At 28.8% G+C, this 224,425-nt stretch overlaps 2 protein-coding genes across 2 annotated transcripts in view; both read right to left on the bottom strand.

Moving 5' to 3' along the window:
• LOC148312835 (circadian clock-controlled protein daywake-like) overlaps window positions 1–7,555 on the bottom strand; it is a 10,533-nt gene extending 2,978 nt beyond the window's left edge. The window contains exons 1-3 of the mRNA XM_088272186.1: window positions 7,405–7,555; window positions 6,287–6,527; window positions 1–100 (exon numbers count right to left, since the gene is read on the bottom strand). The exon at window positions 1–100 is cut by the window's left edge and continues 31 nt beyond it. Coding sequence (XP_088128312.1) covers window positions 1–100; window positions 6,287–6,527; window positions 7,405–7,480 — 417 coding nt within the window. The 5' untranslated portion in view covers window positions 7,481–7,555. The remainder of the gene's footprint in view (window positions 101–6,286; window positions 6,528–7,404) is intronic.
• Window positions 7,556–27,416: 19,861 nt separating this feature from the next.
• Window positions 27,417–171,810, bottom strand: LOC148312834 (trace amine-associated receptor 1). Its single transcript, XM_088272406.1, has 9 exons — window positions 171,238–171,810; window positions 141,283–141,684; window positions 139,183–139,308; window positions 74,729–74,845; window positions 54,427–54,566; window positions 52,705–52,876; window positions 30,920–31,048; window positions 30,165–30,290; window positions 27,417–28,049 (listed from the first exon to the last, which is right to left on the bottom strand). The coding sequence occupies exons 2-9, from the start codon at window positions 141,502–141,504 to the stop codon at window positions 27,552–27,554; spliced, it is 1,530 nt and encodes a 509-aa protein (XP_088128532.1). The 5' UTR covers window positions 141,505–141,684; window positions 171,238–171,810; the 3' UTR covers window positions 27,417–27,551.
• Between the last annotated feature and the right edge of the window lie 52,615 nt (window positions 171,811–224,425).

The following is a 224,425-nucleotide window of genomic DNA, read 5'->3' as shown; positions in this document are numbered from 1 at the left end:
TAAAGGAATAATTAGAATTCTCCCAGTCATTTCGTAATTGGCTTGAAGAAGAATCTCTCCAAACAGTTGAATATTAAACTTGCGTTTATTCAAATCAATCCTTAAAAAAAAGACAATTTTATTCACAAAAAGGAATTATATATTCTACTGAAAAAAAAAGAAATCTGTTAATTCATCCTACCAAAAATTCGATAACATACGAGTAAATGTAAATCTTTTAATGCAAAATAATAATAATAAAAAAATGTGTATTTTAGTTTGTTCAAAGTCTCAAATCAACTCAAGTTATTCACCATTTTTGTTTGAATGTTTTTGAACAAAAATGGTGAATGTTTTTTTATGAACATGTTTTTAAATACTGTTACAACTGTTTTTTTTCTTGGGACATGTAAAATTATATTTTTCTTTTAAATAGCTTTCTTGGCCGCAATGATGGCGAGAATTAGTAAAAAAATCTTTGGCTGCATCAAGAAAATAGGGGTTTTAGAAAAAAACAATTAATAAAGTATTTTTAGTGCAAAAAAGGCAAAAATAAAAAAAAATGCTTCTCAATCAAAATGAACATTACTATTTTAGTTAAAATTACTTGAAAACATTTTTTAAAACATCCGAATTGAAAGTGTGACAATAAATTGATGGAGCAATATAAAAAGTTGAAAATAATTCAAGAATTATAAATCAATTTATATGTCAATTCTACCATATATTAGACAAAATTTAATTTAAGGACGATTTGAGTCAGCCGTCCCCATAGTGCGAATGTATTTAGAAGCATGATGCCCATCCAGCGGTTATATAGCTACTGGCTGTTATTTAGACATTTATTCAGTATAGATTTAATTTGTTATACTAAAAGTAATACAATAATAATTCATTGTGTCAATTTGGTGTTCAATATTTGTTGGTGTTTTGGAAAATTTTGTGTTGATATTTTTTTTTGTTTCTAAGAAAACCAGTTTAAAAATGTGAAAATGTTAAAACTGTTTTTTGTAAATTATTTTTTTTAATACGTAATTAATATATTTTATAAAAAATGTTAAATAAAACAAGTTTGGTAACAGGTTTTAGTAAGTATTGAAGGTTATTTACTAATTACGTTCTCCCCATATTTAGCCAAAATAATCATAAAACACATGCAAAAAAAATATTTCACTTTATTTCCTTGTTACGTAAATATATGTACTTCATGAACCTATCAAAGACACGTGTTTGTTTTTAATATAATTAATAAAAATAAAATATACAACAAAATTATTTTTGCCGAACGACTGAAACAATAATAAACATCGTTAAATAATTTCATTAAAAAAATTACTTAAATTCAGAATTTTATCAATTTTGCATTATGTATAAAGTGATAACATAAACCAGCCAAAGCAACAAGATCGTATGCCCTATAAATATCAAGACTTATACGAAAATTCCCCTCTAAATATTTTTTTGTGATATTTATTGATTTGGTATTAACTTTGTGCTATAAAATTATGATTTAAATAAAAAAATTAAGCACTTGCATAAGTTCACTTTTTTGAGTTTTTTTTTTTATATATAAACACGACTTGTTTCAAGAACTACAAATAATCAAGAGTACATTTCAAAAAATTGTTTGTTGTTTTACCTTTTGAAAACATCATATGTGGTTCTAGAATCTAGTCGTCTTTACATCAATAAAATCAAAATTATTTTATTCAGATATTAATATAAATCCTTATTAATTAATAATAAAACCGTTGTCTGCACCCGAATGGTGCAAAGGGCACTGCGTCATATAAACGCAGTGTTATCTTGATCGTTTTATACATGAAGGAAAGGTGATCAGCCCTCCGCTTCAGGTACCAGTCCATGGTAATATTGAATAAATATTACAGTAAAAAAATCACTTATATTTATTTTACACCCCTTGGGAATCGAACCCGGGACCTCCAGAATGGTAGCCGAGCGGACTTATTAATTAATACTATATAATTCCACTTGTTCAATTTTATTTCATTATAGTTGCGAAAACTACAGTTGTTTTCGTCGACAGGTGATTGTAAGAGTGTTTTTTTGTTTGTTTATAAATTTAAAAAAAAAAATCTGGATATCATTCCATAAGCCGAATAAAAAATAATATAATTTACACATATTTCAGAGCAGTAAGTATTTACTGAAATAAAAGCACTTCAAAAGATAATCTGATTTTTAATATCACACAGAAAATTTACATGGGATGGTAAATTACATGAATTATATTATCGATGTCGATTTAAACATGGATTTTTTTGAACTCTTACAGAAATTAACCTTCGTAATTTTCCCTTAACCTTCAAAATGTTTTCCGAACAACCTGTTTATGTTTCTACTCCAATTTAACATACAGATGTTCGTAATTACCCTGTATAACACGTTAAATATTTATTGGTAATACGACTCATACCTCGGGGCATCGTTTGTGAAACAATAAAATTAAACACTTATTCACTTGTCACAAACATAAGTGATAACATAAATACATCGATTGTTATCTTAATAGAAAATAAGACGTTGTTGGGGTGAGAGGCATTTATAAATTTCACGACCTGCCCTTGGCTGGTTTTTACTTTGTATGTCGTTTTCCATATAGTCTTGTATTCAACCAATTAAAACATTTATTATTTAAAATGAATGACATACCTCAATATTCAATTTTCAATATCGTTAAAAAAATATATGAAAATATGATCATTTGGATGCATAATTTAGAATATTTTTTTGGAGAAACACCCTTTGCTCAATTGATACATATAACGCTTTTAAACAAACACACAGCAACACATAATGTACGTTTATTTATTATTTTCAAAATAAAGTATTTGTCAAATACCATTTATTGTGTTTTATTTCATCACACACGACCATTATAGTTTCGAAGACTACAGTTGTTTTCGAAACTAGTCTTGTGTAATGAAATAAAACTCAAAAAGTGGTAGATTCAAGTGTTTAATTAAAAAAATTATCAACATGTCATCCCATAAAGCAAATGCCAAATAAATAAATAATACGTTTATTTAAATGATTAATACAAATTGGTCAAACGATGAAATGGTTGTTCGTTTAAAATAAGTTGTCAAGTCTATATTTACCATTTGATAATTCTGTGTATACAGTATTAAAAACAGGCAATAGTTCTAACAATACATTTTTTCAATTTGTCCTTTAATTTTAAAATACACGTTCTTCTTCTAACCCTTATCCACACCCAATGGTGCATATGGCCAATGGTGCATATGGCAACCTAACCTAACCTAACCTAACCTAACCCTTATCCACACCCAATGGTGCATATGGCATTGCGTCGTATTGACGCAGTGTTATCTTGATCACAACTAACATGAATGCAAGGTAATCACTGCTTCAGGGATCAGTCCAAGGAAGTATTAAAAAAAGATTAGAGTGTAAAATCACTAATATTTATTCTCACCCCCCCTGGGAATTGAACCAGGGTAGCTTAACACGCTAACCATTACACTACGGAAGCGGATAAACACATACGTATGCAAAATCTCAGATTGATACAATGGGGGAAAATGAGGTTTAATTGCGATAAATTTCTAAAATAACAAAACCCTATAAATAATAATAAAAAATTGATAAAATATCTGATTTTCTTATTTCAAATCAGCCAAAGAGAAAAAATGAAGCCTAAAAGAATCAGCACAAGAAAACAAATTCTCCAACCAAGATCGAACAAGAGTTTTGTTATTTACTCGGATGATTTTAGTGTGAAAAATGTTAAAAGTCGCCATCAACATACCAACATCAACATACCATTAGTTACATGACATATGGGTATTATTTTTTCAATAATTAAACATTTTGGGACAAAAACCTCGCATGCCAAAAAACCCGTTTTTACAGAATATTATAAAAATAAGGTATATTACAAAGATCGGCATTTTTTTAAGTTAAGGGAAATCCCAAGATATCAAATTTAATTTTATTAAATGATTTGGCAGTCACTTTGTGGTATTTCATTTTTAATTAACGTTTTACTTAGGAAATACCATTATTTCTTAAAATCTATTGTGACACGCGTTTCGATTCATTCCACATAATTTTCAAACAAGATGTTTGAAAATTATGGAAATTTTCAATAAGTGTTTCAAATATTTGAAAGCGTTGGTCAGGAGTCGGAATAATCAGCGTGTACGTTGTGTTGAGATGGTTTGGGCGTGTGAGTCGAATAAGTGAATAAAGAACAATAACATAAATTAATGAGGTTCGAAATAGAAGCGGAAGACGACCGACAAAAACTTGGGATGAACAAGTATTTCAAATACTTGGAGGTGGTCAGGTTAGGAGTCTAAATAATCACGGATATGTATGAGGAGATGCATTTATGTGGAAGAAGCGAAGGTTGTTTAAAAAGGCAAATCGGTGTGGTGTTCTATTCTCTCTACGTACCCCTGTTAGTAAAATAATTCATATGAATAAACAAACACTTTTTGATAAAACCTCTTTAATATTGGGAAAAATAATCGTAGGTACTTTAAGGAAATTTTATCCAAGCTACATATTTTGATCAACGTGCAGTAGTTGAACATTAAAGTTTTAAGTGCATACAAAGTTTAAAATCTTAATCACGTCTTGCCCAACTAAAATATCGTACAGTAAATGAGTTTGGCGACATCCGGACATTATGAGTTTACTTTACTATGTATTTAATTAAACTGGATCGTGAAGCCTCAACTTTATTACTTTGCAAATGTTTCGCTAGTTATGGTCTACATTCATATGTAGAGGTATTATATTTGGTATGAATATATTTCACTGAGTTTTGAAACTTCAATGTGCCGACTAGACCAGGCGTCGGCCACCTCTTGGACCAAAAGAGCCAAAGTGAGTAGCAAAACGATTGGGAAATTTACAATTATTTAATTCAATTTATTGAATGTTTAAAAGAATCTGCAAGTATTTTTTAAGTTTAATCAAATTATAACTTTTAAATCAGTAAAGATATTTTATTATAGCTTTATAAAGTATAAATCAGTCTTGAAAAAGAAGCGGTAAGCTTCGAAACTGGTTGACATTGTAATTAAGTTGGAATAAAACATTTATAGCGATTTTAAGTTTTATTTTGATTAAAAAATGGTAAATCACAAAGTTATTGCTTCAAATATAGATTATATTTTTTAAGTAACAGATTTTAAATCAGAGATACTTTTTTTGCGCATAAATATGTAGGTGTGTTTTGATTTTAAAAGAGCCTTTCATTGGCATTTGAATATGAAAATGATTGAAAGTAATGTGGTTAAAAGGTTGTTTTCTTTTCAATGTTTACACGAGAAAGGTTTTATGAGGGTTCATATGTTCTTAAACGACACCATCCCTTCTTACCCAACCAAACTGAAAACTAATATGCACAGAATATGAAAAAAATGATCAAAATTTCTGTAAAAATATTATTTTGAATTTGACCAAGAAAGAGTCATACAGATTTCTTAAAGAGTCACAAGTGGCTCGCGAGCCACACGTTTATACCCCTGGACTAGACAATTAAACAGTATGAGAAAGTAAATATGTACGTACAATGACTAAGACAATATTTTTTGTGTAGTGATGCGTCTCTTGACAACGGTTTATATTTTTTTTAAATAACTTTTCACGGGTGACTCCAAGGTTATTAGATAGAGATGTGACTAATAGGTAAGTGTCATTTTTTCGGCAATTGAGATAGTATTCGTTAATTTTTTTTTTGTTTTTTGGTTGTTTTCAGCTTAAGTTATTGATGTCAAAAATATCAGGAGCTAGATAAACGTATCACGGAAAGAAGTTTATGCACTGATTGGCGTGTTTAGCTTTAAATGATCGAATCTTAAAAAACAAATTAAGTAATTATGTATGAATATTAAAGAAGTATTTTTTTTTCAAAATTCGCTGCAGTATCATAGTAGTAGAAAACTACTTCAAACAGTCAACTCTTAGAAATTAACATATTTTAAAGTAATCCTGCACTTGTGTTTTTAAATGTGAAGCATGTTAATGGCTGAAATAATCAATAAATTGCAAATAATTTGCAACTCATTTAGTTATATAATTTTTGCAACAAAATTTGAATGCTGAACTGGTTATTTTAATAACACTATTATTGTCTATCGTTAAATGCATATTCATTGATAAAACAGTTAATTATAATAAAATAGAGTCATAAATATGTGATTTTATCTTTTGGTTGGCATGCACATGTCCTCGAGTCTTTATAAAAATTGACGCAATTCAAAACCTTCAGTTTTATTATTAACGCATAAAATATTTTTTGAATACTTACGAAATCTTTTTAACGGCCAGATCGCCAGGACCCGTGAGGACATTATCGGTAAGCGTGATCTTTAGATTGTTTGAGCCAGTTCCACCGAGGGTTTTGATTTCCTTCACCATGATCGGATCGAGGGGTGGAATTCCGTTAGAAGGATCTCCCTTTGAAAATGTTTTGCCCGAACTTTGAGCTACCTTTAGGGCACATTCGTTGAGTTTTGGATCCGATCGGGAACATGCCTTGATATAACTAGCTGTAAAACAAATCAAAATACAAAGTTACTGGTTAATTGAATGACGTCGGTGGTCGTGAGTCATTAGTTATTTCTGTTTTATTTCTAAAATCATAAAAAGAAAAAAAGCACAAGAAAACATATTACGATCCTGAACAAAACATTTTATTTAAAATGCAAAATTTTTGATCTTTGAACCAAATAAATTATTCTTACATTATCAATTCAATAGTTTTTGTACGTATCATTATAATGGATGTGAAGATGCAAAGCCGATAAAAAAAAATTAAAGATTTTAAATCACATTTAGTGGTTAAAAATGTTTTGAATTATCCACTGAAAATTCCCGTTACAATCTATCGACATATTTATATAAAGATCTTATCTCTCTTAAATTCAAAATGTATTTAAAAAAACTGTATTTTTTTAGTTTTGTATGTGGTTGAAAAAACATAATTCTTAAATTAACCACTGAAATCGAAACGTAAATTTGAGGTTGATTTTACCTTCTGTGAGGTATCTTTTTTAATTTAGTGAATTTGGTTACCTGACAAAAATACACCCGAAAAAAAATTAATGTCTTTTAAATTCTTTGTTTAAAACGATAATAATGATACAACAATATTGATGGATTAAAAACACAAAATTGAGACCACTTAAACGCATTTATATTTTATTTTCATTAGAATATTCCAGATATTAATTTATAGACATAAAAATGATTTCCATAAAATTGAAAAGTATTTAAACAACTTGGTGTGATAAAAATATTTTTGTTAAAATACTCTTGAAGAAAAAGCGTTATAATTTTGAACATAATAAATTAAATTGATATATTCATTACGTTGTTTAAATTAGGGAGAAAAAACAAAATTATTATTAAATATAGGGTACTTACGTAGTTCGCCACTTATTTTATTTACTAAGACTGATAGAAGTACTAAAAATAATGAAAATTTTCGAAGGGAATTCATTTTTGTTTATATTTATTTGAAGAATCGGTTCGCGGAGTATTTCACTGAAACTCTCACAATGTCTTAAGAGATAATGAACCGATTTTCAGGGTTACGCGTATTTATGTATAAACCGAAATTTGCCAAATTTGTTAAGGCGGTTTCAGATTCGACCAGTCGTTATTATTATTAATAAGAAATTAGAAAATAAAAACGTTACTATTAAAGTTCGTAACTATGTTAAATTATTGGTTATATATGTTTGATGGCTTTTTCAGTAATATAAATATATTTACAGGCGAAAAAAATATTTATTTAACTTATTGAATACCGAAACCAATTTTTTTAAATAATGTTTTTTATTTGGTATTTAAAGAAAATATATGAAATCAAATAAAACAAAATAAAATAAGTATAAGTCAGGCTAAAATGGTGGCAATTTTGTCTTATTTAGTATTTATTGAAAATGAATTTTTGATTTCTCTTTCTTTGAAGTATCTTTAGTAAAAAATCAGGTATTTTTATAAGAATATATTATGCTATACATTTCATATATAACTACAGTAAAATCTATCTTAATTATTAAATAAATTTAAAAAATCATTTCATTATTTTATTATTAATCAGACCAATAATTACATTATTTTGAAGCCAACTTAGAACAATAAAGTCAACATTTGTATTTTAAAACATTTTTTTTTGAGGTTAGTTTGATAAAAAAAATTACTGCGAAGCGTGTAAAACCAATGCTGTTTCCATAATATAGTGGTATGCGCGATTGGTTGCCATGAATGATGCCTTTGTTCAAATTTTCGGTAGGGTCGAATGAATACTAAGTAATTTAATATACAAGATTTCTTACGTTTTACCCAGAATTTTTTACTTGAGGCAAAAGACTCACCAATTTCCTTTACGTAACTTTCAATTAAGAGAACACTTAATCAATATAATTCAAAATATCAAAATTGGTACATTCATCCATTAATTGATTCGCCAGTCACTTTGTGGTCTATCCATGAAACTGCCTTAGATCGCGAACCACCCTAACCAGAGATACTAGTTTTAAACCAGCATCGTTTGTCAAGAAACTCAATACAAAATTATTTTAGGTAAATTAATTATTAGCGAGTTGCGACAACAACCAGTTTAATTTATTCAGAAAAACACAAAAATTGCAAGAAAAATAAAGCTTCCACTTAATGATATCATCATAACATTGAAACATTGTACCTACCTAAACGTGAAGTATTATTTTGGATTTCTGATTTAGATTTCTGGAACCTTCATTCTTCTTAATCAGATATTTGGAACATTTCGATGTTAAAAATATGATCCAATGCACGTCACATTCAAGGTGGATTGAATAGGAGATCAATGAAAATGATTGAATGTACCAGAAAATGTAACAATGGAGTCCTTTAATAAAGGGTCGAGAAAGGGCTGCCATCTATGGGGCGAAAAAATAAAATTGGGTCGAAATGGTTAAAATGTGGCAAGTTCCTGAGGGCCATTTAAAATGCATTTAATGCCAAATTGAAGAGTTTTCGATATTTAGTCAGTGTATTGTCAAGCTTCCGGGAACAAATTGATGAGGAGTATAGAGGTTTAACAGTAATATGATACGACATTTTCATAAACCTAATTATCTTAGGGTACAAAACGTTTCTTCAAAAGAATTTTGACAATCTGTATCTATAGTCATCAAATTAACATCAATCATAGCATTGACGACTGTTATCTTTAAAGGCGTGTTATGAATCTATATTTAAGAATGCTAACATGAAATAAAATTTGTTTTTTGACCATGGCTTCAAAATTTCATTTATTCAATTTAACAAAAGAATAAATTCGTACAGTGCGTATTTGGAAAAGGACAATAAATTTGAATATGTTAACCATCAAAATGACAGTTCCGGTATTTTTACTAGTAACAATTGATGATTGAAACTCATCTCACGCATACGAGTTATAAGTTTGACTAGTAATTAACAGTGTATAATAATATAATTTATTGTATAGTAAAATAACAAATACATTCTTTTTTCCGCGTATATTTTATTTGACCAGTGACCGGGTTTCGACGTTACCGATATCATCAGCCTGATGATGTAGTAACAATGATCACTGGTCTTTATAGTTGTTATTTTATTATATATAAAATGCAGTTACACCAGGAAATGTCAGTACAAAACCAAAATCAAATATAATTTGTAGAAAACATTAGTTAAATATAAAAATACAACAGTTGTTCATAAATCACACCATTATTGAGTTTTTTAAATGACAATATATGCGACTTATTTCGAGAACTACAGATGTTGTCATCTATATGTGAAATTGCACAATGAAACTGCATTTTATATACAAAATTAAATAACAACTGAATCGCTTTTTATACGTCTATTTTATTTTATATGTAACGATGTTACCAGGCTACTATTCAAATAAAACATGTGTGAAAAAAGCTTATAATTATTGATTAATTATATAAATTGCAAGTAAAGAGAGTCGTTGTTCTCCCTTGACTTTAGTGATCCAACCTTGAATTACAGGAAGTCCCTGTATGGAAGGTAATGTCAGTGCAATGAGACTGTTCAATTTTATACTTCATAATCCTTTTACTGCAAAATGTTGCTCGAATATTGTATGTAGCTTTTTTTAAATGAATTTTATGGAGAATTATTATCGTCATATTTAAATGTTTAAATCAAACACTGATTTTTTCTATAAGTATATAAGAAATATAAATATAGGCATCTATATGCCCCATAACTATTGTTTTCTCCCGTAAATTAATTACTGCACTTTTACTTTGAACTATTAAAATTATTACTATTAAAACTATTACTTAAGTACTTACCTAGAATTGTAGAGCTCTATGAAGACCATCGGTCCATTTTATCTTCACATTCGTTTGAAAATGCAAGGGCGAAACAATTATCACAATTATAATATTATTATAAATACAAATAAGTAGACTCGAAAAATCAGTATTTGATTTTAATATCAAATATTAAATATATAAATTAAAATGGTGTTCTACAAACTAAACGCCAAATCTATAAATAAAGAATTATTATACTTTTATCAAAATTCATCAATTCATCCAAAGCTGTAAAACAAATAAAGGATAAAACCCGAAGTACAAAAATACGAGAAACTTGTCGTTTTATAGAGATAAAGAGATTGTCCACCATCTACATATCTCTATAGCTGGAATTTTATATCGCATGAAGCCCTATTTTATTTAACACGCGACAAATAAACCGGTTTGAACAAAAAAGAAAAAGAAGAATAATTTTATTTACCTATATGTTTTAAATTATATTAACTCCACTCTACAAACATACATTCAGTGTATAAATATTGATGATACATGAAAGTGATTGTTTAAAGGAACTTTGGGTGTTATTGTATTGGAATATTCATAAATTTCAAGGAATTCTATGTATTCTGTTACGTATTATTACAAATTCTTGATTAGGTAATATTGAAGTTGGCAATATTATTATCACATTTACTTAGATAATGGCTGATGAATGAAAAGTCAAGGCAAATTCACGCTTAATTATTATTCAATACAAAATCATGACCAAGGAATCTGAAATTATGCAAAACACATTCAAGGTCCAAAGTCAGACAACTGGTTTAAACAAAATTTAAATAATGTACTGTTTTCTCATACATTCAGGTACTTGATAAATTATTTTAATTTTTCATAATAAAATAATGTATTTTATAATAATATGCATCAAATAAGTCATTTGGTTAGCGTTTTGTTGCAATTATATATAAATATATATACATATATATATATATATATGTATATATATATATATATATATATATATATATATATATATATATATATATATATATATATATATATATATATATATATATATATATATATATATATATATATATATATATATATATATATATATATTTATATATATATATATATACATATATATATATATATATATATATATATATATATATATATATATATATATATATATATATATATATATATATATATATATATATATATATATATATATATATATATATATATATATATATATATATATATATATATATATATATATATATATATATATATATATATATATATATATATATATATATATATATATATATATATAACGTGGTAATATTTTTCTTTATAAATTGGGTGTAAATAATATGTAAAGTGGGTGTATAATAATAAAATAAACAATGTGTTGCTTTGTAATTAAAGAAACGACACTAAAAGTTTATTCTCAATTAATCTTTACAATAATTTTTATATCTATCTGATTCTGACAGTTAATAATATTATATTTTTTCTATCGGATCTCTTTTGTTTAATTCTGTGCGACGCATGCGACATCTGGTGGTAGAACTGTTTTGTGTAGGTACTATTTGTAAGTACTTAATAAAATGTATAGGTAGGTACCTAGGTATTTTATTACATCTCCCCCCTTGGAGAAGAAAATTCACAGTAAAATTTTCACTCCTCCTTCTCCGGATCATCTCCTTGTAGTGAAGAAACTGGTATAAGTTTAGTGATGTGATAAAGTTTTTTTTTTCTTTTTCTTTTTCTTTTTCTTTCTTTTTTTCCTTCTTTTTTTTCTTTTTTTCTTTTTTTTTTCTTTCTTGTTTTTTTCTTTTTTCCGTTCTTTTTTTTCTTTCTTTTTTTTTTCATTCTTGACCCCTTTAAAGTAGACACAGTTTTTTTTCAATCCATTTGTTTTTTTCTTTTGAATTCCTTCATTTTTATTCTGATCTCTTAAAGTATCTTCTAATTTAACCAAATTTACAACTTTTAATTGTTCATCTGCATTTTCATTCGAGTTTAATACTGGATTCCTGCTTAGACAATCTACTTCTAAATTCTTCTTTCCTGGAGTATATTTTATTTTATCTTTCGTAGAAGTTTTTTCTACTTTATTTTTATTTTCATTTTTCAAGCACTGTTTCTGTGTTATTTGTATGTCTTCATTTTTATTCTTAATCTTATCATCCTCCTTTGTTTTAAACCAGCACGTTGCTTCAGGGTGATATCGAGTTCCCTTATTTAAATTTTCACAAATCTTACATGGACTTTGATCTTTAATTTTATCACTAGTTCTTAGATTTCCACGTCTTCTTTGATTATCTTCTAATCGTTTTCTTTGATCATCTTCTAATTTTTCTCTCTCACTCCGAACATATTGTAGTAATTGTTTTTATACATCTAATGTTTCATAATCCATTTCCAATTAACAAAATTGTCGTTTTATAACGTGGTAATATTTTTCTTTATAAATTGGGTGTAAATAATATGTAAAGTGGGTGTATAATAATAAAATAAACAATGTGTTGCTTTGTAATTAAAGAAACGACACTAAAAGTTTATTCTCAATTAATCTTTACAATAATTTTTATATCTATCTGATTCTGACAGTTAATAATATTATATTTTTTATATCGGATCTCTTTTGTTTAATTCTGTGCGACGCATGCGACATCTGGTGGTAGAACTGTTTTATGTAGGTACTATTTGTAAGTACTTATATATATATATATATATATATATAATACTAATAAATAAAGTAGATTTTTGGTTCTAAATGTGTCGGCTCTTGTCTCCACTGTATATGTATATGTGCTGTACTGTTGCATATAACTATAAATTATAATAAAAAAAACCCTTATCCGCACCCCAATGGTGCATAGGGCACTGCGTCATATCAACGCAGTTCTCTTGATCGTTTACACATGAAGGAAAGGTGATAAGCCCTCCGCTTCAGGTACCCGTCCAGGGTAATATTGAATTAATATTACAGTGAAAAAATCACTTATATTTATTTGACCCCCCTGGGTATCGAGCCCGGGAATACATATATTTATATACATTTATTTACATATATATATTTACATACATTTATATACATATATATTTATACGTATATATATATATATATATATATGTATATATATATATATATATATATATATATATATATATATATATATATATTTATATATATATATATATATATATATATACATATATATATATATATATATATATATATATATATATATATATATATATATATATATATATATATATATATATATATATATATATATATATATATATATATATATATATATATATATATATATATATATATATATATATATATATATATATATATATATATATATATATATATATATATATATATATATATATATATATATATATATATATATATATATATATATATATATATATATATATATATATATGTATATATATATATATATATATATATATATATATATATATATATATATATATGTATATATATACATATATATACATATAAAGTGCATATGAAGTAGAAATACTCTCATTGATTAGCACCAAAACTGCGGAATAAGAGAATTAGAAATATTAGAAATACAAATAGTACCTATACCATATATGCTCGTATTTTTATGTTTTATGCCGTAGTAACAAAAATACTTTTTATCAATGATACGTCGATATATTGTCAAATGATACGTAAAAAAGCCATAGAATGAATCTTTCCTATTGTTCTTACCGTTTACCATATTCCAAAATTTTTATAAAATAGTTTTTTCGAGTGCATTAGTGTAAACCGTAGTATTAAACAGTTTTATCATCAAATTTTGAATCGTTTTTTTCCCTTTCTTATGAAAACAATAGCAAAAGTGAAATTAAAAAAAATCTAATAGAAAGATACAAGGACAGCTTTTAGTAATCCTAGACATCGTATATATAGACATATACCGGTATCTAGGTTTTCCATAGCGTCGGATTTTTTATTGCCTTCAATGCTACTAAAATATCGATTTTTTGCGACTTTTTTCGATACCTAATTTTGGTAAATAGGGTTGACATACTCAAAGAATTAACTTTTCTCTATTATCATATTCTCACGCTTCTCATGCTTGTAGCATTTTTTACGAGTATCGGGACGTTTTCCAGGTTGTTGGGACACCACTGTCAACGATGGTGACATATATCTCGACGAACATATCGGTAATAATCACAGCTCCCTATACAGTCGTACAAACTGACATCATAAAGGCAAATTATATATTTACTTTAATTATATGTATACTCGTATAAGGTAGTGATCTTTGGACCGAGTTTTTATGTTTTTGCGCACATATTTTTTGTGAGTATAGGGCATAAGTGTGAAAATGTGTTTTATTTTTTAAAATGTTAGTTTGCATATGAAACAATAAAAATGTCAGATGTTATTTATTGTTTACTGACGCTAAGAGGCTAGACAAAAAAAGCAAGAAACATGTTAATATGATAGAAGAGTAGTGTTTTTAAAAATATGTATTTTAGTATATTCGTATTTTGAATACTTACATTCTTTGTTTTTTTTTTAAGTGATAATTAAGAAATATTGTTGATAATTAAGAAAGTGACATTTTTATAAAATACTTCTTCAAAGGCGCTTATTAAGACGAGAATAATAAAGTTATGATGATGACGAAAGATAATAAAAATATATAATATTTTCAATCGTTTTGGAGCGTGGAGGAGATAGAGTCTGGGGGGAAAAGTTTATCCGAGGTATTACTTTGCCTTCTTGATCTTCTTGGGCAAGAGAGTGACCAAAATGTTGGGCAGTATGCCTCCCTGAGCGATGGTCACGTCGGAGAACAGCTTGCTGAGCTCCTCGTCAATGTAGATTGCTAATGAATTTTAAACAAAAAAATACTATTTTTAATTTGATCAAAGGTAAACTGGCTGGAAACAATGAAATATAAGATCCAAAACATTTTGAGTGTGTCTAAATAATTGTTAACAAATCTGAATTATCTCCGCTTTATACATTTCTTAAATTTTATACAATTTGTACATTTTTTGTTGTTTCATAAATTTTTTGACATCTTAACACAGATGAAGAATAATATGGGAATCTGAGCATTTACATTCAGGGGTTACGACCTGTTATAAGCTTGGTTAAGTGATTACTTTACACACGTGTAACATTCACCAATTCTTCCGATGATTGACAATTGCACTACTTAAAATTTTTAACTTACCACACTTCTCTAAATTACAAACTCCTAGATATATTGATCAATCTTGTGATACAGTCCATGTAAGTTTACAACAGCCATCTATGTTGGATCGAGGAAACTTTTTATTAAGCAGAGACTCTTTTATTTTGTATGCGTGGTTCGAATGCTTGAATTGGTGAACGTAAGTAAAGTGATCATTTCACAAGTCGTAAGCCCTATAAATGACCAGACTTCCATATTCTTCGTCATCTATGTTGAGATTGACAAAATTATCGCACAACCGTTGTCAGAAAAAAATTATGTCATCCATTTTTTTTTTAACATTAAAATCTTAATGTATGAGTATTTAGGGACAAGACTATTAAAACATACCATGATAAGTTAGTCTTTACGACCAAAGTTTCTCATGTCACTCGATAATCTAACGAGAACGTTTTTAAAGTTTAAAAATATATTAAAATGTATTTAACAATGTATTAAAAATAAATATCAAACCACTTATTGAACTTTTTACTGTGCAACAGATCTTTTTAGGTAAAACCTGAAGATTTTTTCTCCATTTGAAAAATAACTAGTATATTTTAAAAAAATAATGAAACAATACCTTTTCTTAAAAATGCAAAAACAATACTTTCTGCCCTGTAGCGGGTAAATATTAAGATAAAAATATGCCGCTTTTGTTGGGATATAGTACATTTTCTGGGCATTCCGAAAACATGCATAACTGAAAATGGACAATTTTTTTTATTTATGACGTTCTTGAAAGGAGTGAGCGATATTTGTTTTTATGCATAATATGCTTATGATTAATCTTCACACATTTTGCGCGTTTATTGCTTTATTAACACTTAAGGCGACAAAAATCAAAGGTGTTAATTTTTAAGAATATCTGGCCGTCTAAAAATACATAATTTATATCTTTCTTGTATGAATATGAATTCGGCACATGACTTAGAAGTAATAAATTGCTTATTGACATTTATTAATTACACCAAAAACAAAATATGAACAAAAAACCCGACATTATTTTTCCAGGAAACTTTAAGCATGATTTTAAAAACTAATGAATAATGCATCGCGTAATTTTTTATTTTATTATGATCACCGATATTCTCGTGAAATACGTCCATTATTTATTACACATTTGCTTCAGCGCTTCCTACAATAATAAAGTATACATATGGTATAGTCAACAATAAATACTATAATATACATGTGGTATTTTTTCTCCACCTTTTTAGTGTAATACTCAGAATACTCGGCTACCGTACTGGAGGTCCCAGATTCGATTCCCAGGGGGGGTAAAATAAATGCATAAAAGTAATGTTTCATTCTGTTTATTAAATATTACCCTGGAATGGTAGTTGAATCGTAGGGCTCATCACCTTTCCTTTATGTGTTAACGATCAACACAACACTGCGTTTATATGATACAGTGCCATATACATCATCGGATGCAGATATTAAGTATTTAGTTAGTTAAGTATTTGTATGTATATATATATATATATATATATATATATATATATATATATATATATATATATATATATTTATATATATATATAAATATATATATATATATATATATATATATATATATATATATATATATATATTTATATATATATATATATATATATATATATATATATATATATATATATATATATATATATATATATATATATATATATATATATATATATATATATATATATATATATATATATATAAATATATATATATATAAATAAATATATATATATATATATATATATATATATATATATATATATATATATATATATATATATATATATATGTATATATATATATATATATATATATATATATATATATATATATATATATATATATATATATATATATATATATATATATATATATATATATGAATATATATATATATATATTGGGTTGATGCAAAAGTTTTGACCGTTTTTTACATATAATTTTTTTATTTTTTATTTTTATATGTATTATTTATTTAATAAATTTTATTATTTCCACCAGTTCTTTTAACCTTCACCCATCTTTCTATTAACTTATTAATACCAGTAGTAAAAAATTCCGTGGATTTTGTTGCGAAAAATGAAGTAAGGGATGTTTTTACCTGCTCTATTGTATAAATTTTTTCATGATTTAATTTTTCTTGCAGTGATCGGAATAAATGAAAATCAGAAAGAGCAAGATCTGGAAAATACGGTGGATGCTTGATAACATCCCAGTTTAACTCATTAAGCTTGTGTTGGGTCATCATAGCCACATATGGTCGCGCGTTGTCGTGATTAAACACTACACCTTTTCTGTTTACCAATTCTGGTCTATCCTTTTGAAGGTCCATGTTCAATTTGGATAATTGCTGACAATATCGTTCTGTTGTACTTGTTTGATCGTGTTCCAAGAGTTCAAAATACACAATACCCTTATTATCCCACCAAACACAAAGTATATCTTTTTTTATGGATTTCGGCCTTCGAAGTTGTTAATGGGGCTTGTCCAGGTATAGCCCAATGTCTTTTTCTTGTCACGTTGTTGTACACGACCCATTTCTCATCTCCCGTCACCAAACGATGCAAAAAAGGTTCATGCTTTTGTCTAGCACTCAAAGCAACGCACCTTGAAACACGATCCAATAAATTGGCAGCCGACAATTGATGAGGTATCCAAACGTCGTACCGCGAAACCATTTCCATACGCTTCAAATATCTTAATACGGTTGTTTGGTTGACTCCCATCATTGACACAATCTCCCTGATGGTTAGACGTGGATTGGTGTCAATTATGACTTTTAACTTGTCGTCATCAGACTTCAATGGCCGCCCGGTACGTGGTTTATCAATGAGTGAAAAATCTCCAGATCGGAATTTTGTAAACCAACTTCGTACCTGTCGGACTTTGATGACATCTGCTCCATACACTTCACAAATGTTTTTGGTTGCCACACTCGCGGTATTGTCTTTATGGAATTCATAAAGTAAACAATGACGTAAATGCACTTTATCGAGCGACATTTTGAAAAAATACAACGGGTCATTACTGTACTCTAGCTAGGCCAAAACTGAATAGAAAGTAGAGGGAAAGCATCCTTTATACAATGGAATCATAAAAAAGAAGATACTATTCATAATTTATGAAAAAAATTTTTTTTTACCTGGGATCATAAAAAACGGTCATAACTTTTGCATCAACCCAACATATATATATATATATATATATATATATATATATATATATATATATATATATATATATATATATATATATATGTATATATATATATATATATATATATATATATATATATATATATATTTATGTATATATATATATATATATATATATATATATATATATATATATATATATATATATATATATGAATATATATATATATATATATATATATATATATATATATATTTATGTATATATATATATATATATGTATATATATATATATATATATATATATATATATATATATATATATATATATATATATATATATATATACATATATTTATATAAATATATATATAAATACATATAAATGCAAATATTTTTCACATTATATATATATACAGTATCTACTCAATGAATTAGGGCCACGCAGAATTTCACGCAATTTCTCAATTCAAACAGGAATAACTCAGAGAAAACCTTAAATAAAACAACATTGAATTTTATTTACACATGAACACTTTATTACGCTTAAATTATGCATATATTTTCATATAAATATAGTTAGTATTTAGTATTTCCACCTTTGGCAGAAATAACTGCCTCAATTCTTTTTGGCATACTTAAAATGCACTGTTTTATTATGTTTTTTATTTCTTCGTCTTCTGACCAATTTTTTTGAATATTTTTTTTTTGACAGTCTACTGTCGTATTTGGAAATGAGTAAACCTTATTTTTTAACATGCTCCATACGTTTTCTATAGGATTAAGGTCCGGAGAATTTCCAGGCCAGGGGAGCAAAGGCAGATTTTTGTTAGACAAAATTTTTATTATTGATTTAGCCCGGTGGCAAGGTGCCCCATCCTGCATGAAGGTGTATGGACCTTCTGTTGGGTCGAGTGTATGGTAGAAGGGCAATAAAATTCGTTCGAGGACCTGCTTATAGGAATTTTGGTTCATTGTTCCTTCCACGAAAAACAACGGCCCAGGTAAATTGTTAATAATACATGACCATATCATTGTTGCAGGGGGGTGTTTGATAACTTTTACCACACAGGCCTCATTGTAACGTTCCATTGGTGCTCTCCTGACGAATCGACGGCTCTCTGTCACGGCTTCTAACCGGCACTCATCACTAAAGATGACCTGAAAAATAATGAAAATTTAAGTTTAATTCAAATATATAAGTTTATTTACTAAAATGATATGTTGAAAATTCAATTTAAATAAATACCTTTTTCCAATCATCTACCGAGTAATTTCGATGTAGCCTGGCCCATTTTAATCTATCCGCTTTCATTCGTGGTGTCAATTTTGGTACTTTTACAGGGCGCCTGCATTTCAGATTTACTTCGTAAAGACGTCGCCTCAGTGTTGATACCGATATATTTATACCCTCTTCTTCCAATTTTATTTTTAATGTTTTAACTGATGCACTACGGTTTTTTAACGCACTTTGAACGATTTTTCGATCAGTCCTCGGTGTTGATTTTCTAATCCTACGACAGTTCTTTCGCCGATTGCTGGAGGCGGGTGACTGATTTTTTATTGATTTTGAAATTCTGTCCACTGTTTGATGAGAAACGTTTTCTTTTTTTGAAATTTCTCTATTAGATAGTATTCCTAATTTCAGTAGCACTATAACACTAGACTTTTTTTCCTCAGAAATGTCTTTACTTTTTCCCATTTTGTCTTTTTCAAAAAAAACACTTGTGTTTACAAAAAAAATTATACTTTATGAACTAAAATTAAAAATTAAGTTTTTTTCACAAGACACGATAACTATATAACCTCTCTGAACAAAACAATAACCAGAACTCAAGAAACTTCACTAATAAATAAGATAGGACTAATTTTTGAACTTTCAACTATCTGTCTACCTGTGCTAATTAGGGACCTTTCTCAGAAAAAGGGTTTTAAATTTTGTAAAGGCTTAAATAATCCAGGTATATTTTACATATTATTGAAGGTAATATACATGATATTAGATGTCAATAGAAAACTTAAAGTATTTATGTAAAATAAATATAATAATCCAAAAGATTTCAGAGTATTCAAAAAAATAATGGGTGGCCCTAATTCATTGAGTAGATACTGTATATATATGTATATATATATATATACATATATATATGAATATATATATATATATATATATATATATATATATATATATATATATATATATATATATATATATATATATATATATATATATATATATATATTTATGTATATATATATATATATATATATATATATATATATATATATATATATATATATATATATATATATATATATATATATGTATATATATATATATATATATATATATATATATATACATATATATATATATATATTTATATAAATATATATATATAAATACATATAAATGCCAATATTTTTCACAGTGGTTTTGTATTAAACTCATGGGAATATTAATAAAGTTAACATATATGTGGTACAATAAAAAAAAACGTATAAATTAAAATAACTGCATTAATAAAAGATTCGCTTTTGTTTATTCGAGAAACTGTAAATTGATAGTTGGTTTCATATTTACTGCAAAAAAAAAATACATACTTTTTTAAATCGTTACCAACTTTTGTTATATATTCATCGTTTTTCTCGCTAAAAAATATCAAACACACGCAATACCTACACTAAAAGTTACTGGTAAGATGATAGAGCGAAAACGATCAAGAAATTAGTTGAGTTTTTAAATATTCAAAGAAATATAAATCGTTACGCAATATTTAAAGATATTTTTTGAAAAGGTTTATCGATCCCTATAAAATACAAAACGTCAGTATTTACTGGCAAGGTTATTTGAAAAAATTCTATTGAAACCCAGCAAAATGACCATATTTCAGCGAGTATCATTTTATTTTATTATACTCGGATACTTTACACTTGAAAAGTTCGGTGTCTCGGTGGGGGTCATGGTTGTCAACAAAATCTGGTTCTGCCAGTCTGCTTCTTTAGTCATTAGCGAATGCCCTTACAGGATGCAACCAGCAATAACTACTTCCGACTACATCGCTGCATATGCACGTCCTTTGTCGTCCTTGTGGGTCTCTGGACATTATTATTCTTCTAGTAGCTCCTGTTCGTTCATATTCCAGGAACCGGGGATTAGGAGATTGGGGAATTAGGAGCAGGTCAACTATCATGAAAATTGTAAAAAATTCTTATACTTACCCTCTTAAGCGATTGTTTTTCTTTAGATGTGGCTTCAGGACGCTTTTATACCATACCATATATCTGTCTGCAGGTCCCAGGATCGATTCCAAGGGGAGGTTAAATATAAATAAAAGTGATATTTATTCAGTATTACCCTGGGCTGATATCTGAAGCAGAAGGCTAATTACCTTTCCTTCATGGGTTAACAATTAAGATAACACTACGTTTATATGATGCAGTGCCCTGTGCACCATAGGGTGCGGATGAGGGTAGAAGCTATATGTACAATTATGATTGAACTAGCATTTATCGTCTTGGAGTCAAACAAATTTATATAAATACTTCTTCTTATCCACACCCAATAGTGCATAGGGCACTGAATTGTATTTATACAGTGTATCTTAATCGTTACTTACTCGAAGGCAAGGTGATCACTCCAGCGCTTCAGGGACCAGTCCAGGGTAATTTTATTATTTTTATTTTGTAATACCCACGTTTTTATCATTTTAGTTTGCTAGCGACACCTGTTGACATTGTGTAAAAGCAAATTATAAAATATTATTTTGTACAATAATTCGATTATACCGAATATTTTTACGCGAAACTTTGCAAAAACCGTCAAAAACTGACATCTATGGAACGAAAAATTCACTACTGAACTCGGCCAGCTTTCCTCGTGACTCGCCATTGTCACATGAAAGTGTATTTGTGAATTAAAAAAAAAAAAAATCACACCAAATATTAGCTTTACCTAGAGTGTATTTAAAACTCTTACAATACAAATACAAATACTAGATTTAACCCCTCAAGGGAGTTTAACTGAGTTTTGATTGATATTACAACAGAGATAAACAAGTTATTGTTCAGCTCCAATTAGGTGCTTAACATTTCAACAACAGATGGCAACACCGGAATTTGTATTGGTAAAGTAAAATTTTCCTGTCTCAATTTAAACAACTTTCGAAATTTAAGTCATATTGTCGTCATGGGTAAAATCAGCGATGGATTGACACATCGCTCACTCCTTTCAACAACGTCATATATCAAAAAACTAAATTTTTCAGGATCGTTTTTAATGTTTAAGAATATAATAAAATGTATGAAAAATAAATATGAAGCCACTTATTGAACTTTTACTGTGCAACAGATCTTTTTAGGTAAAGCCTGAATGTTTTTTCTCCATTTGAAAAATTTTTAGTACATTTTGAAAAATAATTTAACAACACGTTTTCTTCAAAATGCAAAAACAACACTTTCTGCCCTGTAGTGGGTAAATATTAAGTTAAAAATATGCCGCTTATGCTGAGATGTAGTACATTTTCTGGGCATTCCGAAAACATGCACAACCTAAAGTAAACGATTTTTATATATGACATTATAGGTGTGAGCGACATGTAGACAAATATTCTACTCTACGAATAAAGTGAAACACTTGATTTAAACAAATAATAATAATACTATTTTCATTATAATTTTCATATGTGTTTCTAAATCATACTTACTTTGTCTAAAATTTGATGTGGTGAATTTGATAAAATCGATGTGGTTGAGTTTATTTATTGATTTGGCGTTTAATTTGTAGAACTCAATATTCGTTTGAAAATGCCATAACTAGGTGAAACAATTGTCACAATATTAATTTTTTTATGTGTTTTTGTTAATAAATTATAGCTTAGTAGACTCAAAAAATCGGTGTTTGATTTAAAAATAATTACTTAAATGGTTGAGTTTAATTCATCACATTTGTTTTCAATAACCTATACACAGTACAACTTTGATAAAATATAAAATGCCTGCGGTGCCTATTTAAAAAATATTAAGCTTATACATATTGAATTTTCTAACCTAGAGTAAAGTAAAAAAAAAAGAAAATGGAATTTTTTGTTGATTGGCTCCGTTTTAGTAAATATTGGACATCCGAAAATAATAAGTAAATTGGAGGGAGATCTCTCGTAACATTAAAAGAGGGTTCAGAATTTAATTGCGCCTGAGGCCCGTCAAGTACTAAATACAACATTTATAGAATGTTACACATTACATCCAGCCAATTGTAGGTCATACGCCCTACAATTCTTAAGCATTGTGCTCTTATCTCTGTTGAAATGTTAATAAAATTGCAAAGTTTATTGTGTAGTACAATAAACTCAAAAGGTAATTAGAACTATATATTAACACGAATTTCTAAAACACCATATTTCCCAATACCTAAACTTACTAATTAAAGTAAAAGTTGATAGTTTCGAAAGATTGCTAACATTAAAAATATTCATACAATCGATTTGGCATTAAATTTGTTGTGATTCAAATATAAAAATTAAACAATTGTATAAGACCACTTGTAAGTTTATTACTTTAAACACGACTAGTTTCTAGAACATATGTTTTATGATTCTCGAAAGTAGTCAAGTCTATATAAATAAAGCCATAAGTAGTATTTTATTTGAATATTTAAAAAAGCAAATTTGAGTCATAATCAAACACATTTTATTTTTATTGATTATAATATAAAATAAAATTTTAAACAAGTAGAAAGGTAAATAATAATCCGGAATTTCTTTCAACAGTTTATTTGACATTTTATTTTCAATATGTTTCGCAATTATATTTACAACCTTTGCTAATTTTTAACCTAAAAGTCGTTGAAATAAATATTTATGAAATAAATATATTAATCACTAAGAGTTCTATATTAATATTTTTTAAATATTTAATTTACACATAACTTCCATTTTTTGTGCTTTTTTTACCATTAGTCAATTTATATTGATGTAATATTTCATCTTACAATAATCACAGATAAATATTTGCTCCTAAAAAACGAACAAGTTTCATTTCTACAATAATTGGTTTATAATATTAACATACTTAACAACGATCAAGTTTTACTGTTCACAAAATTATTTATAAATCACTGAATGTACATTTATTTACAATAATTCAAAAATGAATATATTATTTATGGCAAATTAATAGTAATTATCCACCTCCGTAGTGTAGTGGTCAGCACGTTCGGCTACCGTACTGCAGGTCCCGGATTCAATTCCCAGGGGGAGGGTTCAAATCATTATAAGTGATATTTCACTGTAATATTTATTCAATATTACCCTGGATAGGTACCTGAAGCGGAGGACTGATCAACTTTCCTTCATGTATTAACTATCAATATAACACTGTGTTTATATGATACAGTGTCCTATGCACCATCGGATGCGGTTATTCGAAGAAGAAGAAATTTAGAGTTTAAAAAAGAAAAAATATTGAATATCGAATAACAGGGATGACAGATTAACTCATGTTTTTTATTCATAAAGTAAGGATAGCAAAATTTGTCAATTGTATAAAATGGTTCAGATTATCATAAAAAAGTTTAATTACACATTTTAATTTTAATTTTAATTTTAGGTAAAATTAAGGTTAAACTCTTCAGAATACTTGCAATTTAGTAAAATTGTGACACTTTTTAAGAACAAAGTGTGATTTCTTTGTCTTACCCTTATCTACACCCGATGGTGCATAGGGTACTGCAACATGTAGGAGCATTATCGTGATCATTAAATGCACGAAGAAAAACTCATCAGCCTTGCACTTAAGGTACCCAATCCAGGGTAATTAAAAATAAATATTAAATAAAATAAAAAAACATATTTTGACTATCCTGGGAGTTAAACTTAGGACTTCCAGCATGGTCGCCTTATATGCTAACCTTTACACGATACAGAGAGACTAAATTGCGATAAAAATCAAGTAAATTTTTAATTATATTTACATTCGTTTATGTACAAAAAATATGTGAATATGACATGATATAAGTATCAATTTGATAATTTTCATAATGTTTTATTGATATACGTAATATATAATAGAACAGTTTATTGTTATATAATATTTTACAAAAAAAGAGTCAATTTAGTATTTATATCAATATCTGATTACAATGTATGGTTATTCAAGTACTTTCTATTTTTATTATTATAATTGTGTGTGTTTGTTTTAGAGTATCATATTAATTATAATAATCAGTTATTCTTTTAAATAATGGAACCATGTCTACATATTACAATGTCAAAAAAAATCTTTATTTTTCTTATCGCGGTAGCTGAAGGATGAGTGATTTTACTCTTCATTTTTCTACGCTGGGAAGATAAAGGAATATCTTCATTGATGTGCATGATTCTTTCCTGCCTGCAGAAAGTATTAATTACTGCCGATTCACAGGTAGATTGCAGGCAACTGACCTCTATGACCATAAAAAACACGCATTCGCGGAAAAGTGCATTACATATCACCTACATTAATTATCTCATGAGGCATCTTCCGGACTATATAATTATGATAAAACATTATTAACATATAATACCAGCTGTTCCTGGCCACGCGTTGCTGTATCTCAGTCCGATTAAATGGAAAAGAAAGAAAAGAGATTGGACACATTACTTATGTGATTAATTTCACATTAAATACGGGTATTGAATATTTTAATAGGTGTCAAAAAACACCCTGCCCGCTATGAGCAATGTTAAGTATTGAGTTTGTTGCTGTTACGTTCAATAGATGGCGCTGGAATCCGCCAAAAATATCAATCTCACTTGCGTATTTAAACGTAACGTTGCTTTAGCAATCGCTGAATAACTTTAGGAGTTTTGGAATTTTGAGAAAACTAACATTTACATCTTTATTTATATAGATTATCATGTAAAACATACGATCGCAAAGATTTTTATAACGTTGACCAGAAATAAATGAAAGTATTTTGTTATTTAATTGAGGGTTTATAGTCACATTTCAAACAAATTTGATGCCGTAGAACGGGGCTACTTGAACTTTGATGTGTTACTTGAGCCCAGTACAAAAAAAAATATATCTGTATTTGGTCTACAATAATTTACGTATCAACATTATTCATTGTTTCCCTGACAAGGGGACTTATTTCACGATACGTTCATTATTGTACACCAAATACAGATTTAAATCTCTTTTTTGTATTGGACTCAAGTAACAACCAAAGTTCAAGTAGCCGTTCTACGATACCTAATTATACATGTCGTCAGCCCCGTAAATGCCCAGACTTCCATATTCTTCTTCATCTTTGATGAGATGTCAAAAAATAATATATATTATTGTATTATCTTGTCAATGTGACAATATCAGTTTCACTTGAGCTTTGCGAACTTTCTCTAATGACTTCTAGTTCTCGTATTGTCAAGGAAGGAGTTTTGAAAAAAGTTTTGTTGCTGTGGTTATCTGCTTCCCAACCAGTTCCGCAATCAGCTCCGTCAGTTTGCTGATTGCTACTCGAATGCGAGTCGCAAATTGGTCCAAAATATGAGCAATCTTCGGAATGATCGATTTCAATTCCTCCGCCAAAGTCATAACCGTCATAAAAAACGCTATCCGTTTGGACTTTTTGTTCGGTATTTAAGCTAAGGATTCTATCAAAGTTTTGCTCCAGCAATCCAATATTGTTACTTGTGCGTATTTGTATATTATTATCGTCAACGACTATACAATCTTCTTCCCCGTCAGTATCGTCGACTTGCCAATGGAAGCAACTGTCCATTTTTCTGCCTTTCGGTCGCCTATCGAGGCTGTTGGTTTTGCAGAAAACGTATTTTTGCTCCCAATCTCATGAATCGTTAAAGTGACGGTTGCATTTATTTAAACTTATCTCATCCAAACTTAAATTAGATCTAGCCTCTCCCAACCTCAGTTCTGAATGATTCTCGAATAATCTTAATTCCGGTTTGGTGTATCGGCATTCGACTGGGTTTCCGTACACATCGATCCGGAAGTCGGATCCGGTGTTGAAATGTTGGAATTCTCTCGGATGATAATTGTCGTAGTGTCTAGGGTATTCGTGAATAGATTTGATAGAGTCTGATTTGTGATTCTTGATGGAGCCGTTACACTTAAAGGAGGAATCTTTTCTCGGGCCATGGTAGACCTTCTGCAAGGCGTGAAGACTTGTGGATGAGACCGTTCTTTCCAGGATCTCTCCCCAGTACTTCTCAGAAAGTCCTTCCAGATCTGGTTTGTGCGGAGGAGCAGGAGGTTCAGACGATAAGGAGTTGCAGCAGCCTGAAGATTTCTCCAGAGGAACCTCTGGTTCTCGTTTACAACAGAACTGAAAAAATAATAAAACATTATTTTAATTTCACGGTAGACACAACTCTTAGTCGTATTAACGCATGCACTAAAAGATACAGGGGGGGGGGGGGTATAAAAACTAAGCGAAAAGAGGATCATATGCACAATTGAGCGTGAATGATACATACTGTATCTGGCATTTTATAGGTGTACTCTTTACAGTCATTTGTCCCTGTCACAACATTTACTTAAAAATATCACTCTCAATTTAATTTACTTATAATACTAGTCACTTTGCTAAAATTTGAGTTAAAGTGAAATGTTTAAGTGATAAATTAAAAATATTGTATAATTAATATCAATTTTTTCTTGTAAAACACTTTTTTCAAAGTTAAGCAGGCAATTTTCAATATTTTAATATTGTACCATGATCTGGTAAAAAAATGACTTTTAACTTATAAAGAACTGTATTTTTCTACTTTTCAAGTACTGTTATTTGTATTGTTATTTGGATAGAAGAGTGACTTAAAACAAATCAAGAATTAAATATACCTTGTGTCACGAGTGGAAAAAAAGAGAAACTTCCATAGGAAAATTACTTGGTGAATTTCAACAATAAGTCACAATTTGAAGAATCAAAATTTGCCAATAAGTGGTTAGTAATTTTGACAGAATACTAAAATACCGCAAGCATATAAAAAAAACAATACGGATTTCAAAAAGACCTTTTTCCTGGTCGATTAATTTTCCATTTTGGATATTTACTCGTATATTTGTTTCTGAGATCACCTAAGGGCTTTTTTAGGGTTATTTAAAATAGAATATGTATTATCTCCCTATCAACAAAGCAGTTTTCACGAGAAATAGGAAAAAATGCTCCATATATAAGACAAATAATAAAAATTCCAGATTTGTATAAAAGCAGTTGAAGAAAAACCGTAAATAAAAATATATAAAAACCATTTTTATTTAATATTCTTAAACAAACACGAGTAGAGTATATTTTACTCTATATGTTATGATATTTGACCATTGAATATTCGATGATCACATAAGTAAAGTAATCCTTGATGAAAGTTTGGAAAAAATCGTAGTTTTTTTTTATTTACCATTAAAAAATACAAAGGTTACGGATTATTTGCTTTTTATGCCAATTGAATTGTAAAATAAGAATGTATATATTTTAAAAGATACAGATATTTAAAATTGAACGATTTGCAAAGAATGCAACATAGTTTAAATTAGACTACTGATATTTCATAAAGAATGTGTTAAATGATTTTAGTAAAATGAGTATAAAATTAGTACATTACGCTAATGTTTTCATAATAAACCAATTACTTTGTGGTAATATCTATCCATTTTTAACTTAAGTAGTTTTAAATTGGTAACACTTTTTATTAAAATTTGTTGTGACACGTGTTTCGATGCATTTATGTTTGAAAATGATGCGGAATGCATCGAAACACGTGTCACTCTAGATATTAAGAAAAAAAAATATTTAGACGGTAAAATTTTAATAACAATTGAATCAAGTTATGTTAAATAAAAAAGTCAATTTTATTTTATAACTTTATGAACAAACAAACAAATAAAAAGCTGTAGTTACTGCAAAATATTTATTTAAACTTTGTTGTTGAAATTTTAATTGTGATTTTGTTCTCAGAAATTAGCGATATACGAATACGAACAATATCTTGAGCCATTATCAAAGGATGTATTTATTTTCTTCTACATAACTTTTATATTTTTTCTTCTTTGACCGTTTCAAAGAATTTATCAAAGGTTGTGTTTTGTGAAACAAAATTCCAAAGCATAGAATTTAAAGGGAATTAAATACCTTTTTAAACTGACTTTTTGGGTATCCAACGCCACCGAAATGGATTAAAACGAGGAATAATCTTGAGCTTTTTACACACTGTTTCTGAATTATATAAGAAATTACACAATTATTCATATATATATTACATAAGTATTCATCATTTGTTCATTATTTGTTATAATTTGAAATGTTCCTAGTAATTTGTTCTTTATTTTTCAATGACAAATTGGAGCTGTATTTTCCATTTAAAACCGTAATTGATAATTTATCAAATATAAGAAAAAAATAAATAAATAATGAATATTAAAAAAAAACTATTTTATTCATTACCCCTGAAGAGACGAGCTCTGCGCTGATTCGTCGGAAGTTGTTGTTAAGAAGCCAGTAGAGAAAAGGATTCCAGAAACTGTTACTGAGTGCCAGCCATGTTACTATGAAGTCAAGCATCGGCGGAACCTACAACAAATTTAATTAATGAATAATTATAAAAATAAAAAGGTTGAATAAATTAATTTGTTTCCGGTTTTTATTTTAGGGACTTTGGTATTTTAAACCGATGTTTTAAGTCGAGTTCAAGTTACCGAATGAAATGAGAATTGATGTTTAACAGAGATGAAACAATTTTGAAGGAAATGATGCATGGATTTTTTCTTAACCATTCTGGCCATGATTGAACACAAATATCTTAATACCTATCTATCCCTAGTGGTAAATCCAGTATGTTTGAGACGTATCTCATTAAATTTTGAAATAACTGCGTATTGTTTTTTAATTTTTTTATGAATTTTATTTATAGAAGCAAACACATACATTTTTACATTTATCGATTTCTATCGATGTCAAGTATTGTAAGATATTTTATTTATATTTATTAAATTTATTAAATCTTAAGTCATATCGATTTCACACTTTGTATTAATGTTAACCTTTGTTTACATAAAAAAAATGTATTTTCATAAGTTATTTAGTAAACTGATCATCATCCCCTGAGTTTAGTAGGGGCTCCAGGCTTCATTCACGAAACTTCTCCATATCACTAAGTCGAAGTTGCTAAACAAGCTACATCCGGTGATTAGATATCCTACCTTACATCCGGTGCAGGCTGCAACAACTTCCTGGATAGTAGCGGGAGTAACTACCACTATGAATCCTAATGATATGGCGGCCATTGTTCTAGATGCGTTCGTACTCAGAAGCCGCTCCTGTGCATCTAGCTGGAAGAGTCAGGAATTATCATTATTGGCACACTTGTGAAAAAAGCTCGAAATGAAAATATTATCATCCCAAATAAATGTTAAAATGCATACACAACCTACATCAAATATATATTTTTTGGGTACCAGACTTGTTAAAGTAATTTTCATGTTACATTTACATAATAAAATAACAAGTGTGTAAATTTTTCTACATGAATTTTATTTGACAAGCAACCGGGTTTCGTCGTAACCAACAACATCAGACCGGTTGCTGGTCAAATAAAATTCATGTGGAAAAAATTACATGGTTGTTGTTTTATTCTATCAAATACAGTTCCATCAAGAAATGTCAGTACAAAACTTAAGTGTAATACATTGTATGTTCGTATGTGCTTGTATTTTTACTCTTTCGGCATAGCCTATATTGATCCAAAATACTTTTATTATTTTGGAAACATTAAAAAAATAGTAACAAAACAAAAGGAAAAAATTGTGTGTTGTAAAAAATAAACTGGTGAAAGCACAAAAAATCTGAAAAAACATCAAACCTGGACTTATCTGCGTCTACCTTGTTGTTACTAGTGATGGGCGATCGAATTTAAAATCCGGATTAAATTACGGCCTTTTTTCTTTTAAAATAGGTCGTTACTTAATTTAGTTTTTTTTATTCGATCTTTTAAGTTAATCACGCCAATAAATGCACAAATTTGGTTGCGTTTTGTGTATTTCTATCTTCTAGTATAATAACATGACAGTTTGACAAACAAAAAAGTCAAATTGTTAAGAAATATGAACAGGGAAAAGATTTTACATGAATATCAGTCCAATCCGGTAACAGAAAAAGTAAATCATTCGTGACATCATAAGTCGCTACCAATAAGAAGCAACCAATGATGGACAGTGTTTTTAGATTAATTTGCATTTTTGGAATTTTCAATGGAAAATGTATGTGAGAATGTGTATTAGTATACGCGATTGTACAAGATCTTTACAAAATAAGAACTATTATATTGCATATCGGATAATATCACTTCATTTGGCAGTTGTGGAATGGATTTGAAAGGCTTAAAAAATTAATCTAAAATATCGGTTTTATATGGATTTAATAAAAACTTACTAAAAATAGGTATTTTAATGCTTTAGAATCGGTTTTTGTTTTGACTAGAGTAAAAATCTATTTTAAGTAAGGCCGGTTTGTAAATAGGAGTTTGAACCCTAAATTTCGAAAACGTTTATTCTACCTAATGGTAATAAATCATGTAAATTGCTTTATTCACATAATTTTGCTTTCATTTTCGTAAATTGTAAAAGTAACAGAACGAATTTTAAACTGTTCACCAAATAAGACACTGACCTTAGCCGGAATAAGATATTTAATTAAAATACTGGAGGCATTCAATTGAGAAAATTGCTCGGAAGGAATTTTCCGAGACTTTTTTGGACACCCATTCTTTATAGGTTCAAACAATGGACCGTTATTAAATCAATGTGAATATGAATGGAAATATGAAAGGCTCCTTTCCACGTCAATAATCCTATTGTATTGAAGGATTGGAAAAAGGCATAACAGATAACAGTCTATTCTTTGCGGTTTCATATCTTTATACTATCCGACGTAATATATCACAAAAGGTCAAGAAGAGATGTTACTTCTGGTTTCTGCTCCCCTGGTAGTGAATTCCTTAATATGTAAAAATACACCGTATTTTCTGAAGATCTATTTTATTATTTCTTAAACTGCCTTTTTACGGTACTTAGATATTTTATCTTCGTGGTGACAAAATGTCTATTTCATGTTCGTAAATTGATACTGTAGAAGTCAAACCTATGTATATATGATGTCTAATTTCATATTACCTGGGCTGTGTTTTCATACGGATGCTACTTCGCGTTTCTGCTCCCCTGGTAGTGAATTCTTTAATTTGTAAAAATACATTGAATTTTCTGAAGTAATACATTTTTTCTTACTATTTTCAAATTTTATTACTATTTTAATATTTCCTTACCAACTTTTTATGCATTATAGAAATTTTATATCCATGGTAACAAAATGTCTATTTCATATTAAATATTCAATTGTGTAATTTGTTCCTGTAGAACTCAAATAAATACAAAATTATATAGATTCTGATCATCTGGGCTAGATTTCCATACAGAAGTAAAGGCTTTAACTACGTAGCTCACGAAGTGTCGGGTTGTGGTCCCGTGGTTATTGTCGCGGACTCTTGAGTCAGAGTTTCTCGGTTCGAATCCACTCTACCACAGTTTGTTACCTATTTCTAATAATGAGCAGCTTAGGCTCACAGAAATATAATGAAATTGAAGTATTTTTGTAAATAATAAAAACACAAATATTTCCCTTTAAAAAAAAACTTAAACCCTACTTTTATTCGGTAAAAATGAGTAAAAATACAGCATCTGATAAAACAAAAAGTTTTCATCTATCGGAAAATTTCATAAAATATATTTATCAAACTAATTTCACTTCTCCCAACAACCATCGAAGCTAGTTATTTTTAAATTTAGTTTTCTGATGTATTTTACTCGGTTGAAGATCCCAATCCACTTGCTTCCAGTGCTTACTTTTAAAACTTCATTAAAGGTCCTGGCGGGAAATCCTGAGTCTGTGTTCATTAACCTTCTTTCATCGCGTAGTTTCTTTTGAAATAAAATAAGAAACGAAGTAGCGCGGCCCGTTGAGAAGTATACGTGAACACTTTCTAGTTTCTTAGAAATGGTTACCAGGAGCAGTAAGCACCTCTACCTTCTAGCACACGGTGTTAAAATCCCTTAATCAGAGGTTTGCAACCTTTTTGGTTATCTGCTCATTGGAAAGTATCGTAAATTTCAGTCCTATACTATGATTGTGAATGTTATATTACATTTTTTTTTGTCCACCTCCGTGGTGTAATAATTAGCGTGTTAAGCTACCGTGTTAGATGTCCGGGGTTCGATTCCTAGTAGGGGAGGGTGAAAATAAATACAACTGATTTTACACTCTAATATTTATTTAATATTGCCCTTTACTGGTCCCTGAAGCGCAGGCGTGATCAACATGCCTTCATGTAAGTAACGATCTAGATAACACTGCGTCAATACTATGTAGTGCCCTATGCACCATTGGGTGTGGACAAGGGTTTGAAAAAGTTTTTTTTCTAGTTTTAAATTGTTTTTTAATGTAACAGCAACATACGTACTACTAAATGTTGCTCATGGCGGACAGCGTACTTCTTGACAGGTGCTGTCACTTAGCATTTTCAATGTTTTCGATTGCATTGTCGTTTGATAGATTTTGAATATTTTTATTGCTTCACAGACATCGTGTAATTAAACATATTAGTTTCTATTTTCATTTTTTCCCATCATCGTCAGATCATTAATTTCGTGAAAGCAACGTGTTCAGTCCTGCGCTTCAGAAACCAGTCCAGGGGACTTGAAACAAATATTAGGGTAGAAAATCTCTTATATTTATTTTGATTTACCCTAGGAATCGAACCCGGGGCCTCCAGCATCGTATCTTAACACGTTTACCACCACACTATGCATTCGGATAAAGGTAGCCGAGAATTGCTAGCTTTTATTAAAATACGTCAAATCAAAATATAATGATTTACAATGTCATTGAATTTATGATTATTTTTATTTATTTGATTTCATTTTTAATTTACATTCCGCAACAATTTGAAACACGTATACGTTGTTTGAAAATGATGCAAAATGCATCGTCACAATATATTTTCAGAAAGAGTGGTATTTACCAAGTAAAACTTAAATTAAAAATAAATATTCATAACATTTTGAGTGTGTCCAAATACTTGTTCACAATCGGATCTTGCATACAAATAAAAGGGTCTCTGTTAAATAAAACCTTTTCTTAATCCGAGATAGATGGCTGTTGTGAACTCAAATGTACTGTTTTATAAGATTGATCAATATATCGAGGAGTTCCGAAAATCCGACTCATGTGGTTGTCAATCATGGGTAGAATGGTGAATGTTGTACGCGTGTAAAGTGATCACCTAACCAACCTATGACAGGTCATAAGCACTGTAAATATCCAGACTCCCATATTCTTTTTCATATATGTAGAGATGACAAAATGTAAACATGGAAAGATATTGTCACAAAGTGACTGCCGAAGCAATTAATGAAATTATTTTATATCAACTTTTTCCCCTAACAAGGTTATTATCGGACTACGTCAAATGAACCAAATACTCTTATTTGGGCCATTTACAAAATTTGTTAGCCTGCAAAAAGATAGATTTTGTTATTACGTAGTGAATGAATTTTTCAAAACATAAATGTACCGTAGGTACGTGTCTCCCTGGTTTGTACTCTATGGAGTAAAAAGGTTTATCACGATCTCTAGGAATTTATGGCCCTTTGTCGGCATTTCTATTCGGATTTTGTTAATCTAACAAAATTGCTACCAAAATATTATTCTTCGTTAAAATCATTTATGAAAGTTGTTCAACAAATACTGAAGGTAGTCCTGATTCATGTTTTTTATCGGCATTTTTTGTTGCAATAATATTTTATATTAAAATAAAACTAGATGTAAGTAGCTTTTTAAACATTGATTTATTTTGAAACGGAGCTAGTTTTCGATTTTAACGTTATCAACGAAAAAACATGATAATAACAACAACAAAAAAATTACTTGATAAGTGATCTATTTTTTATTCTAATAGAAAGGTACCTACTCGTTAGTTTTGTCTGAATCTAACATTCTCAATAATTAAACATATAATAATAATAATAAAACCCTTATCCGCACCCCAATGGTGCATAGGGCACTGCGTCATATAAACACAGTGTTATCTTGATCGTTTACACATGAAGGAAAGGTGATCAGCCCTCCGCTTCAAGTACCAGTCCAGGGTAGTATTGAATAAATATTACAGTGAAAAAATCACTCATATTTATTCTTACCCCCCCTGGGAATCGAACCCGGGTCCTCCAGAACGGTAGCCGAGCGTGCTGACCATTACGCTACGGAGGCGGACATAATTAAACATTCTCAATAATATCTCAAATTGAAATGAACGCAGCCGCAACTAGGTTGTGTGTTATTTTGAATCAGTGATGTGATAAATGTGGTCCATATCTGAACCTGAAATGGTTCATAAGACACTGGATCCAAAAATTGGAGCGTTAACATGTCCCTTGATCGTATTAAGGTTGAACGATTAGATTTGGATAGATATAGATTACTTGGCATCCAGATTCCTAGATAAAGGAGTAAATTGTTTTATGAGGTACGTGAATAAGCTAAGGATGAGGGATATTGCTATGGCAGAAAAAAAACGGAGGTCGAGAAGTAGGTACCATTATTTTATTTATCTTATGTATCTTTATTTCAAAACTAAGGGTAAAATGTAAAAGCCTCTAATATTTAAGTGGCGTATACAGTATTTAAATGAAAAATTAAAATTAAAAGGTATTATAAAAATTATTCAAGGAAATAACAGTATGATGAAATTAAGTAACCACATATACACCCATACCCACACTCACACACACGCACTCACACACACAAACACACAAACACACTCTCACACATACACACATACACAAACACACGCACACACGCACACTCACATGCATATCCACATTAACAAATATTGATACACACCTATCAATTGGGGTTGAATACCTGTGCATGTACTAAGAAATACTACATCCCCGAAGGACACATAATATGTAATCTGTAAATTTTCTATATACTTATTTACATTTTTACAGGTTTAATAATGTAACATTTAAAAAAGAAACACTTGTCGAATCGCACTGAGTTTACATATTCATATGGCGCCTCGCATCTTACGACGCACTTTCGTTCGTACGAATATAGAAATGTGGTGTCAATGTGGAATTGAAGTGTGTTAAAATGTTTTTTTTTTAATGTTAATAATTGGTTAATTGGATTTAATTGTTTATTTTTCCTAATACTATACTTTTTTGTTGTGTCTTAAAGTACTTCAGTTAAATTTTGATAAGATCATTTGAATCAAGAGTGCAATGTTCCTATTGTGACCATGAGCACTTCAAGACATCCATTAGGATAAATAAATCATTCACTATATCTTCTGTTGGCAAACAACAACATATAAACTTGAAATATTTCCACAATATTCGCGTAATAAGAATGACATCTGAGAATATTTCCTTATTTACAAGCAAAATTTTGAGAAATATAGTTTCGTATAATTACCTAACAATAACCACAAAAAATAATTTTCTCTTTTTTTTTAATGATCATATGATTAAAAATTAAATAAATATAAATTTAAACATTTATTTTAATATAAGATCTCTTTATCAATTATCTTTTCTAGGTAAAAACGTTACTGAAATTAGAAAATGGAAACCCGCCTTGAAAGTCTAGTAATTAGTGCGTTTGACTAGCTACTGACAGGTTGTCGGCTTTGTAAGTTTCGTATTAAAAAATCCAACCTCAATTGTCTTGGACGCATTATCTATAAAAATCGATTTTAAAAATTGTTTGGATTATTATCATTATGAACACATTAAAAATATAATAAAATAATCATATTATTTATTGATTCGGCATTAACTTTGTGGAATGATATGATTATTTTAATTAAATTAAACATTTGAATAATCCATCGAATTGAGTTTTATTTTATTTACGACTAGTTTTGAAAACGACAATTGTTTTCATCATCAGGTACAAATTAAAACTAGCGAATAAAAATATATTTAGGAGTATATATAGGTTAATAAATATAGGTAGGGGGGTTAAGGAACAACATTTTTTGTAAAAGGAAACATTGATAATAATGGTGACGTATTTTGAAACAGTATATTATTAATTATTGTTTTATCTGAATTGAAATTTTTATGTATTTTAGAGAACATCGTCGTGGTCTAACAAGTAATTATTTTTCGGAATTTGCAAATCATATCATGGAAACTAACCACTCATTTGACTCTCATACACTTAAATTATTACACTCTGTTACAAATAAAGGTCAAGTCATGAATAATTTAGAAAATTTAGAAATGCATAAAAATTTTAATTCAGATAAAACAATAATTAATAATATACTGTTTCAAAATACGTCACCATTATTATCAATGTTTCCTTTTACAAAAAATGTTGTTCCTTAACCCCCCTACCTATATTTATTAACCTATATATACACCTAAATATATTTTTATTCGTTAGTTTTAATTTGCACCTGAAGATGAAAACAATTGTCGTTTTCGAAACTAGTCGTAAATAAAATAAAACTCAATTCAGTGGATTATTCAAGTGTTTAATTTAATTAAAATAAAATAATCACGCACAAATTATGTTTTAGTTTGCTGAAAATGTTTGGGAATATTTTTTAAACACTTCTTCATGATTACCCGTTTCGGAATAATTATTCCATCATCAATCAAATGTAGACTTAAGTAAGACTGTTACCGACTGGTATTTTTGTAAAACTAAGATTAATATTTTTTGTGTTATATTATCACACTAAAACAATGTTTTACATACAAAATAATACATTATACAATATCAAAATCTTTTAGTACACAAACATAATACACGATTTACCCACAACGAAGGTTTGATAGTCCCAAGAATTAACAATAAATATGAGAGTCGAACACTGTAATATATAGTTCCAAACATTTATAATTTGTTGCCGACGGAGGTTAGAGGTCAAAATAAACTACATATAGAACAAAGGCAAAATAAAGGAATTGGTAAATGATCATGAATTAAGTCCATGAACATTTTAAAATGGGTCATATTCTTAATTTTTTCTTTCTATTTTGTGTGTATATTAGGTTAAAATTGATAAAAACAACAAAAAAATATGTAAAAAGAAATCCACACACACAAAGAAGACACACAAGGTGGTTTGGTGGTATTATTTAAAAAAAATGTTTTTAATTGTTCTTGAAATAAATGTATACAATTAATGTAAATTATCTATTATTACATTCATTTACACCTTAGGTAGACTCTGGATTCTTAGACTTCCATCTTATTTAAAATAAAACTATAGATGTTTCATCATAAATTGAGACATCTATAGAAAAGTCCTTTGTTTTCAAAATTTATTATTTGTCACACAGCAACCACTTAATTTTATCTTTTCTTGTCGAGGACCACAGAATAAATTCTTCGGCATCGTGATGAAAATCACGAAAATAAATTTAATGCTTAAAGGAAGACATTAAAGATAATAAATCACAATGTTTATGATTAAAATAAATTTAGAAAAACAAAGAAGTAGGAAGCGGGACTATAGAATGTGGCGTATTGCGGAATAAACCCCTAGCACCCATTTAGGGGGATGAATTTGCAATAAACTGAAAAGCTTTGTCTTTAAAATCTATCTTTTCATCTTAACGTGGGTTTATACCGGTTATGTTTTTACTTTAAACAATCTCTGTTCATATATCTTTAGAGCAGCGTAAGGCATTTTTATTAGAAGTTTTGTTTGGCAAATAAAAATTGCTGACTAAATACTTTTTGAAAATTGCTATAAAAATACATATTTTTTTATTTTGTTGACTGTGCATTTACGGGGCTCAAGACCGTCAAAGTCTGGTTTAAGTAATAACTTTGCATACGTGTAACATTCATATATTTATTCCTTAACTGGTTTAAGTATTAACTTTGCATACGTGTAACATTCATACAAATACAAATTATAAAGATATAAACAAATTACAAAAATAAATTTATATATCTAACTAAGAACGAGAACTGCATCTGTTAGCCAGACAATATTATAAAAAAAATTACTCATTTTACTTTAAAAAAAAAGGTAAAATAACAATAGGAAACAAAATATATTATTTATTGTTTCGGCGTTCACTTTAGGGTGAGATTTTTTATGATCAAATAATGAATAAAACACTTGAGTATTCTATTGTAGCGACTAATTTCGGAGGCTACAGATGCTTAAAGCATAAAGCTTCCAAAATTAGTTGTAACAATATAATACTCAAGAGGTAAAATACAACTGTTTGTATATTGAGTAAAAATAAAAATTACAAATTATTGAAACAAAGTTTTTTTAGTGTTACAGCAGTATAAATGTAAATAAATATGTATTCGCGTATATACATATTTTCACACGGCTTTTTTCCTACAAAATGACTTATATTAGCTGTGCTCGTGAAAATCTACGTTCATATTTCAAATACAACGTCTTTGTCGAAAATCTCGGGGGATGTTTCATTCAGAAGTTTCCAGGACAAATAAAATTTTAAGGGGCCTCTTATCTGTCCAGGCGGAAAGGCTCATAAAATACTTCGTAAAATGATTCTTATTTGTTTTATATTGAATCGTCGTAAAAGTTTAATTAAACCCCCGTCCTAGTTCTAAGCATAAAAGATAAAGCGAAAACAAGCAGAGAGATGTCAAGAAATGACGATGATTGTTTTTGCATTAAGAAAAAAATATTTAAAATAAAAATAATAAATAATCCAGCAATATTTAACGACTAACAAATAAAATATATTTTTTTCAAATGTATCCCACACACAGGCCACGACTTTGCGGAATATTTTTTTATTTAATATAATTAAATATATTTGTAATTGTAATTATATTCTTTCAAACCCTTATCCGCACCTCAATGGTGCATAGGGCACTGCATTATATAAATGCAGTGTAATCTTGATCGATAACACACGAAGGAAAGGTGATCAGCCCTCCGCTTCAGGTACCAGTCCAGGTTAATATTAAATAAATATTAGAGTGAAAAAAATCACTTATATTTATTTGACCCCCCCTGGGAATCGAACCCGGGACCTCCAGAACGGTAGCCAAGCGTGCTAACCACTACACTACGGAGGCGGACAAAATTTAATTACAATTGAATCAAATTATTTTAAATAAAAAGTCAATTTTATTTTGTAACTTTATTAACAAATAAACAAATATAAAACTCTTGTTACTGTAAAATATTTATTTAAACTTTGTTGTTTAAATTTTTATAAAAAAACTTAACAATGAAGAACACTGTAAGTTTGTTTATAATAAGTGTGATTACCATATTTTACGGACTATTATGACTTCCAAATTCAGGTGCGTCTTTTACTCGAAATAAATATTTAAAAATGTTCAGTGTTTGATTTAAAATTCTCGCTATTCTTATAAATGGCCATATATAAGGATAGCGGGATAGATTATCAACTGTTAATAAAGTATGTATCAATCAGATAGTGAATAAATGTTATCTAGAAAGAAAATTGTGCGTTATTTACAGATGAATTAAAATAGTAAAAAAACACATGGTGATTGAATTACTAATATTGGTATTTAGTGTTTCTATAAAAAAATTATACTTGTTGCAAAAAGTCCATACAAATAACAGTTTAAACTGATTTTCACAATCTTATACTTTAAAAATGAAAACATATCCTAAATATTAAAAAAAAAAAAACAATAATTTCAATGACAACTTTTTACGACCTAACATTGATATAAATGAAATAGTATGAAAACAACTCCTGTAATTGGAGAGAATCAAAATTTTTGAACAAGTATTTGGACACACTCAAAATGTTGTAAATAAATTGTCTGGTAAAATTATAAGCTTAAATAATAAAAATGAAAATGGTATTTTCTGGCGTTTCTCATGTGTGTGATTATAATCCAGGATTCGGACCTCACATATGTACTAATATAAGAGTTTCTGCTTAGTAAAAAAGCTTCTTTACATCTCACCAATAGATGTCTCTAGTGAAGTTCTAGTGATTCAAGAACAAGGTTTCTAAATTGGTTCATATATACAGAACTTCCAAGAATTTGAGTAGTGTGGTTGTCAATAATGGGTAGAATTGGTGAATGTTACACGTGTGTAAAGTGATCACTTAAACCAGCCTATGACGGTCGTCAGCCCCGGAAATGCGCAGACTTCCATATTCTTCTTCATCTTTGATGAGATGTCAAAAAAAAAATAAATTAAATGAATGTTGTGAAATTATTCTTTTTAATACCTGTACATTTTTTTAAATGAAACTATTTGAGTGACTCGACGTCCATCTCTGGCCGCGTTCGTTGGTGGTATTCTGGAGAACGCGAGTGAGTGGTTCAACAATAACTTCACGCGAGCGGTCAACCATTAATGGGCAGTATCATATTTTCAGCGTCCCGGGAAATTCTTTGTGCTGTAGAACAATCGGCTCTGGCTATGCTATAATTGTACAGAAAGCCTTGGCTTGGCGTTTCGCTTCCGCTGTCACTGGGGCCACATGGACATACAGCCTTTTTCTTCTTCCGGACAATAAATCATACAAATACCATGGCATACACCAGAGATGGACTTGGAAATACGAAAACGAAACTAATTTTTTATTATTTAAAAACACTGGATTTCCACCATCAAAACGAGTTTAATCAAAGACATCTCAACAGAGATTAAACATTTATTTTTATGCGAAAGATCAGTATTCCAGGATTATCTTACTAGTTGAAAGTAAACCTTTTTAAATTTTAGTTTTACTTAGTAAATACCAAAATTTATTAAAATCTATTGTGACACTGTTTCATTGGATTCTGCGTCATTTTCAAACATATTTGAAAATTATGCGGAATGCATCGAAAACGTGTCACAATAGATTTTAAATAAATATTGGTACTTACTTAGTTAAATTATAATTAAACATTAGTTCGGTTTTACCACAAAGTGACTGCCGAATCAATTAATGAAATGAAAGTAAACCTGTTAAAAGTATATGATAAAATTTTTATTGTGTCTTCATTCATAAATTCTGAGTTGCTCTCCACATTCATTTTAATGAGATTTTTTAGTATCTTAGCTGAAACTATAGCTAAAGAAGAATGTCTAGACTTCCATATCTTCTTCATCGTTGTTGAAAAATTAAAATCAAAAACTTTTTAAAAGTATCTGAATGAAAACATAATATTTCAGGCTCCTCTTAAAGTGTGCAATTGTTCAGATGAATTATCATCTTTGATCAACGATGAAAGCATTTTACATCACAATGTTCTCGATAGATGGCAGCACCATGAATATATAAGTATGTATTTATTTTTATTTAAATTTTTTTAATTTCTTCTGAAACATAAAATCCATTAAGATGGGAATATGGAAGGTTGGTGATCATTTTACACATAGTGTAACATTAACAATTTAACTATTTATATTAGGTTTTATATGATGATATGAATTTATTAAACATTTTTATATAAATAAATATATATTTTGTATGAAACACAGCAAATAGAAATGACGACATGACAATTTGAGATGTCGAATTTCGTATATCAGACCTTGCGTTATGAACAGTTACATTCCGAGCCCTTATAAACAATCTACCCTTCTTTATACTCTCACAAATAAACTCAATTAAACCTCGCAATTAAGCGCTTTGTTTAACGTAATCAAATATTTAAAATGCCAGAAATTTACATAGACAGAATGACTCTTTGATGTTTGTGAATTCATTTTTTTAAAATTCATACATAAATACAGTATTTTTTGTGTGCTTATTTTAATTTATAAAATAAGCGTTTTTTGGAATGCAGTAATTTTTTTTATTTTTCTTGGAATATATCGCAATATGTTTAGGGCGAATGATATATTTCTTGAATGTTTTTCGCAGATAGTTTGTAAAATAACAAAAATAAAACAACTCTATTTTAACTTCTTTTTATTGGTACACTTTTTCCAACCGGTTTCAACAAGAACCTTGTCATCATCAGGGTTTATGTACTAACTCTAAAACATTGAAAAAAAAATATTTATATACAAAACCGAAAAAATTAATTGTCTAGTCAGTTTTTTGGTGTTGTTGTTGTTGATTTTGTACATGAAATAATTTTCAATAATTTTGTATTTCTAATGTTTAGAGATAATTTACCCCTTATTCATCCCTGAACGAACGATATTTGATTGAAGATGTTATGTATCGTAATTTTAGAATGGTTAAATCAAAATATGTAAGTATTAATTGTACGTATGTATATATATGCAAGTATTTACTTTTTTACTGTAGGGTTGATACCTGTGAGACACAAAGAAGACCTTTGTTACTAGGTCATTACGAAATAAGAAATTAAATTTGTACATAGCTCAGCTGATGAAGCTCAGTTGGAAAAAGCTTAAATGTATATAATACTTATGTGTTTAAATTCTTAACTAAAGGCACAACCGCTAGCCGAAAGTCTAATACATCTAGCAGAATTACAACAAACAAATCCAAGGAATTCAATAGGAGAGCATATCTTTCAAATAATTAACGCAATATGCATGTTCCATAATGGGCAGAATGGTGAACGTTTCATATTTGTATAAAGTGATCACTTAAGCCACCCGAACGCTAGGTCGAAGGTCTTGGGATGCTTACATTTCCAATTTTTTTCGCATAAAAACAATACAGTTTTCGTCTCAAGCTGAGACGAAAGCGGAATATATTTTTTAATTACAAATTAATTCTTACAGTCTAAAAAATCACCTTACAACGCAAAACATTGATAAAAAAAAAGAAATATTCTCAACCCTATAAATTAAGTTTTTGAATTACCTAACACCTAAGTGACTCTGAAATCTAGCTACGGCTTATGTAACACCGCTTATCATGACTCTACTTAGGCTTCAACTTATTAGGTTTTATAGCCTATGCCTACTCGTGAGTGGATTTACTCTTTATGTTTAAAGTTACTTTCATATAAGTAATACATGAGTGAAAATTCAAGGCAAAAACATTCCCAAAAATTAAGTTACCCAAATCATGGCGAAGACACGTTAAAATAAGTTAATACGTAAATTAACGTTTTACTTTGTTTTTTTACTCATTGGCCGAAGATTTGAGGGTACGTTTTATACGTTTTATTTGATTTTTGTTTGAATATTATGTAAATCGTTGTGTTATTGCTTCATTAAAATCTTTGGCAAAAGGTTAACAACGTGGTTACATACTAATCAAGGAAAACAGTCTTGCTAAAAGCAATTACATTCCCACCCAACCAATTTACTACCAATTTCCTCTGTGGTGTTATTTTCTATATACCTGAAAATATTTGAAATAAAATCTTTGTAAAATAATCTCATTTAAAATGGTTTAAAATGAAAATGAATTCGTTCTTATTATCAGTAGGGGTGACTGGCTTGCTTACCGCTACATATTTATTTAAAAAAATACGAATATCATGTCGTTGTTGAATATTTTTGTAGAATAAAATAACAACTTTGTAATTTTTTCCACATTAATTTTATTTGACTAGCAACCGGGTTTCGTAGTAACTGACATCATCAGACTTGTGAATATTTTTGGTTTTATTTCAAACTTCATTTTACATTTAACCTGACTAAACACTAACAACGCGCAGGACTGCTAGTTTAAAGTTTTTGTTTTTAAATATGTGAAGTACACATTTTAACCTTTTGAATACGCACTAAAATGCTCATATATTGTAAAACTGTCAAAATTCAAATTCTAAATCATATTTATTATATTTATATATCAAAAATAACCCAATGAATTGTTGTTTCTTCTCAAGAGACTTGAACACATAAGCGATAGACACTTGTACGGGTTGTTGCTGTTCTTCTATTTTTCGTACTCAATACTCCTCCTGTTTGCCCTTCTCTAAGGAGCAGAAAAGTCATTTTCTTTATGATTTTCATCCTTTGTCACTTTTTTTTATCAAATATATTTTACTGCAAGATCTTAAATATCTGTCGCATATCACTATCTCCTTTCAACAACGTCATATATCGAAAATCGACAATTTTCAGTTATGCATACTTTCGGAATGCCCAGAAAATGTACTATATCCCAGCAAAAGCAGCATATTTTTGACTTAATATTTACCCGCTACAGGGCAGAAAGTGTTGTTTTAGCATTTTGAAGAAAAGGTATTATTTAATTATATTTTTAAATATAATAAATATTTTTCAAATGGAGAAAAAACATTCAGGTTTTACCTCAAAAAATCTGTTGCACAGTAAAAAGTTCAATAAGTGGCTTGATATTTATTTTTAAAACATTTTATTATATTCTTAAACTTTAAAAACGATCTCCTGAAAAATCAAGTTTTTTGATATATGTACTTATGACTTGTTGAAAGGAGTGATATGTCTGATAACCCTGAGTTGATATAATCAGCGATCGAGAATATATATCGTCGTTCCAATATGTTACCTATGCACTATTGTTTAGATAACGTGGACCAAGTATATAAACTCAAAAATATAATTTACATTTTTTTTATAGTTTTCACAATATCCAAGTTTCACCCTGTTCATAAAAAAAATATAAGTGGTCAACGGATTTGATCCGCGGCGTCCGGTCTGTGGTTCATTCAGACATTGTACATTTCAAATAAAGCCCCAAATAGGGACACGCCAGGACATTAAACATTCTGAATAAATCATAAAAGGACGACTGATTTCGACTGTAAAAAAGTGTCGTTTATTGTTTCGTTTGTTTCCCATTTTCGCTCTTTGAAATATTTACGACGATTTATCGAAAATAAGAAAACGAGCACCGAATATTCTTTTCACGTCGAATCTTTATGATTCCAAAACTCAGTGGAGTTGTAAAACCATTAATGAGAAAGATCAGTCATAAAGGCGAAAAAAAAGCAAATGAAAAATATATAAAACAGGAATTAAAAATGGATTTAAATGGACGGATAGAAGTATTTGCGGTGCGTTCTAAAAACAACTTCACGATTGAACAGAAATTACGAACGGTTTATTTAATTAAATAATTATCTTTGAACACTGCTTCCAAATCATCTTGAGAAATGAGAAGCTCGTGCTATGAATAACGCAAAATATTTACGGGGAAGAAATGCTAAAGTAAAGTCGCCTATTAGCGTGCCGCCTTAAAAACATTTTATTTAGGAATTTAACAGAACTGTTTAATCAAGTTTATATATTATAGTAAAAAATGAGCCCCAAGAACCTATTATTATATATAATAGGAAATGAAGGAAGGATAGAAGATACTATAGAGAAAAACAAGTATAACATCAAGGGTTAAGGCACTCGGGATTTCATACCCATACTCGTATAAACTTGCGTAAGTTGGATAAACTTTCGCCACGTTGTACAAGTCCCTAAAAAATATTAAAAACAAAACAAAAGAAAAATGAACATGAATTTGTACAATAACCTAAAATTAACTTGTTCAATTTGTTACGACAAATGGAGCTGATTCCTTTTAAAATAATGTATTATATAACAATATATTTATTGAACTAGGCAACAATTGTTGCTTTTCTTTGTCGTTTTCGAGCTGTTTTTTATTCACTTATATTAATTACATAACTGTTACGAATATTATACCAACTTAGAAATTTTTAGCATGCTTTGAATATTCAATGCTAAAGAATCATGTGATATTATTTGAAAAAGGAAACTACTATACTTTTTGTCCATTTTTTTTAATCGTGTGTTGTTTGATTATTATTATTGGATATCATTGTCCCCTTTTCAATAAAAAAAAAACAGTATCTTGAGTTGTATCAAAATACTACAAACGCTGGATTCACTAAATTTTGGAGTTATTTGTATCAAGGTTTTTATGAATATGTCATATGAATAAAATCGTTTATTAATGTGGAAGATGGAAATATATGCATTTATAGATACTTCAATCTTTCATTGGCTGGTTTCAGTGATCACTTATCACTAATATTAAATTAAATAAAATTGTTTGTGAAATCATTATACTATTGATAAAGACAGCAGACTACTAAGCTCAGTGGTAAAACGTTGACCGAAATAGCAAAAAAACCCAGATTTGATTCCTGGAGTAGGCAATCGTTTTTTCTCTGTGATGTATTTTTTTTACGCATTGACTCACATCGCGTGATGAAATAATTTTATCTTGTTAAATATAATAATTATATAAATTTTAAATTTGGTACCTTTTTTAAACATAATTTTATTTGATTCTACAACTTACCAAAGCTTTAAAGTAAGAGCTTCACTAATATTAGTACAATGTCTGTCAAGATTAATGGAAATTTATAAATGAATGCAAGTTGCTTCTGGAATAAAGGAATATCGGAACGTTTTAACGTGAAAGGTCTTTGCATTATATGCCGAGGATTGTTAATTTGTACTTCTGGTGTGCTAGATAACCCTTTAAAATATAATGGGAAGGTAATTGGATATACATAAAATCCCTCTAATAAAATTACTCAACCCTTTGTGAGGCGCAGAAGGTAAGTAACAGAAAACATTATCAAATAATTTATTGATGTAATTAATGCATAATCCACATTGCTTTTAAATAAATTATTAGCAAGTTCATTGAGAGTTATATGAATAGGTCAAAAGTGTATTATAAATCATTTTGTTATTAATTATAACGTAATTTTATTGAAATAAATTATAATTATTTTTAGGTTTAAAATGGTATAAACAGAAACGGACATGTTCAGCTGTTACAGCCTTATTATATGTGGGTGTAAAGTAAAAAAAAGTATTTGAAATTCTTTGAAGAAGGATGAAAGCAAAATGAACGCCGTTGAAATGCGATCCCTTTGAGCTTGTCGTAGTTATTACATTGACATATCAACAGAGACGAAGAATAATAAGAGTATTTACAGGGCATACGACGTGTCATAGGCTGATGAGATATTCATGAAGATCTGCCAAATAAAAATAACCTACTAAACTCAACGGTACGGTAACGAAAACTCGCAAGAAGGTATCAATCAATGGATATACATATACTATATATATATATATATATATATATATATATATATATATATATATATATATATATATATATATATATATATATATATATATATATATATATAAATATATAAATATATATATATATATATATATATATATATATATATATATATATATATATATATATATATATATATATATATATATATATATATATATATATATATATATATATATATATATATATATATATATATATAATATATATATATATATATATATATATATATATATATATATATATATATATATATATATATATATATATATATATATATATATATATATATATATATATATATATATATATATATATATATATATATATATATATATATATATATATATATATATATATATATATATATATATAAGCGTGGTTGTCAATCATGGGTAGAAAAATGAATATAACACTGCATAAAAGAATCACTTAAACCAGTATTGGGTGGTCATAGGACAGGCTGTAAATATTTAAACTTCCGTATTATTTTTCATCTATGTTGAGATGGCAAAGCCAAATTACTTAATTGTTTATTTTTTCAGAAATGGCGTATTTATAACGAGTAAAAAATCCATAAATAATGGGTGGTATATAATTCAATAATTCATTGCAAAATACGGTAATAAATTGTTATTACCAGTAAAGCTCCAGTAAATCTCGATATTGCCTGTCAGGCGAAAAAATAATTTGCAAAAAAAGACTTGAAACCAAAAACAGAGTGCAGAGCCGGGGAAGTGTATGAGTCAAGATAACCCAGTTCTGCGGGGGTTTTGTTGTTTTCGTAGTCGCGAGAACTTTGCGCTGTCAAGCTAAAAGCTTCAAGTGACGTCATCGATACATTACGTGCATTTTAATGCCTCAAAAATCCGGAAGTCGCAATAGCGTTGATTCGGTTGCTTTACTCGTGAGTTAAAACATACATATGTACCTATGTACATGGTGTTGTGTGATTCAAATTGAAATATTTTATAGATAATTTTTGACATCTAAACATAGATGTAATATAATATGTAAGTCTGGGCATTTACAGGGCTTACGACCATCATAGGCTGGTTTAAGTGATCACTTTTCTGACTTAAGTGATGATTTTCCAATTCTACCCTTGATTGACCACCACATTATGCAAATTCTTGAAACTTCCATATATAATTATCAAACTAGGAACACAGTGCTTGATTTCACTAAAACTTAACTAGAGACATCTATGGTGGAATGAGAAAAGCTTTTTCACTTTCAGAAACTCTTTCAAAATGAAATGTTTTATTTCTTTTTAAATTAAAGTTTGACGATTATTTTCGTTTTACAAAACCAAGGAAAATATAGTTTGTTATTTTACTTATTATTAAGGAAAGCTAAACTGGCAGTACCCAATGGAGTTTTCGTACCAAACCACGCAAATACAAAGTTTAAATAAAATTAATAAATAAAAACTATAAAAAAATATATATATATACATATAAACAACTCGTAAAACACATTATTGTGCAATAAAAGAGAAATCCCAAAAACAACCCATCCATAAAGATTTTTCGTCAATAAAAAAACATTATTTTATTACTAGTCGGCTTGAAATCCCCTGAGAAATCGCAATGGATGACTAACGTAATAAATAATGGCCGCATTGAAAAAAAATGTAATAAAATCATCCGAATGGCGTAACGGCCCTCCGCGGTGGCCTATCTCGGTTCATATTAAATTCATAAATTGGAATATCTGACGAAAACAAATATCCGCAGACAGGATGTCACAAATTTGATTCCGTTTCGCGCAGAGTGGAGGAGACAAATACAGTTCCGGTTTATGGCGTAATGGGGACATGGCTACATCTAGCGACAACAAGAGAAAGGTGAGAATCGATAATATTTTAATCCTGCTGCCTTTCGAAAATGTTACCAAAACGCATTACTTTTTTAACAGGAATAGAAAAATGTCTTATTTTTCTTCTGATTTTAATCTGCACTCAATGGTGCATAGGGCACTGCATCAAATGAACGCAATGTTAAGTAAATTGTTAATTTTATGAAGGCAAGGAGTCTTGCGCACCAGCTACCAGTCCAAGCTTTACTCCAGACCCGACCACTTTCAAGTATTATAATTCTTCTTATTCTATTATCATATTCGCACCCTATGTTGAACATACGGAGTCCACAATTCGTCTCCAGGCTTTTTTGTAGGCCGCCAATTAATTAATAATTTATTTATTTATTCAAATAATTGTTTTAAAACTTTTAATTTTACCAGTTATTTTATTCACATCCCAAAAATTAGGCACCTAAAATATAGTAACATTAAACAATTGAAAAATATATATTTTTTTAAATTTTTCAAAGTTTTTGACCCCTCTGATAATTGAATTCGAAACCAAAACGCAAAAGAAGCCAACAAAAGAAATGTCGGAATATGTCTCTTTAGCAAAATGTAATGTAAAGTTTTTTTTGTAATTCATTCTGTAGGAATTAGGGTATTTTTCAAAAATTGGGGAAAATATTCCTATTCCTATGAGGATTCCTATTGTGTTAAAATGGACGAACAAAAGGGGTTGTTTGTCATTTGAAAAATGACGACACTATCGTTGCTACAGCCTCCCGTGCATCCTGCATACAACACCCTTCGCCATGTGTTGAGACTACAAACTAAAACAGATGTTAACCTGTTTTCACAAAAATGGGTGTGTTTGTACTGGAGTCTATAATCACATAAAATGATTTTATTTAAAAAAATATGTTTCCAAATGAATATTTCATATGATTTCTTATATTTTTATGCCAGAATGCAAAAAAAACAACTATTTAAATATTTTGTATAAGTCTTAACTGCAATTTTGTATGGTCAGCAAGTTGATAAAGATTGCGGAAACTCTGCATTCAAGTCATTAATATTCCGCATTCATGTAATAAAATGATAAATACAAAAACACATAAACGATCCATAAAGTTGGTTTTATCGACTGAAAACCGATTTTATCGCATTTCATAATCGCTGCTTTTGTAATTAACCCTTCACTTTTCAAAATTTAAAAAAAAGGGTTTTGATCAAAAACTAATTTTCGCTGAGGGTTTGTTACATCCTCAAAAAAGGCGATTAATAAATAATTGGTGTTAACCGTAACCGAGTGGCTATCTACTCAAAAAATTATGAAATTTCATTTTTGAATTAACATTTTTAATTTCAGCCATAAAAAGTGAATTGAAATTTGATTATTGTATGGATTTTCGAATAGACAAATGGTGACCAGACCAATAATATTACTTAATCATTAAATATGAACATTGACCCCTTGTAAAATACCACTTTTCAATTTATTCATCTGAACACTTGATTTGGTTTTAAGTTTATAAAATAACGTGATAATTTTAGTGTGAAAATAAAACTACTTTTTTAGTTTATTAATCTGACTAGTTATGAGATTTAGAGATATTTTTATCAGTAGGTGAGTAAGTATGATTACTTGTTGAAGGAAACATCTTTAGTTATTGAAACTATTCGTGTTAAATACTATTAATATTGAAACCATATACTTTGTGGTCATTTTTACTTCATTACTTTAATTTACAAAGATGTAAGTAATGTCGAATAAAACAACTTACCGAGATTTTGTCTCCCGATTTCGAGACGTACCCATCACCGGAAGTAAAAAATCTTTGTAAGTGATTTTAAACTAACATTTTTTACATTTCTGTAAAAAAAGTAAAAAAGAAGCCGTGTTTACATAAATTCAAAAAGTAATATTCTTAGTCAAAATTTATCTCAAATCAATAAAAACATAAAACTTGAATCTTCAAACATGGAAGTCATTTACATAACTGTTGACAGTAATCTCCAGAAAAAATGGTTTAATGCACTTACGATACCTTGTATTCAAACTTATTCAGTGAAGGGTGATAAAAATAGGTACAAAATATTAAAATCTTTTTTGTTTGTAATTTTATATGAATATGTCTTACCTTATAATCCCTCGAGATGGCATTCTTGACGCACGGCATGTTGCTCCCATTCTGTTCAGACCCATTGGGATCTGTCGTCTTCAGTCTTAGTTTGTTGACATGGAAACCAGACCCGTAGCAGTACATAAGGGCCATTGTGGTTGGAAAGTAGTAGGCGCAGCATGATAAAATTCTACAAAAAAATATTGATTTAAATATATATATGTAAACATCTCTTTCATAAGGTACATTATTCACACCCGATAAAGAGATTGGATAACATGACATTTTAATATCACAGTAAATATTACACATATCAGAAAATTAAATAAAGAATTAAGCATATGGAAGTCTGGGCATTTACGGGGCTTACGACCGTCATAGGCTGGTTTAAGTGATCACTTTACACACGTGTAACATTCACCAATTCTACCCATTATTGACAACCACACTACTCAAATTCTTGGAAGTTCTATATATATGAACCAATTTATAAACATTGTTCATGAATCACTAGAACTTCACTAGAGACATCTATTGGTGAGATCTCACCAATAGATGTCTCTAGTGAAGTTCTAGTGATGTAAATTGGTTGATAGTAAATTGGTTCATATATATAGAACTGCCAAGAATTTGAGTAGTGTGGTTGTCAATAATGGGTAGAATTGGTGAATATTACACGTGTGTAAAGTGATCACTTAAACCAGCCTATGACGGTCGTAAGCCCCGTAAATGCCCAGACTTCCATATTCTTCTTCATCTTTGATGAGATGTCAAAAAATAATATGAAAATAACTCCTGTAATTGGAGATAATCCAGATTTTGTGAACAAGTATTTGGACACACTCAAAATGTTGTAAAAGAATTAAGCACTTATGTGTTTGTAACGGTAAATATACATACGAGTATTTGAGACCACATTTAAAATTTGCGAAAGTCAAGTTACATGTTTGTTTTTTTAAAAATACATTTCTACAACATCATTAAATCCAATACTCACAAGTTTAATTTAAAAGAACGTGTCCTCACTGGATTTTCCCGTGCACATTGTTACCGTTAAATAACATAGTTTTCATAATATGAGGATTAAAATTAAATAATTTTTTACCTTTGATGCAAAAGCATACAAGGTTAAAAAATTAATTAGAATTGAGTGAAAGAAGAAAAAAACTTTATAAATAAAAAAAAAGTTTTTAATTATATGGAAGTGAGACAGAAGTTTACACCAAAACATATTTACAATATTTAAATATGTTTAAAAAAAGACTACTACAGCATTTATTGTTTAAAGGGTTGTTATAAATTTAAATTAAAGATGATATAAAGAGATGAAAAAAAAATGATAGGGAATATGTAAGTGAACGGACGCTAATGTTTTTAAAAATGAAACCTTATAGATGCTCAAATATGTGTGGAGTGGTGAAAGTTACACTGGTATAAGAAGTGGTTACTTAAATCAGTTGATGCCAGGTTAGATCTTAAAATGTCGAAAGACGAAAGAAAGAAATTTCTCGCAGTTTGGCCAGTATATTTTTTATCACAATCTTATTTATAGAACAATTTTATATTTTATATTTTAGTTATAATACAGACCTGAATGATGGAAGTTTAACTTCTGAAACATGTAGTCTATAATAAAACTCTAGTGGTAAAAAACAAGTGTTTTTTTTAATCATTGACTATGAGGATAGCCAATTATGTAAGGTTTCCGATGAATTATGTTATCAAATGGAAGTCACTTGCCTATACGCAATTCTGGTGTGAAATGGGTCGCATGCCAAGAGCCCAGACGAGTTGAAGTAGTGACCTCCGCGTGGCAGCACCAAAACCGCAAACAGAGCCACCGAGAGGACCCAAGTCAGGCTGATCACGAGCACACAGCCCTGGAACGAATACTACAATTTAGTTTAGTTACTGAGCTAGGCCAACTGAAAATAATGATAAAAAAATCAAAATAAATGGGAGGGAAAAGTATGAACCACAGTTATATATGGACTGAGTTTATACTCGAAACTGTAAAATAAAAACATTAGTTTTTTTACCACTTGATTTTATTTGGGAAGCTAAGCTTCCATCTTCAGGTCTAAATGTAAAAGTATTCAGATAAAACAAAACATTAAAAGATAAACAGTAAACCCAATTATAGTTTACTACAGAAACATAAAGATTAGCACAAAATATTAAGTGTAGATCTAGGAAATGAACACGTATTTATGAGAGAAATGTGCATGTGTGAAGTGTGTAAGAGGGTGTAAGAGGGTATGTGAGTGTGTGTGTGTGTGTGTGTGATGCTGATTCTAGTAGGGACATGCAATGCAGAGAAGCAAAGTTTTTAAAGATCCTGAGAGGACAATATGCTCACTATTCGACTTTTCAACACAGATTTTCCGCAATTGTAAATGTCAACTTGGCTAAAACATGAGTTGTACTCACTAGCCATTCGAAACATAGGTGAACTCCGCGCACAATTAGTTCGAAGGACAGGTACTCCGAAATAAGTCGTAAAGTAGTGTATTCAATTGGTATAAGATACATGATTATTTTTTATTTTTGTTGAGATAATTGTCTTGATATAAATAACTTCAATGTGAAATAAATCAAGAATTTGAGAACAAAAATTTATACGCACACGAATATTGTAAATGAAATAATAATATTTATAATTTACACATATCTGTGACACAAACTTACGTACGAGTATGTATATTTCGTTTGTGAACTAATTACAAAATATTGGAAAATAATATTCGAATGAATTTAGTGTCGCATTATACATTACTATTAATATAATTCACAAGTCTATGTACCGTTTTGATTAACGAGTGAGAGTGCAAATAGCTAGTTTAATTAACACACAAGGACCTCTAACTGCTAATCTCCTCTTTGGGAAGCTTAGGATCACACTTGGAGTCTCAATACTGGTTAACTCTAAGCTTCAGACCTTCCCTGGTTGACAAAAGCATATGAGGCCGCAAATCTGACCATGGCCGTTAACCTGTGTAATCCTGTAACGGTCGTTTAGATCTGGTTTAACGAACGGATGCCAGTCAAATTAAGGGTTTCCATATTGGTACACTTGGGGATCGAGTTTAAACTGGACAACCCGTTCTAACGTCTTAATTCCTCATGTAAGGTGCATAAATTTGCGGGTGTATAAGTGAGAAGATTTATTTACACTTCGGTTCTATTAAATTGTGAGTAGGTTCGTAAATTAAGTGCTTAGAGATTAAGAAGCAGCTCTATTTCACACATTGTGATAGTAACTAGGTCACATTCTATGCTGATATATTCTGGTCAACACGTAATACTATATTGAGTTTCAGTCCGATTTTGTTCAAATATATCGCTCACTCCTTTCAAGAACGTCATAAATAAAAAAACTTGATTTTTCAGGAGAACGTTTTTAAAGTTTAAAAAAAAACAATGTATTCAAAAAAAATATCAAGCCACTTTTTGAACTTTTAACTGTGCAACAGATCTTTTTAGGTGAAACCTGAAGGTTTTTTCTCCATTTGAAAAATATTCAGTTTATATAAAAAATAATTATACACTAACTTTTTTTCAAAATGCAAAAACAACACATTCTGCCCTAATATTAAGTTAATAAATATTAATTTAATGACGGGTAAATATTAAGTTTAAAATATGCTTCTTTTGCTGGGATATGGAAAATTTTCTGAGCATTCCGAAAACATGCACAGCTGAAAATTGACGATTTTTGATTTATGACGTTCTCGAAAGGAGTGAGCGATATGTTAAAATGTGACATTCGGGCTGTAACATACTGCCGTAACATGGCCATGTTTATATAGAAACAAATTGTCACTTTTCACGTGATTTGTACGAACGCGTCCGTGAAATACTACCCTATGTCAATGTTGCCTTTGGGTAAATTGGGGTAAATACTGGTACATATATCGAAAATATATACTATTGACCATAGGTACCTACAAACAGGGTAGCGCAAAATAAATCACTCTATCAGAATACGTTAGAATTTGACGTTGTACGTCAATAATATTTAAAAATTTTAAACTAGACAACTGCAGTTTTAAAAAAAAATTAAGTAAATGAAAAAAGTGAAAAAAAGCGTAATATTAATCATCCAATTTTGTTTTAAATAACTTTTTATAAAAAAAATAGTAATGAAAATCATTGATTGTTCACTTTGTGCAATACCACTTGCTAGACAGCTGCAGTATCCAAAAAAAAAGTAAATAAAATAAAAAAAGAATAATATCAATCATCCAATTTGGTTTTGAATAACTTTTTAACAAAAAAAATAGTAATGAAAATCATTCATTGTTCACTTAGTGCAATACCACTTTAATAAACAATAATGTGTGACTACTGGTTTCGAAATAAGATGGGTAATAAGTAGAGTGTTATATTATTATACCACAAAGTTACCAATGCTTTTAATATACAAACTATGAAAATCTATACTTGGACCTTTACATTTTTTTTATATTATGTTTAAAACATGATATCCGTCAAGTAAATGCCGCAAGTGTTGATACACATGTGTGCCCGTTTTATCAATATATTTATATACTGCAGCTGTCGAGTTCGCAAGTGACAAATATGATTCACGTACAACGCCATTTGCAAAAATTATAATATCTTCCGAAAGAGTGATTTATTTTGTGCCACCCTGTACAAACGTCTTGTAATATAGCTGGCCGATAATAATACAGTATTATAAAAACTCAATGGTCTATATCGAAAAGTTTTTATCCAGCTGAAAATAAATTAGAACTTAATGTCTTGAGTTATTCTAGCAAAAGGCAATATCGAAATCATAAAACTAATCTGTTTTAATAGTAACGGACATGGTTAGATTAGCAACATTATATTTTTATAATAATCTGAATTAAAATTATTTATTAAAGGAGTTATTTATCATTTTATTTTTTGACATCTCAACAAAGATGAAGAAGAATATAACTCACCAATATATGTCTCTAGTGAAGTTTTAGTGATTCATGAAAAATGTTGCAAAATTGGTTCGAATATAAAGAACTTCCAAGAATTTAAGCAGTGCGGTTGACAATAATGGGTAGAATTGGTGAATGTTACACGTGTGTAAAGTGATCACTTAAACCAGCCTTTGACGGTCGTCAGCCCCGTATATGCCCAGACTTCTATATTCTTCTTCATCTTCATATATATATATATATATATATATATATATATATATATATATATATATATATATATATATATATATATATATATATATATATATATATATATATAAATATATATACATATATTTACATACATGTAATAAAATGGTAAAATGGTAAATTAAATCTTCACAGTATTTTGATAATGCCCTAGTGTTATGGATTTTTAATATTCATATTTTCTAAAAATTTGAATATGCAACTTAATAAACTCAAATCAGTGTTCAATTTTAATATTTTAATTATAAATGAATGATAAGGAGAGTGCTTTAAATTAAGAAATTGATAAATTAAACGCCAAATCAATAACATAGGGAATATTTGACTAGCGATTGAATTTCTGTTGTATATAAAGCTTCTTATGTAAAATTTGACGTGAATTACTCGCCCATACCTATACAAGACAATTTATTGAATCACAAATAAATTGTAATAAACGTATACTAAGCGTACCTTTTTGCGAACATTCGCAAAGGGATAAATTAATGAACTTAAATGTTTTACTCGTTAAAATTAGCAATCTTCCGAAAAGTATCGAAGTTTAGCTTCTTAGCCTTGTTAACATAATAATTAAGGTCTTCCTTTTCGAATGAATTGAAATGTAACTTATAATAGCAGGTTCAGTAATTAATGGCGATAAGTCTCAGTAACTCCTTGTCACTGGGGGACCCATTAATTTATAAGATTCATTGGGGGGAAGGATGTACAGGTTTAAATAAGTCCGTGACAAATCAGACGGTACAAAGGATTTTAACATTATTAAGATGTTTTCAAATTAATTCTTAGGGAAATTTGACAAAATTAAAAAGTCAAATTTTTAAGTGAGTGAAAATTTCATTTGAAGTTGCTGCCTCAAAACAATATACGAGTATTTTTTATCCTGAGAGATCGCAATTTGACCGCATTCAGTCTACATTCATTACAATTTTTGCCAACTCTATGTTTCACTTCCATACATCATGGTTGGAACTAGGACTCCATTATGTACTGCCAATTTAGCTTTCGTTGATATGGTTTTCTATGGAACTTTTGATATATATATATATATATATATATATATATATATATATATATATATATATATATATATATATATATATATATATATATATATATATATATATATATATATATATATATATATATATATATATATATATATATATATATATATATATATATATATTATTCCCGATGAGCAATTTCTATTTCTCATTTTGGGACATGGGATTAAGGTTAAAAAGACTAGAACACAAATAATTAAGTTACAAAATAGTTTTTTTTTAATAACTAAAACTAATACATGGTAAAATATAGCAATAACAAAACAATAACAGGTAGAATAAATAGGCATAAGAAGCATATTCAAAAGAACTAAATGAGAAAAACATAAGGTATAAAGCATATTTAAAATAAACAAATGATTTAAATAAACAAATTTATATATTTTCACTTATATTAACCAAAACTCTTACGCATTTTCAATATAAGAGTATTCCATTATGTAAAGCAATCTTCGAGTGGACCCTCTGTGTACTTAGGGTGACCAACATCACGCGAGGAGAAGGATCATCCACTGTCAGGTATTCCACCTCTCGGACCCTGGGGAATGTACATAAATTTATCCCATTCCTTACAGCATAATCAATCCACCGGAGGATGAAGGTCCTGACAAGTAGTCCTACGGGTTGACACTCTAACATCAATTCTGAATTTTTTACAGAAACATTTAAAGAGGAGACGCATAACGCAAACTAATTTTGATCAGAATTACATGAATTTATATTTTTTTAAATGTTAAAAGTACTTTCTACCCTCTGATTGCAAACAGCTATAATATATTACATGGTATCAAAAGTTTTGATCAAGATCACTAGTCTGTTTGTCGTTGTTTAGAAGATATTGATTTTTGGCAATAAGCCCGCCAATGCACTTTTTCTTTTCTGATCATGAAGTTAAAATAAATAAATAAATGAATAATTACAAAATCTTAGCCGTTTTAGTGCTGAGATTTTTCTCTTACGTGTATGCTAAACTTGCTGAAGACTTTTTTGAAAAAATAACCAAATCAAAAATTTGTGACATCATTGACAACCTACTACTATTTTTTATGGAAGTCATGCATATATGATCAATCTCATGACGTTCGATGATTGAGTTTATAACAGCCATCTATGATTGGATTTTGAAAGCTTTTATTTAGGAGAGACCCCTTTATTTGTATTCAAGATCTAAGCCCGGATTATTTTACATGCTGGAAAAAGTCTCAAAATCCTACGTAATCCTATGACGCTGTATATAGGATTGGGAAAGTTTTTATGTAGCAGGGATCCTTTTTGGATGTATGCAATATCTGAATTCCGCATTATTTTTTACACACTGGCAAAGTCTGAAATCATAATTTTTCATTTATGCAGCTTATAATTTGACCAGGTATTTGATTCACAACGTTTTGAGTCTGTCCAATTAGTTTTTTTTACAAATCTGGATTTTCTCCCCTGAGAAACCATTAAAAACGAATCGTCATTAATATCTTTGACGTTTAAGTAAGTAGATAAATAGTGAAAAAAGACGCTTACGTCACATATTTTAATAGATTTTGTATGTCAAATTTGAGAACAATTTCTGAAGCAAATTAATTTCTAAAGTAAATCAATTAAATTCGAAAATCACTTGTTATATGATATGATATTATTAGACGATACACGTACAAAGAAGTATAGAATAATCTTATAATGAAGTTGAGAGAGATAATATGAGTATCAGTAGATTGTAGACAAAGTTAGTGATGGGAACACGATACTTATTATAGAATGCGCATCATTAAAATAATTTATACGGTAAATGTGAAAATTATAACGTGAATTTACTCTTCATACAACAAAATTTTGGATATGATTTCTTTTTGATGATATACATACAAGGAACGTCTTTATTACAATAGAATAAAAAAGACTACGTTTTATGTCAGTCTATTCTACAGTATGGAATTATTCGTTTTATTTATTTTAAAACATATTACATAAATAAGGGAACAAAATACAATATTCCCGATGAGTGATTTCCATGACTTATTTCAGGATTAAGGTTAACAAGGTACCTGTAAAAATAAACAAACAAAATAATGTTAACTGACAAACTCAAAGATATAATAAAATTTTAGTAAAAAATAGAATAAAAAACAGTCGTAACAATAGTAAAAAATAAACACTACTGAAATATAAAGAGAAAGTAAAAATGATTAAAAATTATACAAAACTAACACAGGGCAAAGAGTAATATAAAAAATAAAAAAAATATTGGCTGGGTGGTAGGAGTAATCATTCTTTTATATTGTTTTTATTTCTCGAAAATCAAAATCAATAATAAAAATAATATTTCAGTCGGTTCTTTTAACCTTTTGGTTACAAAGAAGCTTTTAGGTACAAAGCATTCTATCAAATTTCACCATTGTACTCGGATGAGATTGTAAAAAAATAATACTATTTATTAAAACTATATGAAATAATAAAATATTAAGGTAGACAAATAGACGATCATTTTAAGTGGGATTTGCAAACTGAAAATACTATAAAAAACTGTTTTTAAAAAAACCAAACGTAACATACTAAATATAGAAGAATCAGATTTTTTTACTGGGTTTTATGTTTGGGTTTTCTACAGTATGGCTTTATTGGTTGAAAAGTACGAGACATGCATTATTTAATAGTGATGTTGCCCAAAAATCAATAATGAAAATAATACTTAAAGTTCCAAGACGGACTTCTTCAGAGGACATATTTTACAAATTAAAACAAATGCCTGTCAAATAACTATACGATAAAACAATCCTTACACATGGATTTCGGAATCACTCTCACATATCAAGAAAGTATCTACCAGCAAAGTTAATCATATGACGGCAAGGCGATCAGTAAATAGTCCAGGGTAATATTGAATGAGTTATATTATTTTTGACATCTCATCAAAGATGAGGAAGAATATGGAAGTCTGGGCATTTACGGGGCTTACGACCGTCATAGGCTGGTTTAAGTGATCACTTTACACACGTGTAACATTCACCAATTCTACCCATTATTGACAACCACACTACTCAAATTCTTGGAAGTTCTATATATATGAACCAATTTAGAAACCTTGTTCATGAATCACTAGAACTTCACTACAGACATCTATTGGTGAGATGTAAAGAAGCTTTTTATTAAGCAGAAACTCTTATATTAGTATGTGAGATCCGAATCCTGGATTATAATCACACACATGAGAAACGCCAGAAAACACCATTTTCACTTTTATTATTAAGCTTATAATTTGACCAGATAATTTATTTACAACATTTTGAGTGTGTCCAAATACTTGTTCACAAAATCTGGATTATCTCCAATTACAGGAGTTATTTTCATATTATTTTTGACATCTCATCAAAGATGAAGAAGAATATGGAAGTCTGGGCATAGACCCGTAAATGCCCAGACTTCCATATTCTTCTTCATCTTTGATGAGATGTCAAAAATAATATGAAAATAACTCCTGTAATTGGAGATAATCCAGATTTTGTGAACAAGTATTTGGACACACTCAAAATGTTGTAATTAAATGAGTTATGTAAAAAGTTATGCGTGTTTATTTTGACCCCTTTGCGAATCAAATCTGAGACCTCTGGCACGGTAGACAAATCCACTACACTATAGAGATGAATATATTACCATGTAATTATGAAGGTAGTATATTCCGATATTTATTATCTCGTCTTTAATGTTTTCCTGAGTGTAATGACGCAAAATCGTGCAAATGTTCGAAAACATTATCATTAGGCAGCTCTTATGACCTTCTCATAATATTTTGTGAAAAATCTTATATGGTAACATAAAATAATTTACCGCCAATATTTAAGTATGGTATTTTCATTTTTAAAAGAATGAACGGCCTTTTTTAAAATTCCCTGGAAAGTACGAGAATGTGACGATATTCTAGATAAAATGGAAATGAATGAAAATAAAAAGGATACATAAAAAAATTTAGCAATGAACAAAAAATAAAAAAAACAATGAAATCGAAAGCAATGAGAGACGCAAAGCATGATGTGTAACATGAACAATGTTTAATATTGCGTGTGCTTTACAATGCTCAACAGATGGCACTGCCATTGTGGTGGAATAAAAACTGTTTTTCAAAAAGAAGTACCTGCCATCTGTTATATTTATTATATATATACATATATGCACGTATTTAAATGCAACATTGTGTCAAAAGCAATAAATCAATTAGTTAAGGAGATTGAAGATTTTGAACTAACGAATATTTCCAAATTTATTTTTATAGATATATTTATTTGAATGTTTATATTTGTATATTAAATACATAACAGTGCTAAAAATATGATGCAGTTTTTTCTTCTATGCAGAAGATCGTTAAGGCGTATAGCATTTTATGGAAAAATATTGAATATTTTCATTCGTAATCAACTCCGAAGGAATTAAGGTTCGCATTCCATATCCAAGGATCGACTTTGCAATTAATCGGTTGACTTCCTGATGCAATTTGCAATTAATTTCAAAATGCAGAACTCAAGTTGATCAAGCAATTAGAGCGGATGTCTCAGATATATGTTTAAATTCGCTCTTACACTCTTTATCTATTTAATTAATCTAGAGACTAACATGATAATTTAATTATTCAACCGACTGTTTGTGGTATAAGTGTTCTATATTATTTATCATTCTAAATATTTGCGTAAAATAACATTTTTTGTCTAGTTTATTTTTCTTCTAATTTTTATATTCACATTATAACACTCATAAATTAAATATGAAGGATATCTATGAATAATAAAACAGTAAAAAAGTGAATAAAACAACATTCTGGTAAGAAATGTATTTTAAATTTTAGATAAATTAACATAGAAATAAGACAGATTTAGACATCCTACACAGCTAGTGTATGATTCTTTTTAGGTTCCCTAAGATTACGTATATTTTCCCCAGAAGATTCCACTTTAAGAGATGAATTAAATATCGGTAGGAAGAAATTATATGCGGATTGGACCAAAAAGACATTATTTAAAATATTTTTTCAATACTTTGCACACATAAATTAACCTAAAAACAAGATACATATATTAGACATCCCATACAACTTGCATATTATCATTTTCGACTTTATTTTTTTCTGGAGATGGTCCCTGTAGTGGTGGTCAAAATATCGGCAGTAAAAAATAATAAATGGATTGAACCAAAAAAATAAACTTTTGATAAAAATATATATTCAAAATTTTATACAAATTAATATAGAAACAAGACAGGTTAGGCATCCTTCACAACTTGTGTACGATCCTTTTCAAGTACCCTGAGATCAATTATATTTTGCTCTGAAAATGACCCCTGTACTAAAATATCGAGAGGAAAAAAATATACGGATTGAACCAAAAAAATTTATAAAAAATAACATTTTATAAAAAATATGTATTAATTTTTTTTACATAAATTAATACGAGAACAAGACAGATCCTTGTGTATGGTCCTTTTCAAGTTCACTGAGATTAACTGTATTTTGCTTTTAAGTGAGAATAAATATACGGATTGAACCAAAAAAAGAACATTTAATAACAAAATGTTTTATTTTTTTACATAAATTAATACGCGAACAAGACAGATTCTTATGTATGGTCCTTTTCAAATTCACTGAGATTAACTATATTGATTTTAAGTAAGAAATAATACACGGATTGAACCAACAACAGAAAAAACACTATGTAAAATTGTGTTTTCAATATTTAACATAAATGAATTCAGAAATGAGACATATTACATATCCAACACAACTTGTTTATGGTCCTTTTCAGGTCCCCTGAGATTAACAACATTTTATTATAAATTAACCGGCGACACATGTTCAACATGACACCATCACTATATTAAAACTTCCAGGGGTCATATTTTATACATAAAACCGTGAAATTTTACGCGACGTTGAAGATGATTGATGACGTTCGGTTGTCCACAATATTCTTTATCTCCCCGTTTTATAAACTCCTCGGTTTAATCTTTTAGGTCTGCGGGCTATGATGAATTGCCAGCCCTTATATATGTTTAAATTAACCAGCCGCTAGGCGGTGGCTGAATTGTAACCAAAATTTCACGAATCGTAGCGCTGAAAGCAAATTAAAGTATACATTTAAGGAAGAAAGAAAGCGCGAGTCATGCAGGATAAATGAGTAATGGAAATAAACAACATAATAACAAATTTCATGTCTACTCATTTTCGGAAAAAAAACTTTTTACTTGTATTTTTTTCATATTAATCATTTTAACGTTGGACATACATAGAGACCTATCTTTTTTTTGCCTACTCATTTGAAGACAATTATTGAAAATTGCTAAAGGACAAATTTTAATTTTTAGACCTCAGAAAACGTAACAATTTATTTGTTTTAAAATATGATATTCAAAAATCAGATATTTCATGTGATGTTCATACTGTACATACATTGTAAATGTTATCATGTTTAATGGATTTTTCATTCGAAGTAATATAAACTTTTTTTTAGATAAAAGAAGAGTAAACTATTTTTGTCAAATAATTGAATGATAAAGTATCAATGTTCATAAAAGATTGTCTAGTGAGGAATATGTACAACAGTTTAAAAAAAATTATATTATATATTTTTTTTAATTAGTAGATTTTTTAAACTCCCAATGTCGACGCCTCTGCATCAACTTTGTTAAGCCTCAATCCGCTAAATGATATTCTGGACATCAATTTCATGTTTCAGCAAAAATTTTGATGATTGCATGTCAGATTTAAAATTAATATCAACACTTTAGGGAAGCTTGAAACACTAACGTAGAAAAAAAACTAACTAACTAAATTAACTAACCATCACGTCACTGTCCCTAGAGGGTAGGCACAAATAATAGAGGGCCATAGCACTCTGTATTTTCAAACACTCTTCGCCTTTTCCACATTAATTCATCTCATATATACCCCCCCGGAATCCTGACCACACCATTTAAAAGTATTCAAAATACCTGATCATCCCAAGCTTAACTCGCTTATCCCCTACTCCTATTTACTTTTTTTCCCGTTATACCATTTTTCTCAAATAACTTTTTAATTTTTATTTTTATCGAAAATGCTTCTCTCCAAACCATGGACTGAAGTCGACATGTTTTGAAAAAAATATATAGTGAAAAAATACCTGTATTGCGTTTTTATTTTAATTTTTATATTTTGGAAAAAAATAAGGTATTTCACATTGCAAGATATCATTAATATGTCTTTATTTTCCACGATTTATTTTGATAAATTGTGTTTAATTGTTTTATTTTAATAAATTTTGTATATTAAAAGCATCGATAACTATGTGGTAAGGTAATAAAAATTACGATTGTATTCTTTCTCTCTTTCATGTCAAATAATTTTATTTTAATGACCTGATTATGTAATAATTTTCCGTAACAAGTAGTCAAGAATAAGTGTTTATAAAAGTGATATTACAAAGTGGATAACGAATGAAAAGGTGAGTGTTTTATTTTAATTTCCAATTTTTATCCAAAAGTATCAATATATGCATTTACTCTTACTACGTACATTATAACCTATCCCCCAACGTAGTTAATGAGCCTCGGTATCTAAGTGAGTGAATTAAAATTTAAATGGAAGCCTTTGATGTTTGATCATAATAAATGATGCACCTCAGATATAAATCTTCCCTTGCGTAATTCAAATACAAGGGTAGAAATTCATTAAGCGTAAGTAATTGAAAACGGTCGCTAGGGTTATAATATAACCTCATAAAAATGGCTTAAAATATGGCGGGCAATTTGGTGAAGAGATGTCGGTTTTATATTCGGCAGATAATTCTTTTTATAACTATTTTATAAACGTTGTACTTGCCTCGATTTTATTAGTCGTATCATTTCGATAAAAATTACAGAATAAAATACATTTTTTTACCATATATTTGATTACATAGTGAATGTTAATTAATTTATAAATCCGCCATCCACACCTAAAAGTGAATATCCAATTTTTTTTATATTATGTTTTATACGAAGTATAAACCATATAAAAAATATGATTATGTAGTTAGTCACAATATAATCCTTTTACACAATACTTGCTATAAATATTTTTACACATATTTTTTTTAATCATTACTCTTTGAACTCTTTTAAATATAAAGTAAAAGTATGTTCATTAATTGATTCTGCAGTCACTTTGTGATAAAATCTATGCAAATTTAATTACAGTTTTATTTAGTAAATTACGGAATGCATCGAAACACGTGTCACAAAAGATAAGGAAAAGTGGTTAAACTTTAGTGGTAAAGCTAAGTAAAACTTAATTATTAAAAATACAAATAAGTTATTAAATGTATATATGTTTTTATTGACAACCTAATCGGCATGTAGCATTGAGCATAATGTTGAATTGATTTTAACCCTAGTTGATCAGTCTTGCGCTTCAGCTTCCAGTTTAGGGCAATATTAAATACATATTATAGTTTATAATTATTTTACGCTTCTGGGAATCAAATCCAGAGTATCAAGCATGGTAGCTTAATGAGCTTAAAAGGTGATATTTCAGGTGTACTATGTATTTTCTATTTGTAATATAACTTGGAATTATAATGATGTATTTGATACATACGACAATTTAAACATAAATTAAAACAGGAGCATTTTAAAAAGGTTGTAAAAATATTTATTAGTGTTTATTTTTTATAATTTATTAATTTTACATCAATTCTGTGGAATAACAAAACGATTTAAATTTAAAAAAAATGTTTTACGACCACTAGTTGTTGTTTAATGTTAACATGCATACTTTCGAGAACACCAGATGTTTTCATCAAGTGAACATACAAAATTTGTATTTTCACCCGTTGATAACATGAGAACATTTGTAGTTCTCGAAACTAGTGTTGACAAAAATAAAATCAAAAAGTGGTCATGCAAAAGTGTTTAACTTATTTATATTTAAAATTACTTTGCAAACAACAAAAAAATCATTCCGATTGCAGAACTGCCTTTGTTAGTCAAGTGAGGCATAACTACCCCCCTCCCGAATACATTTCAAAATTTTGCCACAAACTTGTAAAGTGATTTACGAAACATCTGCCTCACGATGATACTAAGAAGATTTATCTGAAGGAATTTCGCCTAATTTTCTTGTAAAAAAAACTCCGTAATGAAATATGATGCTCTTGAAGATCCGTTTAAATATTTTAGGCATATAATGTCGAGACATTCTCGAGAACTTTATGACGGAATGGTTCCTGGGAAAATATTTGCCGTTCTTTGGGTAATTTACTCCTTAGAAGATAAAGTATACACTTGAAAATGTTAATAACGCTTTCTGGAATGCGTAATGCATAAACTTCTGATCTTTAAGTATCTTTTTATGTAATTTAGTAAGTTTTCACAGGAAACATCATTAAGTCTTTTTTATAGTTTCCTTTTTTGAAAGAAATTTATATATATATATATATATATACAGTGGGTGGCCAAATTATTAGGGACACTTCGAATTTCCTGTAATTTTCATGTTCAAATGAATTTAATGAGCAAACAATTAGGTTTTTTAATTATTTTTTATTGATTGGGGTGCTTTATTTAGAATTTAGAAACAATGTTTTCAAACATTTAATAAAAGTAATTAATTTTTATCATAAAAAGCGATTATTCAAAAATTTCAGAAAAAACCGTAATATTTAGTAATAACACCCTTTGCTGCAATTACAACTTCCAAACGTCGGGGCATGCTTTCTATGCAGATTTTTATATTGTGCCGAAGATAAGGGTTACCATGCCATACTCTGATAAGAGTTTCTTTCAGTAACCGCTTGGTGGTGATGACTTTTTTAGCTATTTCCCGTTTCGTTAGCCTCCAAATGTTTTCAATGGGGTTCATATCCAGCAAATTGCCCGGGCAAGGCAAAACACATACTCAACAGACGTTTTTTTTCAGCCAGAAATGCGGTAACACTCCTGGCTTTATGACACGGTACCAATTCATGCATAAACACATACTCTTCATCACCAGGGAACCATTTCTTAGCCTCGGCTGGAGCCGACTTTTCAGTACTCGCTGGTACTGGTCTTGCCTCATGGTCCCTTCCATGATATGGAGGCGTCCCATACCCTAAAATGAGATCACGGACCACAACATTATGCTAACAGGGTGTTTTTAGCCCTCTTTACCAGGCAGTCCAGGTGGAATTTTTCTCCTGGGCCCCGTCGGACGAATTAAGTTTTTCCCACCAAAATTTTAAATGTTGACTCTTCTTAGAAGCAGACCTATAAAGTATTACAATGATTGCAAAAATGTGTATTTTTTATTATCTTCTTATTTTATTATACAAATGTAAGTCATAAATACTCGATTCCAATCCGAAACAGTCATATTCCGGAGTGCTCTGGCCCATAAGAGTCGTTTTTTCTTCATGGCCTCAGTCAGGCGTAGTTTTTTGGTTGGACGTTGACCAATTAGATTTACTTCGACTAACCGTCTCCAAACTGTCATTTTGGAGGCGTTGATTCCTACATCGCTTATCAACGTAGAGGACAATCAACACAAGTTTTACGATTTTGGAAATAGATGTCCCTGATTTTACGGTGACCACGCGGAGTGGTGATCGTTTTTCTGCCAATTTTTCAGACGCGGGCTGCTTCTAGAGGTGGGTTTTTATGAATTTTTCTTTTTATCCGGTTGACTCCTGACTTCGAAACACCTGTGAGTGCTGCTATCTCTCTTTAGGAATATGTGGAATGAAGTAGTTAGGTTGGTACTTCCCTATATTTTCTTTGAGATATGTCTAAAGACTTGCCCATACTTAAATTTAGAATATTAAGGTTCAATTCAAACTAAATTGAATTTTAATTAAAAATTAATTGAAATTAACTCATTAAATTAGCAAAACTAATAAATTATTAAACAATACTTAATTTTTTATAGTCTTGGACTCAAAAAACATACAGAAAAATGGTTTTAAAAAATATGAACTGAGATCACACCAACACCATTTTTCACTAATTAACACTAAAATGAAAAAAAAAAATACTTCTTTGATATTTTGCAGCATGGCTACGTCTTAAAAACAATAATTATGATACCAGCAACAAAAACAAATAATATTTTTTAATTAGAACACATTTATTTGATCATAAAATTCATTTAAACTTGAAAATTACAAAAAAGGACAAGTGTCCCTAATAATTTGGCCACCCACTGTATATATATATATATATATATATACATATATATATATATATATATATATATATATATATATATATATATATATATATATATGTATATATATATATATATATATATATATATATATATATATATATATATAAATATAAATATTTATATATATATATATATATATATATATATATATATATATATATATATATATATATATATATATATATATATATATATATATATATATATATATATATATATATATATATATATATATATATATATATATATATATATATATATATATATATATATATATATATATATATATATATATATATATATATATATATATATATATATATATATATATATATATATATATATATATATATATATATATATATATATATATATATATATATATATATATATATATATATATATATATATATATATATATATATATAAGTGTGTGTTTGTATATGTCCGGCTAGAGAGTCAAAGATGACACATCCTGTTTCAACGCACGCAATGTCATCCCGCTCTTGATAAAAACGCATCAGTTGAAAGGTATTCAAATCGTTTGAAATTAAGATATTTACACATATTTTCTGTTATATTTACATACCACCATAAAAGTGTGAGATAAAAAATACATTATCTATCGGGAATTTATTTTTCTGAATACACAATGCATGGGCATGATATTCTTATTTTTCTTCCACTCTTCATGAGATCCTTTGAGATGGCTGATATACGTGTAGTTGATGGCCTTCTTTCGGCTGGAGTGATCCTTTGCTATCCTCAGGGCTTCCGGAAATGTGATTTCTTGTGTGTATCGCTCCACCTAGCTGTGACTCTCCCTCTCGATCGTCTCCCTTCCACAATAGCTGTCACTACCACTCTTCGTATGTTGTCTCCAACGCCTCTCACAACATGATCAAAGTCTTGTAGGGTACGTATAACATGATCAGCACTACAGGGGGTGGAAAATAGAGATATGACTAATGGGTGACTGTTACTTTTAAGGTTACTTGATTGAGATGTTATGCATTAGTTTAAGTTAATTTTTTGAGTTATATTAATTTTAAGCTTACGTTTTTGATGTCAAATTGTGAAAAAAATGAAGCAATAGAAATACTTACCATGCAAATAATTTTTTGAATGGATTGGCATGATTATCTTCCAATTATCGAATTCATGTGACTACATCTTTTAAAGAAGACGTCATTTTTTATGCAATCGGTATTAATTGACATATTTCTAAGAATAAATATTCTAATAAGTATGAAAGTACTGCTACATATGATTAACTAGTATCATTATTCAATTGATACAAGTTTAAAAGATGGTAGTAATACCATACTTATCTTCTTAGTGTTTTATTAAAATTAAACACTTGAATATACCACTTCGATGAGTTTTATTTTTATTTACGACTAGTTTCGAAAACGACAGATGTTTTCATCTTCTGGTACAAATCAAAATTAAAATTATTTTTTATTTTTTTGAGTTTTAATTTGTACCAGAAGATGAAAACATCTGTCGTTTTCGAAACTAGTCGTAAATAAAAATAATTAAAGTGATATATTCAAGTGTTTAATTTAAAAAAAATAATCATGTCATTCCACAAATTAATGCCGAATCAATAAATAATATCCTTAGTGTTTAGTATGGCAGCAACATATGTTATTTTATTTTCCAAACTAATTTTTTTTTTAAGTTTTAATCAGACTTTAATCATTTTTGACAAATGTAGCTAATTTTGTTAAGTTTTGACTTATGGCTTATAATTGTTCACCATTTTTAAGGTTTACGTAGTTTTCTAGGAGCCAGGTACTGTTTTTCAGGTATCATGTTTTTTGTTATATTTTGTACTGAATACAGGTATTCTTCATTGATTAAAGAAAACACTTCGTTTTTTACCACTTGAGTTTTATTATAGACTACATGTTTCAGAAGTTAAACTTCCATCATTCAGGTCTGTATAATAACTATACAGACCTATTATTATACAGACCTGAATAATGGAAGTTTAACTTCTGAAACATGTAGTCTATAATAAAACTCAAGTGGTAAAAAACGAAGTGTTTTCTTTAATCATTGTAACATGTCTTACCAAAAAGTTAAAGCCGAAACAATAAATAAAATAACAGGTATTCTTCATAATAAAATACGAGTGTATATTCTTATGAGTTACAAGTTTACATTTTTTGATTAATTTTTGACGTCAAATCATGAAATGTATTAGAAGCTGGAAATAAAAAATAAATAAAAAAACCCCTTTCCGCACCCCAATGATGCATAGGGCACTGCGTCATATAAACGCAGTGTTATCTTGATCGTTTACACATGAAAGAAAGGTGATCAGCCCTTCGCTTCAGGTACCAGTCCAGGGTAATAATATTAAATAAATATTACAGTGAAAAAATCACTTATATTTATTTTACCTCCCTTGGGAATCGAACCCGGGACCTCCAGAACGGTAGCCGAGCGTGCTGACCATTACACCACGGAAGGGGAAGGTGGAAATACATACGTGAAACCCAAAACTAAATTCCACTGATTAGCATCACTAGCTTTTAATGGCCAAATCCAAAAACCGAATTGAGTAATAACTTTCAATAATGTTTTTATTTTATTCGATTTTTTATTTCGATTTCCCATGTCTATTGGATACGCATTCGTTTATATCCTGATCAAAGGTAAATCTGTTCAGTATTTTTGGTGCGTTTGGTGCCAACACTGCATTTTAAATGCGTCAATTCATTTTCACTCCAATTCTTTAATGGTCCACATACAGAAAATAAAGGAAAATGAACACTCTAAAAGCGTTATGCATATAACTTCTTAGTAAATAAGATGTATTCTGACAGCTTAATATACAAAAATATATGTTTTATCTAGGAGAAAGATATTGTCCGCTTTTGTAGTGCAGTGAAAAGCGCGTTTGGCTACTATTATGGAGATCTAGGTATTGATTCTCAGGAGGTCAAAATAAATATACTGATTTTCACTCTCATACTTTTTAAATATCACCCTGGACTGATAAAAGAAGCCCAGAACAAATAATGTTCATGAAATAAACGATCAAGAAAACACTGCATTGATACGATGCGATACTTTTTACATTATTGGGTGTGAATAAGGTATGAAGAAAAAAGGTATTAACCCTTTGATACTTGAATAAACAGCAAATTAAAAAAATGATTTATTAAATATGTGGTATTGTAAACGTTTAAATGTAACATTTTAAATGCATTGTAATGTATGTTTACGTAAAGAAATATTAAAAGAAAGGTTTTAGTTTTCTTTAATAAGCATACCAGTTATTTATACTTTTCAACAATGCTCTTTTATTTAATGCATATAAACATTTAAAATCAAACATTTATTTATATTTGCAATGTGTTTCTTAATGTATTTTTTTAATTTTCTCCAAATAGACAGTTTTGAAAAACGTGTTTAAGCCAGAAAAACAACTTGTTGTATTTCATTTATTTGTATGTAACATGTTTTGCGAAATAGTAACCAATGAGAAATCCTTTTCATGGATGGGATCAGTAAAGGAAAAACTAGCATTTAATGGCTCAATGAATTTGTAGAAAGTCCGAAACGTGAAGATTTACTGAAGTGTCAAGTAAAGAGTACGAAGAACCCGAGCCGAATTTATCTTAGTTAAGGAAAAACTAAGCAATAATATATTATGTAACGTTTTGTCACTGATTTTTGTTTAAGGAAATCTATTTGCCAACCAGAAAGTATAGAAATTAGCAAATGTACATTCTGGTATTTCTGTACGTTATTTTTAACGTAAGAAAAAAGAAAAGTCGTTTTGAAATATCGTATCGTAATAGTGTATCGTATTTTCATGAAGAAAAAAATTGCTTTCAATTTGTGAGCGAACATTTATTTAACGTTTGATCTATTTTCCGTCGTATGAACGATAAAAGGTTTTAAGTAAAAATTCTTAAAAAATATTTTTACTAGTCGAAAATATTACTGACACTTTTCCGTACCCAATTGTGCATAATGCACTGCATCAAATTGATGCGATGATAAAACTGAATAAATAGTTTTTTTTGTTTTTTGTTTTTTTTGTTATTTGTTTTTTTTTTGTTTTTTTTGTTATATGAATAAAAAAAGTGGTGAAAACAAAGTCTATTATTTTTTTAAAGACTATATTGTAGTTTGCTTAAAAATAATGAAGGAGTAAATCATACAAAACAAATATTTATTAATTTATAATATTTATAACAAATATGTATTTCTTTAGCAAATTATTGAAAATATATTATTATTTATTAATGAAGTATTTTGCAAAAACAAGACTTTGTAAATTATACAAAATTATCCCTAAAAATTGAAAACTTTCACATAATTATCCCTTCTAGATATGTGTTTTAATGCTTAGTCATTTATATATTAGATATAGAAAGACAGATACTGGTATATTTACCCCGACAATCATATTTAATTTTTACACGTCATAATTTCTGTGCAATCTGTCTGAATGACCCTTGAAATGTTGATAAGATGAATGTAATATACATAGTTACTAGACATTATAATATTTTTAAAAATCGCAAGGGATTTGAAACACTTTCCGCGACATACGGTAATATTGCCGTACCTACCTTTTTACTGGAGTGACGGTGGTATCGAGTTGGATGAAGGAGACACACGTAGCGATCTATAGCCATGCACACCAAGATCACGGCACTTTGCTGACTGAGGGCGCCTCTCAATAAAGCCTGTGAAGTGAAAAAATTCTTAGTAAAAGTAAAAAATTCTTAGAATTATATTGAGTGTTTCCATATTTTGTAAGTGAAAACACTTGTTTTTACTATTTGAATTATATTTTAACGACTAGTTTCGGAAGCTAAAGATGCTTTTAGGTTCTAAATGTTTTTTTTTTAAACTAACTTTTTGTTAATACATAGATCCGAAGATGGAAGTATCTGTAGTTTTGAAACTAGTCGTTATAATAAATAAAATTCAATTGGTAAAAACATGTGTTTTCATTTACAATTTTATCGCGTTTTAATACAAAGTGAATGCGGAAACAATAAATAAAATATTATTTTTAACATCTCATCAAAGATGAAGAAGAATATGGAGGTCTAGGCATTTATTTCCGTAAATGCCCAGACTTCCATATTCTTCTTCGTCTTTGATGAGATGTCAAAAAGTAATATGAAAGTAACTCCTGTAATTGGAGATAATCTAGATTTTGAGAACAAGTATTTGGACACACTCAAAATGTTGTAAATAAATAAAATGTCCATATATTAGTTCAACATTCAACCTTCTGGATTTTGTTCCCCTTGGGAGTGATTTTTATTTAGATTTTTTATTTATATCTCAACATATAATAAATGAAGACGAATACAGAAGATGGATGTAAAATGATGTTTCAATGTTAAAATAAGGAATGAATGCAATATCGATAAAATGAATTGAGGTATGTTGAGACAGTTTGGGTATGCGAATAGAATAAGTAAAGAAAGAAGAATAAAATAAATTCATTAAGGAAATTTGGTTATTTATAGAACTAAAAGAAAACCGAAAAAAACATTGCATGATCAAGTATTTCAAATACTTGAAATTGGTCAAGTCTGGAGTCGGAATAATCGGCGGGTATGTATGAGGATATGTATGAATGTGGGAAGGGAAAAGTTTGTTTCTTAAGACAGATTAGTGTTGCGTTTTAATACAATGATTAAGGAAACGCTTGTTTTTACACCACTTGAGTTTCAAAACAAGTGTTTCCTTAACCATTGTAACATTTCTTACCACAAAATAAATGCCGAAAGAATAAACAAAATATTTGCATTTTATTCTTTCTCCCTACCTCTATTTGAAAACAATCTACGCCTCTTTCACATTTATACATTTCCTCAAGCACACATGTGTAATTTCACAGGCTTTGTGAAATTACGTACGTATGTATGCTTTCTTTCTTCTTGCTTAGTTATATAAACATACTAATCCACAACAATTCGAGGCTGGATATAATTCTAGTTTTTAATATATATTTAAACGTTTTATCAATTGAATCACTTTAGAAGATTTAAAATTGAAAGTAAATGCTTATTTATCTTACTGTCGCGAGAACAAGTGTTTTTGCATGATTGATTAGATTTAAGAAACACAATTTAAAGAAATGAAATATTTATGATTAGTTTTTGGCAGCTTCGACATATTTTGAACGCCTTTATAAAACAAATAAATTTGAATCGATGAAAAATGATCTAACTTAAGGAATTATTCCATTATACATACAAAACGAATGATTCAATTATACATACAAAATAATCGAAAAAAAGTGGTTTCATCTTGAAAAATGATGCAAAATACAATTGGGGTACCCATCATCGTAATCACTGTCTTATTATACAAATGTTGTGCTATATAAACCATTAGAAAAGGGATAAAATGAGTGTTGTATGCCAAGTAAAATCATCTTTTGATAACACGTTTGAATCAATTAAATTTCTTATTTGAGATTTATAAACTAAAGTGGTGTGGTCAGGTCAAGAATCGTAATAACCGTCGAGTGTGTATTTATAAGGAGATGCATGAATATGAAAGAGGCGAAGATTATTTTTAAAGGCAGTGGTATGGTGTTCTATTCTCTCTGACTACTATTGCGTGAAATTGGCGTGATGGAAAGTAAATTTGTTTTTTTTTTTAAATTCCATAAAACATTTTTCTAGCGGAATATATTTACTGCATATCTCGTCCGGTTGTAATATTTGGAGTAAACCGTTATCCTTCAACTATTGGCAAATATCCATTTTGGCTGTCATTCAATATCTAACACTGGTTTTTATTCACTAAATAACCTTACACATTTGTTCATGCGGAAAATTCACGGTTGTAAACTTTACTGGCAATTTAAACTTTTGTTTTTTTTTTTGCTTTCAACTCTTTAAATTCATTCGCAATACAGATTTGAAAATAATTTTAATGCTTGAGAGTGAGGAACACAAATTATTCAAATATTTTGAATCCAAAACTTTGATTGATTTTAAGAATACATTTTATTTTCTAATAGACAACTTCAATGCGAAGATACCGCGTGGAATTTCTATTTGATAGTTAAAAATTATTCTTTTTTAGGTATCATTATTTCCTAGCATTCCGGACACACAACCGGTTTAAAAATATAATAATCTCTAAAAATAATACTCCAAAAACGTAATAATTTAGCTGATGTTGAATTTATCACAACACGTGTCACAATCAATTTTAATAGAACGTGGTATTTACTAAGTAAAAGTTAAACATAAAATAGAAAGTCCACAAGCTGACTGCTGATAAATTTGTAAAAATGTAAAGTGTAAAAAATATCAATAGGAGTTTGATAGTTGTCTGACCGCAAAACTGACATCACAGATTCGTTTCCCCGAAGGTTCAAAGATCCAAGATTTTCTAATATTTTTCATCTTGAAAAAAGTTGAAATGAATAAAAATTGCATTCAATGGTACTAAAAAATCTATATTGGATATATTCATCTGCGCAAAGCATTTTTTCCGAATAAGTCATTACTTTTTTGTTCGGTATGATTATTTCGTGACATATATTTTCCTTTATAACAAAAAAAAGTTACGTATTTTTTTTTCAAAAACGATTATCTATATATCTTTATGCAAATAGAAAAAAACGGAACTGATATACTAAATACAATTAATTTAGACTGTTTCCGGTTCCTGTGTATTACACTAGGATCCCTCTAGGCTCTTGTCGGAAGTCAGCTTCGTTGAGTGACCCCAACCCATAATATACCCGTTTTAGTTTTTACCCAACCCGACTGTATTAGTACGAAGATAATTTATTTATTACTTGTCAATTTGTATTTCTGTTAATGAGAAAATTTGTAGTTCTCGAAAGTCTTTACATTAATGTACTTAAAAGTGGTCTTAAACTTGTACTATATTTTTTAATATAAATTTTAAATTTATTTTGTAATTAAAATATAATCATTTTGTTTAAAAATCACTATAAATATTTTATTATAACTTAATTATACTGTCTACCGGTTTCGAAGCTAACTGCTTCTTTATCAAGACTGATTAATGGTATTAATCAGTCTTCATAAAGAAGAGGTTTGCTTCGAAACCGTTAGAAATTATAAAATATTTAAAATGATTTTAAACAAAGTTACATTTTAATTATAAAATGGAAAATCACCAACTTAGTGCTTCAAAAATAAATTATATATTAAAATACATTAAAAAAATACATCATTCTTTGATATCTTAACAAAGATGAAGAAAAATATGGACGTCGGGATATTTACAGGGTTTATTACCGTCATAGGCTAGTTTAAGTGAAAACTTTACATACTTGTATTATTTACTCATTCTACCCATGATTGACAACCAAACAACTAAAATTCTTAAAATTTCTAGATATATTGATCAAACTAGTAACACAGTAAGCGCGTGTTCACTACAACCATCTATGGAGGGATGAGGAAAGCTTTTATTAAGCAGAGGCTTTTTTATTTGTATGTGAGGTCCGAATCGTGGATTATCTTCACATACTTGAGAAACGATTGCAAACATAATTTTCAATTTTATTTTATACAATTTGACCAGTTATTTCTTCTTCATCTGCGTTGAGATATCAAAAAACTATATAAAAAATAATTCCTAGTAAGAGATAATAACAAGTATTTGAACACACTTAAAATATTGTAAATAAAAAATACCTTCCTGCCCAAAGAAACGAAACAACCCTTCAGAACTTCAATCATTTTGTGATGTTCGATACTTGCAAGAGACAACATGGGGGGGGGGGTTGATATTTTCCTGTGTAGTATATGTATTGTATATGCGAGTCGGTAGAATTCTAGATAAAGAAAAACCGTTTATCTCTATTTATGCACTATCAATCGCCAAGATAGGAGAGAAAATTGCCGATATTATGAGAGCGGGCACACAATGAGGGCTTTCTCGAGATCCTTCTATAACTTCACTACACTTTTTATTGCCTAAAATAAAACAGTTACAATAAATAAGAAGTCTCTAAGTATCGAGATATTCGTTTTCTTTAACTCTTTGAAGCATGGTGGAATTAAAATATCCCGCCTTATACTTACCTTGATACTTGCATATGCATAGTGGGATGTTCTTTGTACCGACTAAAAAAAAATGGCAACATTTCGAGTATGTCCAAATACTTGTTAACAAATCTGGATTATCTCCAATTATAGGAGTTATTTTTCTTGTTAATTTTTGAAATCTCATCAAAGGCGTTTTCCCGTAAATACCCAGATTTCAATATTCTTTTCATCTTTGATGAGATTTCAAAAATTTAAATGAAAAATAATTCCTTTAATTGGAGAAAATCCAGATTTGTGAACAAATATTTGGACACACTTAAAATGTCGCTATATATTTGGACACACTCAATGTTGTAAATAAATTAAATGGTCAAATTATAAGCCAAAATATTTTCTGGCGTTTTTCATGTATGGGATTATAATCCAGTATTCGGACATCACATACTAATTAAAAAAGCTTCTGCTCGATAAAAAGCTTCTTTTCATCTCACCAATAGATGTCTCTAGTGAAGTTCAAGAGATTCAAGAACAACGTTTCGAAATCGGTTCATATATATATATATATATATATATATATATAAATATATATATATATATATAAATATATATATATATATATATATATATATATATATATATATATATATATATATATATATATATATATATATATATATGTATATATATATATATATATATATATATATTATATATATATTGTATATATATATATATATATATATATATATATATATATATATATATATATATATATATATATATATATATATATATATATATATATATATATATATATATATATATATATATACATATAAATATAATTTAGACACGTCGCATATACTCTTTGCGAAGCAAACAGTCTTCAACTTGTTAGTTCACAAATCATATGTAACAAATTTAATTAAAATATCTGTTCAACTTTGGGTTTTTTTAGTGTCTCAAATTCTTTGCTTCAAAGATTTAATACCAAGTCATATTTACAAATAAAAAAAACACACGCCAAAGTTAAATAAAAATCTAAAGAAGGGTTTAAATTTCTTATTTTTTGAGATATATGTAGCAGTCAAAATTTGAGTAGTGTGGTTAGTAATCATGGGTAGAATGGTGAATGTTGCATGTGTATAATGTGATCAGTTAACCTAGGACAGGTCATAAGCCCTGTAAATATTCAGAATCCCATTTTCTTCTTCGTTTACGTTAAGATGTTAAAAATGTGATTTTTAAATTCTTTATATCAATATGTAAATATTATTCATTCTGATATATTTAAAAGTATGATTATTTGAGAGCAATTTCGAAATTATCCTGAAAGTTTGAAAACAGAGACCCGTGTATTTCCCAACAAATCAGTTCAAAAATCTTCCTCTCTCCGATAAAAAAAATGGGTTCTGAAAAATCTTGCAAACCAGAAAAAAATTTAATCGACGTCCTTCTCCTAAACGACAGTAAATTCTGAGTTCTGAAAACGAGATATTTGATTTTTTATCAAAAATGTCCAGGCAAGATTTTCGGCAAATGTGATAACCCTTTACAACCTATAGTGTTATCTATAAGACGTAACCCCTATATTTTAGAGTTGGTAAGTATGTATCGTATTTAAGCTAATTATCATTCAGGAAGCCTGCAGGTTTGAACCGTGCCTTTATAAGTCTACATACAGGGTGGCACAAAATTAATCACTCTATAGGAAAATGTCATAATTTTGCAAATGAGATTGTACGTCAATAATAATATATTTGACATTTGTGAACTAGTCAGTCGTAGTATACGAATAGATTCAAGGTGGCGCAAAATAAATCATCCAATTTTGTTTTCGAATATTTTTTTTAATAATAAAAAAAAAATGATTTTGAGTAATAAAAATCTTTATTTGAACCATATTTTTTTTTGTTAAGTGGGAAAATAATATCCGTCAAGTGGCTACCGCCAGTGTTGATACGTTTTGTGCCCATTTTATCAATTTTGTTTGTATACTGCAGCTATCTAGTTCATATATCACTCACTCCTTTCAACAACTTCATACATTAAAAATCGTCAAATTTCAGTTGTGCATATTTTCGGAATGCCCAGATATCCCAGCAAAAGCGGCATATTTGTAACTTTATATTTACCTGATACATGGCAGAAAGTGTTGTTCTCGTATTTTTAAGAAAAGGTATCGATTAATTATTTTATTAAATAAACTAAGTATTTTTCATATGGAGAAAAAATATTCAAGTTTTACCTTAAAGGATCTGTTGCACAGTAAAAAGTTCAATAAGTGGCCTGATATTTATTTTTAATACATTTTATTATATTCTTAATCTTTAAAAACGATCTCTTGAAAAATCAAGTTTTTTTTATTTGACGTTGTTGAAAGGAGTGAGCGATATCAAAATGATTGACGTACGACTCTATTTGAAAAAAAATCACATCTTCCGATAGGGTCATTTATTTTGTGCCATCCTGTATATGTAGGCATAATCTAAAATCTAAACAGTGTGTGCTCTTAGATAATCATTTATGTATGAGTTCTAATTGTCGGAGTGGAGTCAAGAATTCACAATCTAGCCAGTGAAATTTTAATCTAAAAAGGAGCATTAGTCTGCGTTATAAAGGCATTATTCCACAACTTGAGATTAGGGTGGTACGTGAGTATTTTTTTGTCGGTATCAAGGCGTTGATAATAAGTTAAACTAAGTTAGTAACTTTACTCAAGAACTTTCAATAGTAAGAACTTACATAATTCTATCTGTCCTTACTCTCTGTCGGATCATCCTTCCAAAACTAATTTAAGGTTACTATTTATTAAACATACGCAGAGATAACTTAATGAATGAGGATGCTTGGTATTCAGTTATTATGACCATCATTACACGTCGTTAGGCCGATTATACGAGGCAACGAGAGTAAATTATTAACGATGTCTTCAATTAATTTGGAAACCAACATTATTTACAATATCTTTAGTACGTCTTAATACTTACATTTTGAGTGTGTCCAAATACTTGTTCACAAAATCTGGATTATTTCCAATTACAGGAGTTATTTTCATATTATTTTTTGACATCTCATCAAAGATGAAGAAGAATATGGAAGTCTGGGCATTTACGGGGATGACGACCGTCATAGGCTGGTTTAAGTGATCACTTTACACACGTGTACGTTCAACAATTCTACCCATTATTGACAACCACACTATTCAAATTCTTGGAAGTTGAACCAATTTTTGAAACATTATTCTTGAATCACTAAAACTTCACTAGAAACATCTATTGGTGAGATGAAAAAAAACTTTTTATTGAGCAGAAACTCTTTTATTAGTATGTGAGGTCCTGGATTATAATCATATACATGAGAAACGCCAGAAAATATCATTTTCATTTTTATTATTTAAGCTTATAATGTGATTAAGTTTAAATATATAGAACTTCCAAGAATTTAAGAAAATAATACGTGTTAATATTTTGTTAACAAATCCAGATTATCTCCGCTTGGGAGTTAATTTTTACATTTTTGACATCTCAACATAAATGATGAAAAATATGGAAGTTTGGGCATTTACAGGGCTCACAACCATTATAGGCTTGGTTAACTGATCACTTTACGCACGTGTTACATTCACAAATTCTGCCTATGATTTACTACTGCACTACTCAATAATTATAACTCCAGATTTGTGAATAAGCATTTAGACACACTCAAAATTTTGTACATAAAATAACTGATCAATTTTCTTTTAAACCCTCATCTGCTCCCGATGGTGCATAGGGCACTGCATCATATAAAAGCAAAGTTATCTTGATCGCCAACACGCGAAGGAAGGGTGATCAACCCTCCGTTTCAGGTACCAGTCTAGGGTAATATGAAATAAATATTAATAGTGAAAAAAACATTTATATTTATTTGCCCACCCCCCCCCCGGGAATCGAACCTGGGACCTCCACTACGGTAACCGAGCGTCCTGACCATTACACTACGGAGGCGGACAAGTTATAAGCTACATGAAATATTGATAATCATATTTTCTAGCTATGCTCAAGTATCTGAATTTAATAAAAGATTTGGACCTTGTTTACACATTTAAAGAGTCTTTGCTTAAAAATAATAAGTTTTCTCTATTTCAACATAGATGGCTATTGTGTAATCACATTTTAAGTATTTTAAGCCACAGTATTTAGTCAGCATTAAAAAAGTTTTTTTAAGGCTTAAACAGTATAATATTACGAAAGGTTGTAAGAAGTAAGGCATTTTGAAAAAAAATAATCACCTCACTATTTGGAATCTAGTCGGGAATGGCTTCAAAATTATCCAGAGGATATCCCGATAGGGCGTTTATCGATTATTCGTCGCAAAACACGTTATCAGTAGAATTTTACAAAAAGCCGCAGGGCATGGGAAGATTTCTGGAAAGATCCAGATAAAAAGATCGTTATGCTCCGAACCCCCCTTCAACACATTGCATCTCTCAGATCGAGTCATTATAGACGGAATTCGGCTCTGAGGGATGAAAGTTAGCCCCCCATAAAGTCCATTCTTTTGATAAACCGCTGTCGAAGATTCTCAGAAGGTTTTCGTTACAACGGAAAGCCATCAAATTTTCACAGCGTTAAATCGAGATATTGGATATTTTTCCAATGTAGACGCGAGTTACATTGAGGTATTATGACAATGAATGTGAATCAGACAAGATAACTTTGTAATAGGTTTTGACTGAATATTTAAAAGTGTGTATTGTATTTTGAAATCAAAATACAATTATTTAAATTTGATTGTCATCAACCCTTAATTTTAATGGAATGATCAAATATATAATGTATTTTTTTATTTCATCATATATGCCCTCACAGAGTTTTCCCGAGTTTCCCGATTCAATTTTAGCTTTATTTTATTTTATTTATGTTTTGAAAATATGAATTACTAACTAGTTGTACTCAGCTATGTATTGCTGAAGCTCAGGTTGGTTAGTTATAAATTTTGAAGGAATCGACACAACGTAGTTTTTTTGTAATAATGTTTTGTTTGAATTAGGTACTTGTTATAAGAAACGATAGAAAATAGAAAAGGAAAACTTAAAATACGTATCTTATGGAAAACCTTATCACTACTTAACGAAGGAAAATAGAAGAGAAGAGAAACGGAGGAAGCGGAGAAACCTCAGAAGCAGATATGTGGATCAGTTAAAAGATAAGGCAAGCGACATATTGCATAAAGATCTAAATTAGGGTTTAAAGTGGTGATAACTTCAGCATAGACAACATACGTATATAAACCACACACACACATTTATATATATATATATATATATATATATATATATATATATAAATATATATATATATAAATATATATATATATATATATATATATATATATATATATATATATATATATATATATATATATATATATATATATATATATATAAATATATATATATATATATATATATATATATATATATATATATATATATATATATATATATATATATATATATATATATATATATATATATATATATATATATATATATATATATATATATATATATATATATATATATATATATATATATATATATATATATATATATATATATATATATATATATATATATATATATATATATATATATATATATATATATATATATATTTATAAATAATTGTGATATTTTTGTTTTTTTTTTTAAAGAAAACATTAAAGGTTTCACAAAGTTCTGATTTGTCAATAACATTATTGAAAATATTAAAATATGAAATGATAACTTTTATTAAAAAATAGAAGCACATTTTTTTGTAAAATCCATAGTTTTTGCCCTAAGAATGTCGTATATGATTCGTTCAAAAGGGATGTTTAAAGCGATTTTCAAACATCGTACGTAAATGTTAGTTATACTCAAAGTAGTGACTATCACTCACTTGACAAAAAGTAGTGATAGTGACGATAAAATTAGAATAATTACTAATCGGAGTATACGCATCCATAGTGACAACTCCAAGTGCGAGTCAATATAATACCACCTTAAGACATTATAAAATTATAAATAAAAATACTTGTTTTTTACCACTTGAGTATTAAATATAATACTAAGAGGTAAAAATACTTTTTGTTTATAATTTTATCATGTCTTACCACAAAGTGAATGCTCAAATAATAAATAACGACCTTAAGACATTTTTATGAATGAAAATTTTGTGTTTTTTTCTTACACTGCACTTATTTTAAAAGTTTGTTTACAACTTTTTTGTAATTTGATTTTCTTCCAACAATACCATTAATAAATCCTGAAATTGGTCAGTATTTGAAGAAAATATTGTTGATGTTGTACACATCTTCAGCTATTTAAGCACACATAATAGAAAAATCTCAGCACTTACACGGTTAAATATCTCGAAATAGCAGTTATGCGCTTAAAAGCACAAAACGTTTAATCATTTATTACGTTCTCAGTTATCCTGCCTGAAATAAATGCTTGTATGGGCCTATTTAATATATAAGATGCGTATATCCCGGCATCAGCATTTTAAGGACATTTCTCTCCTGAATAAAGAATTCGGAGTGTTTGCTGATAATCTACAACTGCTGATGTGGAATTCTTTTAAAAACCTCCATATTTTACAAGTTCGGCTGGATAAAACGTTTTGCTCTCTTGCTAAATATTGGTCTGTCTTATCCTAAACAATGGAATAAATATGAAATATAATATCATAATGGTTGACATTTATTACACCGTTAAATAAGCATCCTTGATAATTTTAAATGATTTTTTTAATATATAAAATGATATGTAAATAAACAAGTTTAGAGTTTAAAACATTTTGAGTGTGTCCACATACTTGTTCACAAATCTGGATTATCTCTCATTATAGGAGTACTTTTTCATATTATTTTTTGACATCTCATCAAAAATTAAGAAAATGTTGTAAATAAATTAATTGGTCACATTATAAGCTAAAATATTAAAAATGAAATTTGTATTTTCAGGCGTTTCTCATGCAAGTAATGATAATCCAGGATTCGGAACTCACATACTAATAAAAGAGTTTCTGCTCAATAAAAAGCTTCTTTTTATCTCACCAACAGATGTCTCTAGTGAAGTTCTAGTGATTCAAGAACCATGTTTCGAAATTGGATCATATAAATAGAACTTCCAAGAATTTGAGTGGTGTGGTTGTCAATAATAGGTAGAATTGGTGAATGTTACACGTGTGTAAAGTGATCACTTAAACCAGCCTATGACTGTCGTCAGCCCCGTAAATGCCCAGACTTCCATATTATATAATGATCATCTTCTACCACCTTAGTATTGTACATAACATAAACTATAACGTCACTTCTCCGCAGGGATAGGCAGCGAGAAAAGAACGCCACACCTATATGTCTTTGCAAACAATTTTTGCCTCTTTCACATTCATGCATCTCCTCATTTATACCCGCCGATCATTTCAACCCCTGACCTGACCACGCCCAAGTATTTGAAATACTTTATCATGCTATGTTTTTATCAATCTTTCTCTGTTTCTTTTACCAATTACATTCGCCTCATAAATTTGTTTTACATTTCTTCATTCACAGATTTCTTAATTTCATCGATAATGCTTATCTCAGCCTTGCATTTTTTCCTTACACTTTCATTCGAACATCAGTCATATATCGTTTTGCGCACATTTGTCTGAGAGATCGCATTTCGACTGCATTCAGTCTTCTTTCGTCCTTCTTTTGCCAACTTCGCGCTTCACTTCAATACAGTATTCATAGATATAGGCATGTTCATACCATATATGTACTTAAATATATATATTTTTATTAAAATATGTTCTTAATTTACGTTTCAATTTAAATATTTTAGTTTAGAAAACCAAAGAGAAGGGTACGAAAAATTTACATTGATTATAAGTTCATTAAAAAATGAACATTTACGTTCCGTTATGAAACTAAGAAAAAATACATATTTTCATGAATATGCCGCTTAGTAGTACTAAAAGCATGTTAAAAGCTGTTATTAGAAGCTGTGCTTTGAATTAAAGCGAGTAGATTTAATATAAACAAAAGATTTTGCTAGTATTTAATACTGATTGCATCTCATGAGTTTAGTAAACTAAAATGTGAAAAAAAAGGTCGGGCTATTTTTGGCACGCCTTGTTGGAACGTTTTGTTGGGTAATATTTGTACTGCAATATGTATAATATGTGTAATGTTGTGTACTAAAAATATTGTACAATTCCTGTTAGTGATTGTTAAATGAACCATCTTATTAATATATTTTGTATATTAAAAGCATTGTACTTTGTGGTATGGTAATATAACCTCTCTTTATTATTCTTCGTTCACAAACGAAGTGAACGATGAATTAAAAGGAGAGTGTTTAGCTTTTTTAATATTAAATTGGAGTACAAAGTATAATCTTTTTCCAACACAAATTTAAGGACTTTAGTCACTTCCAATAAATTTTCATTGGGATCTTTGTATCTTTTTCCTAATTTTCTAACTAACTAACCGTCAGACAGAGAGAAGAAAACCCCAAACCAATATATCTTTGCACACAATCTTAGCCTGTTTCACATTTCATATTTACTCACACACAGTACATTTACTCAACACTCTTACTGACACATATGGACGTATACAAACATACACTATCTACAAGTAAATTAAAAGACAAAAACAAAAAAACAAAAAATCACAAGTGTTCAACAATCGTTTGAAACTTCCCTTAAGATATTACACAAAAAAAAATATGGTTGCTGAATATAAGAGTAATTTTCACCAAAACGAAGTTATAATACGTTTTAGTAATTAACATAATAATTATACTGTTATAATTTTTCCACAATCTGTGCTATAACTTTGATATTTATTATGTAATTAAATGATAATTATGAAAGAGAACTAAAATGTTTTCGTTTGTTTCTCTGACAATGAAGAAATTAAAAGAACACAAAGCAGAACAGTTGAAGTACGTCTTTTGTTTAGAAACATGGAACATTTTCATTTGCTTTTGAAAAGTAGAGGCGCAGCTAAAATGAAAAAAGCTTATTTAAGCAATTTTCACTAACAGTCTTTGTAAACTAGTCAGTAATAATTATACCCCTATGCATTGTAATATGTAAAAAGGAGAAGGAAATATAATAAAAATAAATAAAAGCTCACTTATTAAAGAGAGAAGTATAACGATTGAATGATTGATTTTTAGGATATAAGAAAATACAGACGAGAACACGTGAGATTTGTGTAGCTATGGGCAATAAAATAAAATAACAACTTCTTTGAAAAAAGTCGTTGCGAAACATAATTTTTGCATTTGATCACTTTAAATTAATCGCGGGTAACAGTGGTGAAATTTGCTAACGTATTTGCGTATACCTCTTGATATATATTTCTGATAATTTGACATAAAAAACTAGGAGGAAATATTATTTTACAAAATGTAACGATCGCAATTCGGTAATCTAAAAAGTAACAGAACAAACATTTTTTGAAGTGAGATTACATTTTTTTAACATATCAACATATGTAGATGAATAAGAATTTGTAAGTCTGGGTATTTACAAGGTGTGTCACTTATTATAGACTGGTAAGTGATTACTTTACATACATACAACAGCCATTGACAACCACACTACATTTTTTTTAAACTCCTAGTTATATCATATATCTCACGACACAGTACGTATGAGTTCACAGCAGCCATCTTTGATGGATTGAGTAAGCTTTTAACTTCTTTTGAAAAGATCCGAACTCATTATTTTTAATTATTTTTACATACCGGGACACGCCTGAAAACATGATTTTTTTATTCAGCTTATTATTTTGACTAGCTATTTTCATTCACCACAATTTAAGTGTTTCCAAATACTTGGACTTCATAAATCTGGATTTTATCCATTTAGGAGTTAAAATATTAAATATTACTTTAAAAAAATAGCTCCTGATTGGAAAAAAAACTAATGAAAACCAAGTATTTGCACGCTAAAAATATTTTTACAAGGACATTGTAAATTAATATTTTTTAAATATATGCTAAAACTGGTAAATAATTTTTTTTTAAAGTTGGTATTGTGAAAGGAGAAAAAAATTCAATAGTATACAATTTATTGAATTAGGTTATTTTTTTTTACATTTGTTAATTTCATTATAATCACTTTACTTGAACTTCTGCAAACTAGGTAAAATGCTCTATTAAAACTCAACAGTTCGAAGAAACAAAAGTGAGTTAGTTTAATTTTAGTAGAAAACTCTTCGAATGTACGAGGTTAAACGAGTAATTGACTTTACTCCACCCTTTTATATCAAACTCTAAATTTGTACCCACCTTTCTCATTTGACTAAGTGCTTTACCATTGGCCTTTAAAATAATAGGTCTTCCTTTTAAAAAGTCGGGTGAAAAAAATTATATTTCGTTTTTATTCATAAAAACTTTTTTTTATGATGACGAAGAATTTCATTGATTTTAATACACCTTGGATTTTTATTTACAACATTATTCATTCGCGATACTTTTAAAAAGAAAAAAGTTGACGAAAGCTTTTTTTTACACAATAAAAAAAATCGCTGCAGTAATATTAGATTTGAATAGAGATGAAAAATGTAAATAATAATTTTTATTTAACTAAATTCGTGTTTTATCATAAAGATACTAATTTAAAAAGTTGTTTATTAAAAAAATATGATGTTCGTTTAAATAACTCATAAATCAGGTTGTATTCACATGGTAGTGTTAGGAACTTTTGATCCTAGTAAAATGAACATAATAAAATCTAATATAAAATACTTTTTTAAAAACATTTATCACCCAGAAAATTATATTTTGATTCACTATGGATTTTTCAATTATTTAAGGAAATTAATTGTCAAAGGGCACCGGTTTTAATCGTCAGCAGACCGAGCGCTGAAATAAAGTAGCCGTAAGGTACTGTGTCGCAATGTGGGTTCACAGTTAAAATACGTTCATTTAATTTTTTTATTTAAGTATTTTAGGTTTTACAATTATGTGATGCATTATCAAAAATTGTATTGTTTTTTTATTTAACATCACTAACACATTTTTTTAGTTTTGCAATTCATGTATTATTGATTTACCTTTGGCACGTAAAAATGTATATTTTTTAATAATATCACTGTTTTACCCATTTTTTTTGGCGAAATAAAATTGGAATAGTGTATTTTGTTTTTCTCGTGTCTTTTTAAGTATTTATAAAACTTCAATTTTAGTAACATTTCAACTTTTTAAAAGATAAAAATAAAAATAAAACATAAAATGGATCGAAAATTATTTCACATAATTATTGCACACATCCCTAACATATTGTCAAAATTGTATTGAATACTTTTATAAATAATAACTATCAATATTCTATTAGTTTCGTGACAAAAAATACAATATAGGGCCAAATTTACTACATTTTATAGTATTTTGGTTCATAAAAAAATATATTTAAAAGTTAAAAAAAAACCTTAACCGGAGCCGATCAACCAGCGTTTACTGTGATTCAAACGATTCTCATATTGGAAAAGTAGGAAGGGTTTAAATGGACTCTTTGATTGCGTCGAGTTCTACATATACGAAGCTATCTTTGTGGTATGTTGTAAATATGGGTGAAATTGGATTATTTTTTTAATGCTATTAAAAAAGATTTATCCGGAATTAAAAATAGAATTAAAACTAAATTGTGACTTTTGGCTTCGTTGCGGAACGCAGATATTTTCGGATTATTTATACCAGTTGTGAATCCATTCATTCAACAAGGTTTCTAAATTGGTTCATATATATAGAACTTCCAAGAATTTGAGTAGTGTGGTTGTCAATAATGGGTAGAATTGTTGAATGTTACACGTGTGTAAAGTGATCACTTAAACCAGCCTATGACGGTCGTCAGCCCCGTAAATGGCCAGACTTCCATATTCTTCTTCATCTTTGATGAGATGTCAAAAAATAATATGAAGATAACTCCTGTAATTGGAGATAATCCAGATTTTGTGAATAAGTATTTGGACACACTCAAAATGTTGTATGGAAATAAACAACGTTTCCTATAAAACACATGGATTGTCTTTAAAACGATAAAGGCTCATATAGTAGAGGTATGAAAAAAAATTGAAAGCATTAATTCTGATTTGCTCATTTCCTTTAACAGATAAAACTTTTAAATTTCGATAATGAAGACAACAAGCTCACAAAAGGTTGTAAAAGCAGTGAAATTTGTATGGTGCAAGCAAAATAAATATGATTTTTAGATTTCTTATGTTTAATTTCTATTTAACAGACAAGACTAATAAATTTCAGTAATGAAGACAACAAGCCCACAAATTTGGTTGTAATGGCAGTGAAATTAGTATTGTGCAAGCAAAAGAAATAGCAATTTTACAGAGTTATTACCCTTAATTTCTCTTTTAACTGATAAAACAAATAAATTTCAATAATGAAGACGACTTATCCATAATTTGGTAATAAAAGCAGTGAATATAGTATTGTGCAAGCAAAAGAAACATAATTTTTTCACAATAATTATCTTTAATTTCCCCTTTGACCATGTTTAAAAAGTACAAAATTTGCTATAAACGTAAAAAAATACCATGACAAATTCGAAATTATTTATTCATTCTGGTGGGAGGATAAAAACCCTGTATGAAAAATATGAAAAAGTTAATTGCTTTCTCAGTAAAAATAAATTTACCCCAAGCTTCAGATATGTGAATAAAATTTACTGAATTTATGTTGGGTAAAAATAGGTTAATATAGTAGCAGACAATTGAAAAAAAGTTTTTTGTCGACCAAAACATGCTTAAGTGTATATTAAAGGCCTTTAATTTTTAGGTTTCAAAGTCAGAGACGTGATTTAATTTAATTAAATATATTTAACGGGTATAGGTAAATATCGATAAAAGATGATTATTAAAAATAAAACGTTTTCATAGGCTGACAGAAAGTTTAAAACTTATTATCAAATCATCAAATTGACAGTGAATCATGGAATCTGTGCATTTGGGGGATGGACAGTAGTTATTCAGTTAGTTAGCTATGCGGTGCCTTGTGCTGGTGCACAATCATCCCCAATTGGTATTGGGGATGAATAAAGAGAAAAAAACTACCTATATTCCTTAACCCCCCCTCCTTCTATTTATTACCCTATCAAATTCTTTCTATACCTAAATATTCACCAGGAGATGAAAACATCAGCAGTTTTCGAAACTAGTCGTGTGTATTGAAATAAAACTCATTAAGTGGTATTATACAAGTGTTTATGTTTATTTTTTTTTAAATAATCAACATGTCATTCCACAAATTCAATGCCGATTCAATAAATGTTAAAAAAAAAATTATTATAAGAATAATGTTAAAAAAAAAAGTTTTATTTTTTTATCAGCGGTCTTTGTAAAACTTCGAAATATTTTGAGTGTCTTCGACCTTTTCAACAATATTGAAATATTAAAAGTACCTTTGAAGAGAAGAGTAGAATATTTTAGAATTGAAAATTAATATAAAATATTTTAATAGATTTTTTTTTCGAATTGTTGAATGAAAAAGGTATCCCATTTATAATTGTCTCATTTTTCCAAGGAATTTCATCTTTACTGCCGACGGGACGCGATTGCAAATACCCGCCCCTTCATGGCTTGAAACAGACGGAAGGCCCAAAGACGTCACAGGCCATAATTGTCTTTGGTAATTACTTCAATAGGAGCTATAATTGGATACAAGGAGTGGCAATCAGCGTTTGAGAGGACAATCAGAATTTCAGATAGAGCATTGCCCGCTGTGGTAATAAGGCTTTTCAAAGCATTGATTGGATTGATGCAGTGGTAGCGTAGTAGGTATGTTACCCAACAAAAAAGTAGGTAACTGTTCACTTCCGGATGCGGAGTTGAGATATCCGTAGATTACGTCGGCTGTTCTACCAATTGATCTACATAGGGGAATCAACGTTACACTTACAAAGTAATCAATTAATAACCAATATTATTCGTTATGCGTTGTTAACTTTTTTTTACCCATTTATTATTTAACTTAACATCAAAAACAATTTCTAAAATAAAATCATTAAAAAGAAATTTTAAGCAAAACCTAATGTTAGTTTTTATTATATATTTAAACAATTTAATTAATTTTTTGAGATATGAAAATATATAAAATCATGGTTTGCGACCCCTACCATGTTGTGTATATAACATATAATTTTGTCTAGCCTTCTACCAGTCTATGATGTCGGTAACGACGAAACCCGTTCACTAGTCAAATAAAATATATGTGGAAAAAACTAAATAGTTGTTATTTTTCACTCAACTTATTTCTTTGACATTATTTTTGACATCTCAATAAAGATAAAAAGGAAATGGAAGGAAGTTTTGGCATTGACAGGGCTGACCGTTAAAGGCTGGTTTAAGTGATCATTTTACACACGTGCAACATTCACCAATTCTGCCCATAGTTGACAACCACACTACTAAAATTCTTGAAACTTGTAACATAGTATGCACGAGTTCACTACAGACATCTATTGTACGACGAGGAAAGCTTTTTTTAAAGCAAAGATTCTTTCACTATTTCTTTGATATGTGAAGCCTTAACTCTAAGTATACATGAAATTGTGATCAATCTTCGCTAATCGCATAATATTTAAAATTAGTAGGTTTTATGCAGAGATATCATATTCAATTCATACGTATATAAATCAAATAAATGATGAAACTCTCAAAAAATAAGTTTCAAACTTTTTTCTCACCCCTCTCGTTTTACACCCGATATTGCAAAGTATACGTTATTGGATGGAAATGAACTGATCATTAATTACGCTAAGGCAAGGTAATCAGTCCTGCACTCTAGATACTTGTACAGAAATATGTATTTAACAGAAAAGGCTTAGGCTGATGGACATTACTGCCACGTTAGACAGGAAATTGAGGATGTTGATGAATTGTAGATATAAAAGCTAAATTAATAAAAATGAAGACCATGTTTTCTGTATCTCCTAGTATGTAAAATAATTTGGGTAGGATCTTGCATACATTTAAATAAAAGGGTTTCTGCTAAATAAAATCTAACTCAAATCAAACACAGATGCAGCTGCGAACTCAAATATGAAACGACACGAGATTTATGATATATGTAATTTTTTTTTTTCAAAACATATTACATACATAAGTCATATAAACATATAATATTCCCGATGAGTAATTTCTATTCGTCATTTTGGGACATGGGATTAAGGTTAACAAGACTGGAACACAAATAATGAAGTAAAAAAAAACATATTTTTAAATAACCAAAACTAATATATGGCAAAATATAAAAACAATAAACAGGTATAATAAATAGGCAAAATAAGCATATTTGAAAATAATAAAAGAGAAAAACATAGGGTAAAAAGCATACTTAAAAAAAATCAATTGAGAAAATATAAAAAACATAAGGTAAAAACAAAATAATAAAAAATGACTAATCACTACATATATATTTTTCCATAAAGTATCTTTTCAGATCATTTATTTTGGATCCTCGAATGGGTTCTATTTTACATATGTCAGGCAGCTGGTTAATTTTACATATGTACGAGTTCTACAAATTTGAGTGGTGTGGTTGTCAATCATGGGCAGAATGGTGAATGTAACAAGTGTATAAAGTGATCACTAAACCAACCTATACCAGCCCTGTTAATCGTCACACAAATTGTCGTATTTCTCGTCTATGTTTATATGTCAAAATGTAAAAATATTTCCTATTTGGAGAAAACCCAGATTTGTAAAAAAAAGATAGGCGTACATGCAACGTGATAGTTCAAAGTATTAATTCTCCTTAAATTATGCACCAATATCTTTGAAATTTGGACACCACGTTGTTTTTTTTTTAATGTGAGCGTATTTTACAAGTTGTTTATGTTTTTATCAATGAAAGATTTTTTTAAATGTTCATAATGGCAGCGTCACCTGTTGACCGTAATAGCAATGAGCGGAAAACTTAACACTGCTCATGATGGACAGCATATTTTTTAACAGCTGCTTTTACTTAACATTTTCAATGTATTCGATCGTATTATTTTTAAAATTAAATATAAAAAAATCAATGTTTCCGAAGCATTGTGAAATTAAAAGTATATTTAACAAAAGGGTGCTATCTTTTTTCGTTGTTTTCTATCTAACAAGACTGAATACAGCTAATAGGAAATATATGAAAACCTCGTAGTATCTAAATTAGTAAAAATGCTTTATTGAACCGACATTACTTTCTTGATTTTGGTTAATGAATTTTCGTGCTTCTAAGCTGTAACAATAAATTAAATACTCTCCCAATGAATTTATCTTTTCTACCCTTTATTTTTGGGAAACTAATTTTTTGTTCAAATGCACACTGCGTGAGTTAATTTTGGATGGGTGATTTGATTGGATTCCGTTCATTTGGCATGTATTTACTAGCAGACTAACGCGTTTGTTCGAACGTTGGCTTAAATGACTATCTATTGCAAATTGGCTTCATCTACTACATTAATACCTACACGCCAATGTACCCGTGGACATATATTTAGATGAAAATTAACATCGAAGTACGTGAAAATGGGTGTGTTACACTTATTAACTTCGACTGCATAAAACGGGTGGAATTGAATGTGCACAATGGACTTAGTGAGTGATTTGCAGAATATCACATAATAGGTGAAATGTAATGTAAATGTTGAACGGATAAAAAATAGTAGTTTGTGTACTTTACTTTATTAACTGATAAATGAACGCTTTCACATAACCAAAAGAAGCTTTTTACAGGCCAGTACTATTTATTTTAATACCAATTTTTAAAAAAAAAACTCAGTAAAAACACAGACAAAAAACAAAAGAAAAATGATTTTTTTATATGACAGGTGCCGTAGCATTGTTTAGCGACGCTTTTATACAACATTAAAAAGTTGTAATCCAGGAATCGAACCCGTGTTTGGTTCCTGGATAAGAATTTTTTTACGTGATATGAAAAATATATGTTGCCACACTGATATTTTCAAACATATTTGTAATTCAATTATCATTTCCAATTTTCTTTCGATGAATCTTGATTGAAAATAAAACACACATTTACGTAAATGCCAAGTTTTTTTTTAAATCGGTACTTTATTTTCTCTAAATCCACGTAAGATTTTACGTAACTAATTTTTTTATTAACATCGATTTTGCATTGAAAAAAATATTTTATCTTCGAAATAACTATATGGTTTTGAAAAGAAAAGACTTATTTAAAAGTAAAGAATAAAAAAAATATATTAAAACATTTTTTCATGTTCTTAAAAACAAAAAAAGTATCCAATAAAAATTCTGAAAAAAAATCAAGCGTAAAGACACGTCGAGCCCTGGCACATTTCTGCGCATTCTTATTTGAACGATTGAGATCTTGGCCTTATAATACTGACGTATTTGATATACTCCAATACCTATGTAAAAAGGGGGAAATGTGTGAAAACGGGAAATTTTAATTGTTTTTACGAAAAAGTCTCTCGGCTTTGCAAAAAATGTAAAATGGCGTTCAGTTTAAAATAACTGTTATTAAAATATTTTATTTTTATTTATTACTGTTTTATAATTTGAGACAAATGATTGAATGATTTTTTTTTCGAAAGTTTTTTTTTCTATAACTGAATTCTTGCAAAAGGCAGTACTGATCCCAAAGAATGGACAAACTATTTCCGTAGAAACCTTCAAAGCCTTAAGTACAATACAAATATCGGCTCACAAAGAATTTTTTATCATTTAAAATTTCAGTCCATGTTTTGTAACATTTTTGGAATTCAGTTCGGCAAAGGGCAACTGGAGGTTGGTAATAAAATGTTGTTGCAAATTAATTTTATGCCAAAACTTGCCCGTATGTACATTTATTTAAGGGATTTTATAAATAAACTCGTTCGTAAAGTCCTTTAAATTTCGAACCATGTTGATACGTACAAATGTTTGAATGAGCTTTATACTTGTTTTTATTATGAATGAAAAACCACGAACAACGTTTGTAATAAACGGAACTTCAGTGATATAGGGAAAACAGTTAAATGTTATTTATTTACTTTTAAGCATGTTTATTCAGTTTAAAAAATATAAATTGAATAATATTTGTACAAAACAAACATATGAATGTTTTAAGTAAGACTATTAGCTATTTTATTACATCAACAAATGATTATTACACTAACTAAGTCTGCATAGTGGAGTGGTAAACGCATTTTTATAATATACTAGAGGTCCCGGGTTCGGTTTGAATAGGAAACAAAATAAATATAAGTGATTTATTACTCTCATACTTATTTATTATCAATATGCGCTGGTACAATACTAACAATCAATGTGACACTGCGTCCATACGATACAGTACCCTATGTACTATGGGGTGAAGATACAAGTTGACAGAATAATATTTTTGTTGTTCTTGTTCCCGGTTCCCATATATTTTTTAGGGAAGAAAATCTAAATAAACATTATTTTTTTCATATTAACATCACTTGATTATAAATTCATATATTATATATTGATATATCATCCCTAGGGTTAGTAATCTGGTGGAAAAAAAATATCAGTGAATCTTTTACAGTAATAACATCCCTCAAAATATTTTTCTTCACTTTTTTATTATTGAATAATACTCCATAACGAATATTGAAAATGAATGATTTAGAATATCACGAAAATCGAAGTTACAAAATGCTTCCTTACAATATAATTTCATTGAAGTATTAATTTTCATTTTAAGTCTTTGTATGCCAACATTTAATTTAACAAGATTTCAGAAGTAAATTTTGTGACATCTAACCATAAATTATTTTATGTTTTATGGTTCTATATTAAAATCTCTACAAAATTTATTTTTTCAGTTATTAATATTTATGTAGGTACATAATAAAAATCTTTGAAAATTATGAAGAAAATATAAAATATCTTCTACAAACTACACTTTCACTAGAAAGGAAGGAAAATCTTTTATTTTAAAATTAATTTTAGTTTCATCAATTGATTCGATGGCAATGTCTAAAAATAAAAATATCTTAAAATTTTACTCAATGAATATTACTTTTTCTTAGAATACATTGTGACACGTATTTGTACACGTTCAGAATCACAATCGTTATGATTAATATTTTATTATGATGCCAAATACACCGTAACTCGTGTCATAATTGATTTAAAGGAAAATTGGTACGAGGTAAAATTTAAATCAAAACCAGCTTTTATTTAATTCAAAGAAATTTCTCGTTTCCGTGATTCGCTTGTCAGATTATTTTACTGAGAAATTATCGTATTCATTTGTTAAATGGAATCGTCTTCAAATAACTAAAATTTCATTTATATTCCTACTCTGTATATCATCTTATCTATATTTAAGTGTGTGTATAAACATAAGTTATGTATGCCTAGTGTGCATGGATAATACGTTTATCTTTGTATTAGTGCGTTATATAATGTACGTTCATATGTCACATTTTGTTAACTGGTATAACCTTTAAGGTGTCTACCTAAAGTCTTAAGTCTAATCCTTTATATAATCTTCAGAGCAGGGTTTAATACTGAAATCGGGCATCGTTAGTGGTAAGTACATTCTAATATTTTTATTTGATTCATATTATATTTTTTTAAAGAGTATTTATATCCTATTTTTAATAGTCTTTATTTTGTTTCACTTCGAAATTTCAAGCTATCGTCTAATAAACAATAATGAATTTGACCCATTTCCCATCATTGCTTGTATCTGAAGTATCGCATATTTTTTTTTATGATATTTGAAATATTCACTTTTGTATAATATTCATAACGTTAACGCATTTTAATATTTTGTGTTGTATGTTTTTTGTACATTGTATGTTCAAAAGAGTTCACTCTATCGATCAAGTTCAATTCCATTTTAAATATTACCATTAAAAAATTAATCTGAGAACTATAAATAATACGCAATGTGTAAAATAAGAAACAAGCGAGTAATTTTGCCTGGAATGTTCACTCATGAATTACATAAAATTATAGTAACTTTAAACATAAAGTGTAAATCCACTCACGAGTAGGCAAAGGCTATGAAACTTAAAAGTTGAAGCCTGAGTAGGGTCATGATAAGCGGTGTTGCATAAGCCGTAGCTAGATTTCAGAGTCATTTGGACGTAGACGCTGACAAGTATGGAGTTTAATTCTCTATGTCTACCTCCGTAAAGAAACGGCATGACGGTAGCAGTAGAAATAATAAACTAAAATGAAAAAAAAATACATTGAAAACCTAAATAAATCTACTTTTATATTTTAAAAATGTATTTGAGAATGAGAACGATTATTTTAGGAAAAGAATCATTATTTGACTCAATATAAAAATTTGAGGCTTAAATTTTGAAAGGTTGAAAGCTATGGAGATCATATTTCGTCTGTAAACCAAACATTGATGATGAGTAAGTAATTAGTTTAGTTCCAACCAAAAAATAACTTATCTTGTTATCTCTCTATCTTTTGATTTATAAGCACTCTCTGGATAAGTGAAAAAATTATTTGAATAAAGTATTGAAAAAATATTGTTAACTCCTCTTTTAATTATTTTGATGACAAGCTTTCCTTTTTTAATATATTACATTGTATTCTCACAGCCGAACACTCGACCGCGTTTCCCTTACAAAGCTGAGAATGCCAAACAGCTTACTTGGCAGTAAAACAAAGCATGTAGGGTGAAAATCCCCTTCCCGCGTGTGGAGGCTAGAAGTAGGTAGTGAGATTGGAATAGGGGTGGTCGAGGCTAAAGAGCTGTGATAATGTTATCAGCAGAGCAAACGATATCTATCAATGTCGTAAAGCATCCCCTATTTGAATAGATAAAATAAATGTTTATTTTGTTACAAACTACATACATATATCCCGAACTGCAAATTTACTACCTTTTTGGATAAATTATCATCTAGAACATTGTTCTGAAAAGAGTGTGCCGCGGCACACTGATGTACGTGGTGATTAGTTAGTGTACCGAGGAGAAAAGTCTCGTTTTGTGAAAATAACACAATTGTTCCAAATTTTGATAGCCTATGCTCAGTTACGTGGGCTTACATTTCGCAAATTATGGTAAATATGCACCTCTGAATATAAAAAGTTTGCGGAACACTGATGTAGAATCCGTGGTTCAAAAGTGTCATAAATAAAATCGACATTTCTAGTTACAAATATTTGTAAATCATGCATTGAATTTCATATAAAAACCAAAACAACAGATTTTTCAATTGTTGACCCTGCATATTTTTTTCCTTTTTTTTTATGGATCGGATCATACATCTTTCATACTTGTTTTTTTTTTTAATAATTATTGTTCAAAAATATATTCATTTAATAAAAAAAATACATCAACCTACAATTACTTCACTTGTGTTTTAAATATTCATTCCTTTAGATTCATACAAAATAATAAATATTTTATTGAAACTTTTGTTTGTATACCTTAAAACGGTATAGGCGTTTGTGACACGGTACCTAAAAATCCAGACACCAAAGCGTATTTTTCATAAAATTTATAAAAAAAAAACAAACCAAAGTTTTCGTTTAATATCAACGTATTGTGTTATATATTACGAACTATGGATACGTTTTATTCTTTGCTGTGCGTCATGGGAGCCTCTCGTGTCGTCACTGGCTGCGTTGATTTGGTATCTAGATTACCAATCGAGATTGCTTCAACCATATTCAGGTATGTATCATCGATCTTAAGAAGGTCTATTTGATTTATCTGTAATATATTTTAAAAATAATTTGCCAATTTCTCTTTTCAAATAATTATTATTTTTGTTACAGGAAACTCGATGACAAGTCTCTATCTGCGGCTTCTAAAGTCGATCCTGTCTGGGCTGACGTCATAAAGGGAGACAAGGTGCTGAGGACCAGACTGCGCAGATACAAGCGTATCTCCAGACTGAGTGATCCTCTTAACCTGCGCAGGTTCTGCGCTGCTGGAGAACCTCCGAAGAAAGATACCAAGCGGTCCAACAGTCTCTTCGATTTCACAGCTGGAAATACTTTTAACTTTTCCAAGAACTGCCCCACTACCAGACCCTTTAAACGACCAAGGCTGGATGATTGCATTGTTAGTAGCTTTAAGAAACCTAAACTAATAAGGTTTTAAATAAATGTACTTAATAACTTAAATGTACTAAAACTTTGAAAAAAATCAAATTGACTTTACATATGTACAAGAAAGAATAAAAATCAATTACCTCACTCTCAAAAACTCACTATAACTTCGATTGAGGGTACATTTAATTATTTAAAACTATGAATAAACAGTTTTCTTTTGCAGTACAATTGTGTGACCGCTTTAAGTGAAAATTTAAAACATAATCTTTATTTTACGTTGATTATTGGCTTTTATTATTTGTACCAATTTATTAATATCTTTTTTCACTTGTACTTATTTTTTTCTTTTTCCGTTATGTTGATTTTTATTATATATTATTATTTTCTATGTAATCTATCATTAGTTTCTATTTTATTTTTTGTAAAAGGCAGAAATGCCATAAATAAATAAAATTTAATTTCAGTTGTCACAATGCATCTTGAAAATCAAAAATTCACTTTAAATTTATACTTTTAGTTACGTCATATTTTAATTATCATCATATTGTGCTAGGTTGAGTTTATTCAATGCCAGGTGATAATTTTTTTTTATTATTTTCCACAATTATTTGGATCCACAAAACTATGAAAATACGCACTAAATGAGTTATTAACATATTAAATGCAAAGTTTGGCTAAATACACAATGTACTGATTTCTGTACAGGTATCTTATAATACTTGTAAATCGGTCACTGATTTACTGTGGCTTTACGCAAGCTATCATTTCAAATACTGCAGACTGTTCCTCTAACTAAGGAAATCATGTATAAGAACATTGAGTTTGTTCGACAGATTGAAATATCATTTATGTTTCAGAGATAACATATCCCCTTTGCTCATATGACGAATATTATTAGGGTGCTTGTGACAGCAACGTTTGTGAATATATGTATTATATGTGAAACACACGGAAAGAATCGTACAATATTGCATATATACTACTTTAAAAATTAACGATACACGGATGTTCTATTATTTTTTGACATCTCATCAAAGATGAAGAAGAATATGGAAGTCTGGGCATTTACGGGGCTTACGACCGTCATAGGCTGGTTTAAGTGATCACTTTACACACGTGTAACATTCACCAATTCTACCCATTATTGACAACCACACTACTCAAATTCTTGGAAGTTCTATATATTTGAACCAATTTAGAAACCTTGTTCATGAATCACTAGAACTTCACTAGAGACATCTATTGGTGAGATGTAAAGAAGCTTTTTATTAAGCAGAAACTATAATGTTCGGATGTTCTATAATTGGTAGAATTTTTAACTTTACATATAATAATAATAATAAAAACCTTATCGTATTATTCGTATGACGCAGTGCATAGGGCACTGCGTCATACGAACGCAGTATTATCTTGATCGTTTACACATGAAGGAAAGGTGATCAGCCCTCCGCTTTAGGTACCAGTCCAGGGTAATATTGAATAAATATTACAGTGAAAAAATCACTTATATTTATTTGACCCCCCTGGTAATCGAACCTGGGACCTCCAGAACCGTAGCCGTACGTGCTGACCATTACACTACGGAGGCGGACAACTTTACATATGAGTATAATAAAGTAATTACTTAAGCCAGACAGTAAACCCTTAGGTGTTCGGACTTCTTTTATCCCTCGGTTGTTCTTCGGCAGTCTTATCATACAAAATACTATATCAGATTAAATAAAAACTATAACAGCGTAAAATTGCTTTAAAATATGAGCAATTTATGCCTAAACGAGCCTTAATATCATCTTGTTACTTGATCTTTGCTTTATGTTGCTTTACAGAAGTTTTAAAATACAGAATGGTGAACGTTACATAAGAGTGGCACTGGTTGAATAAAGTAATCAGTTAATTCAACCAGTGCCAGACGGCAAGTCCTGAGATGTTCAGACTAACAACATACATCGGGCGTTTTTAATATGACCCTTTAATATTAAATAAAAGTGACCCAGATAATTACTCGAATAACGCATATGATTTTTTATTATACTTAACACAATACAAGCATGATTTTTGAAATAATGTTAAAAGTGTAAAATTGGTTAAAAATATGAGCAATGTATGCGTCTACAAGTCTTGATAACATTTTATAACTTAATTTTCGCTTTATGTTCGCCCTACTATTTTTATAGAACTGAATTTAAATTTTCTGCTCCGAATCTAACTATTAAATTTGCGAGAAATGAAAGCTATAAAAATATTTTTATTCAAGTTCATCTTCCATCTATATCTTCCGCCCTTATGCTTATTTTGTAAAACGTAAGCCTTTAATCCAAAAGTTCACATAAAGTTTTGAGTGGCCTACACTAAGCTAAGAAAGCTCTCTAATATCACGTTTCTGAGAATCTAAAACGACCAGTGAAGAATGTAACCTAAGCGTCATATGTTATATTTGGATACGTTTATTTATTATTTATTACTGATATTCATCTGCTGTCTGTTTTTTTTTGTATGCAATTCATCGTAGAATCAAGAAATTTCCACTGATAACGTTTATAATATTATTGTATTCATTACTGTTTTTTTTAAATGAAACCTTTTAATATTATTTTGTTTGTAAATAAAAATAAAACACCAAAACACCATTCGAAAATCTTTCATACATGTTTTTTTTTATTACAAAGGAAAAAAATACGAAGATAGTAAGTAAATTTGAAAAAAATCCTTGAATCAGTAAAAAAAATAAATAATAAAAAACAAATAAAAAAACAACTTTAAATGAGATCACTGGTGTTGATGTTCATCCCTTTTGATTTATACAAAATAATATATTTTATAATGTAACTTTTGTTTATATACCTAAATAATATATCTAACGGTAAAGGCGTTTGCGACACGGTACCTAAAAATCCAGGTACCAAAGGGTATTTTTCATAAAATTTATAAAAACAAACCAAAGTTTTCGTTTAATATCAACCTATCGTGTTATATATTACGAACTATGGATACGTTTTATTCTTTGCTGTGCGTCATGGGAGCCTCTCGTGTCGTCACTGGCTGCGTTGATTTGGTATCTAGATTACCAATCGAGATTGCTTCAACCATATTCAGGTATGTATCATCGATCTTAAGAAGGTCTATTTGATTTATCTGTTATATATTTTTAAAATAATTTGCCAATTTCTCTTTTCTAATAATTTTAATTTTTGTTACAGGAAACTCGATGACAAGTCTCTGTCTGCGGCTTCTAAAGTCGATCCTGTCTGGGCTGACGTCATAAAGGGAGACAAGGTACTGAGGACCAGACTGCGCAGATACAAGCGTGTCTCCAGACTGAGTGATCCCCTTAACCTGCGCAGGTTCTGCGCTGCTGGAGAACCTCCGAAGAAAGATACCAAGCGGTCCAACAGTCTCTTCGGTTTCACAGCTGGAAATACTTTTAACTTTTTCAAGAACTGCCCCACTACCAGACCCTTTAAACGACCAAGGCTGGATGATTGCATTGTTAGTAGCTTTAAGAAACCTAAACTAATAAGGTTTTAAATAAATGTTCTTAATAACTTAAATGTACTAACACTTTGAGAAAAAATCAAATTGACTTCTTTACATATATACATGAGAGAATAAAAATCAATTACCTCATTTAAAAAAAAAACTCACTATAACTTCGATTAAGGGTACATTTAATTATGTATAACTATGAATAGAACGTTTTCTTTTGCAGCACAATTGTATGACCGCTTCAAGTGTAACCGCTACCAGACCTTGTAAACGACCAAGGCTGGATGATGGCATTGCCAATAGCTTTAAAAAACCTAAGCTTTTAAGATTCTAAGAATTGTGAAACCTTGATTCATAATTACGAACATAAGCAATTTGTAAAAGTTATTTTGATTTCATAAATAATTTCTACGTGTAAAGTCATTTTTTTAAAGTTGTCATTTTTATTAAATCTATGTAATACTTAAAGAAATAGGTTGATACAAACGTGGTTCAAATTAAAAATCTCTGTGAGTGATTGTTACGATTTTGATAGTGCGAAAATTCTCTATATCCAAATTTTTACCTTTTGTCAATCCTTCAAATTTAATTTTCGGAATCTTCACTTATTTAAAATACTTACATATTTTTTCAATGTTTATTTTTTTGTTATATCATTATGTTTAGTTGAATGTGTTTCATTAATACCCGACAGATAATTAAAAAAATATATCCTTTCAAACTGAAACTGGGACCATATATTCAAATATAATTTGCACATGACTTGTTTAGATAAATATACACAGCATCTGACGGCGAAATGTTAACTATTAAGCTGTGTGGTGAAAACTATCATTTCATACACATCACTATTTCCACAGTGATAATTAACATGAACATTGTCTATGTTAATTGATCGACGTTTGACATTTCAATTAACTAAAAGAGAAAACGTTTTCGCTATACGAATATTATTTGATGTTTGTCTCGGAGTGCTCACACATTGAAACTCAATTCGCGAGATTCAAATCATCACTTATATAAATCTGTTAAACCTTTACTTAATTATAAATCTAAGTTTTAACACTATTTATGGATTGAAAATATAAGATCAGGAAGTAATGGGAAAACAAAATTTCCCTTTGCACACATGAACGAAGAAATATATTAAAAAAATTGTTATGAGATTCATCAATAAAGATGTGTTAAAGACAAAAATTAACGTAAAAGTAACAAATAATTTGATCTCTTTTACTTCAAATTCTATCGACATACATCAATAAACAATAGTTTTACGTGATTTTCTAATTTTTGAAAAATCGACAGGACTGTATGAGAATATGCATGAATATGAAAGAGGTGAAGAATGTTTGCAACGACAGGATAGTGTGGCGTTCTATTCTCTCTACTTACTTCTATGGGGAAGCAGTGTGGTTTTAGTTAATTAGTTAGTAATATGATAAATAATATGACTAACAGGGGAGACACTATCGTCCATGTTCCCACAAATAAAAAAGCAGAAAAAGCTTCTGCCTCTCCTCATTCTTCAACGTCTCAAGGTCACAACTCTAAAGAAAATTTTGAGAAAGCGTCACATTCGTTGTTTGGCAAAAATGATGAATTCGTCAAAATACTTTTCGCAATAGATTTTTTAAAAGTACTATTTACCAAGAAAAATTATTTAAAATAAATATACATCTGAAAGTGACTCACAAATCAAATAATGGTATGTATTATACTTAGTTTACTTTAAGTACAAAACCTGATTTGTTTAACTATATTATTTCAATAAAAAAATACAGTTAAAATGACGAAAATGACCCGATAATGAAGCAGTTTGTCATCCGGTTCCTAAAGTAATCGTTCAATCAAAGTATAACATAGAACAACTAAATGAATAAACATCGAAAAAAGAGTCATACCATCCTCTAAATTTTCATGCAATATACACTTATATACATATAAATACACACACATATAAACACGTGCACGATAGTGTAGTGGTTAGGCTACGTTGCTGGAGATCTTGAGTTCGATTCCCGAGAGGGTCAAAATAAATATTAGTGATTTTTTAGTTTAATATTTATTTAATATCCCTGACCCTTATTGATGACCCTGGACTGGAGCCTGAAGCGGAAGGCTGGTTAACTTTTCTTTGTGTATTTAACGATCAAGATAACACTGTTTCTATACGATGCAGTGCTCTGTGCAGTATTGTTTGCGGATAAGGGTAAGATGAATTTATATATTTGTTTATATTTATTATATACAAATACACACGCATAAACATAAAATAATTTTAATGGACAATTATTACCTTATAACAACAAAGTGGGCATTTTAAAGGAATAGTCTCTGATTCAGCTAATTTAAATTCTTGCATCTGTTTTAGTTGATCAAATCCCGACTTCCGACGCCGCATCGCACGTCGCTACTCATAAATGTGAATACGAAAATTTTCCCTGTCCAATTGTAAAATAATGATGGTAGAAATACGTTTCATCTGAGAAACATGTCGCTTAAACGGCTTCCTGTTTTACGTTCTTCCCGCAGTAGCGTTTGTCCCCATCGCTATAAAAGGCGGGAAAATCCAGCATCCGGGAAAAAATATCACCATGACGTTGCTGTTTTGTACGTTGTTTAGTGGGAAAGAAAAAAAAGTGCTTAAACCGCGAAGTAGTCTTTTGGAAGAGTCGATGGTGCATAAAAGAGGATTCTGCATTTAAAATAAAGGTCGTTCTAGAAAGAAAAAAATGAAATAAAGCGACTTTTGTATCTGAATATCGAAAAATGGTATATTTGAAAGACAGCAATTTCAAGGGTCTGAGGAAAATATTCGAGTAAATACCTCGTAAACCTTTTTTATTTTTCGTTTCAATTTCGACCTTCAGTCCATAGTCAGATTTGAAAAAGGCGAGTAACAAAACTGGAAGACTCATGAGAGTGATTGTCAATAGTCGTTTTATGACAGAAACGCTTTTAATAGTTCAGATATCGCAATAAAGAGTATTATTTACTTTCTTTTCTATACATAAACCGAAAGTAAAAATAAAATTTATATATTATGTTTATATATTAATTATATATATATATATATATATATATATATATATATATATATATATATATATATATATATATATATATATATATATATATATATATATATATATATATATATATATATATATATATATATATATATTTTATTATTTTATTTTTTATTTTATTGGAAGGAAGAACAACAGTTACAATATATGATACATACAGAATACAAAAAATAAAATCATGAGTACCAATTATAGTTCTTCACAACTATACATAAGAGAGGTCTATATAAAGAAAGAGATATGAGACAAGGACGGGATAAAGAGAAAAGGAGATGGCAGTGATAGGAAAAGAAGAAAAGGAAAGGACAGGGAATAGAATTACTTTTTTAGGTTTATAAGATTTCGAACAATTTAGCTTTAAATTTTGAAAGATTGGAGTAGAACATATCAAGGTGGGTACAACATTCATTAAATTTTCCACAACTTCGATAAATAAAGGATTTTTTTTAAAAATAATTCTTTGTTGGTGCTGGATTATAAAAGGTATGACTATGTCTATTGATTCTAATTGGACAGTGAAAAGGTATCTGCTCAAGAAGGTAGGGGCTCTCAGTCATACTATTTATTACTTTATACAAAAAACATACATCTGATATATTCCTACGTTTACTAAGTGAAGATAATTTATGGAAGGCTAGATTCTTCGTAAGAGTTATATATGTATGTATATATATCCTAATAAGAGCTTACTCAAACTTAATTTTAATTTTTTTTTATGTAAATATTTCATTACTAAATAATTTTTGTTTGTTATACTTATAATCATTACTCATACTTCCCCCGCTCCTCGTTATATTGGCCATAACAGTAGGAGAATATAATAAACGAGAATATTATATACGATTTATCCTTGAAAAAACTGAACTTGCTTCATTCTTTTTTTCCTCCTAACATACTCAAGTACATAGTGTAAAATGTAGTTAAAAGTAAATTGTAATTATTTGTTGATTTGACGTTTATTTTGTAGAACTCCAAACTTTTATTATTATTATTAATATGAAACCCTGTTTTGAGTCTACTAAATTGTATATATGTATATATATATAAAAATATATATATATATATATATATATATATATATATATATATATATATATATATATATATATATATATATATATATTTATAAATATATATATATATTATATATATAAATATATATATATATATATATATATATATATATATATATATATATATATATATATATATATATATATATATATATATATATATATATATATATATATATATATATATATATATATATATATATATATATATATATATATATATATATATATATATATATATATTTATATATATATATATATATATATATATATATATATATATATATATATATATATATATATATATATATATATATATATATATATATATATATATATATATATATATATATATATATATATATATATAAAAACACATGTATATATTAAACAATATACGTAAGTACTTGAATATGGCAAAACAATTTGTGGGCATCGTAATGACCATTTTCGTAGTGATTTTAAGTATTAAAATGACTTAAATATTTAGTTTCTCTTCAGCTCCTCTAAATACACCAAAGATCATGACAACGCTACATTGCGTGTCGATCCGACGTTGTGCCCTATGTATTTATACGGTTCAAAAAAACGAATTTCAATTTTAAATATTTTATTGATGGAATAGATTCCAGAGTATATTTATGAATAAATTGACTTTTTGGTTAAAGAAATTGTTTATACAAATAGTTAGTTAAAAGAATAATTTATTCATTATTGCATTTAAAGATGTTAAATAACCTCTTAAAATTTGTCATCCCATTATTTACAAAACTAAAGTTTCCTACTTTAGGATAACCATTTTAAAACTTTGCGATGTTTCGAAGTGAAACGCGGTGAGATGAATATGTATGAATAGCAAACTTTTACTTAATACAATCAAATACATATTTAGGTTGGAGAAATTATACAGAAGAAATAGTTGAAAACCGGAGGACAAATATTTATTAAATCTGACAAAATTCAAAGCAGTTGTTTTGAGAGGAAGTAAAATCGTCCGTTAAAATAATACCTATTGTGAACAAAACATTAGATCTACTTTACCATTAAAAAAACTTTCATACAATTCAGTAAGCGACTGGTTGCACGAGTGGTCAGACGTGTCTCCTTGTATTTTTTTTTGGAATATATTTATTGTTTTTAGATTTTTTTTAATATAAGTGTTTTTTTTTGTTTATATTATTTTTTATCTCTTTGCCTTTCAATTACTTTTTTTTTAAACATTTATTTATTTCGATAAGAAAACTTATTTTTAAAAAAACCCACACGGTGTTTTAAAAAAATTATAATTACTTTAAATATCACCTGGTCTTAAAGAAAATTAAGTTCAGGGCTATCGAATATCCCGTCGTAATACTATTTATTGTCTTAAGTAAAGTGGAATGAACCGCATTTATATCTAATTATAAGAAATAAGAAGATGCGCAGGTTTAGTGAATGATAATTCATTTTAATTTTGATTATTAATGAAATTTCAAATATTATTATGTATCACATTATATTTTTTTAAAGATGTTTAGTTCAATAATAAATTAACGAGTGTATAAAATAATACCCTTAACCCTTAATACATAAGATATACTAAATAGTGTCGAGAACAAAATTCATCGTATGATCATATGAATGAAACTGTTTATTAAAAGGTACGTCGCAAAGACGCTTTGTGAACTATTTTCTTGTAATCAAAACAAAATTAAATACAAATCCTTTGAATGAAACCGTGATTGCTTGTGAACCGTAAAACGAACAAATATTCTGACCTATCTGACCTAAAACTGAGCACCCTTAAATGTAAATTTGCTTGTAAAAGTGGAATATGTAAAGCACAAAAGGAAAACTCGATTACTTTTTCCATATTCATGGCATAATTTACAATAACTTTCCAATGAAATATTCCCGCGAAATTGAAGACCGCTCACGAATTAAGCGGTGAAGATATTTAAATTTTTAAAGTTAACGCATTTTTGACAAGCGCTGAATTTGTTGGTATTTGTTTTTGGCAATAAATTTGCGCCTTTAATTCAGATAACACGAATAAATTATTGAATTTAATTAAATTTTACTCAGTTTTCGGTTATTCAAATTTGCTGTAGGAAAACAGTAATCGCATTATAATCGATTCACTGACTTCCAAATTTACAACAGTGCAATACCCAATCACCATTTTCAAGTATATTTTCTTGGTGTTCGATCGTTTTGATTGTAATACAGCGAAAAATATTAAATAAATCATTAGTGTCCATATTTTCTTAAGGCTTCGCACTTGTTAATAATATTTTAATTAAATTAAACACTTGAATAATCCACTGAATTGAGTTTTATTTTGATATTACGACTAGTTTCGAAAACGACAATTGTTTTCATCTTCTGGTACAAATTAAAACAAATTAATTAATAATTAATAAATTGTTTTTATTTGTACCAGGAGATGAAAACAATTGTCGTTTTCGAAATCAGTCGTAATATCAAAATAAAACTCAATTCAGTGGATTATTCAAGTGTTTAATTGAATTTAAATAATCATGTCATTCCACAAAGTTAATGCCGAATCAATAAATAATATATGTTAATAATATATTTTAAGATCTTAATTCTTCGGATTTTTCAAAAAGAAAACAATATTTATATAGAATCGATAATTCAGAGCAAAGCTTTAAATCTACTCAAAATAATTAAAGAAAGATTAACGATATTTTTCACGTAAGTAAATGTTTACATATTAAAATTACAATAATTGATTCGTTTATGGGTGGAACTTACATGATATTTTAAAATTAATAAATAATCATAGAATCAACTTGAAAGTAAATACGTGCATACTTTTGTTAAAATATGTAAAATTTAAGACTTTTATTTTCAGTAATCCTTAAAGAGGATTTCCTCAAAGAAGTGGAATCATTTTCCCCAGGAAATTTTTAAAAGATGTCTTAAAGATTAATTACGGACTCAATGAAATCTTAAATAAATTAAGAAATAAATCGAGTACGTAGTCCATTAAAATTTAACGAAGAGTACGATAATTTGGAATATTTGTCCCTTCAATTAACTCCAAAGACAAGTTGAATTCCGCCTATATGAAACGCTAAACCACTCAAGATTATTACTGCCGATTTTATTAACACTAGAAGCACCGATGAATTTTCGACGGTTAAATTAAATATTCCCAACCCTAAAGATTCTGCTTTAGTATTAATTAAAAGTAACATTTCATCGTACAAGAAGTAAGTTAAGCTGAATTTTTCATGTAACAATTTTTTTATACCTGAAACCAGAGAATTTCATGAATTATTTATTACAACCTGTTAAAAACAAAATGAATAAAATAATCGTCGTATAGATTAAAAAAAAACTAAACTAACTAATTATCACGCCGCTTCCCCGCAGGGGTAGGCAGAGAGAATAGAGCGCAACACCACTCTGTCCTTACAAACATTCTTCGCCTCTTCCACGTTCATGCATCTCCTCATACATACCCGCCGATCGTTCCGACTCCTAACTTGACCACATTCAAGTATTTGGCATACCTGATCGAGCCATGTTTTTGTTTATCGTATGGATTAAAGAGTTATTAATATGAGTGTAAAATCAATTGTATGAAGAGAATATTATATAAATTTTGATGTTTATGTGACTTGCAACCTGTCATAAGTAGATAATTTTAGACATTTATTATTATGCAAATAATAGAAAATTTTTCTTTTATTTCCTGAAACTAGAGAGCTTTGTTAATTATCACAAATGTAAAAAATAGAAATATTGATTTCTCAATATGGATATATAAGCTATTGAGATGAGAATATTGATTTCTGAGTAGTAGGTTACATTAGATACGTATACTATGTAAAATTTACTATTTAACCCATGAATGACAACAGATTTTAAAAATATGTTACAACCCTAATTTAAAACAAATGAGTATATTGATATATCAATATGTAAAGTCTAGATACTTACAAAAATACATTACAACCCTAATTTAAAACAAATGAGAATATTGATATATCAATATGTAATGTCTAGATACTTACAAAAATACATTACAACCCTAATTTAAAACAAATGAGAATATTGATATATCAATATGTAAAGTCTAGATAATTACAAAAATACATTACAACCCTAATTTAAAACAAATGAGAATATTGATATATCAATATGTAAAGTCTAGATAATTACAAAAATACATTACAACCCTAATTTAAAACAAATGAGAATATTGATATATCAATATGTAAAGTCTAGATACTTACAAAAATACATTACAACCCTAATTTAAAACAGATGAGAATATTGATATATCAATATGTAAAGTCTAGATACTTACAAAAATACATTACAACCCTAATTTAAAACAAATGAGAATATTGATATATCAATATGTAAAGTCTAGATACTTACAAAAATACATTACAACCCTAATTTAAAACAAATGAGAATATTGATATATCAATATGTAAAGTCTAGATACTTACAAAAATACATTACAACCCTAATTTAAAACAAATGAGAATATTGATATATCAATATGTAAAGTCTAGATACTTACAAAAATACATTACAACCCTAATTTAAAACAAATGAGAATATTGATATATCAATATGTAAAGTCTAGATACTTACAAAAATACATTACAACCCTAATTTAAAACAAATGAGAATATTGATATATCAATATGTAAAGTCTAGATACTTACAAAAATACATTACAACCCTAATTTAAAACAAATGAGAATATTGATATATCAATATGTAAAGTCTAGATACTTACAAAAATACATTACAACCCTAATTTAAAACAAATGAGAATATTGATATATCAATATGTAAAGTCTAGATACTTACAAAAATACATTACAACCCTAATTTAAAACAAATGAGAATATTGATATATCAATATGTAAAGTCTAGATACTTACAAAAATACATTACAACCCTAATTTAAAACAAATGAGAATATTGATATATCAATATGTAAAGTCTAGATACTTACAAAAATACATTACAACCCTAATTTAAAACAAATGAGAATATTGATATATCAATATGTAAAGTCTAGATACTTACAAAAATACATTACAACCCTAATTTAAAACAAATGAGTATATTGATATCTCAATATGTAAAGTCTAGATACTTACAAAAATACATTACAACCCTAATTTAAAACAAATGAGAATATTGATATATCAATATGTAAAGTCTAGATACTTACAAAACTTTAAACATATATTTATCGGAAGTTACGAAAAATTCTAATGATTAAAACCAGATTTTTTTAAAAATTTGGACACATTAAAAATGTTTTGAAATAGGAAACTACAAATTTAAAAAAAAAATCTAACCCTCCGAAATCAGCAATTCAATCAAAGAAATGATCTTATTAAATATTACTCCTTACTTCAGTTTAAAAAAAATATGTGGATCTTTAAAATATATTTAAAAAAATTAATTATTCGATGAAGTTTTTCATAAATTTTTTTAATAAATTTTTTCAACTAAAAAAAGAAACATGACAAAAAACAACATTTTTTTTATTTTCTAGATAGAGGTGATGTTTCTCACCCAGAGCTCCTTCACATACGTTATTAGTATCCTATTAAATATTTTGCACTTTGAAATCCAATAAACACTCCTATGTTAAGAGCGCAAAACTAATAACCTCTTCTTCGTATAAATTGGAGATCACGATAGCATTGTACGATCTGATGCAATTCTCTGTGCACCTTTAGCGTACGAGAGTAAAGTTTTAATAACGAAAGATTGGATATTCAACATTAAAAAAAAATATTGAGTGTATTATGAATTGATCTTACTTAATTCAAAGATAATTCGTATTTTTAGGTGCAGAGGATATCAGTTTATAAAATAATGTTTTTTTTCAATAATATTTTCGCTGGGTATTTTTTACCCTCCCTCTACTTTGGGTTTTACGTTTCTATAAAAGAGATTTCGACGCACATAAAAATTTGATTCATGCTCCGTTTTTGTCGGCAGCCGAGAATTTAAAATTATTGCCGATGAAATGGAGACCGCGTAATCACCCGCCAGTAAATGGGTCGACATTTTTAATGCGTCCATTTTGAGGTAGGTACCATTAGTTGACTGTTTTCCCTCCAAATTTATAACTAGTTGGTGGCTGTAATCCATCTATAATGCAATCACGTTTATCGAGTAATTACTTGTTTTATAAAAAAGCTCTTTTTAAAACAATCTGAAAAGCCAACTTTTCAAATGAAATCCTTTATTTTTCTATTTGGGTTGAATTACTGAAAACTTTTTTCGGGCAATCCTCAATTTGTGGAATCTGTTTTTTATGGTTTAAGCGGAATCCAGCACTTTAAATAAGTTTGTTTAACAAATGAACTGTGAAGATATTTTCTGTTGAACCATGATATTCAATTTTGGAGGAAAGAATTACTTGGGCATTTAAGTTTATTTCCATTTTTAGAGTTTCAGATTTCTTGCGGCAAAGATTGGCATTTTAAAAATCGTATTCGTAGTCCTAAAATTAATTCATTTGCTTTTTTCTTCTGTAAGTAATAATTTAAATACTAGAAATTTTAAAATCCAAGAATTCAATATCGTAAAATTTTATTTCAATCATATTATAAATTTACTATTTTTATGTGTACGATTAAACTGAAAATATAATTCGTATTTTTTTACTAAAACTTTGTTCGTGAAAATATTTTTTTACATAACGATATGAAAATCCGGGCATTTACAAGGCTTACGATCTATAACTGGTTGGTTTATGATAACTTAAACCAGTCAATCATAGATCGTAAGCTATATAAATGTCAAGACTTCCATGTTTCTTTCACAATATACTTCTTTATCTATGTTGAGATATCAATAAAAATCTTTATGTGAATAACTCCTACATAAGTAGAGCAAATCCAGCAGTTAGTTTGAGTGTAGCAATTTTGACAAACTCAAAGTATTGTGATTAAAATGGTACAAATAAGTATCGATATAAATGAAAATTATATTTTCAAATGCTTTTTAGTATGTGAAATATTTTTTAAAAAATCTTTAAGGGATTTCGTAAAAGACTTCTAATTAACTAATTTTAACAATATATGGTTTAAATGAGATATTCATAATTGGATGATGTATTGGGTAGATACGTAGATCGTATCATAAGCCATTTTATTCATGATTATAAACACGAATCGTGAAAGACAAATTACTTATTAAATAATTTTATAAGAAAAGTTTTGTAAAATATGCTCTTGACTGGGGAACACATAATGAAGGCACATTATTGTGTATTTGAAATTGTTTATATGTGCTAAAAAAAATCATAATTTTTATTATTTATCGTAACACAATGTATGTATTTTAAGATTTTTATCACTATCCCAACAGGGATAAAGAGTTTGTTTTGAGATTTTTATTCGAAAAGACTCTGCATTTACAATCATAGGCAGATTTAGTAATCACTGTGTAATGTTCACAAATCTCATGATATAATTTCCATATCAGTTTTATTGATTTTTTAAAAACTTTTCTTATAAAAAGTGACTAATAACTAAGACTATGTATATTATATACCATGATGGTCGTCAGCCCCGTAAATGCCCAGACTTCCATATTCTTCTTAATCTTTGATGAGATGTCAGAAAATAATAAGTAACATAGTAACTTTTTTCCATAAAAAAGGAACCAACAACTTTCGGCCGGTTGAATGTGCCGTTAATTGAAATCCTGTAAATAAATGGAATGGAAACCAAAGTTTACATACATTTATTACCATTGTTGAGTATACTGAGCATTGTAAAATAAAGTACCATTTCTATTTTGGTACCATTTGAAATTCGCACATTATTTTTAAAAAATAATTCAATATTCAACAATATTTAATTATTCAAGAACCAAGCCGTGCGAGTAATCTTAATGTTCATTTAATGAGAGAATATTTCTGAAAAATGTTGTGCAAAGTGTCCCCATAAATCTATCCCCCGCGTATAGTTTACAGTGACTTGCTCCATTATATTTGTAAACTTGGCACTATTCCTATCGCGGGGTTAAATCTAAGTCTGTCATAATACTAGGACAGTATGTATGTAGAATAACACTATTACCAACAGAACCATATAGAATGTGGGCGAAGGCTACGAGAATATTAACCAACTCACCATAAATTATTCGTATTATTTACGACGGTTAACCGATTTAATAACGTCTGTAGTGATTAATTCTGCAGTAGAGTTTGGTAGGAAAATTATGATAACAGTATCTTGTGTAAACAAGAGTTGAACATTCTTTTATCGGTTAAAATAATCGAGATGACATAATAGTCCAATTTTACACCTTTTTCCAATTAAATAAATACATTTTCAAGCAAAAGATAAGTTTTTAATTAATGAAAAAAATATAAAATAAAAATGTAACTTTGTTTTAAATTCACCATAAATATTTTATTATAACTTAATTATAATGTCTACCGGTTTCGAAGCTTACCGCTTCTTTATCAAGACTTGATAAAGAAGCAGTAAGCTTCGAAACCGGTAGACATTATAATTAAGTTATAATAAAATATTTGTAGTAATTATAAAACAAAGTTAAATTTTTATTATAAAACGGTAATTCGCAAAGTTGGTGCTTGAAATATAAATTATAATCAAAAAAGTGTTTTTTGATGTATTTAAAACCAATTTTTATGTAAGGGACTTTAGGCTTTAACGAATACTCCCTTCCCTCAATTATTCTGTTATATCGAGGTTTTACTGTACTCGTATAAGTGTATTTATAAACATATGTTAGACCCCGGAAAGCGGTAGCTTAAAATATTTTGGATATGTCCAAATCCTAGTTTCCAAATCTGGATTTCTCCACTTAGTTATTTTTACATTTTGACATCCCAATCTACTTGCATATTTTTTTTCCCATAAATGATGAAAAGAACGTGTAAATATAGGTTTTTATAGGGCTTACGACCCAGATTCATCCATTTGAAAACAAACATGCAGTATATAACTCATTAGTTAAAAATGTCTTATCCACTGTATTAAAATATTACTACTGAAGTAAGTTTTAAAAGATTCTACAATATATTATTCTTCGTCTATGTTGACATGTCCAAATGTGGTAGCTAAACTTATTGGATTACCGTACGTGAGGACTTGGGTTCGATCTCCGACAGGGTTACAATTGATTTGGCTTCAAATGACACACAAACTAAAAAAGTTTGGGAGCCTGTGGTTTAAATTAATTACATAATAAAATGATAAGTAACACATGTAAATAACGGAACTTGATTTAGCAGCGTGTTCGGCTGCCTCGCTAAAGATTCGACCCCAAGGGGGGGTAAAAATAAATCATCTTCCTTTCATGTGTTTAACGATCAAGAGCAGTAACTTATGCACCATTGATTGTGGATAAAAGTTGTAAGAAAGAATAAGGACTTGTATAACTTACCCTGCGATGTGTTTAGATCCTTATCATATCTAGCTTCCTTCGCCAAATTACTTGATTAATACAAATTAATTGTTAGTATGTTAATGTAGATCATTTTATTAGTGCTGTGTGCTGTATTGGAATTTTAATGAACGCAGTTTCTGTGATAGCATTAATTGAATATAATGTTTTCAGTAATATTATTATTTCGTCTTTATAGCGTTTTAATGTTATCACAAATTATACACTCACTCGTATCCATGTTATGATATTGCAGTGGAAGATACAATGTACGAATTTCAATGTTGCCTTCTCTAGTTAAATTACATATATGTTTTGTATTATCTTTTAACCGACTCGCATAATTAAAATTGTACTTAAATTAATTAGTTTGTAGGATAATTTATTAATTATTTGAATAATTTGCTGAATAAACGTATGAATGTTTTGAATATGTTAAATGATATAAAAGTTTTTCTCAATTATGTGTAATATACGCAGTTTTTTTTACGGAAAACCAGCAAATATTAAAATATTTCATTGATTTTCCTATCTTTGTCAGAGAATTAAATTTTTCTAAATAAGTTTTCAAGAAAATAAAATTATTAATTGTTGTTTAAATTTATCATTGAATTTTATTCGTTTACATTAACAATCACAAATAAAAATTAAACTCTCGTTTAAGACAAATTTTGAGTTTATTAATGTAAACATGACTAGTTTCGATAACTTCAGATATTCTCATTCATTTGAGAAAATGTATATTTTAGTATTTATGCAATTATTTTTTTATACATAAATCAACATGTTATACCACAAAATTAAAAGCAAATCAAAATATAATATTTACCCTTAACCTTGCTTTTAAAAGCTTCACCAATGAAGGTAGTAAAATTTAACAGAAATATGGTATTGCTTATAACTAACTAACTAACTAACTCACCATCACGCCGCTTCCCCGCAGGGGTAGGCAGAGAGAATAGAGCGCCACACCACTCTGTCCTTGCAAACATTCTTCGCCTCTTCCACGTTCATGCATCTCCTCATACATACCCGCCGATTGTTACGACTCCTAACCTGACCACTTTCAAGTATTTGGCATACCTGATCGTGCCATGTTTTTCTCGGTCTTCCTCTGCTTTTTTTTCCCACTAACCTCATAAATTTGTTTTACCGTTCTTTCCTCACTCATTCGTTCTACATGTCCAAACCATCTCAACACACCTTTCTTAATTTTATCGATAGTGCTTATCTCAGCTTTGCATTCCTTCCTTATTTCACTATTCGTCCATCTATCATACATCGTTTTGTCGCACATTCTTCTGAGAGATCGCATTTCGACTGCATTCAGTCTACTTTCATCCTTCTTTTGCCAACTCCATGTTTCACTTCCATACATTAGAGTTGGAACCAGGACTCCGTTGTGCACTGCCAGTTTAGCTTCTGCTGATAGGTTTTTATTTGCTATAACTGATTTCAGTGCACCATTCACTTTGTTCCAAGCATTCACTCTCCTTTCTATGTCTTTATCAATCTTTCCATCCCTAGAAAACATACTACACAAATATACGAAATCATCTACCTGTTCCAAAATCTCTCCGTTTACCAATATTTCACATTCAAATCTGCATTCTTCTCTTTCGAAAACCATAATCTTGGATTTGCTAACATTCATCAATAAGTCACTTTCCTTGCACACATTATACACTTTTGTCACCAACGCCTGCAGGTCTTCTCTGCTATCGGCAAGAAGAACAGCATCGTCAGCATACAAAAGGCAACAGACAGTCAAATTATTCATTCTAGCTCCAACATTTAAATCTTTCAGTTCTTTCATGCAATGCTTATAACAATTGTTATGATTAAAACAAATTTGTGGGCAAAGAAGTACTTTTGCCAAATAAAATTGTATATTTACCAAGCATAATGCTAACATGTGTTTTATATAAACTTTATTATTTTGAGGAACATTTCCTAAAATAATATTTTAATTTGAGAATTTAAACATGTCAGAGCCTACCGTACCGTGTTTTCGTTGCGTTAACATGAATTATCATATTAATAAGGTCAAGCAATGAAACGCGTCACTGTTTACTTGGCTGAATACATTATGTTTCAAATCGATATTTCTACATAGCAAAACTAACAATTTTTACGTGCAGAATTTGTTTAACTTATTATTTTATTTTGAGATTAACTTACACATTTTCTGTACTTAATGTTATTAGTTTTAAAGTAACAGACAATAATTATATAAGTTTAAAGTAATAAAATTAAAGAGTGTAATTTTATTTATAAAGACAAAATTTAAAACCTTGTTAATATGGATTATGAAAACATAAATATAGTCTTAAACATATATAAAATGTATCACAAAACGATGGTATTTAAGATAAAAAATAGATTTTTAGTAGACTGCAAATGGACAGATATTCATATTTTTGTATTGAGACCTATATTGAGATTAATTATAATCAACTAATTTTTAATTGATAAATATTATTTTGATAAAACATTAATTTGTTAACTTTGGATAGGTAGAAAGAATTTAAAAATAAATTTGTGAAGCAAATAGAAGCAGAAGAAGACCAAATTCTTGGTTTGACTAAGCTTTTCAAATACTTTAATGTTGTAAGCATTATCGATAAAAATGAGGTTGGTGTGTTGACATGGTTTGAGTATGTGAATTGTGTAAGTGACGAATGAACTTAAAAATATACGAGGTAAATGTAGTTGGAAAAAATCACAGGAAGACCAAAAAAAACCTTGTCAAAATAAAGTAGGTATCTCAAATATTTGAAAATGGTCAGGTTAGGAGTCGGAATAATCGGCGGGTATTAACGAGGAGATGCATAAATAAAGAAGAGGTGAAGATTGTTTGCAAAGACAGACAGGTATGGCATTCTATTCTCTCTGCCTACCCCTGGGAAGTGGTGTAATGGATTGAATGGAAGTGATATCCACATTCTGTCAACAAAATTTTTGGAACAAAAGTATTGTGTAAAAACTTAATTTCTGTGCGTACTAACTGAGCTTAACTGGTTACCCACATTGACATTAATTTATGGTTTAAGGAGTAATTTGAGCTGATATGATATAGCTTAAAGTTATAGCCAAGCCAACACTATCTTGATAGTTTGATTATATTACTACCTTTGAATTCACAAACATTAATGTGCGTATTATTCCACGTGGTATCCGTATAATATAATAAATTTTCTTCCCCCGAGTGCTTCGAACGTAATACCATATTACGTATGTATAACCTTAGCACCGTGCCCATTTTATACTCTGTTTATCTCTACATTTCTATGAGTACCTAGTATTTATCTTTAAAAAATAGTTTTTACTTTTTCATTAATTCAGTTCACACTACTTTTTCTCAAAATCGATGCATTAAAAAGCATTATTGAACACAGTATAACGATATTCTATACATCATAATTATTAATGAACTTACTAAGTAGTCTCTCTTTTTACAGGGGTAGGCAAAAGTGCCAGTCTCTCTGCCTATCTCTGTAGGAAGAGAGAATAAGCGCCACACCAATCTATATCTTTGCAAAGTATCTTCACCTGTTCCACATTCATGCATCTCCTCATACATACCCGCTGATAATTTCAATTCATATTTGACCACTTTCAAATATTTGAAATACTTAAACATGCTTTTCTCGGTCTTCTTTTACCAATCGCATTTGCCCCATAAATTTGTTTAACTGTTCTTTCATTAATTATGTTTGCTTTTGAATGCATCAAAAGACGTGTCACAATAGCTTTTTTCAGAAGTAACAGGGAAAACAAGTGATGAATCAATTTATAAAATTTTCCCAAGCCTTTTACAAATCTGATAAATTAAAATATAACGTTTTTAGATATGTTGATTTAGAAAAAATAAATAAAGATTTAAACGTGGATTTTTTTTTGTATATTTCATCGAGTTTTTTTTAACTCTTTTTGTACAGATAGATACCGACGTATTAAAAAAAATGTTTAGCCGTATAAAAATTTTGCTCACTATGGGCAGTCATGACAATACTTTTGAATAAACTTTGATTTTATTGCATTTTTTATTGCGGGTGAAGATCTTTATATTATTAAATATTCTAGATTTATGAGTAAACTTTTCAGCATGGTCGAGTGCGTACAACTTATAACACTCACTTAAGTAGGTTGTTTTGAAAAGTTAATTGCCTATAAAAAATATATAACGACTCTTCATTCTTAAAAATAAACATAGAGTATGCTAACAAGAGGAAAATAATAATAGTAAAAAAATCCTTTGAAGCACGTGCGGAGTTTAAATATTCAAGATTATTTTGATAGAAATCCACCCTTCTGGCATAAAGTTATTCAACAATAAACAATACCTTACAACATTTTGAGTGTGTTCAAATACTTGTTCACAAAATCTGGATTATCTCCAATTACAGGAGTTATTTTCATATTATTTTTTGACATCTCATCAAAGATGAAGAAGAATATGGAAGTCTGGGCATTTACGGGGCTTACGACCGTCATAGGCTGGTTTAAGTGATCACTTACACACGTGTAACATTCACCAATTCTACCCATTATTGACAACCACACTACTCAAATTCTTGGAAGTTCTATATATATGAACCAAAAAATAAGAGTATACTAATATAAGAGTTTCTGCTTAATAAAAAAGCTTCTTTACATCTCACCAATAGATGTCTCTAGTGAAGTTCTAGTGATTCAAGAACAAAGTTTCTAAATTGGTTCATATATATAGAACTTCCAAGAATTTGAGTAGTGTGGTTGTCAATAATGGGTAGAATTGGTGAATGTTACACGTGTGTAAAGTGATCACTTAAACCAGCCTATGACGGTCGTAAGCCCCGTAAATGCCCAGACTTCCATATTCTTCTTCATCTTTGATGAGATGTCAAAAAATAAACAATACCTTAGTTACCGAGGAAATATTTCTATCTACAATATAAGTAATTATGTACATTGTCAAGATACATTTTGATATTTTACTGAAATCAGATTTTGTCTTTACACGTGTATACCAATGATATTCAAGATTTTTACTGGTGTTATAAACATTTTACTCAATCTTCACATTCACATATTTTAGAAAATTACCATATACTAATTTTCTACACCTTTCACTTACACCCCAAAGAATACGATCCTAATTAAAATTTCAGCATTTTGCTCATTACGCATATAACCGCATTAAAGATTTTGTCGTAACATATGTATTTACATCAAATTGTATTACCTTTTCACAATGTATGTAAAAATTGGTTTTCTTTAAAAATATTTTTTAATTTCCGCATGATGAATCTTGCTCTATTTATGAATTTTTTTAAATATAGGGACAAAATACCATTATTTATTGACTTGGCGTTTAATTTGTAGAACTCCATTTTAATTTATGTATTAATTTTAAATCAAACACAGATTTTTTGAGTCTACTAAGTTGTATTTTATTAACAAAAAACATAAAAGATTATATTGTGACAATTGTTTTGCCTTGTTAGGGCATTATCAAACGAATGCCCTAACAAGGCGAAACAATTGTCACAATATAATCTTTTATGTGTTTTTTGTTAATAAAATACAACTTAGTAGACTCAAAAAATCTGTGTTTGATTTAAAATTAATACATAAAAAAAAAATTAAAAAAAAATATCATTTACAATAAGACTATCTATTACCCATGATGGATATATCGTATTGATCGATGTCTAAGTCGTATTCGGCGTCATTTAAAAATTGTTAATCGTAAAAACCTTGACATGGCAGGATTTCCATCAGGAATATCCGATATATTAGACTAAAAATAATTAACTCATTGGCGCAAGATCTTGGCTGCTTGGCCCAAACACCATGAAAATGTGGTAAATTGGGGAGATGCTAAGTCATCCCCATTCTACCTGAATTGTGGAGTCAGACAAGGTGGATACATATTTGAAACTGTGTTCAATATACTCGTATACATGGATGATCTTACACTCCTAAACTATTTGAAATCGGATGCAACTTCAGAGGTGTTAATGTCAACTACATCAGTTAGCTGTTGACGTAGTACTACTGACATAATATGCTCATGCAATATGTTGAAAAAATAACACGGTTCAAAATGCAGATATTTTTTTTCTTCATATTCAAACGCTTTCCATTATCTAGAGAGATTTTGACGAGGGAGTACCTTCTCCAGTAGTTCTAAGAAACATATTTAAGATGACACTATAGAGATAAATCTATGAGATCTCTAAGAGAGATATTATAGACGATGTTATAGGCCCTAGAAGAAAGAATGAAGGTGTGGAAACTGGGCAGTACATTTTTGTTCCTTTTTCTTCTCTCTGTTAGCGGTTATAGCACTATTTTTTTATAATAATAACGAACGCTAGACCATTAAAAGTTTGAAAAACTGTGAAGCAGACAAAAAAAAATTTACTTGGTAAATAGCACTATTTCTTAAAATCTATTTTGACAAATATTTGGATACGTTCCGAATAATTTTAAAACGGTTAAATAAAAATTGAAAATTGATTTTACCAAGTGACTGCCGAATCAATAAATGAAATTAGACAAAAGTTGTCTCAACGCTTTTTTAAAGTCGACTACTTTTCCGAAATACTTTGGCCTCTTTCATATCGATAGTAGCATTGATTACTTGGATATTTATGGACAATAAAGAGCTATTAGAACCAGGAAAAGTGTTTTCCCTAAAGGCAATTCTTTCGTTTCTGAGATGTAATCAAGAGGTTCTCCTGTACAAAATACTTAAGATTCTTGTAAACTTTTGAACTAGGTATCGAAAACCATAGTTAAGAAATAAATATTTATCGGATTTTTTGTTATTATCTAGAAAATATGACGTAACGACTAAGGCAAATAAATGACCTATGTGACAAATCTTGATTGTTATGAGGTATTAAATCCATTGTGTCTATTGTATTTCTTGCATTGTTTTTAGGGATCAACTTTATTAATTCATTACAAAGTTTACACATCCACTATCTCTTTTAAGACATATGAAATGAATATTCTATAAATTCTTGGACATTTTCTAAGGCAATTAATGAATTTATGTTTTTTTAACTTCTAAAAAAACCTATAAGCAATCATCATGGAAAACAAAATGAAATTACTGTACAATAATGCGGACCTATTCGTACAATAGTTCCAGATTTCTCGATACTGCAGTGCTGGGAAATGTTTGTTGCTGGACGTGTTATCTTTTTTCTCAAAAATGCTTCTAGGCTACTAATTATAGAGGTTCTGGCAGCGCATCCGGAAATTAAGAAATGAGACCATCCCAATTGCTGTGGGATAAATACAGTCCCTTAATATATACTCAGTGGATAAGGCCACTAAAAATCCTTTGATTTGTCGCACCGCATTTATTATTTAAGTTACATTTGTACTTTATATATTTTTATTTTGCCCTTTATCTTATATTACTTCATTATTGGTTATTTTCATACTTTTCATTTAAGTATTTTAAATTCATTGCAACTTTGTATTCTAAATTTTTACGAATCTGAACGACATTTGTAAAATCCACCTCAACATTTGGAAATGAAAAAGAAAGAGATTAATAACCCTTTTCGCTGCTTTTAATTACATATGTTTATGGCCATATCAGTCATATTATATTTGATTGCATGTCGCAAACAATTTTCCTTCATAAAGTTTTTCAAATAAGAACCGTAACATGTGCCCTCGGCACAGAAAGCTCCAGTCAGAGCACAGTATTGTGATTTATAATTTTTAATTAAGTGCGAAAAAATAAATAAATACTTATACACTGAACACCCCTATAACGTTAAGATAAAAGTTTAATGTTTTAAATCGATTTAAAAACATTTACTCTCTTTAACATTCCCTCCGATAACGCGGTTCCTATCTCAACGTTATAGAGGGGTTTATTGTGTACATACACACACACACATTTTTATATATATATATATATATATATATATATATATATATATATATATATATATATATATATATATATATATATATATATATATATATATATATATATATATATATATATATATATATATATATATATATATATATATATATATATATATATATATATATATATATATATATATATATATATATATATATATATATATATATATATATATATATATATATATATATATATATATATATATATATATATATATATATATATATATCGTAGTCATACAGGAGAAAGTGACCAGGTACATTTGTTTACAAAAACGTGATCATTGACTATTTGATATCTTACTATCTTTAATATTGCCCTGAAAAAATCCCAAAGTGATTTTAAACTCGGTGGCTTAATATATTAACTTGCTAAAAATTAAAAACTGCATTGATGTTTATTTTTTTGCTAACCAAAAGTGACTTAAATGGCCATCCTGAACATTTTACGTTTTGTTAGTTGGTCACTTTCTCCTGTACGACTACGATATGTATATAAATAAATATACTTTTTTATTACAGATTTGCTGTGTTTATAAAAGCTCTAAGTACATATTCCAGATAAGCAAACGGACAATATTACATAAATATAATTTATCATCTTGAGGCGGTTTCTCGAATTTCATTTAGTGTCAAAGGATAAATCATAACGGAACCGATTTATTTTATTCAAATGGTTGGCTTTAATACCACCCACTTCCAAAACAAATTTCTCCGTATGTTAAGTATATCACTTCTAGCGGGATCAATGGAATAAATACAATAAATATGTCGAGCCCTCCCACTGTGCGACCTTCAAGTTTGCTAAGAGTTCTATGTAAATTGTAGAATACATTAACATCTGTACGAACCAATGCTAGTAACATAAGTCATTTTTAACGTTTAAAAAACTTAAATACACAGTAAACTGAACCTAAATATCTTCTTACATGTCTATTATATTCCATTTTATTCGTCAAATTTGATTTTTTGTATCAGAGATTTCTTCTGCTCGGTTTTTACTTCAAGGATTTTGAGTATAGTGGAACCTCTCATAACGAACATAATTTTTTTCTAGAATCTTACTCGTTAAGCTAAACATTTTTTGTTTTGACTGTCATGGAGGTCCCGGCTCACAAGTGAATGTCATGAAAAAGGGACTTGCCCTTTCTCTGTAGTTCGTTATGCAAAATCTCGGTCCTTAAGGTAACAACTTTTTCACGTTTTTTTAACGTTAATTCACGTTATGCGAATTACTCGTTATGAGAGGTGTTCAGTATAAGAGGTCCCACTGTATTTAGCATCAGACAAAGCATTCTACGTATTTGGTTTTGATATTTATTTAAGTCGAAATAAATTCAACATTTTCATTATGAACTGTTTTATGACAAGTTCACATGTCAATTTATTTTTCGCGACAGACAATGATCAAATATTGCAGTTAATATCATGTTCGATCATTTTTACTAAGTCAATAAGTTATATTTCATAATAAAGGTTTTATTCCCAATACTAGAGATTAAACGTAACCTTTCGTTTAAAACGGTATCTCGCTTCGTTATCTTATTAATTTCTAATTGGAATAGACCGGTATTGGCCAGTAGTAATCGTAATAGTCCCTAATCTGCAGATTTTCGTATACTTCAGTAATCGTCCCGACTCGATTAACTTGTCGCCTTTTCTGATTCTTTGAAATAAATTTTTTAGTAGATCTTAATTAATTGAATATAATAACAATAATAAGAATATAATAAAAACAACAAATACATCGTTTTTACCACTTTTTTCAATGAATTTCATTGTTACTGATATCATCATACTAGTATGACGGTAACGACAAAACCCGGTCACTGGTCAAATAAAATAATAGTAGAAAAAAATGTACAAAGTTGTTGTTTTATTACATAAAATGCAGTTCCATAAAGAAAACAAAAAAAAGACAAAAAAAACCTAACAAAGGATTTAGTATTGTCCATATTTTATCAATGCATTTTTTTCTTAAAGCTTACATTAAATTGACTTAAAGCTTTTTAAAAGAACATTAAATATGTTTGCTTCGAAGTTCATCGTTTTCGGCAAATTTTACTAAGGAAACAAAGCGATTTTAGCTTGTGCAAGTTTGGTATAAAGTTTTCAGTAAATACGTCACGTATTATGCGCAATATGTGCAGCATATCCTCCCACGTAATCAACTGAACTGTTTCAATAAATTACGAACATTTTCATGGCCAAAACTGATGAAAACTTAAATGTTTTTTATCTTATAAGTATAGCTTTCTTACCTAAGAATTGCATACGTCACTGTATTAGATTGTCAGTTTTATATGAATAGTTTATTAATTATTACTTAATATGACCCTATATGTGTCGGGATGTGATCCCGTGGGAATTGTCACGGATTTTTTAATCAAAGATTCTCGGTTCAAACCCACTTTACCACAATTTGATACACATTTTCTTATAATTAGCCGCCTAGACTCACACAGGAATAGTATGAAATTGAAGAATTTTTGTAAAAAATGAAAACACAAATATTTCCCTTTTATTTAATATTATCAATGATTAAAATAATACCGTATCGTTTAAACGCAGTACTTTATGTAACATCTGAATAAGATAAGTGCTAGATGAAGTAAAACCAGTCAAGATATTCAAACATTAACTTGTGAAAATATTCAACATTTAAAACGCGGTGAATGGGGTGTTTCAAAATGTTAAAAAAACATTATCATTATTACATAAATCGATGGGTAAACTATTTAAGAATATGTTTACACAGTGACAGAAGCCAATTCTAAATATTCCCAAAAATATAAAGCCGAAAGCAGACGAGCGAAGAGCCAGATATACCATTCAAGTTCTCGTTTTGTTATCGAAAACTTTAAAACGCGTTTTCTCCAGTTTTTATTGTGGAGATTTTCCTAAATTTGTGGGCGGGATAGATATAAAACTAAATGGATTATTTAAATGCACCGTTTTTAAAAACTCAATTTTTTTTTGTCAGTTAAATATATAAATTCTTTTTAAGTTTATTAAAATAATCGTAAAAGTAACTTAAGGTTCATTTTTATATAAAAACCCGAAAAAAATCATATTATTTCTGCCTTTTTCAGTTCACCAAGAAGAAAAATATATTTTTTGAATTATGAAGCCCCCTTAATACTGTATTTACTTAATACGATTTATTTATTTATCTCAAAAATTTCATTTCACATTTCCATGAAAAAAACGAGGAAAATGTAGAAAAAAACATAAGGAAAAAACAATATCTTAATATCGTGAACTGAGATAAAAAAGATAAAACCATATTAAATATAATGATCTCAGGCCTAAAGCTTCTTAAAACATGATAAACTTTTTAGTATGAACATAACAAAAGCACATTATAAAAATAACCTCTCAGTAATCACAGGGATAATAAAAATAATATAACGACAAAATACGTGACCTTCTGTACTTCTTTAGGGATTACTTTCTTTAAGCCGAGACTCATATTACTTTGTGACTACTGCAATAGATACTGGAATTTGAGACTAATATACTAAGAAAAGGCAATTAAAGCATCAATCATATGAAGACACTTGTTAAATGTTAAATTCTCGCTAAAATGAAATTATATAAGTATCTCTCATAGTACGTAGAGCAACCAAATCCTGCCTTATAATATCCGTGAGAAGATAATTAGTCAGGTATACCCAGGGTGACTTATAATATGTAAATTGCTTTGGATGATTCCGTATTCATTATTTTCTCAATTAATTTAATGAAGGCAAGTAATATGCATATGGCGAAATGTACATATGTGCAATACGTACATTGATTGTGTCAATAACTCGTTTACAATTCATTTAGAAACATTTAATGTTGTAAAAAAAAATAATCTTGTCAAATTATAAGCTGTACAACAATTTTAAAATCATGTCTTTAGGCATTTCCTAGTATGTAAATAATCCGGTTAGGATCTTGCATACATCCGAAATAGGTCTTTGGTATTATTTTTTAGCATTTCATCAAAGAGGAAGAAGAATATGGAAGTCTGGGCATTTACGGGGCTGACAACCGTCATAGGCTGGTTTAAGTGATCACTTTACACACGTGTAACATTCACCAATTCTACCCATTATTGACAACCACACTACTCAAATTCTTGGAAGTTCTATATATATGAACCAATTTAGGAACCTTGTTCTTGAATCACTAAAACTTCACTAGAGACATCTATTGGTGAGATGTAAATGCAAAGACTTCCATATTCTTCTTCATCTTTGATGAAATGCCAAAAAATAATATGAAAATAACTCCTGTAATTGGAGATAATCCAGATTTTGTGAACAAGTATTTGGACACACTCAAAATTTTGTAGGTCTTTGGTAAATAAAAACTTTCCCAGTCTAACCATGGATGGCTTAAGACAACTCACTTGTGCATTGTAATTAGATTAATGATATACATATGTAGAATTTCCAAAAAAATGAGTAACGTGGTTGTCAATTATAGTAGAATATATTGTACAATGTTGCACGTGTGTACAGTGCTCACTTAACCAGTCTATAACAGGTCGTAAGCCCTGTCATAGGCTGGTTAAGTAAGTTGTGTATATACATACTTCTACTACTGTTTTGGCACTTTGTTTGATGGTTTTAAGTTTTTATTTTAATTAGCAAAGACCTTCATGACACGTATGTTAGATTATTCCCAAAATGGTTTTTCAGACTGAAGGCTCCCGAAAACATCATTTTCAGTTTCTATTAAACTTATACCAGTTCACAATATTTTGATTTTATTTAAACAATATTTTACAAAATATTAACAATAATTTGAGAGTGTCTAAATCTATGTTTACAAATTCTTCACTTAGGAGTTGTTTATATTAATATTTCACTATAGATGAAAACGTACGCCTCCGTAGTGTAATGGTCAGCATGCTCGGCTACCGTTCTGGAGGTCCCGGGTTCGATTCCCAAGGGGGTAAAATAAATATAAGTGATTTTTTTCACTGTAATATTTATTCAATATTACCCTGGACTGGTACCTGAAGCGGAGGGCTGATCACCTTTCCTTCATGTATAAACGATCAAGATAACACTGCGTTTAAATGACACAGTGCCCTATGCACCATTGGGGTGCGGATAAGGGTTTATTATTATTATTATTATAGATGAAAAAATGTGGAAGTTTGGATATGAACCCTGTTAATACTCAGACACCCATATTCATAAATACAAACCCAGAATTCACGAATAACTTTTTTCACATTCAAAATACTGAGTTCACATTGAGCTAATTTTTTTTTTTAAAGTTGATCATCATTTTGGCATTTATCCACCCCAATCAATGGATATCATACCCCAAAACTTATCAATATATCTAAGTGATAAAATCCACTGGTTTCAAATGTTCTCGAAAATAGAACCGATAGCGATGACACGAGCATTTTGTAATCTTCATATTTTTGTCCCGAAAAGTGGAACACGTATTTTTAGGGTTGACATTATCACCCCGCTTGAGAGGGCTTTGTGAGCCACCCTCGAGCGCTGGTTTGGTCGCAAATAATGGGGATGCTGTGGAGCCTTTTGTTTAAAGATATTCGGCAAAAAGTGTGCATCTTTCATGTGAAACCGATCACGTCTCAAAACTCTAAAACACGTACTTTAGAGCGAGTTGCAAGATCCCTTTGATGTCGTACTTAAGATTGGAGCTAAAATTAAACGCGTTTGTTGATTTTAAATTAGATTTTATTTCATATAATACTCCTAACATCTTAACTTATTAATTGATTGATAAATATTTAAAAAATCATATTAAAATATTTTATAAAAAAATCATAATGTATTTTCACAATACTGGAGTAATTTGTATAAATAAAAATGTTAAATATTTATAGATTTGGCGTTTAATTTGTAGTACTCCATTTTAATTTATGTGTTAAATGTTTAATCAAACACTGATTTTTTTTATATATACGACTAGTTTATACTCATCTTTTACCCCCCCCCCCCCATTCCCTATATTTGTTAAACAATATATACCCCTAAATATATTTTTTGTTGGTTAGTTTTAATTTTTTCCAGAAGATGAACACATCTGTAGGTTTTCGAAACTAGTCGTTTATATAAATAAAACTCATTAATGTGGTATATTCAAGTGTTTAATTTAAAAAAAATAACACGTTATTCCAAAAATTTAATGCCGAATCAATAAATAATACCGTTATTAACTATAAATGTAAATCTGTAATTGTGGATCAAGTCATCATTTAATCTCTAGATTCTTAATGTGAGCGATAACGGCCCCTTATGGGCTTTTGAGACTATCAGAGGGGCAGGGTAGGGGTAGGCGTTTACAACTATATAAAATTAGTGTAATAACACTATAATTCAGTCCACCGCCAATTTAGTCCGCCTCCGTAGTGTAATGGTCAGCACGCTCGGCTACCGTCCTGGAGGTCCCGGGTTCGATTCCCAGAGGGGGGTTTAAATAAATAAAAGTGGTTCACTCTAATATGTATTTAATATTACCCTGGACTGGTACCTGAAGAGGAGGGCTGATCACCTTTCCTTCATGTGTTAACAACGATAACAAAGATAACACTGCGTTTATAAGATGCAGTGCCCTATGCACCATTGGGGTGCGGATAAGGGTTTGAAGAAGAAGAAGGAAATAACAAGATAAAATATAATCGTGACAAAGGCTGTTTCAGACTCGTGACAAATAGTAAGTGAAAAAAAATTGGGGACGCTCTTGAAAAAAAATATCCCATAAGGCGGTGGTGAAAGTGATGTTGAGAACCTGTGATTTAATCGCAAATCTTTGAAATCCGTATATTTTTTTTATTTTCGTAAAAACTAAGTCAAAATTGACACAGTAGGATATTAAATATCAAATATGAAATATCATGGAACTTCAACATTCAAAGCTTGTCTAATATTTTCTACTGCGTTTATTTAAAGCGCATGTAGACTTTATTATAAAAAAAAATGAGGTTCATTATTAAATACAACATGTTTATATTTAAACGCAAGTAAAATTTTCCTATTTCTCGACATGTTGGCGAATGCAATAATGCTTACGGGGAATTGAGACTCTTTGAAGAGAGCATATAAGGAGATTGAATGTAGTATGGAGTGAATATAGTACGGAGAGAGGATATTCGTGGAATAACAGAGAAAGGTAGTGAAAAGAGATGATGGCGTATGGAAATTGGTTGTTCTACAATTTGGCTAATGCATACTTTCCACCGCTATCAGCTTTGATGTTTGCGCTTATCTGAGTGATTCGGAGACATTATGAGGTGTACACGACGTTTTAAGATATTCAATTTGTATGTAAAAAGAAAGACGTGAACATGAAAATAGATACATCTAAGGAAAAATAACGTAAGATTCATAAAGAGAGGGGAAATTTCAATCGTTCGAGGTGCCGTAGCAGCGATTATTTTTGTATAAATCGTTCTGTTTACCTCAGTAATTTGACAAACATTTTGAAAAATATCTACCAAACTAAACAAACTTATGTGCCGCTTCTCTGCAAAGGTAGGCAGAGATTATGGAACGCCTCACCACTCTGCCTTTGCAAACAAACTTCACATTCATGCATTTCCTCATACAAACCAATTTAAAGTATTTGAAATACTCGATCATACAAATTTTTTCTTGGTCTTTTTCTGCTCCTTTACTACATTCGTCTCATCTATTTTTAATGTTCTTTCCTCACTTATTTGTTCCAAATTATCTCGACACACCCTTCCTAATTCTATCGATAGTGATATCAGCCCTGCATTCATTCCTTATCTCAGCAATCGAACACCTATCATATGTCGTTTGCCGCACATTTATATAAGAGATCGCATTTCGCCTGCATCAAGTCCAGGACCAGTTGTTACCAGGACTCTTTCGTGTACTGCCAGTTTAGCTATCGCTGGAAAACATAAATGAACTGTAAATGAACATCGTGAGTTTACTGCAAAATCTGACCAAGTCAACCTTTGTTATTTTGAAGTTAGCTTATTTCCTTGAATGTTTGAAAACTTTAGAGTTTTCTTTTTTTCGTCTCTAAAGTTTAAGGGTTTCGTAAACTTACTTCTCGTTTCCAATTATTATATTCCTTTGATATTCTAGTTAACGGTTTCAAAGTTTTTCTGAACTTAAAAGCCAGATTGATTATTTAATTTATTTATTTATATCAACTCTTATTGAAATTATATTGACAAGAAAATCCATAAATTATCCATAACTAATTGAAAAAAATGTTAATCAAAAACAGTATTTTTTTTAAATTTCGTCTTCAATCATACGAAGATTAGTGTATATGGGTATATATACCTCATAACAATGAGTATTTTTTTTGCATTGCAAAAAAGTCCCCAATATTTATTATTTTATAACTAGTGCAGAAGTTTAATAAAAACCTTTTTTATTTTAAGATTTTGTTTTCTGAAACTCACATCCTACATATAACACAAACTTTATTTTATTTTTTATGTGAAATGTGTCCAATGGCCTTTGCAACGTTTGGAAATGCTTTATTTTTAAGTATATGAATATTTTTACTGTATTTAAACTAAAAAGTACATAATAAATAATAATAAAACCCTTATCCGTACCCCAATGGTGCATAGGGCACTGTGTCATATAAACGCAGTGTTATCTTGATCGTTTACACATGAAGGAAAGGTGATCAGCCCTCCGCTTCAGGTACCAGTCCATGGTAATATTGAATAAATATTACAGTGAAAAAATCACTTTTATTTATTTTACCTCCCTTGGGAATCGAACCGGGGACCTCCAGAACGGTAGCCGAGCGTGCTGACCATTACACTACGGAGGCGGACAAAAGTACATACGCATTTTTATACTGTTTTTCTTAAGCATGGTTTATTTACGTAAGTATTGCATAAGTGTAATAATGTTTTCTTACAAATTTTAAGTTCTTAAAATATAAAAGTATAACGTGCTTTATACTAAGCCCTTTCAAAGCTTCCCCATCAAAATTAATGACAAATAAAGGAAGAACGTGACAAAATGAAATATGCTGAAATAAACCGATACGATTTCTAGTAGGAAATTTAAGTCACGTTTATTTAATTACGTAAAAATACAATACAAATTAAATATACGTTTTCTGTAACGTAAACAAACTTTTGGTAAAATTGTTGTTAGTTCTTGTTGCTATTGTTATTGTATAAAGAAAAATATAGCAGTCATTCGATAGAAGTATTGTATACAACTAACTAACAAATAACTTGCCTTCCAGCAAGAGTACACAGAGATGTTTAAAAAATATATACCCTTTACTTTAAGATACGTGTAAGCACTGTACGGCTGTCCAAACTCAAAACACAGTAAGGGACATTTTTTTGCAGTCCGTTTTTTTTGCATTTTTGGACTAAGTAATTTCTACTTAGTCCAAAAATGCAAAATGAACGTACTACAAAAAATTTTCCTTACTGTGTTTTAAGTTTGGACAGTTGTGTAGCCAAAGAGTAATTTAAAATGCCCTTTTTTAAGATAGAACGCCAAAATACTATAATATTGAATATATTTTTTATCTTCCTCACATCCATGTATCTGTGCATATATGAACCCAAATCTAGGAAACTTTTATGATTTAAAAAAAAATTGTATGTAATAAGTTCATATTTTAATATGTAGATTATAATATTCAATTTCAAGTTCCTTTATATGTTTGATTTATACGTTGCTCAACCTTCAAAAACGAGATGAAAGGAGCAAAAACGAAATGAGGGTGAATTTTTGCTAATAAAATATGTGACAAATATTTCCTGAGCATGGAATAAAAATCACGTTTCCATCTACTCGTATACAAAAAAATGTAAAACGTCAAATCATCAGTACTTAAAACGTGTAAATTCAATTCTCAGCATATCGACAGCTTGTTATGGCGCAGATATATTCCGTTTTCCACGTTTTTAAGGGCAAGTGATTATTTTCATATCAATATTTTTTTTTAAACTATTTGACTGAATACAATAAATTCTATCTTCAGATTTTTTTATACGTTTGTCCATCCTATTTTTTCAAACAAATCAAGCGTGAAAATTTTTTTTTGTAAAATATTATAAGACGAACAAGGTTGTTTTTTAAAAAAAAACATCACAAAGTATTCAAAAGTATGTTGTTTTAACAATATACAACATACATATAAGAAGTTATACAGAATCTCAGATCATTATTCTTATTTTCAATATGTGATCAAATCATGTTGCCGGACTGACGAGAGTTGATCCCCATTCTAGATCAGATTAAAATAAGATTGGAGGTACTATCACAAAGGATTCAAATCAACATTTTTTGGGATTCAGTGTCCTTCAGCTTTTTGGAAATTTTGAAGACTTTCTTAATGTGTTCCAGTGAAATCACTCGCAACTTCTTCATATATCATTTCTACCAGTTTTACTTTATAATATAGCCATTAATAATAAATATAACTTAAGCTTAGTTTCCAATGTATGATACCCCTAATTTTTACACACTAAAAAATGGCATACGTTCTACACGAAAGATAATACAATACATTTTAAGCTGATATTTGCCTGATCGATTCCCAGCAACGAAGAAAAAGAATATAAAAATCTGGGCATTCACAGGGCATTTAAACTGTCATTGTCTGATTTAAGTAATCACTACATACAAATTTAACATCCACCATTCTACCTATGATTGATTACCACACTACTCAAATTTTAGACGTTATATATATATATATATATATATATATATATATATATATATATATATATATAAATATATATATATATATATATATATATATATATATATATATATATATAAATATATATATATATATATATATATATATATATATATATATATATATACATATATAAATATATATATATATATATATATATATATATATATATATATATATATATATATATATATATATATATATATATATATATATATGTAATACACATATGCTCTGAGTAATACCTTGCATATGCTACTTCTTGAGCACTATCCATGGTGGAGATTATTATTTTTTTTCTTTTTTTTTTAACTAGCGGAGATATTTTATGTACCGTGTGTTAGATTCTTCCCAAATTATGTACCAGCGTATCCTAGTAACAAAGTCGGAAGTAAGATTTATGCTTCAATACAAAAGATATTTCATATGATACTTCAACAATAATATAAAATAAGATAAGTTCTTTTTATTAGCAAAAACCTTCATAAAATGTATCCAAACATCTTCCCGAACTATTTTTAAAAAAAGGAGACGCTCAAGAAAAAAAAATTAAATTTTTATGAACTTAAACTAGTTTTTTTTTATTCTCAATATTTTATAAACAAAAATTTGGACAAACTTATTATATTATGTTAATTTTTTTATTTTATTTTTTTTATTTTAATTAAAAATGATAAATTACCATTTTGAAAACCTAAATGCCAATTTCTGTTTTATTTCGAAAATAAATATTGTTTAAATATATAATATTTTCACAATCGATTATTTTCATTCTCTCCGTCTTTTCTTCATACTCTACGTCATAATAGGAGAAACTGTCATAAATAAGGTCTTCTCTTATCTCTAAGTCTCAGAAGCCTGACATTTAACAGTGTTTACTGGAGTATAAAGTATCAAATATTCTGTTTCATAGCTCATAAGCTAAACAATGCAAGGATTTAAAGGCGATATCGTGAAATTGCATTCAAATTATTCTAGCGTAAACATTCACTCATAGTTTAGCGATCTGCAGTTCCCGAATGTCAAAAGTAATTAAATATTCCAACAGGGATTGTGTTTTTAATCCGCATTTGTTATTGCAATAATAATTGTTTTTCAATTCATGCGATGTTTATTTGTATTATTTTAAGCAAACGTGACTAAAAAGTGGTTTGGATGAAAAAAAAATTGAATATTGCGATTGGTCAAAAAATTCCATGAAATTTTGCACCGATAAATGCCTCTGGGGAGTAATTGTGGATTTATTATTTGGTCATTTTGATGAGTCTTTGAATGACGTGAAATATTTTTTTTTGAGAAAATCAACTGGTTTGTCATAAATATAATAAACAATATTTGTTCGATTTGACGTTATTCTTTAAAAATTTTAACAAACTATGATTTTATTTTTTTTAAAATTTATTTGGCAGTCACCCAGTAAGAGGTTGTTTTGCAAGTATCAAGTCTTACTTTTTTTTAACAAACAAAATGATAGTAAAAATTAGATTAACAATATTTTTTTTATGCTTTTAGATTTGTCATGGTTGATTAAATTTTATTCAAACATGAGTTCAGTTTAAATAAAGCAGTTGAAAGAATTGAAAGATCAAGAAATGTTAAGCAACGATTTTCTCCCAAGACGATTTTTTACGCAATTCGGGGATCTTTATTGTTCATGAGATAAAATACTAACTAGGACGTCTTAATTTAAAATATTTCTTCAACTTTATTAATTTTATAAATATTGTGTATTCTCTCAGTTTTTTTTTTGTTTTATTGACATTATCAATTATCTCTGAGGATTATTCCTTCGTTGTTGGAATACTTTAGCATAATATTTTACGTTCAAGTCTTTTACTGTAAGAGTGCTTAGAATCGATATATCGACTTGTGTACTTTGCCAAAAGCGCGGCCGTCGAAATATCAATTTTGTATTTTGGTGGTCAAGCTGGGAGGTTATGTTGGAGATTCTGCGTTCAAAATGCTCCAAATCGTCAACAATATTAACAAATTGAACTTTTTTTTTAACAATTATTTTCACCCTTACAATGTCCACTTAATATGCAAAAGACAATTTTTGCATAAAAAATTATCAGCAAGTTGATATATGTACCATACATACAAAAAAATCTTAGTGCTCAAATGGTTAAAATTTCATCTCACACGATATTGGTGTTACCATATTTATACCTAAATGCATTTAAATGGAAAACTTTCAATTTGTCGAAGGATTTGGTTTTAAAATTGTTCAATAAAGTCTTACCTGTATCTGGCAGAATATCTCCCCATACGGCCAGCACTTGTAAAGGGAGGGCAATAAGGCGACAGGTGCCACCAGTACTCCTATGAACAGATCATTGAGCGCCAGTGACGTCAGCAGGTACCGGGGCTGTAAGAAAATGTGGTACATATCAAAATGGCGCCCCAGGAATGCACAAAGTGGAGGAAACTCCGCATATGAAAATATTCGCCATGTATTGAGGAATCTGATTTATATTCCATTATATTAAAGTTATTTGAAATTTACTACGCTTTTTATTTTTAAAAATCATTTTAATTTTAACCAAATGCTCTTGAATTTTTTGAAATACTCCTTATACTTTCGTATATAAAGCATATATTATATTATAGGAGTCTGACTGAAGAAGCATCACTCATTTTTGGAAATGGAAGTCTAAGCATTTCAGAACTTACGACCTGGTATTTGGCTGGCTGCGTATATTATTTTGTCTATTATAGATCATGCAGTTTGCATTTTTTTATTTAAGACATTGCTCATTTTGATACATAGATGTGAAGTTTTAACTGACGATGCTGCCATCATTTGAAAATTTTAAATATTTTAGCTATCACGGTTGAAGAAATATCATAAACAAGAACGTGTCATTTGAAGTATAAATTTTATTTGAGATTTCAATTTGTATGGTGTAATTGTCAATCATGGTTAAAATAGTCACTTAAACCAGCCTATAACAGGTTGAAAGCCCTGTAAATGCCCAGACTTCCATAGTTTACTTCATTTGTGTTGAGATATCAATTAAAAATCTTAATATATGTATGAAAACATTTTCTTAAATAAAAATCTTTATCAGATGTGATGTTTTCACTCGAATAAGTCCAAATATATTGTTAAGATAAAACATAAACACATTTAAATCATATTTTCATATGATGTACGGAGTGTGTGGAGGTTTTTGGTATCGTAAGGAAGGGTAATTAACTATAATCTAACTTTGAGTATTTCAATGTTTTAGAATTTAGTACATAGACCCTTATGACCCTTATGATGACAAGGTTCTTGTCGAAAACGGTTGGATAAAGTGCACTAATAAAAAGTAGTTAAAACAAAGTTCTTTTGTTTTATAAAGTATATATAAATACACTTGACTTCTGATGTATTTCACGTACCGCCCATTTTTTGGGACACAAATGACCTGTTATAAATCTCACTCTAAATTACTCCTAAAAGCTTAATCCAGAATTTGCTAAAGAATATTTGGGCACATTCACGATATTGAGATTTTAGTATCATGACTAAAATTATTTTTAAGAATATAATGTTTGAACAAAACATTCATACGAAAACATCTTCCGGGCCACTATAATCTGTGTTTGATGAATAAAGCTCTCATTAGAAGTTAGTCTCACTCAATTAGTCTATATGTTTTTTTTTCAAATATAAACACTCTTTATAAAATAAAACATCTTTGATTTCACTAATATTTATTATAAAATAAAACATTGAAATACTCATAGTTAATTACATTCCCTTACCAAAAACGTCCACACACTCCAAACTTTTTAATGTTCTAGAATTTAATAAACCCTGATGATGACAAGGTTCTTGTCGAAATCGGTTGGTTAAAGTGTACTAATAATAAAAAAAGTGGTTAGAACAAAGTTTTTTCTGGCGATTCTCACGTGTGTGATTATAATCCAGGATTCGGACTTCACATACTAATAAAAGAGTTTCTGCTCAATAAAAAGCTTCTTTTCATCTCACCAATAGTCTCCAGTGAAGTTCCAGTGATTCAAGAATAATGTTTCAAAGTTGGTTCATATATATAGAGCTTCCAAGAATTTGAGTAGTGTGGTTGTCAATAATGGGTTGAATTGGTGAATGTTACACCTGTGTAAAGTGATTACTTAAACCAGCCTATGGCGGTCGTCAGCCCCGTAAATCCCCAGACTTCCATATTCTTCTTCATCTTTGATGAGATGTCAAAAAATAATTTGAAAATAACTCCTGTGATTGGAGATAATCCAGATTTTGTGAACAAGTATTTGGACACACTCAAAATGTTGTAAACCAAGTGTGCCACAAAGTATCTGCGAAAAACATTCAAGATATAAGCACACTTACTTGACTACCGATGTACTTCGCGTACCGCCTGTTATTGAGCACACAAATGACCAGGAGATTGGCTCCAACGATCCCGACGGACATCAGAATGATGACCAGCGCGCGCACCACGTCCCCGAAGGTCAGGTAGCTGAGGAAGTCAGCTTGGGAGAAGCGAGGGTGCGAGCAGGAGCTGTTCCACAGGGGCGGCGCGGTCAGCCACGTGGTCTTGGCGTCGAACATGGTGACCAGAAAGCAGTCTTACTCTTCCAGGCATTTGACGACTATGAAAACACTCTGATCACATTGTCACTGTACTTCGTTTTTAGTTAACATTATTTTACTTTTTTGGCACTGTTTTTTGTCAGTCAATAAACCACACAATTTTAAAGACGTTTAATAAAATAACACTTTAACTTTTTACTGAAAAATTAAGATATTTTGTAGATATGTATTTATTTTATAAAATTTTATTTATTTGGTAATAAGGCATAAGGTTTTCCCTTTTTTATTTAATTATCCATTAGACGCGTTGCTGTGGCTGCGTCGGGTGAAATATAACATAAAAAAATAGAAAACTGTCATTTATAATTCGTTAATTTCATAATGACATAATTTCATAAATTCAATATAATTTGGCAATCTAGTACAAGGTTTTCTCTATTTTTTTTTTAATGAATCAGCCATTCGATGCGTTGTTGTGGTCTAGTCGAGCGAAAAAAATAGAAAAATAATAACATTCATTTATAATACGTTTAAATTCATAATTCTTGTGAACCTATGAAATTATTAAAAATCTTTAAAACAACAATGCAATGTTTAACATTTGAACTAATAAATGACAGAAACTTTCGCAAAGCGTGCTGTTTGCCATAAGCAATATTTAATTTAGAGTGTGTTGCTGTAACATTAAACAGATAGGACTACTATAGCAACCAAAAAACGTAAGGCCACCTCAGATTAAAAATCTGCCACAGGTATATAAAATCAAAATTTCAAAGCAATTAGTGAATTACTTTAGAGAAAACAAAAACAAAATAAGATATCAATTTCTTATTTACTTGTTTATTCCAAGAGTAGATACTATAATGATCGCTTAAAAGAAGATGTTTATTAATGTATTTTCTTTAGCTATGGTATTAATTTCGAAAAATTCACGACTTTTATCATCAAAATAGCATATTTTATATAAAATATACCGCCTTTTAGCGGTTAAAGTTATTTATTGTCCCATAATTTCTTTAACGTAGTCCATATTTAACCATATAAACACTTAACTCCCGAAAAAAGATATAAAAACAAAGAAATATAAACCTACCTGTATTATTAAGAAAACAATATTTTTAAGAACATCGTTCAGTAAATATTTATGAGCTTTTATCTTTATAAACACTTATTCCGATCAATGACTTGATTTTATCGTAGTACCCAAGGACTGGCCCGATAATCATTTCATATTTCATTTATTCGACTGTGTTTTCGAAATCCTTTCAGGCTCTAACGATTAAACGATAAATATTTATTCAGTTCACGTAGAAAACTGTTCAGTTAGACGTAGGACAATTGTTTTTTGATGAGGAGTTTGTAAATGACAAGAATTCCGATAGTAACGGGATATTTGATGTATCATAAAATCGCTTCTTAACCTAAAATAGTAAGGAAAAGTTCATGGCTTTGAAGGTTCTCCGAGATATTTGTGTATATTGGTAATATACTAGGTAGATCTTAACTTAATATGTGTCTGAAGAATAAATCTATATACGTATATTATAGAAGCTAATGATAATGACTTTGCTCATCTTCTAAGAAATTTCATAATGTTCACGTTTACCGCGTGGGTGCATAAGGGGTGTGAAATACCAAAATATTTCTCCATCCAATTTTAATATTCCAAATGATTATATCATGCAAACATGAAAAGATAAGAAAGGTATGGAAATTTATCATAAATTGTTAAGGTATAAAATAATTTCATGTGCTTTTTACGCTGTTTGTCATTTTAGATAAATGCACTTTTATTTTTTTGTAAACAAATGTTCTAACAAAAACCTATGACTCCATGATGGTTATATTTAAAAAAAATACAAATATTTCAACATTTTGAACATCAAAATACTTGTATGAAAGTCAGCCAAACAGTGATATTATACTTTACTAAAAGTTTTTTTTCGAAATTATATTAAAATAGTAGTTTGTCATACGAGAGTCTTTCTCTTTGCAATGATTCTGAAAATCATTTTATGTGTGGTGATAATACGAACTATAAAATTTTAATTGTGGTTACTCAATAACTTTGTACTACCTATGTTCAAAGACAATGCGGCAAAACACATGTACGTGAAATAAAAAAGAAAATAAAAAATGAAAACCAAAATAAATATTTTAAAAATAAATATATCACAAATCTGATGGTTACAGCGAAATCCGGTCAAACAAAATATTAAAAAATAAAACTACTTTATGTAGTTGTTACTTTATTAAACAAAACGCAGTTCTACCAAAAATGTAAGTACAAAACTAACAAAAGTAATAAAACAAAAATGTAAAAAAAATTACCCACTCTAAACCAACAAAAATGTAGTATGTATTTAAAAATGTTGAGGATGTATGTAATTTGTAGGTTAGTGATCTAAAAAATTGACGGAAAATAAAAAATAAAAATATTTGATTGTTAATTTTGTTCAGATATTCTAACGTCTTCTTTTTATACATTCTACATATACATACTTATACTAGTATAACGACGGCGATTTGCGAATACTTTCTATCTGATATTTTCAGCGAAATTGAGTTATCTATGCAGTTGAAGATAAAATAAAATTACGCGTAGCCTAGCACGATCTCATCAAGATTCTGTTCTATTTATCCACCCAGTACAATAAAATATATTTTTCCAACCCAATTACCGAAACAAAAAAATGGTGTGTTTCTCAACATAAATTTGATATAACTTTTTTCTTTGTTAATCACGTTTCATTTCTATTCAAAATGTGATTAGAACATATCGCATTTTAATCCCGAATAATGGGTAATTGCGCATTTGTATGTGTATGTGTGTGTGGGTGCTTGTGTGTATATATGTGTAGTGTGTCCATGTGAGCGTATGTGTGTGTGAATATGTTTGTTATATACCATTTATGGTATGTATTTGTGAAGACCTGTAATTGGCTTTGTGTTAATTGTATATATAATATATATATATATATATATATATATATATATATATATATATATATATATATATATATATATATATATATATATATATATATATATATATATATATATATATATATATATATACATATATATATATATATATATATATATATATATATATATATATATATATATATATATATATATATATATATATATATATATGTATATATATATATATATATATATATATATATATATATATATATATATATATATATATATATATATAAACAATTAACATATATATATATATATATATATATATATATATACAATTAACATATATATATATATATATATATATATATATATATATATATATATATATATATATATATATATATATATGTATATATATTGTCCGCCTCCGTAGTGTAATGATCAGCACGCTCGGCTACCGTTCTGGAGGTCCCGGGTTCGATTCCCAAGGGGGGTAAAATAAATATAAGTGATTTTTTCACTGTAATATTTATTCAATATTACCATGGACTGGTACCTGAAGCGGAGGGCTGATCACCTTTCCTTCATGTGCAAACGATCAAGATAACACTGCGTTAATATGACAAAGTGCCATTAGGGTGCAGATAATGGTTTTATTATTATATATATATATATATATATATATATATATATATATATATATATATATATATATATATATATATATATATATATATATATATATATATATATATATATATATATATATATATATATATATATATATATATATATATATATATATATATATATATATATATATATATATTTATATATATATATTTATATATATATATATATATATATATATATATATATATATAAATATATATATATATATATATATATATATATATATATACATATATATATATATATATATATATATATATATATATATATATATATATATATATATATATATAAAGTAACATAAGTAGACGTTTTTAAATCCAATAGTATGAAAAGTTTTCACTTTATTTAAGCATAGCGTAGAGTCTAGGTCGGTGAATATTGTTAGCACCAGCGCTAGCGGAATATGATTGCAGTCGGTAAAAAGGATGCAGCACCTTCAATATATAAAGTGCCAACTCTTCCGTTTTCTTGCTCTCCTGTTCTAGTCACCCACGATTCAATATTCTTCAGCCTTATTTGCTCGCTAACCGCCTTCCAATATCCCCATTCAACGTTTCTCAACAAAATGAATCAACTTTATTTTTAGCACGTTTAAATATGTAAGCTCAAATACCTGAATCGATTACTATTACGAAGATTTAAGATATACGAAAGTCTGGTCAAATAAAATCTTTGCGATTTCACAACATTTTGAGTGTATCCAAATCGTTGTTCACAAATGTTTAGTTTCTCCACTTTAATTTTTAATTAGGAGTAATTTTTAAATTTCGACATCTCGACATAGATGAAAAAGAATATGGATATTATTTTTGACATCTCATCAAAGATGAAGAAGAATAAGGAAGTCTGGGCATTAACTGGGCTGACGACCGTTATAGGCTGGTTTCAGTGATCATTTTACACACGTGTAACGTTCACCAATTCTACCCATTATTGACAACCACACTATTCAAATTCTTGGAAGTTCTATATTTATGAACCAATTTTGAAACGTTGTTCTTGAATCATTAGAACTTCACTAGAGACATCTGTTGTTGAGATGAAAAGAAGCTTTTTCAGACGTCAATTTTCTTTTTAATAAACACATTCATTCGTCTCTTTTGAGGCAAAGACAAAATGTATTTATGAATTAAATTAATGCCTTAGCACTTGTTGGTTCATAGAATATTGCATCGAATTGACGCTGTGTTCACTTGATATCTAAAAGCGTGACGGTAAGATGATTATTTTTTAGTTTTTTTTTATGATTGAATGTTTAAATACAAATAATAAAAAAACGATTATGACAAATTTAAAAATACTTGCTCTTTCTACCATTGATTTGTTTTTGTTGGTCTAATTTAAAATATGTTTTTTCTTACAGTTGGAGAAACCTTACACTTATAGGAGTGTTGTAATAATATCGGAATCTCCGGAACAAAGACGTGGTCTGATTTCATTTACCATTTCCCACTCAGAATGGGAATTTCTCAAATTGCTCATCATTCGTCCTTAAGAAAATAATTACAAAGACAAATTCATTATACGGTCCTTTGAAGAGCAGCTTTATTGCGTTCAGCGCTCAGTGCTGCGTTTATATGAATAATGATTACAAATTGTATTTGAGATCGTAAAATTAGTTAGTGAAACTTTCATTTGATTTATAATTATTTGCTGGTATTTTTAGTGATTTATTTTCCAATCTTTCCGTTAAAACAGTCTAACCGAAAGTTAATTTCGAATTCCAGGCAATTTGAGCTGCTTTTATTATTCTGTTGGGGTTTTAGCTGAAAGAAGAAAAAGTCTTCCGGGTCAATAAATATAAACAGACCAACATGATATGTCCTTTGGGGTCAACGGTAGCAGGACTTTCGGGCCTTCAACGGCAGTTATTAGACTTTTAAGCTAATAATAAGCGGCTCTTCGAGCTTCTAATTAATTTTCGTTTCATTTAAAAATCATGTATTTTCTACAAATACATTCAATAAAATGTTAATTTTCTGGTTATAGCATTAAAAAAAATAATAAAAGTGATATCTTAAAGAGGTTTATTTGTCATACTTCTGTGTATATAAATGATAATCAAGTTAAAAAGAAACTTATGCCATAACTTAGCTAGGTAATTAATATGGAGTCATCTATCATTAATATCTGGGGATAGATGTGCTCATAATAAAATGTCCTTTCACCAAGAAATTAAATCTAAAAAAAAGTACGAGAGAGTAATTTGCATGTGATTTCACTTTTTTACTGCCACCTGCGTGATTTTTTTCTGGAAAGTAATTAGTAAAATCAGGAATCCTTTCAATTAACAATAACTGAAATTTTCAACGAGATTATATCACCTTTCTGGGTAGTGGTAGAAAACACTAATTTTTTTGGAAAAGTTTACTACTAGCAGCATTTTGAGTATCTCTGGCGAGGTATTCATTTTAAAAACTTGACAGCGATCTCTCGGGGCCATAACTCCAGTATTTTAATCTTCAAACATATTTTAATGACTATGGTTGGATTGATTTATATTTTCGACTAGAATATGTAAAGACAAGTTCATCATAAATGTGAAATGAAGCAAAAATGTGTGCTGTGTTCCTTTGCACTTCCCAGAACTCAGAACCCAGAATAAAAATTGCTCTGTCGAGTTTGAATTCATTTTTAACATATTTTTTAATCTATATTTATTATTTAAAAAATATTTGGAGACTAAAAAGTTCTGCAAAATAAAATTCAACAAAGGTAAAACAATCAATTTATTATAAACTAGTAACTTTCGGGTATTTTTAAGCGTAACTTATTTAATATTTTTTAAGCATTTATATATAATTAGCACACTAAAGTGCTATAAATCTTTATTTTGAAAAAAATCTTTTAGTGAGATGAAACTTTGAAAGATTTAGTTATAATCGTAAAATAAGTATGATAATTAAAAAAAAACGCATTTACAAAACATTTTTTTAAGAAAACATAAAACTTAAATTTGTAATCGAATTTAAATAATAAAAACTTTTTGTTTTATTCTTACTGCATTGTTACTGTCGATGAAAAATATTTTTTAAATCATTTATTTATAACATTCAATTGATGCAAGAGCAGATACTTCCAGAACAGAATCTCGACTTCGAACCTCCGAGATGAAGACTCTCCGATCCATAACCGGAAACACATTGCGAGACCGAGTAAGAAATACCGATATCCGAAGCATGTGTAAGACGGATGATATCGTGAGGTGGGGACGACAACGAAGGCGATACTAGAATGAACATATAAACAGAATGTTAGAAGACAGACTTCCACGTATCGCCCTTCAAGGTAACCCTGAAGGAAGCAGACCCCCAGGCAGACCTCCGAAAAGATGGAAAGACAGCTGAGAGTCAACATCCTAAGAGCGACATGCGGAGGTAAAAACAGATCCCTAGGATTTACAAAAAGAAGAAGAAGAAGAAGAATTGACGCAAAAGGTTAACTGCGCAATTCTGTGTACATGCTAGGCTCAAATTATAGTTTCCAATATTCAGTAAAAGAAACGTGGTTACATATGTATGTTTCAAAATTCCATGCATACCTACTCCGAGCTCCAGGAGCGGAGGTCGCTGAAAGGGAAACGAAGTACCGCGAGCAAAGCCAACAAAATACATGAATTATGCAATCGCTCCTCAGTACCGGTGGTTCAGATTCGATATGATAAATTCAAAGGTAAATCCGGGACAAAATTCATTGGAAAATACGTACCCTTGTATGAACCAATGTATCTCAAAAATAATGCTGAAAAAATTTTCAACTTTTCAAAATAAAATTAAAACTCTACACACGTCAGATATTTTTTTCGATATTCCATTATTAATACATTATTTATTAATAATTTAATATTTATGATTTTTAATGAGTTATTTTGCCGATTTTAATACTTTACTTTAAAGAAAGGTAAGAGAAAAATAAGTACCTATACACAAATCAAATTAGTATGTAATTTAAAAAAACATATGAAAAACATTTTGTAAAATGAGTATGACACTGTAGTTATTTGAAATTGAACATTTCTAACTTTTTCCGCATATCGGTAAATTCTACTTTTTCTTGTTTGGTTTTTATTTTTTTACGAAACTTTATTTAATAATAATCTGAAGAAATTCTTAACAATATTTTTTTTAAACGTGGCTTATAAGCTTATTAGTTTTACAAAATCTCGAAACAGTCAATGTTGTTACCTATACCTTTGATAGGTTTAAAAACTGTTTATTTCAATATATGAAGTAAAGAACATATCTCTCACTCCTTTCAACAACGTCATATATCAAAAACCGTCAATTTCAAGTTGTGCGTGTTTTTAGAATGCCCAGAAAATGTACTATATCCCAGCAAAAACGGCATATTTTCAACTTAATATTTACCCGCTACAGGGCACAAAGGGATGTTTTTGCATTTGGAAGAAAAGGTATTGTTTCACAATTTTTTTTTTAACACAATGAATATTTTTCAAATGGAGAAAAAACATTCAGGTTTCACCTAAAAATATCTGTTGCACAGTAAAAAGTTCAAAAAGTGACTTGATATTTATTTTTAATTAATTTTACTATAATTTTAATCTTAAAAAAACGATCTCCTGAAAAATCAAGTTTTTTTTTATTAATGACGTTGTTGAAAGGTGTAAGCGATATTTGAACTAAATATACGGACATAATATACCGACGAAAAATATGCTTCGTTAACTGAAATTTGTTAGATATGCTAAAATTATTTGTTTTAAGTCTTATTGGTTCGAAATATGTGAAATTCAGTATTACCTCAACGTAATATTAAATTTTACAGAAGAGTTTTTGATAATTGAAATTGAAATTGGGACGCGCTGGTTTTGTTTCGAGAGTTTGATTTTGTAGAAATTCCTGTAAATCTACATGAAAGAGAGATTGCCCATTCAAGCAATTTCGGGGCGGGTTTTTTGGAAACATTTTGTCGCAAATAAAGGTAAATAAATTACACACATGTCGTTTTGACCTTTTATTGTGCTGAATGTATCTTTATTCTAAATGTTATCTTTTGGAAGGGCTGATGTTTTGTCCGGAGTACTGAATTTAACAACAAGTATATTGCATTAATACAATTTTGTATTATTTTGGGACTTTAAATTTTAATACACCTTCACTGTATATATTTATAATTCAAAAACACCCACAGCAACGTGTTGAATTAGATGCTGAAACAGGTAACTTGACACGGCGGATTCAGCTCTTTGATTTATTTCAGAATATGTATAATTTTCTGTTTAAATGGAAAATGTGCGAACGAAACATTCTAGTTTACATAACTAACGATTAGAACGCCACACCACTCTGTCTTTGAAAACATTCTTCGTTCCTCTTCCTCGTTCATGCATCTCCTCATACGTACTTGCCGATTATTTTGACTCCTAACCTGACCGCTTTCAAGTATTTGGCATATCAGATTGTACCACGTTTTTTTAGTCTTCCTCTTCACCTCTTTCTAACTACATTTGCCTCATTATTTTGTTTTACCGTTCTAATCTCATTTATTCGTTCCACATGTCCAAACCATCTCAACACACCTTTCTCAACTTGTCGATAATGCTTATCCTCAGCTTTGCATTCCTTCCTTGGTTCACTATCCGAACATCCATCATACATCGTTCTGTCGCACATTCTTCTGAGAAATCGCATTCTGACTGCATTCAGTCTACTCTAATCCTTCTTTTGCTAACACCATGTTTCACTTCCATTCTTAAGGTTGGAACCAGGACTACGTTCTTGTTTATATAAACAAGAACGGAATTTATATAAATTAATAGTAATTAAAAAATACATAACGAAAAATAACAGAGACTTTTAGGATTATCATAAATATTATCATAAATACAGGATAGATAAGAGAGAGTTTTTGAAAAATCTTTGTTCTCCATGTAGCTATCATATGCGACTGGACGTCAAATCCCTAATTTGACATAACAGGGTTTGTTGATAGTTCTGCTCAAACAATGGCCATGATAATCCCACATGTTAGTGATTGATGAGATGTGGTTCGGTGGTAGTGGCGTGGAGAGGCTTAGGGTGAGAAAACCTAGAGGAAAGAAATGAGAGCTGAGGGGTGAGAGATGGAAAACACGGAAAGAAGAAAGGGGTCAGCCGAAGGGTCTCAGGGTGTTAAGAAAAGATTACTCTTTACCAGTTGATGGATTTACTCGGATGTTATTGTGTGTGATTTATTAAGGGCATGTCGAGAGACAAATTGACAGAAAATACCAAAAGTTCCTATGATTTCCAGGACTTTGGGGCTAAATGAATTATTAAAATGTGCCATGAATAGACCATCATTCTTTTCATGGGGCTTTCTTTCTTGTATGATATTATAATTTATGTATTTTGTTTTCAAAGTAGTGGTTAAGTTATTTATTTTAAACAGTATCATTTAGTTAGAAAGTAATGATCTGTATTGCATTTTTATTATTGAATATTTTAATTTAGAGATGTTTTTAAAAAAAAAGTTTTAATATTAAGTTAAATTTAAGTTGTCTTGTATAAAAATATTAAACGGTTTATTTAGATAACATGTCACAATTACGCCGAATATACATAGATTAATTAGACTTTAAGTTTTATTCCCTTTTTAAATGTGATCGTTTACGAAATCATATTTGAGGCGAATAACCCATTCATCTGCGAGACATATATATATATATATATATATATATATATATATATATATATATATATATATATATATATATATATATATATATATATATATATATATATATATATATATATATTATATATATATATATATATATATATATATATATATATATATATATATATATATATATATATATATATATATATATATATATATATAATATATATATATATTATATATATATATATATATATATATATATATATAATATCTATATATATATATATATATATTATATATATATATATATATATATATATATATATATATATATATATATATATATATATATATATATATATATATATATATTTATATATGTACGTGAATAAAATATTACCAACCCATGGTTATTTGATCAAGTAAAAAGGATTTTAAGATAATTTAAAAGCCAATGCTATTGTTCGCTTTTTACACACTTTGAAGCTGCTCATCAATCAAAATCTCTGAAAGTCTAGTATCATGAGATAGCTTAAAGACGCAAAGCTTTACAGAAGCAACATGGAATTCTAAGCAAAAAAGCTCAGCCTTTCAACTCAATAAAAGTCTTTTCATGCTTTCTATTTTATAACTCTTTTACTATTATAGACGGGCTTAATTTTATTTTATGAAGTGCAAATATTTGGAATTCACTTGACAGGATGGTAATTTTGTTTCACAATGCTAATTTATTTGGAACTCATATTCGTTTCATGGTGGTAAAGTGATTTAGGGATAAAGATGATTTAAATGGAAATGACTTAATGTCTCCTACTATGTTTGCCCTGTTTTGTATGGTTTGATGTGTGTGTTTACAAAAACATATTGAATATATATAAATATATATTAATCTTTATATTATTTACAATTGAAATGAAGCATACATTAATTTACAAATAGTGAAACATAACTCAGTAAAATAAATAAAGTTTAAATGGTGTTTGCTCTAAAAAATACATTGATAACTACATATTTGCAAAATTATAAATTTGCGATCGCAAATATTTGAAGTCAACAGTATCATGGAACATAATATGATGGTAAATATAGTGTTTAGCGTAAAAAATAATTCACACACTAAAGCTTCTTGCTACCTATATTTTTTAATTCAGCTTTGACTGTGGTACAACACAATAATTCAAATATTAAAAAAAATTAACTTTGTTTGTTATAAGGCCGTTTTTTAGTTTATTTATGCCAATGCGTCAAGTTTTATGAACTAAAGAATTTTAAATTTGTATTTTATATGTTCTTGAGAACAATAATAAAGTGTAATATAATAAAATTAAAATCTTCATTTATTGATTCGGTATTTTGTGGTTATATATACCCATTTATATTTTAAATTGTACTTGGTAAGTATCATTTTCTCAAATTACAATAAAAATATATTGTAAAAAGAAAAAGAAAAATTAGAAATTAAATCTTCCCATAATTCCATGAAATACGATAGTAAATTTTTAAAGTGAAACAACAACAGTTTTATAAGTTTAAAGTTTTTTTTTTAAGTTTGGGTCGGAATGATTATACGTCCTACATTTTATTAGAAACACGTACAAAACAATATATTATTATTGACTTAAGTAATATTTGCAAAATTTATTACCATCGGAAATATAAAATTGCAACTTAAATTTATTGGAAATCAGTTAATACAAATATTCAATATGTCCGCAGCTAATTTCCTCACTATTTTTCGATTCAATAAAGCACGAATAATGTTTGCACAAATGGGTATTATTAAAGGATTCACGTGAATCACTTTTCCTTTTTATCGAAATGTACTTATCTCTGGAAGGCTGTTTACAGCCCCTAAATAAAGTTCGTTCACAGGAAACGTGGCAGTAAGATATCCCCCATATTGAAAATGTAAAAAAATACCTTTTATAAAGAGAAATGTTTCTCTGGCCCTAGAATTCCGACGGAAGTATATTATCTGTTAAAAGAAAAAAATAGCAGTTTTTGAAGATTTTTTCAAAAATAAGAGTCGGGTAATATCAGTGAGGCAACTGCAGTGGGTTACGTAAATCACCATTAGCAAGTGCATAAGTACAAGCGTATAGAAATGACATAACTAAATACAAAATATGGTTGAAGAAAATTTTGAAACGGGTAGATGATTTTGTATATTTGAGAAGTATATTGATAGATGTTTGAATGGTGAAATAAGGAAAGAATGTAAGGCTGACATAAACTTTATCGATAAAATTAAGAAAGGTGTGTTGAGATGGTTTGGGCATGTGGAACGTATAAGTGATGAAAAAACGGTCAAACAAATTTATGAGGCAAATGTTGTTGGAAAAAGAAGCCGAGCAAGATCGAGGAAAACTTGGCGCAGTCAGGTACATCAAATACTCGAAATAATCATCGGGTATGTGTGAGGAGATGCATGAATGTGGAAGAGGCGAAGAACCTTTGCAAAGACTGGGTGGTATGGCTTTCTATTCTCTCTGCCTTCTCCTACGGGGAAGCGGTGTGATGATTAGTTAGTGAGTTAGGGAAGTATATTTTCTAGAGATGGAAATCTTGATAATGATATAGATATAGACAGGAGAAGAAATGCAGGGAATAGAGTGAATGGTGCACTGAATTCAGTTATAGCAAATATAACTCTCTCAGCAAAAGCTAGTCTGGCAGTACACAATGGAGTTCTGGTTCCAACTCTAATGTATGGAAGTGAAGCACGGAGTTGCCAAAAGAAGGATGAAAGTAGATTAAATGCTATAGAAATGCATTATCTAATACGAATGTGCGGCAAAACGTTGTATGATAGATGTTTGAATGGTGATATAAGGAAAGAATGCAAAGCTGAGGTAAGTATTATCGATAAAATTAAGAAATACGTGTTGAGATCGCTTTAGCGTATGAATCGAATGAGTGAAGAAAGAATATTAAAACAAGCCGTGAAGCAAAAATGATTGGTAAATAAATTATTAATACTTTTTTGTTGGTACATTCTGGTTTAATCCACATATGGCAGTAATTTATATTAAAGGTTCTTCCCAAATATTGTCAAATTTTTACAATCTTCATTGGTGAACATGAAAATACAAATCTCAAAAAAACATTTCATTAAATTATATATAAATATTAGCAATATGAACTGAAACAAATTCTTTGAATCTTTGAAAGGTTGCGGTTGATTTGATTGGAAAAGTTAGAGAGAAATATAATGAATCGTACACTTGCAAGGAAATTCTGTTTAGGTTATCCTCATTCCGTATTTTCTGAATTTAGTGGATTTATAATGAAAAAACAAATATAAGATAATAATACAGAAAATAATTTGAAAAAATAAAACAATAACTAATGTGTTATTTAATGATTTTTGTAAATCTCCTGAAATATTCTAAGTTTACTGAGCTGACTAATAAATTTTAATAATATGAGCAATATTGACTACATATTTTAAAAGAAATACAAATTCAAATTTCAAATGATTTTGTAAAAGTTGATGAAAATTGTATCAAATACATTAAAAAAAATATGATTTACTTGGTAAATTCCACTTTTTCTTATAATCTATTGTAACACGTATTTCAATGTATGTATCTTGCATCATTTTCAAATACCGTATGTGAAGCTAAGTCTACATTTCAGATTTTTAATTTCAATTTTACCTAGTTAATACCACTATTTCTGAAAATCGTTTGTGACAGGTGTTTCGATGTATTCCGCATCATTTTCAAACGCAGTATGGTGTTTAAAAATGACGCGAAATACATATAAATACGTGTCATAATAGGTTTTCAGAAACAGTCGTATTTACTTAAATTGTATAAATATGTAGATTTTACAACAAAGTAACTGGCGAAAAAAATAATGAAGCTAAATTTTAGAGTTGTGTCCTTAGTTCATTAAAGGATGAAGAGGAGGTAAGAGCTATCTAAGCAAGTCGAGAGCATATTTTACAAATAAAACCGCAAAATGTATAGTTAAATATGGATAGAGATTTGTTAATACGAGTATGTATACTTTTTTCCAAAACATATGCGAACAACGTTAGTAAAAAAATTCAATCAAAAGTAACGTTAATTCAATGACATAAAATTATAAAGTAAAGTAATACATCGAATCAGTATTTGCTCGGCTGAATCTTGGGTAGAGTTTAGGAATTCTATACTCGATAATACTATAATTCATTTTGGGTGAACTTATTGTATTATAGTTAACTCCTCAAAATGATCCAAACTCAATTAGTCTGCAAAGTTCCTATTTTTCTCACTTTGGGGCTCTATTTATGTCATTAATCTCAATGTCTAGAGCAGAGAAAACCATTCTTAGATTTTCTTTTGCAGTAGATTACGAGTTTCAAAAGAAATTTATCTTGAATTATACAACTCAAATTGGTTTCAGCGACCTGATTTCAATAAATTAATGCGATTCTATTATGGTCTCGGTGAGCAAACAATCATTCTTTATATTAACTGTTCTTCTGCACAGGTATAATTAACTGAATAATCCTATTTTCTAAGGGTTTATTAAAATTTATAATATACTTTTAATAATAACAATCGACTTTGTAAACTGGCATAATCAAAAGGAATGAATGAATACATTCTAAACCAATTTTGAATAGAAAAAATAAACCAGAAAACTATCACAACGACATTTGACATTACGTTATAATTTGAACAATATTTAGGGATTATTTGTTTAATATAAAAAAGTCAATTTTTACTTAAATTTTATTGTAGGTTACAAACAGTGACAAACAACTGTGACGTATGTACACAACTCTAGGATATAAACAAATCTATTTAATAAAATATGATGAAAAAAAACTTCAGGAAAAAATGTATATGGTACGAATACATAAAAAAAAATTAACGCATCTAGCAAACAGTCTTTTCTTATGCATTTAACGATTATTGTTCTATATTTGATTTGCTCACTTAAAATATTTCTGTAATGAAAATTTTAAAGACGGAAATGAAATAAAATACACCAAGTGCTTGGGAAGAAAACCAGTTTTCACATAACAGGGTAATCATAAAAAAATAATCATAAATTACATACAACCCAACGTTTTATTCCTCTTTTGCTAGGCTGGGAACAAATGATCAGGTTTTATGTATTTTTTAATGATTAATGGGGAGAAGAAAAGAGGGAACAAACATTTTAGATTCTTGAAAATTGTGCGGGAGTTTCAGAAAACTTTAATCTTGCATTTATGTATTTTATCGATTGTGATGGAATTTATTAGGGTCAATGAACTCTTAATTTATCATTTTTCAGTCAGTTCCCTTCTGAAGTTTATTTTTTACTTAATTAGGTCACCAATTCAAAAAAGATACTACATACAGTTCATGCATTAAGATACTACATACGTATGTTAATTGGTTTACCTTTTTTAATGCTAATACCTTAAGGTTTTTTTAAGATCTTTTTTTTATTTAAATACTAATATCTTAAGGTTTATTTGAGATCTTATTTTATTTTAATGCTTATACCTAAAGAGTTATTTAAGTTCTTTAACGACATCAAAAATTTCAACTTTGATGCAAAAAATAACGTGCTTTTAAGAGGAACAATACGTTAGAAATAAAGAACGGACTTTTGAATAAAAGATGTGATATCCCCACGGCTCTATTGTATTTATTAGAATAGAAAAAATAAACATGTTACAACGGTTTTCATGTGCCGAGAGCAAAATGGTGACAGAAAATGGTTACTTTATCCTGTTACTTTATAATTTTTTGAGGTTTTTTTATGTTTATCTATTGTTTTACTCTCTTTACATTATTAAATTGTATTAAATTTATAAAATAATTGTTGATATGTTTTCTTTTTTTTAACTATTTAATTATAAATTTACTAAACATGTGTGGACTTATTGCTGCGCTACACGACTACACGACTTGAGCAAGGTATACTAACTGTAATTCTTCTCATCAATAGACATGCTAGCTTCCTTTTCTAATAAGCTTAGCAACATATTTTAAGTTATTTTTTTCAACGTTTTAATCGCTTTTACAGAACCTATGTATCATTAATGCGATTATGTTTAATGCATTCAATTTAAGGATTAAAATTTGTATTTCTCAGCTTTTTAATTATCACTTATCACAAAAGTGTGCCTTTATTACATATTTCAGTTAATAGTGCTATCAGTTATTATTGCAGATTTAATATAAAGTAGTACTTCTCGTAACGACCACCTCTCATAACGAGTATTTGAAAAAAAGTTAAAAATTTGCTCCTTTAACGAGCGAAATTTAGCAAAACGAGTTACGGGGAAAGGCAAGTCCCTTTTTCACGACATTCACTTGTGAGCCGGGATTTCTACGTTAGTCAAAATAAAAAATGTTTCATTAAACGAGTGTTTTGCATAACGAATATGATCCTGGAACGAATTATGCTCGTTATGAGAGGTTCCACTATATTTTCTTTGCTAAAATTATGTACTTAAATTGCGGTTATTCCAAATAAGTCAATAGGTAGCTTCAATAGTTAATTTTGTTGATATAACTCTAAACGAACTCGGAATACAAGGTGCCGATTTTTACAAAGTTTTCGCAAATTTCACTATTGTATATCTTGGAAACGGTGTATGACAAACAATCTTTGGCAGGTAAGAACAGCAAAACTTTTTCAAACACTGCATACGAGCTTTCCACAAAACTTTTCAAATATGCAACCAATCCATCGTTACCTCTTGAGCATTCAAGTAAAAATTTTGTGAAAAATAATCATTACTTTGCTTTAAAAATGGACAATATTACTTCAAGGGTGGTAGGGTAATAAATAGCAAGATTTGTTAAGGGCAATAATTGATTTCTTATTTTTATCTGGTAGTGACATTATTATTTAGTATTTAGTTTCAATGTTAAAAAGTTTAAAAAAAATAACAACAAAAACGGTATCTTCTACTGAAAATGATTTTACTTTAAAAAAATGAATGCCTTTAATTTATCAATTAATATAACATTTTTACTAAATATTGTATATATAAATATATAAATTTATATATATATATATATATATATATATATATATATATATATATATATATATATATATATATATATATATATATATATATATATATATATATATATATATATCAACAACAAGTCCCTTTACTAGTGCATCGTTAGTAATACCGGTTGCGCCCACAGCGTTGCATATAAATTATTATTGCAAACGGATACGATACAATTAATTGCATCCGTGGTTAATTTTGGAATCGGTAAACTTAAACACTTGATTTGTTCGTGGTTAGGCGAATTCGAGAGATAAAATTAGTTTCACCAAAATACCCACTTTACATTTTCCCATCAAGATGAATTTGTTTAAATATAGTATGTAGATTTTCAACCGATTTTGTAATTAACGTTTTAACAAGCTCTTTGATTGGTTGAATGTCAATACCAAAGGGAAAAAAGGTAGGGTTATCGATCAAAAGTTAATACTAAAAATATCAACTTATATTCCAATGGAAAATATTAATTAAAATTTAATTTGGTGTTTTTCAATAATTGAATGTTTTTTTTTGTTGTAAAAAATGGGTTATGTTTTTTGATCTTGAGATACAGATTAAATACAGATTAAATATTTATTTTTAATTAATTATATCACAGTTTGTTTCTAAGGTAAGCGATCCAATTGGCATAACATACGGCTCACGGTACATAATGTTTTAACGTGGTTATTTGTTTCTTTTAAACATATTTATTGGCCATAAAAATAAACAGAAATCTAAATCACTGAGTTCAATAACAAAATTAATTAAAGTAGCTTTCAAAGATACGATAAATTATTTGCCAAAAGTTCACTTTATTTATTAATTTGCATTGGTCAGCATTAATATTTCAATTTAACTCCGTATCTCATTATGACAATCACACTTTTCGAAAAATACGTTTGTAGATTAGTTCATTTAAATAATATATAATATGTGTCCGTTTTTTTTAAAATCGCAATTAAATTTATTTTATCGCTAATAGATGTTGGTTGTTTGATTTTTGTAAAGTTTTATATTTTATTTTAACAGTTCTATATTAATATCATTTTTTATCAATCACTTTCTTAAAATAAATAAGATACTTAATTTAAGGAAATGTCAGTATCTTATTGACTTTAGTGTTAATCTTATTATAAAAACAAATTTCCCACTCATATAAGAACCATAAGGTGAGTCTAGAATAATTTTATTTGAAATATGTTATAAAACGAATATAAACATTACATATTTTAAAAATGTAACAAGTTCATTTGACGAAACTATAAGTATATTCTATATTTAAATGAAATTAAAAACGATTAATCCTGCAAACTACTCAAAAAATCACTTTCTTACATGTTTTTTTTTAATTATGTTATTTTCAAATCTCTTGTATTATTTTTATTTTACTTAAGCTATAGTTTTGCTTGGAATTAAGGTACAATATTCGAGCTTGTATGTATTTTGTGTAAAGAAACGACATAGTTTATGCGACTTTGCTGGACGATAGAACTTTCAACTTCTCACAATGAGCTTACTATAAGGGATAATTGACAAGGAACATAATAATGAGCGAGGGATGTAAAAGTTTTATGAATCCGGAACATCAAAAAGGAAATAGATTTTACCCACAACAAGTATCGTTCAAAATGTGGCTAAATACATATATATATAAATATATATATATATATATATATATATATATATATATATATATATATATATATATATATATATATATATATATATATATATATATATATATATATATATATATATATATATATATATATATATATATATATATATATATATATATATATATATAAATATATATATATATATATATATATATATATATATATATATATATATATATATATATATATATATATATATATATATATATATATATATATATATATATATATATATATATATATATATATATATATATATATATATATATATATATATGTATGTTTATATATATATATATATATATATATATATATATATATATATATATATATATATATATATATATATTTATATATATATATATATATTTATATATATATATATATATATATATATAAATATATATAAATATATATATATATATATATAAATATATATATATATATATATATATATATATATATATATATATATATATATATATATATATATATATATATATATATATATATATATATATATATATCAGTGGCGTGCCTAGGGTTTACTAGTAAGGCAAGCCCATTGTTTTTCACATTCGTGAATACATGATGTACCTATAATTTCTTCACCTCATATCATTCCCAGTATAGTAAGCACCCAGAAAGTATTATAAATATAAACAATGTATTGTAATCATTGTAAAAATATGCTAACATGTAACTTTTGTAAGATATAGCCATCACCTTGAAATAAAGAAAATGTTCACCATAATAAAATATCTTCCTCAGATATTTACCATAACCAATAAGTACCATCACCATATAATGGCATGCATAGTGTATGCCATTATATGGTGATGGTACTATATATATATATATATATATATATATATATATATATATATATATATATATATATATATTTATATATATATATATATATATATATATATATATATATATATATATATATATATATATATATATATATATATATATATATATATATATATATATAAATAAATATATATATAGTATATGTATATATATATATATATATATATATATATATATATATATATATATATATATATATATATATATATATATATATATATATATATATATATATATATATATATATATATATATATAAATATATATATATATTTATATATATAGAACAATAACATTTTAAAAAGAAACATCATCTTATCAAATATTAAAAAGATAATTTTTAAAATCCAGTCTAGTATATGGATTCTCATATATCCCGATGAAGGCAAATTTTAAAGTTTGAATAAGGGTTAAATAGTGCTATTCAAATGAAAATTATATTCAAATATGTCGTAAATTAGGGGTCCACCACTTAAGGATAAAAGTGACCCCTAGAAACTATCAAATGACCATTTAAGGCGCACAAAGCACCAGATTCAAGACCCTTGGTTTGCGTACTTGACTCCGACATGAAACCAACTTGATTGGAATGATGGGACAAAGCCCACATTATTTTATTTTATATTCTTATGTGCTTAATTTTAGATTTGACGTACTTTATAACTTACTGGTGCTCTAACTTAAGGTTTTTCCCTTTACTACAAAAAAATAATTTTAACATTTCGACGTAATTTTTTGGTTTTAGATGGTGCAAACGACGAATGATTCCAAAATATAAAATACGCTATGACTGTTTGTATTTCAACTACAATCAGAGTTATTTAAGCTTAATGAAAAATGGGAAAGATTGGTAAATTTTTAAAAATTAATTATTGTAAAAATCTAGCAAAATTATGAAATATTAATTTTACTCGTAAGTCGCTTTTCTGTAAGGTAGACGGCAGGAACAGAATGCCACACCACTGTCTGCGAAAATTCTTCGACTCTTCTACGCACGTGCATTTCCTCATTCATACTTGTCTGTGTTCTGTGTTCTGTGTTCTGATATGTGTATGTTTGTAGTTTCTACTCCAACAGAAGTCAATACATATATTATGAAAAACGTTATTAAGAAAAAAATTAAGCGTTATAAAGTGATCATATATCGCTCACTCCTTTAAACAACGTCATATATCGAAAATCGTCAATTTTCAGTTGTGCATGTTTTCAGGATGCCCAGAAAATGTACTGTATCCCAGCAAAAGCGGCATATTTTTAACATAATATTTACCCGCTACACGGCAGAAAGTGTTGTTTTTGCATTCAGAAGGAACGGTATTGTTTAATTATTTTTTAAAATAAACTTAATGTTTTCCAAACGGAGAAAAAACCTTCAAATTTTACTTATAAAGATTTGTTGCATAGTAAAAAGTTTAATAAGTGGCTTGATATTTATTTTTAATATATTTTATTATATTCTTAAACTTTAAAAACGATCTCCTGAAAAATCTAGTTTTTTGACGTTGATGAAAGGAGTGAGCGATATGTATTTACTCGTATGTGCGTGGCACTGGAGTCTAGTAACTAGACGCATTATCTAGCCACTTACATACATATATAAATAGTCCAAAATAGTCTTCTTGCTAAATTCCTTTGGGATACCCAAGAGTACGGTCCTCTTGAATGGTCGTTAAGAGATTTGAGATTTCACCACAATATTCGAGGTTTCTTACTCCCAACTCTGCTTCAATTTGGGTAAACAAGGCGCTATAGAGCACTTTGGAGATATGTTAACACAATAAAAATGTTTAAATGTCGACATTGTTCGCATAATACAAAGTATGACATAAATTTAATTGTAATTCTGTGAATAAGAAGGGGGTGAAATTCGACAAACCCAGTAATTTTTGTCGTTTCTTCGATAATAAGTATTTTATAATTTTTATTATCTACTTACATATCGTAGTCATACAGAATAAAGTGACCAAGTACATTTTTTTTTTAAAAAAATGTGATTTTTGCCTATTTGATATCTTACTAGCTTAATGTTGCCGTGAAAAAATTCCCAAAGGATTTTGAAACTTGGAAGTACAATATATTGACTTGTTAAAAATGACTTATTACATTTATTTTTATTTTCTTGCCAAGCAAAAGTGACTTAAGTGGCCCTCCTGAACATTTTACGTTTTGTTAATTGGTCATTTTCTCCTGTACGACTACGATTTATGCACCATATCAGATATAGTTAGAAAAATACCAATATACGCATCGTGGTAGAGGACTATTAACTTTAATGTACTAATTTATTTCAAATCCTTTTGATAACAGTTGAAAACGGTTTTATATTTTTTAGATATCCGTTATCTATATATCTGACAAAATAAATGACAATTACTTAAGTAGATACTTTGTATTTAAATATTTTTCAAAGCGAAGAAACACGTAATGATCAAATTGATTCTACGTACAAATTTTCCTTAGATGTTAGGAAATATATTTAAACCAGACTGAAAAAAACCCTTATAATAATAAAAACCTAAAATATTTTTAGTTATTTATTATAAAGTATTATTGAATTACTTGTTCTCTCGCAAACACTGTATAATAAGCACAGCCTAATTTTTCAAATGGCTAAGATAGTTTCAGACGCTATTCAGAAAAAAAATCAAATAAATTCGAAAAACTCGATTTTTCTTTGTCGTTGTAATCAGTACTGTTTTTTTTAAGCATTGGTTATGATATTTAAAAAAGAACATGCTTCTACCGTTGCAAAGTTTTTATTTAACTTTATTGTTAGACAATGGTTTTTCTATTTTTAAAAAGCTTTTAACACTCTTTTTATGATTGAGAGACTTCTTGTTCAGAATTTGATTTGGATTTGAGTTGAAATAACATTGAAAACGAAACGTTAGGTTAGGTACCTACTTACAATCGTTGAGGGACCTACAAAGACAAAAACCATCCCGAATCCAGTCGAGTGAAAAAGTATTCGAGAGACTTGAGACAGGAAAAATGAGAACTGTTTTGGGTAGGAGAAATGGAGCTTTACAAACAAATTCGAATTAACCCATATTTGTGTATTTTTAGAAGATATTATTGATATCCAAATCAATAACTTATTTCTTAATATCTCAACACACATAAGGAAGTTCTTTGAGTTGGGAAAATGGGAGTTTTGGTTATACCATACATAGAATGGGGAATGTTACACGGCGTATAAAGTAAACATATCGTAGTCATACAGGTGAAAGTGACCAAGTGTAATTTTTACAAAAACGTGATTTTGACTATTTGATATCTTAATAACTTAATATTGCCCTTAAAAAAATCCCAAAGGAAAAACTGCATTGATTTTTATTTTCTTGCCAAGCAAAAGTGACTTAAATAGCCCTCCTGAACATTTTACGTTTTGTAAGTTGGTCACTTTCTCCTGTATGACTACGATATAAACATGCCTTGGTACAATCAGGTATGTCAAATACTTGAAAGCAGCCAAGTCAGGAGTCGTAATAGTTGTCGGGTATGTATGAGGAGATGCATGAATGTAGAAGAGGCGAAGAATGTTTGCAAATACAGAGTGGTGCAGCGTTCTATTCTCTCTGCCTACCCCTGAGGAGCAGCTGCGTGATGGTTAGTTATATATCGAAATACGTGTCAAAAAAGATTTGTAAAAAACAACGATTATATGGTTTTACCACGTAATATTCAAATTTAAAATCTTCGCCTTCATCCAAATAAAAGGGTCTCTGCTAAATAAAAGCTTTCTCACCCAACATAGATGGCTGTTGAAAACTTATATATACTGTGTCATAATATTAATGATATAACTAATAGTTCCAAAATTGTGAGTAGGTACTGTGAAAATTTTGGTTGTCAATTATGAGTAGAACAGTTAATGTTGCAAGTGTGTAAAATGATCATTAAACCAGTCTTTAACAGGTCATAAGCTCTGTAAATACACAGACTTCTATATTGTTTTACACTTATGTTGAAATGTGAATAAAATGTACTAAGTTTGATTTATAAAACGGTGATTTTAATGAAATAATCATTTTTCCTTCACAAATAATAAAAAGATTCAATTTTTTGTCAGTTACTATATCTACTACTACCGATTGACGATGTTTTTCTTTAATACATATATTTTTTACCTAATGATAAAAAAACTATGATAATTCATTTCCATATCATAATCCATTCTGTATAAACAATCGCCCTTGAGGTAGTATTTTACAAAAATGGCGATATATAAATCATCCAATTTAAAAAAATATATTATTACCGATCTTCGCACCCAACGGTACATAGGATACTGCATGAAATCGTTGCAATAATCATTTGATCGTTTTTTTTTAATATGAAGGCAATGTTGAGATTTTTAAAAAAAAGTAAGCTTTAAGTCATCGAAACCAAACACCTTTACAGAGTAGTTTTGAAATATTCTCTCAATCAATAATTGTTTTCAAAATTTTGATCACCCAATGTTTTATCAAATTTTAATAAACCCATGTTTAAATTACTTAAGTTTATTAAAAGTCAACCAAATTTGCCCTCCGCGGTGGCTGTGTTGTCACTTATCAACACTAATGAAGCAGACTTTTGACCCGATTACCTAATTGCCACGGGTTCATTAATGATCTGAGATAGTCGGGCAAACTAAACCCCCGGTCCGATGTTTGAACTGAAGAAATTTTGTCGCCTTTAAAATCGTGGCAGGCTACTTAAAATATTTATGAGAAATTATCTACGTGAAATTTTATATTCCGTCTTAATATTTAAGAAAACTTGGGTTGATTTTTTTGGTTACAGAAAATGGTTTGGTACAATCATTCAATTGAGCAAACACCGTTTAAAATGAAGAATACCTACTATTGCATTTTGATTAATTTATGTTCCAAATAATAGAATTTAATGTAAAAATATAAATAAATGGATGAAGTCGAATTTTTAAACAAAGTTTTGGACGCACTATTCATAACTGTTCAAAGCATAAGCTGTAAAAATAACTGTTCAAAGCATAAGCTGCATAAAAATTAAGGATTAGGTTATCAAGCGTTTTTCGGTAAGGTAAAGTCGCAAAATTTCGTCCCCGAGCCTAATTTTGTCACCATCGGTTTCGTTTTTTCCTAAAAAATGTCGTTCAGTTTTTGCACTTTGAATCTAAAGTAAGTTAAGATAGTCTCAGCCATATTAAAAGTTTGGCGGTGAAAAGTCACGCCTATGTTGAGACATTGAAAAAAGAAAAACTGTTTAAAGTTAATTTTTTATTGAAATACTATCGATAATGTTTAAATGTTGATGTGTTTGACTTATTGAAACGAAATTTTGGCAAAATTTGTTGTTGTCGCTTAGATTTAAATCAATGGTAATTTTATTTAGGTTACGATTTGTGTTTTTTTTAATGGAGGTTACCAACACAATTAGCAAATTCCTAATATCGTCCCCTTACGTGACCCATGGTTTTTTATTAATTAAATGTAATAAATTAAATAAATTAGAAATGTTTTTTTTTTGGCTTGAGAACAAATGAGTACTCGAAGGAATTTATTCCATACTAGACTGTCTGAGTACAGGGCCAGACAAAATGAACCCAAAACACAAATTAATCTGATATGAGGGGAAATTCATATCGGATATCTGGAAAATTGATACTTTGAGATATAATGGCAGCGGGATTTCGGTTAAATTGTTTTTCAGTAGCTGAATTTTATCTGAAAATGGGGAAGATTTATAGACACACTCAATGAATTTAAATAACTTACGATAAATCAACTTACTTATTTTATATGTTCAGAGTATTCTAAAACATTTTTTTGACATCTCATCAAAGAACTTCGCATCTATTGGTGAGATAAAAAGAACCTTTTTATTAAGCAGAAACTCTTATATTATACACTTAAACCAGCTTATGACGGTCTTTAGCCCCGTAAATACCCAGACTTCCATTTTGTACTTCATCGTTGATAAGATTTAAAAAATAACATGAAAAATAACTCCTGTAATTGGAGATAATCCAGATTTGTGAATCAGTATTTGGACACACTCAAAATATTCTAAAACATTTTTTAATATTTAAAACAGAAATATTTATGACAAAGTTAGTTAAACATCAAATAGTTTATTTTAAATGATTATCACCTCTTTGAAATTAACGGAATAAACTAATGGATGTAGTACGTAATTTTTTTAATATAAATTTTATATTAGGCAAGACTAACGAAATTAATTTTTTTTTATAAAATGAAAAAAATGAACAATATTGAACAAAGTATTTTTACTAAAGTGCTGAAAACCATTTCAGTTTATTTCAGGTCCAAATTGAGTCATTTCGATTTATGAAGTGGAATTGGCTTTTATTGTCTTTTTGTGAAGTCTAGTACAATAAAAAGTTTTAATAAGAGCCCTTCTGTTGAATCATTTAGACCCTTCAACTATGCAAGCATTGGGATGGATTTTCAATGAAATACAAAAAGTCAAAAATGTCTTCATATTTTTTATGCTTGTTTTCACCATTTGCGTATTTATGTTACAAAAAATAACGCACATTTGAAAAAAAAAATTTTAGATCTTATCTGAAATTTATTTAAAATAATTGTTTAACCATGATAATATCATAATAAATTCGTCTCCGCAAAGCAGTGGTTAGCTTGTTTGGCTACCATAATATAGGTCCAGGACTTAATTCTAAGATAAGGTTTTAATAAATATATGCCATGCTTTAATATTTCTTTAATATCAGCTGTTACTGGTACTATTCACTTTGTCTTAAGATAATTAACGATCAATGTAACCTTGCATTATCGCGATGCGCTGCCCTTTGCACTATTTGGTGCGGATAAGGTTTGGAATATTTAAGTTTATCAGATTGTTAATAATGCTATGACAAAAAGCAGTAAAAAATGTGAATGATCCATATCCGTTCGGCTAATTAAAACATAGTATAACCACAATAACGACTTCAAGAATCACATTATATTTAAAAGTTTTATTAATTTTTCTCACTGATTTCTTACTATTAATAAAAATAATTTTCATATTTATTCATATAAACAATGTTAAAATCAACGGGACGGACATTGCACTCTCCAAAATTTCTTGATTTAATAATCTAAAATTTGTATCGAAAAATTATTTTGTTCCAAAAAAAACCTCTTAAATAAATTTATTTTCAAATTAAGTTGTTGATGAAAAACCAGCCTCTTGTCTTAGTTAATATATTCCTGACACAGCCCCTAAAAGCCTTGACACAGGCGTGACCTCTGAGGGGTAGACTTGGTCATTTACATTTCTTTGTAATAAGAGATTTTCAATGTCCATGGGTGTTATAGGAAATACGCGTTGAATAAAGATCGTATCTAGGCAATAAAAATAATGAGAATCAGCAGTTTTATGTATCATTAACCTTTCAGGAACTAATTGTATTATGTAATTATTTTGGTATATATTTATGCTATTTCACAGTTATATTTGTTTAAATAAGTAAATAAGTAAGCATCATGCTGTTTTCTTGCAGAAAAAGGCACAGAAAATAAAAACTTTGCCTTTGAAAATATTAATCGCCTCTTCGAGAATTACATATCTCGGTAATATACCGGCTAATTACTACGACTCCTGACCTACGATTTCTATGATTTTTTTTATTTATTTGATGTTTTATTTGTAAGTATCCATATTTCTACCTTAAAATATTTCAATTAAAAACTGATTTGAGTCTGCTAAAATGTTTTTTAGAATCATAAAAACAAAAATTCTTGTAAAAACTCTTTTGCCTTTTTAGGGCATTGTTTAATTAATGACTTTAGTTAGGGCATTCTCAAACTAATGTTTGAGAATGCCCTAACAAGTCAATTTTCCAAAAGATTTTTTGTTTATAAAATTAAAATGATCATTTTAGTAGAATCAAATCAGTGTTTGATCAATTTAAAATTTCAATGTTTTTCTACGATTCCTGTACTCCTGGTTCTTCTAAGCCATTATTGGTTTCTTTTTGCAATAAATTCACCTAACCGATTCATTACACAAGCCTTTTATCATTTATTCTTTTCATAAACCTACTCGTGTACAAATAATCTCAAAAATTAATTTGATTAAATGTGCTTAAAAAAATATTAATTGTGAACAAATTAGAAAGCGCTATTTCAGTAAAATACTACCCCAAGGAAGCTCAAGGGTGATTATGTCTTATCTCTGCATTCTTAATGTTGTATATGTTTATTTGAATATCCATAACTCATCATTTTGTCATACATTTGTCAAGCAGAGAAATTTTAAAATATCTTGTTTAAAAAACGATATTATAGCATTTTTAAGAAAACTTGAATATTAAGCTTTTATTTTATTTTATTAAGTACACATAAAGTTCAAGTTTTTATTTTATATAAAGTAATGAATTCAACACCGCCTTTCATTTATTTGTTCCTTAACAGAAGTTGGGAGTAAGGTATTCTTTTATTTGGTGAATATATACAAGGATATAGCGAAACAATCAATCTCTTCCATTATGGCTTGCGACCTGGGAAAAGTAATATCGAACAAAGCAGAAGTTACTCAGTTAGTTACGTAGAATACAGGAGTCAAATATACATGCTGAAATTACGGTTTACTGAAGAAAAGATGTTTTGTGCCTTCTAATTTTATGTGTTTTTCATATATTTTCTTGATTTTTGTTTGTATTGTTAGGTGTTTTATTTATTGATTTTTATGTATGGAATGTAGGAAAGTAAAAAATGGAGTAAAAAAAGAAGATTTTAAGTGTAGTGAATGCAGTCGAAAAGCCATCTCTTAGGTGAATATGCGGCAAAACGATGTATGATGATCGAATGGTGAGTTAAGAAAAAAATCCAGTTTGAGAAAAATATTATCGAAAAAATTAGAAAAAGTGTGCGAGATGCTTGTAGCACGTGAATCGAATCTGTAAAAAAACAATAAAACAAATTTATCAGGCGAGTGTTATTGGAAATAGGATCATAGAACGACCGAGAAAAACTTGGCACGGTCAAGTATTTCAAATACTTAAAAGTGACTAGGTCAAGAGTCAGAATAATCAGCGGATATGTATTAGGAGACGCGTGAATGCGGAAGAGGAAGATCTTATTTGTTTAGATTGGCGTTGCTTACTCTGCCTACTCTACCTATTTATTATCTCTGTTTACTCCGGTGGGGAGCATCGTGATGTTTTTTTAGTTTTACTTGGCATTGGTTATACATTTCTATTTGAATTAGGCCGTAAAATGATTTGAACATTTAATTATGCTATGATTAAGCTATGATTTTTTAACGATAAAAAACTTATAACATTCTTCGATGTATAGAAAAAATCATTTTTAACATGGTTTCAATTGGATGAATTTAAAATACAAATATCATAAATATAAAGACAATATTGTTTTAAAACATAATATTCGTTAGGTATCATGTATTAATTTTTGCAACTGTTTTTGGCTAAAATTTTTCACATAAGAATAGTAACATGCAATTATTGTAACTTTCTTCATGCAGATTCAACCCTCTCACTCATGAATAGGCTTAAAGTTGACGCCTATAAAGTTAGATTTTAGAGTCACTTGAACATTTTTTCAAAAATAAATACTCATCTAATTAGTGTAGGATTGAAATACCTGAATGTTGATTTTTTTTATTTCTTTTTATTTTAATGAAATGTCAAATTTCTAAGTTTTAATTTAGTTACGTTTTTAAGTTTTAAGTTTCTTTTAACATAATATATGTATCGTATTATAGAACAGCAGGCTAGTGTAATTCAGCAAGACCCAATTATATGTTATGTATCATTTTGAATATACATTAAATACTAATAAAATACAAAGATTACGTATACATATAGTTGTAGAAAAAAAAGCATACATATTTTTATCTTATTACATTTTAAAACGTCTTTGAAATATCAAGTCCGGAAAATATATTCTGTTATAATCAAAGCATAAAAAATATTACCTTACCTCTTATAAGTGTGCGAAAAGTAGTGGATTTATTTAAAATCTTATTCAATATATTTTCTTTAAAAACTTAAATCTTTAAGTTTTTAAAGAAAGTTTCAATTTCTTCTCTTACAGTAATTTGAAACATGACAAGTTTTAAAATTTATTAAAAATGCGTATTTTTTATATAAATGTATTAAATATTGTTAATATTTCCATTTGAACACAATCATTATTTTAAATAACGAAATTAAGTCTTTTCCATTTATTTTTATGATCGGTTCTTTTCACTTTTTTCTGCTGATAGCGAATGTTAACTTAGAAACAAACAACGATACACAATGGGTGGAAATGAATTCTTTAGCGCCAGACAAGTGATAAAAATGAGACAATTGTCATTCAATTATTACACGCACAAAAAATCCCGACGTTTAGGATATAAAAAAGAAAGGAAAAATCGCTACCTATTGGCGCTAAATTCGAGAGGAAATTTCTTCGGAAACCCTTAACGGAAAAGCATTTTACGAGAGTGAATTTATCGAGAGAACGTGAAACGTAGATTCGCGGGTTGGAGAGCCGTAGACACGACCGTCTACGCCGGAGAGCGGTCGTTCACTGAATTGGTTCTACGAGATAGCTAGTGGGACACCGCGGACCGAACCGATTAGGGATTCTGTATGTTTTCCTCTATGTTTTGGTGATGATATCGTTTTACTATGGAGAAGTCGTGTTTGCTTAACACAGATTGTGCTACATTTTCTTTTCAACTGGAAGATTTTTATTTCGTGTTCAGAAAATTATAACTACTATTTTAACCCAGATACGCTGAAAAGAGGTCGCCATTTGGGTAGTAGATTCTCTTTCAAAACAAAACTCTAAAATCTTCCTTTTCACGTTAAGAACTTTGAGAAAAAATCACAAAATCTTTCCAATTCTGTATGAACAAAATGCTCTTCTTAAATTTATAATTTGCCTTACATTAATTCGATATTATTTTATAAATATAAAGCTTGTAACATTATCTTTTTGTTGGGGGTAAATGAAGCGGTTCGTCAGTACTATTTTTTAAATAATTATTAAAATTTGAATGTAAATATTGGTTTGATCAAAATCTCAAATCATTTCCAGTTATTCACCGATTGCTTTGAATTTTTAACACAACGTTGCATTCAAATACGCGCGTGCTTCAAAAATCACGTGTGACAGGGGTTAATAGCTGGGACAGATATTTCAACAAAAATGGCTGCGCCATCTGTTAAGCGTTACAGCAACAGACGCAATAGATACATTGTTGATATTGGATAACGTTTGTTTTGACAGATGTTGTCATTTAGCAGTTTTTATATTTTTCATTCAATTATTGTTTTAATGATTTTTAATATTTTCTTACAAACATTGCTCAATTTGACATATTTGAAATGCGTGATTTCTATTTTCTTTGTTTTCTATTTAACCAGACAAAGCCACAGTAATGCGTGGGCGATTACAGTTGTTATTCAATAAAAATAAATTACTTTTATTCATAAATTTGGACGCCTTCACATTGTTTTTTGTTGTTGTTTTCAAGTCTGAGGCGAAATATATACGAGTATAATCCTGACTTCGTCATATTTTTACTAACGTAAATTGTATATTTTATTTGAATCACAATTTTAAACACATGAATAAAAATTGCAGAGATCCACCAAGCTACCTTGTGTCTCTCGTCGGTGGAGTTCTTTTTGAAATCACTTTTCATTGTTTTTAACCATTTTAACCTAATATACACACAAAAAAGAAAGAAAAAATAAGAATATAAACATTTTACAATTTTCATAAAATAAACTCTTAATCATTTACCCATTCCTTTATTTTGCCTTTGTTTCATATTTTATTTTTACCTTTTACATCCGTCGGCAACAAATTAAAAAATTTCGGAACGATATATTGCGGTGTTGGACTCCCATATTTATTGTTATAATTTGATCAATTATCAATTATCACAAATCTGAGATGTCAAGATTTATTGTTCATTCTTAGGACTATCAAACCTTCGTTGTGTGTAAATCGTGTATTATGGTTTAAAAATAAAAAAGGTTTTAAATATGATTTCATTTGCAAATTTCACTAAACAAAGAAGACAATAAATAAGTGAAACGATCGAGTACCCAACCATTTTACTTGTAAGTAAATGGACATGTCAATGTCTGGAAACAGGCGGCGAAATCTCAGTAACAAGAAATATCTTCGGCTGTATTCGTACATCTGCATAATGTAATAAATCCTTGTCCCTCGCTTTTAAGCAAATAGAGGACCAACTGTTCAAACTGAATTTGTTGAGTGAAGATTTTTTTATCCCAAATAGTAAAAAAACATAGTAGACTTTATTTTAAAAATTCAACAATTGCATAAAATAAAATTAAAATATAACTTTGTATATATATATATATATATATATATATATATATATATATATATATATATATATATATATATATATATATATATAAACATATATATATATATATATATATATATATATATATATATATATATATATATATATATATATATATATATATAATATATATATATATATATATATATATATATATATATATATATATATATATATATATATATATATATATATATATATATATATATATATATATATATATATATATAAATATATATATATATATATATATATATATATATATATATATATATATATATATATATATATATAAATATATATATATATATATATATATATATATATATATATATATATATATATATATATATATATATATATATATATATATATATATATATATATATATATATATATATATATATATATATATATATATATATATATATATATATATATATATATATATATATATATATATATATATATACATATATAGTTTTATTTCATTACACATGACTAGTTTCGAAAACTATAGAATTAGTTTTTTGATGCAAACACCTGTTCTCGAAACTATACGTGTGTAATGAAATAAAACTCCCAAGAGTTTAATTCATTTAGATAATAATCATGTCATTCCACAAAGGTAATGCCGAATCATAAAATAATATAGGCAGTGAAGACTTTTTTTGTAATCAGGGATTCTCTTTATGGGAAAATTAAAGAAAATCAAACCCAACGTATGTGATTGTTTGTGTAAGAAAGTTTTAAACACCGAAATATCATTAGAATTAATAAAATGCCAATGTTTTTCGCTCTATAGGAATGATAAATTTTAAAATTTTTGCCTTTATAAATAAGAACGAATAAAGCACATTAATGCACGATATGCTCGTTTTATAAATTTAAAAGGATTTGAAAACATACGAATTAAATAAAACTACTTTTTACTAAAAGAAACTTACTTTTAGAATACAGAAAAAATGTTTTTTGACATGAATTTTAGAAAGATTTTACTTGTTAAAATAAATCGCCATCTTATTATTTTTTAATTAACAAAATATTTCATTTATTCTGTACGCTTCATTAAATTAATTTATAATCACCAATTATGTAAGATTCGTATTAATACTGGAAATAATTTTACAAGTAATGAAATTCGATAACACATACACGGTAATTATCTTAATAGATTTAATTACTCGTTGGCTCGATATTTTCCGGCTACGCTACTATTTACAATACTCGTAATATGTATTCTATTAACCCCTAAACAATTGTTTATTATTATTTATAATTACAGACTTTGTAAGATTCGTAATGAAACTGGAAATAATATTACATGTAATGAGATTCAATTGCTGGGTGGTGCATACACGGTAATCATCTTAATAGTTTCAATTACACGTTGGTCCGGATTTTCGGGCTACACCGCTGTTCAAAAGCTTTGTATTGTTTTATACATTATTTTTTGACATCACAACATAGATGAAGAAGAATATGGAAATTTCGGCATTTACACGGCTTACGTTAAGTGATCACGTTACACGCATGTAACATGCACCAATGATTGACAACCACAATACTCAAATTCTTGAAACTTCTGTTTATAAATGGTTCTATTTCGAAACATGTGATTGAGTCACTAGAATTTATCAAGAGATATCAGTTCATTGATTATTACCGACTTTGGAATATTCGTATTAAAACTGGAAATAATTCATACAAATAATGGAAATCCATTTCTGAATGGAGCGGTATACACGGTAATCATCTTTTTAGTTGCAATTACAGTTTGGCCCGGTAATTTCTTGCTACACCACTGCCCACAATAGCTTTGTATTGTGCTAACTCACAAACATCTTCTTCATCTTCTTCCTAACCCTTATCCGCACCTAATGGTGCATAGATTACTGCATCTTATTGACGCAGTGTTATCTTGAACGTTTCTTACACCATCACTCCTGCGCTTCAGGGGCCAGTCCAGAATAATATTAAATATATCGTAATCATACAGGAGAAAGTGACCAACTACCAAAACGTAAAATATTTAAAGGAGGGCCATTTAAGTCACTTTTGCTTGGCAAGAAAATAAACATCAACGCATAGTCATTTTTAACAAGTCAATATATTATACTTCCAAGTTTAAAATCCTTTGGGATATATTTAGGGCACTATTTAAGCTAGAAAGATATCAAATAGCCAATGATCACGTTTTTTTAAAAAATGCATTTGATCACTTTCTCCTATACGACTACGATATATTAGAGTGTAAAATCAATAATCCTTATTTTTGATTTTACACTCTAATATACTCGTTTACTTTATATTATTCTTTAAATCAATAATACTTCTACTTCTTCAAACTCTCATCCGCAATCGATGCTGCATAGGGGACTGCATCGTATAAACGCAGTGTTATCTTGATCGTTACATATGAAAGGTGATAAGCCCTCCGCTTCAGGCGACAATTCATAATAGTATTGAATAAATATTAGGGTGAAAAATCAGTTATATTTAATTTGATTCCCCCTCCCCCTGGGAATCGAACCCGGGACTCTCATTACGGAAACCGAGAGTGCTGGCCATTATACTACGGAAGCGGTACAATATATAATAACCGAATATGAAATCTTCTTATTTCAACTAGAAATACAGGTAATTACACATGTAATGAAATTCCATTGCAAGATGGCGCATACACGGTAATCATCTTAATAGCTTCAATTACCCGTTGGCCCTGTATTTTCCGGCTACGGTAGCTTTGTATTGTGTTAGCCCACAAACAAACGTATTTTATTAATTCTCCTAAGCGCGAGAAGTGTGCTGCTTTGAGTGTGATAAGACCAGACATAAATTGTGGCGTAATCACCCATGAAAATTAATTTGAATAATCACCGGTTCGACCTTCTTCCCCTGACTCCCGCTTGGCACGTATCGTGTTACCAACAAAGGCAATATCATGGTAGAATTTGGCTCCTGCGCCATAAAGTTTGGCCGCAACATATCCAACAAGGCACTTCCATGTCGGAAGACTATAATGGGTTTACCTTTCGACCACGGCTGTGTGTCAACTTAAATAAAATTATGACGGCGATCCTTTGTTAGTAATCTATTCTAACAGTACTTTTAAATCCATAAATTATATATTTTTTTCCAAAAAAAATTGGCTTATTTTTTTAAATATGACATCTTAGATTTGTGAACCAGAATTTGAAAACACCTAAAATGTTGTGAATAAAATAATTGATCAAATTATTAGCGTCATAAAAACTGTGTGTCAACTTAAATAAAATTATGACTGCGATCCTTTGTGAAGGAACCGTTTTAATTGTAATTTTTGATAAATTTTGCCATTAAAATTTTTTTACATACAAAACACTTTTGTAGAAATTGCAAAAAAATGTAGTTGTTTATTTTTTTATATTTGACATCTCAGATTTGTGAACAAGGGTTCGGAAACACCTTAAATGTGAATAAAATAATTAATTAAATTATAATAATAAATATGGGAGTCGAACACAGCAATATATCGTTCTGAACATTTTTAATTTGTTGCCGACGGATGTTAGAGGTCGAAATAAAATATGGAACAAAGGCAAAATAAAGGAATGGGTAAATTATCAAAAGTTAATTTTATGAAAATTGTAAAATGTTTAAATTCTAATTTTTCTCTCTTTTATGTGTTTATTAGGTTAAACTGGTTAATAACAAATAAAAATGTATTCAAAAAGAACTCCACCGGCAAGACATATAAAGTGGCTTGGTGGGTCTCTGCAAAAAAAATTCAGTATGTTTAAAATTGTGATTTAAACATAATATTTAAAAAAGCCTCATAAAAACTGTGTGTCAACTTAAATTAAATTATTACTGCTGTGAATGAACCATTGACTCCTTTTGCCATAAATAATTTTTACGCACTATGAAAATATGAAAATTGCAAAAAATTCACTTTTATGAAAATTGAAAACAATTATGTAGTTGTTTATATTGGAAAACAAAGATTTGAACACACCCAAAATGTTGTGAATATATTTTGATTATTATTTATTAAATCAGACTTAATTTTTCACCCTACGAACGATATATCAATATTTATCAAAGGCGTCGCATTTGAAATGAATCATCTTTATTTTTTATACCTAAGAATATAGAAGTTTGAGTATTCCTATTCTAACTATTTACCATTTTGTTGGCTTAAGTGATCACTTTATACACCTATGTAACGTTCACCATTCTGCCCATTATTGGACATTCATATTCCATTTAGCTTTGAATGTTGAAATCATTGCTATATATATATATATATGTACTGCTGTTAGATGCATATGTTTATTAAAAAGTACATTTTTTAAATGTTGACATATTAATACTTAAACCGTTTTTGAAAATAAAACTGTTTTAAGCTTTAATAAGTTTATGTTTTCATAAATATAATAAAAATATTGGCAAAAAAATGAGGCTTTAGTTTTCAATGAAAAAGTATTGGCAACTGATTTCTTGGCCGACTGCCACGATTAGAGAGAATCCTTTTAAATATTATGTTGTGGTTTATATCAGCGTGAATGTGATTACATGAAGCGTTTCTTTGTAAATGATCCGGAAAATTTTTAACTACTGGAAGTTTCCGTATAGTTAATAAACATAAATCTTTCATTGAATTAGGTTCGATAAGTCGAAAACTTTGCAGAAAATATTATCATCCCCTAAGTTCGATTTCGCGCCATTGTGTTTTCAAGATTGATGGTAATTTTCGGGAACGTTAATCTTCTTATTTTCCAATAAATATTATTTCAGGTTTATTTGAAGAGTTTTCAGGTTGATCTGATTATAACCGTAACGATTTTTTATCGATTTGAATACTTGTCTTATTTTTGTCCCTACTGATTATTGCCAAAGTTGACCATTTTACGAGTATTTATTAGTTAAGATGATTTATTCAATGGAATGCTGATAATATTAAGGATTCTATTTGAATGAATGGGCTTATTTGTAAGATTAGGCTACATCTTGGTACATTTAAAAAAAAAAATTATTGACCTAGCCGGCTTGAGCGGGGAGATTGAAATCCCGTATAAATGAATTTTAATTCTATAATTTTAGTTGTATATATGCAACTTACTCCATTTGTTTTATAATCACAAAAATAATGTAGGTGTAAAGTTTGAAAACATGTTATTTCTTTCATTCTGATAAATGCTATACCGCAAGAAGAGAGTGAAAACATTAGTTTTAAATTTATCTGGGTGTCTGAGATGTATTTTTCACATTTACTTTTCATATTCATAAGATATACGATAGTTATATCGTACTAGTAGATATCCCTGAAAAATAGGAAAATATACCAAACAAATAATGTAAAAATATGAATGTTTTATTTTAAAATGTAGAACGCTTTACAAAAAAAGTTAAAACAAAAGTTGCGTATAACAGTAGGAACATTGAACTTATAAAATATCTTTTTTGCATATTTATTTCATCTTACCCTGGCCTGACACCTGAATCGCAGGATTGCTCTCTTTGCATTAAAAAATCGATTAAATTAAAACTCCATCCATTTTATGCAGTGCCTTATGCACCATTTGGTGCGAATAAGGTCAGTAGTAGTAGTAGAAGAAAGAAGTTCCTGAAAGATGAAAAGTGTACGATTCAGTTCAGGATTTTAAAATAAACTATTACAATAAAAAAAATTGACATCTCATCAAAGATGAAGAAGAATATGGAAGTCTGGGCATTTACGGGGTTGACGACCATCATAGGCTGGTTTAAGTGATCACTTTACACACGTGTAACATTCACCAATTCTACCCATTATTGACAACCACACTACTCAAATTCTTGGAAGTTCTATATATTTGAACCAATTTAGAAACCTTGTTCTTGAATCACTAGAACTTCACTAGAGACATCTATTGGTGAGATGTAAAGAAGCTTTTTTATTAGGCAGAAACTCTTATATTAGTATGTGAGATCCGAATCCTGGATTATAATCGCACACATGAGAAACGCCAGAAAATACCATTTTCATTTTTATTATTAAGCTTATAATTTGACCAGATAATTTATTTACAACATTTTATTTATTACGATAAATATTCATAAATCTTTCTATTTATTTACCGATTTGTAAGCAAATTTTCATCATTCAAATATTTGGAATCGGATATTTACAATGTCATGGATCAAAGGATAAAATTTCCATTTAGTAATAAAATATACAGCTTAAATACATCATTTGTATAATCATAGATGCGTAGAGAGTAGAAAGAGTATCATAAAAGTTTTGGTAAAGTAAGAATATTAAAGGAACATCACTTTCTGCTTTATTGATTTGAATTATTCATGAGTAACCGACGTAGAACCACTAGGAATTATTCAGTAAGACTTAACCTCTCGCGAGAGTGATTGTCAATAGTCGTTTTGTGACAGAAAGGCTTTCAGTACTTCAGATATCTCAATAAAGAATATTATTTACTTTCAATCAGTACATTCACCAAAACAATTTTTTTTAAATCATCTTTTGACATATCATCAAAGATGAAGAAGAAAATAGAAGACGACCGTCATAGGCTGGACTAAGTGACCACTTTACACACGTGTAACATTCACCAATTCTACCCATTATTGACAACCACAGTACTCAAACTCTTGCATGTTGTATATATCGCTTACTCCTTTCAAGAACGTCATAAATCAAAAATCGTAAATTTTTAGTTGCGCATGTTTTCGGAATGCCCAAAAAATGTACTATATCCCAGCAAAAGCGGCATATTTTAAACTTAATATTTACCAGCTATAGGGCAGAAAGTGTTGTTTTTGCATTTTGAAGAAAAGTTATTGTTTAATTATTTTTTTTAATATACTTAATATTTTTCAAATGGAGAGAAAGGTTTTACCTAAAAAGATTTGTTGCACAGTAAAAAGTTCAATAAGTGGCTTGATATTTATTTTTAATACATTGTATTATATTTTTAAACTTTAAAAACGTTCTCCTGAAAAATCAAGTATTTTGATTTATGACGTTCTTGAAAGGAGTGAGCGATATATGAACCAATTTTTGAAACATTATTCTTGAATTACTAGAACTTCACTAGAGACATCCATTGGTGAGATGAAAAACAATATTTTTTACACATTATATAAAAAAAACATATGCTTTATTTTCCAAAATGTGCGAAATTTATAATTACAATATTTTGAGTGCGTCCAAATCTATATAAAAAACACTAATACAAGATTTGGCCTCCGATGAAATGTTATATACGTGTATATGACAGACGAATTATATTTTATAACTAACGTCCGTCATCGGCAAGATTAATTGATTAATTAATACACTTGTTATGTTCACCATTCTGTAAATGATTGAACATCATCAAATTCATATTAATTTGATTTTCGGGCATTATATTTACAACACCCCTAAGACCTTAACCATATATTCTTTGTTTGTCCAATAAATGACCAAATGCCAAATTTCTTTAAATCTCTGGCCCCGCTTATTCCCCTCCCTACAGATATCCATCTCATCCTGGCGAGCAGGAACCCAAATTTGTACAGACTGTTGATTGTTTTTCTAAAATTAAATTTATAGTTTATCTTTATAATTTTTATCATATCATATTTTATAATTAAGAATTCAATTAACTTGACATTGGCAAATGCATTGTTTTACATGTGCAACGCCATTCCATATTTAAAAAAAAAAAATACAACACCCACTTTTTACGTTTGTTGAAACTGTTTTTCGTTAATTTCTACCCACGAATAGCTATTTTTTATTTGTTGTGATATCTGTATTATATTTCAATATTAATCCCACTATAGTCAACGTTAAATATTTGTGTAAAAAAAGGTTTATTAGCATTGTTTTTTGTCTGCTTTTTTTTTAAATATATATTTTAGTTAAAACAATTATATGCAGTACTCTTCTTTTACATTTATGACTAAAATTCAAAATAGAATTAAAATATCTGTCACATTCGTAATCAGTTTAAAACCTTCAAGTATCTTGATATGAAAATTAAACTGTGCTTAAAATATTTAAAATAAAATATAAATTCGTATCTGATCTGAGAAAATTTTAAATACATAAATAGATTTTCCATCTTTTTCATACAAATATTGCATACTCGTACTGCCTTGACATTTTCTAGACCTTTAATGAAATTAATATGAACTCTGTTTGTATTAATATTTTCATAACCTTTTCTTTGATAAAATTTATCACATAAAATATGTAACATTTTTTTATCTACTACAATAAGTTTATTGTAAGTTTTTCATAAAAATATTACATTTATAATTTTTATTACATAACTTTCCAATACATGTGATTTTAATTACACCAAACAAACTTATTTTCATGATACTGTGTGACAGTTTCAACCCAGTTAGAGAATGCATAATAATATTAAAAGTTTCGAAATGTTTTCCAGAAATGTGACATGTTGGATTTGTGCACTTCGCAAAATTTCCATGTATCCATAAAGGTGTATAATTCAGGACCGTTTCACGTTTCAGGAAAGCGTAGTCAGTTGCACTGCTGAATTTCAGCGGTGTAATAAGGTTGACTGCTATTGCTATATAAGCGGTTATGAATAGATTTAACCATTTAAATGTCGTTTTGCATATAAAATGAAGCACTTCTCCACCGCGCATGAAACAATTTTCAGTATTCAATGGCAGTTGCATATTTAACAGGCGTTATTTAATTTCTCTTTTTGGTTTTTTGTTTTTGCGATTCATACAAATCTATGGACATACTTGTGTGCATTGAATAAGTGCTTGATTTTCAATTCTCTTTGCAAATATTAAATTTTGAAACAAGGATCAAAAGTTAGTTGGATGGATAAATAAATGTTTTTTTATGTAATAAATATAAAACTTACAACATTTTGAGTGTGTCCAAATACTTGTTCACAAAATCTGGATTATCTCCAATTACAGGAGTTATATTTATATTATTTTTTGACATCTCATCAAAGAAGAAGCAGAATATGGAAGTCTGGGCATTTACGGGGCTTACGACCGTCATAGGCTGGCTTAAGTGATCTTTTTACACACGTGTAACATTCACCAATTCTACCCATTATTGACAACCACACAATGAATGTTACACGTGTGTAAAGTGATCACTTAAACCAGCCTATGACGGTCGTAAGCCCCGTAAATGCCCAGACTTCCATATTCTTCTTCATCTTTGATGAGATGTCAAAAAATAATATGAATATAAAACTTTATAGTTTTTCCAGATTTATTTTATTTGACTTGTGACCGGTTTCATCTAAACCGATATTATCAAAATAATGTAACATCATCCGAACAGTTTAATGATGCCAGTAACGACTCGGTCACTGTTCAAATAAAATAAATGTGAAAAATTATTTCTTTGATATTTTATAATATTAAATACAGCTCCATCAAGAAATGTCAGTTCAAAACTTTAATATAAAAAAAATAATTAAAATGAGTTTTCAATTCTCATCACACGAACAAAATAATATTGCATTTTAAGACATTTTATAAGAATATGATTACTGCAAGTATTTAATAAAAACCAATTTTAATATGTCCATTCACAAAAATATTCAACGTATAATTTCGAATTAGAAACGAGCGAAGTTGGAATTAGAAGCAGAGGGAAACGAAGAAATTTCGGCATTATCAAGAATTTCAAATACATAGAAGTGGTCAGGTCAGGAGTTGGAATAATTGGGTGTTTTTTTCATGAGGAAATGCATAAATGTGGAAGAGGTGAATGTTTGTAGGACAGAGTTGTGTTGCGTCTATTCTCTCTGCCTACTCCTGGGAAGAAGCATCGTGATGGTTAGTTGGGTTAGTAAATTTTTTTTAATCATGTATGTACGAGTAAGAGTCTATTGTTGGAGATATATTACTAATTTATTGATACAAGTAACGATATTATGAAGCGATTGTTATTATATATCCGATAAATTATATATGTTATATATATATATATATATATATATATATATATATATATATATATATATATATATATATATATATATATATATATATATATATATATATATATATATATATTGTGTACTGTGGTGGTGAAATCGTGTAACAAAAAGGCAATGAAAGAATCTAAAGAAGTAAGCTTTTCGAAATTTCCGTTTTTCCACTGACCAAATGTTAAAATAGATTTATTCAAATCACGTGAATTGACCGCCGATAATGAACCACAAAGATAGCAGTACCTACGCGCATTCTGGCTAAACCATATTTACGTCGAGCTTAGTAACCCTCATCAAAAGAGAGATTTCTGTCCAGCCTTTACGAGAAAGGCGAGAAGGAAATTTATGTGCTTTTTGATAGAAGGGTGAGATTTACCGTCACTTTAATTTTGGTTGTTGAAATTAATCTAGATCGAACCGTAATTTGTGTCTAGGGTGCTACATGTTCCCAGAATAACATGTCCCGGGTCTAATTTCTCAATAAGGGAAGGAACGTGATATCGGCCTTTGAAAAAAATCAAAGTTGGGCAAATTTTAAGATCAAAAATATATCGGAATTTATTTGGAGAGAATTCAAAAGCAAAACTTAATTTCACAGATACTGTATCCTAAAGAAACAGGTATTTTCCCTTTCGTTGTATTTTGTATTTTGATAGTTGTATGTGATAAAACGATTTAATGCGCTATATAAATTACCCAAAATTATTATTATACCTACGTAAATAAAGGTTTTTATATATCAACTAATTCATGATTAAAAAAAAAACAAACTATTATCCATAAAATGTAATCAAATATACTTTTTTACGCTTTTCAGACAATTTCTTTGATGTGTTTTGATTATTGATTTAAGCTTTTAAAAAATGGTTACTTTATCAATATTTTTATCAAAGCTAAGGTGATAATATAAAGAATAAATTGTTATGTACAACATTTTGAGTCTATCCCAATACTTGTTCACAAATCTGCGTTTTCTAGAGTGAAAACTATGTGTACATTGGAGTTATTTTTACTTTTTTTGACATCTCATAGAAGCCTTAGGTTATGTAAGGTCTTTAAATACCAAGACTTATCATAAACTTTTTTCTTTCTCTCCTCTTAAAACTGAAATTATTTAAATGAATGTCTTACATTTTTATAGAAGTACCCTAAAACTATACATTAATAATGATTCTATCCATCCATGGCAAAGGTATATCACTAATTGATATAATGTATACGATTTATACGTATTATATATCAGAAAGCCCGTAAGGCAAAACAGTCCTTACCCCAATCTATACGGGAGTAAGGGTGGAACAGCTCGTGGCTGGAATCTAACCGAAACTCGTTCCCTCGGGTAAACACCAGAACAGAAATCATGGCTGTATTGCACAAACTACCCTTACAATACTAATGCAATCCAACATATCGAAGTAGAAACATTTAAAAACTTTATAAACTTATTTAACTTTGTTTTCACCATTTTTTTTATTAATACAATTTAACCTACTGGTTTCGACAAAAACCTTGTCATCATCAGGGTTTATTTTAATTAAAAAAAAATAAAAACATTAAAATTCTCTCACCAAAAACTTCCACATACTCCAAAAAAATCCTAAATTTTAAAATGTGCCACAAAGTATCTGCGGAAAACATTCAAGAAATAGATACATTTAAATAAATATTTTTTTTCAGTTGTAAAATAAAAGTATGAAGATGTGAATTTCAATAGTTTTCATTGTGAACAAACCCAGACTTGTAAACAAAAATTTTAACAAACTCAAAATTTTGTCAGAATATTAAAGGAATTCAATAAAATATATTGAAATATTTATTTTTACAATCTCAACAAGGATGATGATGTCAACGCAAATAGCTTCAAAATGAACAAACCCTGATTTGTGAACAAAAATTTGGACATACTTAAGATATTGTGAATGAAATAACCGATCAAATTAAAAGTTTAATACAAAAAGAGTTTTTGGGGGTCTTATAGTGTATAAAATATGGCAAGAAGGACCTTACATACATTTCATGAAGGACCCTGCAGAATAAAAAAAAACTTGCTTATCTCAACCTTAGATTGTGCCAAACACTCATGGGAAAGAAAGTGTCAATCAAAGGATAAATAAAAATTCCAATTTTATTAAATGTGGTTGTCAACAATGGGTAGAATGGTGGATGCTACACATGTATAAAGTAACAAGATCACTTCAACTAGCCTATGACAGTTCGTAATCTCTGTAAATGACCAGTCTTCTAAATTTTTCTTCGTCTACGTTGAGACATCAGAATAAAGAGTATTTGTATTTGTGTTGAACGTTAATTAAGGATAAAAAAAAATTAAACACAGAAAGATATAAAGAAAAAAACTTACATATACCTTTTTTGGCTGAAAGAACTTTGATTATTATCCATAAAAGTGTTTTTATTTTAAAGGAACTAAGTAAATACACGCGTAATTCATACATGTATAGGAGGTGAATTGATCTGTAATAGATCGCATCATTCGGCCATGGCGTATTTGATTGGATGTCATAAACAATTTTCTTTAATAAAGTTTTATCAATAAGTATTGTCAAATATGCCCTTGGCACGGAAAAACTCAGGGAGGGCACACTACTGTAATTTGAATGTACGTTTTTGATGAAATATATAAATTGTCTTTGAGTTCTTCTCTTCAATATACATACATATGGCTCACTTCTTTTAAGAACGTCATAAATAAAAAATCGTAAATTTTCAGTTGTGCATGATTTCGGAATGTCCAGAAAATGTACTATATCCCAGCAAATGAGGCACATTTTTTACTTAATATTTAGCCGCTACAGGGCAGAAAGTGTTGTTTTTGCATTTTGAAGAAAGGGTATTTTTAATTATTTTTTTAAATGTATTTATTTTTCAAATGGAAAAAAAACTTTCAGGTTTTACCTAAAAAGATCTGTTGCACGGAAAAAAGTTCAATAAGTGGCTTGATATTTATTTTTAATACATTGTATTATATTTTTAAACGTTAAAAACGTTCTCCTGAAAAATCAGGTTTTTTTATTCATGATGTTCTTGAGACGAGTGAGCGGTATGTATAGTGAAATATTGTTTGGTTATTTAGAAACCAAATAAATGACTAAGATATTATTTATACACGATTTCTACATATTTCCTTTTGCGGTCGTAAACAAACCGATGCGACATAAAGGTATGCTTATACCGTCTGTCGTTATAGTGAAGCATCGTTTAGATGGATGAGCTCTCTGTCAATACGTTGGTAAGCACAACTTCTACTTGAAGTATGATAAATTGGATCGCTCTCTTTATCGAGAGCGTATTGTGTCATGTGACATTACTTCTTCATCGAAGATAACTAGACGCATCAATATAAAATAACAAACTCCAAAAAACAAAATACATGATAATAATTTATTATTATTTATTCTTTCAAATACTAGTTTATTTACCCTACAGATGACATGCCACTATCATAGGTGTCTCAGCTGAAGGTGAAATATCCATTAATTTTTGATATCTCATCAAAGATATAGAAGTATATGGAAGTCTGGGCATTTACAGGGCTGACGAACGTCATAGGCTGGTTTAAGTGATCACTTTACACACGTGTGACATTCACCAATTCTACCCATTATTGACAACCACACTTCTCAAATTCTTGGAGGTTCCAAATATTTGAACCAATTTTGAAACATTGTTCTTGAATCACTAGAACTTCACTTGAGAAATCTATTGGTGAGATGAAAAGAAGCTTTTTATTGGGCAGAAACTCTTTTATTAGTATGTCCGAATAGAGATCCGAATCCTAGATTTTTTAGACTTCCATCTTCATCTTCGATGAGATGTCAAAAAATAATATTAAAATAATTCCTGTGATTGGAGATAATCCAGATTTTGTGAACAAGTATTTGGACACACTCAAAATGTTGCAAAGATATATCCATTATTCATATGAAAGAAAATAAAAGTCTGAGCATATCTGGGCTTATTTCCTGGCATTTGGCTGGCATAAATGATAATTTTATTTACTTTTGTAACGTTTACCATTCTGCTCCTAATATGCGAATGGGACCCAAGACTGTGACATTTATACAATTGGATGTTCAAAAATGGTCAGAATGGTGATCGTTACACGATTGTATGAAGCGATCACTTAAGACAGCCAATTACCAGGTTGTAAGCCCTGGGATGCTCAGACTTCCATCTTCTTTCATATGAACGATAGATAATTCATCTTAAATTGAGCCACCCGTAATATATGACAATATTTTAAAATGCGTCCTAATTTTTGTTCACATATTCTGCATTTGTCTCACAAAGGAGTTTATTCACATATCAATTTATATCAAGATTTTTTATTGATATCTCATTTGTTATAACTGATTTCATTTCACCATTTACTTTGTTCTCTGTTATAACGTATAATTTTTAATTGTTTTACTCTTTCAAAGTAAATAAATAAATTGAATAGAACAGACGTATAGATAGATAGGTAAAAAAACCATAATAAACTTCTGAAAAGCTTAAATCTGTAAAAAAAATATCAAACCTTTAAAACTAAATTTTAAAAAAACATATGGGACTAACCCCTACCTAAACTCCTTACCTAGGAATATATTTTTTATTTACTTTGTTTTAATTTACTTTCTTAAAAAAAAATTGTAAATCGAACTCCCTCTCTAAACACAAGTATCTACTTTATTAGAGAGGTTATTTGAAATGTTTTGTATTTTAACCAACAATTTTGTATTATTTAAATATAAATTTTGTGAAAAAAAAATCAATTTCAATAATGAGGAAACTCGTTCATGAAAATAAAACAATCAGGTTGTTCAAAACAATCGAACTTATTCTTGCGAACACAGAAGGAATTTACTTAGACCATACAAAATTTCTATCCTTGAGAATTCCTTAATTTTACTAAGTACGGAGGGGGATTGTAACCTGTATTACATATTCAAGGCAGGAAAATTCACTCCGGACTAATTGGTGTGATAGGGCGTAGGAACGATTCAATAACAGTCTTCATTATTTTTACGTCAGAAATGTATAAGGGTGGACTAAAATTTTACTTTTTAAAAGTGTTCATGAATAGCAAAAGCTTTTTTCCCAATATATAACATATATTAAATTAATATTTGAATTTCACTTGCATCCATTTTCTAAGAGTTTGATTAAGATTTCATTACAATATTATAAATTGAACTTTTTAGCTTTTTATAAATGGCACATTTCAAAATTTTCGGATATTATTATGGCAAAAACAAGTCTTTTTTAAATTTATTTGTTTTCACTAAAAAGGTTAATTTGTTATTCGAAAATTAGAATTATTTAAAATAAACAAACTTACTTTATACTAGTGAATGTCACTTCAATCTTTTTAAATTTTCAGCACAGAAAAAAAAGAAAGCTCTCTTAAATCTAGGACTAAATGTAAAGTACCCAGAATAAAAATGTCGATTCTAACGGTATTAAAATGACGGTGCGAAATAAAACAAAATCCCGTAATGCGTAAAGACTTGGAAATAAATCTGCCATTGTTTCAAGGTTCACTTGAGTATATTTAAGTAAAGCCTACAATTCATCCCTTGTGGCCTAGAAGTAAAGTCACTTGATGAAGGGAGGTTGGATAAAAGTTTTTAGGGACCGCAATACTAAGTTTGCACCCTAAAGAGCGAGTGCTCGTACGTTCGTAGGTCTGTGGAGATACAGTGTGATAATTTATAGCGTAGAAACCGACCCCTTCAGAAATGCGTCATAAATTTCATAGTTCATCTTTGCGCGCACGATCATATCGCGGAGCTATCGTGTAGATTAGCGGGAATGTAAACTGATTGCGGCTATAATGATTTTGGTACTATTAGAGCTTATCTCTTTTCAAAAAATATTTACAAGTTTTTTTTATAATATCATATTTTTAAAATATTGCATTTTTCTTATACATTTCTCAGTCCTGTCCGAACGTTGACTAGAGTTATATTAGCTAGTTGAGCGAACGTTTTTTCGATATTCGAAATATAAAAAGTAATATTTGACATTTCAAACTTTACGTTACGTCATTTTGTGCTTTGTTATTGCCAAAAGGTGAAACAAAAAACAGTGCTATTTCTCGATTCCTGCGTCACCTACCGTGTCCAATAGTGAATATATGTGTGTGCGTGTATATATATATATATATATATATATATATATATATATATATATATATATATATATATATATATATCTATATATATATATATATATATATATATACACATATATATATATATATATATATATATATATATATATATATATATATATATATATATATATATATATATATATATATATATATATATATATATATATATATATATATATATATATATATATATATATATATATATATATATATATATATATACATATATATAAACCGAAACTGTGCTATTTTCATACCTTGATCCTAAGCTTACATTTTACATATTTACGGTGTTGACTTGTTTTCAAAGAATTTTTCAACGTTCTCTAGAATGCAGCAATAAGAAAACCCTGAAAATATCTGTGTATATTAGTGTGAAAAATAAGTTGCTATTTTTTTTTATCAAAAAATTGTCTTGTTTATGAAGCCGCGGAAATATTTCCTCGGTATCGGGGTGTACTGCAGGGTGCATGCAAATTTATCAAACAATAAATCTTGGGATCTTTCAGGAATACTTGGTAAGGTGGTCTCCGGCGAACGGAGATAAAAATTCTTGTGCACTTTCCACCCTCGGAGGGCGGAAGCGCAGCAAGTAATGTGCAAGGGATCGGAAGTTCCTCGCAGGCTGACACTGCACTTGTGCAGTTTATGGCTTTTGTTCCAGTCTGGAACCAGGAGCCTAACTGCAGCTAGAACTAGATAAATAAGTCAATAATAATGCACTTAAATCCTGCAAGATCGATCGTCTGGAAGTAAACAACATGTAATGTATTATTTATTTACCAGTTTGCAGTTTTTTGGTTTTAAAATGGTTATCTTTAAATCTGTAGAGTCGAGACTACTTATACGTCACGGAATAAAAGTAAGATTTTAATGATTAACTATTATGAATTTAAAATAGTTAAATGAAATACTAAATTGAGTCTACTAAGTTGTATTTAGTTTTTTTAAAACATAAAAATAATAAAAACGTTTTGACAATTATTTAAATTGTGGCAATATAACTGTTATGGCTAACATATGTTCCGTTTTGTAGTATTTAGCATGTTTGGCTACCAGGCTGGAGGTCCTAGGTTCGATTCCCAGGTGGTCAAAAAAGGTCAGGTGGTTTTTTTCACTCTAATATTACCCTGGACTGGTACCTCAAGCGCAGTGGTATCGCCTTGGCACTTTTCGATCCTTTCATTCATGTTTTTAACGGTGAGATAAAACTGCTTCTAACAAGATAAGAAAAAAGAAAAAAAAATATGACTTACATTATAACTTGATTTCTACTTCTAATGGGATTCACAAAATATATTTTTGAATATCTTTTTTTTTTAACGCTGTATATGCGTAAAAAATAATAAAATAAATAAAAATATTTGAAAATCCTGACTATCTAGCATTTTTATTTAAATATCAGAGAAATAATAATAAAAAAAAATTATTCGTTTTTTCAAAATTATTAAATCTCCTTAATTTCTGCTCCGTTTGCTTTGAAATTTAAACATAATAATGCTTTCAAACACGAGCATGCTACAAAGTTTTTAAGGCAATAGCATTGCCATCTATTTGATGTAAAACAAACACAATAAAAAAAACATTGCTCATGGCGGAGAGCGTGTTTCTTGACAGCTAAATTAAATTAAACATATTTGAAGTTGTTATTTTTTATTCATTTTCCATTTCACCAGACTAAACCATACCAGTGCATGGCAGGATACAGCTGGTAAAAAATAAATCCTTTTTCAATTTAAATGTTTAATTTTTCTCATACGAATTTTAAGTGCTGCCATCTGTTTTCCAAAATCGATTACATGATAAACTGTACTAAAATCTAAAGGAAAAATATATATGTTTCCTCACAGGCCTTGGCACTTTTCGATTGTTTTACTTAATTATTAGGAAATTGTGTTAGGAAAGTTATTATTCAACTAGCATTATGAAGGTATACGACATACAAACTTTTTCATTAGACGAGAATTCACCGGGAAGAGGTACAGAACATATCAGAACTTTGGCCCATTGTGACGTTAGGAGGAAATCTAAATACATAATTTAGCACAATATATCATACTACTGTTTAATTCACCTTATATCGTTTTACGTATTTACTTTAATTGGTACTAAAATTGCAGTGCTACCAATTCAAAATAACAAAAATATTTTTAATAAAGGAATATTTTTTCATTATTCCAAGTCCTAAAAGTGGAAAACATTCTTTTTTCAATCAGAAATTTTTCACTTTTCAAAGGTGAAAAATAATTTTATATAAAGAAAAAAATCATCTTTGAGATACCAAAATGACTAACAAAACAATTTAAAACAGGACTTTAAAATTTTTTGATCCAAATACCTCAAAAACCTTCCTACAGATATAAAAAATTAAGAATAAAATACTTAAATTAAACTTATTATTGATATATATAAATTATATTCACAAACTTAAACAATAAATAATGAGTGTAAGTCCATTTCCAAGTACAAGGCCTTAGTCTCTTTATGAGAGCATCTCTTTTTTAAGATTATCAATAGTAGAAATGTATAGAAAATGAATTTAAGTAAAAAAAAACTCTTGTCACTTTATTAAATAAATTTAAAAAATTAACTAAATATTTCACATGAATATTAAAGTAATGGAGAAACTCACTAGTAGTCTTCATTCGACCTGATGATGTAATAATTATTGCGAAACAACGAAGTAGTGTTTTTTTAAGTAGTTTAACACAAAGTGAACGATGAATGATAAGGAGTGCCATAGAAGAGTTGCCCAAAATTAGTTATCTTTGATGAAATAGATCCGTCTCTCTTGGGAGGCTAGTCAACTGAACAATTACCCTCCCAACGGGCATTACCAATGATTAACAAATGCAATTAATTATGCATATACTCAGTGTATTACTACAACAGTTCTACATAATATTGTATTACGATCCCTCAATGGGTTAGCATTAAGTTTGATTGCACTTAAATGTTTAATATGTTACCCAGGACTTGGTCCCAGTAGGTCAAGAATCTTCCCTATGCTATGTATAATCATATTTTGTATATTAACCCTTACTGGTCCAATGTCGAATTTCATTCGACATCAATTTTTTGCTCTAAGGTCCCGTGTCGGATATTATTCGACATTTTTTTCATCATAAGTATAATTTATTTAAATTCCAAGCTTACATTTTTGTCACTCGTATTTATTACAACAGTATATGGAGCAGAACAAAATATTTTTTTCCAATTGTAATGTAGCTGTCTACCAAGATTTTCTTTTTAATTTTGGGGGAACGGAAAGGGTTAAAAGTATTATTAACTGTGTGATATGGTACTATAATATATTGTGAATGATAAGGAGAGTGTAATTTATAATCGAACTAATTTCTTGAATGTTTTTTGCAGATACTTTGTGGCTCATTTTATATGTAAACTTTATAAAATTAAACGACTTTGTTTTTAACCACTTTTTGTTGGTACACTTTTCCAACCGGTTTCGACAAGAGTCTTGTCATCAACAGGGTTTATATACTATTTTTAAAACATTGAATTACTCATAATTAGGTTATAATTCGAACTAATTTGTTGCCGACGGATGTTGGAGGTCAAAATAAAATATGGAACAAAGGCAAAATAAAGGAATGGGTAAATGATCAAGAGTTATTCTTAAATGTTCTCTCTTTTTTGTGTGTATATTAGGTTAAAATGGTTAAAAACAAATAAAAATGTATTAAAAAAGAACTCCACCGACAAGATACACAAAGTGGGTCTCTGCATTTTTTTAAAAATATGTTTAAAATTGTGATTTAAATAAATGTATACAGTTTATGTGAGTAAAAAAATAAAAATAAAAACCTGCACTACTATTTAATTATTATTTTTATTTCTACTCTCTGAACTGTTTGAAAGCTGATAATGTAAAGGACGAGTTATGACTTACTAACTACTTTTACTAACTAACCTTTACGTCGTTTCCCCACGGGGTAGGCAGAAAAAAGCGAACGCCATACCACTCTGTCTTTGCAAATATATATATATATATATATATATATATATATATATATATATATATATATATATATATATATATATATATATATATATATATATATATATATATATATATATATATATATATATATATATATATATATATATATATATATATATTTATATAAATATATATACATATATATATATATATAATATATATATATATATATATATATATATATATATATATATATATATATATATATATATATATATATATATAGTACACACATTCATAATAATACCCTTTCAAATTCCGTTATCCATGAACATGTTTGTATGTCTTTATATTAGTTATCCTTTCGTTTGTAACATTATGCAAAATGATATTTAATGAAATAAAAAAACATAGGACAATTATATTTTACTATCATCTACAAACGAAAATGGAAAAATTAGAATTTTGGTCACATGATGTGAAATCCTAAGCGTAACCTACGCCAAATCATAATCCAAGCGAAGGTTGAAAGGAGACAAGGAGTCGGAAGGAGGATTTCATAATTCCGGAATATCAAGAATTGGACGGATCTCGAAGTGAAACAGCTGTTCCACTCCCCAAGGGACAGGATCCAGATGAAGACCTATGACAAGAATAGGAACAATGATAGTGGTTTACGTGTTACGGTGACACGGCACCAAACACGAAGAAGATCTTCTACAAATTATATTCTGGCTATGTTATTTTTTGTATATGTCATCAAAGATGAAGAAGAATATAAAAGTCTGGCCATTTATAGAGCTGACAACCGTCATAGGCTGGTTAAAGTGATCACTTTACACACGTGTAAAATTCACCAATTCTACCCATTATTGATAACCACACTACTCAAATTCTTGAAAATTCTATATATATGAACCAATTTTCAAGCATTGTTCTTGAATCACTAGAACTTCACTAGAGACATCTATTACAAAATTCTGGTTATGTATTACAAAATAAAATAAATTTTCCATCTCCTTAGTGCAGTAGTTTGTGCATTTGACTAACGTACTGGAGGTTCCAGAAACGATTCTCAGAGGGTTGGTCTTAATAATTATGTCAGTGTTTTATCAATAAAATATTTATTTTAAATTTCCCTGGACTGTTACATGAAACTCAGGCAATCAAACAGATCCCCTACCTTCATATATTCAACTATCAAGACAACACTACTTCAATATGATGCAGTACTCTATGCACCCTTGGGTGCAGATAAGGGTTGAAAATAACAAAAGATGATAAAGACATGCGTCAATTGTTAAATGTAGCGTTTTTTTTAAACTCTAATATTGTTAATATTCTTATTTTTTTAAATTTCAAACTGCCTATTTCTGTGAGCCTAGAGGGCTCATTATTAGAAATAGGTATCAAACTGTGGTAGAGTGGGTTCGAACCGAGATACTCTGACTCAAAAATCTGCAAAACCAACCACGGGACCACAATCCGACTCTATATTTATTAAAATGAGCATTTTTTTGTGTCCCTGAAGCGAAAAGTAAATTTTTCATGAATCATTTATTAATTTCAAATTTTAAAAAGTTCATTAATAAAAATTCACGAAAAGTTATGTATGTGAATTCAAAACGAGTCATTTAAATTATTACTCTTCAATACGAAAGCACAATTTCCACCCAAATAGCTTTAAGATTGTTAGGTGGTTGTAAGTGACAATTATTTTCTTTCACTGCGTGTTTACATAATCTCGTGTTAATTTAGCATTTCAGCTAAGTGCCAGTCTATTTGTTCTTGTTTATAGAAAGATTTAAGTCAAAATGCCTTAAGGCTTGTTTGGACTACTCAAGAAACCGCTTTTGTGAAATCCCTAGAGAACTTAAGGGCATCTTTCACACAGTTTAATTCTAATAAATAAAAGGGCAAAAACATTTGAGCAGTCAAAATACGCATCCTAACTGATAACTAGGATTTTTTACTAGGGACATCGAATTTAGGGGTAACTTCTTGTTCGTTTAAGATTTACGGCTTAAGGAATAATAATGTTTACGGGAAGTAATTGCCACTTTACTGAAAGTGTGTTGGAGTGTAGTTATGTACGTTGTTTGTAGCATGTGTGAAGGGATGCTTTTTGGCCCCGAACCAGATTAAATTATGTGAACGACGTTCTTGTTGAGAGCCATTTAACAATGTGTATTTAGAAGCTTATAACTGAGAAACTGCCTTATAATTTTATGTCAAATCTTGTATGAAAATGGTTAGCTTAATTATAGTCATGATGAAATTTTGTAAATTAAAATTGCAATTAATATACCACGTACGCAATTCATTGCTTTTTACCATTTAAAAAGGTGAATGATGTTTTTATATCTTTAAATATAAAAATTAAGTTCAATTTTATTTATTTTAGACACATAAAATATAAACGAGGTGTCTTAATTCAAACGAAGCACTAGATTTTTAAAAATTTAAATAAATTATAAATGACTACATTATTTGCTTTTAGTATTATACGAATTCGTGTCATTTAATTACAACTTTAAAATCAATTAATATATTTTTATGATTCTGAAAACCCATCTTCGTAGAAAAGAGAGAAATTTCTCTGAGACAAGAGACATTTCGCAGAATTTCAGCGCCATTGCTGAAAGTACATCTGGGCATAGAAGACATTGTAAAAATGAAATCGAATTTTGTGCACACTTCGCGGCATCAAAATATCTACACTGGTTCCTACCCTTAAGGGAAACGATTTTACATCCCTCCATTAGCCCCGGTGGAAACTCAATTATATCAAAGACACCCTTTATAGATCGGGAACACTCAGTTCTAAAGTGACTTGAGTTTGCGACACCGAGGGTGGAAAATATTGGAACTTTGGGGTAACGAATGTTCAATACACTCACACGGAGGTAGTAAACATGTATGATCAAAACAAGTAGTGAGGAAGTTGTTAAATTATGCTATGCGTTAGTCAATTTGCATTTTTATATTTTTTTGGTACGCATTTAGAGGCATAAATGTCCATTGTAATACTGTTCTTGGCAACATAGCACAGCTGCTTCATTCTAAGACCCGTCTAGTTCCGGATTCTTTGCAGCTATTATGTGACATCATTTTTCTCCATTTTCCTCAACTTTTCATTATTATTTCTTGAAATGAACGTGAAAGGGCAATAAACTGACCTTTTTTTATATGCATAAAAAAAACTGAAGGATGATAAAATAAATGTTGCGCTAACATACTACAAAGTATTCTTGCTTAGAAATACCGTATAGAGGAGCTTTGTTCCCTTTGTTTGTTTTTTTTTTCAATAAAGTATTTCGCCAACCAACTATTTGGAAAAAGCTTTTATAAGATAAATTCATTACATTATTATAAAATCGAAAAATAATTAATTTAAAGTATATTTTGACAAAAAATTGCTAATTAGATATCTTGGTAGTAAAAAAATTGCCTTAAAAGCGTTGGTGGTTTTAAGACAATCTATATAATTTCAAAAAAATGCAATGACCTTAAATCATCATATCTAAGTTATTCACTGATTGCTTTGAATTATTTAAGCAATGTTGCATTCAATCATGGGAATATTTTTATCTTTGAAGGGATTTTTTTGGAAAATCTTGGTTAATTAAAATATTAAAGAAAGTAATAATCCAAAAAAATAAATTAGATTTTGAAGTGACGTAAAGAAAGCTCAGATAAATACGAAAAAAATCCAAACGCCAACCAAGTGGTAAAGATGTTTGCAAGACAAAAAATTGAGTTACGTTTGAATCCCGAGAGTACAAAAGTTTCGTTGAAGGTGAACGGGTAGAAGGTAGAAAAAGGAGAAAAGGAGGAGTTAGAAAATAGGAAGACTTATTTTCTGAGAACAACTTTTCGGTATCGCAACTAGAGGACAAACGTGAATAGAATAATTTTAGCATTACCTCCCTGTTGCATTGAATCATCCTTTTTCTGTGTCCAATTGAATTTCAAAAGATTTATTTCTTTGCGTTTAAATTCCGTAGAAAAGGAAACTTTCACGATTTTCCTGAGAATTTTACTGTAATTTGTACAGCGATATTCGACTGTTTCGTTAATGGAGATAAGATTTATAACCCAAGAAGTTATATTTTTCTGATACAAGAAAGTTTATTACATTTTCTTTAAATTGTAAACAATACTGCTATTTACTTTAATTTAATTGTTTTAATATTTTCATGTTTGTAATATAATATATTGTGATATTAATATATGGAGATATATAAAATGCCTTTGAGTGAAATGTTTTTGTTTACAAATTTCAAGATATACATTGACATTTTTTTGTTACTGCATTTTATGTAATGAAACGGTAAGTGATATTTTTTGACATCTCAACACTGATGAATCAGAATATGAAAGTCTGGGCATTTACGTCCTTACGACTGTCATAGGCTGGTTAAATTGATAATTTACACACGTGTAACGTTCACCAATTCTACCCATGACAACCACACTACTAAAATTCTTGGAACTTCTGTTTATAAATGGTTTTATTTCAAAACAGGTGCTTGAATCACTAGAATTTCACTAGAGATGTCTATGGTGAGATGAAAGAAGCTTTTTACTGTCAAAAAATAATAATAAAATAACTCCAATAATTAGTGGCTATCCCGGTTTGTGATGTATTTATGAAGTAGCACTCAAATGTCGTAAACAAAAAGTATGTTTATAGTTTTTTTCATTTGAATTTTAACAAACTAATAACTGAGTTTCTTCAAACCTTTATAGTAAAGTTTTTCTCAAAATATAATAAACTTTATTACCATTTCAAAAACAAACAAGGTAGGAAGTGGCTGTGAACAGCTAGTTCACAATATTTTTTGCAACTTCGTAGATTTACGTTAAAGTTTGACTCACAGATAATTATAATACTATTTTGATCATCTCGAATAGTAATTGCATATTAATGGAGATAGTATAAATTTATTGTTCATGTGTAGATATTTATTTTATCATTTTCCCACTCTCGTGTGAATCGATTTATTGGAAGACGCTTAAGAAGTTATAGCTGCATGGTGTTTATGAGAACATAAAAGACTATCACAATATGGTGTTTTCATCACTTGCTAAATGGAACACTGAAACCATAACTTTGCTAGTGTACTTCTGACTTTTGTGATATATTTTTTATGTGTTGTATAATATTGATTTATTGCACTCAATAATACATTTCCATTAAGTATAGTAATTCATTTTTTTTAATTCTTCCTTTGTATGTAAAAAAACTTCAATTTAAAAATCAAGTATTTGTAAAAGAGCACTTTCGATAACTAGATATTTTTCGTGCATCAATAAACTCAAAAAAGTGGTACAAGTGTTTCATATTTTTTGTTTAAACCGTCATTTTATTGCACAATATCATTGCCAATATAAATAAAAACCAAAAATAAATAATGTCAAATTCAGTATAAATTATTTTAATGATACTAGTTCTCATTTTTTTGTTTATATAATACATTTTGATATATAAAAGAGTTTGGTAGGCCTCAAAAAGAAAAAAAATGTACGAATGTTATGCGGTAGAAAGCAATTCAAAAATTGACCTTTATGAACTAAAAATTTATCTTTATTTTGTATGTATCTTTTTATTGAACTATTTTTTCCATTTTCCATTGATGAAAATGAGAAAAGTAATGAGAAAGTAAATTAAGTAAAATAAAAACAAAAAAATACTTATTTTAAAATACATTATTTGATATGCCTACAAGTCCATAAAAAAGACGCTATACTTTCAAAAATACGCTATCTAGCAAAAGCCTCCCCTCCGAGACTAAACAAGGCCACGACTAATAAATTGACCTGTAATATAAAACATTTTTACAGTTATTTTATTATTTGGAAGAGAATACAAAATTAATAAAGAAAGCCTGAAAACAGCGTCAAATCGGTTCATTTATTACTTTCTCCCGCCATACTTAACGGCAAAAGAATAGAGCCCGGCTAGACTTACCAGACTAAGCAAAAAACAGATATTCTGCGACAAAAGGGGTGTGAAAATAATATGGTTAAATAGTTCTGTTATGGAACAGTCCCCCGGAGGATTGAAATCATCCTCGTGGCACTATCGTTTAACAAGTAAACTCGAAAAATTCTACTGTTTACTCTTTCCAATAATATGCCGGTTATATTTAACCGATATTGTAACGACTTTCTTCACGCTAGAATTTTCGAAGCACGTTTAACTAAAAATCTTTTATCAATGGAGAACATTTTCCAACTGGCTGTCCAATAGTTAAAGTTAAGCCAGCATTCAAAGAATAAGGTTTGACCCATACAATAATGATATATTTGGTACTTAGAACTGATAACAGAACGAACGAAATTTATTACTGCCTTTGGTCAACTCTGAAACCACATTGTTCTACAACATTTTTCTTTGGTTTCATAAAATATATCGGTTTAAAACCCTTTTAGGTAAATATGTATATTTTTTTAATATTCGATGAAGTATTTCCTATGATAAATTGGTATTGGCTGACGAAAAATTAATGGCATCTTTGGAATATAACAATATACACATGTTTGTATTAATATGTGTGTATGAAAGAAAATAATAATAATACTGTTCAATGGTTCTGTAGTACTCGAATCAAGTGACTCTCAAGTTTATAATATTTTTTGATTCGGCATTTACTTTGTGGAATGACATATAGGTTATCAAATAAAATAAAAAATAGAAAAAAATAAGTGGTATACAAGTGTTTAAAAAATTACTCTCAATTTAAGCTAAGGCTTATAAAACACCGCTTATATTGTTACTACTTAGACTCCAACTTTATTAGTTTTGTAGCCTATTCCTACTTGTGAGTGCCTTTGCATTTCAAATTACTATAATTTCATGATTTTTTGAGTGAAAAAATAACGGCAAAAATTGCTTTTTTACGTGTGAGGATACTTGACCTCAAATACAGTAATGTAAACATATCTGCGCACGTTGTTTAGCCCCACGTTCGATGTGTAAACAGAAAAGTAATTATCTGGAAAGAAAGTGTTGTTATTTGCGAAAAAAAGGTGATGGAATTGCTCCAAAAAATATATTCATAAACACGTCTTTCTTATTTTCTTTTTCTCTCGTCGAACTGAAATAAAATGTAAATGTGAAAAGTTGAGTATAGTTTATAACACGTAAGTAAGTGCTCGAAGATATAGTTTATAGATTTTTCCTCGCGGTACTGACTATACGATTCCATTACTACCTACTTCCACCAACTACCTTGTGTGACATGAAAACCGTATCGTATCATTTTTCAGAAAACATTTTCCATATTTCTGTAAAAAAGTTCGGTTACAGGCTACTTTGTCTGATTTAGGTGTCTTCAATATTTCGACTGAGAAAATCGAAAACACATTTTGTGCTCGTAAATGTGGAGGGAGTAAAAGTATCCGCACTTAGAAAGAGTAAAATACGTACAAAACTAGGATAATCTATTAGTTCTATCCACTTTACGCACCTCATCGATCGTAAATTTTTACATGGTGGCGGATCAAAATTAGGGTTATGTTCACTAAACCCTCAAGCACTCATGTACTTTGTAAATAAATTAGCTACCAAAAACAAATTGAATATTTAAATTAAGATTGTCTTTTTTTTTAAACAAATCATACAAATAATGTATAATATTCCCCATAAGTAATTTCCATTTCTCGTTTTGGGATATGGGATTCAATTTAAAAAGATTGAAACACAAATACAAAAGAAAAGAAATTGAAAAGACATTGAAACACAAATACCAAGGAAAAATATGACATTTAAAATTTTTTTTAAAAAATCGGGTAAAGTAAACAGGAATATAAAAAAACCAAAGGTAATATTAAGAATATTATATTACATACATATTCTCATAAAACAAACTCACTAACCATGACTTCGCTTGACTGCAGGGGTTGGCAGAGAGAATAGAACGACATACTCTCTGCCTTACGTAAAAAACATTAGCCTCTTTCATATTCATGTATCTCCTCATATATACTAGCCGATTTTTACCTGACTACTATCAAGTTTTTAAAATATTTTTTTCGGTCTTCAAACATGTAATGACATTCTTCTGTATGTTTTTATGTATTTTTTAATCCACTGAAGAAAGGGATTTTCTTAATATATCAATCAAATTATTATTTTCAAACTTTCAATACTCATACATAAACTAGTAATCAAGATACAAAGCAACATATGAGATTGAACACTTAAACCCCTCCTAAAATTATGCAGTCCGTTTCACTACTACACCATAATAACCCAAATAAAATGCTCCCTTCCCCACAAATGCTCCAAAGTAAAATTAATTCTAGGCCAAATATATCTCCAGCTGACTTTCAAACAAATTAAGCACTGGATTTAATATCAAGTTATAAAAGTTGTTGTATATTTGTAAGATAAAACAGAACTCTTGCGAATGCACTGACCCAAATAATCCACGAAACACTCTCCTTCCGCATATGTAAACGTAATATTTTTTTCAGAATTTTGGGCCAAGGTTTCGATTAATAACGCCAAAAGATTGAGCTTTATAAATGGCATCATTATTTATGTGCATTGTGAGCGTATTCGTATTTTTCTAACTCGTATCCAAAGAACGCATGTGGGGTTATAAAAAAAGAAATGAAATCCTTTAAAATAGATATGACATCCCACATTGCTCAATTTATTAAATAATTTTAATCAACATTTTAAAAATTAAAATCAAATATTCATTTGAGTCTACTCAGTTGTTTCTTTTATTTTTAATAAATCGTGACAATTGTTTCATCTCATTTGGGCATTATCAAACTATTGCACAATTGTTATATATATATATATATATATATATATATATATATATATATATATATATATATATATATATATATATATATATATATATATATATATATATATATATATATATATATATATATATATATATATATATATATATATATATATATATACATATATATATATATGTATATATATATATATATATATATATATATATATATATACACATATATACAATTTAGTAGACTGAAAACAGGGTTTCATATTAATAATAATAATAAAACTTTGAAGTTCTACAAAATAAACGTCAAATCAACAAATAATTACAATTTACTTTGAAACTACATTTTACACTATGTACTTGAGTATGTTAGGAGGAAAAAAAGAATGAAGCAAGTTCAGTTTTTTCAAGAATAAATCGTAAATAATATTCTCGTATATTATATTCTCCTACTGTTATGGCCAATATAACGAGGAGTGGGGAAGTATGAGTAATGATATCCGAAAAAAACTATATATTTTTTTATTTTTTTTATTTTCATAATACATAGATACATTCAAATAAACAAAGTCATTTCATATATACATTTATTAAACGTTTTACGGCTCTTTAGGCATGGCCTGTGTTGAGCCGAATACTTACATGTTAATACAATTTTTATATAATTTTTTTAATTTTTAATAATATATTTTTCAATTATTAGATTATAAACGTAACATACAGGAGATACAAAAATAATTTACAGTTTAAAGGTTTTTCAATAAGATAATTACACCTGGACTTTAGTAAACAAATAAAAATTATTTATTAATGAAATATTTACATGGAAAGAAAAATAAAAGGAAGTTTGAGTGAGCTCTTATTAGTATGTGATAATTTTATGTTTAAAGCATTGTGTGATATTTATTTTATTAGGAGTTTTTAGGTTTTTTTAAATTGCTTCTTGAAATATCTTTTTACAGCTTACGAAAATAAATAAATTAATGAAATTGAGATTATTGGTGTCGATTCTTTCTATTTTGTAAATATAATGTTTTTATTATATATTTTCAATCTTAAGATGCTTCAGAAATATTTGAAGATATTCGTGGTTGAAAAATTTCTATAATAAAACAAGTGTAGATAGTCGGTACGTAATACTTCATAGGGTGAGACCCTTTTTAAAATTAAGGTCACTTTTGTGAGAAAGAAACCCCTGTACAAGGGTCTTCTTAATACTTTAGTATCATTTTTCATACGCAACCGACAATTTTTCATTCGTCTTATAAAAAGTAAACGTATTCAAAAATGGTGAATATTTTACAGTATTGCAATACCTTTATACTAAAGAAATGAAGTTAGTTGTTCGTTTGTTTAAAATCTGGAATGTCCTAGAGTTATCCACGGGTTGCGTTGAATTGCAATTATTTAACTATAAACACCTTTATATTATTTTTTAATATTATTTTTTTAATATTATTTTTTTTTATTATTATTTTTTGACATCTCATCAAAGATGAAGAAGAATATGGAAGTCTGGGCATTTACATCTCACCAATAGATGTCTCTAGTGAAGTTCTAGTGATTCAAGAACAAGGTTTCTAAATTGGTTCATATATATAGAATTTCCAAGAATTTGAGTAGTGTGGTTGTTAATAATGGGTAGAATTGGTGAATGTTACACGTGTGTAAAGTGATCACTTAAACCAGCCGATGATGGTCGTTAGCCCCGTAAATGCCCAGACTTCCATATTCTTCTTCATCTTTGATGAGATGTAAAAAAAATAAAATGAAAATAACTCCTGTAATTGGAGATAATCCAGATTTTGTGAACAAGTATTTGGACACACTCAAAATGTTGTAAATAAACACCTTTTATATTCAAATTTCATCAGTTGGGTGAAAAACTCACTATTTGATACCGTTTACTAACAGTAAATGGTTGAAAAAAAGAAGATTTAAGAATTTAAATGTTATTTCAGTTTCTTTTGCTCTCTCCTTAAAGCATTGTATATCGCTCACTCCTTTCAAGAACGTCATAAATCAAAAATCGTAAATTTTCAGTTGTGCATGTTTTCGGAATGCCCAGAAAATTTATTATATCCTAGCAAAAGAGGCATATGTTTAACTTAATATTTACCCGCTACAGGGCAGAAAGTGTTGTTTTTGCATTTTGAAGAAAAGGTATTGTTTAATTATTTTTTTTAAATACAAAATATTTTTTAAATGGAGAAAAAACCTTCAGATTTAACCTAAAAAGATCAAAAAGTGGCTTGATAACTATTTTTAATACATTGTATTATATTTTTAAGCTTTAAAAACATTCTCCTGAAAAATCAAGTTTTATAATTTATGACGTCCTTGAAAAGTCAGAGCGATATGTAAACTAGCTAAAAAGGAATGAATCTCAGTGTTATATAAGAGTAAGCCATACTTTTCAAGTTTCTCCATTGATACTGCCACTGTCAGCCATACTTCCTAATCTTTTAAATAACTACTCATATGTAAAATTAGTATAAAACCATTCATTGCATGTATAAAACTTTAAATTTATGCAATATAGATGTTCAACAACAGGCAGAATTATGAACGCAACACAAGTGCGTAAAGTGATAAAGTAAAGTCATAATCCCTGGGATGCTCATCAAAGATGAAGATGAATATGGAAGTCTGGGCATTTACGGGGCTGACGACCGTCATAGGCTGGTTTAAGTGATCACTTTACACACGTGTAACATTCACAAATTCTACCCATTATTGACAACCACACTACTCAAATACTTCGAAGTTCTATATATATGAACCAATTTAGAAACCTTGTTCTTGAATCACTAGAACTTCACTAGAGACATCTATTGGTGAGATGTAAAGAAGCTTTTTTTTCATATTTTCATATTTTCATATTTTTACTCGTAATTTCATATTTTTTCCTATCAAACCATTTGATATTAAATCTAACGTTAAGACACCTTTAAGAAGAATTATATTATTTTATACATTCTTTATATATTTTTTATTTGTTTGAAAATAATACTGCTGATACAATAATATATTAAAAATATTAAAAATAGTTAGATCGACAATGATAAAAGTCAATAAAATAATTCTTTACAATTATCGTAATATAACGAATACTGTTGTATTTTAAGTAAGAGAAGAGAGTGTGTGTGTGTGTATGGGTGTATGTGTGTGTGTGTGTATATGTATGTGTGCATGTGTGTGGGTGGGAGGAATTATATTTATATATTACGTAACTGAGAAATATCAATATATAAATTAAAAGCTTTATTAAGAATATTGTTAAGAAGAAGAAGATGTTACCTAATGCTAATTTAAATTAAAGGGTTGCGGCAGCAAAGTTCGGAGTGTAAAATTCAGTCTATATTAATTCATCCTTACGAGCGTGAATGGCAGTATCCAGTACACTTGTGGAAAAACCCGATGGCGTTCGGGGCTTTTGAAATTTTAAAGGCCCGTTTTCCTGCAAGCTCCATCGAATAGAATAGACACAAACAGAAACGCCTCGCATTCAGTACTGGTAATGGGATCATATCGCCCGCGGCTATAAAAATAATTACTTTCCTACTGTTGGTCGGGTGGCGGCGGAGGGGGTTTCTGAGAGCGACCCTTTCACCTGTTATGCGCGCCGGATAAAGCGCTGCTAGTTTTGTTTGTACGGGAAATGCTCGGCATAAAAAAATAACATTAAAAACATGTCTCTCTCTCAAAATTTGCTGGTGACAATTTAATGAGATGAAATTTTAACTAAATATTATTATTTATAAAAAAAATGCTCAGCATAAAAAAAATAACATCAAAAACTTTTCTCTCTCAAAATTCGTTGATATCAAATTAATGAAATGAATTTTTCACTGTATTTATAGAAATTATTAAAACACTATTAATAGTTGTACGAGAAAGCCTCAGCATGAAAAAAATTATATCAAAACATGTCTCCCTCAAAGTTCTTTGATGAAAATTTAATGAGATTATTTTTTTTTTACAATATTATTGTCATTAAAATACCACTCATATTGTTTGGTAAATGCTTGACATAAATAAATGAACGTCTCGTCATGGATTCTGCTTAGTGAGGCGTTTATCAAAAAATGTAATAATTTATTTTTAAAAGAAATAAATTAGCAAAAATGTCTTTGATTTTTTGACTATAACTAATCGTGATAACAACATTGCTTTATTGTAACCTATTGAAATGCTTGTTTTATAAATACAGAAAACGCTTGAAATAGAGTGAAAAATAACAAAAATATAATAATTTATTTTTAAAAGAAATAAATTAGCAAAAATGTCTTTGATTTTTTGACTATAACTAATCGAGATAACAACATTGCTTTATTGTAACCTATTGAAATGCTAGTTTTATAAATACAGAAAACGCTTGAAATGGAGTGAAAAATAACAAAAATATGTTTCTAAGAAAATTCATTGATGACAATTTGAAATTTTTACAATATTGTTCATTATTAAAACTTAGTTTTTAAGGGATAAGCTCGAATTTCTTGGTAATCATTTGATGAGATGAAAATTTTACTGATTTATAAATTATAAAACACGCAAACAGATTTAAATTTCGCAAATACATACATACTTCAGTTTTGTCCCTAAAAAATAAAAATTTAACTTGTTTAAAATATTTCAGTAAAACGTGTTTTAACCGTTTGAAAAAATATATTACGAGTATAAAACAAAAACTTGGAAACGTTCAAAATAATATTCAAATCACTTTTAGAGCTAATTATTTACAAATCTAACAAAATAACATCGAATCTTTTTCTCAAGGGTGTATAGTGAACCCGACAAACATTGATCTTTTTTCTTATTCTCGTATTATCGAAATTTTAACTTGATCTGATCGTTTTTTCAAATAATTTGATAAACAGTTTAACTTGCCTACCTACTTGGGTATAAAGTGGTTTGACTTCATCAGGAATGACGATGTGAGGAGAAGAACTCAACAGCCCTTCATCCTGGAAGTCCTGAAGAGGAGAAGGTGGACACGGTTGGGACATGTCCTTAGAATGCCACCTGAGAGCATCAACCCCTCATGTCTCTTCTTCCAACCCTGAGGATTCCGGCGCCCCGGAAGGCGCTGACAACCATTCACCAACTATACTCAGCGCAACTTCGAGACGACGGACTGACCTGGGAGGAAGCCTAGGAGATGGCGCGTGACAGAGTGACTTGGAGTGGTCTCGTGTTGGCCATATGCTCCACTTAGGGAGCGAACACGGAAAGAAGAAGAAGGAAGACCTACTTGGTATACTGCCACTAGAATGCAAAATAATTTTTTTATAGTTGATATAGTCAACATTTTATTATGTATTACAAAAACAAACAAAAAATACGGGTACAACATATTAATGTCATTAACAATACGTTTCGATAAAGTCATTGTTTTGATATACAAAAAATATTTCATCTATGTTTAATACTTTAAAAGAATCTCCACGTACAAACAATTGTATCTTTTTTAAAAAAGGGTAAACATTGTATTTTGTAGCAATTATTTAAAAATAAAAACATTACTCCACAAGTATTGCATTTGGGGAGTTTGTTTATTGAATATATTGTTTATAGCATAAAAGTTATAAAAATCAATAGTCATGTGTATTTTCAATCCATACCCTTTGATTTAAACGTTTTATGAATATACAGAAGGAAATATTAAGCCAGTCGATAACAGGTCATAAGCCCTATAATTGTCCAGACTTCCATATTACATTATGAAATATTGTTTCGTTTCTCTTGCGACACATTTAATCACACAAGAGATGAAAAGAATGCAAACAATTAATAAAATATAATATCTCCCATGGGAAAAGTATGATTTATCAAAAGATTGTAATCCTATTTCAAAATGGGTAAGTATTTTATTTTGTTGCAATTATTTAAAAATAAAAATATTACAAAGAAAACTCTTATTTTTCACATCACTTCATGAAACCTTGGATGAGATAAACGTAAAAAGAGATTTTTACAACTCGAGGCGTTATAAGGATTCTCCAGAATATATTAAATAGATCTATCGTAGAGATGTTACTACACTTTGCAAAGAATTTTCATTCATTTCAACAGTAAAGTCAATGTGCTGTAAAAGCCGTGTATGTTTTCTCATACTGTTGACAAATTGAAAACATTAATAATGTACACAATTTATTTAAAAAAGTTAATCATTTTTACGAGATTTATTTGTATTTTTTAGCCCTTATTTGTACTTAATGCTATAAAGGGCACTGCATAGCAACGTAGTATTATTTTAACTTTGCGCTCCTTTTACCAGTTCAGGTTGATATTAAATAAATGTGAGTCAAAATCACCCATATTATTTTGACCCCCCCCTGGGAGTCCTTCTTGGAACTTCCAGTACGGTAGTCAAACGCGTTGACCACTACATTACGAAGGTTATATATATAGCTGGTGAAAACTATATTTTTTTCTATTAAAAATAAATTCTTAAATTTAATAAATCATATTTTCGATGCAGAGTTTTATCTTTCACGACTCTATTTCTACTCGTCGGGAGTTATAATTGAAACAAAACGAACATCCTGTAAGTGGATCCTTGTAGCATGAAACTGTGTCATCTCTTCATACGTAACCCACATTAACAAGCGCATTTTACAGGAGAAAAGTATCAACGGGTACTTGCGCAAAAACTAAACCATACACACTGAAAATTCAAACGAACGACTTAATAAGATTTTCAGCGACTGCATATTTATATTTTTTTGCTAAACAAATAAGTATTTAAATAAATAAGTTTAATACGAAAACAAACAGTTTGATGATACCGATTTTATCAAAAAGATTGTTTTGAAAAAAAGAAAAATCATTTTCTTCTTCGTTTTAGTACACATACGAGTATAATTATAACATATTCAAATATCTGAAATTATCATTTTAACTGTACAACAGATTTCTACACCCAAAAACAAAACTTACAGAACCTATACTAATGAGATTTTTAATCATAACATATAACTTGTGTGTGTATAAATTTATATGTTTATATGTATACAAAATTTAAAACAAAAGACAAACAAGTTGTAATAAATGGTTAAACGAAATTTAATAATAATATTATAACAGTAAATCTATAAATTGTTAGTTTCATATTAACAATATAGCAATGATTAAAGAAAACACTTCGTTTTTTACCACTTTTACTCAAGTGGTAAAAAACGAAGTGTTTTCTTTAATCATTGTAACATGTCTTACCACAAAGTTAATGCCGAAACAATAAATAAAACAATATAGCACACAAAACGTATTAAAAAAACAACATTTATTTTTTGTGCGTTTTTAACTTTTAATATACTTACAAATAAAAATTTCGGGCAATTTTTAATTAATAAATTAAAAACATAATTATTGAATAATGAAGTAACTACTAGTGATTCTCCCTATGGCCCAGTTTTTGCGCTTTAGTTTAGTAAAGTATGTTCTACATCCAGCAATCTGGATTCATAGAGAGTTAGGAGCATATGCCCTCATATAACTTTGAGAGGCTCGGACAGTTTGGACACTTCACAACAAACTACACACTCTTAGCTTAGTACCGCGTGAACTGCTTCTTAGAAAATGCACTTCACAAGTTTTATCGAGCAATATTCTCAAGTGGGAAGATTCCCTTAGTTCTCGAGTTTATGGTAACTTAGGAAAATGAACATAGTAAATTATGGAGTCTTAGAAAGTCACATATGAAATATGTTTTACCTTGCTGTCACACACAGGTAATGACTACTTAACATCAAAATAAACATTTTATTTCTTAAATTTTGATGCATAAGATGCTGGATCATCTTTGTGATGAGGATGAGTTATTTTGATAATTATTTACAAATGAAAGTCACTAATATTTATTTTATCCGGTCTTGAAAATAGATTTTAGAAATCAACGTTCTGTAGGGCACTAGTTAGAACTAGTGCCCTACAGAACGTTGATTAAACTCTCTAACCATTTTACTACGGAAGCAAACTATGAGACCAATATCTTTATTTGAAATATTTAAAGCATTTTAAATTGAATAATTCAGTAAATTTAAAAACCTGCATAAGTCGGTCCAATGACCTATGTGATCTCAGGTTTTGCGTTTGTAAGTGAAATTGCTTGCGTGCTTGTGTAATATTATCCTGACGAAGAGACGGTCACGTCTTAAAACCAGCAGGTTTTAAACTAAACTAAATAACTAATATTTTGTTACCGTTTGCGCTAAATTTTTTACATCACGACAAAATGTTATATATATATAAATATATATATATATATATATATATATATATATATATATATATATATATATATATATATATATATATATATATATATATATATATATATATATATATATATATATATATATATATATATATATATATATATATATATATATATATATATATATATATATAAATATTTATATATATATATATACTCTTCGTTTACGTTATATCAGTCACTGATATCAAATGTAATATGAATAATATTTAAAATGCATATGATTTTCAAAAAATATATAAAATTGAGCATTTTTGCTTCTTTACAAGCTTTAAAGCTTTCAAAGATCAGCTGAATGTCGGATCGAAAAATCTTCAGTCTTTTATAGTATTAGCTTTTCAATAAGTACATCTAATGCAATGTAAAGAGTTAAAGGATGTAACATATAGTCTTGAAAGCTTTCAAAGCTTTGCAGTGAAAGACTTTTTTGAAATCAATTAAATAAAAGCATAAAAATATTTTATTTTAAGCAAATCCGTAGATAATCTTTATTCAGACTGATAATTGTTTAATTTAATAATTAATTGCTGTTTTGTTTTTGTAAAATGTCTTGTTTGAAAAATTAATTATCAACCCCATTTCAATTTACATTTAGTATTAAAAACTCATTTATATTTTCCCTACTTACTCTTCTTTAACACCAAAATCTATATTCCCCTCTTTAAAAAAAAAACAATTTGGAATATATATATTATTTCAAAATCTTCTAATACTTGAAAATATTTTATGTACATCTGCAAACATATGAATGTATATACATGATAGTATAATCTTTACATAAGCTTCTTTCTGAAAATGAGAATGTTCTCTTCCCAAAACGTAAGATTTTCTTTACACAGAGGTACAGACGGTCAAGAAGAGATTTCACGAACACGGACAAAAGATCTTAAGTGAGTTGAAATCTCTTGGAAAATTTAATGTACTTTATAAAATGTTTTTACAAGTCTGTTTTAGTCATCTAAAACTTATCATAGAAATAACAAAATTCTGCGTTGTCAAATTTTTTACGAAACGCATTTCTTTTACTGGTCTTCAAGATTTTGTATAATATTATTGATAAAAAATGTTATAGTTAAACATCGATATAAGAGATCTGCCCATAAGGGAAACCTCTTTTACAGAAAGTCAATTCAAGGTCCCTTCATTTAGAAACCATATATATTGAAACCATGGATATAAGAGAGACATTCTTCAAAGAGAAAAATGCCCCTGACCCTTGATAACTAGGTCTGGGTTTGACTTTAATTTAAAGCAGTTTAATTATTTTACTTTGGGTCATATAATCGGAAACGCACAAAATTAAGGAAGAAAAAAAATTAAATACCACATACATATATTAATTCTGGTTTGAAAACTTAGTTCCCACGAAGAAAACCGTGTTATTGAATTAAGTTTATCCTTCGATAAACTTTTTTATACAGAATATAAGTACATTGATGGGTAAGATGCTAAAAGTTAAAATCTTCCAATCCACCAAAAACAAACAGACTAGTCATACTAGTTAAAGTTTGAACCTTATACAGCCTTTGAAATTAATTTGCAGAAAAGCATAAAAAATACAAAGTAAAATTAGTCACAGTACAAATGGAAAAAATACATTTTATATTAATGAAGCTGTTAATTGATGGCAAGGAAGGTATAGGATAAAGGATCAGGTAATGAGATGACGAAATTTAAAGCGTTTGTTGAAAGTCATTAGAGATGATCCATTTTTCACATGAAGAGTTCTTTCATTTATTCTGGTCGCTTGGAGAGAAAAGAACTTACTTGTGAAAAAATACAGTTGTTCCTGAAAAATGTGACTCATCAGGGAACAAATGAAGGATATTTAGTACAAAAAATAACATGCTAATTTCAGCGTAATATCATACTCATATTTTTTATTTCATTTCAAAAGTTAAATAGCGTTATACGCGGAAGGACTTTTTTATGAATTGGTTATGTATTTTTTTAGAGAAAATTTATAGATATTTGTTAATACTCATGCTTCATTGTATGAATATAATACGTTTATAACACTGCTGTATGTGAGAATCGAAAAAATGTGAATATTAAATCGAGTTAAATATAATGCCGTATTCTAAAACCTGTAATATGTAATATGTTTTTTCTGTGGAATCGTAGATGGAAATATTATAATACGTTCTCGTTTGAATGAACATATTTATATTCTACATAATGTCTTTCATGTGCCGTTCGTAGGTGATAAAAATATTCCTTATTCCTATATTAAGAATCACCTATATTTCCGAAAGTATTGTACTTAAGACTTATTTTTGTAGGCATATAAGAATTCAAGTAATATAAAATTAAACATTATTTGTACTTTTATCGTAGATATGTTTTATGTGGAGTTTTTATAACAATTTTCTTTTTTGATCACATTTTTTTCATCAAGACTCGAATGTAGCATCTTAAAGAAATGAAATACTTATACATAATTGATTCTTAAATCTACTTTTCAATTCTTAATCTTCGGTATAATTTAATCCGTAATAGAAGTATTCAATGAAACTTCAATTATGTTTTTTTTTCCTGAATTATCTCATAGGAAATCGGTTTCAAGGCGACCGGGAGCAGATTGGTAGTGAATGGGACTAAGAATAGGGGTGGAATGGGTGTGGGGATGAAAAAGAGGAAAAAATGAGCCTCCAGTCGTTACATAAATTCAGTGAAACTGCAGCGAGGAAGACAACCTTCTTAACGAGGATTCGAAAGAGAATTCATTTTTGCAGAAAACAAATGAAAAGATTTTAAATGCATTTAATTTGAGTGCTTTTTGGATTAAAATTATATGAAACTCTAATAATATAATTACTATCTTAAATCTTAAAAAACGATCGTAAACAATAGGTTTTATTTGCCAACTTAACATCACTATTTAGTTTTGAATCCCAAAACACATAATTAAATTTACTTCTACTACCGCTATTCGCCCTTATACGCACCCAATGGTTCATAGGGCACTTAATTAAATCAATGCAATTTAATTTGATTTATTATACAATACGATGGCAGGGTGATCAATCCTACACTTTGGATACCAGTCAAGGTTAATATAAATTTAATATAAGAGTGAAAAAAAACACTTTATTCTAGATGTGTCCTAATCCTTTTTCACAAATTTGGTTATCTCGACTTGGGAGTTATTTTTACATTTCGACATCTCAACAAAATAATAATTTGGAAGTCTTGGTATTTACAGGGGTTATGATGAATAAATATTATGGCTTATGGTAAATGTATACGTGTGTAAAGTGATCACTTAACCAGTCTATGACAGGTAATATACAGCCCTTTAAATATCCAGACTTCCATTCATCTTCATCTTTGATGAGATGTCAAAATAAAATTTAAAAAAACTCGTTTCTCTCCGTGTTTTTATTTTGATACTTCTGGGAATCGAACCCGGGTCCTCCAGCATTGTAACTAAAAGCGGTAATAATTACACTATGGAGGTAATCAATATATCTTCTTCAAGCCCTCATCTGCGCCCGATAGTGCAAAGGGCACTGCATCATATGAACGCAGTGTTATCTTGATCATTAACACATAAAGGAAAGTTCTCAGTCCTCAGCTTCAGGTACTAGTCCATGGTAATATTGAATAAATATTAATGTGAAAAAATCACAAATATATATTTGAATTCCCCTGGGAATCAGACCCGGGACATCCAGTACAGTAGCCAATCTTGCTGACCATTAAACTACGGAGGTAGATAATGTATTTACATACCTTTATTATGTTTACAGACTTGAGACATAACACACGATTAAATGATTTTCAAAACTTTTGCTTATCTCTAAATTATGCATATAGTTGGAGAAATCAAAGTTTTTCGCAGGGTTTCTTTTCAATCAAAAGTTTCACGAACCATGAATGTACTTTTACCTGTGTTGGAGATACATTTCATTTATTCATCCACCCGAAGGAATCCCTTGGAATTTGTCGCAGACCGGATATCTGATAAAATATTTGTTTCGGTAAATCTGCTGGTATTTTTGGAATTTTATCGGTATGTTTGGAATGTTGTATTTATGTGCTTAATGGTTTGACGGTATCATTTTTTATTTGATAATCTCAATAAAAGAAGTCATACTGTCAAAATAGTTTAAATCTATAAATTTTTATTTTAAAATTTAAGACGTGTATGAAAATTATTTGATTTATTTTAAATTAAATAAGTTGTGGAAATTACTCACCAGGAATTTAATTTATCTGATTTATGTTTGTTATATGTTAAAATAAATAAATAAATAGATAAATGATATAAATTTTAATCTTTTTAAATCTAGTATAAAAATCATGAGAAATATAGAGTTAGCATAAATTAATATTTGTATATATTTTTCAATTATTAATTCTGTCAAACACTGGATTTTTCATCCTATGGATAATAAATGTTAAAGGTGACTGAATTAAGACGACACATCTATCGTTTTTATGAAATAAGTAATAAATAATACGAAGGTCTGAGCATTCCAAGGTTTACAATGTAGTATTAGGCTGGCTTAAGTGATTCCTTTGTACATCTGCGTAAGGTTCATAATTCTGCCCGTTATTGAATATCCACATTGCATTAATTTTTCGACATAGTTATTTGCACTGCAGTCCGATAAATACAGAATCTTTTATTTTGATAAATGTGTACAATTTCGGACTGCTAGGGTGCTGTTTTGTTTAGGTAGAATTTATTTAGTCATACTCTAAATCAATCTCACATATCGCTCACTCCTGTCAACAACGTCATACTTCAAAAATCAGTTGTGCATGTTTTCGAAATGCCCATAAAATGTACTATATCCCAGCAAAAGTGGCATATTTTAAACTTAATATTTACCCGCTACAGGGCAGAAAGTGTTGTTTTTGTATTTAGAAGAAAATGTATTGTTAAATTATTATTTTAAATATACTTAACATTTTTCAAATCGAGAAAAATCCTTCAGGTTTTACCTAAAAAGATCTGTTGCACAATTAAAAGTTCAATAAGTGGCTTGATATTTATTTTTAATACATTTTATTTTATTTTTTTCAGGAGATCGTTTTTAAAGTTATATGACATTGACAATGTGACATTGTTAAAAGGAGTGAGCGATATGTCCCATTGCAGAAAGCTTTATACTTAAATATATGAAATGTTTCCGTGTTGTTATTCCTGGTTTAATTATTGGATGAATAAAATAATACATAGTAGTACATTTTTTAAATCAATATTACAAATAAATAAATCATGAATAGAATTACTGTGGTCCAATATACACTTAATTTCATTATATCAACTGCGAGACATTTGCAAAAATTAAAGTAAGCTGCTCTTTGAGTTCATGATAAAAACATTTATACTTTTCCAACCCATTTTCTCGGTCAATTTATCATTTACATAACCTTTTAGTCTCACAAACATAAATTTATCTCGAGGGTCTGGAATCCATACCTGAAGATAACGACTCAATTCAATTAAATGGGACGATCAGTAGGTAAAGGTCGGTAGTGGAGATATCTACGTCAGTTAAGGAGGGTGACATATAGAGCGTTCCGCAGTTGATTTATGTATTCTGTTATGTTTATGTTTGCGATCAGTACTAAGGGCATGTGTAGAATTTTTTAAAATTAACACTTGAATAATACCACGTTTTAAGTTTTATTTGAGAAATTTGGATGGAATTTTGAAGGAATTTAAAACGATTTTATGCCGTTATTTACTTTTCCCTGTGATTTTTCACGGGTACTCAACATACTCATAAAAGATATGTTATTGATTAATTCAGCATTTACTTTGTGAAATGGTATGTTAATAATTTTTTTTAAAGTTTTGATCGTTAGTTTTATTTTTCACCTGTCGATGAAAACAACTGTAGTTTTCGAAACTAGTCGTTTGTAATGAAATAAAACTCAATAAGTGGTATTTTACAGGTTTTTAATTTTTTTTAAATAATCTACATACCATTTCACAAAGTAATTGCTGAATTAATCATTAACATATCTTTTACGAGAATGTTGAGTTCCCGTGAAAAATCATAGGGAAAATGCAATAACGACATAAAATCCTTTCAAATTCCTTCTGAAGTGATTCATAATCAGAGATTTTCGTTCTCTACGGCCATCCTAATTTCCCAGTTGAAAATTATCCAACATTGTTACATTGACATTTCTAATCGGGTTGTGGTCCCGTGGTTAGTGTCACGGACTCTTAAATCAGAGCTTCTCGGTTCGTTCCCACACTACCACAATTTGATACCTATTTCTAGTAATGAGCCGCTTAGGCTCACAGAAATGGTATGAAATTGAAATATTTGTGTAAGTAATAAAAACACAAATATTACTCTTTATAAGAAAAATATATAAAAAAAACAATTTGACACTTACCTTTACTGTAACTGACTTCAAGTAATTAACCATTCCACTGAATTTTGGAATAAAACATCATTATGTGATAGTATTGTCAATGACTTAACCTTAATTTGAACTCCACTTAATGCCGGTAAAATGTAACAACACAAATGAAGAATAATATGGAAATCTGGGCATTTACAAGGCTTACAACCGTCAAAGGCTGGTTAAAGTGATTACTTTACACACGTGTAACATTCGCCAATTCTACTCATGATTGACAACCACACTACTCAAATTCTTGGAACTTCTAGATATATTGATCAAACTCGAAACGTAGTGTTCGAATTCACTAGAATTTCACTAAAGACATCTATGGTGAGATGAGAGAAGCTTTTTATTAAGCTGAAACTGTTTCAGTGAGGTCCGAATCCTGGAATTATCCTTATTGGAGATAATCCATATTTGTTAACATGTATTTGGACACACTCAAAATGTTATGAATTTATGTTAAAAATTAAGTTTGAAATTTGAAGTATATACATGACGTTCTAATAAGGCACTTAGTATTAAGATGTTTACAAATAAAAGAAAATGAAAGTATTGATTCCACTTTTTTTTAAAGATATTTTAACCGAAGAGAACCGATATCTTTCAATCGGTTATATAAATAAATATACTATGACAATAATTTGATTAAATGTTAAAAAAATATTATGTACATTTTTTAATCTCCAACGACTTGCTAACCGTAGCTTTTTACACACCATTCAAACTTTAACCAATAAAAGAAAAGAAGAAAAATGTTTAAGAGTGAACACAAACAAGTTTATTTTTTGACATTGAGAATTTTCTTATCGACACTTGTGTCTGATTTACAAACTTTGTATTTTGAGCTTTAATTTTTACGTAAAAAATATGTGTACATAATATTACATTCTATATATAAAAAAAACTCTTATCCGCACCCCAATGGTGCAAAGGGCACTGTGTCATATAAACGCAGTGTTATCTTGATCGTTTACACATGAAGAAAAGGTGATCAGCCCTCCGCTTCAGGTACCAGTCCATGGTAATATTGAATAAATATTACAGTGAAAAAACCACATGTATTTTATTTTACCCCCCTTGGAAATCGAACCCGGGACCTCCAGAACGGTAGCCGAGCGTGCTGACGGAATTACATTCTTAGATAAAAATAGATGTGTGATTACTTTTATTAAATATCCAATTAAATTTTATTGCAAGTTTCTATTATTAATTATGTAATATCAAGCCACCTCCGTGGTGTAATAGCTAGTGTATTTAGCTGCCGTACTGGTGGTGCCGGGTTTGATTCCCAGGGGACGGGGGGGGGGGTGAAAATAAATATTTGTGATTTTGCACTGCAATATTTATTTAAAATGCAGTACCCTATGCACCCTATGTTAAACAAATAAAAATGACACGATTACATAAAAATAAATTGACTCTTGCATTTCTTTTATATTATGTTAATAAAACAACGTTTTTCCCTGTTTTTAACAAACGTGTAGTCTAATATAAAATATCAGATGTCTCTGAATTTGATAGGAGTCGGAGCTCAAAAAATCTTATAAAGTGATAAAATTAATTTCATTTTTTTTCTCCTCTCTGTAACAAAATCCGATGAAAAACTTGAAAGTATATCATTAAAGTCTCACTAATGAATCCTCACTTGATCAGCACTTAAGATTTTATCCTCAGAACACACGCTTCGACAAAACAAGCTCCAATGCTGTAGGCATCGTAAATCCGAAACGTTCTTCATGCGATATCTCCAAGGCCACGAGGAAACAAAGCCAATATTTAAGTGAAACACCTGTCGAGGGTCTTAGTGAAAGCACACCCCTATCCCTCATCCCTCGCGGAATGTGTCCATACGTTTTGAGCTTTAATAAATGTTTCATGAGCGCACGATTTTACAAATAACAATTATGAAATTTATTTAATTATCAAATTTTTGTCCGCCTCCATAGTGTAATGGTCAACACGCTCGGCTACCGTTCTGGAGGTCCCGGGTTCGATTCCCAAGGGGGGTAAAAATAAATATGAGTAATTTTTTCACTCTAATATTTATTCAATATTACACTGGACTGGTACCTGAAGTGGAGGGCTGATCACCTTTCCTTCATGTGTAATCGATCGAGACAACACTGCGTTTATATGAAGCAGTGCCCTATGCACCATTGGGGTGCGGTAAGGGTTTTATTATTTTTTTTATTAAATTATTAAAAAAATATTTTCATATATTTTTTTTATTCTTGGGCATTTTACTAGGTATTTACTTTTGCAAAATGCGTTACTGGTATTAAAATGATTTTTTAAATAAAATTTACAATATTTTATAATATTAATGACTTAAAAATGTACTACCTATAAGAAAAAAAATATCTCCAAAATTTTAACTCCGCTAAATATCAAATTTTATGATTTATCAAATTTTTTTGACGACAGTAAATATAAATATTTTTTTTAATTTTAAAATGTGTCTACCTACATACTTTTCATTATTGATGAATTATACATTTTATAGTTTACTAAATGGTTTAATAATTAAAATCGTTGAAAAAATATTTTTGTAACTTTCATCACGCCCTTAACAGATTTTTTTTTTAAATGAGAAAATTAAAAATGTGTTTGTCAACATAATTTGAGGATTTTGTCTTAATTTTAAATGTAAACATGTGTATTAATAATTGTTTTATGCCAACTTTACTACGCTGTGAGTATATATGCAATACTAAATCAGCCATATTTCGTGTCCAACTACATAGTATTATAAAATGAAAATAAAAAAAAAAAACAAATAAATAAACATAATAAATCACATGTATGTAATTGGGGATAAATGCTTTAAAAATCAGCTAGCTGGCAATCGTAACACTGCGACCTATTGCTATCGGAAGTACGTCACTTTATGTCATTCCATTGCAGTGTAGTATGTAAGCTGCAATGGAATGACATATGGCTAATATATCACACCCATCACCCATCACCCATCAACTTCATGAGGGCCCTATATCTATTATTATAATTTGTTTTTATATAATGTCCCAGTTCGTAGTGTAATAGTCAGTACGCTCTGAGGCTACCGTTCTGAAGGTCCCGGGTTCGATTCCCAGGGGGAGTTAAATAAATATAAGTGATTTTTTCACTCTAATATTTATTCAATATTATCCTGGACTGGTACCTGAATCGGAGGGCTGATCACCTTTCAATGTGTTTATATAATGCAGTGCCCTATGCACCATTGGGGTGCGGATAAGGGTATGAATTGAATTGAAACCTATACCGCCATTCGTACTTAAAACACAAGGTTGAAAAATTATCATTCTACTTTTTAATATATGGTGAAGGCGGAAATAAAATCACCCTAAAAAACAGCTTGTGCAGCAGAATTCCAGCATATTCTGAATTAACTAGGATTTCAAAAAGAAATAAATATCAGCAAAAGATATTCCAAAAACCGGATCAAGGACTGCATTTCTAAAAAGTTAGTACTAGGTCAATCATGTCAAGAGAGATATATGTTATTTGGTGTCTGCCTAGTCTACTAAAAAAATCAAAAGGAAAGTTCTGCCCGCAAAGAAGGGATGTTGACCCCACTCGGCCAGGCTGGGGGGTGGGTTTTCCATGGCTAAGGGTTGAAGATATTTTAGGATTCGTGATTCACAAGTATTGAGGGTCTAATCCACGTATTCATAGCGTTCGGTTGAAATATATAGGGGTTCATTAAGGAATCAAAAGTAAATATGTTAAAAGTTTAGATGAAAATTGGTGTCATGATATATTTATATAATTTCCAAATTTATATCTTCATCCGCAGCCAATGGTGTAAAAGACACAGCATCTCATTGGTTCGGTGTCCGTTGATATAACGCAAAGATTATTTTTTACTGACCAGTAAGTACACGCACACACACACATACGCACCCACACTTATGTTTAAATATATTTAAATATATATATATATATATATATATATATATATATATATATATATATATATATATATATATATATATATATATATATATATATATATATATATATATATATATATATATATATATATATATATATATATATATATATATATATATACATAAATATATATATATATATATATATATATATATATATATATATATATATTTTATATTTTTTATAATTCTAAATAATTGAGGTTTATAAAAATATCTTTACCATTTAGATATTCATTTTACTTAATTACATGTTTTAACTGGGACAGCATAAATTGTTTAATTTTTTCAAAACATTATATAGTGAACACCAAGATCTTCCCAAGCAGCAATAGAATATTTTCAATTATAATTTTTGGTTAGGTTTGATGACGTTTTATGAAAAAATATCAAGGTGTGAGTATGGTTTAAGCTCTTCAGCAGATAATCAAACTACTTGTTAAGTAATTCACTCGGTGCTTAAAGTCAATACCACTATTTTTATGTCATATTTCAAAAGTGGTATTTACCAAGTAACTTTTAAATAAATAAATAGATGGATAGATATTAATTACCACAGAAATATAAGATAATGAAATTTAAAATGTTTACTTTACCAATGGCAGGTTATAAGCCCTGTATACATTTTGACTTCCATTTTTACATTTTTACCAAAAGAATTGTCCATGTTAAATTATAAATCAAAACATTTATCGTAATTATAATTGTATAACGATTAGTTTTATCAATAAATATTGCATCTCGGATTTATGTTATGTAGTTAATTTTTACTTTTTCATTATCAAGTTATTCAATATTTTAATAACAAAAATAAAACCCTTATCCGCATCCCAATGGTGCATAGGGCACTGTTTCATAGAAACGCAGTGTTATCTTGATCGTTTACACATGAAGGAAAGGTGATCGGCTCTCCGCTTCAGGTGCCAGTCCAGGGTAATATTGAATAAATATTACAGTGAAAAAATCACTTATATTTATTTGACCCCCCCTATTCAATATTTTAGTCAGGTAAAATTAAAATTGAAAATGGATACATAGTATAAAAAATTATTGTCGAATCAATTAATGAAATTTATCAATTGATTTTACTTTTCACCAAAAATGATATAATCATCGGAAAATTATATGAGTGTCGAGTTGCGGTTCCATGGTTAGTGTCGCTGACTCTTGATTCAGAGTTTCTCGGTTCAAACCCACTCTACTACAATTTGATACCTATTTCTAATAATAAGCGGCTTAGGCTCACAGAAATAGCATGAAATTTATGTATATTTATAAATAATAAAAAAAACACTTTTTTCATTGACAAAAAAATCCCTCATCTTGGAACTTAAAAAAAATAAATAAGGGAAAAGTCGAGCATTCAGAATTCTGGTTTTGTCTATGAATAAAGGGGTGAGTGACGCCGACGCTCTTATGTCGAACCGTCCTTATTGGAAAAACAGAAAGTATTCCTACTCGAAGGTAAAATGCTATCTAAGATCTTAAGGGTACATATTTTTATCCCTTTTTATACAACATGGGCCAGTCGTAAATCTTTCTACTAACTACTAAGTATAAGATGCTGTATAACGATGATTCTCGCAGTACTAAGTGTTTTTAAATTGCTGAAAATGAATAAAATATTTCATTTTTTTATCATAAATATCTAAATATTTTTTCTCCTTTTGTTCTAAAACACAGTAATAAAATTTGGAACATTATTTTATAAATCATTTGTAAGTCATTAGAATTTAAAAATTTTAATGTTAAAATAAAAATTTAGTTTATTAAATATTTTTAGCAAATATAATACTTGGTAACTCATTTATAAAATTATGGGAAATGATTCTTGATTTTTGTTTTAAAAACATTAGTTTTTGGAACTTTCCTCCAATGAATTTGTCTGAAAAACTTGTCATCTTCAGGGATGGGTATGTCCAAAGTTCATATTTTTTTTTACAATTCTTAAAAAAATATGTAAATGTTCATTTTTTTATATCTCATCAAAGATGAAGAAGAATATGGAGGTCTGGACATTTAGGGGGCTGACGACCGTCATAGGAAAAGACTTCCATATTCTTCTTCATCTTTGATGAAATGTCGAAAAAATTATATGAAAAATAACTCCCATAATCCAGATTTGTGAACAAGTATTTGGACACACTCAAAATGTTGTATATAAATGTTCGTTTATTAAAAATACATTACAAAAGTTATTCACCGATTCCTTGAAAATTTTGACACAACGTTGTATTCAAATATGCGGATATTTACATATACCATATGTGTGGTAAGTGTTTTTACCTGTGACATAAAAACAAATTTTTCTGTTGTGTAAAAATACTTTTTTTACAGTAATGGCATATTTAGTAGATAAAAACACGCACGTATTTAAATGCAATGTGCCAAAATTTTAAAGCAATCGGCGTATAAATTTAAAAGAATAAATATTTTCGACCAATTAACATTTTAATTTTTTTATTGACATCAATTTTATCTCCATACCTCATCCATCGTTAAACCCCAACATCTTCCACCCATCATTAAATTAAACGTATATTAATATTTTTTATCCAAGCAGGTACTTTATTGACTGTTTTTGTGTTTAATCAAAGTGAAGTTCTAATGGCTTCGGTTTTCTTTAAGTACATCATTATGGGAAAATTTATGTTTGTCGCACTACTCCGATATCGCTATCAGGGAATGTCCTACCTTGTAGAACATAGCATAAAAACTTTATTACTTTTTTACCATATTGATAAAACATCAAGTACTGTATTAAATGCTTGTAAAAGAAGTTTCACTAACTTTATATTCATAAGAAGGATAAAAGAATTTGTTTTAAATACTAAATTACAACTGTGTTTATATTAAATGTATGAATTATTTGCACAGTTTAAGGACTATTATTTGTTGAAAAAAGTATTTCAATATAAAATTAAAATATTTTTAAACTCTCATTATTCTCAACATAGTATAATTAAACTAAAAAAGGTTGCAACCGCGTTAAAAAATATATTTACTTGAAAAATCAACATACGTACGTAGTTATACAAACTTGGGGATATCAGATAAAAAAATAATCGTTTATTTCTAAACTCAAACTGATATATAGTTTAAAATACATATAATCCTGCTCGATCCGTCAGAGTGTTATTTAATATATCTTCCAATTTTTAAATGCAGGAAACTGTAAAATGAAAAATATACCAGCAAGCAGACTTGAGTAGAAATATTTCCAGGAAATTATTCGTGCAAAGGACTTGGAAGTTTACCGCGTAATTGG

Source organism: Brachycentrus maculatus, unplaced genomic scaffold, assembly GCF_059751285.1.
Source record: "Brachycentrus maculatus isolate JH-2025_06_01 unplaced genomic scaffold, ASM5975128v1 h1tg000031l, whole genome shotgun sequence".
In the NCBI taxonomy this organism is placed as follows: domain Eukaryota; kingdom Metazoa; phylum Arthropoda; class Insecta; order Trichoptera; family Brachycentridae; genus Brachycentrus; species Brachycentrus maculatus.
This window is presented reverse-complemented; position numbering and strand designations above follow the sequence as displayed.

What these genes read in the sequence shown, in the direction of transcription:
- LOC148312834 (XM_088272406.1), bottom strand. Translation starts at nt 141,504, where the DNA reads ATGTTCGACGCCAAGACCACGTGGCTGACCGCGCCGCCCCTGTGGAAC. An exon ending in CCATCTCGAGGGATTATAAG is followed by an intron (nt 31,049 to 52,704) that starts GTAAGACATATT and finishes TGACTCTTCCAG; the next exon opens with CTAGATGCACAGGAGCGGCT. An exon ending in CAGAGCTCGTCTCTTCAGGG is followed by an intron (nt 28,050 to 30,164) that starts GTAATGAATAAA and finishes TTATTTTTTCAG; the next exon opens with TTCTGTTGTAAACGAGAACC.